Source organism: Ambystoma mexicanum, chromosome 10 (assembly GCF_040938575.1).
Source record: "Ambystoma mexicanum isolate Mex_15411 chromosome 10, UKY_AmexF1_1, whole genome shotgun sequence".
Lineage (NCBI taxonomy): Eukaryota > Metazoa > Chordata > Amphibia > Caudata > Ambystomatidae > Ambystoma > Ambystoma mexicanum.
In genome coordinates this window covers 225,509,624-225,797,981 of record NC_090932.1, presented here as the reverse complement: position 1 = coordinate 225,797,981, position 288,358 = coordinate 225,509,624, and the positions used below count along the sequence as shown (strand labels likewise).

General features: G+C 46.2%; 1 protein-coding gene across 2 annotated transcripts; it reads right to left on the bottom strand.

The window, feature by feature from the left end:
* Window positions 1-110,386: 110,386 nt before the first annotated feature.
* On the bottom strand, window positions 110,387-253,140 carry FGF17 (fibroblast growth factor 17). 2 transcript variants are annotated; one of them, XM_069617732.1, is made up of 5 exons: window positions 251,965-253,140; window positions 251,829-251,871; window positions 126,516-126,693; window positions 115,732-115,838; window positions 110,387-111,469 (listed from the first exon to the last, which is right to left on the bottom strand). In XM_069617732.1, the coding sequence occupies exons 1-5, from the start codon at window positions 251,994-251,996 to the stop codon at window positions 111,179-111,181; spliced, it is 651 nt and encodes a 216-aa protein (XP_069473833.1). In that variant the 5' UTR covers window positions 251,997-253,140; the 3' UTR covers window positions 110,387-111,178. The 2 variants fall into 2 exon arrangements, with proteins under 2 accessions (XP_069473833.1, XP_069473834.1); XM_069617733.1 differs by having other exon boundaries at window positions 126,516-126,660; window positions 251,965-253,138.
* Window positions 253,141-288,358: the final 35,218 nt, after the last annotated feature.

The following is a 288,358-nucleotide window of genomic DNA, read 5'->3' as shown; positions in this document are numbered from 1 at the left end:
AAATTTGAGTCATTCTGAAGATCTTTTCTAATAAGCAGAAGTTTGGAGCAGGCAAGCTGTTCTTGCTGGAGCTTCAATCTTCTTTTTGCACTAAATGTTAGCACAGCTGATAGATGATTACTATGCCTAAAAGGTGTCAATGGTATTAATTGTGAGGGGGATTTCTCCCTATTTGTGGTGCTGGGCGGGTTGCTAGAAGAGCCCGGCACTTAGATGAGAGCAGTTTCCATTTCACTAGTCTGGATTGTGCCTTTATTCACATCTGACACTGACTGCAACCTCGTCACTGGCATGGTGCGGGGGGGGGGGGGAGTTACAATAACCACTAAGCGCCTAGACCTGGGACAGTTAGATGCATAAAAAAAACCAGAACCAGCGTTAGCCGCTTACCCGCGAGTATTGCCCAATGCCGGGTTGTGCACCTCAACCTTATGCTAAAAGAGGCTTGAGGGAAGCTCCACAGTCTTCACTCCAACCCAAGTAGCAGGCGGCCGGGCAGCCGGCCGGCCGGCCGCCGGCACAGGAATATGCATAGGAAGGTGCTCGGGATAACTCGGTGGAGATCTCCTCAGACGCAGGAAGTCTTGATTGATACATGAAAATACCTTTCGGTTTCCCAAAGCTGAATAAAATGACATCTAAGTCTTACTTTATGATCTTTTATTGAGATTGTTACCTCGCTTTGCTGCTATTTGGATGCCCTCTTGGGCCAGGAAAAAGGAAACAAACTCAAGTGAGCTTTGCTGTTTTGTTGATGCGTGCAGGTTGCAAAAACCTAGGCTCTACGTGTAGGTTATGTGATTTGTGGTATATGATTTTGAGGGATCATTATCCGGAAGGGAGCCACACGTGCCGTTAGCGCGAGGGTGCATTGGTTGGGCCTCTGTTATCCAGTTTAGCCTCTGTTATCCAGGTTGGTTGAAGCGATGCAGAGTGCTGATGTTTTTAGTGTGTGAGCCATGGGAGTGGTCCATTGCTGTGTGGGGGGGGCTTTTTTCAATGTTAGTTGTATATGGTGGAAAGCATAGTTTGAGCATGCTAGTGAACAATCGAGACCCCAGTGAGCATTTGGACTATCATATCCTGTGTAGCCATGCAGACCTCATCAGGGTCGGACTGGGGCGTACAATTGTCTCGTTCACCAATGAAAAAGTGACCCACGGTTGCAAATGGCAATTCATTCCTTTTGCGACACTGTTTGAATAGTACCAGAGGTTTCTTTTTTAGATAAAATGTGATGCAAATTGTACATTTTAAAGGACATTTGTTCAGCAAAACTGGTAAAAACTACTACCCTCATGGTGAAGCAACTCATCAAACTGGCCCACATTGGCCACAAAAGTGTCCCACTTTGACCCAAAAAACTGGCCCACACAAGCATTTTGCGTTTTTGGTTCAGCCATGGGCCTATTGCGCTATAGGCCAGTCTGAGCCTGGACCTCCTAGTAGTGGTGGTTTTAGGAGCCAGTAGTGGTGGTTTTAGGAGTCAAGTCGCAGTGGGAAAACCCGAGTAGTAAAACCAACAGTTAGGGGTCACCTAGGGGCAGCATACCAGTGGATACACCTATGAGCCAAATCACAGTGGGGTGCACCTAGAAACATCACATTGAGGGACACCTAGGTGCAAAATAAACAGTGGGGCAAAATAACTAGGGGAACACCTAACAACAGTGAGGAAATGTGGTGCAAGTGAATCAAGGTCACGTGGCCTAAGTCCCACCCACCGGTCAATTACTGCTAATCTTTTGGTGCCTTCTTGTTTTGCCAGGCTTTTTTCACCTACTTAAGCAGGTCTTCCAGCCTCTTTTCTTTTGCGGTTGGTCAGCTGGTGCAGGTAGATCTAGGTCACGTAACCTAAGCCTCACCCACCTGCTTACCCCAGCCCATACCTTTCCTTTCTTAACTATAGATCAGAACTACAGAGAGGAAGGTGACTCTTGCCCGGGCATGCAAAGCAAAGGGCAGACGAAGGAAAGGGAATTCTACCCACATTCCCTCACGGCTTGCCTTGCTAGGTCTTGCCCCAGGCCCTGCTCTAAGTCTATGCAGGCTAGACTGAGTGGATTTGCTGAAAATGTTGGGGAGACATGACAGCCAAAGGAAAAGGGCCCCTGCTGAAAGAGGGAGACAAAATGGCATGCCAGGGAAATTGTGGGGCGGGAGTGGTCAAACACCCTGTCCCCCTTATAATTATGTCCATGCCTAGACTTATCTTACAGCTCTTTGTAGCCCCCTGAATACACCTTCTATATAATATGATTGCTTTGATATATTTTGGATTTGAAATAGGAATGTATGCTACCCTTTGCTACACCCCAATTGTTTGATTCCTCTTCCCTGCTCCCCACTTCGCTCCTGGCATTTTGAAATAGCATTTGTGTACGCTTGGGCACTGAAAGACACACATAAATAACAGAAGTAATTGACCACAATTCTTTCTCCTCCTGCAGCCAACACAGGCAAATACATTCTGTGGGCTGAACCTTAAGTTTGTCCAGTGATGGAAATGGAAAAGAATTGGTGGGGGATCCCACAAAGGCCAGGGTGAGGGCAGAGTTGGGGGTGTGGAGACGGTGCCTGAGGAGGCGGGGTCTAGCGGGGATGGAGCTGGCAGTTGACCTCCGATAAAAGGACATGTCCAAAATAATAATTTAAAATAGCGGCAGTTCTTTCAGGCTGCTTCTTCTCCAAACTATTATCAATTACACTTTAAACCACTTCCATGGCACTGGTGATGAGTTCCTTCACTGTGCGGATAATAGTTTTGACCAGTGTTGATGAGTAAATATTCTTTAAAATGCACAATTCACATCCCATTGTATAAAAGAAACTCCCCCTTGGGTACTATTCAAACAACGTCATAAAAGGAATGAATTGCCATTTTCAGCTATGGACCAATTTTTCATTGGTGCCTGAGACAATTTTATGGCCCAGTCCGACCCTACTCAGTACATGTACACACAGGGTGATCAGCATATGTACACGGGAGAAAACCGTACCAGCCAATCTGTGCACCTAATCTACCAACAGCAATGTTAGTCTGCACTGTGATCTGAGCTCATGCAGAGGAGTGGTTTTGAGCAGACTGTGAAACAATCATTAAGAAGGGCCATTACTCTAGCTAATTGTGAAAGAGAAGATAATCTGTGGGGAAATCCTGGTTTAAACCGAGGGATTGTCCTGCAACCTCATTCTTAAAACCTGCTGATTTCTGTTTGCCATAAGCAACGTTTTCTTTTACTTGAACCACACCCGGCACAGCTCTGCGCTCCCCTCTGAAAGCAGTTGGGTGGCTACATCATGTGGGATAGTTTCAATGTTAATGTTATTTGTACCGTGCACCGTCACCAATGGAATTGGTCCCCAGGTGCTCTGGCGGATCTGCAAACAAGAAGGCGGTGTGGGTTAGTAGGGTGAAGAGGGAGTGGGAAAGTGAGAGAAGTGGTGTGCTGTTGGCAGCTTCAGTTCAGTTTTCACTGTGCGCTTTGCTTTGGTGCGAATATCGGACCGATGCAAGACCTTGTGTGCTGTTGGTACGGTTTATGTGTTGTTTGTTTGCTGTTGCAGTGTGGTGTAGTGGGTGCGGTTTGCTGAAAGAGAAGATGGTTGTGTGGATTTTCGTGTGAGATTAGGGATGCAGAGATTTGAGCATAGGGTTAGTGGGATATATATCTCTTAGTCCTTATGAATCTTCTTCAATTCAATGTAAATAGGGGTATTTATTTATTAATGCAATGTTTGTTGGATACCTGTATATTTATTTATTTATGCAATGTTTGTCAGATAAAGGTATCCAACAAACATTGCATAAATAAGTAATCCGGGTCCATGTATCTGACAAACATTGCATACATAATAAGTAAATAAACCGGGTCGTGGCTGACGACTGTAACTTCCTCTGATGACCCCTTGCACCAGAGGAAGTTACAGTTTGCTTTTCCTGCAGCTGTGACCTGTATCAAAGTGAGTCAGAGGCCCTCATTACGAGTTCGGAGGTAGCCATGCCGCTATTGGCGGCATGGCTGCCGCTGAAATCGCATCCGGGTCTGGGTCCTCAGAATGAGGAATAACCGGGCCATTCCGAGTTCGGACGGCCCGGTAATTCCTCCCTCCAAGGACCCGGACCTGGTCCTTCCCCATTCCCATTTCAGCCCCCATAGGGCTGAATGGGAGTGGGAGAGGGAGCAAACAACGGGCCATTACAAGTTGGCCCGTTGTTTGCTCCCTCTTCCCCTCGCGGGACCCGGTAAGCATGCCTGGTTTGACAAGGCGTTGCTTCCTGGGTCCCGCGAGGGGACCTCGTAATGAGGCGGTACGGGGTAAAAGGTGTCGGCACCTTTTACGGCGCTGTTTACCCCGTACCGCCAGGGTCGTAATGAGGCCCAGAGAGTGTTAAGTCTTATGTCAAAGATGACACATGCACACCTGCAGAGAGGCAAAGCTGCCTACAATGCACACCAACTACCCACACGCCACTGCAGCTCTCCTCCCATCAGAATGCAGGCACGAAACCATTGAGTGACTAATGGCCCATCATTTGCCGTTTTGTTTGCTACAGTCTGACTGAAGGGGCTGGTCATGGCAGCAATGTGCTGCTCCGCCCCCCAACTCCATGCCATCACAGGCGCTTTCTTTCTTTTTTTTTCCCCCCCAGTGCGCAGAGCATGGGTTTAGGGTGGCTGAACCTGGCCGGATACCGAGATCCGGCTGCACATCTGGTGCTGGATCTCGGACCCGGCGGGAGCCGGCCCAATCGGCAGAGCTGGGTCTGTCCACATTTCTTGAGGGCCTTTTCTCGACTAGGAATGCGGCATTCCCAGTCACTTGAGTGGTGGTAAATGGATAGATGTGTCCTTTTTAGCTCTGCCTCATTGCTTGTGAACATAGCAGATGGATGGATGAATCTCGCGGAGAAGTACAAAGACAGGGCTCACTGTGATCGTCCCATCTGACGGTGGAAGCCTGGAAATCATCCCGCTTCTTGCCTTTGGTAAAAAAGTGTTTTTTTTTATTTTTTATTTATTGTGCACATAGTTTGTTCAAACTTTTTTGCACATTTGACAACGTACAACAAGGAAAAGAAAAGAATGAAAAAAAAGAAAAGCAAGCAGAAAAAGAAAACAGACAAGAAAATAGAACACAAGCAGCATCAAATAGTATAAAAAATACGTACAATCAATTCATCGATAAAACAGTGAGATAATTAGTGCTTATCATACTCAAATAAAATACAGGATCGGACAACACAAGACTGAAGAAAAAATGGGAGATCAGATAGCAGGGATACGAGGGCAGCCCCACTTTTCTCATTGTCGCTACTCATCTAGACCTTCAAACGGTAGTAGGTCCTATTTCCTCGCTGTTTGTTCTCAGCTTAGGTCTCAGTCTCTCCTTCAGATGTTCTAAGAAGAAAACTAGGGCAAATATGAGTTTGTTATCGTTGCCCTCATGCATTCTTAGCCACCAATCTTCAGTGGTCCTTGTAGGGTGTTTACCAATTGCAGCCCCCAAATATCGTGTTCGTTCATCTCTCAGATTGGGGCAAAATAGCAGCAAATGTTTTAGAGACTCTGCTGTATCTTTACAAAATCTACATATTTCGTCGTTATCTTGTAGTTCTTTCTTTCTTTATTCATTATCTTTTGTTTTAAATGCATTTAATCTAAACTTTGTAAAGATATCTCTATATCTCTCACATGGGAACCTAATCATATATTTCGGTAAAGAATTCCGTTTTCTTGCTTCAGCAGGGGAGTTCTTTATACGTTCCTGCAGTTTTCTTAGCTCTTGCGTCTTGATCCAATCATTCTCAAAAAGTTTCTTTTTAACTGCATGCGGGTTTTGCATTAAGGTTTCTTGATCTGTATTCAAGCTTGTTAGTATAGCCTCACAGTGTCGCTTCAATTTTTCGAGGAGATCATCTTTGTCGGTTTTAGAACGGTTCTTTAAGAGCCTAAATTGAGGACGGGAGTCTGTATCTTCCATCTTTCTGTGTAGATTCAAGGTATTCCATATCACTATTGCGTTCATGGAGGCTAAGCTCATCTCAAACCTCATACACGCTGTGGGGAAACCTCTGGGTAATTGGAGGATTCTTCTCCATTTGATCTGTACGCATTTCAGCCACAGCTTAAAAGAGCATCCAAATAAGGTTTTGGCACCATACGTAAGGGGCGGAACAACTTTATTTTTATAAAATTGTACAACCGGTCTTAGGGAATACTTTCCGTATTGGTAGAAAACTGTGTTTGTGGCCTTCACTGATGACCAACCTACAAAACTTTAGTCAGGAACAAAGACCACCTAATCTGCTCGTTTGTATTGGAAAAAATGAGTGGGGGTCTGTGCACCATATAGGACCTCTTTCGGTTCACTCTGGTTATCCCTACATAGTCAGCACTTCAAAATGGCGACTATGGTACACATACAGTAAATGGCGACTATGGTACACATACAGTAAATAGGTATGCCCCCAGAAGGTGGCTGGCAACGTGCCATCAACCTTAAGGGTGCATAATTCCACATGCCTAACTACAAGGTACAAAGACCACACCTGAGGTTTTCTGCAGGAGGTGTGTAATGCCAATGGAATGTCCTTCAACTTGGATGGAGTTCTCCCCTCTGTGCCTTGACTAAGGTGATGCCTCAGCATCGGCTGCCCGCAGGTGCCAGGTGGCACCCATGAACCAGTACTTCGAAGATCAGTCGAGCCATATCTCCTCAGGGACTCCTGGTCACACAGCTCCTTTGCATGGGTGATATAATTAGCTAGCTTCTAGAAGTCGTCCCTTCATCCATTGCAGTGCTTTAATTGGATTGAGGCCATGCAGAGCTCTGGCAGGAAGTTCCTACATCTGGCAGAAATCTGTCCATATGGCAAGCTGCCAACCCCGAATCGCTCTCTGCCCGATGGACTCGTTTGAACAGTGAGTGACCTGGGCAAGTCTCCACTTTGGAAAGCCCCAGACTCGCCTCTGACTTACTTACCTGTGCAAGATGTGTTTTATAGCAATGGACAGTAGCCCAAAGTCCACTTTGAATGGTTGATTGGAAGCAGGAATCTGATCCTGATTCTGCCCAGAGACACACCTCAGGCGCAGTCCCCAGGATATTTCCAGGTGGTCCCTGGAGTCATCTCTTGTGCCAGGCCTCCCAAAGTCTCGACCACCCCTGAGATCAGCACAGTCACTAAAACTTGGGAGTAGTGATCTGTGATCTCCTGTGAATAAGCCTGTCTATGATCATTCCAGAGCAGGAAGGGGGTGCTCCTGTGGGACGGGCTGATTCGCATATTAGCTACAGAGACCTCTTGCTTCCAGGTGTGCTTTTTGCCTCCTGTGCTGGTCATTCTCACGGCAAACAAGGCTCCAGTACCTTTTTTATAAGTTGGATGATTTCTCACAATCCAGAATGCTATGGTGGGGAATATACCTCCTAATTTTTCAGGCACATCCTCTAGATTTCGTCATTGGAATGGTCACGTGGGCAGCTACAATTGTGTTTTCTCTGAACTGCTCCATTGCTGCTTGTTCCAGATCAGATGCTCAGTTTATTCAAGAAGCTCCGAAAACAATCATACACAAAGCTAAAGTTGTCACTTTTGTATAGCTCACTCTGTTGGCCAAGTAGGTTCCCTCTCCGCGCCCAATAAAAGGGACTGAGAGCTGGCCAACATGGCCAATGGAAAATGGCCGCTTTGCTAAAGATTGCCATGAAATGTATTGAACTTGCACCATGCCAAGGATTGCCATCAGCTACTCAGATACTTGTGCCAGTGCCAATGATTGCCTTCAGAATTGCAAGCATCTGCCTCCTTCCCAGGAATGACCACCACATACTCCACAACCAAGGATTGCCTACACATTTCTGGGAACGTTCTCTGTTGCCAAGGATTGCCATCAACAACTGCCAATTATTGCCGTGCAAGAGTTGACATCACTTGCCCATGCACATATCCCTTTGCCAAAATTGCCATCTGCTACCAAAGTACTGTCTGATTTCTGGCATATTTCTGTTGTTGCACAGCCCTCCCTGCACAGCCCTTCCCCTGTGCCTGGCGTTGCTTCTCTTTAAAGCTGCTGTGCATTCATGTATAAATATGGGTCAGGCATTCCGTCCGGCTGTAGAGTGGGCGCCCTGTGAGTCTGTAGGAGGGACTCTCAGGACTAATGCCCATAAGACCGTTCAGCAAGTTCAATGGTTTCCCAGGGTATTTCTACAACGGACAATGAATCATAAGTTTGAATCCCGGCTCATCCCTTTATGCTTCTGATTTTGAGAAAGAGAAAGCCATTAAAACTTGAAATAATAGCACCTGCTTGCTGAACCTGGTGGACCATATGCCAGTTGCTCGCTCTTTCTGTCTTTCTCTGTCACTGCCCCATTGTCAGCTCTGCATTTTCTGGAGCCACTCCAGCCATTGCTGATAGCAGCACAACCAGAGAAAATGCACAGATATTTTCAGTGGGTGATGTGTTTTTATGATTAAAAGTAGAATGAGAGCTGCAGTGACAGAGGCATCCCCTTGGGCAGAGTTGTGTAACTCCAGTCCTCGAGGGCTGGGATCCTGACAGGTTTTCAGGATATCCCTCATGAATATTCATGAGGAAAAATGTCCATACATTTAGAATCATTGTATGCAAATGCATGTCATGAATATTAATGAGGGATATCCTGAAAACCTGACATGGATCCGGCCATGTAGACTGACCTGGTCTTTGGAGACATGCATTCTCATCCAGCGTGTCCTGCAGAAATGCTGATATCACACAAAGGGAGCATGGTCCGTATCGGGAGAGGTTAGTGGGATATGGGTAGGCCCTGCAGGGGGTGCTTTGGTTCTGACCGACCTTGTGGGGGACAAAAGCAGCAGTCCACAGGGTCAGCGGCCATCAGGCAAATAACCATCACCTCGGCACTCACCGAAGAAACCAAGCATTGGTTCTCATTTGCACACAATCCTTTCCAAGTAGAAAGGACGTTTTGATATATGAAATGATGTGTGTCGTTGGCAAAAGAAGCTTGCAAAAGAAAGGACATTAGTAAGATGTCTCTTTTCAAGATGTGACCATGTTCATTTCTAATGATCAATTCCAGTGCATATTGCATTGATCATAAGAAGGTTACCCTTGTCTTACTAAGCAAAGTACTTGATCAGAACCTACAATACACATATCAATTATGTTCTGATAGGAGTTTGTCATACCAAGATGGTCAGTGTGGAACACTCCTATTTTGAGATACCCATATGAGACAGGGGGAGCAGACAATTAACACCAATGGAGGTTCCTGGCTGCTTTGCATGAATTTCATATAGTGCTTTGGACACAAAAGAAAAATCACAGATCTTTATAAAAGACTAATCATTCTGTGATTAAAGGGTTGTGAGCACATAATGTCCACTGGGCTTGCGGCTCATTTTCACAACAGCCACCCTAACACTAAAGAGTGTGTAACCGTGAGCATTGCATACACGTGCCGACAGCCTCAGGAGTTGCGTCGAGCATAACATGGCTGCGACCTCTGTCACTGCTTTGTGCTAAGAGGACCGTAATCCATCGTGAGCCCCCCAAAGAGAAAGGGGTACACAGCGGCAGGTCAAGGAGAGCCCTGCGCGTGTCCAGGACCCAATGCACAAACACCCCAAGACAATTATGTATACACGGTCATAACAGCGCTTAGAAGTGGCGTGATGTGCAAGATAGAAATGTGGCACTATGACCAGTTACAGGACTTGATGTGGGGATTGGCGAGTGACAAGTACTGTCTGCACTCCTCGCAGCACTACCTCAAACCCCCTGCTAATTAGCCTCCTCAACTCCCCCACAGTAGTGCCTCTTAAAGCAGGGGTGGACTGGGAACCAAAAGAGACCCTGGAAATAATGTGCCAAGTGCCCCCATGTTGTGTCACATTTTCAGCAGGCGCTACCCTTTTCCTACGAGGAAACGTGGCAATATCCAACAAAAGAGGCCCAGGGTGCAGAGGCCCACGAGGAAAACTCCAGAGTTCCCTATAGGCCAGTCCATCCCACATTTAGGGTGTAATTCTGCACAGCCCCTCGCACAAATACACCTATCCAGCATTGTGTGTAATGCGAAGACCTACATCCAGTTTCATGGCAGCAACTCGAGTCCGGAAGACTTCACGACACAGTAACTATAAACAATATCGAAATACTCAGAACAGTTTAAAACATGCCCCAGACGCAGAGGACTGAAGCCGCCTTCAGCCATGGAGACGAATAAAAGAGCAGCACGTTTTTTTTGTTCTTTCTACCAGAACCTGAGTAGCGGTTTCTGGTGCCACCTCGCGGCCTCTTTCGGTGCGACAGCGGCGACAGCTGCGCTTTGGCAGGGGTCGACGGGTCAGGCGAGCTAAGGACTGACATGCCAGAGGTGAATTAAAGGACAGCGGTCACGCCCCACGCACATCGCCGACATATGCCCTCTCGTACAGAGCACCAGTGCTGGCATCAAAGGAAATGGTAGATGTTTGCCCAAAAGAGGTCTGCACCCTCAAACAGTAGGCCCCTACTACGCCCCCCACCAGAAAACAGCAAGAGGTCACTCCCTCAATTGCACCCCAGACTTCACCCTTGATACGCGCTCCAGTGCACCCGTGGAAACCAGCTCTGATACACTCAATAGATGCACCCTTATAATTCGGCCCTGGGTGTACCCACAATCCAGCAACAGCACCCTGTCAGCACCCCAGAATATTAGCCAGGGTACCACGTAACACGTAAGGTGGCCACTATGCACTCACTGCGCCCCTTCAATTCGGGAACAACACATTCACAACACCCCTATTATTAACCCAGGATACCCCCCCCCCCCCCCCGCCCCTAGAACGTAGCCCGGATGCAGGTGCACTACCGCATTCCCTCCCAGAATGCACTCATTCTTACCTGGGTTAGTGTACCCCGTCTCTCTTGGGGTATCTCTAGCCTTTGAGCTCTTGGTCCAGCTGCTCTCGGCTGCGCATGCGCCACACCAGGCTGCTGCCCCCGAGATGAATGGGGACAGCACCCAGAGCCTGGAGTGGGGCAGGGGGTCGGCTCAGATGCTTCTTTCATGCAATGGAACCAGTATCTGTCTTTGTAGCACCAGCTCCGCAACCTGACCAGAATGTTCCAACAGCCCAACACATTGGGATCACTTTTACCCTGTAGGCAAGCTCCCCTTGCGTGAGTTTTTCACAGTGGGCAAGCTCCATGGAGGTAGTTCATTTTCTAGTGTCACGTCGCCACTAGCATCCTTTCTTTCCTCGGGTCGCCAACTCTGCACCGTTGACATCGGAGTTCCCCAGAAACGCAGATCTTCTGAGATCAATCACTCTGGGCTCACTGGCCATCCCCCAGTTTCCCCGACTGATGTACTCACACGGGCTCGGTCTTTGATACGGGCGCCTCAGTCAGTACTCCTAGCTGGGCTCGTTGTACCCCTGCTGTCCGGCTGTGACCAGTGCACCTCATTTGTCGTTGGCTCGTGCCTTATTATAGGCGAACCCCCTAACTTCTCCACAGTTCCACTGAAGTCAGTATTCCGTCGCTCCTCTGACATCCGTGCACCCACATTCCTTCGTGCTCTTGTACCCCAGATCTTGCGTGGTCGCTATTCGTAGCCTCTCGCATTCACCTCAGACTGGGGCACCCTCCTGGGCTGTCCACTCCGCACACGCCTGTTTACTTCGGCTAGAATCGTCCGCAAAGGAGAAAGTGAAGGGAAGGTAATTATTAATCAGATCATTAACGCGAGAGAGGCCAAGATTAGAGAAGTAAGAGTGGGCGTGGAAAGAGAAGGGGACTGGGGAAAGAGCAATGATGAAAGGAAGGGGGGTTGGGGCTGGTGACAATAGGAGGCAGCACAGGGGAGCGTGGAAGGGGGGTGGCATGACGTCACGGGTGAGAGGAAGTGGAGAGAACGAGAAGTGGTTACTACAGTCATTTTTTAGGCACTTACATATCAATAAATTGTATTTCAAAACACCCACTGGTCAAAGTGGAGGGAACAGGGAACAAAAGGCAATTAACTAACAATGATGGAAGACAGAGGCGGTCCTAGTAGGCCTTGTGATCATTCGGAGCGTGCAAGTGCAGAGAGAGCGAGGGGCCAAGGGAAAGGGGGTGGGGGGTAAATGCTAGAGGATCCACAGAGGGGGAAATGACAGAGAGTCATTTGCGAGGCAACAGGTAAGTGCCTGGCAGAGAAAGTGTGATCAACTGCCAATACAATAAGTGCAGACCTGTGGGAACAACACAGGCAAGTGCAGTGGGAGGGCAGAGGCGGAAGGCGATTGGATGTAAGGCCAGCGCCCAGAAGGACACAGGCCAGGAATCTCAGCGACTGTGAGGTTTAGCATCGGAGGCAGAGGGGGAAGGAGGAGGAGAAGCGAAAAGTCTTGAGGAGCTTGTGGAATTTGAGGAGATCTGGCTCAAGACGGAGAGGAAGGGGGAGGCTGTTCCAGAGGACGGAGCCAGCCGAGGAAAGAGATCGGCCACCCGCTCGCTGCTTAGAGAATCGCTTGACATGCACAGAGTTGAAGCTGGAAGATCAGAGAGATCTGGAGGGAGGGCATTTGGTGAGAGCAAGTTGCGTGTCCCAGGCCCCAGGCAGCCTTATGGAGGATGCAGAGGGATTTGAATTTGATCCTAGCAGCAACCGGGAGCCAGTGGAGTGATTTTAGGGCTGGAGAGATATAGTCCCTGGGTTTGAGGCCAAGGGTTAATCTTGCAGCCCTATTCTGGATTAGCTGAAGGGGGTGCAGAGAAGAAGAGGGTAGATTAAGTAAGAGGCTGGTGCAGTAGTCCAGCAGAGAGAGTACCAAAGCTCTAGAGACTTTGAGCTTCCTGGGAAAAGTGAGGAAAGGAAGGATACCTATGAGGAGGTGGAGTTGGAAATGGGCCGTCTTGGCAAGGTCCAGGATGTGAGGAAGGAAAGAGAGAGGAGTCGAAGGTGACTGCAAGGTTTCTGGCTTCAGATGAAGGAGAGGGGGGGGGGAGCCCATAAAGAGTGGCGACAGGGACGTCATTTAGGGGTGACCAGGGGTCGTAATCATAAACCCTGAGGTCTTCCTTGCTACCCCTAAAAAAAACATTTTTTTTAGTTTCTTTTAATGCAACCTCTAGGGCGGCGGCCAGCGCCATATGGCTCTTTGCTTCTGGATGGGTGGCTTTCTTGTTCAGGCCTCTAAAAAATAAAAATAAAAACAGGTTCCACAATTTGAACACTTTCAGCAGTGACCCTAAATTAGAAAGAATAGGAATAACAAATAATTGTGTTTCTGGAATTCTATACAATAATTGCTAAAATCATTAAAGGTTTATTTCAGGCACACTTCAGGGGGTGAGTCACTGATTTAGTCTGTTCGTAAAAGCCTCAGCTCAGGCTTTCATTCTTCTGAAGTCGATAAATGAGTACCAACACAGGTTGGATGATATTGTATGTATATTTGTTGTATATAAAGCGCTTAAGCGTACGTACTATATAATAACACATCATCATCATTTGGCCATGGTCATCTGCTTGCATTCACAGTAATTTGGTAATATGGGCTTATACACACTGATCTTAACGATACATATGGTCATCCATTCTTGTATGAAATGTATATCACATTATAATGATATTGTAACCATATTTTTCGTAGTGTCATTAGGAACAATGCCATGTGATATAACTTCCTGTTTTGTCAAGGCGTGAAAGGCAGTGTTCCATCGCTTCCCGTTATATTTTTTTCGGGTTTGGTCAAATGCTATCACTTCCTGTGATGTCATCAGAGGTCAAGGGTCGTGTGATGTCACTTCCGCTACCCCTGGCATTTTGGTGAACTGAGGTCCCTGGGTGGCGAGAGTGAAGGGAGAAAAGAGGGAGCAGGAGTCCCGATAGGAAAGATATACGTCTTGTTGGCATTGAGACAGAGATCATTACAGGTGCATCAAGACTGGATAGCAGACAGGCAGTCAGGAATGGTAGAGGAAGTAGGAAGAGGTTCAGAGGGAAGTTTGAAGAAGAGGTGAGTGTTGTCTGCGTAACAATGGAAGTGCGGGGAGAAAGTGTAGATAAGCAAGAGGGGTGAGATAGATGTTAAAGAGCAAGGGTGAAAGGTTAGAGCCTTGGGAAACACTGCAAGTGGAGATAGAGGTGGGAGAGGAGAAAGAACCCAGGATAACCTGGGCCGGATGGTCAGTGAGGAAGGAGGTCTGCCAGTCCAGGGCCCGCACCGAGATACCAAGGGTATCATGGAGCCGTTTTATGAGGATGGAGTGGTTGACAGTATCGAAAGCAGAGGAGAGATGATTTAGAATGAGAACAGCTGGTGAGTTAAAGTCCAGAGATGCAAGCAGTTCTTCACAGGTGTTCAGTAGAGCAGTTTCCGTGCCTCTGGATGCTCAGAATCCAGATTGAGGGTTGTGTAGGCAACCAACATGCTCAGTATGCTGGGTTAGTTGGGGGAGTACCAACCTCTCCAGAAGTTTCCCATGGAAGGAAGTGATAGATGTAGAGGAGGTCCCAGACATGGCCTGCACCCCTGCCCCTCATTTCGAGGTACCAGGAACGGACTCACCAAGGTATGTGACGTATGAGGAGCAGATGAACCAACAAAGAGCTGCACTGGGACTATGCCCAGTGTACATCAGAAGATCCATACCTGTTGAAGCGCCCATAACCAGACAGCCTTGGGCAGCACGGTACCCTTTCAGACAGCCGTACCAGCTGCTGAGACGAAATGAAGAGTACCTACAGGCGGTCCATGAAGGGACCCAAAGAGCTGCAATGGAAGGCCAGTGGAAATGACAGAAGGGCCTGGACAGACTCGCGAATGAACAAAAGCAGCTATCAAAGATAGCACGCCAGTGCGAGTAGCTATGAGAATAGATGTAATGGACACAGGAAAGAGACGATGTTAAAACGTGAAGAAATGTTGCATTTATACAAGATTGAAGTAACCAACCAGTTAAACGCGTGTAAATAGGCCTGGAACGCAAGAAGCTAAGAAAACGATACTGCTTGCAATGCTTAGTAGAAGAATAGAGCGGCAAGCGCCAACTATATCTACCTCAATAAGGCACGCTATACAAGTACAACTCCATTTTGTAAAAGCAGAAGTATGCCCTGGCGGCCAGAGGCCTAACAGGCCTGGTTTCATATCCCAGCCAAAGCCACGAGAAGGAGCGGAATCGAAACTCAACAAAGAGCAGCTCATGCCTGAGAAATCGAGGTCAACCAGAGAAAGGGAGGAGAGCGTCAGCTAACAGGAATCGAAACTTCAGAGCATACCAGCCTGCCCCGTGAAGGTCAAGATAAGGGAGGCCCATGCAGGTGGCGATGCCGAAAACAGAATTAAATACACAAAAAGCTGGAAACTGAAGCAGATTCACGGTGAACAGACATGTGACCAAGACAGGTGCAAAGAATTACCAACGTCTGATGTCACCCAGATCCAAGGGCGCCATAACTTCTCCAGATAAGAGGCTACAGTTTCGAGGCCATGCCCAGCCAACTAATTGACACATAGCCCCAAGATACTGATTGATGCAAGGGAGGCAGGGTGAAACTTGGGACACCAGGCACCTGGGTGTCCATTCTGCATGCTGCTAATTAAAAGTGGAAATTTATGTCTAGGGGTGTAACCTGCCCAATCACAATGGACCAAGTTATCTAGGGTCCTATATATTGTAGAACCAATGAGACGTCGTATTTGTAGTGACGTCTATCATGTGTGATGTAGTGGGATGGGTGTAGACGCCCACCCGATAAGAGTTATCCAATCCGCATGCTCCATTATCATACATAGATATAGCACCTATACTTAAGTTACCTTTCCTAACCAATTATACTGCATGACACGTTTTTGTTGAATTAGACGTCAATGATGATGTGCTTTATGCATACAGGTTGCTGTTCAACTGAAGTTCGAGGAAGTCAGAGCGAGACAGGGGATCGCAACGGTGCTGATTCCCAACTGCTTCCCTGTTTGATGTACTTGTCATTAAATGGACTTCCCTTTGCCAAATTACTGAGTCCTCATTATTGAGTCGTGTTGGAGTAAGTGAATCCTGCACCCCCATCCCTCACATGGTGCAGCTTTCTTGTCTTAAAGGTACTAGAGGGTGAGCACTGACCTATGGGCCTGTCCGCGGATATCTCGTCCTCTTTTGCATAGAGATGGAGTGTTAGTTAGCCAGAAAAGAGGGGTCGGCGGAAGGCTTTTTCAGGAGGGAGTGCAAAAGGGAGTGCTTGAAAGAAGAAGGGAAAGACCCGGTAGAAAGAGAGTGATTGCAGAAATCAGCAAGTGCAGCGGCAAGGGAGCCAAGGTTGTCCTTAATAGTTCTGGAAGAACCGGGGGAGACCTGTTTGGTGAGACCTTCATAGAGCAGATAACTCTATTGACCTCAACCAGTGTGATAGACGAGAAGGAGGAGAGAGAGGATGAGGGAGAATGAGAGGCCAGGGGTGGCAGGGGATGGGAGGAAGGGAGGGAGAAGGGAGGAAGAAAGAGTACTCAGGATGCCCTGAGTTTTTGCAGTGAAGTGGGTGCCCAGTGAAGTGTAGAGGGCCTGAGGGAAGAGGCGAGGTGGAGACTGCAGAAGGATTGGCTGGTTCCTTGAAGATTTTAAAGAGTTTAGCTGTGTTGCTGAATGCTGCAGAGACATGAGCTTGGATGTTGGCCCTCTTCTTGGAACAATGGAGAGACGATGTTTGTCAGAGGATGAGATTGAGGTCTGCCACTTCCGTTCAGCAGCTCTGCACCTGCGATTCAGTGCTGCTAGATCAGAATTGTACCAAATGTTTCGCTTGGTGGTATGTTTCAGAGTCAGAGGTGAGTGATCTAAAAGGGAGTAAAATGTATGTTGAAAGGTCTGGTTAAGGAAATTGACCAGCAGTCAAAGAATTGATTAAAATATAAAAACGAAATCAAATCAGGTCGATGTATTTTCCAGTCCCTCAGTTGTTTTGAAGGAAAGCTATTATTCCTATGTATGCATTGAATGTGTTATGAAATCATTCTAAAGATAAGACCGTAGGAGCATTTTCCTTTTATTGTCTTTCATGCTGTTTCATTTGAGTTTACCCAGGATTATGGCAGCACAGCCTGCTATTGAGTCTCCGGGACTTAGTTCCCTATAGGCCAGGTCTGGACTGGCATATAGGGAACTAAGAGCACTGCCCGGCAGGCCGTTGTACACTGGGCCTCTTTTCTGTGGTATTTTCAAATGTTTCAAGTCCATCTCTGCTCATGACCCCTACACTGCACATCTGCTTAAGGCGGCCTATCCTGTGGTGGCTCGGAATTTACATTCCATTGGACACACATCCTTTGAGACAGAAGACATAGCAATTTTTTGACTAATTTCACAATGATCTTATCCAGTAAAATGAATGGAAGTTATAGCGGTCATTCAACTTCAGGCCTTTCGCGAGGAAAATGCCTGTATGCATGATTTTCAGGCAGGGTTTAAGCCTGGGCAAGGAGTTGTTGGTGGTGGTGTCTATTGATGACCTTAGAGCAGTGGTGGGTCGAGTGCTTTCAGTCTGCAGCATTCAACACCATTGACGACCCCACTCTCTGAGTCGGTTCCTTCACCTTACAATGAGGAAATGGGCCTTGGTCGGGTTAACGTCTTTTTAAACAATAATCTAACTATGATTTGTTTGCTTAGACCAGACTGATCTAAGACTTATGCTTCAGAAATTCACTAAATTACTCAATGGAAAATAAAAACCATCTAACCTAACTGGGATTATTGATTCATCAGCTTGGCGCACCCACAAAGTACACTCCGTTATTGACCAATTTCTCTAAGGTGTGGGTATACCTTAGGTACTCAAGCCAGTTGCGACAAGTGTGAATTTTGATGCCTACAGTGGTTTGGAGGTGCAATATTAGTTGTGTGGTGCAGAGCGACAGTCCTATTACCCAGCGACCCAGCTCCGTATTAAAATTACAATGGGCCTCATTACGAGGTTGGAGGTAGCCATAGAGCTATTAGCTCCATGGCTGCCTCCAAAACCCTTCCGACTCCTCCCTGGTGAATGGAGCAAATACCGGTCCATTCTGAGGTCGGAGGGACCGGTAATTCCCCATTCACCAGGGCCATTCCCCATTCCCATTTGAGCCCCCATAGGGCTTAATGGGAATGGGGAAGGCGCTAATAACGGTACCGCAAATTGCGGTACCGTTATTAGCTCTAGAGTCCCTTTGCGGGTCCCGTCCTTAACGCCTGCAAAAACCAAGCGTTAAGGAAGGACCCGCAAAGGGAACTCGTAGTAGGGAGGTGAGGGATAACCAGCACCGGTGCCCTTACCGGTGCCGGTAATCCCTTACCTCCCACCTCGTAATGAGGCCCAATGGGGGTCATTACGACCCAGGCGTTAACCATGGCGCTATTAGCGCCATGGTTGACGCCGGTATTTTGACGATTGCGCCATGGTGGATGGCGGAATTACCGCCCCATTCCAAGGTTGGCGGTGCAGTAATTCCCCATTCACCATTGGCCCTTCCCCATTCCCATTTTTGCCCCCATAGGGCTCAATGGGAATGGGGAAGGCGGTAATCACGGTACCACAAAGTGCGGTACCGTAATTAGCTACAAGGTCCCTTTGTGGGTCCAATCCTTAACGGCTGGCCAAGACCAGCCGTTAAGGTAGGGACCCGCAAAGGGACCTCGTAATTAGGCGGTAAGGGGTTAACGGCGCCGCAACCTTTTACGGCGCCGTTAACCCCTTACCGCCTGGGTCGTAATGAGGCCCAATGTCTTTTTAAACAGGACACACTCAGGCAGTGGCTTTGCCACCTTTTGACTCCACTGCACTGTATTACTTCTGGGGTCCCACATGGGTCACCACTCAGTCCATTACTGTTCAACCTGTTTAGGAGGCCTTTGGCAGATCATATTAATTCCCAAGGAATCCTATCTTACCTATGTGCTGATGACACCCAGGTCATCTAATGACTGGGGGCAAACCTAGAGGCCGAACAAGGCTGAAACACATGCCCGGGGTTGCTGATGGTACTCTTGTTCAGATGATATTTGCCTAGCATTTTGGTGCTGGACTTCCCTTGTGGATGTGACCAGATTGATGTGCACATGGATATTTCTCCTCTGTGAAGACTGCAGTGAGCTAAAACATGATCATAGACCCTCTTGGGTGGGAGAAATTCCATAGAATAGGGTATTTGATGCATGTTCATTCTCAGTAGAGGGGCTCCCACACCCTTGTTTAATTGGATCCAACAGTGACAAGATTCCAGCGCTCTAGGGAGGGTGTGGGCTTATGGGTGAACAAGAACAGACTAAAGTTTAACCTAGCATTCACCGACAGCTTCTCCTTGGACCTTTGGCCCTCCGTGTTGGGCACTTGTCCCTAACCTGCGAGCATGGTGTGCATTATGAGAGTTGTGACTCATCTGTGACTCATCTGTGCAAGTTCAAATTGCTACTGTACATCATTCCTGTTTTTTTTCTATCTCGGCATTGAGGTGATTCCTAGATCATTTTTCATTCCCTCATAAGCTACAACTTCTTAATGATTTTATTTCAGGTTATATTACTGCCATGCAGTCTATCTAGGACTCCCTACCAAAAACAAACCTTGCACAAATGAACATTATTTGAAATGCAGCTGCAAGAATGCTGATAAAACTAAATATCACAAGTACTGCGGCTCTTCCCTGGGTACCCGTTGAGGCAAGGATCAAATTAAAATCTCTCTGTTTAGTCCAAAGGGTGTTGCATTAATCAGGTCCCGGATTTCCCCAGAGTAAACTCAAGTCCTATGTTCCAGAGTGTGTCCTACGCTCACCCTCTTCTGTCCTACTTGCATACCTCGCCTTACGCGGTCACATTCAGTGGTGATCCTTTTCTGTGAAGGTGGATCTCAATGCCACTTGAACTCAGGACATTAAAGGGTCACACACAGTTTACATCTAAGACAAAAACCCTTTCTCTTCCTGTGCTAGTATCTGACACATGATGTGAACCTCTGTCCATTGGAATCTTGGATAGACTAAGATTGCTTTGTTCAATGGAAATGGCATTTGCTTTAGCACCACAATGCCTCTTTGAGTCGAGTATGTGCTTTATGAAAAGGATTATCCTACTATACCACTTCATTATAAGACTAGGTTGGTCAAATCAAACAATGTATTCTCTATATTATCCCTTTAGAGTATTTCAATGCCAAATGTCGTAAACATAATTTATGAATGTGTGATGAATCAACTTCCGGGGCACCCGTGGTGTAGTGATGAATATTGGTTTCTAAACCATCAAACAGCCCCTCACCTCTAGTACACCAGAAGGGATATGAACAGATTGGAACACAAGTCAATTATAACCCCCCTTGTCCAATTTTTGGTAATGTGGACGGAATGGCAGGCTTATCTCTGCAAGGTCGTGGATCGTTGGTTAGTTGCGACACAACAAAAATGCAATTATTACCCAATGATAAAAGGGACTGTCTAGTCAAGGCTGTATAAAAATATCTACTTTATTATTATTGCAACAGACAGTTCTAGAATACTACATAATATAACCCACACTGTAAAGGAACACAGAGGACAGACAGTTTCACGAAGGAAAGGGACGCACTCTGGATACTGACAGGAGGGTAATTGGTAAAGAAATCAGTCTTAATTGTTCAAGGTTATTTGGTTTCAGCACCAAGGGAGCAAGGGGTTGTAAATGTCAGTAGGGGCCTTCGGAGAAGGAATAGGGGGACAGAACCACAATGTACCTGGTGCTTGATATGTTCTTGATGCAGAGTTCAGACAGGAGACAGCTGCGGGTATCATGTGGCAGGCAGTTCGGAGGGCGAGGCAGGACAGACGGCTGCAGGCCAGCCTACACAGCAGCTCAGGGTCAAGAATCGTTGTCTTTGTGCTGGTTGGCAGATCTAGAACGCTGGTTGCGGCGTCTCCGATGGCTTTAGTGACTGCAGCGTGACAACAATCAGTGATGCAGCCGGTCACGGTTCGAGGGCTCGTCTGCCTAAAAAATGTTATTAAGAGATGGATGCTGGTTGATGCTTGTCAAGCAGAAGCAGGAGGATTCCTCCTAGCTTCTTCGCAGGGCTTGTGCGTTCTTTAAGGCAGACGGCCCAAAGCTGAGGCGAGTGTTTGCAGGCAACAGCCTTATTCTTTCTTCAGAGACTCTCTGGCACTTTCCACCTAGAAAGCTTGCTGGCAGAACCTAGCAGGGCATGATGTGTGCTAGCTGGGTACTGGTTCTGGAGCTGCTGGACAGGGGCTCTGAGTCTGGTATCTCCCTCTGTTCCCTAGGAGATGTTTACGGGAGAGATCTTGCTTCCCTCTTGGAAATCCTGGCCTTCCTTCAATGGCAGAAGCTGTAAAGTAGACTCTACCTTCAGCCAGGGTCCAATGCTGAGTTCTTCTTTCCTGCTTCTGATGAAGCCTTCAGATGATCTGCTAAGCGAGGGGTTCAGCCCTCTTATGAAGCTAAATGGGCCCAGTGAATGGTGCAGGTTTAGCCTACCTTAAAGAACCCCCACCAACAATCTTCTGTTATGCGTGAGGTCAGAACCAGAGTGCTCTGCAACACGAAAGGTAAGGGGTGACAACATGACAACATATACTCCTAAGTCCCACCCATCTTCCTGTCTGTTGTAGATCAAAGTGTCTCTCTGGTTAACTGAGCCCTCTGTGACCTTGATCAAAGTGCAGGTCTCCCTTGAAGTTTGTGTTGAGAGCAGACTTCTTGTCTCCCTTAAATCACATACTTCTCCCTCTGAAAGGGGTCCATGCTGCAGGGGTTGCCTACAGTAAATAGGGGACCCAGACATGCCATTCACTGCCTTTCATACAGCAGGTTGGAACTGGCTTCAAGTTGACACATTGCATACCAAAGAGGTGTTAGTTCTGCCTTCCTCTTGTCCATCTTCGCAGGCTTGCCTTAATTGTTTCTCATTAGTATGCACTGCCACCAGCTGAACTAGACAATAGGGAAACAGATTCATGGGGCCTTTGATATTTTAATTAGGCTGTCAATGGCCCGAGGAAGGTGAGCCTTCCCCCTTCTTAAGATACTTTGATGTACTTGTGTCTGTCACATCCCAGCTGAACATGACAGGGAAGGACAGCGCCTGTAGGCGGTGTCCTCCCGGAGTACATGTGACTTTTTCATTTTGTGTGGTGAGCAAGGAAAATGTGTGCGGAATGGCCACATGCATTTTCGGAGGTTGATCTCCCATCATTCATTTTTATTACCAAAAAGTCAAAAAAGACCAGGTGAGCGCACACTCCCTGTGCGGATGGTCGAATTCCTCACAGAAGGTAAACATGCACGACAAGTACATCTTTGGGAGAACACCAGCATTGTCACTCATCATGCTACATTTGAACTTTAGCATCAGGACATCAGCTCAGAGAGACCTGGCAGCGCGATCTCAAGGGCAATTTTTGTTTGGAGCAAGTTTGTTTAATGCCCCCAAATAGTGGCTGGTACTAAAGCTGGCACCTGGTCCCAGGGCAAAAAAGTCTGTGGGAACCGTGACTCTCCAGAAGTGGATTTGTGGGCAGCCAACATTTGTCCAGTGTTACATGTAGACAGACAAGGCCTGTCCCAGGGACAGGTAAACTCCTTTAGCAGAAATCACTGAGCAAATATGGACTGTATCCCTGTAGAGATGACAATGGGCCTCATTACGACCCAGGCGTTAAGGGTTAACGCCGTCGTTAACCCTTAACGCCTATTCTGATTTTAAAATTCCATTAAAATCCATGGCGCTAACCTGCCATGATGCTAATTACGCCACCGTAATTTACGGTGGCGTAATTAGCGCCTTCCCCACTCCCATTATGCCCTATGGGGAAAAAATGGGAATGGGGAAGGGAAAATGGGAAATGGGGATTTACCGCCCCACTCACCTTGGAATGGGGCGGTAAATCCGCCATCCACCATGGTGTAAACATAGTTTACACCATGGTGGTAAAGTTGGCGCAATTAGCGCCTGGGTCGTAATGACCCCCAATCTCTTGGTAGGAAATCCCCAAAGGAATATGAAGATGAATGAAAGAGAAGATTGGTGACATCACAAGAAGCAAGTGTGATGAACGGAAAAGAGTGACTGAAGAAGAGGATGTATAGTTCTATAGAATCTGATGACGAAATAAAGAATTAAGTAAGCTTTCATGTGTGGAATGAAAATTGCACGTGTGAAGAGCACTGCAGAAAATGCAAGCCATTTTTTAAAACTGTACAGATGATGTAACGCTAGTAGACTAAGGGCCTCATTACGACCCAGGCGGTAAGTTACCGCCTGGGCCGTGACTTTACCACCATGGCGTAAACTACGTTTACGCCATGGTGGTTGGCGGACTTACCGCCCCATTCCGACCTAGGCGGGGCGGTAAGTCCCCAATCCCCATTTACCCTTCCCCATTCCCATTTTTGCCCCATAGGGCATAATGGGAGTGGGGAAGGCGTTAATTACGCCACCGTAAATTACGGTGGCGTAATTAACTCCATGGTCCCTTAGCGCCATGGATTTTAACACCTGCTAAAAGCAGGTGTTAAAAGCACCATGGCGCTAGGGGACCTCGTAATTGGCGGTAAGGGGTCGGCGCAGCTAACGCTGGCGTTAACCCCTTACCGCCAGGGTCGTAATGAGGCCCTAAGTCATCGTAAAGGCTGGCTATACGTAGTGAATAGATTGCAGGCGTTGCCGCTGTTATACAGAATCTGGAAATTTGACATCACAATTTTAGTACGCTGAGACCCGTGGAGAAAGGAGGATTGATAGCTATGCATGTGTCGTAGCAAAGAAATAAGCTGAATCTCAAAGGTAGACAAAGAGAGGCGGTGTGGCCTGGTGTCAAAGGATGAAGCAGCCAAAACTGCTTATCAGTCCTTGAAGAACAGTGAATGTGAGACGGCGAGGCATCCCTTGTTAAGTTGCAAAGAGAGAACACCATGAGTGCCAAATTTCTTTATTGCAAACAATTAAATGCTATAATATGGGCCAATTGACGGTCTTCTGTCATGTGAAGTCCAGGATGGAAATAGAAGTGGGCATGCAGACTAGAACTTTGATAAGCATATGCTCATACTCCCTTATATTCCCAGAGAAGAGAAGCTACAAGGCCAAGTTCAAAGACAATCTGAATGGCAGACGGCATGAGTGATGATGGATGTCAGGCTGGGAGTCATGGTCAAGTCCACCCACCAGCACCTGGGGTACCAGCTTACATGCTGCTAGTGATTCGAATGTCCCAGAAGGGTACAAGCATGCCAACCAATTGTAGAAAGCCATATAATGAAGAGCCTTATAGTTTGAGAGCCTATGATATGCTGTGTACTTAAAAACTGTCGAAGATGACTTGTGCTAGGGGTGGGCATAAATTGTCCACTTGACTGAAGAGACCCAATCACAATCCAATCCCTTATAGAAAGTATACTTAGATGTCCCCCTTAAGCCAACCACAATCTCACGCATGTTTTCTTAGGTTGCCACAAAGTATGATGTCATGTATGACACATTTTGCTATATAAGAATCTGTTTTATGAAATTCGTTGAGTGAGCTTGTGCAACGTCCATTGATGTCTGTTGTAACTCCCTGTTTTAGACAATTGAAAATGAAACAGTCTATTGAGACATTCTTTGTCAACTTCCTGAGTCGGTCTTACCATTTGGTGTAAGAGTTATTCTGCACCCCCCTCCATCGGACGATGTGTTACCTCAATTAAAATACCACAAGGGATCACTTGGTAGCATTTCGAATGGTTGGGAAATAAGACCCATTGACCTATAGCCTCTAGAGTTTCAGATGATCGAGCACCCTTTGGCATCTAGCCGGAAGATTGTGGGTTTCCTGTGGAGAGCGGCCAAATAGAAATCTTGCAAGAAAATCGAGATGGTGGGCAGGGTCCCTCTTTGAAGAAATCCCTACCTGGTTTCCACAGGCGCTTTGCGGACGGAAGGAGAAAGTGGTTGATTAGAGGAGGGAGTCAATACCGAAGGCCTCGAGCTGAATGAGCGAATGGTGAGTAGACTAAGTTGAATGGCAAACTGAGGGGATGGGATTGTGGTAATTTAGAAAGTAACGGGAAAGTAACAGGGATTGTAATGGGAGATTTGTTTTCTGTAATGAGAGAGAGAGATTCCTAACCCCAGGGGGTTCTAGAAGACATTATATCACACTCCAATCAGAGTAAAAGTAGGCTACTCACAGGACAGGTGCACATAAGGAGATAATCTACACTCTGTAATCGGGGTATTATGAGGGGCAGAATGATGAGGGTGATGACCGTAATTTAATGTGAAGAGTCGTCTAGTTTGTCTTTTTATGTATTTATGTTGAACACAGGGTGTTGAGAAGCAACATATACAAGTTGTGTGAGAATTGAAGCTAAATTAAGAAGTTATACTGTCTATCTAGGGCAATTGACAGTACTATCCTAGAGGTAGATTGGGATGATTTAAAATAGAGGTTTTGAGCAGCAGGTGTTTGTGTGCGCTCAATTTAGTTGTTTTTATAAAAGTATTTTTTGTAAACACTAGTAAGTATTGACAGTCAATTGAGACTCGTCACAATGGGAGACATTACTCCTCTGATGCATTTATGTAAGACATTGCTAAAACATATGCCCAAGCTCAAACAATACACTGCGGAATGGGTAAAGGGCACGGCAGATAAAATGTTCATGCCATGGCCACAAAGGGGATCGCTGTCAAAAGCGGTATTGCAACACATCACCACATACTTGCACATAGTGTACACAGGAAAATAATTGGACAAAAGACTAGCTATTTATGGCTTTGGAAAATTTACCAGGATGAGAGATAGGATCCGCCACCTGAGGAATGGATGCTTAATCAATGCAGGGAGGAAGGTATTAATCCTTCTGATCTCCTTACCTCACCGGCAGTAAATGGCAATAGAATGGAAGATGTAGGATTGTATCTGTTAAAGGAATTGAAAGCATTGACAGGATATAGTAATCCGATATACGAACCGCCTGCCTATAGCAGTGATGATAGTCCAGAGGAGATCAAAAGAAAAGAGGAGATCTTTAAGGTCTTACAAAACAAGGTGCAGAAAAGTGAGCGATCAAATGCATCAACAAACATAGAAAGAGAGATTAAGAGATGGAAAGGAAAGAAGGATAAAGCTGACGAGGTAACGCTTCTACAGAACGAATGGATGGGAGGACAGATATTACTCAAGCTAGATTGGAAAAACCTTGAGGATGTCAGGCAAAGGCAAGATCAAGACGAACAGGATAGAAAAGACAGGGAACAGGAAAAGAGATTAAAAGAGGATGAGCATAAAAGAAAGAGCAGACAGCGGTGAGAACAGATGTATCAGGAGGAGCAACAAAAGAAGGAAGAAAGGACAGAAGAGCAAAGAAAGTCTGATAATAGGCGGAGAGCAATACAAGAACTGGATAGGCAAGAAAGGAACAGAGAAGAGGAGATAATGCAGAAATTAAATGATAAAAGAATACAAAGATGAAAAGAAGAGGAAGAAAGAAGAGCAGGGGCAAGGAGAGAGGAGATAAGACAAGAAGAGGATAGGGTTAGACTGGGAGCAAGAAACCGAAGCGAGTTGGATAAATAGATAGAACAAAAAAGGAGACAACAGGAGAGCAACATTGACCGCATTCAAAAGGAGTTAATGGTGCCAAGTCCAGTAATACAATGGGGCAGTATAGAAGAGTTTTTCCCATTACAGGGAGCAACGTCAGGGCCATCTACAGTAACCTTAGAAGAGAACTTCGATAAAGGAAGCATCAGAGATAGGATCGATAAAGCCTACCAAGACTTAAGAGAAGGTATCAAATTGGGAACGAAGGTCAAACTCTAGTCTTCCAATCATGAAGCGAAGAAAGTAATCCATTCAGTCTCGAGTATGGATCCTTATCTTTAAGCAGACTGACCTTAGATAAGGGTGAAGGAGATGAGAGTCACACCAGTTGGGGACTAGATATGTCAGACGAAGAGAGAGAATCTTTCTGTGGGGAAGAGGGAGGAGGTACATGCAGCCCTGATGGAGGCCTGTAGGCAGACAAGGAAGATGGTCTGATCTAGAGTGATCTAAGGATAGGACACCAGATCCTATAGCATATCCAGAGCATCCCAAAGGACGAGCACATAGCGAAAAGGGAGAGTCACCGCCATATGTGAGCAGGTTAAGATCATTGCCAGGAAGACGGCGATCAGGAACCATTGTCCCCACTATGGATAGGCAGATGATGGGAGCTGATTGTGGGGTAGGATTTATGCAGTTTCCCTTATTGGAAAAAGGAGGAGCAAGACCACAGTATATTCCATGGCCATTGATGAATAAGGATAATTTAAGGTGCAAACTCCCCAGTTTAACGGTGAGTGCAGGAAAATGGATTTATGAATTAGAAAAAATGACAGGAGGAAATGCCTTGGCAATAGGGGATATTAAGGGTCTCCTAGCAGCCATCCTTGGGGAAAGAGCTGATGACATTTGGAAGAAAGCAGGCTATTCAAATGCCATGACACAGAACACAGAGCATGATGGAGCATCGTTTAATATTTATAGAGCAGACATCTGGAGGGTCCTCAGAGTGCAGTATCCTGACACATCAGACATGGGTGCAATCATGACACGTATGATGAAAGAGGACGATTATCTACTTGCTTACATTCAGGACATTCAGGAGCGCTGGACTCTTGAAACTCACAAGCCGTGGGGAAAATAGTGGCAGTATTTTACCACATTTTATTTCAGGGATTTCCCGAGCAGGTACAAAGGAAACTCAAGAAGCAAGTGGGAATGGAAGCGAAGCCATGGGCTGAAATGCAGTTGACCATAGTGCATCACTGTCAGCTGCTACAGGACGAAAATAAGAAGAAAGGTGATGCTAGAAAACTTGAAGAAGCCAAGTTGATTCAGAACGAATTGTCAAAATATGCCATAGATTGGGCGGTATTAATGAGCAGAGAAGCACTGGGAATACAGCAACCAGTGGGTACATCGCAGATGAATAACCAGCGTCTGATGGATCATGGAGGGAATGGGTTTGTACCACAAGTTAGAGGCATGGGATACAGAGGAAGAGGAGGATTCAAAAATAATCAAAGTGGGTTTCAGAATGCACAGAATGAGAATCAGAATGTGCAAGGAGGGTTGAACCAAGGGGGATTAGTCATACCGGCTTGTCCTATATGTTGGGGATGTGGGAAGACAGGGCACATTGCGCGCGTATGCGGATGCCAAGGGTCTGTACAGAATGGCCATTTCTCAAGAGGGAGGACAGTTTATCCTCCAGCATATAGTTCACAAGCTAGGAAAGGGTTTGCCCAAGATCAAACGGTGTATCAGGCACAAGCGCCGCAAATGCAACAGGCACACCAGCCACAGCAAGCACCATTGAATCCACCGCAAGGACAGTCACAGCATGCACCCATGCAGATACAGCAGAATGCAAACACAGGACAATTATTGACACCTAGAATAAGGGGTGTCACTGTGGTGGGAGGGAGTCATCCTTTCAAAGGTACAGGGGTATGCATGTATCCACAATAGGACAGCTCACAGGGCAACTTGATGTGTTCAGTACTATCAGTGACACTAGACCCCGAGGAGGAACCAAAGGTTGATGTGACAATAGGAGGCAAATCTTTTTCGTTTTAGTAGACACTGGTGCTACTCGTTCATGTATACAAGAGGGAAAATATCTAATGTCGGGAATTGCCATGACTGCTCAAGGGTTCTCTGGAGCTACATGTCGAGTTCCTTTTACTGATGAATTGCCAGTCTCTATAGGAGAGGCTGACATGTCTGTTCCATTGTTGTATTCACGGCAGACACCAGTTAATATTTTGCGAAGAGACTGAGTGACGAAGCTTAACATGATGATTTCTTTTACTGATGAAGGTATAGTGTGTTCGACTCCAGGGATACATTATATGAATGTGGGTGGATTTATATTGGCATTTACAAGGCAAATGAATGGCTCTGCGGGGTGTGCCAATGGAACCAAAGGTTTTTCTTTATGGGGTGAGCATTCTATTAACATGGCTAACTGGCTTAATGCGAAGGACTATGAGAATACCTGATGAATTTTTATTTAGACCACATATACCTATGGACGAAGAGGGGGAACAGACTATCCCCCTAGAACTAGATGCAGCCATAGGACAAGGGGAAATAGCAATGCTCAGAGGAAAAGATGACAAGGGTAGACCATGGAGAACAGTGTTTGCTACTGAGGAAGGATGTAGATTGGCTGACGTCACTGACGATGACATGTTCAGGGATGATCCATCAGATGATGAAGTAATATTCTCTATGAGTATTACATATTGGATTAAAATTGAGAAAAGGGAGATCCCACAGCGAATGGCGATAATGCAGCAGCGTCCAGCATTTTTTGATGATGACTTAGAGAAGGTGCCAAGCACTTTATCGACTACAGGCCCTTATGACATAGACCTATTGATGGGGGTAGTGGAGGTTAAGATACAACTGAAGCCAGGAGCCATTTTACCTTGAGCAAGACAGTATCCCATGTCTCGAGAGGCTGATGAAGGTATTTTTAAGACTATTTCAGCACTGATGGAACAAGGTATCCTGGTGCCGTCAGAATCATTGTGCAACACCAGGGTGTACCCTGTGACAAAATCAAAGGGAGGCTTGTGAAGATTTATATAAGACAGGAGAGCGATTAACCAGATTGTAGAGGCAGACTTTCCTTTAGTTCCTAATCCAGCGACAATAGTATGCAGTATCCCAGAAGAAGTGCGATATTTCACAGTGATTGAGTTGAAAAATGCGTTTTTCTCAATCCCGCTGCACAAGGACTCACAAGACTTGGCATCCCTTACGTTTTGCCAAATTCGTCTGAAACATACTCGTTTGCCTCAAGGGTGCTGTGAGTCCCCATCAATCTTTAACAGAGTCCTACAGATGGACGTATGAAATATTGATTTGAAGAGCGCTGTGATACAGAATGTAGATGACATTTTGATTTGTAGCACGACAGAAAATAAGTGCAGGCAAGACTCGATTGAGTTAATGACTATGCTAGCAGACAACAGGAAAAAAAGAATGAACTGAGGAAATGGAGGGAGGATTTGAAGAGCTGCAGAAAGTAATTTGTACAGCTCCTGTTTTAGGAATTTCCAATTATGCTGAGGAGTTTTTCTTGTTTTCACACACAAATGGGACAGTCATGACAGCAGTGCTTACAAAGAGGACTACATTAGGGTATAAACCACTGGCATATTACAGTTGGATTTTTGACCCAGTTATGAAAGGACAATTCCCTTGCAAACAGTCATTGTCAGCCGCCGCGTTCGCAATTGAGAAATCTACAGGTATTGTAATGGGTTGTTCTATGACGCTTTTTGTAGAGCATGCTTTGTTTGCCATTTTAGAGAAACCCAAGGGTACATTGACATCTCAGAAAGCCTCTGCATACAACATTATAATATCAAAACCACTGATTAAACGAGTTAATTGTAAAACAGTGAATCCTGCAACATTGGTAGCTGAGCCTGTGGGAGAGGGTGAGCAAGTGCATGATTGCACAAATTACACAGAGTTTATGATGACATACTGCATGTAAAGGAAAATGCGCAGTCAGAAGGGGAGATTCACTTTAATGATGGTTCTTTGAAAATTGATCAAACGAGTGGAGAAAGGCATTCTGGTGTAGCAGTAGTGAGGCATAGAGCAAATTTGAGGTTGTAGCAAGTGCAAAACTACTGTCTTACTTTTCAGCACAAGCAGCAGAATTGGTAGCGCTTATTGTCGCACTCGAAAATCATGCAGGACCGGAATAGATAGTGTACAGTGACTCTGCCTATGTGACGTCAACCGTACACGCCGGGTTAGCACGTTGGAAAGGGGGGGGCTTCCTCCGAGTGGACGGCCTTCCAGTGCAGCATGCATCTTTATTGGACAGACTTATAAAGGCACTACAACTCCAGGTAGCCTTGGCAATAGTTAAATGCAAAGCGCATACTAAGCAAACTGACTTTATCTCTTGCGGGAATGAAGCCACAGATGCAGAAGCCAAAAGGGTTGCATATCCACCAGATATTCTAAGTTTTGATACTCTAGATGTTAAAGAGAAAGTAGTCATGATTATGGTAGCAAACGAAGGAAGGATTTAACCATTTAAAGAGAAAACAATAAATGGAGGTTCAAGGCAGTGCACCACAGGAAGAACAGGAATTACGGAAGTGAAGGAGGTGTTCTTTATCCCCTACAGAAGCATTATGGTGACTAGACAACACTGGAAAGCCAGTGATGCCAGTAGCATTGTTAAAGGTAGCGCTTGAACAGCTGCACTACCCTGCGCATGTAATTAGGGAAAGTCTTGCTGCAACAATTGCAGAAGACTGGTTTGTGCCAAATTTTTTAGAACACGTTGCATTTTATGTAGTAAGCTGCATCGTATGTCAAATGTTTACCACTGGGCATACACTACAAATGTTTAAAGGAGTGATTCCTCGACCGACTGCTCCTTTCAGCATTTACATATTGATTATGTTGATATGCTGCAAGTATGTAATGGATACCGGTATCTGATAGTGGTGGTGTGTCCCTTCTCCAGGTAGGTCGAAGCAGGTCCCTGTACACACCCTGATGCCACTTGCGCAGCAAAGTTTTTAGTAAGTGAAGTCTTTCCAAGATGGGGAGTGTGTGAGGTGCTGAGATCCGATATGGGCCACATTTTGTTAATGAAGTATTTGAGCAAATAGGATTATTGTTGAGCATTAAACACACATATATTCTGTTCGTTTGCGGGTGATCAGCAGAAGAAAACGTGAGAGACTCAATGGCCTTCTTAAAGAGAGGATCACCAAGCTTAAGTTAACGCTGAAATGGGATGGCTATATTGCCTGCGCTTAACTTTATATGCTCTAAGGAATCAGCCTGGTTTGGACCACCACCTCACACACACCCCATGACGTAGTGACAGGGAGGCGAATGAGAATGCCTTTTATTCCTCCATGAAGAGTAGAATTGATGCCCAGAAAACAGCCGAATGTTAAGAAATGAGTTATGTGCATATTTCACATGTGTGGCTGCTAATATCTCTGTCATTTCAGATGTACTCAAGTGTCAGGGGGGTCGGTCTCAGAACACAGATGAAAAACATTCAGCAACCGGATCAAGTGAACTATTATCAGCACTGAGACTGTTTGCTGGTGACACTGTGCTGATTAGGAACTTCACTAGGAAGTGGCATGAGTCAAGATTCATTGAACCATATGCGGTGGAAGGTATTACTCCCTCAGCAGTGAAAGTTTAAGGGAGACAAGCTTGGATTCACCTCAATGACGTAAAACTAAATACTGGGGAGACCATCGCACCCCCAATGATCGATACAGAGGGAAGACAGGAAGAATAATTTAAGCATGTGCAGACTCGATCGATGACAAAGAAGGATGATAAGGCAAAGACTTGATGAATGCAAGTTTGCATTTGGACTGTGGCTCTCCCTGCACACTCCTAATAGATATTATAGCAGGCGTGCAAACTCTTTGCTTGAGTCACAAAAATCTTTGAAAAAGGAACTTTAGAAAGTATGCCTGAACTGAATTTTCGAGTTCGGATTCGACAATTGGAAGTGTGTGCAGTACCCCAGTTCCTTTCTCACTGAATATTTGTTTGATTGAGTTTATGGTTCTCTGCGAAAGTAATGTGCATCGTATGGTGCTTGCTGTCTTTGTGTTTATTCTTCGAGCTTTTCCTGCCCTTGTGTGAAGAGATGTGGACATCCACAAGTTTTTACAGGATCCTAAGAATGGCCCTGTAGTAAGGAGGTTGCCTATAGCAATAGTAGAGGAGCTACTGCAAGTACCAAATATACTACAGTTGCCAGAGTAGTGTTTTCTCTTCCTTAAATTAAGTATAGCAAACATGAGGAATACTGAAAATGGGACGGTTTTGGAGAATGAGCGAGCCCGACTAAGTCCAGAATGTCACAAATGGTGGGGATTAATATGTTGGTCTATGATATACGTATGTGCCACCATACTTAGTGACTTTCTGTTTCTTCTGTTTAGAGTATTCCATATTAGGTTAATGTTCCTGTTGAGACAAGGACTACTATGATTCCTCCTACTACAAGTACTGTTCTTGATGTGTTTACTTTCACTAAGGTAGAAACTCCTGTGATAATTTCCCATGAGAAAACTCTTCTTGATATACTTCATGACTACTATATAAGCACTGATTTAGTAATAGTGAGATGTAAGAGAGTTGCAGAGGAAGATAATGAAGGGATAAACACATATCTAGACACTACAGCACATTTGGGTAAGAATATGTGGTATCAGCACATGAAAAAGGTGTGAGAGAAAACATCCAAGGAGAGTTGCTATGTCTGTGTCCTCATACCCTATGCCATGGATGCAACACAAACTTTCATTGCCAGAGAAATTCCATAGTACGACACCAGATGTCTTGTTCATCTTGCAGCATGCATGACAAGAGGCCAGTTTCAAAAAAGTGGGGCCACGTTGCAATGGAAATTCGAAATGGTCATTTCCGTTCCAGGATGATTATATCAAGACCATACAGATGGAAAAGGAACCGGCATGGAAAAGCAGGATGCTTACATATCCTGAGAAAGGACATGAAGAGGTAGTAGTTGCAGAGATGAAGAAACTGAACTGCCCTGATAAAACAGAAATAGCTGGGTGGCCTGGATGTTGGGAACAAACACAAGTCTTAGTTTATTGACAAGTGAAATCCACAAAAGGATGGGTAGGAGGCATGATGTCCTACACAGCTCATCGATTGAAATCAGAATATTTGCCAGAAGTACAAAGAGTGAACAATGCGTGTTTAAAGTCATGAGCTAACCACTCCAGACTGTTGACATGGGTAGAAGATGAATCTGGCCCGATGTTATGTTATGTTATGTTATTTGAATTTATAGAGCGTGCTGTCACCAAAGGTATCTTGGCGCTGAGGAGAAGGTAAGGATGAACAGCCAGTACATCCACATGATTTAAAATAACAGGGTCTTCAAGGATTTTCTAAAGGCAAAATGATCGAATATAGCCTTAATGGAAGGAGGGAGGTTATTCCAAATTTGAGCTGACACAATAGAAAAATCCCGGCCTGCAATGCGTTTGCAGTGGAAGCAGGGAAGTACCAGCAGCTCCACTGTGGAGGAGCGTAGCATACGCGCAGGGTGGTAACGAACAATCTTAGACTAAAGGTATTCTGCTCTTAGTCCGTGGAGTGCTCGATGAACAATGCACAATGACTTAAACTCGATTCTTCGACTGACCGGAAGCCAGTGCAAAGCACGTAGCACTGGGGAAATATGAGCTCCATAAGGAGATCCAGTGGCAACACGAGATGCCAGATTTTGGAGGTGCTGTAGCCGTTGGACTAAGCCCTTAGGTTGTGTGAGATACAGCGAGTTAAGGTAGTCAAAGCGGCTAAGCACCATGGCTGCAACAACTGGAGGGCGAAGAGTAGCCGGAAAAAGCGGTAGAACCTTTTTCAAACTTTTAAGATGAAATTGGCCTGTCTTGCACACAGTGGAGACCTGATCGTGAATTGAAAGAGAAGCAGAGAGAATAACACCAAGGTTTCTAACCATTGTCACATGAACCGGCATAGAGCCAAGAGAAGAGGGCCAGAATGAGGACACCCAAAGTGAGGGATCGGGGGCACCAACCACCAACACCTCTGTCTTGTCCCCATTCTGCTTCAGCCAATTCCTGCTCATCCAGTCACCTACAGCAGTCAGGCACTGATGGAAACGTGATGACACCTCAGTAGGATCCATGTCCAAACGGATTAGGAACTGGGTGCCATCGGCATAGGAATAGCACCTGACGCCGAGGGAGCGGATGAGACAGATAAGAGGCCAGATGTATATATTGAAGAGAATGGGTGACAAGTCAGAGCCCTGTGGTACACCACAAGTGAGATTAAAAGAGCGAGACAAGAAAGGAGGAAGAGAGAGCACCTGAGTGCGATCAGCCAAAAAGGAAGAGAACCACGAGAGGACCTGCCCCTTAATCCCAATCTGGGACAGGCGGGAAAGCAAGATGGGGTGATAAACCGTATCAAAGGCCGCTGAAAGATCCAACAAAATCAGAGCCCCAACCCCACCAGCATTAACCAGCCTGGCCATGTCATCCAAGGCTGACACTAATACACTTTCCGTACCCCGACCAGGCCTAAAGCCAGATTGAGCAGGGTTGAGCAGTGTGGATGACTCTATGAAGGAGGAAAGAAGAGGGGAGATCAGAGATTCAAGCAGTTTCATAGAAAACGGAAGAAGAGAAATGGGACAGAAATTAGAAAGGAGTGAGGGGTCAAGTGACGATGATGATGGTTCTATTGATAAATGCAACATTATGCTTCCAAAGAAAAGGAAATAATTATGTGGGGAGAAATAAAGGCTGTAAAACTACAGTTGATGTTATTAGGATGGGAGAAGGGACAGCCGTCCTGGTGGATCGATATTGGGCTTGTGGGTCCAGAGCCTATATGAAGTTACCCAAAGACTGGGGAGGGGCATGTTCCCTAGTGCTTATCCATGTTCCAGCATTAGTGATTCCTAAGAGTGACCTGAACATTGGAGAATTTCCAAAGGCAGATTCCCATTTAAGAAGGAGAAGATCACTTGAAGTTCTCAAGGAGGGAGAATTACTTTTCAGCAAAATCAACAGAAGCCTTGGATGCTATTCCATATGAGGTCAGGTTGTTCAGCTAGACATCAGCAATATTCGTGACTATCTTTATGCCAGGGATCCAGTCAATGGCCAATGCAAAGTGGTTGCAAATAACTCACTGGGAGCTCCTGTATATGATCAACACTACCATAAATGGATTCAACGCTATCAAGGAAGTATTGAGGGTCATAAGACTGATGACCCTCCAGAACAGTTATGTCCTTGATATGATCACAGCAATGGATGGAGGAGTTTGTGCCAAAATTGGGCCATCATGTTGCACGGTCATACCTTCTCACGATGGCGAGAATGAGACCTTGACAGAGGCCATAACGTTGCTAACGAAACTACATGACAAGATGGAAGAGGAGACAGAAGATACTGCAGATGACAGTTGGTTTGCATCGATCTTCTCATGGGTTTCACAATGGGTGGCGAACATCTATAGGTTTCTTGGAGTGATATTGGTGTTGGTAATGTTTGGATTCTGTGTGATCAGGATAATAATCACACAGTGTAAGAAGACAGCAAGGAAGGCAGTTGGAATAAAAATCATGATCGATGTCGAATCAGGGTTTGGACCCAAGGAGCTGATGAATGAAGAAATTAGAAAATATATAGAGGCCAGCATTTTAGCACCTGAGGGAACAAAGTTCTTGCATCCAAGAAATCACAGGAAGCATGTAGGACGATGGATTTACTGTAATCCGAATGGACAATGCAGCCGCATGACCTGGATTGTCGATGAACATTTAAAATCAGCAGGATCCCTGAAGGGAGTAGTAAAGAAATAGACCCCTAATAGACATTTCTTCAAAAGAAGAAATCAAGATGTGAAGACTGGTGAAGGAGTAGTTGATGATTCAACCAGAGTGGGGAGTGTAGAGGAGAAACTGAATGACTCTGCAGGAAGTCCCGCCCCCATTTTGCCGATATGTTGGAAACGGGAAATTATGACATGCGCAATGCCCGTAAGGGTACCTATTCGACAAAGAGCCTTTGAGACAAGGTACCCTTTGAGAAAACCCTATCTGATGTATCCCTGTAGAGATGACAATCTATTGGAGGAAATCCCGAAGGAATATTAAGATGAATGTAAGAGAAGATTGGTGATGTCACAAGATGCAAGCATGATGAACTGAAAAGAGTGGCTGAGAAGAGGATGTATAGTCCTTATAGAATCTAATGACGAAATAAAGAATCGAGTAAGCTTTCATGTGTGGAATGAAGATTCCACGTTTGAAGAGCACTGCAGAAAATGCAAGCCGTTTTTAACTGCACAGATGCTGTAATGCAAGTAGACTAAGTAATCGTAAAGGCTGGCTATACGTAGTGAATAGACTGCAGGCGGTGCCTCAGTTATATAGAATCTGGATATTCAACGTCACAATTTTAGTAAGCTCAGACCCATGGAGAAAGGAGGATTGATCGCTATGCATGTGTCGCAGCAAAGAAATAAGCTGAAGCTCGAAGGCAGACCAAGAGAGGCGGTCTGGCCGGGTTTGAAAGGATAAAGTAGACAAAACTGGTTATCAGTCCTTGAAGAACAGTGAATGTGAGATGCTGAGGCATCCCTTGTTAAGTTGCAAAGAGAGAACACCATGAGTGGCAAGTTTCTTCATTTCAGACAATTAAATGCTATAATATGGGCCAATTGACAGTCTTCTGTCACGTGAGTCCAGGATGGAAATAGAAGTGGGCATGCAGACCAGAATTTTGATAAGCACATGCTCACACTCCCTTATATTCCCAGTGAAGAGAAGCTACTGCAAGGCCAAGTTCAAAGACAATGTGAATAGCAGATGGCATGAGTGATGATGGATGTCAGGCTAATTGGATGGGGAGGCATGGTCAAGTCCACCCACCAGCACCTGGGGTACCAGCTTACATGCTGCTAGTGAGTCGAATGTTCCAGAAGGGTACAAGTGTGCCAACCAATTGTAGAAGGCCATATAGCGAAGAGCCTCATAGTTTGAGAGCCAATGATATGCTGTGTACTTAATAACTGTCGAAGATGACTTGCACTACGGGTGAGCATAAGTTGTCCACCTGACTGTAGAGACCCAATCACAATCCAATCCCTTATAGAAAGTATACTTAGATGTTCCCCTTAAGCCAACCACAATCTGACGTAGGTTTTCTTAGGTTGCCACGTAGTATGACATCACGCATGACTCATTTTTGCTATAAGAATGTTTTTTATGAAATTCGTTGAGCAAGCTTGCGGTGCGACGCCTGTTGATGTCTGTTCTAACTCCCTGTTTTAGACAATTGAAAATAAAGCAGTCTATTGAGACATTCTTTGGCAACTTCCTAAGTTTGTCTTATCATTTGGGTTCCATGTAACAATGTCCCTGTGAAAAAGTCGTTAGGTTCTGGTGACGTTTTCCTGGCTATCAAAATTCTTTCCCCAAATATTCTACGAGGGGTATAATTATATATTATTACCTCATGTCCTAGAATATTTGGGAAACGTTTTTGATAGCCTAGAGGGTGCATCATTAATGCATTTTTTTTAAAAGTCGCCAACCTGATGACTTTTTTCATGGGGACATTATTACCTGATACCATCATTTGGTGTAAGAGTTATTCTGCATCCCCCTCCATCGCACGATGTGTTACCTCAATTAAAAGGATTTAAACAAAATCTGTGTATCTCTGTTGATTGTCTCAAGCAGATAAATTAAATAACTTACTATCACAACTCCTTTGATCTTAGGGGTCTATGAATAATTGGTCTGACAAAGCTCAACCACTTCTTGTGAAAAAAGAAAAAAGAATTTTTAATTTTGGATCGATTCAACAGTATTTCACTTATACGAGGTGCAACAGAAAAAACATACAATTCAATGGAAAATACAATTCAAATATAAATGAAGCTTGTGCAAAACAATGAAAAAATTCACAAGCAATAGTAATGTAACTATCAAAAAATGTATGGATCATGAATGCTAGTGCTACATACACACAAAACACACAATGTTTTTAGCATTCAATGAAACAAATCAACATTAAATATTTAGTCAACAAAGGTCTATACACTCTAGTGTTGTTGGTGCTGTACGTTCTTGTACTATTAGTGCTATACATGGAATGGCCGAAGAACTCAATACTTCATTAGTTCCTGGGCCAAACAAAATGGTGCCTTGGGTACACCTTTAAACTAGGGGACTGAATAAATCAACCTCCTAGTGTTCCGACTTAGTGGATCATCCTTCAGGGTCTTAGAATGCAGGATATCTCTGCCTTGCCAATGTGGAAGTTCCTAACTGATGGAGACTGGGAAATGTTGGTCCCTTTAATCATCACATTTCGGTGGTCACATGAGCTATTTCAGCCGCCTTCTTCAGGGCATCAAATTAAGGACCCTGTGTGAAGAAAGCATAAAAATAAATAAAAATTGAAGTGAGGCCTCTCAGATAGTGCCTGTCATTACTTGGCACTTAAACTGCTTGTTTTAGTCTCAAGCACTGGCATCTATTTTACCTGCCAGGGCTCTGATCTCTGGTTACAGATCCGGACATCAGTATGTCACAGATCAGTTGGACGCGGTGATCCCGGAGTGATTGGATTAGGGATGAGTCCTGTGTAGTTGCCTTGTGGTTGGATATTGCTCCAAATCAGAATTGTGAAATAAATTAAATAAAATGGCGCCAGGACGCTGAGCACTTGTTCAGGGGCTCATGAAAATGAGATTAAATGGTCAAGTAAAAAGTACCTGTGGTAATTGTTCCTCATATGTATGCTGGAAACCCCCAATTAATGGAGACTTCATTCACAGGGTGATGAACTCGGGCTGTTGGCGGTGAATGCAACCACGTTGGGACCTGCAGCGGGAACATGAATGGTATTGTGGTTCCAATGCAGCTAAGAAAATGCTACTTTAATTGGTATAAAAGGTTGTTGAGCTAATGACAATTGGGCCTCCTCGATTACCTGTGTTTTGTTAGTCCTTCCCACTTGCAGATCTGTTTAGTATCTGGTTCTGGTCTCTGCATATGGTGCCACTTGGTGTATCCGGCAATCCAAGTTGCAGTCTGGCGCGACAAGGATACAAAAAAATGTGTGTGTGAGAGGATGTAGGGGCTGCTGCATATTCTAGTGCTCGTATTGTTAAATTGTTTGGGGTACATATGCCGAGTGCTGCCCTTACGGGTATACTGACCCATAGTTGAAACCAAATAATATCTCATCCAGGCAACCTGAAACAAGGCCGAGGAATCCCGTATGTCCGTCCCGTTACTAATGGATAGTGAGAGCTCTGTATCCATGCCTGAATGATCTTGTTTACTTGGTCGCGATTAAATGGCATCCCAATAATGGTTGCTCTCGGTGGCCGGTGGGATTCAAACTAAAAAGGGTGCTCTAATGTGCATGTAATAATGATCCATGCTGATATTTACCTGAGGTCAAGCAGCTACACCACAAAGTCCGAACAGGAAACGTCTGGTCTCACCTCTACAGTTCAAGTTAGGCTGAGAGGACGTTAGTAGTAACGTTGTCTAGATAACGGCACATGCACCGCGGTCTTGGGGGTGTGTGTCTGAAGACACGAATGCAGAAACCTATCCTTCTTGAGCAATCACCCCAAGCAACTGGTTGCTATGGGACTGAGGTAACGGGCGAGTCAATCCTGCATGGCGCTGTCTACAGAACACACCTCGTGGCAATTGTTAACCCATACATTTGACCGATCCAGGTTAGGTTGAAAGAGCAATGGTTCTAATGTTGCCTTGGTATCAGTTCACACGTCGCGGTCTTGGATGTGTGTATCTAGCTGTATGAAAGTCCCGTCACGTCTGCCTCGTGCGGTCACTTAGCTTGGCTGGATGCTGAGAAACTGAGGCAGCGCAGCGAAACAAATTCCGCCTGACGCTATCTACAGACCGCAGACATCCCATGCCAGGTGTGGAAATGTACACAACCACTGAATTAAAGAGAACTGCATTGTAAATAAGGCATGCTCATCCTGGTCATTGGTACAAATTGTGTGATAGTTGTGCCATTACTAAATGCAGTCCAATGTTGGTAATTGTTGTATTGTGCGTGGCATTGGAAAGCTAAAACCTCTTGTTAGCGATTGTTTACTGAATGAATGGCAGCCGCTCCATAAGTCATGTTGGGCCTCCACAAGTCGAGGTGGCCACCCATTACTTGATTAGGGAGGCGCCTCAGTCCGCACTTAATTGGGGGGGTTACTGTCTATGTTGTAGCAAGTCATATGTCTCAAAAAACAACTGGTTGAAAGATCTTATGTCGATGGATCCATCTGGATTCCTTGTGGAGTAAACTCTGCTGTGTGTCCGAGCCGCCTTTCACTTTTTCTATCACCCACAAAAGAATGTCGTTGGGGGTATGTTTCGCAGACAAATAGTGTTCAACCAGAGGTGCAGTAAGGGTTTTGCATCTTATTTATGACCTGTGTTCAGATATTCTCGTGTTTAAGGTACGGGTAGTCTGTCCGACGTACTTCAGGACTCAGGGGCATTGAATGGCATAAATTACGTTGTAGCTTTTACAATTCGTGATATCTACAAGTGTCCATTGTCGCTCCCCAAAAGAGAAAGTCTTCGTCTTCTGGGTCAAGGGACAGTGTCAGGACTGGGGCTGGTAGGGGCTCTGATGGGGTGGTGGGTGCCTTTATAATGCGCAGGACTCAACCCACACAGTATTCCAGGCATGTCCTTCATCCCTTTTACAGAAATCAGCCTCAGGGACGAAGAACAGCCCAAGTACTACATTTCCCAGCAGGCCGTGCGTGGCACAGGCCTGCTGGGACAAAGTCAGCCACGCCCGCGCTAATGCGCATGCACGAACCGCACCCGAAATCCCACGCTTGCGATTCCGACCAGCAGAGAGGAAGGACGTGCAGAGCCTGAGCTCCTGTCGGCAAGCCTACGCGGGGCACCCCGCCGCCTGTCAGCCTTCCCCAGGCCCCGCGTGACTAATAAGATAAGTACTGTAACCAAGTGCACGTTCCGGCTGTATTTTGCTGAAGGTGTTGTTAAAAGAAGTCGCGTTTGGACTTCCGTACAGGAACCGCGCCCGAAGCGGTTTAGGAATGCATGGCGCTCCGTTCAATAACCCAGCATGAGACACCATTAACACGCGATTGTGATCCTAGATGAAGCGTGCCTCCCGCATGTGTTTTTGACTTTGAATCCGTAGAGCAGAATTGTTAACTCTGAATGATTAGCCCAGACAATGAGTCCGCGTATGTGTGCGCTCCAATACTGACTTTTATCTTGCCTCTTGCAGCGCAAATGAGGTTGTGAATGCCATAGTGGTCCAAACAGCACGAAGAGGCCAGAAGACTTACCCAGCAGTGCCGAAGCTAAGTGCAATCTAAATAGTTTTATTAAGGGCACGTTTAGAAACGGGGGCACAGTGTGTTCCTTATTGCATGGTGTTAATGCAGACGGTGTTTTTCCTCCATGATGTAATGTGGGGATTGTGATTGTGTTTTACATGAAACGTAAACTAACAAGTACAGTAACTGGTTTGGGGCTCCAGTACAAAGGCCTAACTTCTCTGGCATAACAGTGTGCATGATTGAATGTAAACTGAAACCGTAACTGGTCAGGGGCTCCAGTACAAAGGCCCGGCATAAAGTGAGACTGCAAGTGAGTGCAAGAGAGCAAGGGTGGAGAACTCCAGATACAGGAGCCAGAGCTGAGGAGCATGTTACCCTGTTCTTCCCCATTCCCATCCACAACCTCTCCCTTTCCCTCTTCCCGGTGTTCCTAATCATCCTCTACCCATCCAACCATCGGACCCTAACCCTCTTTCCCCCAAAGGTCAAGGTGGCCTGTGTTGATTGCTCCCAGGTGCCAAGACCTGACGGGGAGGGAGGTGTTCTAACCGCGTTTGTGCTGCCTCTCCGCTGAGAAGAAGCAAGCTCTGACAGACAGGCTCCGTAACTCCCTCAAGGGTAATGACCTTGTAATGGGCATAATGTTCTCTCTCCACTTAGTATCTGGTCCGGTTGATACAATGAATGGACCAAGTGGTCTTTGATAATTTTTCCATGTTTGTAGGCAAATCTCGGAGGCATATCTTCCAATAAATTGAGGCGAGCTATTTGCCAGTACTTCAAGATGATTTTTTAAATCTGTGATGTGTGTATGCCATAGGTTACAACGCAGGTTAAACGTTCAATACTGTCGTCTGGGGTAATGCTGGAGGATTGCAACAGAGCCTCTCTGCTGGCATTCCGGGCTCTTTTTCTTTCTTGATTCAGCTTTTTTGGCATAGCCCCTTGATCGTAATCTGTTTGATAAATCTGTTGAGTGTTTGTTGAAATCCTGGATCGACGAGCAATTTCCGAGAATGTGCAGGAATGAGAATCGTGTGTAATGGTGATTGATAGTATGGTGTAGTAATGTGTTTCTGTCTGTGGGCTTGGTGTGTAAATCGCATAAAAGTTTACCATCCCTGTGGTGAATGACCAAATCCAGAAATGGAACTTGCCTGACACTATGCTCTATGGTGAATTGAATAGCCGGATTGCATGTATTGAGCCATTCCCAGAATTGTATCAGTTGATCCAGGTGGCCTGTCCAGATAAAAATAACATCATCAATATACCTGTACCAATGGTTCACCTGGTCCGTCCAAATGTTCTGTAGGGGAAAATATATGTATAAAGTATAGCCAAATTGGGGGCAAGAGATGCCCCCATTGCCAGGCCCCTAGTCTCAATTAAAAGGACCATAAGAGTTCAGTTGGAAAATGTAACATTGTTTTTTCAAGTCTCCCTCCTTGTATGATAGGGGGAGTGGCATGGGTGAAAGTTCAAAGCTTCTGCCCCTATCAGGAAGAAACATCCCACCCACTTATACAGGAGGCCAGCTATACACTTTGTATTACCTGCATTTATTTATTGCGTTTTAGATCATTGTATTTACTTTATCATATTAGTTTAATAGTCAGAGTGTTGTTGTGATTTGTTTTATTCATTTGTATCTTTATTTGTAAGTTAGTATGTGCAGATCTGACGTTGCATCCCGTTTTAGTAAGTGGAGGTATCCCGGTGGCCCTTTGCCACAACATCCACTTGGACTGTCCCTTTGTTTTTTCAGCTCACATCGCTGGGCCTGCGTGTGGCCTTTTCCCTTGAGACCTTGTGAAGAGACTCTGCCAGACTGCATTCTGCTCTCCGACTTGCCCGAGGCCGGCCCCCTGCAGCTTCCTGAAGCCTGTCCTCCAGGCTGCTGGAGGTATATTCCCCTGAGACTCTTGGTGTACCATCTGGCTGCCTTCATCCTGCCATTGCGGGGACCATGACAGGTGTGGTAGTCTCTAGTCTTTATGTGAGCACCACACATTCATGTGGGAGCTTCTCTCAGTTTCCAGCTAAATAGACTTGTAAGTATTCCCCAATTCCTCGGCTGACTCGACTGGGTTGTCAGTTGCCTTGCCTGGTCTACCCCTCATATTTCCCCCTTATGTATTGTGCATTTTCCTATGCTTTCAGTCATGTGCATTGCTCAACCTTGGTTCAGTAACCTCAGCCAATAAAAGGCAGAGCTGCACTCATTTTTCCTTTGACTATCATTGTTACTGGGATTTAGTTTAAATACAGTACCTTTAACCACATCTAGAGGTCTATCTCTTTTGTATGTAACGCTGGTGTGTCCCTTTCAAGTGTAATATGTAGTTAACACTGCTGCTGAATTGTGTTGCTGGTAATCACAGACTCGCTGGACTCATGAAGCCCATTATTATATACTACTCCCACACAGGATTGTGGGTCAACCTCATCCCCGTGGATTGGAGAGGTGAGGGGCTAGTGCAGGATTCCTGTAAATTGTGCATAAAATGTCATTTTGCTGAAAACCCTGATTTAACCCTAAAAAAGGGAGCTTAAGCTGAAATGTACCCCAATTGAGTTTGTTTCTATTCATAGACTATTCATTGGGTTGCGCTATTTGTCAAATGCCTGGGAGGCATCTTGCTTAGGTCCAGGCTGGGCCAGAGCACAGAGAAAGAGAGATCTCCTGCCACATGCAGGACAGCAGCCACAAAAGGTGTGTGGCTTGAAAAAAAGTACATAAACTGTGTGGAGGAAGAAATTCTTGAGTTAATTTCAAGTCGTACATGTGCCAAGTGTTCATATTTATAGAAAATAAAATGTTTAAAATAAATCTTATGCATTACAGCTTCTATAATGGAACATGCCTGGGTGTTCATTTTGAATTGTAAAAATCCCTTGCACTGTAAAATGCCTGTGAAACCCCCTTAAGTCTTTTATATCCCTGCTATGCATATCCATGCTAATATTCCCAAGTTATCCTTAGAGTTGTTCTATGAAAACATGTCACTGAACGTTTTTCCGATTTCTATTTAAGTGTCACATTTGTTATTTCTGTGGTCCAGAAGTCATTTTTTCATTCACTTTGATTTGCCTGGAATGTGCATTCTGACCCGCGTTCCTGCAATTCAGTACTTGCTTCCCCATTCCCTGTCAATCTATGTCAGGTGAGCCTTACAGAAGTGTGTCAAGAACTAAGTTAGGAGAACCCATGCAACGCATTCATAGATTTACCATCACTAGCATTGTGGAGGTATGCCATTGTCATTATCCCTGAACTCTCTGATGGGCTTTGTATGGGAATTCACGGCTGAGGTTTGTTTTCTGCCAGCCTGGTGGGTTCTGACTTCATGGCAACATGCTGTACATCAGTTTCATTTATTTGTATGCCAAGACATTTTCCTGTGCACATTGCATTTTTTGTATACATGTATATTTCCTTGTACATGTAGATACAAATGTTCTATGACATGTTCTACCACCAAAGCTTGACATTACCTGCAGAGGAGGAGTACACCATCATCACTGATCCTTGGGCAACGGACTTATAAAAAAAAATGACTAGTCCCTGTGTGTGTATGACAGGTGGCCTTACCCTGTTTTGTCAGGAACTCAGGTAGGAGATCCCAAATAACACATGTGATCACTTTCCCCACCACTAAGTGTGTGGAGGCGTGCCATTATCATTATCCCTGAACTCTCTGACTATCGGTGTACCAGGTCTGAGACCTTTTTCAGGTACAACTGAGACCTGGCTAGCTCCAGCTCACTTAAAGGTTTAAGGAAAGGATGAAGGAGTGGACAAAAAAAACATACTGAAATCTTAGGAAGGGTCGATGGTTAGGGGAAAGGACAGGGAAAAGAAAGGTAGCGAGATGGGAGTGTAAGATGTATTTTGGTTAATGTGTGGCTTCCCTGATCTAATGCCCCCTAGTATACAGTCCCAACTGACAATTTGAGACAAGAAACAGACGGATTGATCAAAACTCAAGTTTATTTAGGTAAATTAATTAAAGGTGATCGTCAATATTATGTAGGGGATTTTACCGCAATATTGCATAATCACAGGCAGCTTGGCCACAACAACTGAAAATGACCTGCCAATTTGTATCTCACTACTTCTCACATGCACGTTTACATATTCCAATCTCTATATGTTTCATTCTGAATATTGATAGGCATACTAGATTTAATTCTGTCACTTGTTGTCCACTGTATAAACTTTTGTGATTTCAAAATGTCTCCCAGTCACCTAAAATTAAATTTACCAATGAATTAAAGAACTTTGATTTCCCCAATAACACCATCAATACATGTAATCAGAGAATGGTTGCATAAAAAAATCATATATATATATATATATATATATATATATATATATATATATATATATATATATATATATGTTTTTACATTTTTAAATCACTTTACGTCTTTTAGTTCCCCTTAGTGTGGGGTTGTGGGTTTCTAGTTCATGCATGTTATTGAATGTGCTCTACATGTACGTGTTTGCAGGTTTGGGTTAGGGAAGCAATATTATCAGTTCAGAACCCACAAAAATGTTGTTATCTGTGTAATTGTCCCTCCCCTCTCACCTCACTAATAGATTGCTACTGTGCAGTTTCAAAAATAAGGGTTATATAAGACTTTAATTTGCATCATTTTTATGGGAGTAGAAATGATACAAAACCTGCTCTCATTTCCCATTCCTTATTAAATAAAACACACATTATCAAGCATGATCTTCACTGTGGTATGGATGTGTTCATATCACAGCTTAATGTTAACTTTGTGAAAACACTCTGGGTGCATTTTAACAGGATTATAATTTACAAAGAATTGTGTGCAGATTGCATAGCATGCTGTCTGTATCATTGCATACATGGCTCAAAAATGTATTTTGAGTCCCATTGAAATGACATCTACCTTGATTTTAAATGCAGCCACAATGCACTGTATGTTTCCCATGTAATCAGTGTATTTTGGTATGACAGCCACAAAGCACCCCCCCTGTTTTTCTGGGCTTTAAAAGGAAAATAAAAATGGTTGCTCATGTAATATGAGGAATTCTCATACTTACTTTGTATTAGTCTTTAAAGATGCAGAGCCAGCAGAAAAGTCCAAGTGTTCCCAGGGAGATCTCAGTCAGGAGTCCCTCTAGGATTGCTTTCAAGAAGTTAGAACTATCTCAGGTTCCTGCCTCTGCAGGTTTCCTTGTGGGTAGGACTCATCTCCTTGGAACAAGACTCCTCTTGTCTGTATCACTTAAGCTGATCTCCCTCCTTAATCTATCCATCCTATAGGAACAGGTTCTGTTCCGTCCTGCAGCTTTTTCTAGAGTCAGCCTGCTACCCTCTGTATGCTCTCACTTTTTAAAGTGAAAAGTGTTTGCATGTTTATGTCAGGATTATGTCACACTATTTGATTGTCTGCATATTTCCATTAGCCTGCCTGATAATCAGACACTCCTTTAGAATACACCCCAAATCTTCATTGGCTGATTATAATTTCTATTAGTTGTGACCAGAAACTGGTGGGGATCCAATGTGCCTCTGATAATTTTTACTGCAGATTTGTTTTTATTCCATAATTCAAGATAGCAACCTATCCCCTTGATGAAATATGGATTTCTGTAATCTATCCTTGCAGACACATGTCTGGGTATACAGCATGAATATACAACATTTGGATTCATAATTGTATTAATATTAATTGTTATTTTTTTTATAATCATAGGGAATATCAAATGAAAGTGGGGACTCTCAGCTGCAAAACACACCCATTCCAAATTGCTATTTGGACAGCATCTTGTGGTTCAGCACATAACTCATGAAAACAAGCCTGTGTAATGGGTTCATTGAATGATTAATTTGAAATGAGATGGTAGGCCTTGTAGGTTCTTCTGTATAATGGACGGCTTTATTGATAGTTAGAGTTCAAAGGTGCCACACTAGGTGGAAGAATTTTCTCTTGATGTTCAATAATAAAATGAGCAGGTTCAGACCAACAGATGATAATCTCTTGGAGGGCTATAGATTTGATTTGAGTTATAAAACATTTAGAATATTTTTGAACGGCTGCTGTTCAGTGAATCTCTGGTCAACTTGAAGTCAGCACAATATCGGGATGAAATGAACACAAGTGTTACTCAAACCAATACAAAATAACCACTGCTTTTTAACATATGTACATAATAATATATTATGTAATGCCCACAATAATCGGATTGTTGTTTGGAGAAATAAATACTCTGTTAAATTAGAGAAAACAAATACAGTAATGTTTCATCGTGGCTTCCTTTTTCAGGTACAACAGGGAAACTTTACTTCAAGATGAATATTTCTGTAACACATGCCATGTTCAAGTTTTGATAGGCACCATTCTCCATAAATACAGAGAGTGTTTTTATATTGGAACTTTCAGCATTTACTGCTGCCAGTTTAAAGTTATTTATATTTATTGAAACTCAGTCTTTGGGTAAAATGTGCTGAGGGCACAATATTGTTCCTGAGATTGTTTAATTAATGCCACTATCGGTACCATGCTGTCCCTCACGTGTGCTGGTGACTACCTGTATCCCCCGGGTGCACCCTGTTCATAACAATGGAAGAAATAGGACATATGTGAAGCAGGGAAAGGTACTATTCTGCCACTTCTCACTTTGAATTAAAGCAGTATTCATGTGCCTATGGTACTCTCTTACAGTGAACTGTCTGACTCATGCTTGAAAGAAGAATCATAGGGCTTCATTAGGACCCTGGAGCTCCCGTAATGAACGGTGCCGGTACGGGACCAGCACCGTTCATTATGGGATGCCCTATTATGAGGCATGCTAGCGGGTCCCGCTTTTCACGTCTGGTCTGACCAGACATGAAAAGCGGTACCCGCTAGCAGGCTAGGATGCTAACAACAGGCCCTTCATTAACAGGCCCGTTGTTAGCATCCTCCCCATTCTCATTGGGAATGGGGATTGATTTTTACCAGGTCCGAGAAAAGGGCAATTACTGGGTCCACCAAGGTCGCCATAACCTGGTTATTGCCCTTTTCTTGGACCCGGTGAAAAATCATTACCGGCGGCAGCCATGCCCTTATTAAGGGCACTGCTACCGCCAGGGTCGTAATGAGGCCCATAGTCTTTTGGCATCCGTTTGCTTATGAAAACAGTTTTGGGTTCCATTTCTTTTACATTATTGTGATGTGTGCTGCACACTGCTGCCACTTCCATGGTCTCAGGGCACTCTGGTGGATCAGAAAAGGAATGTGGGCTTAGGGGGTTCGTTAGAGGGATCGAGAGGGAGAGTGCTAGAGAGCTTTGATGTGCTGTTGGTAATTTCCATACGCAGTTTGCAGTTGTTTTATCTTTCTGCTGTGGTAAAGGTATGGTTTGATTAGTTTGATGTTTGAGGCTGAGTAAGCAGGATATTGGAACATTTTCAGTAGGGTTGGTTATGGACATCGTTTGTGCCTTTCTCTGCATTGGTTAAATTGGTCTGGCAGGGGTCATATTCTTGTATGGTGGTTTGCGTTAATTGTTTTGTTCCATTGTCAGTCCAGGATGTGGATCATAAGAGTTGTAGTTGTTCTGGCAGTTTGGTCTTGTGTTGGTCATTCCTCTTCAACAGTGTTTCCTGTTTAGCTCAGTGAGTTAAAGAGCCATGTCTTCAGCCGTTTCCTGAATTGCAGGTGATCTTCTGTTGTTCGTATTTCCTTTGGGAATCAATTCCCATGTTTTTCCGACATGGAGCAGAAAGCTGATCCACCAAATTTCTGCTTTGCGTTTTGGTCCAAGGCGAATGTCATTGCTGGACCTAAGTGATCTGTTTGGTCTCTAGATGGAGATTTTTCCCTTGTATGAATCCTTGGTCGTGGATTGCTCTGTTGGTTATGAACAGTTTGTTTTTAGAATTTTTTTTTTTATTGGTAACCAATGTAGGGGTTTCAGTGCTGATGTGACATGTTCTCTCTTAGCGAGTCTGAGGGGTAGTCTTGCTGTCCTGTTCTGTATTCGCTGTAGTTTTTCGGTGAGGTATTCTGGCATTCTGATATAGATGCTGTTGGAATAGTCTATTCTTGAAATGATGAGGGAGATGATGGTGCATGTTCTGTGTGTGAAGATTTATCTTCACAGGAAGAGAAGACAAGAGGAAAGAGGACGGTGGATAGAAGAGACAATAATGAGAGACGGTTGGAGGAGTGGGGAACGAGACATGAGAAGAATTAGTGAAAGAAAGATGGACTGGTGTGATTGAGAGTGAGAGGGCTGGGAGTATGATAAATCGAGAGAGAAGGGTGAAGGGATTGGGAAGAAGAGAGTGGTAAAGGAGAAACAGATTTGTATAAGAGGACATAGGGCAAATATGTGGGAAATAGAGAAGAGGAAAGGATGAAAAGATGAGAAAGGAACAAAAAGATTGGGACCATTTAAGAGATGGGTGGTAGGAGCAGAGAGTGTGAGGGAATGATGAGCAAAGAGTGAGAAGACATGGATGGAAGGTTTGAGAAGGATGGGAAGATACTGAAAAGGTGAAGGAAGTATTGGGTGTTGGGAGGAAAGAGAGATGTTTGGAGGAGACGGAACGTGAGATAGGGTGGGGAGGGTAAAAAGAGGAAGCTAACAGCGTAATAGGGTCAGAGAAGAGTTAGAGAAGAGAGGGGGTTCGCAGGGTGGGCATAGGGAATCTGAAGATGAAAGAGGTAGGGAAGAGTGGGTCCAATCTGAGGGGAGAACAGGGGGCAACACATGAAAAAATGGTAATCCTTTATGGTAATCAGACAAGCTGATCGGGGAGACACGACCCGCAGCAGATGCTGCATATCATGCTGACTTAGAGCAAAAGCTACATTTTTCAAATCCTTTAGCAGCCTCTGCCCTTTGCCTGTTGTCTTGGTAGCTGCATTATTCCATATGTCGACTCTTTCGAGACATAGGGCTTCATTAGGAGCATGGCAGTATCCTGGCGGTAATACCACCATGATACTGCCAGCACAAATAGTGTTACCAATGCTCAGTCTGGTGCTATTATCGCTGGATCACGAGTAGCAGTACAGCAGTACGTTCACATTCCCCATCGGGCCCAAATTGACTCAATGGGGTTGGATGGTGCTATTACCTCTGGCGGTATTTGCACCAGAGGTAATAGTGCTGCAAAACGGCCGAAAATGGACAGAAAGGGGACATTTTTACCTGTAGCAAAATGCTGGAGGTAAAACTCCCACTTACCGGCCAACTCATAATTGGGGCAACCCTTCAATGTGGCGGTAATAACGTTACTGCCGAATTTAAGGGCTAAGGCCTTATGATGAGGCCAGAGTCATTTACATAACACAGGTCTCAATAAAAGCCCCCAACTTCTGTACACTGGATCTCCAGGATGCCATGGCAGCAGTAACTTGGCTTCAACATATTGAGGGATGGTAATAACAAGATCATTTCTCATCCACGCTTGGCACTTGATCTAAAATGCTTTTGTTTCCATGAAGACGTATGTTTTTTGTGTATGCATGTGTTCTTGGGCAATTGCATTAATCTGGGCAACTGGAGCTTATTACAACCTCCCATTTGTGTCCTCTCATTTCAGTCAAGGACAGAGTGGTGGGAAGTGGGGAGAGAAATGTTGTGCTTTGGTGATGTCCAGCAATGTTCTAGCATGGACGCATATCGGAGGACCATTCCCCATTTCCACTTGGTCAGTCCACCCATTTAAGCCTGGGAAATACTAGACCACTGCAAGGTTTACTGGTAAGAGCTTTGGAAGTTAGGCCATCAGGTCTGATAAACTTTTCTTTAGTCTCAACTCCTTCATTCCAGGAGTAGATTAGGAACCAAACCTAGCCCTGCAAACCTTTTTCAAAGTGGCCTCATATTACACGGTGCAGGCAAGCCCAACCCCTCGAAGTAGGTCTTTTTGGGCGCGGGGGGGTACTCCCACAAGAACATTAAAAACAATTGGTCCAAAAGGAGAATTTTAAAGCAGATTTGTCCCATTGTAGGGATTAAAAAGTAGTTAAACATAACAGAACACTGGCATATAACATTTGTTATATGAGGAGTAACATAAAACAATTCCTTTATTTAAAAGGGATATGGGAGAAGGAAAGGTGGAAGGAAGTGGTAGGGTGTGTGGGAGAGAGGGTAAGAGGAGCAGAAAGCCCAGCTACTCATGCAAAACAGGCCCATGGTACAGGGGCCCATCGGGGAAATCTCAGTAAGCCAGTCTGCCACTAATTAAAGGTTCTTTCATCTTTAGGTTTGAAACAGATGAGTTGGTTTTGTGGCACCAATGGGAACCTTCTTTTCCTCTCCTCATGTACTATATTCCAAGCTTTGCCTGAAAAGTTAGCTGGGCTAAACCAGTTGGGGATCCCTCTTCGAATTCTCCCAACTGATTTTCAAAGGTCTATGAACAATGAGCGAAAAGGTATTCCTGATGGGTACATTGCAATTACTGGACTATCTTTTTGACAAGCTTTTTGTTCCACAGGTTCCTAGTTCTAGACTGGACACATTGCTGAATTAATGAAAGAATGGCATGCCATACCCTGCCTTGTCTCCACTGCACAGCTGTCTAGTAGACCCGGACCTACGGACAAGCCCATAAATATCCATTAAGGTTTTGGGAATGGCCAACACCCTGTGCAAAGGTTCTTCAAGATGTTAGACGCCAAGTACACATTCTAACATTTTCGGGCATACAGGAATATGAGTTTGCCTCTAGCATTCTTGAGGTAATTATTTGCTCTGCCGGCACTGCCAGATTCGAGTTTCCACTTGATCATTAAATATAGCCTTGCTGAAATCCGCATTTGCACCGTGAACCCATTTGAAAGTGTGCATTGCCTACAATTTTTGGATGATAACACCCATAATATTGAAAGCACTTTTGTATTTATTGCTGGCATTGAATTGTACTTAAAATGCTTTTCAGGTGGGGAAACTACATTTGTCAGCAGCCTAAGCGCATGCAAGATTAGTGAACAGGCCCACCAGCGCCGGGGCACCTGAGACAAGGTGGTCTTCGCTGGTCATCGTCCGTCATCAGTGTTCGGTGGGGAGATGGTAAGCTGAAAGACTCTCCTTCCACACTGCACCATAATTGTGACAATTAAACAGGGCTACCATATGACTGTTCACAAGACTTCACTGGTAATTATCCCGGATAAATCATGGGTTATTCTAATGAACTCAATGTATTACTAAGTGTGCAAAAAGTGGAACGCCTTGCAATCATTAGCAAATACCTACTCCTGAAAGTGGACAATAACACATCTAGGATTTTGGCTAACTTGAAAACTCTGCACATCTTTTGGTGTAAAACCTACCGATGTTCCACCCCTAGTACCAGAGGTAAAACACAATTTGGTTGCTGCAGATACCAGTCTCAGGGAACATGCTCCTCTGGTAGTTCCGAACCACCTTCCCCTAGAATCTTCCAATGCCCCTTATATCTCCAACGATACCAGTAAGCAGGCAGACATAGGAATAACCCCGCTTAACCAACAACTTCCTCTATACGCTGAATCTGTAATTAACAGTAACATTGTCTGAATGACAGCTTCTCCCAACAAAACTGGGGTTATCCATGTCCCTACTAAGCCTATTACAAACCTTATTATTTGACATAAATATAGTCCTTCTGAACACCAGGTCACTCTGCAAGCACTCCCTGAATATGCATAAGCACATATTAAAAAATAATCTAGATATTCTCTACTTGACAGAAACCTGGATCAAAGATTGAATTAGCAGTCCCAGAAGGTTACTACATTATCTGAAAGTACAGGGAGCAAGGCCACAGGGCTGTAGTCGCCATCTTTGCCAAGGACCAATTTTGATTTTTGAATGCCCAAGCAACTGTGACAACTATGAGATCCTCCATCTCAAAATTACACCTAGTGCATGCAGTTGCCTCAATTGAATCATTTTATAAAGACCACCTAATGAGATGGTAAACTTCAATGAAGATCTAACTCAGATCCTGAAAACAACTCTAGGCCCCAACCGATCAACACTATTAGTGGGCGACCTCAACAGATGGCCCAATAATCCCAAAGACAAGGAAGCAGTAGCTTTGTAAGGGACACTCAAAGTACTGGAGGTTCAGGTCCAGAGCCATGAACCAACTTCTGCATCTGGAAACATGTTAGACTGGGTCAAATCCAAGAGCTTAAACCTTGAAATAAAGAATACCACGCCATGTATATGCTCTGACCATAGTTTCATTATTTTTTCTATATACCTAGGTGATATTCTTAAACTCGCACCTAATCCGACCAAAGAGATAGAAAGCTGCAACTTCAAGAAAGTAGCTGTTGCACATCTTCAGGCCTGCCTTTGTGACATGATTACCAAAACCTCCACCTTAGACACCCCAGAATTTCTCATAGAGACTTATAATCATGTACTGACTGAAATGCTAAATGAAATAGCCCCATTTAAGAATAAACTAGTAAGGGTAAGTTCCAATCGCAAAAATGGTACACTCCTGATCTCACCACTCTTAGGAAAGAGAAAAGGCAAGCTGAATAAAGATGGCTCAAACAACCAACGGTAGCCAATAAGTCTGAATGGAAAATCCTTGAACTCTCAGATAAAAATGAGATTGTCACAGCAAAGAACAATGTGTTCAATAAAGACATTCTGGAGCTAACAATAACTCAAAGAAACTTTTTGAGATTCTTAAATCACTCAAAAAACCTAAAGCTCACTCTACCTATACATCACACTAACCAAGATGTTGAGGATGTAAAACAGGCATTTTGTAATAAATCAGTTACAGCTCATTATAAAATCAAGGAAGACCCACAGAGGGATCTAGGAGACCAAAAAGCACTGTCCCCCCATCATCTTACCTTGCCTGTACACAATGTGGCACAGCGCTGTTTCCTGTTTAAACCAATATCCAGTATGGAAAGCGGCCAGATTCTATCCTCTATGCATCCAACTTCCTGCTGGGAAAATATCCTTCTGGCCAAAGTGGTCCTTGATAATAAGAACATTTTCATCCCATTCTTTACCAGGCTTGTTAACTCCTCTTTCAAACATGATTTTGTCACTGAATCCATCAAAACCATCACTATAACTCAGCTGGTGAAGAAGGTTGGATTAGAATGCAAGGATGCTAAAAACCTTAGGCCAATCATCAACTCACACTTTTTACTGAAAATACTGGACAAGGTGGCCACCCTTCAATCTTTCCTCGAAAACACCTGCAGATTTCACACTAAACAATCTGACTTAGGGCTTATCATAGCAGTGTGCCAGCCTTGCTTGAGCTCCAAACTAATATATGGGAAACAATGGACCACGGGAAAATAGGGCAACTAGTCCTATTATCATCAGTTTGCTGGTGTGATGCCTCCTCCAAGCTGGTCCCTATTCACTGCGTAGTACCACAGGGTGCATGCCTATTACCCACATTGTTCAACGTATACATCAGACCTCTCTGCACCTTACTAGAAGAACAGTGGGTCTTCTTCACAAGTTATGCTGACAATACGCAGTTAACCACCAAACATAACTCAATTTATGGTATGATCAATCAATGGATGAATGAAAACTGGCTTTGCCTAAATGAGGGGAAAACTGAACTACTGATTTTTGGAACAACAACTGCCAAGCAAAAACTTGCTAAGGACTACTCAGGTTCCCCCATCAAGGACTGGACATGCCATTTTAGAAAAAGTTAAGTGCTTGGGGTAACTATCTATGTGTTCTGAAAAACATTAAAGCATTCATTTTGGTGGTAAACTGCTCTTCAACTCTGTGCTATCATTCTCTCCCGCCTCGATTACTGCAATTCACTACTGATAGGGGCGGATAAAATATGTATCCATAAGCTTCAGGTTCTTCAAAATGATACTGTCCACATCTGCAAAGGAATTTCACGTCAACGGCATATATCCTTACACAAGCAATCTCTACACTGGCTTCGAATACAGGCCAGAATCCTTTTCAAGTCAACTACCATTGTGCACAAATGTCTTAAAGGAAAGGCTCTGATCTACCTGAAGGAACTTGTCACGCCTTACGAGCCTAATCGGGCTTTGTGCTCGACAGACACAGCACTTGTAAATAGACCCAAAGGGAGATGTTCCAAAGGGCTAGGAGTGGCTTTTCCAACCCTGACTACCCAGCAGTGGAACTCCCTGCCTCCAGCTTTATGAATGATCATCAATCTGGACACTTTCAGGTCTGCACTAAAAACACTACTCTTCAGCTAAACACCCACATAGCATGACCTATAACCTCCATTTCATGACTTTCCTTGTCTAAGCGTACTAAATGTATGTCTTGCTGTGTTATTGTGCACACTAATGCCCTCTGGTTCCCGGCACATTACAAATAAATCAATAAAAATAAAATGACCGTAGCGCTGGAGCAGCTTCACTACAACCAGATATGACTTGAGAGAGTCTTGCTGGTACAATTGGAGAAGATTGGTTTTCACCAAATTTGTTACAACATGTGGCACAGTTTATAGGGAATTGCATCGTGTGCTAGAAATGTACTGCAGGGCACACTTTGCGGACAGTGAGAGGAGCAATTCCTAGATCCAATGGCCTATTTCAACATCTACATATAGATTATGTGGATATGTTGCAGACATGCAATGGTTATAGGTACATGCTGGTAGTGGTATGTCACTTTTTTAGATGGATCGAGGCAGGTCCATGTACGCACCCCGATGCCACATGCACTGCCAAGTTCCTTGTGAGTGAGGTGTTCCCAAGATGGGGTGTGTGCGAAGTGATGCAGTCTGACAATAGACTGCCTTGTGTAAAATGAACTCTTTGAGCAAGTAACTATTTTATTAGCTATAAAACACAAGTTCTCGTCTGCCTATCACCTGCAGGCAAATGGAATTTGTGAGAGATTAAATGGGCTCCTTAAAAAGAGAAGAGTGACGATTAAGATAACTTTGAAGAAGGGCTGGTTACACTGTTTGCCCCTTGCGCAATATGCACTGTGACATCAGCCAGACTCAGATCACCACCTAACTCCTCATGAGTTGGTTACTGGATGCCGAATGAGAACACCCCTTGCTCCTCCAACTAGGGTAGAGACTGATGCCTAAAGTGTACCGAAAACATTAGGTGACGAGACGCATTATTACCTAGCAACAATGACCGCAAGTGTTTACTTCATGTCTCAACAGATCAAGAACCGAAGGGAGGGGTCAAAGAGGACTGAAGAAGAAAGCCAGCCAACTGATCCAGACTGCATATTGAAACAGCCAATCTTATATCCAGGGGACCAGGCTCTGTTGTGTACATTTGTCTGCACCTGGAATAGGCCCTGCATTGAGGGACCCTATGAGGTGGAAGTAGTTACCCCCACTGCATTTAAACCACAAGAAGGACAAACCTGTCTGCATCTGCATGACATCAAACCATACAAGGGAGCAACTTCGACCCCTCCTGCATCTACAGACAGTGAAGAAATGATCAGCAACCGAGAGCAAAGAAACGAAGTTTATGAAACAATAAAACAGGCCGGTAGTTCTTGGGGAGGAATGGGTCAAGTGTCATTTTTTTGAGGATAGGTTTGATGTAGGAGGTTTTTAGGGCTTTTGGGAAATATCCTGATGTGAGTGAGTGGTTGAGGATTGTGCGTGCAACACTACCTGCACAGGTGGAGGCCAGTATGCTTTTGCGGAGTGTGGGTGGCCAGGGGTCCTCAGGGGAGTCTGACGGGTGGCTATCTGCTATGAGCAAGAGGAACTCTAGGTGTGTGATGGGAGAAAAAGAGTTGAGGATTTATATCGGGGGTTTTCAAAGGTCAGTCTGTGGGCGGGTGGGTGTCAGGGGTATTTGTTTTAATTTAGAGATGATGGTGGAGTGTCTGTCATTGGCGGCCTTGTGAAAGTGCAGTGATAGGGTGTCACATAGGGCTTGGGAGCTTGGTGGGGGCTGGCTCAAGCATGCAGGGGATTTGAATTCGGCTATGATTCTATGTAGTTCCTTGCTGTGGTTTTGATAATTTCTTATTCTGTTCCTATAGAATGTTTTCTTGCTTTTTTGATTTTCAGTCTGTATGTTCTGGTTGTCCTTGCTAGGGTGGTTTTGTTCTGGGCTGAAGGGTTGACTCTCCAGGTCTGTTCCAGATGGTGCTTGAGAGTTTTGAGTGATTTGAGATTGGTGGTGAACCACCTAGGCATTGGTCCTGATCTCCAAGAGGTCTGTTTTGTTGGAGTGAGGGGTGTGAGGGTGTTTGTAAGCCAGATGTTGAAGGATTTGATTGTTGTAGGTCCTTCCTGGAGTCAAGGTGTATGAAGAGAGTTGAGGAATGAGTGTGCTAGACCTGGGATGATTACAACTTTGTTCCAAAGTAGAATGGTAGAGGGGGTGGTTTGCGGTGGTCGTGTACAGCCTTGAACGCTAGCTGCTGTGGTCATAGGTATGGAGAAGTAAATTGCTGAGTGATCAGTCCTTGATAGGGGGCAGCGGGCTGGGTCGATATATTTGTGGTGCTGAAAATCTTTGCGAGGGTATGACCACTTGTGTGGGTGGGTGCAAACATGTAATGTGTCAGGTTGAGTGGTTCTAGGATGTCTGTGAGTGATCAGATCATAGGGTTTGATGGTGAGTCGAACCATATGTTGAATTCCCCTAAAATGGTAAGTGTTGGATGTAGGATGAGGTTGCTGGCCAGTGCTTCACCAAGTGTGTCTGCAAAGTTTCTGTTGTAGCCGGGGGGTCTGTAGATGAGTAGGAAACTGTTTGAGGTGGAGGGTGCGAGTTGGTGTTTTACCAAGAGAGATTTTTAGTCTGTGCTGTTGGTGGAGGTGTCCTTGATTATTAGCTGGAATTGGTGTTTGTGTAATATCACAAGCTCCCCTCCCCTTCGTGATCTGTTTCGGACAGTGAGGTTGTAGCCCGGTGGGAGCGTCTTGTGCGTGATGGGTCCGTAGTCGTTGGAAAACCAGGTCTCAGTAATGAAAAGGATTTCTGGGTTTTCATCTGTGAAGAGGTCAGAGATGTGGAATTTATTTTTGGAAACTGACCTTGCGTTGATAAGGGTGCAGGACATTTGGTGTATTTCCCTTGTAGAGGATAGCGGGGGCTGATGTGAGGGCATGCAGTGAGGAGGGTGGGGCATAGAGATGGGTGGTGGTGGAGTGTGTAGAAAATGGAACAACTACTTGGGAGATGAGGGAAAGGGAGGAGAGGGGAATAGGGTTAGGACTGGGTTGGTTACGGGTGGGGAGGTTTGGGCCTTATAGTGAGGTGGCAGTGTTTGCGAGCTGTGTTGGAGGATGGGCGATGCTGGGAGGGGCATAAGGTTCCTTTGGTGTCAGCCTTTCCTTGACTTTACACTAAACAGGTCGATACATTTGTGTTTCTAGCTCGAAGGTGAGCTGTCTTGCATCAGTTCCCAGTATAATTTTTCCCTCCCAGCTTTCCTCAGGACCACCAGCACGATGTGATGTACAACAGTCAGATACCCCAGTTATGGGGAACCTGTCAGAGAAGACACTACACCCAAAACAGAAAAAAAATGTAAATACCTGCCCATCAATAGTACCAATTTGTGTACTACCTTTATACTCTATCTCACCACCCACCTTTCATTATTTCTACATGTTTTGTGCCACTTATTTTGCACACACACCTTGCGCTTGACTGTGTCTTGGGTATTCCTATTGCTGGAGACAAAAAATGAAAAGAAGGGAGGAGCCCTATTATCTACGTTCCCTTTACTCTGCTTAAATTGTATACTGTTCAAATCAGGGGCGAAGTAAAATTCAAGATCACCTACATTGTTTAATTCTGGAATGGCACGTATTCTCGATGGAGGGATTTTCCTGTGCTAGAAAATTCCTCTGCTAAGGAGCTTATCGAGTGTGTTCAAAAAATCAAAGGTTTTTCCGGGATCATCAATCTATACAAAAGAGGGAGATCTCTCCTTATTCACCTAGTTACGGTATCATGTTAACCACTTTTGAATAAATCAAAGCTAGCTGGTTTTGACACTATAAAGGCCAGCTCCTGTTTGTATCTGTGCACCTTAATTATGTTATAATCCGGTACTGGACATGTATGCTGCAAAGTTCTGAAACACAACACTGCTGTTCTATGGCAATGACTTCAGAAATTGTTACTATACTAGATACACCTGGCTGGGATACGGTCAATATTCTTGCCTTTACCCAAATTAGCGAAGTTCTCTCTGACTTCCTTGTCAATACTGGAAGCTGTGTGGGAAACTTCCGTATTGGTGCGCGCTTGCATACTTTGTCATTTAGAGAGTTTTAGATGCCATCTTGGGAGGGGCAATCTACTGCCTTCTGGATGCTGTACTAAGCTTAATCAATTAACTGTGTTCTAGTGCCGAAAAACATGATCTCTGGCACTGAGACGCATTGCACAGGGGGAGCTTGTGCAAAGGTAACCCATCTTGTCCACACTTGCGTAAACCTTTCAAAGAGAACCTAGCATAATATATGCTTAGTAGGAGCCCAATTGAGGAAACCTATGTTCTGTAAAAGACACAGGGGCATCGGAGGGGCAAATACTGAGATGCACCCATGCCTTCTTCCGTGGTCATTGATCACACTGCCTGGGGAATCAAAAGTTACACTGAAGTGGACTTTGTGGGTGGTGGAAATGTATACAGTGAGCTCACTTCTTAGTGGAGAAACGGGCCCCACTCAATCGAGGTGTTTAAGCCTTTGTTCACAGAGTCCAGTCTGTAAATCCATTTTATTTCTAATTTTCTCAATGACGAATCTCCATGATCTCCACCACGGGGAGGGCATCTTCTTGTCTGAATAACAAACCAAAACAAATCAGTGTGTTATGTGATTTGGCCTTAAAATAGGCCACCATAGGTTTATTGAACACCTGGTTCTTGATACAGGATCGGTGTTCACAGAGCCTCTGTCGGATCTCTCTTTTTGATTTTCCAATATATATTAGCCCACATGGACATTTGATACGTTAGATAGCCCATTTGATGAGGCAATTGGTTAAGGTGTTAAATTTCCAGTTTAGGCTGTATAGGTCAATTTCTTTAATGTCTTTTATGAGTGCACACACTGAACATTTTCCACATCTGCTATGGCCCGTTACTGGCGGTAATGACCATAGGGTTGTCTGGGATGGTATTTTGTTCCTTGGTTCTGCATACATGTGCATCAATCTATCCTTGAGGTTTTTTCTTCGCTAAAGTGCAAAACTCGGTTTTTCCAGTTGGAAATTATCCGTTTTTAGAATATTCCAATTCAAGAGGATTGCCAATTTTAAAAAATGACTAATCAGGGTAAATGCAGTAACACAGGTGATTTTCTCCACCCTCTGCTTCTCTTGTCTAGTCAAGCATAGTTGTCTCTCTGTATTGCATGCCCTCTTGTGGGCTCTCCGAATCACTTGGGGAGGATAACCACGTTGTTGTGGTCTATTGCCAAGATATTTACTGTTGGTATCAAAATCCGGCATGGTACTGCAGTTCCGTCGGATTCTCAGGAACTGTCCATATGGTAGGTTCTCTTTTAGGGCTAATGGATGAAAACTCCCATATGTCAATAAGGTGTTCTTATCAGTGTTTTTTCTCAACAAGGTGGTGCATACCTTGCTGTCCCCACTTTTACAGATTTCAAGGTCTACAAAAAACATCCTGTGCATATCACTGTGCATGGTAAAATGTATACATTCATCCTGTTGTTTAGCCAGATCATGAAAGTCTTCAGGGACTCCAGGGAGTGTCTCCAAACTAGGAACATGTCGTCAATGTATATGTGCCATACATGAATAGGTTTTCAGTTAGTGCCATACGGATGCATTTCAGTATGAATTCTGATGGGACTTCAAGATTTTCTCTTTTGTCCAGGTATTGCTGCATTACCTCGATGCTAGCCAACTGCTGTTTGCTGTTTGCTGGTATCCAAAGCCTCCACATCGAGGGTGACTAGTATGTCATTCCGCTCGACCATGAGGGTTGCTAAGATTTTAATCATGGCTGTCATAGCTTGGACAAAGGAATTCAATTTGCAGACAAAAGGTCTCAAAAATAGATCTGCATATATTGGCAAGGGCTCAAAAATTGAGCTGATTGCGGAAACTATATGTCTCCCAGGAGGATGTGTGTCATTCTTGTGCACTTTTGGGAGGCAGTAGAAAGATGGTATGGTGGGAATTATCTTTGCCAGAAATGGTTTTTCATCCTCATTAATCCATCCCTGCATCCAGGCGTGTGCCATAAGACTATCAATTTGAGCTAGAAGTCTGGCCGTTGGATTAATATCCAATTTCTTGTAAAATCTGGTGTTCCCCAAATGATTCTGTACCTCCTCTTGGTATGATGTACGTGCATTAGTACAATCCCTCCGCCTTTGTCCGCTGGTTTTATGACAAAATCCGAATGCGTTTCCAAGTTTTTCTGAGCTAATCTCTCTTTTTTAGCCAGGTTATCAGTATACTGATTTTTAGTACAGAATAATTTTTTGGTCTCCCATAATATTTTGTTCTCAAAGGTCAGGGAGCCTCATTCCGAGTAGGCCGCAAAGGGATACCAGGCACTGTTAAGGGCATCGGTGCCGGTAAACCCTTTGTGCCCTACTACGAGGTCCCTTTGCGGCCCCGTCCTTAACGTCTGCTTTTACCAGGCGTTATGCACGGGATCCGCAAAGGGACTTCAGAGCTAATAACGGTACCGTAATTTACGGTACAGTTATTAGCACACTCTCCATTCCCATTGAGCACTATGGGGGCTCAAATGGGAATGGGGATTGACATTTTCAATGAGGACTTACCGGTCCTGCAAAGGTCGGACTAGACTGGTAAGTCCCCATTGAACGAGGGCGGACACGGTATCGGTAATGGTGCTAGTCATGGCGCTAATAGCACCATGACTAGCACCAACCTCGGAATGAGGCCCAGTATCTCTGGACAGACCATGGAAGACAAAGGAATAAATGAGGACGGAGGTTTTAAACCTGTCCCTTTAGGGCTAATTCTCCCCCCCTCAGATGCGTCACAGAAAATATACTTCAGTTTCAGAATTGTAAAACATTTCCTCAATTCTACCTCTGTTTGGAATCTGTCTGCGATAGTGCTTGGGACAAAACTGTGACCCTTACTCAATGCACTCATCTCTTCCTTTGATAAAATGCGGTTGCTCAAGTTAAAGATAGGGACTACCATGTTGTGGGCTGTCGTTGTGCAGTCCATTGTCAGGCCCGCATCCCGTGGCACCCTTGTTGTCTCACACAATTTCACTGTAGCCTACATCCATCCTTGCCTGTGCAGAAGGGCGGGGTAGCCTGGGCTCAACTGCTGTCTTTTGCTATATGCAGAGGAAAGCATAACATGGCTAGTGTGGCCATGATGGAAAGATGGATATCAGACTTGTATTAAAACCTGTCAGGCTACCTCAGAGACAGACCAGGGCTGCAGTCAGGAGTTGCTGGAAACACAGCTTTGTGTCGGGAATCAAGAGGAGTCTATTGGGTTGGGATCAAGGATGATATTTCAAGGAATAATTGCAAGGTACAAGGGGAGGGAGTGAAAAGGATAAGCCAGTACATAAGACATATTTCTCTTAGATTAAGGGAAGAAGAAAACATCTGTAAGAGCAAAGTATTATACAATTAAAGATGGAGAAAACCTATTCAAGATGGAGTGAGCAAGTCTCTGGAGGCCAGTAAGTGTAATGAGACCCAGCACAATTGAATCAAATAGCAGGAAATAGAAGATCAAGATGGACACATTTGTGGTCTCCTCACACGTGATTCAGAAGTTGAAAACAAGGGCTATTCATTAAGCCCAAACAAAGATAATAGTGTGTCTACACTCCCTTGAATGTCCCAGAATGGAGAGCAGGCTTCGCAGTCAACTACAAAGGGAAAGCCTTGACTTGGGGCCTGACTGATGAGAGATGATGGACTAATTGGGCAAGTGGGTAGTAGTCTGATGTCGCTTGCTGCACCTGAGTTTTGTTTTGCTTACATGCTGCTAATGAGCTGAAAGTCCAAGGTTGGGAAAGCATGCCAACCAATCAGAGTGTCCATGTGGCAACATGCTATACATTGTTGCAGACACCAACCCTCTGACATTTCTTCTGCTATTTAAAGGTAGTTTGAATAAGGGGCAGAAAATGAAGTTATCAACACTTATGTATAACATAGGTAAATATATGTTCCCCTAACCAATCCCTGCCTTTAATAGGTTTTAGTTTGCCACGTTGGATGATATCATAAATGATGCACATCAAGGTATAAAACCTTTGTATAATCACATTTGGGTGTGAGTGTGTGAATTGCTGCCTGTTATTCGCCAGATTGCCCTAATATTTTATGTTGATAATAAAGTAGTACTTCGCCAAATTCTTTGACTCTGTCAGTTTATTGGGGTCCGAGATCATTATTTATAATTCCATCTAGCACATGAGATGCATCAGGGGGCTAGAGCACACGCTTCTGGCTGATATCTTTTTATCTGAGCCGGTTACCTGGTCCCCCATTCTTACAATTTTATTTAATGCAATCAGTGCCAAAGGATTAGTTACCTTGAGCTAGCGTGGTACTGAAATTGTACCGATATATAAAAAAGGGTTAAAGAATGACCAGAACATGATTGACCAATGTCGCTGATTGATAGTATGCCTGAAATCTATAGAAAGATTATTTTGGAAAGACTTGAGAAGTGGGTTTATGAATGTGATGCAATATCTGAGCTACAAGGAGGCGTTCATAGATACAGTGGCACAAATGAACACGTTTTTATTTTATCAGCCCTTCTGCAAAAGTTTGAGATAACTAGAAAAACAACTGTGTACCTTGTTTTTGTCCTTTGCATTATCCTAAAGGCTCTGTGAGGAGGTCTTTCTTACTTTTTGCATTGAACCTTCTGTACACTAAACCGATTTTGGCGCAATATGGTCAGTGTGGAGCAAGTATGACAAGATGTTTCTCTGTAACAATGACAAATTGGTGGAAGATCTTGAACATTTGATTATGTCTTGTCCAGCGCTAATATCAAAGTGCACTTTAGGAACATTTTTGGAGAGATGTCGTAGAGTTGAGAGCTTTGGCTTCTGGCCTGATTTTCTAGCAGGGTGAAGCACTTCTAGAGCCCTTGAGGTTGTGGGGTTTATCAAAAGCTTGGAGTTAAACGAGGTGCTGACAGATGTTGTTTAACCACTATTTTAGGTTTTTTAGGATGTCTGTAAGAGGCGCTTAGATTGTAGGGAGTAGTATAGATAGCAGTCTATTAGCATAATAATGGAGTACTGTGTGTTCATGATAATGGATTATGTGTTTTCCTTTTGCTTCATATTGCTTTTACCTTCGTTCATATGCTTTGTATATAATTGTAACATTGTTTTAGTTTGATTTAATTAATTCATTTTGCTTTTGTTTGTTAAAAGCTTTATTGACAACAACAATAACAAATACAAAAATAACCTTTGTATTTGCTGATTTTGAAACTACCTTTGACAGTGAATACTTACTGAAGTGGGAGTTCCTTTAGAACTGGTAAAAGCAGTAGCTACTGTGTACTTGAATAATGTAGCCAGAGTTTGATCTAGGCAGAATGGGGAGTGCTTGGATTGTTTTAATGAAGAGGTTGGAGTCAGACAAGGCGGTGTCCTTGCACCATTCCCCCCCTCTATATTAATATGTTGGCAGAGACTATTGAGACTTTAGTCGGTGATGCCCCATCAATTGGGGGTACGAGGTTCCTATTACTCCTTTACGCTGATGATGTGGTGTTCAACTCTAGGATCCCCAAAGGGATTAGAAAACTGTTGGGAAACTTGAGCAGTTTTGTAAAGAATTCTACCTTGTGTTAAATACCGCCCAAACAGACTCTATGGTGTGAACCAAGTCTAAGGGCCTCATTACGACCCTTGCGGTACGGGGTAAATGGCGCTGTAAAAGGTGCCGGCGCCGTTTACCCCGTACCGCCTCATTACGAGGTCCCCTCGCGGGACCCAGGAAGCAACGCCTGGTCAAACCAGGCGTGCTTACCGGGTCCCGCGAGGGGAAGAGGGAGCAAACAACGGGCCAACTCGTAATGGCCCGTTCTTTGCTCCCTCTCCCATTCCCATTCAACCCTATGGGGCCTCAAATGGGAATGGGGAAGGACCGGGTCCGGGTCCTTGGAGGGAGGAATTGCCGGGCCTTCCGAACTCGGAATGGCCCGGTAATTCCTCATTCTGAGGACCCGGACGCGATTTCGGCGGCAGCCATGGCGCCAATAGCGGCATGGCTACCGCCAAGGTCGTAATGAGGCCCTAAATCTCCAAAATGTAATTTTATGGAGTATCCAATATGGCAAGTGCCTTCTTACGACTCTATGGGAAAGAGAATAAACCAGAATGATTTGTGGTGTCAGCATGTCGAGTACTGTAAAGTTTCATATTCACAAAGGCTCTGCGCTCTAACGCCTTTTGCTACCAGGTTTAAAAATAGACCTATATCGCCAGCATTGCATACCTATAAAATGCAGGCACAAATGCTAGCTCTATTTCGGGCTGAACTCTGGGGGTACCGTGTATTTGAGGATTTAAATTATATAGAAAGAAGAATTTTAAAAAGAATGCCCAAAAATACAGTAACCATACGCCTGAACTTAAGCTATTGAAGAACATTACCAGTACAGTGGAATATCTCTTGCTGAAAGACAAAAATACATTTGAACACTATTTGAATTACCCATCCTTACAAACGCTCTTTGTTTTTAAATTTTAGATTAAATCTAATACTGTTGGCCTCGTGTACATCTGAGTGGCAGACAGGCATTAGCGATAATGGCCCGTCTTGTGCAGCTTCAAGAGAGACTGAAGTCCAATTTATTTTATTGTGTCCTGCATATAATCCACCCAGGACAAGATGGTTATTCCCGATCTTAAGAAATGCGGGCATAAGAACAACCTTTGAAGCTCTGAAAATCTTGCCAAAAACTGGTATTCCTTCTCAGGCGGTCTCCGCTACAGATTTGTGATACTCTGATTGGTGTCTTAGATACAAATACGTGAATTCATTATTAATGAAATTAAGTTATGTAGCTATATGAATTGTATTTATCTTAACATTTTTCTTTTTTTGATTGTATTTAAATTGATATGCCCAGAGGATATTTTCCGTTTTTTTACTGCTATATATGTATGAATTGTCGTCTACTTGCTTCTTTTATGGAAACATGTGAACTCTTCAAATGAAAGTGATTGATTGATTGATGACACACAGGTTTCTACTGTTCCTGGGTAAATTGGGGTGTCCCAGGAGCTCTTGGATTGTCTCGACATCATTCAGTCCAGTATAAAATGTACAAAAAGAGGTTAGGGCGCCCCTCTGCAAGAAAGAACATGGCATGATAACCTGTTATGTGGGAATGCACCCACTCAGAGTACGTAGCCACACGTTTTAGATCACTGTACCTTTCACAAAGAAGGAATATCCATTTGCATATCAGTCTTTGTCCGGCCCACTTGAACAGTCCAGCACCGAAATGCTACGGCAATCCTCCTTTGAACAAGAGTACCAACAGCAACCCCAGACACGTGTTTCGGCCTAGTCGGGCCTCATCAGTGAGGTGGAGCTGTGCCTCTCTGAGCACAGTGAGCAAGGCGTTCACGTCTGGATAACCATTGGTTAACTTAGGGTACCAACCCTAAGTTCCTTTTATCGACAAAAAGAAGTCAGGGCGCCCCTCTGCAAGAAAGAGGACAGCGTGATAACCTGTTCTGTGGGAATGTACCCACTCAAAGTCTGCAGCCGCATGTTTTAGCTCACTGTCCCTTTCACAAAGGAGGAATATGCATTTGCATATCAGTCTTTCTCCCGCCCACTTGAGCAGTCCAGCATCGAAATGCTATGGCAATCCTCCTTTGAGCAAGAGTACTAACAGCAACCCCAGACATGTGTTTCGGCCTAGTCGGCCCTCATCAGTGAGGTGGAGCTGTGCCTCTCTGAGCACAGTGAACAAGAGGTCCACGTCTGGATAACCCCTGGTAACGTAAGGTGACCAACCCAAAGTTCCTTTTATATTCAAAAAGATGTCAGGGCATCCCTGTGCAAGAAGGAACATGGTGTGATAACCTGTTCTGTGGGAATATAGCCACTCGAAGTCCGCAGCCATGTGTATTTGCTCACTGTACCTTTCACAAAGGAAAAATATCCAGTTGCATATCAATCTTTGTCCCGCCCACTTGAGCAGTCCAGCACCGAAATGCTGTGGCAATCCTCCTACAAGAGTACCAACAGCATCCCCAGACACGTATCTCAGCCTACTCAGGCCTCATCAGTGAGGTGGAGCTGTGCCACTCTGAGCACAGTGAGCAAGGGGTCTACATCTGGGTAACCTTAGATAACTTAGGTTGACCAACCCCAAGTTCCTTTTACATACAAAAAGAGGTCAGGGCGCCCCTCTGCAAGAAAGAACATGGCATGATAACATGTTTTGTGGGAATGTACCCACTCAGAGTCCGCAGCTACATATTTTTTATCACTGTACCTTTCACAAAGGGGGAAACAAGGCTGAAACACGTGTCTGGAGTTGCTGTTGGTACTGTTGTCCAGAAGGGACTTGCCATAGTATTTCGGTGCTGGACTGATTATGCAAATGGCTATTCCTCCTTTCCACGTGGGGTTAGTTGGTTATTACATGGCTTGCATGTGTTTCAGGGCAGGCGGTACACACGGGCAGTGATAGGTTTTGGATTGCCAATCTGACTGGAGCATTATTTTTACTGTATATGGTTTGCTTATTTTGCTTCTGTTATACGGGACACAAAAGGTGCAGTCACTTACTGGGTTTTGCATAGAAATTCCTAACCTGCGGGGAAGGTGGAGAGTAAATTCTTGTCATTATTGCATATTTTGCCTTAATAAGTATTAGTACATGTGTGAAGTGGGTCTTAGTTTGTCTGTTCTGTGTACATGTACAGAAGTCTACTCCTGAAGAAGGGGTTTATTCCCCGGAAACGCGTTGAGTTCTATAGACTGCGTCTGAAAGAATTGCATCACTGCAAACGGAGCCTATGACATCACTGATAAAGGCACACTTACATTATATGTTCTGTGAACTAATTTACTTTACCTACTGTTTAGATTAAATTCATTTTGATATGTGTGCAAAGATTTTTGACTCTGTTTTCCAGTATCTGGGTGTGCCGGGGACGGGAGTGTCTAACACATCCGACACTACTTTGTTGTATGTTTTGTGACGGCTCCGTGCCAGGGCCAGTTTTCCTCCCCTGCACCCAACTCTTCAGTAAAGGTTTAGAGACTTTGGGGGTCATTCCGAGTTGGGCGGTAGCCATGGTGCTATTAGCACCATGGCTGCCTCCCATACCGGGTCCAGGTCCGGTGTGGCTGAATGGGGACTTACTGGGTCATTCCGACCCTGGAGGACCCGGTAAGTCCCCATTCAACCAACCATTCCCCATTCCCATTTGAGCCCCCATAGGGCTCAATGGGAATGGAGAAGGCGCTAATAACGGGCCCGCGAACAGCAGGCCCGTTATTAGCGCCCTGGTCCCTTAGCGGGACCCGTAAAGGACATGTGGTCAGACCACACGTCCTTTACTGTTCCCGCTAAGGGACCTTGGATTTGGGCGGTAAGGGATTACCGCACCAGTCTCCTTACCGGTGCCCGGCATCCCTTACCGCCCAACTCGGAATTACCCCCTCTGTTTTAATTATAATTGACCTTAGGTGTGCGCCGATTCAACGGTTCTCTTCAACATAGAATAACTGAGCAGCTGGGTGCTAATCTGAAACTTTGCTCCTTAATATAAATTTGGCTGTGGTTCGACAGTAAATCCATCAAATTACCCCCAGAATTGATTACCGTTACCTCCACTGAACCCACGGGGGGGCTTATCACAGGATTGCGAGCAGTGGAAGGACAGTGTACATTCCTATTTTTATGGTCCATATGATTCCATGGGGATTTTGGCAGAATTACCACGAGCGGTAACGACTTTGGGCATGCAAGTGGAGCGTTGAGAGACCACATGATGCTGGGTGCAAATCCTTAAACTTCAAGGTCAAACTCGGAATTCGGCAGTGCGGTAAAAACCAGTGGTAATTACGCTACCCTCCAAAAAAAGTGAAGGATATGGAATTACTGCCACTCTTTCACTGTACCGCCGAACTCGTAATAAGAAGTTTCGAGGGAAATGATTTGCATTTTGCAGATTTTTCTGAACATTATCAAGGGTTTTTTGCATTCATTGAGTCAGAATGTCCCTTGTATAACTGGTGTCACCAAAGCGGACAGAAAACCAGACAGCCTCATGAGCGGGCACTATCTTCTAGGTTTCAATGACACTATTGTGCATGGTGCACTGGCAATACAGTTAGCAGAAAAGGCGCAGTGTTGGAAACCTGCGGCCTGCAATTTAGATCAAGAAATCCGCAGCAGTGACTGAACCTACCGTGCTATCTCACTGGGAATCGAATCAGACGCCTACACATTGCTCGCAGACAGCGGTGCAGGTGCATTAACCCACTGCAATGACCAACTAGCTCATATTAAGCTTTTTGTCTACGGGCACTCCCAGAGGTTTCTTGCCTGGGGGCGTTGGCCAGTGGCGGAGGGTAGTTGGGTGGTGCTGTGGAGGATAAGGGGGCGTGAAGTACTCCGACAGACCTGGCTGCACTTTCCATTTCTTTTTTAAAAACTGGAGTGCAGCCAGACGCCCACAGCACCCCCCGTGGTCTCACCTCAAAAAGCAAGAAAAGAAGCAAGCCAGGCGCAGTGGCGCCCTCATTAAAAAGGACTCAACCTGCAGACACCCAACAATGGGAACAAGGGAGGGAGGGGCGCACAGCGGGGGGCGTTATTCCAGGGAGCCTGGGCTGAGGCGGACACTGCAACACACAAAGGCCTTGTGCACCTTTGATGCTTGTCCAAAAAAAGAGAGAGGGCGTCTCCAGACCCTTTCACTGCAAAGACTCCCAGGAACCTTTACTTCTGGACGGGAGAGCAGAGTGTGAGGGAAGGAGAGAGGGAGGGAAGGAGGAGAGGGAGGGACGGAGGGAGAAGGAACGGAGGGGGAAGGAAGGAAGGAAGGAAGGAAGGAAGGAAGGAAGGAAGGAAGGAAGGAAGGAAGGAAGGAAGGAAGGAAGGAAGGAAGGAAGGAAGGAAGGAAGGAAGGAAGGAAGGAAGGAAGGAAGGAAGGAAGGAAGGAAGGAAGGAAGGAAGGAAGGAAGGAAGGAAGGAAGGAAGGAAGGAAGGAAGGAAGGAAGGAAGGAAGGAAGGAAGGAAGGAAGGAAGGAAGGAAGGAAGGAAGGAAGGAAGGAAGGAAGGAAGGAAGGAAGGAAGGAAGGAAGGAAGGAAGGAAGGAAGGAAGGAAGGAAGGAAGGAAGGAAGGAAGGAAGGAAGGAAGGAAGGGCAAAGAAAAGGGACCAGGAATAATAACGAGGGAGGATGACAAGAGGGAGGAGTGTGGGGGGGGTGAGGTAGGAGGGAAGGAAAGAAGGATGCAGAGAAGGGGAGAGGAATGGAAAGGAAGCAGAAGAATGAGTTAATAGGAAGGGAGTAGAAAGGTGGAATGAACAATATTCTACGAGTGTGGGCGGGAGAGATGGAACGGGACAGAGAGCAGAGAGGTGTAGGGGACAGAGAGAGCGAGGTAAAGACAGGGAAGATAAGGGATGGGTGAAGAGGAAGAAAGGGGGTGACGGATGGAGCTGAAGAGAATGAATGGGGAGAACAGGAAAGGGAGGTGGAGGAAGGGAGATGGGGAATTAATGGAAAAGGATCTAGGGCTGAACGAGTAAGGAGTGAAGGGGGACACGTTATAGAGGGACTAAAGAGGATCCGCTCAGCGCAGACACACGGCCTCACCTGTGCCCTCCCCTCACAGACTCAAATTCACATTAGCAAGATCCCACAGATTCCACGAGGCTTTCAGACACTGCTCGAAGGCACTGACACATGCTTATTGGACCTGAGACACACTTGCAGCCACCCCCAGCTCCCTGTAGACAGCCACACACACTTGCAGCCACCCCAGCTCCCTGTAGGCAGCAACACACACTTGCAGCCACCCCGAGCTCCCTGTAGACAGCCACACACACTTGCAGCCACCCCCAGCTCCCTCTAGAAAGCCACACACACTTGCATCCACCCCCAGCTCGCCGTAGACAGCCACACACACTTGCAGCCAACCCCCAGCTCCCTGTAGACAGCCACACACACTTGCAGCCACCCCCCAGCTCCCTGTAGACAGCCACGCACACTTGCAGCCACCCCCCAGCTCCCTGTAGACAGCCACACACACTTGCAGCCACTCCAGGCTCCCTGTAGACAGCCACACACACTTGCAGCCACCCCCTAGTTCCCTGTAGACAGCCACACACACTTGCAGCCACCCCCTACTCCCTGTAGACAGCCACACACACTTGCAGCCACCCCCAGCTCCCTGCAGACAGCCACACACAGTTGCAGCCACCCCCCAGCTCCCTGTAGACAGCCACACACACTTGCAGCCACCCACTAGCTCCCTGTAGACAGCCACACACACTTGCAGCCACCCCCTACTCCCTGTAGACAGCCACACACACTTGCACCCACCCCCCAAGCTCCCTGTAGACAGCCACACACACTCACAGGTCCACCGTTTAAAGGATTAACATTCTTACAGAGATTAGTGGCAGAGAACACCCGATGTTCAGACCAATTTGTAGCCTAGCATGGTCCTCTGTCCTGACCACCCCCACCCTCCAGACCCCTCAACCCCCCGCACCTCCACCTCTATCCAACCTTAGCCTAGCATACTTCGCAGGCAGTGGGTTCATTGGAAAGGAGCAGAGGGCTGGGGTACCCGAATGATCTGTCCCTCAGATAGTGCTTGAGGGGCACTTGGGCTTCTTCCTTGCTGGGTACAGCAAAGGCTACCCCTTTTATCGGGGCCATCCCCCAGAATCCTCTCCGGGAGTATTACCCCACCTCCTTTACCCATACCTGCCTAGTTTCAGTGTTTCCACGCTCTTCTCCGGGTCTCCAGGGAAGAGCATGGAGTCTCCGGGGAAGAGCATGGAGCCTAGTCTCAGTGTTTCCACGCTCTTCTCCGGGTCTCCGGGGAAGAGCATGGAGTCTCCGGGGAAGAGCATGGAGCCTAGTCTCAGTGTTTCCATGCTCTTCTCCAGGTCTCCGGGGGAAGAGCATGGAGCTTAGTCTCAGTGTTCTCCGGGGAAGAGCATGGAACCTAGTCTCAGTGTTTACACGTTCTTCTCCGGGTCTCCGGGGAAGAGCATGGAGTCTCCGAGGAAGAGAATGGAGCCTAGTCTCAGTGCTTCCACGCTCTTCTCCAGGTCTCCAGGGAAGAGCGTGGAGTCTCCGGGGAAGAGCATGAAGACTAGTCTCAGTGTTTCCACGCTCTTCTCTGGGTGTCCGGGGAAGAGCATGGAGTCTCCGGGTAAGAGAATGGAGCCTAGTCTCAGTGTTTGCACTCTCTTCTCCGGGGAAGAGAATGGAGCCTAGTCTCAGTGTTTCCACGCTCTTCTCCAGGGCTGCGGGGCAGAGCATGGAGTCTCCGGGCTTCTAGATGTTTGGTGAAAGGCCCCTTGAATCTGTAAAACCGGAGTGATCTTGCAGCTTCCTTTCACATGACAACAATGTTAAAGGTTAACTGAGAGCTGCAGGGAAGAAGCTGTGTGTTTTCTCAATTAATGTGAAGGTGCAGGGGCTGAGGCATAGAACGTTTCCTGAAAAGTGGGCGCGCCGGGTTGTCCAAAGTGGGTGTGGCGGTGGGTGGGGATTCGTGTGACGCAAATCTCCGGGTTTTCTTTTTTGAAATGTTGGCAGGAATGCCTTTACCTGAGTATCACGCTCTGCCTGGTTGTACTCCAAGGAGGGTGATGTCAGATGTTTTTGAAGGGCGATGCTACTGAAGTCGCTTTTAGTTTTGGCTATAAGATGGCACTAAAGTGCCACAAATAAGCCGAAACTATTGCATTAGAGTACAGACAGGAAGAAATGGCATATGAGGAGGGACACAAAGCTTGTAGGTGTTGCTTGGTTATTTAACTACCCATTGACTGACCCTGGCCATGCTAAACCACCATGGCCATTCCCACCCACTTCCTGCACCTCCCTGCAAAAAAATAAAACATCCTCTGGGGTCTCTTTAACAAGCTTTACAAGCCATACCATCGAACTTTGTGCTCAAAAAGCCTGCCAGTGTTTTTTCAAAGCAGTCTTCTAAGAGTTAATCACGTAATTGGAGCTGTAAACGGGCTACTGGTGCAATAAAAATGTCTTAACCAGGTCTACCTTCAGTGAAGGGCATGCATAGTGTTCGATTTATATATACTATGCATGACTTTCAATAAAGTCCTGTTAAAAACTAGCATTGGCAAAGCCTACACTTTTAGCTTGGTATAAATACTAGGCATTTGCCAACCATAGCTATTATATGCCCTAGTACTAGCGCCATTTTGCAGCTACTATCATTCATGGCCAGTTAATACCACTATGGCAGTGCCTGGCAAATGCATTTCCCATCCCTACACAGAAGGCAAAACTGTTGGCATTACCAATGCTTGTTTTGGATGGTGATGAAGGTTTGCTAAAATGGTCAGGCTAATGGTTAGGCCATTTAAGTCTTTGGGAGGACTATGGCTTGTTGGAATTGTGAAAATTACACCACAGCGGGCGATTTCATCCAAATCATCATGAGTTGAGAGGTATTAAGAAGGGCATTTGGGGGAGAGGATGTGGGGCGTCAGTGCTGCCTTTTGACTGCACAGAAACAGGTAGAGGGAGGGGTGCTGAAGCGTTATTTGAGTGTTGTGGTTTCTATGCCAACACGCAAAATCATGGACCATAATTATTTCATTGATGGATGTCAGGTAATGAAAGTGGTCTTGTATAGCGCACATATGCCATTTTGGTGGCCTTTTGTGAATAAAATAAGATGGGTTAATGGAATATGTGGTCAGGCAGATGAAAAAAATGGAGTGGAACCCAGAAATACACAAGACCGGTATGGTTACATGTGGTTGGTTGCAGTGACACATTAGTGTATTTTATCTAGAGTGGAGAACCCAACATCTACTAGGTAACAATCCTGGGAAATTGTTCTGACATATTAATGTGTTATTAGTAGGCAGAAAGGTGCTGCATGCGTGGTAGTCTCTGTGTGTAATGTAAGGCATTAGGAGGTGGATAGTTACGTCTGTTATTTGGGAGGAGTGAAGACTCCTCGTCATTGCACTTGTATTAAACTCTGACAAATCAACATCCGGGGCACCAGTGAATCAGGGATGAATATCGGTTTCTAAACCATCAATCAGCCACACACGGCTATTACACCAGAAGGGATACGAGCAGATTGGAAACACAAGTAAATTATGAACTACCTTGTCCAATTTTGGTATTGTGGACAGAACGGTAGGCTTATCTCCGAAAGGTTGTGGATCGTTGATTAGTTGCAACACAGTGACAATACAATTATTACCCAATGATAAAAGGGAGTGTCCAGTCAAGGTTGTATACAAAATATCTGCTTTGTATTTGTATTTGTGTTTTTATAGGTTTATATAGCGCTTTAATCCAAAGCACTTTACAATATAACAACTAGATACAAGAATAATTAATGGAGCATAATAACAATCATGAGACAAACCAACAAGACAATATATAGAACAATTTACCTAGGTAGGGTAGGTGAGGGAGGGGTAAAGGGAAGGAGGAGGAGTAGGGAAAGGGAAGGGAGGGAAGGGAGAAGGGTGGGAGGGAGAATAGGGAAGTAGAAGAGTGGGTAGGTAGGAGGGAGATCTGGGGGTGGAGTGGAGAAGAAGAGATTTCAGGGAGGTGTGGAAGGAAGAGTAAGTGGGAATGGAGCGGATAGAGATAGGTAAAGATTTCCAGTGAAGGGGGGTCAAGAGCTGAAAGGAACAGAATCGTGAGGAGGCACAAGGAGATGGGGGAACAGTGAGTAAGAAGAGATCAGCAGAGCAGAGAGGACGGGAGGGAGTATAGAAGGAGAGGAGGGAAGTGAGATAGGGTGGGGGGGCGAGGTGGTGGAGAGATTTGAATACAAGACAGAGGAATAGGAATTTGAGTTGGGAGTCGAAGGGAAGCCATCCAAGGAAAGAGAGTGAAGAGGAGATGGAGTCACGGGGGCAAGAAGACAAAGTCTACGGATGGAGGAGTGGTAGATGGATTTGAGGGGGGCAAGATGAGAGGTAGGGAGACCAAATAGAAGGGAAGAGCAGTAGAACAGACAAGATAAAATGAAGTAGGAGATTAAGAGTTTACAGGCGTGGAAGGTGAGGGAGGAGCGGATCTTGCGAATTTTGAAAAGATGGTAGAGACAGGAACGAGAGGTGAGAGAAATATGGTGGGAAAAGGAGAGGGAAGAGTCAAAGTGGAGACCTAGATTGGCAGCGTGAGCAGAGATGGGAAGATTTGAAGGGGAGAAGTGGATTCAAAGAAGAACAGGGATGCACTCTGGATACTGACATGAGGGTAGTTGGTATAGTAAATAATCATAACAGTTCAAGATTACTTGGCTTCAGCACAAACAGAGCAATGGGCCTTAATATGTCTCTAGGGGCCTTCTGGGAAGGACCATGGGGGACAGAACCACAATGTACCTTGTGCTGTATATGTTCTTGGTGCTCCTCAGGGTCGAATTGGCTTCAGTGCACTTTGCAAGCTTCTGTGATCAGAGTTCAAGATGGGAGTCAGCTGCGGATATCAGGTGGCAAGACAGTTCAGCAAGTGAAGCTGGGTGAATGGCTGCAGGCTGGCCTACACTGTGGTGCAGGGTTGGGAATAGTTGTCTCAGTGCTGTTCTGTGGTTCTGAACCACTGGTCGAGAAGTCTTGGATGTCTTTAAGTGGCTGCGGCATAACAAAGGTCAGTGTTGCAGTCGGTTGCAGCTCGAGGAACTCGACTGGCTTGAAAATGTCGTTTAAGGCAGATGTTGGTAGATGCTCATTGAGGCACTTCACCAATCTTCTTCACTGGGCTCATGTCATCCTTTATTGTGGACGGCCGAAAGTTTAGGATGGTGTTGCATGCAGCTGCCTTGTCCTTGTTTTCAGATTCAAGGACCTTCTGGCACTTCCTACCTAGGAACCTTTGGTGTTGATGGGTGCAGGTCAGAAGTACTCAGTTCCAATGTGCCAATCTGCTTTCTATGAGTTTGGCCGAGACACTTGGGAGTATATTATCTGATGGTAAGAGCCCAACTTCTGATAAACTACAGTGGTTGGGGTCTGGTGTTCTGCCGATGTGGGAAAGTGCGATATGGCTAAAGAAGAGAGCTTAATTATCACTTCATAGGACTAAAGAAGAGAGCTTAATTATCACTTGATTAGTGTTGATGTGCTAACGGCTAGGCCTGTAGTGGCCGTCCATGGGGATGTGTGTGTAGTGTATAGTGGAAGAGGGAAGTAGGCCTTACATGACAAAGCAACATACAGATCTTCACTCCTACCACTGGCCTCTTGCAGACAGTTCCATTTGACTTTCTTGACACTGCCAAACCTCCTGCCTGTGTCTGTCTCTCTCTTTCTCTCTATCCCACTATCCCTCCCTCCCTCATATTGGGTACAATATGTGCATTGTACCCAATATTAAACAAAACAATAATCTGCAAATTGGAAGATGAGGGAAAGAGAGAGAAAGGGCTGCTTGAAATTTGAGGAGTGCAGGCCCCCCTTTCACCCTTACTTAGTCTGTTGGTTGGCAGTCTGTGAGACCCCTCAGACTTCACTCTAACGGTGGCCTGCTGGGACCTTTTCCCGTCAGAGACAGCAGAAGGTATTTGTCAGGCATTGGCGAGGCAGTCAGGGCAGAGGTCAGAAACCCTGCTCATATCTCCCAGAAGTGTACCCCGCTGTCACCCACAAACCACAAACTCTTCTTACACATAGCACACAGTCACAGGTCCAAATGGAATTCTCCCAACCGCACCGCCCACCACTCACCTGGTGTTGAGGCAGCACCAGACGTCAGTTTCAGAGTGAAGCCGCAAACATGCGAGGGGGAGGGGGTGTTCACAATGAAATGAGGAGCAGGAAAGATAGAAGTGGGAGAGTGGATTCCTTAAAGTTTAGGGGGATAGCCCTGCTGACTAAATCCTGACTATGCTTGACCCACTTTCTGTGATTCAGGGGGTTAGCTCACCTGTCTAAAGCCTGACCTTGTATGATTCAGTATGTGTCATCTAGGGCAATAGTTCTGTTCTATTGTCTAAAGCCTGATTTGTAAAAAAAAAAAAAAAGAATATAGAAAAGCACATTTAGTGGGGCAGTTTTGACAATGGGCATATGCTGCATCCAGTTTAGTGGGATAGTTCTGCTCTCCAACTCCTGACTATGGATAGTGCATGATGTGTGATGTAGGGGATAGTGCTGCTGTCTAAAGCTTGACCATCTATGGTGCAAGATGTGTGATGTAGGGGATAGTGCTGCTGTCTAAAGCTTGACCATCTATGGTGCAAGATGTGTGATTTAGCGGGATAGTTCTGCTGTCTAAAGCCTGACGATGTATGGTGCATGATGTGTGATTTAGCGGGATAGTTCTGCTGTCTAAAGCCTGACGGTGTATGGTGCAAGATGTGTGATTTAGCGGGATAGTTCTGCTGTCTAAAGCCTGACGATGTATGGTGCAAGATGTGTGATTTAGCGGGATAGTTCTGCTGTCTAAAGCCTGACGGTGTATGGTGCAAGATGTGTGATTTAGCGGGATAGTTCTGCTGTCTAAAGCCTGACGATGTATGGTGCAAGATGTGTGATTTAGCGGGATAGTTCTGCTGTCTTAAGCCTGGCCATGTATGGTGCAAGATGTGTGATTTAGCGGGTTAGTTCTGCTGTCTAAAGCCTGACGGTGTATGGTGCAAAATGTGTGATTTAGCGGGATAGTTCTGCTGTCTAAAGCCTGACGATGTATGGTGCAAGATGTGTGATTTAGCGGGATAGTTCTGCTGTCTAAAGCCTGACGGTGTATGGTGCAAGATGTGTGATTTAGCGGGATAGTTCTGCTGTCTAAAGCCTGACGATGTATGGTGCAAGATGTGTGATTTAGCGGGATAGTTCTGCTGTCTTAAGCCTGGCCATGTATGGTGCAAGATGTGTGATTTAGCGGGATAGTTCTGCTGTCTTAAGCCTGGCCATGTATGGTGCAAGATGTGTGATTTAGCGGGTTAGTTCTGCTGTCTAAAGCCTGACGGTGTATGGTGCAAAATGTGTGATTTAGCGGGATAGTTCTGCTGTCTAAAGCCTGACGATGTATGGTGCAAGATGTGTGATTTAGCGGGATAGTTCTGCTGTCTAAAGCCTGACGGTGTATGGTGCAAGATGTGTGATTTAGCGGGATAGTTCTGCTGTCTAAAGCCTGACGATGTATGGTGCAAGATGTGTGATTTAGCGGGATAGTTCTGCTGTCTTAAGCCTGGCCATGTACGATGCAGTATGTGTGATTTGGTGGGATAGCTCTGCTGTCTAAAACCTGATCATATACTTTGCAGTGTTCGCAATTTAGGGGGTTATTTCTGACCATCTGCAGTATGGTATGTGCGATTGGTGGTGATAGTTACAATGCCAACCGTGTAGGTGCAGGATTTGCAGTTCAGGTGGGGAGCTCTGCTATCTGAAGCCCGACAGTGTAGATGCTGTAGGTGTGATTTCGGGGGGTAGGTCTACTGTTTTGATGTATGATGGTGCAGCAGGTGATGCGATGTAATCAGTCTGGCATGCCGGTTGGACTGGGGCTATGTCAGTCGCTTGTCAGGCACAGTTCTGTCGGCTTTTCCATCAGAGGTGCACTGGCAGAATTTTAAACTTATTTTACGGGGCAATGCAGAACTGTTTAGTTTGGGCATCAGAATCATGAAAGTCAGGCAGCACTAACCTATTTTGTTAACAGGTATCATGATCTTCTTTGGGCACTGACATCATGAACATGTATGTTTGCAGTGGCAATGTTGACATTTATGATTGGGTACAAGTGGCATGAAAATTATGTATTTCAGTGGCATTGCCGGCATGTATTGCAGGAGACTGATAACATAAAAGTGGGTCAGCATTGGCATATTGTGTTAAAAGCATGATGGTCTGCTTTGGGAGCAGGGAGCTTGACAATGTGTAAGAATATGTTGCTGAGCACCGCCATAACACTCCAAGGTTGCTTGCTATGCATGGGCCAACTTGGGGAAAGGATTTACGCCCCTCCAATTTAAGAATTCACCAGCCCACTGATTTGAATGCAAGCGTATCGTTTTGTCTTGCTATTATGAAGTTTGTTTATCATGGTCAAATCTATAATTATCAAATAGTTGTTTGTTTTTGGAAGCATTCTTTGTTAAATGTTGGTGTACTCGGATAAAATACACAAAAAATGCTGTTCACTTAACTAGAAAGGTAGGCAGGTATCAGAAAGCAAGCTATATTCTGGAGTTACTGCTATGGCTATCATTACTACTAAAGGCCAGCAGGTGGCAATGTGGGACCAGTAACTTGGGAAGTAGCTGGAAAGGAAACTGGAAAATGAATGGTTACATGGAAAGTCTTCAGTGCACACCCGTCCTACCCACTAGTCTGCAGCAGCAGCGCCATGGTTCCCATCAGTGCCAGCAATGCCCGGCCCACTCAGACCTATCTGGGAAACATGCCCTGGTGCCCCCTTACCTAGTCTAAACACTATCCAGCACTAGCCCCCCGATAATTGACCAGCAATCCAGTTTAAAGGGACATCCAAGTGTCACTAAGACTACCTCTGTTGGGCCGCATTCTTGTAACCCTGAATCAAGCCTTCTTACATTCCGCCTATAGCGCTGATGCCTTTGGGCTGCAGTGCGCTCTACAAATCCAAATAAATAAATAAATAAACAAACAAATAAATAAATAAAATCTTGCAGCTGCTTAATTGAGAAGACTTAACTTACAGGGGATCCGGCCGCTGGAGTTATGCTAAATTGGCATCTAACTGGGCCACTTCCAAAGGAATTCAGGCTTGCTTTGAGAGGCGCCCAAGCGTCCTACTTTCTAACCCTCAAGCTTTCCCTTTCGGCTAGTAGTCAATTAGGTTACAACCTCATAATTGCGATGGCCAGTATTGTACCCCAAACTTTCCGCTTGGCTTATTGTGACTGCAAGTTTCCCCTTTTTCTGCTACGGCTAGTTTCTGTTCCCCTCGGTTTTCTTGCAACAGCAGTTTTTTTTCTTCCCCATTGTTGTATCCCCTGTTGCTGTCCCTTTTTGAATTCTATTCCTCACATTCAGAACTTAATTTGTAAATAAGTAAGTGCCAGGGCCCAAATACTTTCTAGCACGCCTCTTGCACATCGGGGTGGGCAGCCCCTAGCCCAATGTTGGCACTACCCACGGCTGCGCGTCACAGTGTCAGCATATCTGGGACTAAAGCTGCAACTCCCCCAAGCTCATTGGGGGTGATGGATACACTACCCAAGTCATATGTGTCGACATTATAGATAACAATCAACAGAACATTAAATAACATAACATACTAGTTGTGTCTTGAAATAAGAGACATTTTAAAGTGCTTTTGAAACACAACATCGTTGTTAACATTTGGCTCCGATTCTATAAGTGGCAAGGGGAAGATGTTTTAACGGTATCCAGGCATTGCTTCGAATATATAGTTTTGAATGGCAAAGTTCTGAAAAAAAATGCATTAAATAAATGAATTTTTTTTGTAGATAAAGTTTTTTTTTACTATAATGGGTTTTAAGGGGTATAAAAACAGGGATTGGGGGGACCCCCCATTAAAAAAAATGCATTTTTTCAATGCTTTTTTTTCTCGAAACTTTGGCATTCGAAACAAACATGTTTCCCCTAAAGTAAATTGATGGAAGAATTCAGGAGAAATCCTTACTGAACTCATGAACCTGCCTGTCCAACACTGCAGCAAATGAACTCATGAACCTGCCTGTCCAACACTGCAGCAAGATCTTCTGGTGCAGGTTGGCACTCATGACATCAGCTTCTCTTTGGGAATGGCCTTTTCCCTGGCCTGGCCCCTGTGTTAGTGCTGCTGACTTGCGACTGTCGTGTTTTTGACAACCCACACCGCTGTGGCAGTGTTGCTGGTTATTACAGTATTGGAGCTGCACCAATTTCATGCAGGCTGACTGGAGCACTGCGTGGTAATGGCCAGCACAAGCACCCAGGATTGCTGGCAACCTTAACTAATGGCTATCCATGGAGATGGATAGATAGCAACTCCCTGATGACAGCTAAAAAAAGAAAGGTACCAAAACACCACAGCATAATCAAACTGAGTATGAGAGGAAAAGTGCTAGGGATAAGAAATAAGGGACAATGCTGAACCCTGGCAAACACCCCAACAAGTTAAGACCAGCTCACGCTTACCCAGAGGTCTTGTACCTCGGGGTGCCATATGCGCCCATCGCCTTTGGAGCGGCTGGGCCCGTCCATCCCCAACAGCGCATTCCACCTTGTATACACCAGGTAACTCCACTGTGGCGCCTCTGCAAGATAGAGATTAGTTTAATACATCACAATAGTTTGAAGACAGCATATCACAGGGCCATCTTAACTGGTGAGGGTGAGTGGCTCCATCCTCCATCAACGCTGCCTGGACAAAGAGGGCTTCTCCCTTTTCCCCTGCCCTTTTATTCGGCCTTGAACCTCACATTTCTGGCTTCCCCCTCTACCTGGTTGAGGATTCCCCACACCCCTTCTGTCCTGCTTCCCTTGTCCTTCCTGCCCCAGCAACCTTAATGTAATGTCTGTGGATCATGAGTGAGTAGATAGGTCTCCCAACTAGCCGGTGGCTTTGATGGCCTTTATGTGGTTGGCACGACCACCCAGCCATCTCTGGGCCTCATTCTGGTCATGGCATATGCACAGAAACAAGAGGCAATATGGCTTTATCTGTGTTTCCTGCACGTCTGCCCTTTCCACTCTGCGTAGCTTCCCCAAGTTTGTGGATATAGGTGTGGAAACAGGCTGTAACATACTTTGGGAGGTGGGTTGCAGAAACCCCTTTGTGTCTGAAAAAAACAGGCAACATCTGTCGCACTGGCATAGCGGGTGCCCCTGCAGCCCCTGCGGTGCAGGGAGGCCCACCAGTACATGGCCTGGGAGGGGGCCCCTCCAAATAAATTGTACAAAAAATGAAATTGTTTCTTTTTGAAGTCACTCTGCCTTCATAAAGACATTATTTCTGTCACAGCGTAACAGAAATCATTTGGGACTTCAAAAAGAACCTATTTCTGTTTAAAGTTCGAGTGCTTCCCCCACCCCATGACATGGAAGCTTCCAGGCTGGGGCCCTTTTACTGAAAAAATAAATCGTTTATTTTTGAAGTCACTGTGACTTCATAAAGAAATTATTCCCGTTACAGTTTGGTCCTTTAACAGAAATAATTTCTTTATGAAGTCGGAGTGACTACAAAAAGAAATCATTTCTTTTTGAAGTTATAGGGCTCCCCTCCATCCCATGACCTGGAGGCCTCAAGATCCTCTGCAGATGACGGGAACAAGCGTTCCTTGCTGCTGCAGGGAGCCGAAGGCCTTGTTCCCTGGACCAACTGATTACAGGTAAGAAAATGTATTTTCTTTAAATGTGTGTGCGTGCATGTAAGTGTGTGTGTATATATGTATATAATGTAATGTGCATGAATGAGTGAGTGCACGAGGAATGGGTGGCTGCCTGGGTATCCCTGTGTTAGTGTATGGTGAAAGGGTGACCACTTAAATGTATGGGTGGCTCGGTGCGTGTGTGCCTGTATGGTGAAAGGGTGCACACTTAAATGTGTGGGTGGCTGCCTGGGTGTGCCTGTATGGTTAAAGTGTGGACGCATAAATGTATGAGTGATTGGGTGTGCGTAGGGGGAATCGTGTGTGCTTTTTTTTTGCAGGGGCTCAATAAAACCTAAATCTCGAGGGTGGGCTAACCCTTCAAATGTCTGTGTCCTGTTCTGTCCAGCAACGGAGCCGTAAATCAGCCAGGTAAAGTCAACATGGCCCAAAATTTTAGGGGGAGGGCTGAAGCCCAGTCAGCTCAATGGTGTTGCACCAGTGCTTGTGTTTAATGCCTTGATTACTTATTGGTAATCTTCATTACCCCTAGCCCTATTCTTCCTCGTCCCAGTACTTGTATCTGAGGCACTCACACACAAGTACTGGGACTAGGCAGAAGGACATGGAGGTAATGCCTGTCTTAGTTACCTGTAATCTCCATTACTCCTAGTCCCACTCTTCCCCAGTCCCAATACGTATCTATGAGGCAAGGTGCGTTATACGTAAGCACTGGGACAAGGAAGTGGAATGTGGAGGTCATTTTGGACCAAGGAGATCATTTTGGGGTTTGGGGTAGGCGGTGGGAAGGAGAGGGGTTTTGCGGGGTGGTGGGGCAGGGATTATGTGATAAATCCTAATGGTCATCCATGCTGAGGCTAAGCAGGCACAATATGTGGTATTAGGGGCTAGAGAGGCATTTTGGTGCAGCCAGTCTAATCATTTCTTAGTTTGGCTTGACGTTTTTGTAACATGCGATTGACTAAACAGTCTTTGCAGTCTGGGGAGATGGATCAGAGTCACAGGAAAACACTGACTAAGTGGCTGTGTTATTGGTGGAGCTCTTTCCCAGAACCATTCCACAAAGATAAGATTGGACAGAGGTGTAAAAGAAATGAGGATAACGGCTTTCCCATTTTGCTTACACATCCACATATTCCGAAGCCGCGCGGCATGGATAATGCCTGGTGTGGTGTGGGCCAGTGGCGGCTGCTTAGATAGGGTGGGGGGGGGGGCGCCAGGCCCCCTCCCCGTCACAGAGAGAAGAAGAGACAACCCATTTTCTTTTTGTGCCGAAAATTAAATCAATGTTTTGCAGAGCAGCAGATTAATTATTTATTTATTATTCTGCCGCTCTGCAGTATGCTGGGCTCAACTGCCAGGCCTGCTCCTGCCCTGTCCAACCTCTAGAGCAACAGGGCGCGTCCGGATCTACGTTAGTTTTCTACCATGTAGAGTGCGTGGAGATTGTAGCTCCACGCACTCTACGTAGCCCATCCTCTAATTTCAGAGGATGTTGGGTGCTGGAGGGGTGGCCCCTCACTGTTGGTATTCTGCGCAAACAGCGGAGAAGAGGAGACCTCCTGTAGTCCTGTGCTAGTACTGCAGGCCATGCAGCATAGCAACAGGTTGTTTGGATTGTCATTGGATATTCACCAGCCAATGACAATCCGTGTGGGTGGAGTCAGGTCATGGGCACACGGTGTGCCTCACCTTCTTCTCGTTCTTTCTTTCCATAGTTGCTTGCTGGTGTGGTGGTGGATTTAGGATTTGTGGTTGTCATCGTCACAGTGCCCCAGACCCAGCTGCCCAGAAGAACCAGGCCCATCCACAGATGTGTGTTGCTGCAGCCCCAGGTAAGTGAGCGAGTCAGCGACTAAGTTAACTTGTGTTGTTTATCTTAGTTAAGTGAAATCTTAGTCTTCCATGCCGCATTGGCAAAGAAGACTAAGAGGTTCCTTAACTAAAACCTAATGGTGGCTGCCCGCGGGGCACTCGGCCTACATCTCTCACTGTGTGAGACCCAGCATCTCACACAGTGTCAGATATCCTGAAGCACGGTTCCGTGTTGACCCGTCGTGAAGAATATATTTCTTCCTACCAATGTGATTCTCAGGAGTACGAAAGGACAGGCTGAGAAACTAATTGATCGGAAGATGGTGTAGAGTCGTTGGGATCGGTAGAGTTGAGTGGACCACAAACTTCACGATAGATGGAGAATCCAGGTTCCTTTCAACGACTGCAGAATATTACACTGATTAACAATCAAATACACCCCTTTCTGGATAAACGTTTAACAAATAATTAACCGACTAACCTGCAGAAAACGGGTTTTAACCAGAAGTGTTTCATGCAAGAATGTCCTCAATACTGGGGAAATCTGGAGACCATAAGAAGAGAAAATACAATCAGTACCAGATAGTGAGTTGTAGAGAATGGTAAGGAAAGTTAAGTTTCTTACCCTGGTTTCCCTGGAAGTGGTCGTCTCTGGCAAATCTCCTTCTCCTTTTCTGTACGAACTGTGTGATGGTATCTGCCCCCCTGTCCGACGAACCAAATAATCCAATGGTGCAAGGAAGTCACTAGTCCAGCAACAACCTATTCCCGCCGGCACGAGGACGCCTAAAAGGTGCTCAGGAAGTCTCTAGTCCAGCACCTAGCCTATTCCCGCCGGCACGAGGACGCCTACAGCACCCTGGAGGAAAGGACAGGGAAGGAATCGGAGGGGAAGAGGAAGGAAGGAAAGAAAGAAGGTAAGAGGTCTCCCAACCTTCAAGGTCTGAAATCAACTTAACCAAACCACTAGGCAAGAATAACCAAAAAACAATCCGAGGTCAAAATACTAGAACAGGTAAGGGCAATCCGTGAGCATATCCAATAAACGTAATCCGAGATCAAAAAACCAAAAATTCCAAGCGAGAAGCGCCACTGTCAATATGGGATCAGAAGCAGCGAGAAGTGGGCGCCGGATCATTAAGTACCTGAACTACCGGCAACAAGATGGTCACGTGACCCAGTACGTTTTCTATCACGTGGAAGACGCCGCGCCCACTGACGTAACCTCCATGGTAACTTCCACGTGAGGCGTCGGGAACTACGTTCCCGACGAAAATGTCTACCGCGAGTAGAGCGTGGATAATGCAAGCCCGCCTCCTGTCTGATATTCGAACGCGACAGGCGCTTTTGGCTACGAGAAGACAAGAGAACCGAAGGGGTATCACAAGACCTGAAGCGTTTTCTGACAGTATCCTCCCCCAAAGGACCCCCATGCCCCCGTGAGGCCAGAAACTGGGACACCAACAACGGGGCATGCACATTCTGCTCTGGTTCCCATGTCCGATCTTCCGGACCGTAACCTTTCCAGTCCACTAAGAAATACCTGGTACCACGAGAAACCTTAGAATCAAGAATGGAATTGACTTCATACTCCTCTACCCCTTGAACCAATATCGGAGATGGAGAAGCCACTACCCTGGTACTGTCCACACAAGGCTTAACCATGGACACATGAAAGACCGGATGTATCTTCCAAGAGCACGGCAAATCTAACTTGACTACCAATGGACTCAAGACATCCTTTACAACATAAGGACCGACAAAACGTGGCAACAAGCATCGTCGTCCTGGAATGCGTAAATTCTTTGTGGACAACCATACCCGCGAACCTGGAACGTAATTGGGTGCAGGACGGCGATTCCGATCAGCGTACTTCTTTGCCTGCTCTTGAGCTTGTTTCAGATGTTCCAGCACCCTATCACGGACCAGAGACAGATCCTTGATACAAGATTGAACTGCCGGGCAATCCGCAGGTAGTTTCCAATCAAGAGGTAGGGTGCGTGGGTGTTGCCCATATAAGGCATAAAATGGCGATGTTCCCGTAGATGAATGGCTGGAATTATTATAAGCGAATTCCGCTAATGGAAGAACGGCTAACCAGGATTCCTGATGTTGAAGGATGAGACACCTGAGATACTGCTCCATAGTAGCGTTCACCCGCTCTGTTTGACCATCCGTCTGGGGATGGAATGCTGTGGAACACCGTTCATCCACCCCTAATGAGAACATAAGATGCCTCCAGAAACGTGACGTGAACTGGGACCCTCTGTCAGAAACCACAATCTCAGGTAACCCAAAAAACCTGAAGACATGTCGCAAGAACAGCTCCGCCAGCTTAGCAGCTGATGGCAAACCTTGGCAAGGAACAAATAGAGACATTTTAGAAAAGCTGTCAACCACCACCCATATAGTATCAAAACCGTCGATCAAAGGCAACTCCACCACAAAATCCATGGTAATCATCGCCCATGGTCTGGCCGGCACTGGTAATGGCTGTAGTAACCCCATAGGTTTCGCCGAATGGGATTTACATTGGGCACAAATGGCGCAGGTCGAGATATATTGCGAGACGTCTCTTCGCATAGAGGGCCACCAACACCAGCGTTTGAGGAGTTCGAGGGTTTTCTGTGAACCAGGGTGCGCTGCGATAGCAGCGTCATGACATAAGGAAATAGCTGCACACCGGGTATCCTGATCAGGCATAAAGACACGACCCTGGACATAAGGAAGACCATGCAAAATATCCATGTTATATTCTGCCAATTCTGCGGGCTCTTTATCAACCCAGGTCTGGAGCGTTGACTTCAAAGTGGGTTGTAGAACACAACTACAAACCACTTGTGTTGGTAATAACAATGACCCCGCCTGTGGACGTGAAACATCATTCCCCAAGCTTCTGGATAGAGCGTCAGCCTTGGAATTAAGAACACCTGGGCGATAAGTCAACGTAAAGTTGTACATAGAAAAGAATTCATGCCAGCGGGCATGTCTCGCAGTGGTGCACGTCAAGGACTGCAAGGCCAACAGGTTTCTGTGGTCAGTAAAGACCTGGACCGGTATTTCCGTACCAAGAAGATGATGTCGCCAGACCATAAATGCGTCCCTAACAGCCAACAATTCCTGTTCAGTTACGGTATAATTACGCTCATAGGGCGTTAACTTGCGTGAATGATAGGCGACTGGATGTAATTCCCCGGTATCAGCGCATGTCTGGGACAGGATAGCTCCTACCGCAACATCCGAAGCATCAGCTTCGACGACGAAAGGACGTTTGACATTTGGATGCAGCAAAACAGGAGCTGTAGTGAATGCGGCCTTTAAAGACTCAAACGCTATTTGGGCGTTATCGTTCCATAAATAAGGTTTCTTGTTACTGGTCAATTCGGTGAGGGGTGCAGCAATAGAAGAGAACTGTCTAATGAACCGCCTGTAAAAGTTAGAAAACCCCAGAAACGATTGCAACTCTTTCCTTGAAGTTGGTACAGGCCAGTTTAAGACCGCTTTTACCTTACTACTACTCATCTGCACTCCTTTGTTGGTAATGTCATATCCAAGGAACTCGACCTGATTTGCATGGAATACGCATTTTTCTAACTTGACAAAAAGGTGATGCTCCCGCAAGCGTTGTAAGACTTCTGAAACATGACGTACATGATCTTCCATAGATGGAGAATAGATGAGTATATCATCTAGATAGACGATAACGAACCTGTCGATCATGTCACGCAGAACGTCGTTGATGAAATTCTGGAATGTGGCCGGGGCATTGCAAAGCCCGAATGGCATCACCAAATACTCGAATAGGCCATATCGGGTCTTGAAGGCGGTTTTCCATTCATCCCCTCGACGAATCCGGACCAAGTTGTAAGCACCCCTTAGATCCAATTTGGTGAAGAATTCTGAAGACCCTAACTGATCCAGTAAGACAGAAATCAGCGGAATCGGGTACTGATTTCGGATAGTACCTGCATTGAGCTCCCGATAATCAATACAAGGTCTTAAGTCACCCTCCTTCTTGGGTACAAAGAATAGCGGTGAAGCAAATGGAGAGTGAGAAGGCCGAATAAAACCTAACTCAAGGGCTTTATCCAAATATTCCTTAAGGACGACTTCTTCCTTTTGGGTAAGGGAATAAATACGTCCCGATGGTGTCTTAACATCTGGTTTGAGAACAATTGGGCAATCGTAGGGCCGATGAGGCGGCAGAATCTCCGCTTTCCCTTTGTCAAAAACATCCTTATAACTTGTGTATTCGACAGGCAATACGGTGTTAACAACTGCTCCAATGGTAACCACAGAGTCCAACAAAGCCCGACTAGGAGCTTCAGGTGCTTCATACATAGACTCTACTGAATTGCATGATCGAAGACATTGCTGAGAACTGAAAGCGATAGCCCCGGTCTCCCAGTTAATGACCGGATTATGAAGCTTGAGCCATGGTAAACCCAGGATTAGTTTATATTGCGGTGCCATAATGACGTCAAATGTGATGGTTTCCGAATGCTCAACACCAATGGTTAACAGTAACGGAATGGTATGTTCAGTAACAAGCCCAGAAAGAAGGGTTGATCCGTCAACGGCATTGACTACCTCAGGAACACTCTTTGACAATAAGGGAATACCCCATTTCCGAACATATTGGGCATCAATGTAGTTACCAGTTGCCCCAGAGTCAAGAACAGCTGCAGAACTCCAAGGCATGACCTGGTCATAACTCAACATAACGTCAATATAGAAGGGTGTGGACAACAAGGAACCCTGCATGGAAGAGCTCGGCGTAGGGGTTCCTTCTACGACCGGGCCTTGGCGTTTCCCGACTTGCGGGGTCTCTTTGGGCATGCACTGAGTAGATGATTAGCGGAACCGCAATAAAAGCACAAATTGTTCCGTCTGCGATGTTCTCTTTCTTCCGATGTTAACGGGCCCCTTACTGCCCCGATTTGCATAGGTTCGTCACCGCCAGAAACAGGAATTGGGGAAACGGTAGTATTGACCGGAATTACTCTCTTCTCCCCTTTTCTTTCGGCGCGTCGGGCATCAATCTGAAGTACTAGGTCCAAGAAATCAGGAAAGGACGTAGGAACCACCGGAACCGTGGCTATAGTATCTTTCAATGAGTCCGACAATCCTTTATAAAATAGGGCTGCCTTTTTATCTTCCGGCCAACCAGTTTCAGCAACCAACTGATTAAACTTAGCCAAATATGACAACAAAGGAGTATCCCCCTGACGGAGATTTAACAATTCCAGATCCGTGGCTTGAGTCTTGTAGCGAGTATCAAACACCCTAGTCATAGCACTGATCAATGCATCGCAGTCGAACAATAGCGGACTGCCTTGTTCTAACAAAGGATTAGCCCAAACAGCGGCCATACCACCGAGGTTTGATAAGACAAAGGCAGCTTTTGTAGTCGCATCAGGAAACGAGGTAGGCCGACACAAGAAATGCAACCTGCATTGGTTAATGAAAGTCCGAAAGGATTTAGGATCCCCAGTAAACCTTTCTGGGGGAGCAAGCGGGAACTGAGCGGCCATGTACACATGCGTAGAATCAGATCTGACCGAAGGCCCTGCCTGACCTGAAGTGGAAGCGGAGGCCAAAGATGGTGATCCTGTAACCACTTCCCTGATACCAGCTTGCATTTCGTCAATGCGCCGGTGGGTGTCAGCCTGGGCCGCCGTCATATCGGCACGTAGGTCGGCCACCAACTGAACCAAAACGGCCAACGGGTCATTCGTGGCATCCATGATAAGGCTTCTGATTCTGTCAGATATCCTGAAGCACGGTTCCGTGTTGACCCGTCGTGAAGAATATATTTCTTCCTACCAATGTGATTCTCAGGAGTACGAAAGGACAGGCTGAGAAACTAATTGATCGGAAGATGGTGTAGAGTCGTTGGGATCGGTAGAGTTGAGCGGACCACAAACTTCACGATAGATGGAGAATCCAGGTTCCTTTCAACGACTGCAGAATATTACACTGATTAACAATCAAATACACCCCTTTCTGGATAAACGTTTAACAAATAATTAACCGACTAACCTGCAGAAAACGGGTTTTAACCAGAAGTGTTTCATGCAAGAATGTCCTCAATACTGGGGAAATCTGGAGACCATAAGAAGAGAAAATACAATCAGTACCAGATAGTGAGTTGTAGAGAATGGTAAGGAAAGTTAAGTTTCTTACCCTGGTTTCCCTGGAAGTGGTCGTCTCTGGCAAATCTCCTTCTCCTTTTCTGTACGAACTGTGTGATGGTATCTGCCCCCCTGTCCGACGAACCAAATAATCCAATGGTGCAAGGAAGTCACTAGTCCAGCAACAACCTATTCCCGCCGGCACGAGGATGCCTAAAAGGTGCTCAGGAAGTCTCTAGTCCAGCACCTAGCCTATTCCCGCCGGCACGAGGACGCCTACAGCACCCTGGAGGAAAGGACAGGGAAGGAATCGGAGGGGAAGAGGAAGGAAGGAAAGAAAGAAGGTAAGAGGTCTCCCAACCTTCAAGGTCTGAAATCAACTTAACCAAACCACTAGGCAAGAATAACCAAAAAACAATCCGAGGTCAAAATACTAGAACAGGTAAGGGCAATCCGTGAGCATATCCAATAAACGTAATCCGAGATCAAAAAACCAAAAATTCCAAGCGAGAAGCGCCACTGTCAATATGGGATCAGAAGCAGCGAGAAGTGGGCGCCGGATCATTAAGTACCTGAACTACCGGCAACAAGATGGTCACGTGACCCAGTACGTTTTCTATCACGTGGAAGACGCCGCGCCCACTGACGTAACCTCCATGGTAACTTCCACGTGAGGCGTCGGGAACTACGTTCCCGACGAAAATGTCTACCGCGAGTAGAGCGTGGATAATGCAAGCCCGCCTCCTGTCTGATATTCGAACGCGACAGGCGCTTTTGGCTACGAGAAGACAAGAGAACCGAAGGGGTATCACAAGACCTGAAGCGTTTTCTGACACACAGTGAGAGATGTAGGCTGAGTGTCCCACAGCCAATACCAGTGCCAGTGTTATTGTGGGTGGCTCGCAGCCGGCACCGACCATTTTGTGCCCGTGGCCCACCGCCCCGCCTTCACCATCACCAGATTGCCGGTGAAGGCCGGACCGGGATTGGTAATGCTGTGCACACGCCGGCCATGCACTTGGATTGTGTATGGGGTGCGCCTGCAGGCCATGCTCTGGTAATGCTTATGCTGGCCACATGCAGGAATGCAGAGGTTAATGCTGCCCCATTTGGTAATGCCTTTTGGTCAGTTCTGACCTCTAGCCTTGTGCCCAATGTGCAGACTAACCTGGAGCAACAAATGGACACATTAACCTGCCTGTATTTTTGTTTTCATTAATTTCAAAATATTTTCGCAGATATGTTCCCATAGTTGGACAAAACCTAAAATGAACTATTCACGACTGTCCTAAATTACCGCCTCTGTGTAATCGAAATTTTAGTTGACAGAATGACCCAAGTTGTCCACCCAGCAGTGCCCAGAATTCACTTCAACTTGTTATGTTGTTTTTAAATGCTGACCACTCAGTTAATAAGTATTTCAAGTTGGGCCTTCCCTTAAGGTTGCCACTTTTCCTAAACCTGACATGTCAGCAGTACGACTACCAGGTCCATCGAGGGAGCGACGTGCTCGCCGGCAGACCGAGCGAGCCAGCCCAATCAAGTACAAGAAACTGGGGTAATGAGGCAGAAAAGGCACCCCAAGTCTGCAGGCCTCTGCTGCGCCACGCAACGGCACCTGGGAAGCGGCCCGCTGGCCATCATTTCCTTTCCCAGCAGCAGGTGCGTGTCGCAGCAAGGTGCAGAATGCACTTGAGAGGGGTTTCGCAGATTAGGAATTATTCCGAAAAACAAAATTAAAAAGATGAAAAGATTTCAAATCGAAAGAAAAGAAGCCGGTGGGCCGTGGGCAGGACTGGGAGTCGGAGAAGCACTGACTGTACACAATCAGCCCAGGAGGACCGCTCTGTCTCCAGACTCTGAGTCCCAGTCCTGTCCTGACTCCGACTGGCCTACTCCTATGGGTCATGCAGATGAGCCTTGCCTCAAACATCCCAGACACAGGGCCGCCAACTCAGACTTTCATCCTTCCCAGGGCAGTGAATTACAATGACGCCTAATGTAACAAACAGTGCTGAGAAGTGTGAGGATTCAACATGAGGCACTGTATAAAATGCAAATCAAAGAATAGTTTTGAGGAGTTTAGTAAAGGGTGAAAGGCCACTGCAAATGTTTCAAGAGTAACACGTCACCCAATCCCAGGCACCTAGGAAAACAGCACGCTTTGTGAGTGATGGGAAGATTGTTGGAATGGTATGCCGGTGATCCCCAAATTCCATTCCAGTTAAAAATAACCAAATTATCGCTGTGCCAAACACATATAATTAATTATAATGTAATTGTTTTTTTATAACACGCTTAATAACGAAGAGGTTTCTAAGTTGTGATTCATTAGAGACAAGCATTTGCTGCGCTTTTGAGGGAAGTGGCAAAAATGTTTTCAAAAGTTCATACATTGGCGGTGTCTGTCATTTTTGCAAATTCCTAGGGTGAGGAGGGAACGGTTTCTATGGTAACACCAAGCACATCATTTTTAAGAGACGTTAATTTGGGAAGTGTAGATAAGAGTGAAGAGCAATTATCCCCCAGAGCTCTTAGTTAATTCTGGGTGTATTTTTCCAGACCTCTTAAAACAAATACTGTGTGATGAGTACCTCCTAAAACGCCCATTCTCTGCCCCAAAAATGCACAGTGAACATGCAGTATGGGATTGAGCTGGAATGTGCACACTGTCCTACTCATAATGACCATATTCGCTTTTTGTTTTGGGCACCCTGCACAGTAGATTGCCTCTAAGCCCAAAGGAGAGCATAATGGCACTACCATTATTATAATGGTGAAAGACTGAGTCAAACCACCAGATTACAGTGTAATGCCAGTATCACCATGACCAAATGATATTTTTCCATCATGACCATCTATATAATGAATTTCTTTATGCATACACCATAGTACCAGCTATTTGCAATATAAGCTGCTGTAAAATACACCATCACACTTGCACACGTAAGAATAATGTACCACCATTAGTATGTAAAACCTAATGCTTTTTATGTCATATTTCAGTCGATTTGGACAGTAAATTGAAAATTTTGGAGGCCATTTTTCCCCAAATGTTCGCGCTCGCTCCCAATTACCCTGGGGAAATTTACGCCCCACCAACTTTCAAACTCAGCAGCCGCCACTGGTGTGGGCTCTCTGCATCCATGCAGAATGGTTCAGCACAGATGCTCAAACAGTTCCACGGAACATGGACATTCCGATTCCCACAAAATATGATGACTTCTACAGATTGTGCCTGGTTTTGAAGTGCCTACAAACCAGTGGTCGAAGTGGACAGCAGCGGTTGGGAGTGGTGCTCCTCTACTTTTTTTAATTAAGTTTTACTTTTGCTATACTTTTATTTTAAAAAGAAACCGTTCCAGAATACTTTCGTTTTAAAATAAACATGTAAGAAGAAGTTGAAACTACACTGAACAGCAGGCACATTTGTTTAGCGGTTTGTGTTGCATCTAAAATGGGCTGTGGTGATGTGGTTTGTGGGGAACGGGGCCAGGCCAGCAGGGAATATAGCTCCACTACTTCTTTTGGTACACTTCAGCCAGTGCTGCAAACACAGTCCCATTCCAAAGAAATCAATTGGACCATGGCAGCCACCGTTTTAATACTGCTGGCCATGATTGATGCTCCCAGCAGCGTGCATCCGTGGCCGAGATCATACAGAGTTTACCCGATGCATGTGGTGGAGAGCCCGGGAAGCAATTCTGACATTGTGCTTCCTGGGACATCACTGCGCGCGGGCAGGGATTTGCTGATGTCTCTTCTTCTCCATGTCCAGCAATGGATCAGATTCGAGGGAAAGTGCCCGACTCAGTGCTTAAACAGTTGGTCTGGCCCTTTCACTCAAATTCTGTGCGGATCAGTGGCTTGGTTGGTATACGTGTAATTTGTTTGAGGGAAGAAGTTGAGAAATATAGTGCAGGAATATTAGTGTAAGGCCTGGTGAGCAATTTTAAGTCTCCATCAGCAGGGATCGAAATGAAGATTGGATAAGCAGGAGCTAAAAGCAGCTCATGGGTATCCAACATTAACTAGCAGGAGCTATCACTAAGGAACAAGGAGCTAGTACATAGCATTCCAGAAATCTAACTTCCACAATAGATGCAAACATATAATTGTGTCCATTAGTTATGAACCCTTGTGCTTTAAATGTTGTATGGCTGTGTCCTAATGTTTATTCATAGATTGTACCAAACTCACAGAGTTACATTCAAATAGATGTATTTGTTTGGCATATGTTGGCATGATATGATATGATATGTCATTTATGATGCACCTGTTCACAAGTGTTTCTAAGCGCGACAAGACAATGGAGGGAATACAGAGGGATGACAAGACAAACAATCGTACTAAGCCTTGTGTCATTAAGATCGTGCAAGTGCGACGACGTAAAGTGCAGGGGGAAGGGAAGAAGGGGAAGTGCCAGGGAGAGGGAAGGGCATAAGTGCAATCAGGGCAGCGCAGTTCTGGGTAAGTGCAAAGAGGTGGGGGATTGTGGGTAACAGTTACAGCCCCTAAGTGCGCGGTAGGCTGGAAGCAGTGCAGGGCAGACTGATCATGGAGCAACCTGGCACCCAGTAGACTCTGAGGGTAGCCAAGCAACCAGTCGGCGCAGGAGACAGGTAGGTTGGCAGAGGAGAGAGAGGGGAGCCAAAAGGAGATACTGGTAGCTGTTAGTGTCAAGTTTACCAGGCTCTTCTAGGTTACACGCATGAGCGAAATAGCTCCCAGCGCCCCTCAATTTCGAACCCTGAATCAGGTAAGGTAGATGTTCTGAGGCACCCTGGAGTGGGCCGCTATGGTATGTCTGGCAGTTACCAGTTTGCAGCGACTGGTTCTTTATGAATGCGGGGTAACAGAGGGAACAGTGGAAAGCATAGCGAGAATGCAGCAAGGGGGTATTGAGTAGACGTGGTTGAGAGTAGTTCCAGAGGGGGGTTCTGAGTTTGCATTATAGAGAGGACAGAGTCCTGGTGGCATCCCTAGGAACAAGTCAGCTTGCTGCAAGATCAAGGTGTGGAAGCTAGGAGCCAGCCACGGGAATGACACTGGCCATCAGAAAGCAAAACACGGCAGAGCACTCATTCCATTGGGCACCAGTGGTAAAGGTCAGAGTGCGAACATTTCCCAGAGTTCAAAGGTGTTTTCTGGGTGCATAAACTTTATTTAAGTACTCTGTCACATTACTGCATGCACTGAGGGGGGGGGGGGAATCAGCACCTCAAATCTGCTGTCTTTTCACAATGATCACTTGAATAATGCCCACTAAATACCTCTGAAGGCTGAGAAAAAGGGAAGTTAGGAATGGCACAGAATGACACTATGCATAGACATAGTAACAAGACTCCTGTTAACTGTTTACTATGACTGCTTAATGTAATTGTGTTCCAACAATAACTTACTTGTATGCGTTCTTATCACTCTCTTACCCCCATTGCCACTCACTCAACTCTACATGTATGTCCAGGGAACGGAGAAGCTCCTACATCTGTCTCACCATCACTGCACCTCATAAATGAGATACCTCCACCAATAGGACTCAAGAAAAGTAGTGATTTTCCCATTGCATCCAATGGTGAGAGGTTTTCCACATCTGCAGGAAAAAAGAGTGGGGATCACAGCATATGGCGCAGCAGCTGTGCTGTTGGTGCCCGAAAATCAACAGCACAAAAGCATGTAACCACTCAACTAGGTAAGTCTTATTCAGTTAGGAGCAATAAGAAAGAAAGACTTACCTTACAGGAACACGGTCAGAGCACGGCTCCAGGCTGCAGCCCTCCCATCACTATGACTGCTGCCGCGTACTGCTGTTGGACAGCAGAGTGGGTCAGTGCACCTGTGACAGAGGCCTGAATGCGGGCATAACAGACTTCGTCCTTTGATTTAACAAGGGGGATACAGTGAGTATCACCCCAAGTCTCCCATGCATAATATGATGTGGCTCCGCATCTGCCAATGGTGTTGCCTCAGAGCACCGAGCAGGCGGATATCTGAGATTCCAGCGAATCGGGGTCGGCATAACATTACCCAATCACGTCGCACATTGGATAACAGACATAGTTGCCTTAGCTGAGAAGACTACGCAAGTGCCCACGTCTGATGGGCAATCTGTGCCACTTTGCACAGTTTATGGTGATCGAATGAGTTACAAATTGCAAGCACCATTTTGTCCATCGTCAAGTGACACTGCATGGAAAATGTCCGCTTGTGGCGTCAGTTGACATTGCATCTAACCATCACCACTGCAGCTGATTGCAGCTGAGGGCTCTGCACAGGTAGGAAAATAATGTCAGTGCATGCATTATTTTGACGTCGATACACAACTCACGCCACAAGCATTGCCATATGAAGTTACATAGCACAGCAAACATACTTTAACAATGAATGGCATACCATAGCATGGAAACACTTGACAATTAACACATATTCCAATAGTAGCACCTGCGGGACAGGCATCAGCCAATCAGGCGACTGTTGACTTTACTGCACCGTGGAAGGCCGCAGTTCATAACGGTAACTGGCGCCTCTCATGCATGCTGCCATTTCCTTTTATGCTCACTCACCCCCACTTCCCCACACTGACCACCCCATACCACCTTCCATCTCCTAAGCCACTGCCCGCATGCCCTTGCCCACACTTACATGAAGAATGCCACCATGTGGTCCCTCGCTGGCCTCATCTCTCTTCTCTCACTGCCATGGACATAGAAAAGGGACTATTTTGATGCCCTTGGTGGACATTTTCACTGTGCGCGAGAAGCTGATGTCCTTTACAAAATGTCACTGGCATCCTAGTTTGCCTGCCCGAGGTACTAATAACTACAAACCTTTCATCAGAGGGCTTTAGCATCAGGTAATAACTTGGTCCAAGAGCCAACGCCATCCAGTAAAGTCCCCTCGTTGGGCTTTATTCCTTAAGCATGTCAAGTCTGAATAATAAGAGAAACATCTTGTGACATACTACGACTGACACCCTATTAGTGATGTGCATTGACTGGCATACTATGGCCAACTGACTGTAACTGGCTTGTTACCAGTGACAAACATCGACCAACACACCATGCCCCATGTCATACACCTGGCAGTGGCATTGTACAACTGATAATCGAAGGCTGACATACTTAAAGCGATTGAAAACAACTGAAAACCAGGACTGACATATGATTTACTTATCAAGACTGATGCATTAGGATTGACATGCTTGCATGAATGCACTGTGAGGGACCTCAGTCATTTGGCGCATCAGTACCATGTGCGTTTTTGCAATTTTTCCACATTTTCTGAGTCCGGTGAGAGTGTGCCTTGCAATGACGATGAATCAGAATCCCGCTACACGCATGAAGTTGGCGGGGAGATCTACGCAGCAGTTCATTTGGTCTGGTGTCAGGGAACCAAGAAGGAATGACATGCAATTGCAAAAGGTACCCAGCCAGCTGCATAACTCCCAGTTCCCTCCTCAGACTTTGCCAGAGGCTCCTGGGATTGCCTATGCCCCGGACCTGCATATCCACACACTGCTTTATTTCGCTGTTTGGTTCGTTGATGTCGCTATGGCGTGCGGCTCATCCGAGGGCTGTGCAACTGGCCAGGTGTTTGTGCATTGCTATTAAGCCTGCCAATTAAATGTCTCCATCCCAGGACCCCATAATAAGGTTGTTCCTCTTCCCACAAAGTTCCCTGTCCGAACTCTTGGAGCGCACGTGAGTCATATTTGAGACCTGCCAGGCAACAATCCGCCCCATCCCATGTTACATGTACATAACTGCGTTTGTAAAGGGCTTTAGACAGTGGTGAGACTCTCTTCATGTTCAAGACGTTGAGAGTGAAAGACATCTTTGAAAGAAAGCAGGGAGTCAGTTAGTTTTAAAGTACAAGATGTCCCTGTATGTTGAGCTGGAAGCCTTGCTTGAATTCAATGCGGTATTTAAATGTGTCCAGTTCCTTACTCCTAATTGTGGATGGTGGTCCATATTTTCTCGCAATCAAAAGGTCAAACATGGGTTTCAACAGAAGCAATACCTCAAGTCCTTCCCCCCACCCCCTAAATACTGTCTGATCTTGAATCAATCAAGCCTGTTACCCCTTACCCCGCTATACATGGTGCTTATTGCAGACATATTCCATATTCCATATATAATGAATACATATCTTGTTTCCCGTTATGTTATTTTTAACTATATAAGATTGCACTACAGTCATCAATGTTCTCTCTGATCTCTGCAGAGCAGCCTTGCGATTGCTCCAATTACAAGAAAAGCGGATAGTTACCCTTCACCTTCTGCGGTCATTGCGAATTTGGCGTTGGGCTAGGGGTCTGCTTCGAGGAGTCTTTACAGTCCCTTACCGGGCTCACGACCTTCTGTGGTGGAAGGCTTACCACTCCAAGAGGGCCCTGAGGGAGGCCAGCCACATCTCCGCCAGGGCTGTTACAGCCTGAGGAGAATGCAGAACCTCGAACACAGTTCCCCCATACAAGACTTGGGCTGAACTGGGGCTCCCATGGACAAGCGCTGCCTCGCGCATGCAGTGTTTACTCAAGTTGGAAGTGGCTGTGTAAGGAAGGAGTGGGACAGGACCTTCTGCCTAATCAAATGTTGAAAACCTTGGAAAAGAACCTTGCTCCAGATGTTTGGATGGAGGGAGACTGCCAACAAGGCAGAGGGTGCGAGTTCATAGGCAGGTGCCAGCTCACCGCCTCCACCCAGTGGCTCCGGTTGTCACAGTCCTGTTTTGCTTAAGGCTTTCATGCATGCCCTGTGTGCCTAAAGTGGCCACCATTCACCAGGTTACGCATAAAGAAATCCAAATTGTGAATTGGATCAGGGACACATTTATTCTGTCCACCTCCAGGTTATCAACCTCTGATTCTTATCTAGAACTTCAGATTCCTCTTAGAGCTTCAGATTCCCCCTAGAACTCCAGATTCCACCTAGAACAATGTGATGTCCAGCCGCAGGCTATCAGCCCCTGATTCTTAGCTAGACCTTCAGATTCCTCCTAGAACTTCACATTCCTCCTAGAACTCCAGATTCCTCCTAGAACAATGTGATGTCCAGCTCAAGGCTATCACCCCATGATGATTCTTAGATAGAACTTCAGAATCCAGCTAGAAAAATGTGATGTCCACCTCCAGGCTATCAACCCCTGATTCTTATCTAGAAACTTGGATTCCTTCCCAAACTTCAGATTCCTCCTAGAACAATGTGATGTCCAGCTGCAGGCTATCAGCTGCTGATTCTTAGCTAGAACTTCAGATTCCTCCTAGACCTTCAGATTCCTTCTAGAACTCCAGATTCCTCCTAGATCAATGTGATGTCCAGCTGAAGGCTATCAATACCTGATTCTTAGCTAGAATTTCAGATTCCAGCTAGAAAAATGTCATGTCCAGCTCCAGGCTACCAACCTCTGATTCTTAGCTAGAAACTTGGATTCCTTCCCGAACTTCAGATTCCTCCTAGAACAATGTGATGTCCAGCTGCAGGCTATCTGCTCGTGATCCTTAGCTAGAACTTCAGATTCCTCCTAGAACTTCAGATTCCTCCTAGAACTCCAGATTCCTCCTAGATCATTGTGATGTCCAGCTGAAGGCTATAAATACCTGATTTTTTGCTAGAATTTCAGATTCCAGCTAGAAAAATGTCATGTCCAGCTCCAGGCTACCGACCTCTGATTCTTGTTTGTTTGTTTATTTTATTTATATAGCGCAAACCAGGCCCTGAGGCAACCGGGCGCATATCTTGGCAGAAGGTTACAGGTAAAACATATCATCACATTGGTATCAACAGATTGCGAACAACATATACAATATATACAATATATAAGATATACAGATTATACAATTGACGTTACCAAATACAGTTGACGTACAAAACAGGGCAAAAGCGGCACAAAGGTGCCAGGGCAGAGCAAAGCTAAGTCGCAGCTAGCCCGTCAGGGTCAGAGGGCAGTTGTTAATGAGAAGTAACTAGCCAGAGCTTGGCTTTGTGTTTGAATAAGTTAAGTGATGGTAAGGATCTGATGGTGAGTGGTACCGTGTTCCAAAGCTTGGCTGCCAGGACAGGGAAGCTAGCACCCCCAGCTGTATGAAGCTTGAATCTGGGGATTTCGAGACCGTGGGACTGGGCGGATCTGAGTACTCGCGTTGGAATATGTTGAGTGAATCGAGAGGCTAGATATGAGGGGGCCTGGTGGTTAACACATTTGTATGTAAGGGTGAGTGCTTTCAGTGAAATCCTTTGGGTGACTGAGAGCCAGTTGAGGTTCTTTCTGGTTTCTCAGATGTGGGCAGATCGGGGGATATTGAGAGCGTCTCTAATGGCGTTGTTCTGGGTAGTCTGTAATTTGTTAAGGTTACTCTGGTTAGTGCCTTGGTACAGTGCATTACAATAGTCCAGTTTGGACAAGACCAAGGTCCTGGCCAAGGTGATGCAATTCTGGGCGGTAAGGAATGGGCGACAGGCTGAGATCAATTTGCAGGTGTAGGCAGATGCAGCAGCCACTGCATTGGTTTGTCGGGTGAGATTCAAGGAGGCATCCAGGTAAATACCCAGAGTTTTGGTGTCTTTAGATACTTTAATTAGATTGCCGTCAATGTTAAAGGAGCCGAAGAGGGGACTTAGTTTGTTAAGTCTCTGTTGCGTGCCTAGGATGAGAAGCTCAGTCTTGTCATCATTGAGGCACAACTCGTGCTGGGTCATCCAAGCTTGAATGACAAGGTAAATGTCATTGAGGGCTTTGGAGTCAACAATGTAGTCACCAGTAATAGGTATGAGTATCTGGGTGTCATCGGCATAGTTCGTGTAGGTGACGCCCAGATAGTCAAGCACATCAAATAGTGGTTTGGTGAAGACATTATAGAGAGTAGGGGAGACACAGGACCCTTGCGGGACTCCACACGGGACTGGTGTAGGGTCGGCCGATGCGGTAGGTGAGAAAACTCTCATGTGCCTGTTGTCGAGGAATGACCTGATCCAGTTGGATGCATTGTCAGAGAAGTGAGCAGCAGACTTTAGGTGCCGACATAGTATTTGGTGGTTGACCAAGTCGAAAGCGGAGGATAAGTCCAGTAGTAGAAGAAGGGCCAGTTTACCGTTGTCTTTAAGGTCCTCAATTTGAGTTTTGAGGTCAAGAAGAGCTGTTTCGGTCCCATGTTTGGGTCTGAAGCCAGATTGTCTTGAGCCGAGGAGGTTATTAGTTTCTAGGTAGTTCTGAATCTGCAGGTATGCTGCTCTGTCAAGTATTTTAAGTAAGAAAGGTACAGTGGTAATAGGTCTGTAGTTAGTTGGTATTTCAGGGTCCAGATTCGTTTTTTTTAGGAGAGGGATAACCCAAGCGTCTTTTAAATTGTTGGGTACCGTTCCTGTTAGGAATGAAGAGTTGATGAAGGTGGTTATAAAAGGAGCAAGGTCCTGTGCCGCTTCCTTAATGATAGGTGCTGGGCAGGAGTCACCTTGACAGTTCGAGGGTTTTAGGTTGCGAATGATGTTTTCGACCTCGAGGATGGTGAGAGGGGTGAAGCTGAAAGGGGTATGAGTAAAAGAGGCCGTTGGCGTAGTGGAGGGTTTAATGGGGGGGTTGGTGAGTAGAGTAGTTTGTTTGGCGTTAATTTTTGATTGCAGGGTGGTGATTTTGTTGAGGAGAGCGTTTTGGATGTTATTGCACCATTGGCTGTCTTTAGTGCAGGTATCAGGGATGGGGGAGGGGGCTTCCAATTCTTTAAGGATTTTAAACAGCTCCTTAGTGTTGGATTCTGCTTGTGTGATACGTTGGTTGTAAGTCTCCTTTTTTGCCTGTAGGATTGCTTCCTTGTAGTTATGGGTGGAGATGATGAGGCGTTCTTTGTTAGGGTCGCAAGGGTGGCTCATCCAGAGTGATTCAGCCTTGCGTTTTTCTTTGCGTAAGGCTCGTAACTGCGGGGTGAACCAGGAATTCAAATGGGCTTGTTGTTTAGCTTTCTGTAATTTAAGCGGAGCTATATTATCAATGGCTTTGAGAAGTGTTTGATTGAAGATGTCTACTAAGACTGTAGGGTCGTTGTGTTGTGACACATATTTGTTCAATAAAGGAAGGATGAGTGGGAGAAGCTAGAAACTTGGATTCCTTCCCGAACTTCAGATTCCCCCTAGAACAACGTGATGTCAGCTGCAGGCTATCTGCCCGTGATCCTTAGCTAGAACTTCAGAATCCTCCTAGAACTTCAGATTCCTCCTAGAACTCCAGATTCCTCCTAGATCAATGTGATGTCCAGCTGAAGGCTATAAATACCTGATTCTTAGCTAGAATTTCAGATTCCAGCTAGAAAAATGTCATGTCCAGCTCCAGGCTACCAACTCCTGATTATTAGCTTGAACTTCAGATTCCTCCTAGAACAATGTGATGGTGATGATAACAGTCATCGGAGACGCTGCTAAACTGACATCTGCGTTTTTGGCTGAACCAGGTGCCACAATTCCTTTTTAAAGTGGCGATAGCTGCGAGAACCTGCAACTTTGGGAAGCCTGCCGGTAGAAATTCTTTCAGAAGGTGGTGAAACCCAGGGATGTAGCCCTCTCTGTGTTGTTTTAATGTGGACTACTCCATCCCAGGCGCTGTCCACAAACACTGCCATCCCAATGCAGCTATTGAACCCATGTCAATCTATTTTCCTTTCTGTGCTTATATATCACATAATCATTAAAGACCTTGAAATTCTCCAAGCTGCGCCGGGACTGACAACACAAAGTTGAATTAACAAGAAATCTTTGTATGTTTTTTCTTGCGTGTATTAATAATATATGCATGTACTGTTCTGCATATATGTGGATACAATATGTGAAGTGTCCTAAGGTTCACACGTCCTTCGGCCTCAAGCCTTTTTCAAAGCCAGACAGTAATTAGATCATCCTATGCGTATGGGTTGCAATAAATCATGAGTAATGGTAGACAGCAAATAAGGGGCTGGTAAAAGGTAGGATTCGCAGGAAAACAGAAAAGATAAAGGGAAACAGGCATTTCATTAGTCATGCTGGACACTTTCTTGTATATTTGCTATTCAGAAATACCAGTCTATCCTTTGCATCACTAATCTTATGTCTTACTCACCCAGTACACTTTACTTGGATATCACGCGCGTATCATGGCTTTTTGGACATTCCCGGGTTAGATTCCTATTTCTACAATGGAAACAGTTTGCACTATAATTTCAATATCGTTTCCTACCATTTGCTCATCACATTTGCCCAAAATTGGATAAATACATCAGCTCTGAGTGAAATCAAAACCCTTCGTAGTCATTTATCAGCTGAATCACCCTTATCTCTTCCCTTTCGGTGCTTTCACCCAAAATCCTGCTTAGCGTTCTTTGGTACCGCCCCCACCTGTATCCTGCGGGTTACATAAGTCTAGTCCTTCAGAGTGTCCACATTATGGGCAAGTTGATAATACATCACAAATTAGCCAAAGTTAGGTAACAGTTCGATTCTGCATTTGCTTCCCCTATGTTGAATCACATCCAAGGGTCTTAAGCCCCAGCCCCACCTGTTGTAAGAGTCTTCGTAATATATGTTATTACTCCTTGCACATTCACATCGTCTAGGTAGCTTCATTGGTCAAACAGTAAGTACAGACATAGAATAAATCCATATTACCAGAGTTATCATCACTTGCCTTAGACTATTGGGAGTTCAATCCCCTTTCTGCATCCTCTGTCTAGGACGCGGTCGCCATTTTGGACTTCTTTATATACATATGCGTGGAGACTGCCACGTCTGCCGCAATGCAAATTATCCAAAATTGGTTACCATTTTCATTATAGTTTTCCTTCCCCTGTATTGAATCACATTCAAGGGTCTTAAGCTCGCCCCCACCTGTTGAAAGAGTCTTCGTATTGTACGTTATTACTCTTTGTGCATTTGCATAGTCTAGGTAGCTTCATCGGTCAAACAGTAAGTACAGACTTAGAATAAATCCATATCACCAGAGTTATCATCACTTGCCTTAGACTATCGGAGTTCAATCCCCTTTCCGCGTCCTGTGTCTCGGACGTGGTCGCCATTTTGGACTTCTTTATGTACATGCGCGTGTAGGTCGCCACGCCTGCCGCATTATGCGCTGCATCATGCAGAACAGTACATGCATATATTATTAAATGCGCAAGAAAAACATAAAAAGATTTCTTGTTAATTCTACTTTGTGTTGTCAGTCCCGGCGCAGCTTGGAGAATATCAAGGTCTTTAATATTTGTATGAAGGAGGGGGTAATACTTTCCGTTATTCACCGGGTGCGACGGGCATCAATCAATAGTTTCAAGGGCCCAAGGTATTGAGTGACATTCTTAATACCCCAAAGCTCTATACCATTATAGTCACCCAGTGGGCATCAAAGCGCTGAATGTGGGAACAGCAGATGGGCGATCTTGGATATAAAGAGGCAAGAGACCTAGAAGGCAGGGCTAGGAGGAAGTCCAATTTCCCCCGGGACTCCAGATCCAAACCAGCCAACATGGGTTGACAAAGCTGTGCATAAAATAGGCCCGCCGTATAAGACAGAGACGATCCCGCAATTAGCAGAAATGCACGCTTTTCAGCTAATGTCCATACCCATAATGCATTGCTCAGTGGCATTGAACTGGAGGTGAACTTCCAGGGATGGCTACTGGATGGCGGTGTGCCACGTGTGGCTTGTTAGGTGAAATGGCCTCCAGACTGCTGCTCTTGGAAGTGTGGGCCTTTCTGCACTATGAAGGCGCTATGCATTGGAGTGGCCCCAGAATAAGGCTCCCGAGTCTCCTTGATTATCACACTGCACCCAAGCCCAATCTCCAGCTATGGTCAGAGGTCTCGCTCCTTACAAGAAAGGTGTTCATACTCCATTTGACTTCCCCGGCCTTTAATATATCAGCAGTTACAGCAGGCTAGCTGAGGGCGCGACTCAGAACTAATTCAGAGCATGGCTATTCCTTTCATGATGCTATTAGCAGTGCCAGACGAAAAGCATCAACAACCCGAGCGCCATTTCTATTGATGGAATTGGATGAAAAGGAAACACATGATAAGATGGAGGGAGCAAAGAAGTTGGTTGTGGCAGAGTGGGATTGAGAGAAGGTACAGTGAAGGAAAATCCAGCTGTTGCTGGCACGCCTCCACATAGCAGTGGCTCCTGGAGCCTGTATTGCTCAAGAACAGGGCATTCCCCATAAGGGATATGGATAAGCCTGCTGACAGTAGGCATACCACATGCAGCATAAGAGTGGGCCGCGGGGTACAGCAGGCCTTCATAAGAGAAGATAAAGGAATTGGTTTGATGTGTTAAAATGGCAGTTTACACAGAAAATTGCAGCGAAAAGGCCGTGGTTTTGCCGCCGCAATCCATGAAAAGGATGCGGGGGACACCCCTGCAACCCTTAGACCCATTATACCATTTAAGGGGAGCGGGGGACACCGCCGCAACCCCTGCTCCCCTTAAATGGTACAATGGGGTACACCTTTACCGGGTCAAACCACAGCATTTTTGCAGCAATTGTTTGTAAAGGCGACATTTTTGCCGCGATTTTATTACTGCATACCAAGGAATCGCAGTGTGGTTCATGCATGAGTTCATGGCTTGTGCTGGGCGGCGGTTGTGTGTTCTAACCCAGCTGGGCCGGTGGGTTCGGCATGTATTTGGAGATTAAGTGGTGCCTCGGAGAATGGCCATCCACGTGGGAGCAGGAACTTATTTTTGCCATTTTAGAGTTGTATATGGTACTCGCGGCAGTGACGTCTTTAGGTAACAATTTAGGTAATAGGAGGGTGACATTCATTGGGCACACTGCGTGCGTATTGCGATTGACACAAGACTCATGGTCTCTGAAGTTGCTACTGGACTGGGTGCTGCAGTAGTGGAAATGGAACAGTTGAGAGCACAGCACTTTTCAGAAATTGATAACTGAGTTGCTGGCCCCCACTCTTGCTCAGACTTTGTGGGCTGGCTCTGGGGGCGGGATGGTATCAGGTCTGAGGCCGAAGGAGCTATGGAAGCTGGGCACTCCAACTGCTAGAAGATTCTTTGGAAAAATCAATAAGAAGGACATATAGACAAACCTGGAGGGGCTTTCAAAGGAATGGGGTAATTCACAGATGCAAGCAGAAAATAAAGGAAGCCTATGACAACATATCTGTTGGTACTGATTGAAAAAAAGCTTAGTACCAGCTACCATCAGTGCCAAACTAAAAGGCATATGCTTAGTTCTGGGTAGCAGGTGGTGATTAAGTGCATCCTGCAAGACAAACCTATTACTTTGCAGTACAGCTAGGTTACATGACTTGTGAGGAGAGACACACAGTTTGTTGGTGATATTTTGGTGTAACCCACCCATTGACTGCCCGTGGCCATGCTAACACCTATGACCATTCTCACCCACTAACTGCTCCTCCTCACAGAAAACACATTCTACTGAGATCTATTTGAGCTCGCTCTATCAAGAAGTAACATCAAACCTTAGCCTTACAGTGTTGTGTCTAATCAGTCTGCTGACATTTAATGGTTTATTTGAGGTGCAAATTTGCTAATGATGTCATACAAATGCCTTAAACAAGCGTACTCTCAGACACTTGATTTATATCTGTTCCTTGCATCAGTTTCAGCTTGTGTATAGGTATTATGCAGGTACTTGCCAAGCACTGCTATTATATATCTGGTAAATCACACCATTCTCCAGCTGTTGCCTTCTTATAGCCAGGTGCTACCAGTATGGCAGTGCCTGGCAAATGCCTACACATAAGGCAAACATGCCGGCTTTGACAGAGCTTATTTTTCTTTTTTAAAGAGGATGTTAGAACCACCTGGCCCTGTTTCTTGCAGCTTTAAGCGATCGTCTGAAGAGCACTCTATACAATTATGTTTTTGGGGCATTTCAGAGTACACAGGCTGAAGGAAAGGACTAGACTCACGCATAAGCAGAATAAAATTAAGACAGAAGTCGTGTGATTGACTAAAACTATCAAAAGCTGATAAAAGAGAGGCAAGGCCAAACACAAAGCTTTGGGGCATTAGGTAGTGATGACATTTGCCCATTTGGGAGGTCAAAGGCATATCTGTGACTCACTGCGGATAAAGGAAGAGAGTTGAAGTGTATGTACATTGTGTTGTTGCTGCTGGAGTGGTTGGCCAGTGTGGTCTGTTGGCTGAGTGTGGTAAAGCTTTGTGGAACCCCTGCTACACCCAGGTGTCTCTGTGTTGATGTGGAGTTGTTCTTCAGGGAAATTGGGTGCAGTGGTCGAAGTGAGCTGGAACGGTCGGGAGTTTTGTTCCACTACTTTTAATTTTGACTTTTAACAGCTCACTACATTTTGCAGCCATTTTCACCATTCCGGGAATTGTTCTTTATGAAGTTAAAGCACACTTCTCCACTTTACCAGCGGATATCAGTTACAGCCAAACTGAAATCTGTCCCAACCCAATTGACTGTCCCCCAGAATAACTAAGGACACACCTTGAAAAATGTGTTGCACGTTGGACATTCCTTCCTTCTCTTTCACTCTCCGGGATCACAGTTCCACTGCTTTTCTGGTGCACTTCTATCACAGATTGGGTGACGTGATAGCAAAGTGATGAACCTGGGAAGATGGAGGTCTAGGAGTTTCCATGGATACGTTACACCATAGAGGTCTTTGCATGATGTTCATTTCGTCACTTGTCTTAGACTCGAATTGCAGCAAAGGACAAAAACAGGAGATCTGGCTAAGTGGCCACTCCATTGCGAAGATGTCAGGCACTCTTTTGAAGAAAGGTTGATATGTTAAACAATTGAGAGCAAGTTTTAAACATGTTGAGATACTGTGGACAGAAGCAGTGTGGTGTAACAGGTGCAATTGGTGGTGGGTGGGCTTGATGGGTGGCAGATTGAACTTTAGGGGGGAAAACAATAACCTGGTGTGGGACCTCTTTGGGTTGCAAAGAAGGCGGAGGGGGCACATTGCTGTGGTCACTCTGGCTACCAATGGTCTGGGGGGAAGCACGGTAAGCTGCAGTTATCAACAAGTGATGAATGAAGGTCAACAGGGGGGTGCAATGATGGTTCTCCTAGTTAGTAATGAGCAGGAGGACACCTTTATGGCCAGGAGGGGGTCCACTTACAAGGAGAGGAATTTTTAATATCTAAAATCATAGACTTGATGGAGGCATACTTGAAATAGGAAAGTTTGAAATTTGAGGTTAGCACGAGGTGACTGGAACAATACCACCCGGGGATGGTTTTTCTGGGGAACGGAAATATTGCCAGATGTGGGCTTCAGTCCTTAATAGTTAGAAGTGTAACTGTTAAAAGGGAATATCTTCGATGACAGGAAGGTCCGGGTCACAGGTGGCCCAGAAATGAAATCAATACAATAGAGGGTGAGATGGGGGACTACGTTCCAGTAAATTAGAGGTTAGGGACCATTAGATCTGGTAGAAGGAAATGGGACCTCAGGAGACTGTGAGGCCAGCGGAAGGGAGGCATGAGGGTAAAGAAGGGAGACGTGTTACTGCTCTTAGAGGGCGAAGCATGCAGGGATTTAACATACAAGTATCATGTTGGGAGCATGTATCGCCTGTAAGGTGATGAGACCAAGGTTGGTGAATTTCTAATCTCGAGACTATCTCTAGTGAATTCAACCTTTCACCCACAGTGATAGTATGCCTTCTTTGTTGGCCCATCGCCTTCCAATAGCATATTATCCCTGGCTCTGTGAGTGCAGCCATTATCGAATCTTCACACCTGGGATCCATATAAGCACAGGCAGCCTGGTGATCAGTGGCTAGTCCAGGGATCTGCAATCTGATGCTCGCAAGATACTTGGACTACAACTCCCATCAGCCCTAGCCAGGATAGTCAGACTATTACAGTCATGTCTGCCCTCCCTCCCCCAACAGCACTCCTGTCCTTTAGAGCCATCTGGTCCCATCTGGTTACATGTGTCCAACCAACACACACACCCATCTCTGACTTAGAAGGCAATCTTCACACATATACATTACCACTGGTAAGAACACAAGCTTTTATTTTAGGTGTTACTTTAAACAATTTCAATTCCTGATCCTCTTCCTGGTATGGGCCATTCCGTGGAGATCATGAAGTATTCTTTGAGGAGATGGAGGCACAGGAAGATGCTTGAAGACTGTCCAGGATAGCTGGTTAGGGGACTTTGGCGCAGGGCTGCGCACCACAGAATGTACACGTATTCCACCCTTGCAACTGGGTGGGACAGCCTGGAGGAAATTGATGCAAGAGGCCTGCTTCACAAAGTGCTTCAAAAAGGCCATTTTGGTGAGTTTTTAACACATTCCCACAGTATTTGGGTGTCCAGTGTGCCAGTACTATTTCCATGATTCAGACATAAGGCTGGGAAAAAAATAAAAGTGGAAGGGGATAGAACGAGTTCTTTGTGGCAAACTGGGTGCTCTTGCAATCTCATTTCTTCGAATAAGAGGCACTGTAGGGCAGGGTGCCGCAGGAAGGGGGCAGTCTGCTGAGGAGCTCGTGGCTAATGCAGTCCCATTTCCAACCAGCAGGAGGCACTTCAGAGAGTGTTTTGGGCAAGAGGCACTGTGAATGTGAAATGTAGGCACCTCTTAGAAAAACAAATCTGTATACCAGACACTACACACAGCACTCAGATGTGGGATGTTTGCATACAAAAAAAACCCTACTGGAGTCTTTACAATTAATATTCTTTTCTTCTTTATCTAACAAGATTATAATAGAAAAATAAATCCTCTCTTTTACACAATCTGGAGGCCAGCAGGCAGAGTCTGTCTGTAGCACCCGCCTTACGTCAGGGGCCGCCGGCTGCGGTTGCGCTTCGTCCGCCTTGTGGGTGGGAAGCCCACTACCTCGAACTGTTGGTGCTCAGCCTGGTTAGGGAAGGGCCTCTGGCCCCGGAAGAGGCGCTTGATGAAATGTGCTTCTGGCTGGTTCTGCCTGCTGCGCGAAGCTTTCCGTGGGCGGCCTCTGCGGGTAAAAGCCAAGTACCAGCCACTGTAGCGCGCACTCTGAAAGGCTGTGTAGTTGTTCTCCAGCACGATTTCTGTGAAGATGCAATCCCGGCCCTTGCCGCTGGGCTGTAATGAGAGAAATGGGACAGCAATCATGGTAATGTCAATTGCTTGTTTAGCGATAACAATACCCTGAAGTCTGCACTTATAGCATCAAGGAAACAAAAGAAGGACAGTTGAGGTAAGACAGTAAAGGAAGAAACAAGAAAGGCGAGAGGGAAGAAGCATGCATGATGTTATGTCATATCATTCGATAAATTGTGAAGTGCTAAGCCTGCCCCTAAGGAAACTCAAAATACTGCAGCAGGCTGGAGGAATAAAGGGGGGTTATGAGGCGGGGAGGAGTGAACATGAGAGAATAAAAAAAAAGCAACATTTTGCTCTATCAGGGTAGTTGTTCCCAGACACTGCAATCGGAATGGCCGCTAAGCATGAAAATGGAAGAAAGACCAGCTGTGACACTAAAAGGGGGGCGGTGTTAAGGATAGTTAAGTGAAGAATCAGAGTCGTTGCTAGGGAGGGCTAAGAGTGCTATAGCCCTGGATCTTTTGGTTCTAGCCCCGGATAGAAGCTCTGGGGTTAGAACCAAAAGGCTAGCTAGCCCCACGTCCCGACAATCCCGACATTAGCATAGCCCCAGATCTTTTACAGACCTAGCAACACCCGTGGTGAAGAGAAAGGGTGAAACATGTATGTACAACAGTAACATTGCTGTTTAAAGGCAAGGGGGCTGCCTTCTAACCACAGAGAATTGCCCTTAATGTCTGCAGGTTTAGGGTTAATTTGATTCCCAGTGCTCCTGCCCACCTGCCCTGGCACCTGCCCACACCCCATCCCTCCGGCCACATCTTCTGTGCACTCTTGCCCGCTCTCTTGCTCCCTCCCTATCCCTTCATGCCTAGCACTGCCAGTCAATGCTTGCATTGAATTTTAAAGGTGATACGCAGAGAAAAATCTATATATTAAGATTGAAAAAAATTAATAAACCACTTTTAAAAAAACGGACAAATCCAACATATCTCTATGATATTTGCTGTAAACACATAATATAGTGACAGAATACAGAAAATGAACAAGATAGACAAAGCACTGTTGACAACAAAACCACATACTGCCTCAAGTCAAGAAGTAAATACAGCTGTTAAACCTTGACAATCCCCATCTGTCTAGCTCTATGAGAGATGCACTGGACAATGGGCGCAGAAAGATTTCATATCCGAAAGGGTGGGAGGCTCTGCGCGTTTTGACATTATTGATTGTTTGAGAAATGGTGTTCCCAGGCGGCTGCAGCACGTTGCCAGGGCACAGGCTGGTAGCACAATACACATATACCCCATCGTCTAGGCCAGGGGTGTTGCTAGGTCTGGAAAAGATCCGGGGCTAGGCTAATTTTGGGACTGCCGGGACTCGGGGATAGCTAGCCATTTGGTTGTGGCCCCTGAGCTTCTATCCGGGGCTATAGCCCCCTTGGCCCCCCTAGCAACGCCTCTGGTCTAGGCATGCCAACTTTCAAGAGCATCTAAGTGGTTGGTGAGGACAAGAACAGAGGGTGAGTTGTATTTCGCAATTGTTTTGCATCGGGCGCCTTGCATGTAAGTCATGGTAAATGCCCTCTGATCGGGGCCCCGTCGGCCTGACCGCTCTACCACAGGGGACCTGAAGGCGAGCATTCTTCGGCATTGACCTCAGTTTACGCTGCCTACACCGCACCAGCTGACCAGGGCAAGCCTTCGCCAACAGTGCCTTGTTAGAGAGAGTTTTCCCAAAACAGAAGTATGCATCTGGGTTATCTATGGCTTCCTAATATTAAAATAATCCAACCATACAAACATTGTCAGAAAGGATACTTTCCCCCGGAAATGGGAGCAATAGTAGACGTACATTGTACACGTCAATTGGGTTATATCATCCTTGGACATAAACGGATAGTGAGGCTCAGGTATGAAGGATTACTGGAAGGGTCTCCACTTGGCTAGACTGTCTAGTGGTGTCTGGAAAAAAGTCAGTGAATGTTCTGGGCAGCGCATAGCACCAAAACGTCTTTCCTGCCTGTTGTCATTCAAGAGGGAGTGACTATCTACCCTTGGCAAGGCAGGGCGGGGCCTGCAATATATCCCATTGTCTGGCCTATGGCAACCATGTTGATCTTCCGAACCAGCCTAGTGGGGAGGCCGCAGGATCCAATCTTGCCTGTTGTCATTGGAGGAGGTGTGACTATCCACCTATGGAAAAGTAGGAAGGGGCTTGCCTTATATCCCATACACTTCTTTCGATGCCATCTTGATCTTAAGCAGAGGTGCAGTGGGAAGATCCCAGGATCAAATCCTGCCTGTTATCATTCAAGCAGATGTGACTGTGGACCCGTGTCAAGGCAAGATCAGTCTTGCATTATAACCCCTCGCAGGCTTTTGGCAGCCACCTTGAACTTCAGCACCATTCCAGTGGCCGCAAGATCGAATCCTGCCTGCTTTCGTTCAAGCAAGTGCGACTATACAAACTCGGCAAAGCGGGAGCAGGCCTGCATTACATTCAGTGCATGGCTTATGGCAGCCATCTTGCACTTCTGCACCAGTCCTTTGTGGAACCCCTTGTTGTCATTCAAGCAAGCGTGACTGGCCTTCCTTGGCAAAGCACCAGTGGGCTTTCATGATATCCCCTCTATGGCTTATGGCAGCCATGTTGATCTTCAGTTCGGTCCAGTTAAGACCCTACAGGATATGATCCTGCCTGATGTCATTCAAGGAGGTGCCACAATCCACCCTTAGCAAAGTGGGAGTAGGACCGCATTATACCCCCCACATGGCTTATGATATCCATCTTGATCTTCAGCACCAGTCCAATGTAGAGTAATAACAGAAAAGAGCAGGAGCACAAGATGAGAGCGCTTCACTACAAACAGCCTCCGTTGCCATCTTAGCTAAGAGGGGTGTTGACCTTTACATTTGGATGGCCTGAAACGCACTCACCCTGGGGATCATTCTCATATTCCTCAAAAACGGATTCCTATAATGCATCCTCGCTGAATATTATTGCTGGAAGGACAGCCCACCTGCGTGTCCGCGCGCCGAACACATAACCATCGAATGTGAGGTCTGCTTTCTATGTCTGTGTTTGCGGAGTGCAGAGGAATGGGAAGAAGAGCGGTTCATCACAGAGGAAGAGATAAGGTGACGATGGGAGAAGGGTGGGCACGTTTGCTGGTGTGGGAAAGGTTGCCCAGAAGAGTGTGGATGGTATGGGGGGCACGGTGGGAAGTAGTCCCCCCATGTGGGTGTATGGCTGTGGGGGGCAGGCAGGAGGCATGGGACGGGGCCAAAAGAATCTGGGGAGGGACAACGAGCCAAACGCTTTAAGATTCAGCGAAAAAGAAAGATTGGTGGGTGGGATTAGGTGAAGCGGGGATCGGCGACTCACCATTCGAGGCGTTGAGCTTCAGTGCAAATACATAGAACTCACCAAGGAGTTTGCTGGATGCAAAAGAGGGTTCACCCTAAGCTGAGAAAGGAACTAAACTGGCTAGTTGGAGAGGCTTAAAAACAGACCAATCACATAGCCTATCCTCAGCATAAATGCCAGCTGTTCCCCCTGATCCTGTAGCGTCACATGAGGAGGAGTTTCGCATGTAAAGGTTGCTGTGCTGGCGGGGCGTGAGAACAAACGCCGGCCGAGTTAGCTCCCTGGCAACATCTCAGCACCAGCAGAACGGGTTGATGTCAACTGAAAGCGGAGAGGACTGAGGTCCACGGAGATCTGTGAGAGGGTCCCGGTCATTGCAACCCTGGCCCAGCCCCATAGAGGAGAACTGAGACTCCGGATCCATTGAAAGACCTCACCGGAGAGCCTCATTTCCGAGTGCTCTGCTTGTCTGCACAGGAAGCGCATGTGTGGCGTGTCATTGATGGTGCTATGTTATCACCCACAAAATGAGTACGCTCATGAAAAATGGAAAGATGAAACATCACGGGAGCTCCCAATGTCAACAGAAAACCCAGCCATGCGCTGCTACACATCTGCGTGTGCTAAACAGAAACTATGCCAGGTTTTGTGATGGGATAGTTGGTGCAACACAATACCACAGGTGCAAGACGATACACCCCTGAACTTCAAAGAAGAGGGTTTCCTTCGTTGTTCATGCTGTGTTCCCCAGTGAGTGTGATGTATGAGGTCAATTTGTCAAACTTCGGCCGGTATATACGACCGCTGAAATCAATTCTGGCCTTCAATTACCCACCAGCTCCTCTTCTATGCATCCAAGACAGATGGCATGGAGCACAAAGAGTCAAATCACTATCAAACCCATGCTCACCAACACACATGCAAGTACTCACCTTGGCAATCAGCTTGCCCTTCTTGCTCATGCAGATGTACTTTTCGCTCTCCGCGCCCTTGATTCGCACACGGCTCCCAAAGGTGTCTGTCTCCACAATCAGCTTTGCTGGACATCACATTGCGGGGGGGGGGGGAGAAGGAGGAGAAAAGAAACATGAGTGCTGTTGATCAGTGTGTCAGGTTGTGTGTGTGTGTGTTTGCAACTTGACTTGAACCTTGACATCTGTCCCTTCCAAAAGCATTCTGTCCCATTTGGCATTTACCGGTGGCGGTGCATGCGCTGTGCAGATTCTATGAGCCTCTACCACTGGAGGAATACAAAGGGGGAGGTCTGAATGCTCTACATATTAACCTAGGAGTGTAGAGGGCAGAACGTCTATTGGCTGCATCACTAACAATGATGAGACTGCAGTACCGTGCCACTGGTGGGTGGAAGAGCCTGCGCCTCTGTTCCGTGCCACTGGTGGGAGGAAGAGTCCACGCTGCAGTACCGTGCCACTGGTGGGAGGAAGAGTCTGCGCCTCAGTACCGTGCCACTGGTGGTAGGACTAGTCCGCGCCTCTAACAATGGTTATACATGAGTAGTAGTTGTCTTTATGACACAAGGAGAGCACTGTTTGAGTGCTGGAGCATATTGGCCTCTGCCATTGCTGGAGCTGATGGGTCTATGCCATTGGTGGAGCTGATGGGTCTATGCCATTGGTGGAGTAGAGCGTATGGGCACCAGATACTGATGCAGTGGACTGCATAGCTCTTTTCCTTTGGTGGGATCATTAATGGGACAGAGTGTGTAGGCCTCTGTATTTGATGAAGAGAAGTGGAGTCTTGTTATCTGCTATTAGTGGAGTAGAGTGTGCAGGCTTCTGGTATTTTGTTGAACATGGAGTTTGTATGCCTATGCCACTAGTGACGCGTGTGGGCCTCAGCCACCGGTTGAGGTTGACTGCGTAACCCTCTAGATGGGTGGAGTGTACAGGTAGGAGTTTTTCACAACGTATTCATTCACTTAATGTGAAAAAGACTAAACAAATAACCTTTAATGATACAAGCGAGTGAGGGAAGTAGTGACAAAATGAAAGTGAAAGAGACACCATTTAACTGCTCCATTCCATGCACACACCCATGGCCTCCATTTAATTGCCACTTAATGATCATCTATAAGGAGGGCCTGTGAGGTCCTCTCCATCCCACGCTTCAAACTCCCCCACATTCAAGGATATGCTACCCCTCTTCTCAAGCAGCCTCTCTTCTAATAAATGTGCAGCTGTGGCTTGACAGGCCCTCATCCTCTCTTGAAATATATCCCATTTTATCACATTGGTTTGCAACCATTATGCATTGCAATCCACCATCAAGTCGCAATATCTCTGTGAGGCCTATAACATCCCCGCCATGCACAGACTTGCACTTGGGAATGATGGGACATTTCTCCTATGAGATGATGTCCAAGCTAAGTGTGGCACATGCCCAGAACCTCACTCCTTCAGAGATGCTAGGAAGCCAAGAATCACAACAGAAATGCTAAGAAATGAATGAACACCCAAATCAGAGTATTTCTTTAAAATATGGTTGTGCTTATGAAATAGAATCCCCTGATGATTTCGGATAAGATGGAAGAAAGCGCTATTAAAAATAGTCTGAAGAATGTCTGGGATGGCAGTGGGGTCCCCTCAAAGTATAAAGAAGGTTAAATAAAAGTGTGATCTTCCAAGGGACCCCAGGCTCTTGGGCTTAGGATGTCAAACCAGATTGGGACAGGAAATGAGTGGTCCAGTTAGTGGAATGAGGGTTGAAGGCTCAGCTTCTTCTGATGTTAGAAGAGATTAGGACCTCACAACACCCCAGTGGTGTAGGCGGGTGCCGGCTTTGGGAGCCCAGGATGGGCTGGTAAGGGGCCAGCTGAGCAGATTGGTGAGAGATGGTGTCTCTGGAAGCCTGAAGCAGGATACCAGGCTGCCAGTTCCTTCGCGGCAAGGACTCCTGGCTAGGTCTCAGTTGGCATGGATCCTGTGGCGACGGGTTCTCAATGGCACTAGTTAGCAGGAAAGTATCGGGTGAGAGGCCCAGCGGGTTGTGTCAGCTTTGCAGAATCAGTGGTGGGCGTCCCTGCAGGTGTCAGGTATCAGTGTGCCCCCAACAGGCACTTGGCCAATGGGCATTTGGGGCCTGGCACAGTGGCTTGTGAGGTTGGCACATGTGAGGCCGGGTTCCCCACAGTCTATTGTGAGAGTGCACTTCCATTATGTGGACTTCATGGCTTTCAGGGGTGGGCATGTTCTGGCGCTTCGTCTTCAGAATTTGCTGCCGGGTGGAAAAGATGGGTGCAAAACATGGTTGGTGTCACCTTGGTGGGGCTGCTGCCCCTTTACAGCTGAGGAGTCCCTGTGCCCCTCAATTCCTGCACCTCTATTTTCTGTCCATCAGAATTGGTGAATGTGAAACCTCCTGATAAAAACCTCTCTCCAAAGGTTCAGATTGTCTGTCTACAGGACCAAAGTCTGTGATAAATGCACCGTAGAACCACTCGGGAGTGATCGGCGCAGTATAAATATTATAAGATAACATAATGCAGGAAACTCATAGGCCTCCAATCGTGGGTTGGAAGTGGCAGGTCTGATCACCACATCCAAAGTCAAATGCCTCCTTTGTTTTGGTAGACGTTCGAACAACGACTGGAGTACGACAGACGGAGAATAGCACTGCTTGTGTTGGACTCAAGTAATTCTATTTTACTAGGCAAATTGCTTGGTTTCAGTGAAGTTTAAAAAGACATATACAACTTGGCCGGTGTGGAATTAACATGCCGGTATTACCGTATACTAAGAGCTGGAGGAAATTCCTCCACCCTACCGGCAAAAATCGCTGGTAATACTGGCAAATCCCCCCATGGAGTCCAATGGGACTTCATGGAACGGGAGTTTACCACCGTCACCAGCACTCAAAATCTGGCAGTAATACAGCCGCACTGAGTGCCAGTAATGGTATTACCATTTGCCATATCCTGGTGGATTTACCGCCAGGATACCGGCAAATTCGTAATGAGGGCCTAAGTGTGTTCATTTCTCACTGTTGCCTCAGTCTTAGTCGCTGACATCATTGCATTTTTCTAGCATGTTGAATGGCAAAGGGTGAACCGAGGGGAGCCAGTAGGCAAGATCGTCTGCACTCCTGTGGTGTCTTCAAAGCAATAGACCTGTTGGTCATATCAAACTGGTTTCTGCAAACCTCATTGCATATTGTGAATCTTATAATTCGGCAGGTTAAGATGGCTCCCCGTCCGCCATGTTGTCTTTACCGTTCCACACTGCACTTACTGAAAGTTGTGCGGACAGAGTAGCCAGGCCATGCACTGGATACTGTCCAAGCATTGCTAGATAATGGTAAGAGAGAGCAGAAATACTTCAATGCTTCAGATTTCGGAAGGAAATTACTTCCATTGTAAACTGGAAGGGAACAGGTCTAAGTAGCAACTGTATTTGTAAGAGTACCTATCACGCCACAATCGGTGCATTGGAAGCGTAGGGAGGTTCCCTGGGAGAATGCGGGGGAAAAATCCACCAGCAGGTTTAAGAATAGTCCTGACGCTCTCCGCTGGGAAGACATAGTTTAACAACACTGGATCCTATAGGAGGCTTTAACTTGCTGGCTCCTGCTTTGGGAGGTTTGGCAGTTCTTTGGCTTTTGGTGGAAAGGGGTTTAACTGTAGCAGTGCAGGTGGCTTGTCTGTGCCAGAGGTGTGCATGGGCGACTGAAGGAGCTCCAAGTGGCCTAGTCCTTCAGAGGAACCAGGCTAGGAGGAAGTGTCTGCTTTGCACAGTGCATCATAAAGCATGTGCAAAAGCTGACCTTTAGGGGAAAGTACTGCATCAGCGAGTCTCAGAGGTGCCTCCTGACTGGAGGTGGAGCGTCACTTCATTGGTGTGGAATGCTGGGGATTGCCTGACGACCCACACACCCGGAATCCTGCTACATCTCTTCCATTGTGGTGTTTTTTTAAATCTTTTTATTTATTTATTTATTTATTTTCATTTTTAAAGCGCTCACACAGCCTGCGGGCATCGAGGCGCTGGTACAGGAATTGTTTGTTTTTTAGTTGCATAATTGTTTTTGTCTAGTTGCATATTTATAGTGCGCTTAAACACCAAGAGGTTTCTGTGTTGCTTCATGTAATCTTGCTTCCAAGGCGCGCACCTTGCTGCTGAGCTATCCTCCCAGGACAATCTTTAACCATGTCCTGAATGCCCTGCATCCACCCTAGGGTTAGACCACCTAACGCTGAAGGCTCAAGATGGATCCAGGAAAGGAAAGGGTGAGGTGGGCAAACAGATCATGTTTTCTAAATGGGGCGTTCAAGACTTGGGGTAGCCTCAGTGAATGAAAAGGGGGACTGCACAGAGGCTGTGATTTCATTAGGGAATTCTCTTACCAGCAAGTCCCTAAAATGCATTCATGGCCTCTGGGCCTACCTCCATTGATTTCTCTGAAGGCAAGGGCATGCTGACTACTTTGGGCATTAATTGGGCTCCAGGAAGGGGTATGCCCAGGGTCTTGGCGCCAAAACAAAACACGTCCCACATTGGTAAGCTGTTTGTGAGTTTTCATGACAAACTGGATCATTCCTGGGGGAGTGTTTTTGGAAAGAGTTTTGCCAGATTGTAATTTTTTTAAGCACACTGGACCAGTAACATTGGTCAAACTCAAAACTACCAGTCCCACAGTAAAATATGCCTTTGACCTGAGGCTCATTGGCCTGTACAACAGGCCCACACTAATGTGCTGAACCAGGCCTATGTGCGGTGCTTTATTGTCATATAGGCAAGTACACGCTTTGTACACTGCCTGGCAAGGAGCTCAACTCACTCTGGTATCAGTATGAAAAAGCTGAAAGAAGGAGAAGGCATCTATCTTGTGGACACCAGAGAGTGTGCAAATATCAAGATGGCGCGTGCGCCAAAACTAAGCAAGCATTCTGATGTAAGGAGACACATCTATTGATTCACAATATATGTTTATGTTTTTGCAGATTAATTACATTCAAGAGCTAATTAAGCTAATGTATGTGTTAATGTCTTTTATTTATTGTGGGCTAATGATTATAAAGGGCCTATTTTACTAGTAACCCATTTTTGGTTCGATGAATAATTTTGGCTGAACACGTTCCATGACTGTGGAAAGCAGTCTCACTTCACTGCAGGGATGGTGTTTGGAAGAGAAGGTGTGGGGGCTGGGGGAAGTGTGGCGGGGGGGGGGCAGGCGGGAGGGAATATGAGATGTGCCTGAATACTCGAAGGACACTTTTAAACCTTAAAATGATACAACCACTGATCCGATACTCTCCTTTCAGGGAAGAGGCGCCATCAAACCATTCACCCACTCTAGGCTGCCAATGTCACCATCCACTGAGACCTTCAGCTCAACACACATCCTTTAGAGGGAGCACTGCTGGACCCTCACTCTTTAACCAATGTCCACTTCCAAAGCATCCAACGAGCCAATGAACCACCTTTCAGTTCGGCTAGCGCCCATCACCCAACCCCTGCATCCAGAGCAACTTTCCAGTACACATATCTAAGGGGAGGCTCACCCCACCACCACCCTTCAACCAACCCCTTCATACAAGGCAACTTCCCCATATGAGTACCTTCAGGGAGGCTCACCCCACCCCCACCCTTCAACTAACCCCTTCGTACCAGGCAACTTCCCCATATGAGTACCTTCAGGGAGGCTCACCCCACCCCCACCCTTCAACCAACCCCTCGTACAAGGCAGCATCTCTATATGCGTACCTCAAGGGAGGCACACCCCACCCCACCCTTCAACCAACCCCTTCGTACAAGGCAACTTCCCTATTTGCGTACCTCCAGTAGGCACACCCCACCCCCACCCTTCAACTAACCCCTTCGCACAAGGCAACTTCCCCATATGAGTACCTTCAGGGAGGCTCACCCCACCCCCACCCTTCAACCAACCCCTTTGTACAAGGTAACTTCCCTATATGCGTACCTTCGGGGAGGCTCACCCCATCCCCACCCTTCAACCAACCCCTTCTTACAAGGCAACTTCCCTATTTGCGTACCTTCGGGGAGGCTCAACCCACCCCCACCCTTCAACCAACCCCTTTTTACAAGGCAACTTCCCTATATGCGTACCTCAAGGGAGGCACACCCCACCCCACCCTTCAACCAACCCCTTCGTACAAGGCAACTTCCCTATTTGCGTACCTCCAGTAGGCACACCCCACCCCCACCCTTCAACTAACCCCTTCGCACAAGGCAACTTCCCCATATGAGTACCTTCAGGGAGGCTCACCCCACCCCCACCCTTCAACCAACCCCTTTGTACAAGGTAACTTCCCTATATGCGTACCTTCGGGGAGGCTCACCCCATCCCCACCCTTCAACCAACCCCTTCTTACAAGGCAACTTCCCTATTTGCGTACCTTCGGGGAGGCTCAACCCACCCCCACCCTTCAACCAACCCCTTTTTACAAGGCAACTTCCCTATATGTGTACCTCCAGGAAGGCTCACCCCACCCCTATCCTTCTACCACCCCCTTCTTACAAGGCAACTTCTCTATATGGTTACCTGCAGAGAGGCTCACCCCACCCCCACCCTTCAACCGACCCCTTCATACCAGGCAACTTCCCTATATGCGTACCTCCAGGGAGGCTCACCCCACCCCCACTCTTCTACCAACCCCTTCGTACCAGGCAACTTCCCTATATACGTACCTGCAGGGAGGTTACCAGATTCACACTATTCAACCAGCCACCATCCAATCCAACATCCTACCCAATATTCACCCTTCAGGAGATTTAAAACAACCTCAGATTTCAATCAACATCACCATCCAATACAGTCGTCTACCCGATAAATCAGCGGTATGTGGGGTTATCACATAGCCAGGGCCGGCCTTAAGGGCAGCAGCGCCCTGGGCGAAATGGTGCCCCCCCCCTCGGCCACCGCGCGCCCTTGGTTAACAGGGGGCGGGGCGAAAGGGGGCGGGGCCAGGATGGCCAACATTTTTTTGTTTTTTTTTTTCCTCCTCGCTCTGGCGAGGAGGTTAAATAGGGCGCGTTAGCACCCCATTGTCATTGAATGAGCCCGCCGCCGCGGGTTCATTCAATGACATTGAGGTGCCTGCCACCATGCCAGCTCGAGGGAGCCCTTGAAAGACTCCCAACTGGCGAGGTGGGGGGCTAATGGCGCCTTTTCTTATGAAAAGTGCCCGTGGCAGAGGGGCGCATTTAAATGCACCCACTGCCGCGGGTACATTTCACAGTAAAGGCCGCCGGCTGCACCTTCTCCCACAACGCCAGCTCGGGGGAGTCTTTGCTCCCCCGAGCTGGCGTGTTGGGGGCTAATGGCGCCCTGGGGGGCGTGGTGTCCCGGGCGGCCGCCCGGCTTGCCACCCCCCAAGGCCGGCTCTGCACATAGCCGCCTTCCAACCAAGCTTGTGATCCAGTGTCACCACTTACCCAGTACAAAGCCCTCAAGTGAAGAGCACTGCCCTTCTCAGACTTCAATCAATGCCTCCATGCACTGCAACTACTTACTCAAAATGCTTGTCTGCAAGAACCCCGACACACTCCTCCATCCAATGCAGTTACCTACCAAATAAGGTTTTCTAAAAGACCAGCCACATTCTCTACCCTTAAATGCAACCACCATGCAATGAAACCTCCCACCACAGGCGCCCACTTCAGTGACGCCAAACACATACCCAGCCTTCAAGCAACGTCTCCATCCTTTGAAACCACCTAACAATACACAAGCCTTCAGGGCTACACTGCCATTGGCCAGGAGGCCAAGCACATCCTGCCAATCCACTGCAGCCATTTGGAGAACATCTCTGGACATTGTTCTACCGTCTGACCATAGCTAGAAGGGGCGTTGCTAGGCCGTTCTTGCGCCTGTGCCTTCTTTGTAGTTTGTAGCCCACATTAGCCTTTGTCAGCCCCCTCTCCTGTGTCATCAGCTGGATCAAAGTGCATGCTGTCTTGAATTGTTCGAATGCTGCCCCCTGTGTCTAGGGTTCTAAATGGTGTGACTTCGGGAATATAGCTACCCAAAGGGCTTTCCGCAAAAATACTCATGGGAAGAGTTCAAAATCAAATGCATTTCTTAAGTATTGACTACGCAAGCAAACTGCTTCTAAAATTCCCTATTTAAGCGTTTACTAAACCCTACCCGGGCATGAATAGAGCATGAAAAATGGAAATTAGCTAAATAAACAGACAGTGAAAATTATGCGGGTCGTTAATTAAATACTTAGAGAATAAGTGATCTGTTTGTATGAGAGAAATATAACTAATTGGGACCTGATATTTAAACATTCCAACTGCTTGATAAGTACTTGGGAAACGTTAAACAAGCATTTCATTTTGTCTAGGGGAAGACTATTGAAGCTATCACCTTGACTGGAACTTTAGGTAGCCCAGAGGCCACTTCCTGTCGAGTAATCCCTTCTCAGAAAAATGTTACTTGCAGCGTATTTTGGTGGAAAGCATTGTCTCCTTTTTCATTACCCATTGTCAATGTCACTGTCGAGGGAGTGCACGCCCCGATTGGCCAGAATCCCCCACGTGTTTCATTCCATTTGTTATTCTGAGATTCTGGTTGGCTACTGTCCTGCTCCGAGCGGTGATAATGGTGCTATCGGGAAGAAACATTCAAGGTAAGTGGGCGATATGCTTTATGGACGGAGGGGACGACCTGGGTCAAATTAAAGCAAACGGGTCTCCAGTCATCGAGCAGACCTCCCCCACAGATAGGCTGCTGTATTCCCCTTCAGAGCCCGTGCCATTCTGAGCCCCATCGCTATTACCCATCACTTTCTCACTGAAGCAGGCCCCGCCCCTGGATAAGGAAGGGCGTTGCCCCCTCTCCACCCACATATGTGGCGTGCTTGCGGGAAACTTTGATCCCCGCAGCCCCCCCATTCCCCCGACCACACCTGCATCAGAACTTTTACCACTCTGTCAGACCCTCTAACTCTGTACCACACATTCTACCACTCCAGTAGCATAGTCGCCCTCTGGCAGCACGTGTAACCCCCATTTTACCAATTTAAGCCTAACGTTAGAATTTCCCCCTCTCTCTTCTGATAGGTTCCCCCGTTCTTACCTGTTTTTGAATGCACATGGCGCATCTTTCGGAGGCCAGAGACCTCTTTGCGTGCCTTTTCTATCAAGTATTTTAATTTCCCATTGTTCGCTTCCCATCACGGGGGTGAAAGGGCATGGACACTCATCCCTGCAACTGTCAACTCCAGTAAACCAGCGTGCTGCACTAACGAGATATCAGCCAGTGTTATACTCCAATTTGCCACTAGATGTCACTACTGCACCAGTTTCAGTCTACCTCCTCCGGATTTAACGAATAGTAAAGGACGACTATCCGTTGGGTGTTGTATATGGTCTAGTCGCGCTGAGTTTTGCGGATGTCTCTGGTCTTTGGGGTGCCTTATAATAGGTTGACGTGCAGCCGCGGGTATTCTACTGCTTTTCTGCTGTGTTCTCATCCAATAGGATTTGCGCCCTTAGTTCATTGTCTAGACATGGGAAGTCTCTGATTTTTGGTGGAAGGTCTGATAGGTTAAGACTTCAGAATGCTTCATATTTGGTGAATAGGGAAGTGAGTTTTATCTTGGATGCCATCCCTATCACATTGTCTACATCTGCCTTTGCTTTCCGTTTTCCAGGACTCTTTATGCCTGCCTCTATCGGTCTCTAGTATATGTTCACGTATCGTGTACTAGGTCATTACTAGTCTGGGCCTCATTATGACTTTGGAGGTAGCCATGCCCTTAATAAGGGCATGGCTGCCTCTAGAATCGTTTACGGGTCCGGGTTCCCTGATTGGGGAAACACTGGGCCATTCCGAGTATGGAGGGTCCAGTATTTCCTCCTTCAGGGAACCCGGGCCCGGTCCTTCCCCATTCCCATTCGAGCCCTCATAGGGCTCGAATGGGAATGGGGAGGGAGCTAACAATGGGCCCATTATGAACGGGCCCGTTGTTAGCTCCCTGGTCCCCTCGCGGGACCCGCTATGGACGTCTGGAAAAACCAGATGTCCGGAGCGGGTCCCGCGAGGGGACCTCGTAATAGTGAGGAGTGGGTTTTAACGGCGCCGGCACCATTACCGATGCTGTTAAACCCATTCCACACAAGTCGTAATGAGGCCCTCTGGGTTTAGTAATTGTCAGTAGATTGTTTTCTAGGCTGAGTTCTTATTTTAGTGGTTTACATTTCTTCTTGCTCTGTTTAGGGTTCCTGTTGTGTCATGTATGTGTCATGTCCAGATTGAAACACCTGACGTACCTCAACACCTCTGCCACTAGCATACAGCGACCACCACCCAAAAGGAACTCGGTATAGCTGGCCTCACATAGACTCTCTCAGCAATAGCAAGCTATCTCTAACCCTCACCAGCACCCACCCATGTTTCTGACCTCTGTTGGGCTGCTTAGTCGTGCCTTGCCAGCCACCCAAGTCCTAGAATGGCAACATGCACACACGCATCTCCTAAACTATACCACCTAGAACCTTACAACCACATCGACTACGGTACCAAGGGCGTTCAACCAAGGAAAATGCACATTGAGGCCACATAAGTGGGGAAAGAGTGCTATATAAATATACAATACAATACAATGTGTTAGTCTTCATGTGCTGTAAAAGCTACACCCAGCAGCCTTACCCGTTGAAGATGGCTGCCAGCAGTGGATGCATTGGACTGCCCCCTCCCCCAACACACAGACTCTCTCTCACACGCTCCTTACCGAACATGTCGCTCTCCTCTGCCGTGGCGCTGATCCGCTTGCCCTGGACCTGGATGTGCTTGCCGCTGGTCCGGCTGTAGAGCTGGTACACACGGGTCTGCCGCCGGCTGAGCTCGTCCGTCGTGGCTCCCTGCTCCCTCACGTACTGGTTAAAATTAGGAGACTGTTGATTCTCCCCCTTTGTTTACAAAGGGAAAAATAAAATCAATTTGTTTTGGCAGCGCTAGGGGGCCGTGTCAGGGGCAGCGAGCAGGGGTCTATGGGCTGGGAGGGGGCTTTAAGGATGCCATAGAGGAGCCATGTGAGGGTCAGCAAGCAGGGATCTAGGGCCTGGGAGAGGGAGGTCAAGGGTGCCTATAGGGGCCATGTAGGTTGCAGCGAGCAGGGGTCTGTGGCCTGGGGGTTGGAATCTAAGGGCGCCCATAGGGGGCCATGTGAGGGACAGCGAGGAGGTGTCTGGGGCCTGGGAGAGGGAGGCCAAGGGTGCCATGTGAGGGGCAGCATGCAGGGTTCTGCGGCCTGGGAGTGGGCTGTCAATGGCGGCCATAGTGGGCCATGGTTGGGCAGCAAGCAGGGGTCTGCGGCCTGGGAGTGGTAGGGCAAGGGGCCCATGGAGGCTGTCTGGGGTAGGGAAGTGATGACTGGGGTTGGGAGAGTCAGTTGGGCACAAGGGGGGGCTAGGTACATGAACAGCAATGGTCTAGGGCTAGGACAGTGATCTGGCCCGGGGGTGCAGAGTGAGGGGCAACGGGGTAGAAGAGTGTCCGTTAAACAGGCCACACGCAGGGAACTATGGACAATATCCTAAGCCAGCAAAACAATACAGGTGATTGCCACTGAGGCTAGAGCAGAATGCTGCGACTGAGGATAGGAGTCACCGCTATCAAAGATATGGCACTTGAATTTGGGGGGCCACCAGTATTGAAACCTAGGACAGGGCCACATGGGCCAGGGTAAGGGGCGAGCCAATAGAGAGCTCTGCTATTGAGGTTAACCTTGTGTGTGCCTCTTAGTGATGTCAGGGGGGAAAACCCACAGAGACTAAGGGGGCTGGTTACTGTTACTTCAGGAAAGAGACAGAGGTCACCACTAAGAAGGGGCAAAGTCTTTACTTATGAGGGCAGGTTGCAGAAATCTTTGCAAGTGAAGGGATAAGCAAAAGTCACTAATACATAGAGAAGGGATCAGCGATCATAGATTGCTCTTACAGAAGTAAATGGGGGCATTGACTGGGGTCGCTCCTTCTGAGGGGAAGGAGAACATGTCAACCAAGTTGCAACATGATCTATTCCATTCTGTAGGTGATTATCCAGTCCTGGTTTTTGTGTTGCATTCTGGGACTTGTCTGAGTTTTATAATGGGAAAAGCAGAACTACAAGTCCCAGAATGCAGAGAGAAAAAACAGGAGTGTATCAGCACCTACAGATTGGAATTTAGTATTTTTGTATTTTATTTTTAGTTATTGAGTGCTACACGCCAAAGCACTGAACAAAGTTAAATCAAATCGGTACAATGACTGAAAATGGATATGATTGAAGAAAACCAAATGAAGAGAACAGAAGGTGATCCCGTAAATGCGAGCAAAACAAAGGATAAGAGGAAAGGGACTGTAAATTGAGTGGGAGTGCGTTCCAATGCAACGGGCCAGGAGCGAGAACGAGCGGAAGTGCGGTCCAATGCAACGGGCCAGGAGCGAGAACGAGTGGAAGTGCGGTCCAATGCGACGGGCCAGGAGCAAGAACGAGCGGAAGTGCAGTCCAATGCAATGGGCCAGGAGCGAGAACGAGCGGAAGTGCGGTCCAATGCAACGGGCCAGGAGCGAGAACGAGCGGAAGTGTGGTCCATTGCAACGGGCTGTGAGGGAGAACGAACGGAAATGGGACTGAGCACAAGGAGGATGAGGTGTCACAAGGAGAAATAGGGATTGGCAACGGAGCGGACGTGTAGGGGAATAAAAAGTAATAAAAAGAGAGGAGAGATGGCAAGCGGAAAGATTGTGCAGAGATTTACATACGAGACAAAGAAAGTTGAATTGAAGTCGAGAATGAAAAGGTAACCAATGAAGAGGGGTGAGATCAGGGTTAATAGACTTGTGAGGAGAGAGAGAGAGAGAGAGAGAGAGAGAGAGAGAGAGAGAGAGAGAGAGAGAGAGAAAGAGAGAGAGAGAGAAAAAAGAGACACATTGAGGAATTGTAAATGGATTTCAGAGGAGAAAGATGGAAAAGCGAGAGGCCAAAGAGAAGAGACGAACACTCGAAAAGACATGGAAAGGTAAGCAAAGAAGCCAACAGTTTACAGGTGTGAAAAGAAAGAAAAGGTCACCTTTATGAATATTAAGCAAGTGAGCATGGCAAGAGCGTGAGAGGAAAGAGATGTGGGCGGTAAAACAAAAAGAGGAGTCAAGATAGATTCCCAGATTCTGAACTGTGAATGAGTTAGGAAGGGATGAAGGGGAAAGGATATAGAAAGAAGAGGGAGAGTGGAAAGGAGGAGACAGGAAAGAAAAGAACCTGCGTTTTAGATCAATTGAGAACAAGTAGTGGTCCGCCATCCAAGGGATGGATACAAGACAGGATGAAAGAGTGGCGTGGATCTAGGAGGAAAAGCAATAGAAGGAAAGTAATAGCGGGGTGTCGTCAGTGTAGAGATGATGCGAGACCCCAAAGGAGAAGGGAATAATAGAAGCAAGGGCACAGGTATAGAGGGCAAACAGGAGGGGACCCAACACCAACCCTTGCGGGACACCATGATTTAGTGGGGCCGGGGGAGAGGTGATACTTGCCCAGGAAAGTGAATAGGATAGGCCTCAAAGATAAGATTTAAACCTGTCAAGAAGAGAGCCAGATAAACCAAGAGAAGAAATGGAGGTGAGTAGGAGAGAGTGATCAACTGTATCGAAAGCAGCCGACAGGCCAAGGAGAATTAGGAGTGAGGAGTGCTTGGCATGGCGTGCCGAAATGAAAGGGTTGCAAACATAAAGTAGACCAGTCTCTGTGGAATGGTGTGGACGAAAACCAGATTCGAAGATGGAAGAAAAGAGTTGGAAGTGAAGAAAGAAGAAATTTGGGTCATGGATCATTTTGGCAATTGTGTGTTATTGGCAACGAGGGGAAGGGACTGAGGTGCCTTCTACTGACAGGTGTCAGTAGTACAACGGGCAAGGCGTAGTGGTAACTCATGCATAGGACTCGGGTTAGATGAGACTGCAATGGAGGACAAGAAGGAGAGGTCCTTCCTACTGAGGGCAAGAAGGAGAGGTCCCTCCTACTGAGGGCAAGAAGGAGAGGTTCCTCCTACTGAGGACAAGAAGGAGAGGTCCCTCCTACTGAGGGCAAGAAGGAGAGGTCCCTCCTACTGAGGGCAAGAAGGAGAGGTTCCTCCTACTGAGGACAAGAAGGAGAGGTCGCTCCTAATGAGGGCAACAAGCAAAGGTCCCTCCTACTGAGGGCAAGAAGGAGAGGTCCCTCCTACTGAGGGCAAGAAGGAGAGGTCCCTCCTACTGAGGGCAAGAAGGAGAGGTCCCTCCTACTGAGGGCAAGAAGGAGAGGTCCCCCCTACTGAGGGCAAGAAGGAGAGGTTCCTCCTACTGAGGACAAGAAGGAGAGGTCGCTCCTACTGAGGGCAAGAAGCAAAGGTCCCTCCTACTAAGGGCAAGAAGGAGAGGTCCCTCCTACTGAGGGCAAGAAGGAGAGGTCCCTCCTACTGAGGGCAAGAAGGAGAGGTCCCTCCTACTGAGGGCAAGACGGTAACAGCTACAACGGCTCTTATGGGCAGCAAGACCTACTTCTAAAGGCTAAAGGTCAGTAAAAGCACCTACAAGAGGCAAAGATCAATGCCACAGAGGGGAAGTGGCAAGATATTAATACTACTTTTGGGGGCAAGAGGACACTGCTGAGGCCAGGGAGGCAAGGTTCCCTGATACGTGGAGTGGTATTGAAGAGTACTGAAGTTAGATGCCACTTCTACTGGTAGGTAGAGGCAGCAGGCCATACTATTGAGGACAAGGTCGGATGTCACTTCTACGTGGTGCATGGGGCAGAGGTCACCACTACTGGGGGAGATGTAACTGCTATTGAGGTCAAGGGGCTAAGGTCACTGCTCCTGAAAATAAGGCAAATTGCAGCTATCACAAAATATTCATGCAGAGAAAGAGGTCATTGCTCTTGAGGGCAGGGGAGAAGTGGCCTGATGTCCCTACTACTAGAGTGATGGGGTTTGGGGGGGAGGGGCTGCAAGGGCGAATTCTTTACTCAACTGTATGCTGTATTAACACACTCAAGAACAAACTGGTTGGATAAGAACATGAATGCCAAACTGGGGAACATGTGTGTGAACAATATGTAAGAATAATAATAATGATAATAATAACAATAACAACAGTAATGACAACAATAATGAATTTAAAACACTGATCAGTCAGGTCGTGTAGCATCGGATTATGAGAGGCCCCCATAATTCATATACATAATACTCATCGTCCACATGCCCCCCAAATTCTAAATAGAATATCAACACCCACAAAATAGAGGTCTGCTGAGCATGTGCAGTGTCGTGCAGTTTAGGGCTCCAGTCTGTACACATCTAAAGATTTAACAGAAGAGCGGCCTAAAACTGAAGAGTGACCAAACCAAAGGCTGAACTCCAATGAAATAAAGACAGGATCAAGACCAAAGAAAGGCCGGCAAAGCCCACACAAAGACCGAACGACGACCAAAGAAAGGCTAGCAAAGACCGAATGAAGACCAAAAAAAGGCCGGCAACGCCCAAACAGAGACCGAATGACGACCAAAGAAAGGCTAGCAAAGACCGAATGAAGACCAAAGAATGGCCGGCAAAGCCCACACAAAGACCGAATGACGACCAAAGAAAGGCTAGCAAAGACCGAATGAAGACCAAAAAAGGCTGGCAAAGCCCAAACAAAGACCGAATGACGACCAAAGAAAGGCTAGCAAAGACCGAATTAAGACCATAGAAAGGCCAGCAAAGCCCAAACAAAGACTGAATGAAGAGCAAAGAAAGGCTAGAAAAGTCCAAACAAGGACCGAATGATGACCAAAGAAAGGCTGGCAAAGACTGAATGAAGACCAAAAAAAGGCCGGCAACGCCCAAACAAAGACCGAATGACAACCAAAGAAAGGCTAGCAAAGACCGAATGAAGACCAAAGAAAGGCTGGCAAACCCCAAACAAAGACTGAATGAAGACCAAAGAAAGGCCGGAAAAGTCCAAACAAAGACCAAATGGCGACCAAAGAAAGGCTGGCAAAGACTGAATGAAGACCAAAGAAAGGCCGGCAAAGCCAAAACAAAGACTGAATGGAGACCAAAGAAAGGCCGGAAAAAAGTCCAAACAAAGACCGAATGACGACCAAAGAAAGGCTGGCAAAGCCCAAACAAAGACTGAATGAGGACCAAAGAAAGGCTGGCAAAGACCAAATGAAGACCAAAGAAAGGCTGGCAAAGCCCAAACAAAGACTGAATGAGGACCAAAGAAAGGCCGTCAAAGCCCAAACAAAGACTGAATGAACACCAAAGAAAGGCCGGCAAAAGCCAAACCAAGACAGTATGCCAGACCAAGGAAAGGCCGGTAAAGCCCAAACAAAGACTGAATGAAGACCAAAGAAAGGCTGACAACCCCAAAACAAAGACAGGATGATGCTTGAGGCAAATAACAAACAAGCGTAGGCCAAGAGATGACCAAGCAAGACCTAAAAATTAAGCAATAGCCATGCAAATCTCCAAATAAAATACAACCAGAGTCAAACTACAACCAAAAAGCACCACGCTCTGGGCGTGAACCTAGAGCGAGCAAAGGTTTAACTAAGACTCTTGGAGCGCCTTTTTTTCAAGTTCTCTATGACATCTTCATTTGAGATAAAGTTTCTTTCCTTTTTTCCAAAAGCAATCTCCATTAGCCCAGAAGAATAAGGCCTGAGTGGGTGTTCACTGTTCTGTTTCCATTCGCGAGGGACCTTTGCCACTTCCTGATTTCAAGAAAATGTAACTGCAGCAGAAAGCTGGACCCTTCGAAGGATGGCTAGAACAGCAGGCGAAAAAGCTCCCCTTCATTTCTACAAAATTCAAAGGGTCCCTGGAACATGATTGCCCGAGCACAGCTGCATTCATTCATTCCATTGCCTGCTGCCACCCGACATGCTCTGCTCCATCTCACTCTTTGCTCTCACACTGCATTTGCTCCCTTGGTCACTCTATCTAAAAGGCTGTTTCTGCTTGTGTCCTACCAAACTCTAATGGCTTGGAGCCAATCCCATCACGTTATCACACTATTTGAAAAGGAGCTTCTATGGGCTATTGCTGGGCGCATGCTCCCTCTTTCTCTCTCCTCCTCGGTTCAGGAGTATACAGATACGGATATCAGTGATATTTTCGAAAAAAAAAGCGAAATTGAGAAATGACTTCTTTTTTTGACCGATTAAAACGAAAATAACTCTGCTTATTTAAAGTTTTTTTTTGTTCTATAATGCAGGGGGGAGTCCCCCCTCAATCCCTACACTAACTTATAACCTTACCCCACCCCACCTATTATTTACCATACGTATACCAAAATGCCTACTATTTTTAGGTCAAATAAATTAGGTAATCTCTCATTCGTTTTTTGTGTATTAGGTTATTTGTGCGATGCCATTTAAACTCTCTTCTCAAGGTTTCTGTTGCAGGCTTTGTGCCTTCTTGGTAGCCATCTCCTCGTATGTCTCTAATCCATCGGTGTACTTCTAAAATGTGACCTTCAGAAATGGACACAATACTCTAGGACGGGGGGAGTCAACATGCAGCTGTTTGGGTGTTTAGGCCTACAAATCCCAGCAGCCCTAGACTGCATAGTCAATGTTGAGGGATCATTGTAACACATCTGGCGGGATGCAGGTTGCCTGGCAATGCTCTCTGAAGCATCACCAATGGTCTATCTTCAGTAGACATGTGATTGCCACCCTTAACTTGGCTATATTGCTCCATGTGCACCCCAAACATATCTGGTCTGTCAGTGGGCGGGCAAAGCAGAGGTATAAATGCACTCCTCTCATAGCCAGTCAGTGTGAGGCTCTAGATCAAAGTGGGGGGCTGTGCCCGCTAGGGAGGACCGAAGGATGTCGACGGGGGAGAGGGGGACAGACACTTTACAAATGAGAATGAGATGACTGTTTTGAATATAAAATACAAGCACATTTTATACGTCTTATATTTTCAGTTGAAAGCAATCACCTTAATATTTTTTAAAGAGCCTGGGTCCCCTGGATGTCCTTTAGGCCCTCTGGGGGGGGGGGGGGGGGCAACTCCTATGTGTGAGGCGCAGAAACAATATTTATACTCAAGGGTGAGGGGGCTCGGTACACAAAGAGAAAACCATGAAACAGGCCTTTTTTTTGCAACGCCCCAGCCAACTTGAACGCCGGTCACAATCAGGACCGCTCCAATGCACCTGCAGTACAAGAAGGAACCCAAGACGCTGCTCTTTGAGAGAATGCCTGAGGGTCACTTAGGACCTGCTACTTCTCGGTGTGTACCACCCAGGAAGTATGGGCTGTACAGGGTATGCAGTGATTATAACCAGAAACAAAACAAATGCAAGAACATCAAAAAAATACCGAAAAATAAATATGTGGTGGGTGGGAGTAAGGGGTTAAAGCATGTGAGGGGTGGGTTGGGGTGGTGTTAAAAGCATGGGGAAACAGGGGCTTTGGGGCGGCGGACCCCCCAATTTAAACAAAAAGAAATTAGATTTACTTTTTTATTCGTTATTAGTTGATTCGTTTTTTTTATTTGTTAAAATCAAATGTAACCATAAAAGCTACTATAACCTGTAACCTCCCCTTCCACCGACCCCTGTTACCCTCACATCTCTTCCACAGCACTCTGTTGTTTCCTAGCTCGGCTTGCGCTATATAAACCCTCATTCAAATTCAAGGAATGAGGTGTCGACCCTCGTTAGCGGAGTTAAAGGCGGCATGTTAGGAACAGATGGATGCAGTTATGACCAGCATAGGTTCTAGGTATCAGTGCACTAGAACACCAGAACCTGCGGTGCACTTGTGAGAAAGCTATGTCCTAAGCAATGGTGGTGTGCACAGGGCTGCAGGAGTCAACTTGGCCACTAATATGCCAAGCGTCTAGGTGTGAGACTGAGGTTAAGGGCAGCTGGCTAGGCATCACCTGGGGATCATGGAAATGTACACAACCAATCAATCAATTAGAATGGGGATTCAAATTAAATGTTGCCTTTCATATCCAATGCTATTCACATTTGACTACCTCGCCCTCAAACATTTCCTAATGAGCCGGTCCCATTTTTCGATTAAAAACCCGACTGGAAAGGCTTTAGTTTGGACCACGCCGCTTCTTCGCGAAGCCCATCCACGACAGACGAATGATCTGGGAAACAGAGTGTTCTGCCCCATCCTGGGCGTCTGAGTTCCTGCCCATCAAACAAGAAGCATGGGATTTGGCTTCTTAAGTGGCCCTTTTCCGAGGACTAGCAGAAGACATGCAGTTGTAAGGGGAAGCGCAAGTGACATCACTGTCACATTCGATTCAGTGAAGAATTAAGAGGTGTGGTTGTTATGGTCATTCTTGTTCCTGATAAATGAACACAGCCTATTGAATTATTGGGAGTAGGGATATGGCCAACTGTGCTCCACCAGAGGCAGAAAGGGCCGCATTCTAACCTTGCCGGTCTGGAAACGACGGTGCCGGTAAGCGTACCGGCACTGTTGTTTCCAGATTGGCAAAGTACAAGGGCGGGTGGACCAACACCCGCCCACAGAGTTTCACGGCAGCACGGCACCGTTATTATTGGTGCCAGTGTTTGCTGGTGTTTCCGTGGTCCCCATTCCCATAAAGTCCTACTGGACTCTATGGTCATGGAGAACAACATTTTACTGGTGCCTGACTTACCGACCGCCGGGTGTTGTAATCCCCTGTTATTACTGGCAAGCCGGCGGCTACCTGCCAGTTTTACCGGGCACGGTTACCACTGGACCCGTAATGAGGCAGTGGGTGTTCTTCTCTGCCCCCTTGGCAGTATGGCACTGCACACACTGGCCATTTGCTCCAATGCAGGATGTAGTGCTTGGACTGGGTGGTGATGTGGGATAATTTGGCCAGACTGACTGTCCAAAGCATAAACTGCATCAACCAAGCAGACTGACTGGCGTGCCACAATGCACAAGCCAACAGTGGGACATCTGGTGTTCTGGTTTAAGGCGTAAAGGAGGAGAACCACAGAGAAATGACCTTACATTTATGGGATCCACAGAAAAAAACAGGGAGGATCTTCATGCCCCTAACTGCTATTTATTTATTTTTACATTTGTATAGCGAACAGGGCAGCCCCTAGGCATCGCGGCGCTGTTACTTGAAAGTTTACAGCTTAGTTACAGTAGTAGTACATTCCATTTATGCATTTAGGTGATTAATAAAATATATTATGCACTCGGGAATTTATGCATGAACGTAATAGAGTGAGAGGTGTGTGGCGTGATCAGGAGAAAAGTCGAGTTTTGGCAGCTTTTCTGAAAGCTGGGTGTGAGCTTTCACCTCGGAGTGTAGGTGCTATCTATAGAAATGCAATTTTCAGGTAAGACGTTTCACCCAAAAAGACAAGTCCAACCAGTAATATTGCAGACACTAAAACACAGCAAGAAAGGAGGGTGTGTGCAGAGGTCACCCAAGTGGGTGTATTCTGTAAACTCTGAGTCTTGTCGGCATGGCCCATTCATAAACACCATAGATACATGTTCTGTCAAAGAAACGTCGATGGAGCGACTTCAAAAACCAACCCATGCTCACGACCCCTGATGCTGCTTTACATTTGTATCTGCTGCCTGCATTCTCTTATTATCCTGCAAGGGGCGATCCTTCCCAGTACCCAGCCCGACCACGTGCGACCGGTGGAACAAAGAGCTCTGTAAATAACCCTGTTTACCGGGTCTGTGGCTCAGTGGACTAATGCATCCACTACAGGGACCTGTGTTTGACCTCATGGTCACAGGTTCGACTCCCCACAGGTCTCCTCAGCCTTTCATCCTTCTGAGGTCGATAAAATGAGTACCATTAAGTTGGGTAACAATAAACATCTGTTATTAGCACCAAAATTCCCCTTTGGGGGTGAAAGTGCGCTTTACAAATACGCCTGTTATGTTATGTTACTGGCCTTCAAAACCCGTCTCAAGACGCAGCTACTATTTCATCTAACACCCCTTGTTCAAAGCAGAGCTCTTGAGACCCTCACTCCCAAAGCACGGTGTTGGGTTGTGTATGGCCTAATGTAAAGCCATAAAGCCATACACCAATCTAGCAAAAGCCTTTCTTTGCCGCAGAGAGGTGGGAGGTGGAGGACGATTGGACTGCAACGTGGACTCTGTGATGCCTACAAACAGACTTAAACTCACCCCAGACAAAACAGAGCTTATGATCTGCGGCTCGACACAAATGAAATGGTAACCTGTCCACAAAAGGTGCCAGAAACCTCGGCGGATTCATGATGGACCGCCAACATCGTCTACCTCCTTACACTACACACACAACCCCCACCACCGCAAGGGGACATATGTTGGCATCAAGGTCGGATTGGCCCCTCGGCCTTTCGGCCCGTGGCCGGGCCGAAATCATCCCTGAGGTGTGGGGGCTGGATTCTGGCCACGCCTGGGCCGGTTTAAAAAAAAAAAGCTTTGCATCCTTCTTAGGTCGATAATGAGTACCAACACAGGTTGGGTGATACTGTATGCATATTTGCATATTTGTTCTATAAAAAAGAGCTTAAGTCTAAGTGCTATGCAATAACATATTATCATTTGGCCTTGGACGTCCGCTTGGATTCACAGTAATTTAATAATCTGGATCTATACACACAGATATTAATTTTACATATGGTGATCCATTCTTGTATGAAATGTATATCACATTAGTGAAATCATAACCGTATTTTTCGTACTGTACTTAGGAACAATGCTATTTGATGCCACTTCCTGTTTTGTCAAGGGGTGAAAGGTCGTGTTTCATCTCTTTCCCAGGATGTCACTTTGGGGTGGGGTCAAATGACATCACTTCTGGTGATGTCATCAGAGGTCAAGGGTCGTGAGGCGAGGAGTGGGCCACTTTTTTAAGGCAAGGGGTGGGCCACTTTTTTTTGGGTGACCGGGCCCATTTCTTGTCCCAGTCCGACCCTGGTTGGCACTACTGTTCATTGTTGGGAGCCTGTCACCACATGGCAGGTTATGCCATCATATATGAACATTTTTCTGAAATAGAGAAATGTAGTCAAAACTCCAACATCCTGATCTGTTTTTTCTACTGCACCCTCCGTTGCGTTCCTTGGTTTCTGGTAGTGTGTGCCCGACAGTTGTAACCTTTTTGTCTGGGCTGTCTCGGAAAACAGTTTTGTAAATATGCCCAGCCACTGCGCGCAGACTGCACCACAGCGGCCACTCTTTTACTTTCTCTTTCTTCCCTTACTTTTAACTTTTTACTTTTTTCTCTACTCGTTCCTTCTTTTTAACATTCCTCTCATTTGTTTCGCCCTACTTTTGTTTCCATTTCTCCTTTTCTACTTTTCTATTTTTTAAATTAATTTCGGAAACGTTTTCCAAGTATTATTGTAGGTTTCTAATTATGGCAGCATTGTCTTTGCACACTTGATTTGTCATCTGCCAATGATTATGGTTCCGTTTTGAACGGAGATTGCGAAAGGACATTGCCACCTAGCGGTTTTATGAGGTAATGTTGTTCTGTTGATAAAACAGTTTATTCGTTTCGTTTGGGGTTTGGAGGGTAGCTGTATACGGCATATGTCACCTTGATCAAAAATAGCCAGCTCACATGTTTTATCCCAGGGCAAAGGGAGGGTACACGCTTTAACACCCTAATTGTTCAGCCCACACTTGTAGGAAAAGCGGAAGAATAGTCCAGTTGACGGGCACTGGCTGCCACCTCTCGGGGACGTTGGTGCAGGCGCTGGATCGCTACCTATTAGTTCATTTGGGCACCCACGTCTGTGACACGCTCCCACCTTTAAACTCGGAAGGACCCCCAGCACAGTTGGAGTTGCCTTGCCTAGCATAGGCACACTACATATCCATCTGCAGGACTATTTTCCACCTGTCTATAATTTTCCAACTCTGTGCAATGTGCATAGCTCTCAACCTGCCAGTTTCAATATTGAAATGTTGCTTTGGTATGTTGTGTTATATTATTTTACGCAGCATTTTTAAAGAGCAACATCTGCCATTGACGCTGCCTATTGGTGCTGCACGTTATTTTACGCAGCACTTTTAAAGTGCAACATCTGCCATTGACGCTGCCTATTGGTGCTGCGCGTTATTTTATGCAGCACTTTTAAAAGTGCAACATCTGCCATTGACGCTGCCTATTGGTGCTGTGCGTTATTTTACGCAGCACTTTTAAAGTGCTACATCTGCCATTGATGCTGCCTATTGGTGCTGCGCGTTATTTTACGCAGCACTTTTAAAGTGCTACATCTGCCATTGACGCTGCTTATTGGTGCTGCACGTTATTTTATGCAGCACTTTTAAAAGTGCAACATCTGCCATTGACGCTGCCTATTGGTGCTGTGCGTTATTTTACGCAGCACTTTTAAAGGGCCACATCTGCCATTGACGCTGCCTATTGGTGCTGCGCGTTATTTTACGCAGCCCTTTTAAAGTGCTAAATCCGCCATTGACGCTGCCTATTGGTGCTGCGCGTTATTTTACGCAGCACTTTTAAAGTGCTACATCTGCCATTGACGCTGCTTATTGGTGCTGCACGTTGTTGGCTCAACTAGACTTTGTTGCAATTTCGTATTAGGTTCTGCTGCTATGCTTTCCTATCCTTTTCTATGCTGACACAATACTATTCTATGTTATGTGTGACATGCCAGGCTATGTTGTTTTGCTGAGTGCAAACCTGCAACAGCTGGCCTCTCAGTACTCCCCCTACATGACAATGGGCTTCATTAGGACCCTAACGGCCGCGGAATGAACGGTGCCGGTAAGGGACCAGAACTGTTCAGTCCGGGCTGCCCTGTTCTGAGGTCTGGAGCGGGTCCCCTATGGGGGCTCAAATGGGAATGGGGATGTACTGGTCTGGGTCCCGCAAAAGGGAATTACAGGCCCTCCAAGGTCAGAATGGCCCGGTAGGTCCCCTTTTGCAGGACCCGGACCCGGTACCCGGTATGGGGTTAGCCATGTCGCTAAAAGCGGCATGGCTACCTCCATATTCGTAATGAGGCCCAATGTCTTTAAAATATATGTCATAGGTACTGAGAGAAAATAACGTGCTTTGGTTGTTTCATGCTCGGCCTGTGTATCAATGTATGTTTCCAAAGGGCGCCCTGACAGAGCACCCTGGCTTCAGTTCCCACTTACATGTCTTGGCTCTGCCAATGTACCAAACCCCCCCTATTGCACTTAGAAGAATTAAAGGGTAGCCAATGTACTAACCACCCACGGGTCCTGCTCCCATCCGGCATACCTCCCAAGTACCACACATGGCCTAAGGGCCAGCCAAACTACACACGAAACACACAAAACACACATCCAACATAATAAACATTTGCATACAACAAACAATCCCAGACACTGGGCCTCACCCTTCCGGATACAACAAGCCAATGCACCCAATCAAAACTCCCTTAGAAAGCCGAAACCCACAGATGCTGGTTTCTCCAGGTCCTGCAAGCATCAACAGAAGAGCGCAACCGCAGAAGAGCGCAACCGCAGAACAGCGCAACCGCTATCCTATCCCTCTTCCCTCACTAACCCTGCCCGCCATCTTTCTTACAGAGCCATGTGAGCACCGGGAGACCATACTAATGGTAACGGTGTGCGGTATAAATCAACTTAACATAACATAACACATGCCTGGGGGGTTACATGGAGTAGAAAGGCAGAATTGAAATGGCCGCTTGGTTTCCCTCCCTTCAATGCCGGCTCGTCCCATGCCAGCATACTTGCTTACCCAGCCCAGCAGAGAAAAGGGCTTCAATTGGAGTCAGTCTGTTTTGGGGACTTGGGCAGTTTGCATGTGTGAATGAGTGAGTCAGGGAGGAGTGGGTTATATATCTTTCCTCCATTTAGACCCAACTATCACCATGCACTGTCACAAGTCCAGAGGTACTTTACCCCCTGAAATGTCTTAGGTCTCGCATTCCACCCCATACAGCGGAAATTGATTCCCCACACAACAGTATGTCCTGCCCACAATCAAACCACCAAAACTACTCAAGAACCTGCCTTTGAAAAGTGATATCTGCTTGGTGTCCAAAAGTTCACCTCAGTCTAGCACCGTGTGCCCCCTTGGCTCCTCTCGTAAACTGATGCTTCACACCAGTGTGCCACGCTAGTGCCCTTTTTTAACACGACCAGATAACTGTGGACCTGTTAGAGGAGGGCAAAAGGCTGTATTATGCAGAGAACTCCCAGAAGAGTTCATTTCAGCCTGAGGGGTCCAGGGCCCCACTCATTATAGCCCTCCCAGAAAACCATAGCAGACATCAACATTTTTATATCTAATTGTAATTGGTTATTTATAACGCACTTAATACCCAGAGGTTTCTAATAGCAGAGCCGGGGATCAAACCTGTGTTGCTCTGCGTCATCTTGCTTCTAAGGCGAGCGCGTTGCCCCTGAGCTATCCTCCCAAGTCCGGCAGATACACTTAGCTTACTAGGTCTGTGTCATAGGTGTGGTGTTAGCCGGTGAAATGTTTTACACCGAGCCTGGAGCTTATCCAGGATATTACCATTTTGGGAATAGGTATGCCAAGGGGTCATGGATATTGCTAATGTAGACATACATTCAACCTCTCAAATCTGACTTTTGGGTATTTTTCCTGTGACCTCAATTATTACATTCCACTGTGAGCACTCCATCTGTAATTGCTAAATAATTGATTGCTATTAATTGGGAGCATGGGTGCATGGCTCAATGATGAAAAGTGGCTAAGGAAACCCATTAATTGGAATACCAATGAAGAGACGTGTTCTAGGTTACTTCTGCCTAGCTCTAGACCTAAAGACATTTGGCCAGATGAGAATCAACGTGAACAACCTATCTCATGAAAAGGGACAGTGTGGGGATGGCTGACCAGCCAAGTGACCTGCCTGCTAATTAAGAAATTAAAGTAGGTATATACTGTGTGCAATATGTATGCAATTACCTATTAAAGAAAGTTAAGTTACAGCATATGCTGGTGTGAGATAGCGGATCATAATTATCTCATACAGTGATGTGTCATACTTTTATGAATTTTAAGGTACATTGAGCTCTGTAAGCAGCATTTGCTGGGCTAACGATGTGAAAACCCAACTGTTGTTTGTTTAATGGACCTCGAAATTATAGTGTTCAAAAGAATCCTTCAGGCAGTCCCATCCAGGGAATTTCAGAGCAGCCACAACTCAAAGCCCGCCCTCATTTAGCAGTGTATGTTGTTCCTCTCCGTTTTATACCAATATAACATGGCAGCTAATGGCAGTTTGGGGCCCATGGAGTGAGAACATGACAAATATTACTTAACAGTAATTGTCTTTCTGGAGTTGGTATCTGCTTAGATTCACAAATGTTGCATAGGCTGCCAGTAGTATATATTTTTCACAATCAAAAAAACTGGTGTCGACCGGGGCGTACCGGTAACACTATCCTTGCCTTACGTATACAGGTACTCATGATCCGTCACGCATCAGTGTCCTCAGATTGTTTATTTTCTGACATGTGAAGAGTAATGTTTCCCTTGTCTATGTGTGAAAACACCCTTCTGCTCCCACGTTGGGAGGATGTGTGGGTGCATGTGAATCTAAGCTGATACAAACTCCAGAAAGACAATTACTGGTGAGTAATATTTGTCTTCTGGAGCTTGTGAATCTGCTTAGGTTCACATGCTTTGCACAGATTGGCAAGTAGCATTCTTAGACGCAGGCGGGGGTGCTGAAGGACTATTAAAGAATACATGTCTTAAAATGACATGCCCCACTTGTGGATCTGTTTTGTGCTGTGTGTCTACACAGTAGTGTCTTGTGAATGTGTGCACTGAGCTCCAAGTTGCTGCTTTACAAATGACTTCCAGTGAATAGCAAGGGTTACTCCTGTACTTCTTGTGGAGTGTGCTCTTCGTGTGAAGAGTAGCATTTTGTTAGCTATAGAGTAGCACATCTGTATGCATTTCACAATCCACCTTGAGATAGTTGGTTTAGTGACTGCTTGTCCTTCTCTGCCTATAGCAACGTAAACAAAGAATTGTTGTATTTTTCGAATATCTCTTGTTCTGTCTAGGTAGTACATTACTGTTCTTCCTGCAGTGTGTGGAGAGAGCGTTCTCCTCTACTGAATTTCATGGAGAATATAGGATGTGTTCTTAGAATTACTTTATTTTTATGCATGCTCACAAATGGTTCATAGACCGACAGTGCTTGGAGTTCTCTAACTCTTCGGATAGAGGTTATGGCAATGAGGAAGGCCACCTTGTATTGATGTCTCTTAGAGAGGCTTTGTGCATGGGTTCACAGGTTGTCCCATGAGTCTGGTGAATACTATGTTTAGATCCCATCCTGGAGGGATGTGTGATACTGGTAGGTGTATGCGTTTGACACCCTCCATTAAGGCTTTAACTGCAGGTACTCTCCACCATGACAGTTCTTGTTGTGATGTGGTGTTTGCTGCTAAGGCTGCTAAATCCACCCTTAAGTGAATGATATACGAGACCCGAGTGTAGCATGTGCATGAGATACAGCACCACATCTGAAGCGGAACAGTCTATGGGGTTAGTCTTATTTTTTTTTGCACCAGAACACAAATTGTTTCCCCTTGTTAAAGTATCAATGACTTGTGTCAGGTGTTCTTGTCTCTTTAATGCATCTTTGGGGGAGTTTGAAATGGCCAAATTCTATGACCTCAGGAGCCAGGCTGCTAAGCTGGTCGCATGTGGTTTGGGGTGTGTTACCTGGTGGTTCTTGTGTGTTAGCAGGTTTTGTATTGGATGTAGCTTGATCAGTGAGCATAGGGACATATGTATCAGGTGTGAGTACCATGGCTGTCTCGCCCCCATTTGTGCAATGAGTACCGTTGTTAGTCTCGTTTGGTGCATTTTGTGAATTATGTGGCAAATGAGAGGTGTCAGGGGGAAAAGCATATGCAAAAATCCCTGACCGGTTCATCCATAGTGTGTTGCCTACGGAATCGGGTTGGGGAAAACTAGATGCAGAGTTTAGGCATTTTATGTTTTCTCTTGTTGCAACTAGGTCTATCTTTGGTTGAGCCCATACAGCGAACATCCGTTTGAGTGAATTGGTGTTGAGTTCCCACTCGTGTCCTGGTATTAACGCTCTGCTGAGTAAACCTGCTAGACAATTTTGAACCCCCCACTTGAATGGATATGTCCTTCTGAATGCACCAGCCCCAAATGTGTTGTGTTAGGTTGGATAGCTGCTTTGAATGAGTTCTGCCCTGCTTCTTGATATAGAACATTGCAGTTGTGTTGTCTGTATGAGAATGTCATTTCCCTGAAGGGCATGTTGGAAGAAAAGCAGCGCCATTTTTTTTTGCTAGTAGCTCTAGCCAATTTATGTGGCACATACATTGTTTTGTTGTCCATTTCCCCTGTGCGGTCAGATGAAGACAATGTCCCATCCTGTCTGTGACACGTCTTGTGTTATTGTTACTTGTGGCCATGGAGACACAAAAGGTCTTCCTGTGTTCATGTTGTCTGGTGACCACCACAGGAGACTTTCATTCACCTTTTGCGATACTACCACTAGAACTTCCCATTGGCCCATCCTTTCTGACCATTGATCCACTAGCCACTATTGTACTATTTTCATTCTTAGTCTTGCATGTGGTAGAATAGACATGCAAGATGCCAACATGCCTAGGAGTCTCATAACCTTCCTGACTGGCAACATCTGGCCGGCTTTGAAGAGAGAGATTAAATAGATATTCTGGAAGGATGCTTCTCCTCTTAGGTAGATGATCACAGGGTTTGTGTATAAGCTTGATACAGTACTTACTGATTCTGTCTAGATGCGACGCAGGCCCAAGTTCACAATTTCATCTAAGTGTGGCGCAGGCTAAAGTTCACAGTGCCATCTAAGTGTGGCGCATGCTATCATTCACATTTCTATCTAGATGTGACGCAGGCTAAAGTTCACATTGACAAGTACTTACTGTACTTAAGACCCACTTGTCTGAAGTTATCCCCTCCCATATGTGGGCATATGATTTTATGCGACCCCCTAGCGGGGTTGTATGGGAAGGGAATGGCACAGGGTGGTAATTTATTGGCAGGGGCTGTGCCTCTAGAGGAGTTCCCTCTGCCGTGCGCTCTTCCTCTACATGGGCGACGTATGGGAGAGAATCCATGTGGCTGCTTTGGAAGGTGGGGCTACTCTGATGAAAATATAGTTAACTTGGTGTTGTGTAGGGTTGGCTCGGAAAGGACCGCCTCCCTCCATAATTTCCTCTCTGAGGGAATGACCTCCCTGAAATCTGATGCAAACTTTTCAAGGTATCATGTTCCTGCCCAGCTTTTTTCTAAGGATTTGTCTAGCGTTGGTCCGAAGACACAATCGACATCCACTGGTTTATCCAGGATTTTGGCCTGTGTCTCTGGTTTGAAACCTACCCTCTAAGTCAAGCGTGTCTTTTTAGTATTGTTGCCCCTGTAATAATTCTGCCTGCAGTTTCTGCGGCATCCAGTGAGCTGTGAATTACAGCATTGAATGCGTTTTTCCCTCTGTTATGCTCTTTATCATCGCTGATCTAGTACGCTCTCCTACCTGATCAGTAAGTTGTGCAATTTCATCCCATCGGTCCCTATCATCCCGTGCCCAGTGAGCTTTGAACTACAGCATTGAATGCGTTTTTCCCTCTGTTATGCTCTTTATCATCGCTGATCTAGTACGCTCTCCTACCTGATCAGTAAGTTGTGCAATTTCATCCCATCGGTCCCTATCATACCGTGCCCAGAGAGCTGCAGAATTGGCCATTTTTACCCCATGGGAGGCTGATTTTGCAATCCTCCTACCAAAAGCGTAAATCTTTTTGCTTTCCTTATCTGGCAGGAATTCACTCGTGGACGATGGCGCCCCCGCCCTCTCTTTTCCATAGTCAATGTAGCCTTTCATCCTTCCAAGGTCGGTAAATGAGTATCCATTTTGGTTTAGTAATAATAATTGGAAAACTGTGATGAAATTCAGCGCACTGGCGTTCTTGCGCCTGGGCTTTACTTTCTTGACACCACACAATACAGGCGGATCAAATATAATTGCTGATAGGTTGCCTAAGTTTCTTTGATTAAAATAAGGAACCTGGGCTTGATTAGACCGCCATCCTGGTTCTTCATCTAGAATGAAAATGTAAAAGACACAAAGGCCAGATTTACATAAATTGGTGCAAATAAAAAAGCACACAGGATGAGCATTATTTCACTTTCTCCATTTTAAGAAATGCACAGGTCACCTTATTCTCAAAGGTGGCCTGTTGTTTTCTAGTGGGCTGGGTGGCAGGACAAAAGATGCCACAGCAAGCTCCTTTGCATGCAATAATGTGTGGATCGTGTTCCTGTCACCACATAACAGTGTCCAAGCACGAACTTCAGTGACAGCCCTTCAAATGGCTTGTCAATGTGAAATGTAAAGAACATGCATTTCTATCCCTGTTTGGGGAATAGATAATGTGAAATGTAAAGAACATGCATTTCTATCCCTGTTTGGGGAATAGAAATGCAAGTGTTGCAGTAGTGTTTATTACCACTGCAGTCACGCGTATAACTAAACGCGTGGCAGGTTCAGAAAGGACCCTGTCATGTGTTGCACACACCCCTGTGCCCAGGGGAACATTTCTGTTTGCTGTACATTTCAATGTGTAGCCCGTTTGAGAATTCATGATGTGCATTAAAAAGTGCAGAAATGCACATTTATGTGCGCATATGCAAGTGGCAGCATGCTGACACCTCATTGTCATAGTCCATCGGATGGCATGGTCATTCTGGAGGAATGGGTAGGAATTCTACCACAGTAATTCCTCCAGTCCTTGTCGCTAACGTGGAGGAAACACCTCCAGCCCTGTGCCGGAGAGAGCTCCTCTGTATTAGCGCCAAACGTGCTGCATGGCGGTGCGCTAAAAGTGGAAATACTTCTGTTACCTCGACTTTTACTGCACCTCCATACACCTAATGGGCTCAAATGAATTGGAAATCAGAGAGGCGGGGTGAGGGTATGAAAGCGGCGCGAGAGCAGGACAGCAAGACCCGTAGGAAGCAGGTCGCTGCTTTGGTAGCCAGTACGTTTACCTGCAGCGCCCAGAGATGAAGGAAGCTCTTCTGGGAGGAAAAGCCGAGGGGTTGCTGGGCGTGCAAGGACTGCCAGCTGCCCGGGTGGTACCGGGACAGACCAGTTTTTCTTCTCTCTGATCCTGGTAATTGAAAAGGCAGCCTGGGCGGGGCTTCCGCCTGCTCTACCCTCGGGCCACCTTATTCGTTGTTGACGACCTGTATCCTCGAGGCAGAGGAAATCAGATTGCGCCGCCGCCGCCTGACGTTTCCTGGCACGAGAACATTTAAATAGGGCTTTTTGGGATGCGAAAGTGACAGTTCCTCTTAAAGAGGGACTTCTTTGGCAACTGGGCTGAAAGCATGTAAAAGGAACACAATATAAAACGCCCCCCGGAGCTCCCACCCTCAATCGCAGGTAAGCTAAAGGAAATCGAGGATTTTTAAAATAAAACACATGAAAAGAGAATTGCTGCATGTGGGGGTCGGGGGGTGGGGGTCTAGAACGCTGCAGAGGAGGCCAGAGCAAGGCGCCCAGGGAGGGATCTTAGCAGTGGTCTCTGCACAGCCCATTTCCCCGTTTACCACAGTATGCCCTGAAAGCAACAAAAGTAAACTTTGTCTGTAGCTCACACTGTGAGCAAAATCACCTCTAGGCGTGTGCCAATGCTGCCTGTGGAGGGTGATGAATTGGGGGAGCTGGAAACCGAAGCCCTCGGCGGCAGTGCAGTCTTCTCACACTGTCTGTTCCTGTGCCCCAAGATCCCCAAAGTGCATGTCAATGTGTGCTAATGCCACCACACTGTCTGTAGATATGTCCAGGCTCTGCGCTCTGTCCATCTACCACAGATCCTCACTCTTAGTATTGTCTGTAAACATGGCCAAAGTGCCAACTCTCCTCACACTCTGTCTACGTGTACCAAGTACCTCACACTCAACCTCATTAGGGGTTTGGTTGTATCTTGGCGGTAATACCACCAAGATACCACCCAACGGTATTACAGTTACCACCACTTTATCCAGTGGTATCACAACTGGCAGTATTACCACCAGCGGCACTACCGCTGATATGGCCGTTTTGGGGTAGTAAAACAGAGGGATTATCTGCAGCATTCTGCTGGAGGTGTTTCCTCTGCCTTACCTCCAAACCAAACCTACAGTTTGGCCATATGGTAATGCGGCAGTAATTAAATGGTAACTCTGTTAGCATTACACTGATTTTTACCACACAGCCAAACTCGTAATGAGGCCTCTATATGTTGCTATCGTTCCATGTACTCCGTGATTCTCACACTACTTTTGATAAGTCCTAAGCACTGCAGTCTGTCCATGTGTCTGGCATCGCTCACACTCTATATGTCCCCCTATCCACACACTATATGTAAATGTTACCCAATGCCCCCGCAAGCTCCTCACACTGTTCATGATGTACCTCACACCAAACCCCTCCCACTCTATCCATGTCCCTCACACTCCTCACAATTTACATGTCACAAGCTCCTCCCACTGTCTCTAAATACACCAAACTCCTCCCACTCTATCCATGTCCCTCACACTCCTCACAAACTGTCTACACGTCACAAGTTCCTCCCACTGTCTCTAAGTACATAAACTCCTCCCACTCTATCCATGTCTCTCACACTCCTCACAATCTGTCTGCATGTCACAAGCTCCTCTCACTGTCTCTAAATACACCACACTCTTCCCGCTCTATCCATGTCCCTCACGCTCCTCACAATCTGTCTACATGTCACAAGCTCCTCCCACTGTCTCTAAATACACCAAGCCACTCCCACTCTATCCATGTCCCTCACGCTCGTCACAATCTGTCTGCATGTCACAAGCTCTTCCCACTGTCTCTAAATACACCAAACTCCTCCCACTGTATCCATGTCCCTCACACTCCTCACAATATGTCTACATGTCGCAAGCTCCGCCCACTGTCTCTAAATACACCAAGCCGCTCCTCCTCTATCCATGTCCCTCACACTCCTCACAATCTGTCTACATGTCACAAACGCCTCCCACTGTCTCTAAATACACCAAACTCCTCCCACTCTATCCATGTCCCTCATACTCCTCACAATCTGTCTACATGTCACAAGCTTCTCCCACTGTCTCTATATACACCAAGCCGCTCCCACTCTATCCATGTCCCTCACGCTCGTCACAATCTGTCTGCATGTCACAAGCTCTTCCCACTGTCTCTAAATACATCAAACACCTCCCACTCTATCCATGTCCCTCATACTCCTCACAATCTGTCTACATGTCACAAGCTTCTCTCACTGTCTCTAAATACACCAAACTCCTCCCACTCTATCCATGTCTACACTATAGCCAGACAAGACGGCGATAACACCTGAGGAGCTGGCATTGCCATTATCTCTAAAACATTGCTATGCCAACGTCTAGCCCCTGCCTATCAGTTACAATCTTGTGAAGGTCTCTCTGTCAAATTCCAGATAAACAAATCACAAACACTCACCATTCACCTAATATACAGACTGCCTGGTCCACTTGGTACCTTTGAGGAGGACTTGCACAATATACTTACCAATAACCTTAAACTGTCCTCGCAAATACTTTTATTAGGGGACTTCAACCTAGGCTTTATGGACCAGAAGGACAAAAACGCCACAGTTATAGCCAATACAATTAAGGTATTAGGTCTATCCCAAAAAGTTAACAAACCCACTCACCAAAAAGGGAGAATATTGCACTGGATAGCGGATTATAATTGTACAGTTACTATTTCATCCATCCTGCCGCTCTCTTGGACAGACCACTCATGGGTGCCCTTCCACCTACCTACTAAAAGATTCACCCCATTGGCTCTCCTAGTAGCGCCACCCTGTTTAACCAGAAATAAAAAAGTATCATAGCAGAGAAAATCATCCCTGCTATCCTTCCCACCCTCAACTCACTGTCAGAAAATCTTGATCCCAGTATCCTAGTTCAAGAATTTAACAATATTATGCTCACTACTCTGGACAGAATTGCACCTCTCAAACTCAGACCCAGCAAACCTATGGCCCACTTAAACAAATGGTTTACGCCACAACTTAAAGACCTTCGCACTTTAAAATGAAAAAGTGAAACTAATTGGAGACTTTGCCCTTCCAGTGAGAACAAAACTAAACTAACCTCACTCTCCTCACATTATAAGAAGGAAATCTGCCGGGCAAAACGCAATTCCTACGATGAGCGCATTGCGAAATCCAATTCTAGCATGAAAGAACTCTTTTCCATACTTAAAGAACTTGAGTCCCCAATAGCTACACCTGGCACTTGTACTAAAGATAAATCTTGGTGTACAGACATCCAACAGGCACTAGGCAATAAAATTGTCACGCTCCAAAATAAAATTCAGCAAAAAAAAGAAGTGTTGAACCTACAGCACTCGCCGAATAGTCCCGCGACCAGTGCTTCACCACTGGCCCACAATAATATTCTTTAACTTTTCCAAAATGTCTACCCTGGAAGTTGAAAAAATCATCCTGTCACTGAAGCATTCTAATTGCAAAGGAGACATCTGCCCAGTGCAACTAATAAAATATGCCGCCAGAGAATTATCCCCATTCATCACCAACTGATTAATGCCTCCTTTGCCACAAGTACTATCCCTGCGAACCTTAAACAGTCTTGGGTGCTCCCCCCTCAAGAAACAGACCCTAAACCTGCTCATCCCTACCAATTACCAGCCCATTACCACAGTCCCATTTTTACTCAAAATACTGGATAAAGCTGCCTACAACCAAATTCAAAAACATCTTGAACAACATAAACTCCTTGGCAACAGACAATCTGGCTTCCACCCGTTACAGGGAACAGAAACAGCCTTAATTGATTTAAAGACCCAAATAGACGAGCTGAGTGACAAAGGGAAGACAGTACTTCTGCTCCTACTTGATCTCTCAGCCGCATTTGATCTGGTCAACCACAAAGTCCTCTGCCGACACCTTGACGCCGCTGCCCACTTCTCACCGGAAGCTATCAATTGGATTAAATCCTTCTTGAGAGAGAGAACGATGAGAGCCTTCTCTCCCTTGGCAGCCGCCGACCCAACCCCCATTTTGTGCGGGGTCCCTCAAGGCTCTTGCGTCTCACCAACCCTCTACAATATCTTCACCAAACCCTTGTTCGATGATCTGGACCATTTGGTTATTACCTACACTAATTACGCAGATGATACCCAGATTCTACTCCGGCTTTCTGGGGATCACAGGAAGGACACAGGGTTGGTGAACAAAGTATATCTTATCATCCAAGCATGGATGGCCGCTCATGGCCCATGCTTGAACGATGATAAGACCGAGCTGATAATTCTGGGCTCACAGGCAAAAACTAAAAAACTAGGTCAGGAATTCTCCTCATTCAATATTGACGGGAATTCCATTAAAGTCTCCAAGGAGGTAAAAACCCTTGGCTTCTACTTGGATTCTACATTTTCATTTGATAAACAGATCAAATCTCTAACTTCCTCCACAGTGTACACATGCAAACTACTCAGAGCTGGCAAGCCATTCCTCTCCGACAACAGCTGTTTGATCCTAGCTAGAGCCTTAATACTATCCAGGATTGACTACTGTAATGCTCTTTACAGTGGTGCCAATAAAACGACTATCCACAAGCTCCAAACTTTACAAAATAATGCCCTAAGAGCAGCCCTAGGCATAAACAAAAGAACCCACATTTCCCCTCTTAGACGCCTTCACAATTGGTTACCCACAGCCAATAAAATACAGTTCAAGACACTATCATTGACTCATGAAGCTCTCAATAATGCGGCCCCCACTTACCTGACAGCCAAACTTCAGAGAAGAATCGCTCGCAGACCAACCAGAACTGGTAATGCTAATTGTCTGACCTTACCTAAATACAAGCGTACCACTATTGGTGGCAATAGCTTCCCTGTAAAGGCTGCTAAATGGTGGAACTCTTTGCCTCAAGACCTGAGAGCTGAACAACCCTACTTACATTTCAGAAAAAATATCATAAAACACTTTGACATTTCTATGCCCGCTACATTGGCTTACCTGCGAGCCTTAGTGATATACGGAGGATATGACTATGCACTGCGTATTTATGCACACTGCTCATGACTTATTCTTGTAACTATAAAGGCCAGCCTACTTTTGTATATATTTGCACATTCTGTATACTCTATATTTATGTAATTTCTGTAATAGCTGTAATTTGCTGTACCTGGTGTATATTTGTAACTATGTAAGCTTTGCATTTTCATACTGCTGCGCCCTCTTACCTATGGGTTTGGTGCGCAAAACAAATGAATAAACAAACAAACAAAGATGTCCCTCACACTCCTCAAAATCTGTCTACATGTCACAAGCTCCGCTCACTGTCTCTAAATACACGAAACCCCTCCCACACTTTCCATCTACCTCACACTCCTTACACTCTGTCTACATGTTGCAAGATCCTCGATCTGTCTGTATGTGTGGTGTCAGTACTTCACACTGTCTATACATTTAACCATGTCACCTAGACTATTTTTTAAATCCCCTAAGCACCTCACATTCTGTCCGTATACCTCTTGCTTGTCACACTCCTTGCTCAACACACTATCTGTAAATGCGCCTGAATGCCACAGCACGGTGCTCTAGCAAAAACAAAGAGGTGATGGCTGGAAGGTTTAGACTTAATCTTAACCACTGGCAATGCTCTGGGCAACCCTCCAGACCACCGTTCTTCGCCTGCCAAGCCATTACAGAAGGGAAAGACCATATGCAAATCAGGCTTGGCCCCACCCCAAAAGGGGCAGTCCAGCCCGAACTGCTAGGCCACATCCCCTCTGCACGAGACCACAAGCATCCCCAAACATGTTTCGCCCTTGTTGGGGCTCATCAGTGAGGAGTAGCTTGGGTCTCTAGGCCCAGCAGGCACGGGACCCACGTCTGGGCATACCCGTCCCACTCGGGGTGACATAGCAAAAACAAAGAGGTGATGGCTGGAAGGTTTAGACTTAATCTTAACCACTGGCAATGCTCTGGGCAACCCTCCAGACCACCGTTCTTCGCCTGCCAAGCCATTACAGAAGGGAAAGACCATATGCAAATCAGGCTTGGCCCCACCCCAAAAGGGGCAGTCCAGCCCGAACTGCTAGGCCACATCCCCTCTGCACGAGACCACAAGCATCCCCAAACATGTTTCGCCCTTGTTGGGGCTCATCAGTGAGGAGTAGCTTGGGTCTCTAGGCCCAGCAGGCACGGGACCCACGTCTGGGCATACCCGTCCCACTCGGGGTGACATAGCAAAAACAAAGAGGTGATGGCTGGAAGGTTTAGACTTAATCTTAACCACTGGCAATGCTCTGGGCAACCCTCCAGACCACCGTTCTTCGCCTGCCAAGCCATTACAGAAGGGAAAGACCATATGCAAATCAGGCTTGGCCCCACCCCAAAAGGGGCAGTCCAGCCCGAACTGCTAGGCCACATCCCCTCTGCACGAGACCACAAGCATCCCCAAACATGTTTCGCCCTTGTTGGGGCTCATCAGTGAGGAGTAGCTTGGGTCTCTAGGCCCAGCAGGCACGGGACCCACGTCTGGGCATACCCGTCCCACTCGGGGTGACATAGCAAAAACAAAGAGGTGATGGCTGGAAGGTTTAGACTTAATCTTAACCACTGGCAATGCTCTGGGCAACCCTCCAGACCACCGTTCTTCGCCTGCCAGCACGGTGCTCTTCACACTCTGTTTATGCCTTAAAAGCACCTTGCACTGTCTCCAAAAGCTTCACGCCCTGTCTGCTCATGTGTGTCAAGATCCCCACACTGTTTTTGATATTCTCTAAGACCTCCACACCTTGCAGATGTACCCTGCACTCCTTGCGCTGTGTCTATATGTGCCAAGCTCCTCAAACTGTCTAAAATGTGCCCTAACACCACCACCCTGTCTTTTAATGTGCCCTACACCACCACCCTGTCTTTTAATGTGCCCTACACCACCATCCGGTCTTTTAATGTGCCCTACACCACCACCCTGTCTTTTAATGTGCCCTACACCACCACCCTGTCTTTTAATGTGCCCTACACCACCACCCGGTCTTTTAATGTGCCCTACACCACCACCCTGTCTTTTAATGTGCCCAATCTTCTCACACTCTGTCCATGAACCTCACACTCCGGAACCTTGGTCTTTGTGGTCTAAACTCGCCACACAGTCTTAAATATGCCCACAGCTGCTTGCACTGTGCCCGGGTAGCTCATGCTAAGCTCTTGGCACTCTGTGCGCCGCAAGCTCCACACACCGTCTATACATGTGCCAAGAGCTCCAAACCCTGTCTATTCATGTGTCAAGAGCTCCACGCCCTGTCTATTCATGTGTCAAGAGCTCCATGTCCTGTCTATTCATGTGTCAAGAGCTCCACGCCCTGTCTATTCATGTGCCAAGAGCTCCACGCCTTGTCTATTCATGTGTCAAGAGCTCCACGTCCTGTCTATTCATGTGTCAAGAGCTCCACGCCCTGTCTATTCATGTGTCAAGAGCTCCACGTCCTGTCTATTCATGTGTCAAGAGCTCCACGTCCTGTCTATTCATGTGTCAAGAGCTCCACGCCCTGTCTATTCATGAGTCAAAAGCTCCACGCCCTGTCTATTCATGTGTGAAGAGCTCCACGCCCTGTCTATTCATGTGTCAAGAGCTCCACGCCCTGTCTATTCATGTGTCAAGAGCTCCACGCCCTGTCTATTCATGTGCCAAGAGCTCCACGCCCTGTCTATTAATGTGCCAAGAGCTCCACGCCCTGTCTATTCATGTGTCAAGAGCTCCACGTCCTGTCTATTCATGTGTCAAGAGCTCCATGTCCTGTCTATTCATGTGTCAAGAGCTCCACGCCCTGTCTATTCATGAGTCAAGAGCTCCACGCCCTGTCTATTCATGTGTGTCAAGAGCTCCACGCCCTATCTATTCATGTGTGGCAAGTTGCTGACACTGTTTAGGATATTCTCTAAGCTCCTCCTACTTTGTCCAGGTACCTCCTTCTCCTCACACTCTGTGTCACAAGCTGTCTGCAAATGTCCCGTAGTACACTGTCTGTTAACATGTTCCAAACCCCTCACACTATGTCCATATACCTCACGCGTAGTATGTGTTCCAAGTTCCTCATACTGTCTGTAAATATGTTCCAACACTCGCATTCTATCCATGTGCCTCATGCTGAGCTCCTCACACTCCATCTGTGTCCCCAGCTCCTCAAACTGTATGTAAATGTTCCCTCAGTTCCTCACCCCTGACCTCATGCTCTGAGATCCCCGCCCTGGTGTTGATGCTCTCAAAGCTCTTCAAAGGTTGTACTTGAACCTAACGCTCCTCACACCCTGTGCCTCAAGCTCCTCAAACTGTTAATATGTCCCAGTGCCGCTAGACGTCCTTTTAAAATGCTCCCTTATGTTCAAAACTCTTCACACTCTGTCCATATTTCTCACACTACTTGCTGAGTGCCTATGTGCATGAGGTCTGTATCCGCATAACTTAGGCTCAGCTCCTCGCACACTGCCCCTGTTTTCCAAGCTCCTCATACAGGCAGTAAATGTCCCTTGAAGTTCTCCCACGGTTTGTCCTTGTACTTGTTTTTGATATTCCCTAAGTCCCCAGCCTTCTGGAAGTACCTGCTAAACTAACCCTAAACATCACCAAGACCCAGGAACTATGCTCTCCACATGCAAGGTTATATGTATGCTTAATGAAAACCTAAGCGCTCAGATGCTTGACATATAAGCTATTCGAAATAGAAAGAGGAATTCTGGGTAAGTCCCCATCTCAGTAGAGAGCACTACAAGTGAAAAGCATCCATCACTCCATAATTACTCTATTTTTCCCTTCAATTGCTGATGTATTATGGCCTGGTCTTAAGTGGATTTGTGAATTCCCATTCACCCGGAGCCAGAAAATTACATTTCTCTAATCTAATTCTTAATGACTTTGCCAGAAAGACAGACACTTGAGAGAGGTAAATAGAATCCATCGATGTGATTAATGTGTTTCACTTGGAACCGCGCCCATCTTCAATGGGAATTTACCCAGAGTTCCACTTTACTTTTTTGCATAACATATTCATCACTCTAAGCTTCCTAGTGGTTGAGAGTCCCTTGTACTCAGCTACCTGCTATTGTTAATGCCAGGATATTTTGCTTTATGAGTTAATGAGAATGACAGATGTGTTAGCAGTTGATTCCAGTAGGTTCACGACTGTACTTTACATATCCAAGTGCTGTAGTATTTATCAAATTAATTGTCCATGTCTTTTTCTGGCTCCACCTGGATGTTATTTCCCTAAATGAATTCTTAAGGATTATGCCCGTCATTAGAAGCTTGGCGGTGTGGGAAAAGTGCTGGAAAAAGTTGTGGTAGTTCCATTACCAATGCTTTTCCTGCAACGGCAAACTACAGGTTTGCCGGTGGGGGTTACCTGATTTACCTCCAGCCAAAAGCTGGAGGTAAATCGGGCCTTCACCGGAAAAGAATTGCTGGTATTACCAGCAATTTCCCCCTATGGGACTCCATGGAATGGGGAAAAACCGCCGTTGCCCGCCCCTGGAATATCGGGATATCAGGCGCCTGTAACGGTAGGTCCATTTGCCGGTGTCCCGCCAGTAACCTATATTGACCTCTATTGTTTGGTCTATTGCTCTTTGTGTTTGGAAACAATTATGTTGCAATGCTTTAGTATCCAGTATTGAAGACTTATAAAATGCCGAGAGATTTAGCTACTCGCAGTACCAGGGTGACTAACCTTTTTCAGAAGGACTACTTCATCTCCAGAACAGGAGTCACTCAGCACACAGAGAGAGTCCCACGATTCTTTCCCTGCACCCCAAGCAAATGTGACGGTCACCACAGAAATACCTGAAACCCCATGGAGGGCGAGTGGGGCTGGTGAGGTATATTTGGGTGGGATTGGAAAAGGAAGGAAGACGCCACCTGATTTATATGGCCTATCCTGATGGAAGGCAACCTGGGATGCTATCACCGAAAAACAAACGCCTTGCAACTATGCACTAATCAAAGAAATAAGCATAAACAAAGGCCCCGTGTGTGGCCACAAAGGGCCCGTGTCATAACGTGGCGCAGTGAACGTGCTAAAGATCACGATTCACTGCGCCAAATCAGGACGCCCAGGCTCCACCAGTATTCTCAAGTGGGCCCGGGCGTTCTCGTAGCGCACGACAGTGCACCTTCAGGATTGCGCCTGTTTTTGGCTTAACAGGCGCAATCCTGAAATCTCGGCAGCATTTTTGCAAAATAACAACATATTCGCTATTTTACAAAAGCTCCTGCCGAGACCACAAGTGTGTGAGAACACTTTCATATACACCAAAGCACGCAGCTTCAACGTTGCAGAATACAATGGTGAAGCTGCTTGCTTTGGTGTAAATGAAAGTGTTCATATACACCCTGCAATGCAGGCTTCTTGTGGCACTCCTCCAGAATAACGGCACCAAAATGGTACTGTATATGTGCGCGACTTTAGCGCACATATAAAACTGGAGGAGAGCTACAAGAATACCAGCCTAAAGAGGCAGGCAACGAATGTGGCGGTTGCTGTGTTGGTTTCCAACCCATCCTAGCAACCACCACATGTATTCCTACCGACTTCGGGAGAATGCGCCACCTTCAGAATAGGTCTTAAGTACCGAAAAGGTCGTTAACGTTTTGAATGACCTTTTCGGTACTTAACACCAGTTAAGAATCGGGCCCAAAGTGCTTTAATTTTAGCACGCCAGATGCTATAGCCATCCCTTGATCTGCCCTGCCCTAGAACATATCATAATCTGCAATATTGTAGATGTGTCACGTTTTTCCACGTAGGCTGAGAGTAGTTATAGGTGCAATCTGGGCATGTACTGTGACGCACGCCATCATGGCTGTCAGCCGCTTCTTTGGACTCACTTTGCAAACCCTTAATGGCCTAAGGGGTCCGCGGAAGGTGGTGGCCTATGTCTAGGGTTCAGAGAGTAGGTAATAATACAATATCAGGTGCTCATGTAACACCTCACGCCAGATTCCTCCCGCTTCTGGGCCCTGTGATAATAGGCCAAGTTAATGGTATTTTTATTGATCCACCTCAGAAGGATATTGGTTTTAAGCAGGGCTGCCGGGGATTCGAACTTGCAAAGAGCACGCTGGCCCCCATCTACGAGGCAAGCGCTTACCTCGAGAGCAGCCCTCCCAGTGGGTTGGCACAATCATAAGGCAGATTGCAATACTATTCTAGAAGAATACCTGTGTTGATCTACTGGTGCACCCAGAGTCCTTTTAAAATCTGCTAGTTTGTTCTTCTGTGGAGGCCAAAAATGGCTCTAACAGAGAGAATAAATTCTCTATTTACCGGACAAGATTTCTCAGCAAGCGTCGATTATATTGTGACCTCACAGGACAAGGGGCGAATGGTCAAATACAAATCAAGTTCACTTTCGTTCATTATCTGCTTAGAGAATGGGACTGTAGGTGGGATCAGGAATCCCTTTATTTGGGGGTTTAAAGTAATGCTTTTTTGGATCTCGCCTCCCCTAGGGGACCAGTTTGGCCAACATTTTCCAATTAACGCCCACACCTGGCGTCTCACATGAAAATATATACAAGAAAGAAAACCAGGAGTATTTAACCTCAAATATGTAGAATGTTTGGCCTCTGCAAGGCAGGAAACAATCACAGACAGAAATGGCCCACCTACAGGCCAGACTGGCTTTAATGTTAGCTTAGGCCAGGGTTGTCCAACTCCTGCCCTCGAGGGCCGGAAATATGTCAGATTTTCAGGAGACCCCTCATTAATATTCATGAGATAAATTTGCATAGAATGATTCTAAATCCATGCACAATGTCATGAATACTAATGACGGATATCCTAAAAACTCATCAGGATTTCGGGCTTCAAGGCCTGGAGTTGGACAGCCCTGGTTTAGACAGTGAAGGCTTTGCATTCCTTTTCAGTACTAAAACTCCTGTGAGTCCGAGCAAAGCTGAGACCTTCAGTCCACGGATGCATCTGTACATACCAGCGCCACCGGGTACTTGCAAAGCTTGGCCTTGTCATTCACCCACTACCAACTCTGAACCGAAGAGTTATCCGAGATGTCGCTGTAGCCGCACAGATGTCGGGGATCTCCGGCAGCACTTCTCTTGACTCCCTACATCTCCCGTGTTGATAGAACCCAGTGGTGTCCTGTCATTGACCGTGTGCCCCAAGGTACCCCAAGCTGTCTATCAAGAGCCTTCGAAAAAAAACTGCCTGACTCTGTGCCCCAAGAGACCTCCCTCTGCATGTTCAGGTGCCCCACAGTATCACGCTGTGCCCATATGTGCACGGCCTTCAGCTGTGCCACTAGCTTCTCATGCCGCCTGTCCATGTGCCTCCCACTGGTCATGCTCTGTGTGTCTCTCCCAAGGCACCTTGTGGGCTCTGCCCCTGGACCTCCGGCCCCTCGCACTGGAAGGCCATTGCCTCACCTCATTCTGTCTCTATCGTGGGTGGTCCCAAACATTTCACACTATTCACGTGCCCCTGGTTGGTCCATCAAGTCCCCCCCCCATATTGCTGTTTGCCCCAAGCTCCTCACGCTGTCTGTCTCCCTATGCAAACCCCTCATACATTTTAATTCACTCCAAGCTCCTCAAACTGTCATCTTAAGCTCCTCACATGTGCATGTTCAGACTAGGGCATAACACTGTCTCTGATACCAATGAAAAAGTGTCCCACAGCTGCCAACAGCAATTCATTCCTTTTGTTACAGACTGTTTGAGTAGTACCCAAGGGGGAGGTTTTTCATTATATGTGACGCAAATTGTGCATTTGAAAGAATATTTATCCAGTAACACTGGTCAGACAAAACTACTAGCTGCATGGTGAAGAAACTTATCAAATCGGCCCACTTGGGCCACAAAAGTGGCCTACTTTGACCAAAAAACACGGTCCCACACTAGCATTTTGCGTTTTTGGTTTGGGTTTTGCCCTATAGGCCAGTCCGAGTCTCTAGATGTGCCTGAAATGCACCCCACATACTGCTTTGGTGCAAGCTCCTCCCTTTCTCTGCCGCAGTATTCCAACCCCTCCCACATTTGAATTCATCTCAAGCACACCCCACATACTGCTTTGTTGCAAGCTCCTCCCACGTTCTGCCACGGTGTTCCAAACCCCTCCCACATTTGAATGTATCTCAAGCACACCCCACATACTGCTTTGTTGCAAGCCCCTCCCACTGTCTGCCAAGGTGTTCCAAACCCCTCCCACATTTGAATGTATCTCAAGCACACCCCACATACTGCTTTGTTGCAAGCTCCTCCCAGTGTCTGCCGCAGTATTCCAACCCCCTCCCACATTTGAATTCATCTCAAGTACACCCTAGATCATGGGTGCACAACATACGGCCCGCGGGCCAGTTGCGGCCCGCCATGCCCTTTTGACCGGCCCGCGAGGCACAAAGACTTTCCTAATGGAGGGCGGCCCGTGGCCGCCCTCCATTAGGAAAGTCTTTGTTGTCTTCCGGGCCGGTGAAAACACTGGCCCTCATTGGCTCAGCACACACACGCATCACGTCGCTCCTACGAGCCACGTAATGCGTGTGTGCTGCACCAATGGAGGGCCAGCACTACGGCTGGCGAGGCCCATAAGGCTTGATGCCGGAAGGCATTTCAGCCTTGGACCACGCCAGCCGTAGTGCGTTTCCAGCGACTTCCAGCTTACCTGCCTGCCTGCCTTCCAGCACGTCTCCGGTAAGTGGTCTGTTTGTGTTTGTGTGTCGGGTTTGTTTTGCTTTATGTTTGTGTGTACGAATGTTTGTGTTTGAATGTATTTTGTGTATATGTTGAGATGCGGGGGTGGGGGGGGTGTGTCGGATGTGTAGGATGTGTAGGATGTGTATGAATGTTTGTGTTTGAATGTATTTTGAGTGTATGTTGAGATGCGGGGGTGGGGGGGTTTGTCGGATGTGTATGAATGTTTGTGTTTGAATGTATTTGAGTGTATATTGAGATGCGGGGGTGAGGGGGTGTGTCGGATGTGTATGAATGTTTGTGTTTGAATGTATTTTGTGTGTATGTTGAGATGCGGGGGTGGGGGGGTTTGTCGGATGTGTATGAATGTTTGTGTTTGAATGTATTTGAGTGTATATTGAGATGCGGGGGTGAGGGGGTGTGTCGGATGTGTATGAATGTTTGTGTTTGAATGTATTTTGTGTGTATGTTGAGATGCGGGGGTGAGGGGGTGTGTCGGATGTGTATGAATGTTTGTGTTTGAATGTATTTTGTGTGTATGTTGAGATGCGGGGGTGAGGGGGTGTGTCGGATGTGTATGAATGTTTGTGTTTGAATGTATTTTGTGTGTATGTTGAGATGCGGGGGTCGGGGGGTGTCGGATGTGTATGAATGTTTTGATTTGAATGTTTTTTGTGTGCTGAGTTGGGGGTTGGGGGTTTGGGTCTGTATGGGTGCATGCTTGAGTGTGTGTGTGTTCTGAGTTGGGGGTGGGGGGTTCGGGTCTGTATGGGTGCATGTTTGTGTGTGTGCTGATTTGGGGGGTGGGGGGTTCAGGTCTGTATGGGTGCAGGGGCCATGGGGCATAGTGTTTGGTTGGGGGTGAGGGACAGGGGGCATAGTGTTTGCTTGGGGGGTGAGAGACAGGGGGCATAGTGTTTGGTTGGGGGGTGAGGGACAGGGGGCATAGTGTTTGGTTGGAGGTGGGAGCCATGGGGCATAGTGTTTGGTTGGGGTGGGAGCCATGGGGCATAGTGTTTGGTTGGGGGTGAGGGACAGGGGGCATAGTGTTTGCTTGGGGGGTGAGGGACAGGGGGCATAGTGTTTGGTTGGGGGTGAGGGACAGGGGGCATAGTGTTTGGTTGGAGGTGGGAGCCATGGGGCATAGTGTTTGGTTGGGGTGGGAGCCATGGGGCATAGTGTTTGGTTGGGGGTGAGGGGGCCATGGGGCATAGTGTTTGGTTGGCGGTGAGAGACAGGGGGCATAGTGTTTGCTTGGGGGGTGAGGGACAGGGGGCATAGTGTTTGCTTGGGGGGTGAGGGGCAGGGGGCATAGTGTTTGGTTGGGGGTGGTGCCATGGGGCATAGTGTTTGGTTGGGGGTGAGGGACAGGGGGCATAGTGTTTGCTTGGGGGGTGAGGGACAGGGGGCATAGTGTTTGCTTGGGGGGTGAGGGACAGGGGGCATAGTGTTTGGTTGGGGGTGGGGGCCATGGGGCATAGTGTTTGGTTGGGGTGGGAGCCCTGGGGCATAGTGTTTGGTTGGGGGTGAGGGGCCATGGGGCATGGTGTTTGGTTGGGGTTTAGGGGGGGGGTGAGGGGGCCATGGGGCATAGTGTTTGGTTGGGGGTGAGGGACAGGGGGCATAGTGTTTGCTTGGGGGGTGAGAGACAGGGGGCATAGTGTTTGGTTGGGGGGTGAGGGACAGGGGGCATAGTGTTTGGTTGGAGGTGGGAGCCATGGGGCATAGTGTTTGGTTGGGGTGGGAGCCATGGGGCATAGTGTTTGGTTGGGGTGAGGGGGCCATGGGGCATAGTGTTTGGTTGGCGGTGAGAGACAGGGGGCATAGTGTTTGCTTGGGGGGTGAGGGACAGGGGGCATAGTGTTTGGTTGGGGGTGGGGGCCATGGGGCATAGTGTTTGGTTGGGGGTGAGGGACAGGGGGCATAGTGTTTGCTTGGGGGTGAGGGACAGGGGGCATAGTGTTTGCTTGGGGGGTGAGGGACAGGGGCATAGTGTTTGGTTGGGGGTGGGGGCCATGGGGCATAGTGTTTGGTTGGGGTGGGAGCCCTGGGGCATAGTGTTTGGTTGGGGGTGAGGGGGCCATGGGGCATGGTGTTTGGTTGGGGGTTAGGAGGGTGAGGGGGCCATGGGGCATAGTGTTTGGTTGGGGGTGAGGGTGCCATGGGGCATAGTGTTTGGTTGGCGGTGAGGGACAGGGGGCATAGTGTTTGGTTGGGGGTGAGGGGGCCATGGGGCATAGTGTTTGGTTGGGGGTGAGGGACAGGGGGCATAGTGTTTGCTTGGGGGGTGAGGGACAGGGGGCATAGTGTTTGCTTGGGGGTGAGAGACAGGGGGCATAGTGTTTGGTTGGGGGGTGAGGGACAGGGGGCATAGTGTTTGGTTGGAGGTGGGAGCCATGGGGCATAGTGTTTGGTTGGGGTGGGAGCCATGGGGCATAGTGTTTGGTTGGGGGTGAGGGACAGGGGGCATAGTGTTTGCTTGGGGGGTGAGGGACAGGGGGCATAGTGTTTGCTTGGGGGTGAGAGACAGGGGGCATAGTGTTTGCTTGGGGGGTGAGGGACAGGGGGCATAGTGTTTGGTTGGGGGGGCATGGGGCATAGTGTTTGGTTGGGGGGGCATGGGGCATAGTGTTTGGTTGGGGGTGAGGGGGCCATGGGGCATAGTGTTTGGTTGGGGTGAGGGGACCATGGGGCATAGTGTTCGGTTGGGGATGGGAGCCATGGGGCATAGTGTTGCACTCCAAGAGTGAACTCAATAATAAAGCTAAAACAGGCACAGTTAGGAGATGTACATCCTTTGCTTTTTTGAGGAAACCTGACTCAACGAAGGCCATACTCCTCTTGGGTAACCCAAACAGCAAACTATAGCAGTCCAAAATAACGCAATGTCCAATCAAGGGTCAATAAAATATATATAATTTAATTAAACAGACGATATACAATAACTAAATCGAAATAAATGATAGCAATGGAAAATGTGTAGTACAAAATGTAAGTTTGAAATGCAATAAAAATCGTTACCCCTCAAAAACATAACTTTTTCCATGTGTTTAATACAAATTGGGGGTTGAAAAAGCCTCCTGACATGTCCCGCCTACCGCCCCGCCCACTTTTACTTTTCGGCCCACTATAGCCCTCATGTAAGGTACTTTCGGCCCTCTGTCAAAATCAGTTGTGCACCCCTGCCCTAGATACTGCTTTGTTGCAAGCTCCTCCCACGTTCTGCCACGGTGTTTCAAACCCCTCCCACATTTGAATGTATCTCAAGCACACCCCAGATACTGTTTTGTTGCAAGCCCCTCCCACTGTCTGCCGCGGTATTCCAAACCCCTCACCTTTTAGTTAATCTCAAGCTCCTCACTCTGCCTGTCCGTGTTCTCAAGTGCATCCATCCGTCACTGGCATGGGTCTTGTTGGCTTGCTGACTGCATGGTGGCAGTTCATGAACGGCTTTCCATTTAACTAGGACCACACTAGAATGCGATTGATTGATGGATGATTCATGCCAACACACACAGCCCCGATGATGGACTCAGTCCAAAATGCTTTGGTGACACACATCTGTTTTCCTCGCCGTTTATGCACGCAGTACCCAGAGAGAGCCTCTGGGTAATACATTGCTTGTTCTCAAGTGCATCACACGTTCTGATTTGCTACACGCTCCTCCCACTGCTTCTCTCTGTATTTCAAGCCCCGTATACATTACAAGCTCCTCGAGCGGTTTGCCTTTGTACCCCCAAGCCTGTCACACATTTATTTGACTTTACCTCTAGCTCCTCTGGTGCCTCAAGCACATCCCGAATACTGCTTTAGTGCAAGTTCCCCCCACTTCCTGCCCGTGGGTGTGAAGCCCGCATGTGTTATAATTCACCCCAAGATCCTCCACACTCTACGCCCATGTGCCCCAAACCCCTCAAACCTTCCTATTCTACTCTGTAACAGGGCCACATGCGGTGTACAGCCAGATCATCTTGAAGTCATCTGCCATTGTCCCATAATTACATTGTCCCCTGGCCCGGTGTGGGAAGCGGGCACGGGCTTCTCACCCTTCTCAGGACACACAGGGGCAAGGGCCCAAAGATCAAAGTCAATGTAGAAAAAGAGGCGAAGGGACGTGAAATGTTCTGGGGATTTTGAAAAAGCAAAACTGTCTGGGTGGGTGGAATTGTGGGCACTCTTGAATGAGGGTGGGTTTTGATCTGTGGCTCCTCCGTGAGGAAGGCCCTGGGCGGGCTGCCTGGAAGTTCTTGAGGACTGCTAGGAGGTTTTTGGGGATGGTACCAGTGGTGTGGGGAAATGGATTACTTTTAGGGTTAGGCATGGATCTTCTGGGAGTTAATCTGGGAGTTCATCTGCATGATCCAGTCGTATCTACATTTCTCAATCTGGGCCGCAGTTACGTCGTCCGGTTACTAGAGGGCAGGAGGGGAATCCTAGGTTCAGAAGGGTTGTAGGGTTCTCCTATCAACTTCCGTTTCTAGGTCTACTTTGGACCGTGTGTTCCTTTTCAGGAAATGAGTGCTGATAACATTCGTTATTAATTCATTTGGGTGTTTGTGGAATGCTGCTTGTCACCTTCCATCTGCTTACCAGCCCTTGACAGCCTTGTGCAAAGCGACATAATAGTACTGTGAAACGTCATACCAAAATATGACAAAATACAGCATAACATAAAACAATGTATCAGGACGTGCTGGTATAACAAAATCTACATTATGTCCAAAAATGAAGGGGGGGTGGGGGGATATCCGTAAATATATAATTCAAATGTAAAAGAACAAAACTCCCTTAAAAAGGAAACATTGATGATTTCAGTAACAAAAGTGGAATTTGGAACGAAGAATTAAGTAAAATACAAGAGACAGAAAGAGGTACAAGTCCAGGAAAGATGTGTGTGGAGGAGATCGGTGACACCACCATTAATGCAGAAGGATACTGAGGTGTACATTAAAAAGCAGAATTTAATGTCAAAATGTTATGCCAAGGGTGGCCACCAGGGGGTGCATGGTGGACTGCTAACTGTTTGGTCAGTTCCCGAGCCCGGACACGTAAAGGGGTACTGAGCACGCCCTTTTACCCCTCCTCGAGCAGTAAGGAGGATTGCCCCCCGGAGATAAGAGCCTGCAGCACCTCTGCCCCAAGTTTGGAGTCGATTTGTGGTGGAACAGCTGAGTTAGCCATATGAAGAGCCTGGGCTGAGGAGGAGGCTGACAGGCCACGAAGCAGAGTGGGGGATGTGAACAGAAAAAGACAGAGGTAAGCCCTTTACGGGGTGGGACAGGACGGAAACATGCAGCAGCGGGGTTCTGCCCCTCGGCGGTGGCTGCATGGTGCAGTCGAGGCCTCCCCCCGCTCTCCCGTGGAAGCAGAGTGAGGGGGAGGAACAGCAAGGCAGCGCGGAAGCCTGCCGCACTCGAGGCAATCCCGAGGAGTGAGCTTAGTATCCTGCCCGAGGGTGCGGAGACGATGGGAGCGTGGATAGCAGCCTGGAGGCCCCAGCGGGACGCGACTGAAAGGTGGGAAGGAGGACACAGCGCCAGGCAGGAGGAACCACCCAAGAGGCTTGGAGTGAGATAGGACTTGTGTCCTTCGTGTGGTGCCGCACCCTGAGGTGGGGGAGTAAGGCAGGCAGGGGAAGAGGTGGTGAACGCGCAGAGGAGAGGGACACCAGAGTCCCACCTCGGGTAGCGGGGCCATTGGTGCTCCCTTTGGTGCCTGCCAAGTGTGGAGACATAAACTCTTGGTGGATCTGGTGAGGCCCACATGGAGGGCGGCCTGGAGGAGTGGGTCTGTGGTGGCGGCCGGACCCTGTGCCCCCTGGAAGGAGGAGTGACGCTGGGGTCAAGTGAGATTAGTGTTCAGAACAGGTGGTGAGGTGTGGGCCCCCTGGGCTGGAAGAGGGTTGTGTGCCCACCTTGCCACAACACATCTGGGACTGCACCAGGGGTGTGCTGGTGGACAGTGAGGGGCTACGCTCATGCAGCTGGAAGAGGGGGGCTGGAGGAGCATTAACGAAGAGCCCTGAGGGAGAGACACAGAGGCCCCTGGACACAGCTAGTATGAACAGCCAAAACAAAGAAGAGGGGGCTCTGCCCTGACTCCCTGGGCCCCGGCTTGTCTGCCCAACTGTAGTGGGAATTGTGCGGGCTGTGGATAAGGTCACATAACACTGGGACCAAGCAATCGACTCAAGCAGAAAAAGCCATGGTGTTCACTGATGGGACAGTAGGGAGCAACGGGAGCCTGGAGATAAAGGAGCTGGAGGACTGCCTTAGAGAGATTCCAGTTCAAGGCCCCCTTCCCAGTGCTCCCTTGGCCATGTCCACCCAAGCCGTAGGAATGGAGGAGGACCTGGTGTCCACCAAGAAGGACATTGCGTTGATAATGGAGGAAATAAGGGGAATGTGCTCCTCACTGAGCATCAGGTTGGACAAGATGGACCAGAGAATGGACTCTATCCATGAGAGGGTTCAATGCCTGGAGAGCAATCAAACCTCCCTTGATACACTGGAGAAGCAAATGGATATGAGGATATCAGAACTGGAAAGGAAGGAATCCAAAGTTAAGTTAAAGGTGGATGAATTTGAGAATAGGGAATGAAGGAACAACCTCTGCTTCTTTGGGTTCCCGGAAATGGAGGGAGAAACCAAGGGTGATATCAAGAGGTTGATCATGGAAGTGTTGAGGTTCCTGTTTGGCTGGGATGCAATTTACGAGCCCACGATTGATCAAACACACCGAGCAGGAGGGAGGCGGGGAGGCCGAAAACAATACTGTCGATTTTCCACTACTTCCCGGAAAAAGTGAAGATACTTGAGAGGGCAAGGAAAGTGGGTCCAATGGCCTAGGGCCCCGCCAAGATAACAATTTACTAAGACCTGTCGGCCTTCACGTTGGCCAGGAGGAAGCAATGTGGTCCCCTGACGAAATGGCTCACTGACAAGGGAGTGAGGTATCGCTGGGGCTTCCCCTTCTCAATATCTTTTCAGCACAAGGGCTATTCGTACAAGCTAATAACTGAAGATGACATTCAAAGGGTGATTGCTGAGATTATGGGGGAACCCCTGACCCCACCACGGGGGCCTGGCAAAGCACTGGAAGGAGCATGCAGCAGTGGCCAGCTGAAAGACAGACAAAAGATCACCAGGATACGGAAGTTCAGAAAACTGAAGACCCCCCCCCCGGAATGAGGAGGAGTCCATGAATATCGCTAGGAAGAGCATTGCTGGGGTCAAAGCCATTGAGGAAAGGAATGATGGACATCTGAGGGGGGTCATTTGTGTCTGGCAGGCGCCCGCGGTTGGACAGGACAAGGGAGGGGCGGAGAGGAGATGAGGGGGGAGTGATGAGCCTTAAGGTGCACAGCGGTGAGGGGAGGCTCAGTGAAAAGTGCTTTGCATAAGCCAGTTTCGGGTTTACGAGGACAACTGGTGATTCGGACCTGTATAAGGTGATGAATCTGGGCGGAGCTGGATGCCGCGGAGGCGGGAAGGAAGAGTTGGGATTTGTCGTTTTAACGTGGTGGGGGTGGGGGAAGTTTGAGCTGGTTGTGCTATATTCAGTCAAGGGTGTGCTAAGTCAAAGTTTACTCAACGGTCCATGGGTCCTGAGGACAAAGGCCCATGGACGCAACTGTCTCAGGGTAGTGGAGTGTGATGCAGTGTTTAGGCAGCAAAGCAATGTCTGGATGTGGTGAAATGTGTGTTGGCTCCCTCAACGCACCAGGCCTCAACTCACCAAACAAGAGGTCACTCGTGCTCCGTGAATTTAAGATGGCACGACTTGATTGGTTATGTCAAAGAGGTGGCAATTCTGGTCTCTGCCTGACTGGGATTCCAGTTGGAATCGGTACTCGCTGATCCGAAGGAGAGATACATATTTATTAAGGATCTCCTGCAAGATGCCTGACTCACCCTGGAATCTGTGTATGCTCCAAATCTGGGCCAATGCGAATTTTGGCAGGAGGTCAGGGGCCCACTAATTGCATTTGTACAGGGCCAATTTGTGGTGGGAGGGATTTTCATATGGTGTTAGACCCTGTGAGGGACCGCAAGAGAATGGGGAAGGGACCTGCCATAAGAAGAGGTGTGCTTCAGGCAAGTTAATGAGGTTTTGGGCTTGGTTGACTTCCTCTCTCCCACCTGGAAGGGTATATACCTACTTCTCAGTGGTACATAACTCGTACTCTCGCATAGAGCTGATTTTGTTAGATACAACCCTAAACGTGCAGGTTTTGGACTCTCAGGTCACCCCAATGCCATGGTCGGACCACGATATGGTAAGGATCTCGGTGGGCATGGGAGTGACATGAGGCCCTGAGGGGAGTTGGAGGTGCAATGATTATTTGCTAAAGGACAGGGAGGTGCAACAGGAAGTGCTCTCGGGAATCAAGGAATGCTTCCTCTTTAATGACACCAGGGAGGTGGGGATTCAATCCCTGCGGGAGGGCTTTAAGGCAACAATTTGGGGGATTGATTAGGATAGGCTCCCTGAAGAAAAAAGGGAGGGGGGAAGGAAAGTGAATTATGCTGAAAGATTGCAGTAATCCAGCTGGGGGGGTTGCCCAGCGGAGACACATGTCTCCTGTGGCGGTGAAAGAACTCCAGCGCTATAAAACCCAATTAAAGGCTATCCTGGTTCAGGATACGGAAAATAAGCTTCTGTTCTTGAAACAGAAATACCATGAAAAGGGGGATAGGGCGGACAAGATTCTTACATGGAGACTGAGAGAAGAAAGGAAGGGGAGAATGACAGGAAGCATAAATATTGAAAAAGGCGTGTCCATTTTCGACCAAAAAAGCATTGGAGAGGAGTTTGCCAAGTATTACAGCACCCTCTATGTGTCGGAATGGAAGGGTGAGGAGGCACATGAACGGAACTGTCTCTGGGTAGTGGTGAGTGATACAGTGACACATTTTTAGGGGGACTCCCCCTTCCGGGAAATTGTGTAGAATCTTGAGCACCCTATAATAGTAGAAGAAGTCCTTCAATCCATAAAGGGAAGGAAGTCAGGGACAGCTCCGAGGAGGATGGCTTCTCAATGAAGTTCTACAAACAATTTAGATCAGTGTTAGCCCCATGCTTAGTGAAAGTGTTCAACGCCTGCCTACAGGGGGAGACCTTGCCCCCCACAATGTTGCTGGCAATGATAGTAGCAATCCCGAAGGAGGCGAAGGATCCCACCAAGTGTTATTCATATAGACCCATCTCCCTCCTGAAAAGTGATGTAAAATTCCTTGCAAAAGATCTGGGAATGAGATTGGAGGCGGGATTGCCTAAATTGGTGCACAGTGACAAGGTGGGCTTCATAAGAGGAAGGCAAGGATTGGATAATATTCACAAGACCATAAACCTGATTCACTGTGCACAGACGGGGGGCCTGGATACCTGATTGGTATCCCTAGATTCAGAGAAGGCATCGGACAGGGTCGAATGGTCCTTCATGATGAAGGTCCTGACGAAGATGGAGTTTGGAACAAACTTCCGGAGATGGGTGGCAAACTCTACAATAGGCCCAGGGCTATAGTTTGAGTTAATGGAGGGCTGTCAGAGACTTTCACGCTAACAAGGGACACGAGACAGGGGTGAACCCTCTCACCATTGCTATATGCCCTAGCAATTGAACCGCTAGTGACCGTGATTCGAGCAAACGTGCAGATCCGGGGCATAGCCGGGGGGGACTTTGAGTGCAAGCTCTCGCTTTTTGCAGATGACATACTGGGGTACCTCACTGACATCCAGCGCTCACTTCCGGCACTCATGACACAGATCTTGGAATATGGCCTCCTCTCGGGCTTATTCTCAACGTTGAAAAATCATGCATTATGCCCATAATTAAGCACAGCCTTCTACCTCGTCTCTAGGACGAGATATCAGCGTATGAGAATACATGAAAAGAGCATACAGTACATGTGTATTCAGGTGATTAGAGACCTAGGTGCCAGCAAATTATGGCCCGTTCCTTGTGCAATTGACAGCCGATCTAAAAAGGTGGGACCCCCTGGTCCTAACCTGTTACGGGCGGATGACCTTGGTTAAAATGAATGTGCTCCCCCGCCTCATATATCTATCTGCGGTCCTCTCGATGCAGCTCCCGGAGAGGTTCTTTCTAGAAATAACAGGAGAACTCCATAGATTTATATGGCGTAATAAAACACCTAGGGTGAAAATGGCGATGCTCACACTTCCGAGGGATAAGGGGGGATTTGGGTTCCCCAATGTGAGACTATATTATAGGGTGGCCCAGTTAAGGGTGATGCTTGAACACATGAGGGAAGACCTGAGGAAGATTTGACGGCTCACCCACTAAAGATGAGGGACTATTTTTGGTCCTCCCTCAGGTCATCCCTGAATGCCTAATGTCACACCCCACCCTGGGGTTTTTTGGACGGTCTGGCGTGGCACAGAAAGTAATCGCAGGCTCTCGGCTTGGCCCTCACCAATGTCTTCAGTGAGGGTTCCCCCATTCGATGTCACGCTCCAGGGGCTGGTTTTCTCGCAGAAGTGGCCCAATATACAACTGTTCAATGGTAGGACCTGTTTGGACCTGGAAGCAATCCGGGGGGTATTGGGAAGGGATTTGCTTTCAGTTTTGAAATACCTCTGCATCGAGGGCATATTGACCGACTGGAAATGGGGAGGGACCATGGAAAGGGAGCTAACTACGTTTGTGAAGGTCACCAACACGTCCACCACGAGAAGGGATATTTTGTCCAGACTGTACAAAGCCATGGTTGGACTTGGTGGAGGAGGATATAACGGAGGAGGACTGGGTGCAAATTTACAAAATAACACTCCAGGACAACCTGTTTACCTGCACAATAGAGCACACAATTTCAAAATACTGATGGGCTAGCACAGGGATTCCCTGAGGTTATCCAAGATGTTTGCAGGGGCCTCTCCCATGTGGCCCAGGGGATACGACCAGCTGGAATCTCTGGCCCACATGTGGTGGCATTGCCCTAAGGTTCAGTTGTACTAGACAGAAGTGTTAAGTTGGATGGAAGAGATTGCGGGAGTTCAGCTAGGTCTGGACCCGCTGCAGAGGCTATTGGGTGTCCCTGAGAAGGACAGGGGAGAATTTAGACGCCCCACGATGTGGGAATCCATGCTGAGAGTGGGGCGGTTGGCCATAGCCCAAAGTTGGAAAAGCTAAACACTTCCGTCCAAGGAGGTTTGGCAGAGGAAATTACATGGCATGATGGTCATGGAGAGGTTAACAGCAGTAGTGAACGATGGGTTGAGTGTGTTTAATGCGGAGTGGGGTGCACTTCTACGTAAATGGGGGCTTGAAGAGGGAGTGCAGGTGAGTCCAATAAGCACGTAGCCTGGGAAGGGGGTGTAGAGGGGACCTTGGAGGGTGCCGATGGAGGACAGTAAAGAAACGAGGGGGCCAGACCCTTTGAGACAAAGAAGAATGGGTACCTGAACCCCTGGACACGTTTTTGAGAGGGGGTTAAATGGGGGTGGGGTGACAGGGGCTTGTTAAGGAGAGGATACACGTGTTTAGGACTCCATTTGAGGTGACGTATGGGGGGGAAGGTGGGAAGAGGGACTAAGACTGTTCATTGAAATTTGGTTTTAAGATACTGGTATTTTGTACTGTCTTGTTTCCAGAAAAAAGACCAATAAAAACTACGTTTAAAATAAAACATGTTAATCCAAGATGCATTTAGAAAGCCAACACATGGGCTAAAGAACCCTAAATTGCATACATAATATGTCACAGAACACACACACATGCATGCACGCACAAAAAGTGGGGAGAAGGGATATATTACTAATTAAACACATAAATAAAAATGAAAAATGAGTAAAACTCCCTTAAATATAACACATTTCTTTCGAATTTGGAAGGTTGACGAAGCAATCAAAAACTGTGCAATTAAATGAACAAATGAGAAGAAACAAATCAAGAAGAAGAAAATGGGAGGCGAACTTGGGTCTTAAGACGAGAGCAGAAAGTGTAGAGAGAAGGGAAAACGTGGACAACAGGAGGGAGTGGATCCCACAATTTAGATGCCAGGCGAGAAAAAGAACATAAACGTGATGGGGCGCACAAGAGTTTTGGGCAAGAAAGCATATGGAGATGTTCACAATAGAGGGTTTGAGCAGGAATGCAGGGAGAGACAAGCGAGGAAAGATAGGGAGGAGCTAGACCAGGGTAGCTTTGAAAAACGATAGAGAGGAAATGAAAGTGAAGACGAAGGTCAAAAGGAAGAAGAGAGATGGAGAGAAGGGAGTTTTTAAGTGATGAACGAGGGGACAGCTGGAAAAGAAGACAGACAGCAGAATTGAAAATAGAGCTAAGAGGAGTAAGATGAGATGCCGGGAGGCCGGCTAGCAGGGCAGAACAGTAGTCAGGAGAAGATAGATGGGAAAATTAGAAGTTTTGTGACTTGAAAAGAAAGAAGGAGTCGGATCTTTTGCAAGTTGAAGGGGTGAAAATGGCAGGCCTTAGCAGTAGAAGATCTGTGATTGGAGGACGTAAGACCAGAATCGAATACCACACTCAGGATTCAATGCAGCAGGGGAAAGGGGATAAGGGTGGCAAGGAAGGAGGTGGAGGAAACATGGGGTGGGAGGCGGAAATAGGGGGGAAGTACTGAATTTCCGTTTTGGAGAAGTTTAGGGAGAGGAAACGAGAGGACATCCATGATTGGATGATAGAAAGTCAGGAAGAAACCCGGGAGTGAAGAGAGTCTGAGAAGGAAGAGAGGGAGAGAAAGATATGTGAATCGTCAGCATAGAAGTGACCGGAAAATGTAAGAGAATTGATGAGGGAGGCCAGAGGGATAGTGTACATAGAGAAAAGAAGAGGGCCGAGGACAGATCCTTGAGGAACGCCATTGAGTAATGGAAGGGGAGAGGAATTGCTACCAGATCAGGAGACAGTGGCGGTCTGTGGAGAGATAGGAATAGAACCAGTCAAGGGCAAAATCAGAAAAAACAAGAGAGGAGAGGGCAGAGAGAAGAGAAGCATGGTCAATGTGTGGTAAGCTGCTGAAATATCGAGGAGAATCAGAATAGAGGAAAGTTTGTTCTGACGGTTAGATAAGGGAGAGTTGAACACCCAGAGAAGAGTAGACTTGGCAGGCTGAGTGAGGGGAAGTAGAGAAGGTGAGAGGAAACATGGGTGTAGAAAACCCGTTCCAGGAGTTTCAAAAACAAGGGCAAAGGGGAAAAAGGACAAAGGTTTGATAGAATAGCCGAGTCTAAGGGAGGTTTCTTAAGAATTGGGATAGTGATAGTGTGTTTAAATGAGGATGGAAAGGTAGATGTAAGCTGAGAGGTGTTAATAAGTGCAGGGAGAAAGGCTTAGACTAGTGGATAGATATGAGGGATGAGAGAAGCAGGAACAGGGTCAAGAGGAGACGCAGTCAGGTGAGCTCGAGAAAGCAGAGCAGACGTGTCAGAGTCAGTCAAGAGAGAGAAGGAAGAGAAGGAGGGGATCGGGGTAGACTGATAATCCGAGGTTGGATATAAAGTAGTCAGAGAAATCAGATGCAGCGAAGGGCGATGAGATAAAGGGGTCAGGTGAAGGGGTCAGAAATCTCTAACAAGATGAGTTTGTTAGAGATTTCTTCCAAGTGCACAGATAGCGTGCGAAAGCCACGGTTGGAAGGGCTTTTGACATGGAACAAAAACTGATGGGGGTCAAGATGATCCAGAGTAGAAGAGATACTACTATGTAGTGTAGAGGGTGCAAGGTCTGAAGAGAAAGATGGAAGAAAAAGGGTAATAGAGGGAAGGGAAGAGAAAATAGTGCAGGAGAAAGAAAGTGGTGAGAATTAGCGAAGATTACGATGGGTGAATGATGTTTGAGAAGGAGGGGGTGGATGAGAGGGAAGACAGGAAGAGAATTAAAGAAGAAGGTGGTCAGATAGATAGAGAGGGTATGGGATGACCTCAGAATTAGAAGAAAGGGATAAAGAAAATAAGGTCAAGTGAGAAACCCAAAGTGTGGGATGGAGGACAGGGGAGAGGATATAAATAATACGATGCTACTAACGGGAGAAGAGGAGAGGCAGCCTGAATAGAGGACAGATGAAGATTAAAGTTGCCTAGAAGGTAAAACATGGGGAAATCAGTGAGAAGAAAAGAAAGCAGCGAGTCAAGGTCATCAAAAAAGTTAGAGAGAAGACCAGGGAGATGATAGTGAGAAAAGCCAGAATGCGGAGAAGTGGTGCTCAAAAGAGGAAAAACCAGCAAGTTGGGAGGTGCAGTAGAGGGAGACCCGGGGGAATGGTAAAGAATACCACTATCCCCACCCCAGGCATGGGGACTGGGGTGGGGAGAATGCAAAAGAGGAAGAAAAGAGAGAAGCAGAGGAAGTGGAGTTGGAAGAAGAGGGCCAGGTTTAAGTGAGACACGAACTGAAGGTTCAGATGAAGAAAGAGATCCAGGATGGAGTAAGACTTATTACAGATAGAGCGAACATTGAGTAGGCTAATGATTTAACACTTCTGGGAACTGCAATCCAGTTGCTTCCGCTTCCTAAAGTTTTAAGCCCTAATTGCCGCTTCCTAGAAGTCGAATGCACTCACCGCCGCCTCACATAGACCGAATCTCATGCATCTCTTGCCATGTCTTATGGCCGCTGCTCCAGAGAAGCAGCATTCCATCGCCACCAACGCAGAGCCACCAAATTTCCTTGCCGTCACCTTCAAGCGGTCAAATCCCAGGTGCCACACCTCAGAGATGCCAGATAACATTATCCTCACTACACAAAGACCAAATCCCATGGCCGGCACTCATGTGGGGCCACCTTACGGTCTCCCAATGTTTCCACAAACTAAAGGTCATTTACTCAGTGGAAATTACTTCGAAATTACATTGAAAATATATATTTCTGAGTTAAGGGGTAAAGACAGGTGGGGTGAGGTTTTGGGGTAAGGGTGGTACTGAAGGAGAGGATAGCTCAGCGGCAACGTGCTCGCCTTGGAAGCAAGACGACAAAAAGCAACACAGATTCGATTCCCGGGTCCGCACTTAGAAACCTCTGGGTATTTAAGTGCGTTATAAATGTGCAACTAAGACAAAAAAAAAACATTACGCAACTAAAAAATAAACCATTCCTGTAGCAGCGCCTCGATGCCCGCTGGCTGTGTGAGCGCTTTAAAAATGCTAAATAAAGGGGTAAGGGTGGTTTGGGGGGTCCCCGCATTAAAAAATTCGAAGTTATTTCCACGAAGAAAATGACAACGAGGTAATTTATTTTGTGGAAATGCCATGGAAATTCCCCTACATGGCCACTACTTTCAAGAGGACAGATATGTGGCTACCAGGAGGTCCGTTCCTATGGGCAAGCAGGGCCAAACACCATGGCTACCACCAGTAGAAAGAGGCTAATCTCTTCAGAACCTCACACCAGAGACTACATCACAGTTGCGCTACCCACAAAAGGCCACATCTGAGCGTCTGTCATAAAGCACACCTTCCTCTTTTGGGGAGACTGCATAGCCTGGCACTTGCCCTGAGACACGCGCTTCCAGGTGGATAGCTCTGAAGTGCAGTGCTCACCTCTGACGTGGGGCCAGCCGGCACTACTTTGCCAGATCAAATCCTGCGGCAGCGCCAACTCAGCCCTCATCCTTCCAAGGTAGATTACCTTGGGTGATAGTAATCCCTGTTAAACAATGGAGGAAGCTGACATGAAGCATTATATTAGTATATACCTTCATATTGCTATTATTGTGGGGAGAAAACCAGGGTTTCGCATAAGGACCCGCTGATGTGTTACCGCCACCCAGCATGCATCTGGCAATCGAGCAGGAGACACCCACGTGGACAAAGGCGAGGAATCCCTAGGCTGCAGGTGCAGAGCGCGTAAAAGAGGTCGGGAAGAGTGCAGGAAAGCAGGGAATGTGCGGGAGGCCCGCCAGAGAATCAAGTGTGTGTGATTCGTGGAGCGCCCGCTGCTGGCGAGCTGGCTTTATGGCACCCATGGGGAATGGCGCCTCTGGGGACTGAACCGTTGGGTTTAGTCCCCCATCCAGCCGGCTCCCCTACCCTTGTTGGATCAACCTAACTGCCCTCTCCCCACTCCTCTTATCCCCTCCTCCTCACTAGCCCTTCCTTGAGTCAGAGTTTATAGTGCCTGGTTCCAGGGTCGGATTGGCCCCTCGGCCTTTCGGCCCCTGGCCAGGCCAAAATCGTCCCTAGGGAGTTGGGCACCAGTTTCTGGCAATGCTTTGGCCGGTTTGGTAGAAAAAAAAAATTGAAAAAAAAAGGGAAATCTTTTTTTTCACTTTTTTTTTCTCAAAAAGCCTTTCATCCTTCTCAGGTCGATAAATGAGTACCAACACAGGTTGGGTGATATTGTATGCATATTTGTTCTATAAAAAAGAACTTAAGCGTAAGTGCTATACAATAACTTATTATCATTTGGCCTTGGACGTCTGCTTGCATTCACAGTAATTTAGTGTACTAAGGGACAATGCTATTTGATGCCACTTCCTGGTTGTTCAAGGGGTGAAAGGTCGTGTTTCATCACTTCCCGGGATGTCACTTCGGGGTGGGGTCAAATGACATCACTTCAGGTGATGTCATTAGAGGTCAAGGGTCGTGAGGCGAGGGGTGGGCCACTTTTTTTGGGTGACCCGGCCTGTTTCTTGTCCCAGTCCTACCCTGCGGCCGGTTCACCACTGTGGTCTCCCCACCAAGACAATACAGCCACCAACGCTTCGCCCAGGCCCAGTAACACAATGCATTTTTTGGGGCCAAACAATTGGTAAAGCTGTGCACGTGAGTTGTTCTCATGTATTCATGTTATGATGCGTGTCTGCGTAATCTGCTGTTACAGGGGGGGCGCATATGGTTGGTCCTGTGCGTCTCTTATTTTTATAGTGGCCCACTGCCAGCGATGCCTCCGCTTTAGAATTCCCGACTTGTGCACTTCACTGATCTTAAGAAGGGCGGGGGGCACTGGGGGGTCACAGAAAAGCCTTTGAAGAAGCGCCCCCTCTTTTCATCGCACTGCCATGGAGGAGGAAGTGGGCAGGATTGCTTCCATGTTCCCCGTGTGGGCATGTAACCAGACAGACCCCCCCCCCTCACCCCACCAACACACACACACACACACACAACATGCGGCAATGGTATGGCCCTCCTCTCAAAGAGCGACATATTCAGGGCGTGGGGGATGGGGGCTCTCGGGTCTCCATTATGCGGCCTTCCCCGCAAGCCCGCCGCCCCCTCCCGTGCTGTGGACGGGGACAGCGCTTGAAGTGCAGGGCCATCCTTCAGAGGGGAAGCGGACCGTGCACCTCCCTCAACACTTGACGGACTAGAGATAAAAGGCGGCCCCTACCTTCCTGCACACACCGCCCCCTCCCCAAATTCCCAAAAGCCACTTCTGTGCCAAGGAGACGCTCCAGTGGTGGATCTATTTACCTAATGTATGTCAACCGGGGTCACCCTTCCCCCCCTCTCCACCGCACGTCCTCTAGTCTCCACGGGCACGCGGGGCTACCGCCATAGTCAGAGAGCAATGGTGGAGCTGGAGACCCCACTGGATCAATGGGTGATCAATGGGCGGGCCATAGCCTTTCTGGATGCGCCTCGCGCTCTTTATGTGCTGTTGGATAAAACTGTTGAGCAGACTTCACACTCTCCCCGCCTGCTCCCGAGGCTAGTGTGGCCAACCTCAACAAAATAGTTCAGTGGGTTCAGCACACGCTGCAGAGACCCATGTTTAAACTTCAAGTCGCGATTCCGGGAAGTGACACCTCAACGTTTACCCCTTCCATTTGTGATGAAAGGACCATCATGGAGTTAAGTGACAGGAGCGTCAAATGCCATCTGCACCTGGAAACTGAAACTGAAAGATTCCTGGCTCCCCCAGGGGCGTGCTGTCATTGTCACCCATATATTAGGAGGGGAGCGGGTATGGGGCGCTGACCAATGCCTGGTGCCACCAGAGGAGGTCTGGCATGCAATTGTCGCTTACCAAAAGGGCACAAATCGAAGGGATGTCATATTGCAAGTAGGCCTGATCAGTGGACGGGTCTTAAAGAAAGAGTTCTGGCCATGCAAAGGTTCTACTAGAAGGAGAGATTACCAGGGAAATGTCTTACTGAAGTCCTTGAGCAGCCCATTGGCCTATTCAAAGAGCGCGGATCAACGGGTGTGGTCTAATACTAGGAGTCCTGATCAGAAGGTGGTCATTAAAGAAGGAGCTCTGAGCAAAAAGAGCTCCTTCAAGAAAAAGATCAGCACCAGACGAAGCTTCTGAAAGCAGGAGCATCGCATCACGCAAAGGTTTGACAGAAGGAGCTCAGCACCAGGCAAATGTTCTTCCACAAGGAACTCAGCAGCACCAGGCAAAGGTTCTTACAGAAGGAACTGAGCAGCACCAGGCAAATGTTCTTACAGAAGGAACTCAGCAGCACCAGGCAAATGTTCTTACAGAAGGATCTCAGCAGCACCAGGCAAAGGTTCTTACAGCAGGAGCTCAGCATCAGACAAAGGTTCTTACAGAAGGATCTCAGCAGCACCAGGCAAAAGTTCTTTCAGAAGGAGCTCAGCACCAGCCAAAGGTTCTTACAGAAGGAGCTCAGCACGAGTCAAAGTTTCTTACAGAAGGAAATCAGCAGCACCAGGCAAAGGTTCTTACGGAAGGAGCTCAGCATCAGGCAAATGTTCTTACAGAAGGAGCTCAGCATCAGGCAAAGGTTCTTACAGAAAGAGCTCAGTAGCACCAGGCACAGGTTCTTATAGAAGGAACTCAGCAGCATCAGGCAAACGGTCATACAGAAGGAGCTCAGCATCAGGCAAAGGTTCTTACAGAAGGAGCTCCGTAGCACCAGGCAAAGGTTCTTACAGAAGGAGCTCTGCATCAGACAAAGGTTCTTACAAAAGGAGCTCAGCACCAGGCAAAGGTTCTTACAGAAGGAGCTCAGCATCAGGCAAAGGTTCTTACAGAAAGAGCTCAGTAGCACCAGGCAAAGGTTCTTACCGAAGGAGCTCAGCATCAGGCAAAGGTTCTTACAGAAAGAGCTCTGCATCAGACAAAGGTTCTTACAAAAGGAGCTCAGCACCAGGCAAAGGTTCTTACAGAAGGAGCTCAGCATCAGGCAAAGGTTCTTACAGAAAGAGCTCAGTAGCACCAGGCAAAGGTTCTTACAGAAGGAGCTCTGCATCAGACAAAGGTTCTTACAAAAGGAGCTCAGCACCAGGCAAAGGTTCTTACAGAAGGAGCTCAGCATCAGGCAAAGGTTCTTACAGAAAGAGCTCAGTAGCACCAGGCAAAGGTTCTTACCGAAGGAGCTCAGCATCAGGCAAAGGTTCTTACTGAAGGAGCTCTGCATCAGGTAAAGGTTCTTAAAGAAAGGGCTTAGTAACACAAGGCAAAGGTTCGTACAGAAGTAGTTCAGAACCAGGCAAAGGTTCTTACAAAGGTTCTTAAAGAAGGAGATCAGCACGAGGCAAATGTCCTTAAAGAAGGAGCTCAGCTCCAGGCAAAAGTTGTTACGGTTCTTACAGAAGGAGCCCATCACCAGGCACATGTTCTTACAGAAGGAGCTCATCACTAGGCACAAGTTCTTACAGAAGGAACTCAGCATCAGGTAAAGGTTCTTACAGAAAGAGCTCAGTAGCACCAGGCAACGGTTCTTACAGAAGGAGCTCTGCATCAAGCAAAGGTTCTTACAAAGGTTTTTAAAGAAGGAGCTCAGCACGAGGCAAAGGTCCTTAAAGAAGGAGCTCAGCTCCAGGCAAAGGTTCTTACGGTTCTTACACAAGGAACCCATCACCAGGCACAGGTTCTTACAGAAGGAGCTCTGCATCAGGCAAAGGTTCTTACAGAAAGAGTTCAGAACCAGGCAAAGGTTCTGACAAAGGTTCTTAGAGAAGGAGCTCAGCATGAGGCAAAGGTCCTTAAAGAAGGAGCCCATCACCAGGAACAGGTTCGTACAGAAGGAGCTCAGCAGCAACTAAAGGTTCTTACAGAAGGAACTCAGCACCACCAGGCAAAGGTTCTTAACAGAAGGAGCTCAGCATCAGGCAAAGGTTCTTACAGAAGGAGCTCAGCAACAGACAAATGTTCTTACAGAAGGAACTCTGCATCAGACAAACGTTCTTACAGAAGGAGCTCAGAACCAGCCAAATGTTCTTACAGATGGACCTAATCACCAGGAAAAGTTTCTTACAGTAGGAGCTCTGCATCAGATAAAGGTTCTTACAAAAGGAGCTCAACACCAGCCAAAGGTTCTTACAGAAGGAGCTCCTAACCAGGGAACGTTTCTTACAGTCGGAGCTCAACACCAGCCAAAGGTTCATACAGAAGGAGCTCATAACCAGGCAAAGTTTCTTACAGAAGGAGCTCATAACCAGGCAAAGTTTCTTACAGTACGAGCTCAGCAACAGACAACGGTTCTTTCAGAAGGAGCTCAACACCAGCCAAAGGTTCTTACAGAAGGAGCTCATAACCAGGCAAAGTTTCTTACAGTAGGAGCTCAGCAACAGACAAAGGTTCTTTCAGAAGGAGCTCAGCATTAGGCAAATGTTCTTACAGAAGGAGCTCAGCAACAGACAAAGGTTCTTACAGAAGGAGCTCAGCACCAGCCAAAGGTTCTTACCGAAGGAGATCATAACCAGGAAAAGTTTCTTACAGTAGGAGCTCAGCAACAGACAAAGGTTCTTTCAGAAGGAGCTCAGCATTAGGCAAATGTTCTTACAGAAGGAGCTCAGCAACAGACAAAGGTTCTTACAGAGGGAGCTCAGTACCAGGCAAAGGTTCTTGTAGGAGGAGTTCAGAACCAGTCAACGGTTCTTACAGAGGTTCTTAAAGCAGGAGCTCAGAACGAGGCACATGTTCTTACAAAAGGAGCTCAGCAGCAGATAAAGGTTCTTAAAGATAGAGCTCTGGCCAATTGAAGGTTATTTTAGAGGAGGCTGTCACCAAAGGAAAGTCCTTAAAGAAGGAGCTCTGAACAATTGAGGTTTACTGTTATACTTCAGTCAATATGTATTGAATACTGCTAATGTGGATAGGAATTTCATCTGGTATAGGATGCTCCATTGTAGCAAAGGCAATTTAAACATTAGGGTTGCAATGTTCTTGAGAAATGTTTGTGATCTCTTTTAAAGGGTATCGATTGTATTTAATGGGAGAGAATGTTAATCCTATTTGGTGACTTCCGTTTTCTGCTGTTTCTTTTTCTCTTTTTTTTATTTTTTTTTATTTTATTTTTGCTTGCTTTTTGTACTTGATTCTGTATTCCTTCTTATGTGATTGGTACTTATTTTATGTCAAAGCTGTGTAAATACGTCTGAGAAAGTGTGTTCTTTTAAATATTTTGTAAGGTTTATATAAACCATAACAAATAAATAAATAAAACATAAATAAATAATTTTAAAAAATTGAGGTTTATTTTAGAAGAAGCTGTCACCAAAGGAACATTCTTGAAGAAGGAGCTTTGGCCAGTGAAGTTTTGTATAAAAAAAGCTCTTGCCACTTATGGTTTTTAAGGAAAGATCTCTGATCATGGAAGTTTTTTATAGAAGGGCCTGAGACCAGTGGAAGGCTCTGATGGAAGTGACTCTGACTAGGGGAACATTCTTATAGAAAGAGTTACCACTGGAATGTTCTCATAGAAGTGTCTCTGACTAGGGGGGCAGGTTCTTATAAAAACGAGTTATGGCAAAGAGATGGTTATTAATAGGAAGACTTATGAGAAGAAAAAGGTTCTTCACAGATTAAATGTCTTATTGAGTTATTATGAGGGGAAGTCTCCTAGATGGAGTTCCCGCAGTATAAACTCACAAATATGCTGGCAATGGCGTTCCTGGACAATTTCAATATTATTCACAATGTTTGGCAAAGAATCAGATCCACAAAACACAAAGGATGCACAAACTCATCACCATGCTATACCTCCACTGGGAATAGAACACCCACATCACACCAGCCCTCCACTGACTTTCGGTGAAAATAAGATGAAGTTTAAGATGTTGTGTACCTTGCACAAGATTATCTGTGGCAGCAAAGCTGTCAACATGAAGAACCAAAGCCCCCAATACAAACAGACGAGAAGCTTGAGAGGCAGTCAGGGCTTCCCATTCTGCCAAGCCAAGTGCAATCAGAAAACACATAGAGGTAGATCTCTCAGCTACTGGGTCCACAACGTTGGAATTCTCTCAATACGTCACTAACAGCTCTTGCAGCATGAAGTACGTTTGCAGGACTCCCTCTCCCACATCGCCTCCCTCATATTACCTCACAGCAGAGAGGCATTGGGCCACAGCAGTTCTTCCTCAAATTTGCCCCCGGGGTAGGTACGGAGAAGAGCTTTCCTCTTCCCTGGAAGTTTCTGATAGAACCTTCCGCAGTCGGAACTGCTATCAGAGCATTCCCGGTTCAGATTACCTGTCGGAGAGCACTTTAGAATAGACTGTGTCCGCAACAGAGTTACAGGTGAATCCTTCTTGTCTTGAAGTCCAAAGATGAATCAACTAAGGGGAGGGTTCCTCACCCGTATGAAGGCAAAATGTTACGGTCATTGGTCCAAAGCAAGCCTGTTTTTAGCGTCCAATCCAGGCAGCTGTAACAAGTGTCATCAGCCATCTGATGTCATCCCAGAGTGCTTTGTCTGCAGGATGTAGATAAGGGCAGCCCTGGCTGCAGAATTAAAGATGGTGGATCCTCACCTTATTGTACACCTCCCCTCTGTTTATTCTAACACCACTCCCTTCCCATGCCTGCCACTTTAAAGGGATTCCAGTGTTCAGCATCCTGGTGAGAGTGTTTTTTTTATGTTAGGACTCTCTTTGGATCACCAGTACCCTGTGGACCTCCCAGTGAGGATTCCTGTGTCATGGAAATAAGTTGTGGCCTTCCGCACAGCGATCAAAAGAGCTGCTTCCTTGCTCTGACCCCACATGGCTGTGATGGAACCACCAAGGTCAGACAGCTAATGCACCGCAGCCCTGTCATGACTGGAGCAGTGTTTACCAAGCTCGCAGCAATATGCCATCCAATTGCTGGGGCTGTATGGTTGTGTGACCCCAGTAGTCACCATGTCATAACCACACATGGCTTATGTTTGCAGTTTAACAAGGCAGGCTAAGATGCGCAAAAATGTAATCTGAGGTACCGATGATTAAGCCACCCCTGCCTTTTGGAACTTTGTGCTGTAGCTGACAGGAATGCACATGTGAACTTTGAACCTGCTCCGATGCCACTGCCAGGCAGCTGCTAGAGTTGTCAGGAAACTGACACAGCAAAGGCAAATGAATGCTCTATGGTTTTGTCACAGAGCTTTATGAGGGTGTGGTCTGATTAGCAGGCCTCCCTTTCAGAACAGAATTACATGCATCATTTATTTAGTAACAATCAAAAAGACAAGGCCTCATCATAAGTTGGGTGGTAGCCCAGCGGTATTACTGCCGGGATACCACCCACGCTAATAGCGTTACCGCAACCCGGTCCGGCGCTATTAGCGCCGGATCAAGGGTTGGGCGGTAATGGGCATTCCCCATTGGGTCCAGGACCCAATGGGGCATTTTCAGCACAATTAGCATGCACTAATAGTGCAGCTCTAATTGCGCCCAGAAATTGGCATTTTTCTGGCACATTTACCCCCAGCTTAGAGCTGGAGGTAAATGCTGCCAGACTCGAGATTGGGCAGACCCTTAAATGCAGTAGTAATAGCGTTACCACCGCATTTAAGGGCTACCACTCAACTCGTGATGAGGCCCTAAGTCTTTCACACCCTCACAGATGGCATTCCCTCACAATGTATGCACCATGCAAATATTACCAGAGTGTATCACTGCAGTGAACTCTGATATTCAAATGCCCCAATGATATAGAACTAAGCGACCCCCAAGACAAATAGGTAGGTGCCACATCAGAGTCCCACTACATTCAGCAGTCAACAACCAATGTGCTGTGCAAGTGACAAGAATCAAAAGGAGAGGGGCAGTTGCTCCTCACTTCTGCCTCCAGACTTTGCATGGCTCTGCCAGTGGTGATGCAGAACTCCAGAATTGAGAATGAGACAGAGAATCCCCATGCATTAACCTCTGCTTCCTGCCCTACACCAAGGAAACAAATAACCAGTCTAGTGAGGCCCGCTATGCATTATGCCTACACATACCAGTGGAACTGTTTTGCTCATACTCCTACACACATGTAGGGCCAAAACGTGGTTTTGTTTGTGGGGCACACTTTACAAATAAAAGAAACACAACCATCTAAAAAAAGAAAGGGTTTTTATAGGGTCTGAACGGAGTTCTGCCCAGGGGAAGGCTCAAACCGGTGCTCAGACCAGAGAAGCTTTTCCCAATGCACAGATCAATGGAACGTTCTTATTGAAGGAACAGTGTTCAGGGAGGACTCTAACAGGAGCCCTCTCCAGGGGAGGTTTCTAAAAGAGCTCTGACAAGTGCAAGGTTAGGAAAGGACCACTGACAAAGGGAAGCATCTGATCAGAGCTTTGGCCAGAGATAGGTTCATATAGAAGGCCTTCTCTTTAAGAAAAGGTTCCTATTGAAGAGGCACTGATCAGGGAAGGTTCTGGCAGGGGAACGGCCTGATAAGAATACCAACCAGCAGAAGGCTGATGATGGAAGGGTCTAAAAACAGCTCTGACCAAGCGTAGGTCATGACAAGACTTCTGACCAGGGAAAGGTTCTGATAGAAAGTTTGACCAGAAAAATGTTATGACAGAACTCTGACCAGGGGAAGAGTCTGTGAGGAACCCTCTCTAGGGGAAGATGTTGAGGTTGCTCTGAATACGGAAGACCCCAATAAGAGCTCTGAATTGGAGAAGGCTGTGCTGTGACAGGAATTCTGGCCAAGGGAAGGTACTGACAGGACCCCTGACTAGGTGGTCGATCTCATAAGAATTTTGATCAGGGAAAGGTTCTGAGAGGAGCTCTGCCCAGGGGCCTTAAGTTGGGGAAAGGGTACTTATCCCAAGCGATAATGACTCCTTCCGAGGTCTATAAAGCTATTACCACACAGTGGTAGTAGCAAATCATGTTTTGGAGTTTTGGTGGTGAAATAAAACATAATAATTTAATAAAAAAGAAAGTAAATTGACAAACTCAATTAATTAAATGTGGTTTTATTTTGTTATATTAAAATTAGAAGGTTTTCCTCTCAAGTTAAGCATTTAAATTCCAAACTGGATAGGGTTTAGCATGCATTGACGGTCGGGTAAAAGCGAACAGTTCCTCTATAGGAAAGTGAAAGAATTTCCCCATGTTTTAGCTTTCTCTTTGGTATGTTAAAGAGGATGCTGCAGTGAAAAAACAGATCCTCCAATTACATTATTGTTTCCCTGTCAGCTTTTGAATTCAGAATGTTGAGAATGCGATCAATAACTGTAGATATTAACTGCACTCTCCGCACCCCTCCTCCCCCCAAGGCCTAAAGAAAATGTCAGGCCGCGTTGCGTGGCGGTGCGGAGAGGGGTATTCTGGGGGGTCGACCAGGCATCCTTACCATGGGCCCAGCTGACGTGCCCAGAGCAGCCCCAGAAGTTCAGACTGGGGGGAACAGCCCCTATTTCAGCCGGGGCAGACTGCAAGCAGTTTGCCACCACTAATAGTCACACCTATGTATTAGCACATGGAGACTGTGATTGGGCACCTCCCAGCCAATCAGAATGTTCAGAGTGCAGTCAATATCTACTGGTATTGACTGCATTTTGTATCAACTATACATTGATGCACCATAAATTTGAAATATAATGACAAGCTCTTGATAAAATTAACTGGCTGCGTTCTAGACATCTGTCTTAACAAATCAAATAGGGAAAACCAATGCAACAGGATACTTCCGCTCTGGGAGGTGCTTTTATAAAAACTGAAACATCATTTTTAACACAACAAAGAGAAAGCTAAAACAGGGAAGAATGCTTTCACTTTCTTATAGAAAAATAATTTACTTTCATATTTGGGCCATGGGCTACATTACATCAGCTTCTTAAAGGAGCTCTGACGAATTGAAGGTTCTTATTGAAGGAGCACTGACCAAGCGAGCTTCTGGTAGGAGTCTGACCAGGAAAGGGTCTGGTAGGAGCTCTCTCCGGGGAAAGGTTCAAAAGGAGCTCTGACCAGAGAAGGCTCTGGTGGGAGACCAGGGGAAGGGTCTGATAATAGCTTTGAGAAGGGGGATGTTCTGACTGAAGCACTTCCCCGGGGAAGCTTCTCATAGAAGGCACTCCAATCAATGGAAGGTTCATTTTGAAGGGACAATGACCAGCAAAGGTTTGCACATTAGCCCGGCCCAGGAGAAGAAGAGCTGTGACCAAGGAAATAATTGGACAGGATCTATGACTATGTGAAAGCTCCAACATGATCTTTGACTTGAGTGGGGGGGGGAAGGGACATGTTCTAAAGGAGTTCTTATAAGGGTGGCTCTGATGAGAGCTCTGACCAGAGGAAGCTTCTCATAGGAGCTCTAGCCAGGGAAAAGTATTGACTGGAGAGTTTATCAGGAGAAGTTCCTGATAGGAGCTCTGCCCAGGTTCTTATTGAAAGCACGCTCATCAATTGAATGGTTCTTATCAAAGGGACACTGACCATAAAAGTCTTTGAAAGGAGCACTGACAGAAGGAATCTGCCCAGTGGGAGGCCAGTGGGAGGGTCTTATGGAAGGAGTTTAGAGCATTGGAAGGTGTTCATAGAAGAGTCAATAACCAGTGGAAGACTCAAAAAAGGGAGCTCAGACAAGTGGATGGTTATTATAGAGAGAGGGTCTTGACACACAGAACATTGCTGTATGAGCACTCTGTTCAACCGAAGATTCTTATAGAATTAACTCTGATCAACTGGTGATTCAAGTGTAAGGCCTCCCTTCCTTCTTATCAAATGAGCTCTGATTAAAAGATTATTATAAAAGGCACTCTGGAGATAATAAAGGTCGTATAGAAGGAACTCTGACCAATGGAAAGTTTATATGCATTACCTTTAACCAATTAAACTCCTACATAAGTTACTCTGCTCTGCCCAGCAACAGATTCACATAGAAGCAGCTCTAATTAGAGAAACGGCATATAGAAAGAAGGAGCTCTGATCAGCAGAGAGGTATTAGAGAAGAAGGTCTCATCCAGGCATCGCTATGTTGTTTGAATAAACCCTGAATTAATATCTTAATTAGGATTAGGTTAAACGATTCATTTGAGAGCATTCCCTGGCCACACAGGCTGCATCTTCAGGTTGAATGAAGCAACTGAAAGAAATTGAAAAGAATTGTCGGCTGAAAATTGTCTGCCGAGTGTCTGCTTACCACCGGTGATTATTCGCGAAAATTCCTTTCTGAGTCAGGCAATGGTGCCCTGTTACACATTGTTTGACTGAGGCCATGATTTCCTCCCCATAGACCCATGTAAACTAATTATGGGACACTGCATCCAGTCGCTACCTAATAGGCTTGATCCACTTCAATATCTGTGGCGCGCCGGTGTGGAAATTTAACACAGAGCATTGCATGAAACAGGATCAGCGACGGTGTCCATGCACAATCCTATCATAAAGCAAAGGCTTCTTGGTGCCATTTTCAGGGACTTGCACTATATGTAGCCACCGCGCCCACAGTTGAGGATGACCTTAGTTCCATCAAGCACACCTGTCTATAGAACCGGACAATTTGTGGCCTGTATTACGGTGAGCAGGGGAAGGGAATGTTGAACTGAAGGGGTTACACTAACCTCTCCTTTACATTTTGAGAGCCCTATCACACTCCTTCTTCTTACACCAGAGGCAAAGTGAACGTCATGGGAGACTTGATGCGGACAATTGCATGATCTGAACTTACAACCTGACCAGAGCACTGGTGAGAAGTGATAGAAGTGAGGTCCAATGTTTCCACTCTCTTCCTTGGGGCCATGTTAAAGTAAAATGTTTCAAATAGCGCAAAATACTGTAGATGGTCTGATGGTGCGACAAATCCTTAGATGTCGTCACTTCTCCCTGCGGGGGAGCTCCTTCCCATGAGGCCAGGGATGTGAAGCTGCTACCCAATAGTCTCCTCGGGGTGGTACTCAGTGGGAGGATCTCATGGGGAGAGACAAGGACTACCATCTAAGAGAAAACCTGTATGCCGACTCTTCATCACCTCCACCTACCTCCTACCCATCCAATGCTTTGTAGCATTAAAAACCCAAGATTAACTTGGACAAAGAAGAGAAGGGATGACCTTTGAAAGACTTCCCTGGGCGATACTGGGACGAGGAAGAGTAGTGAGGACTTTAGAAACACTTCCCTGGAAGGTAATGGGATGAGGAGAACATGCAGAGCAATGAAGAGTCTTCAAGAGAACGTACATACACGTTGTTTTGCTAGATTCAAAATAAAAACAGACAAAGGACTTACCTATAAGAGAAGCCCTCCCTGGAGGAACCGTGAGTGAGAAAGCGATTCGGCAGAACATCAGGAAGAAGCCAATGAGTGCAGCAAGAGCAAGGAAACCGAGAGATCCCTTTTCAGTCCAGCGAGGAAGAACAGGACGGAAGCCTGGCCAGGAGAAGGTCCGGGCACGAGAAGAACCTGGATGGTGCACGCAAGCCTAAATGTGCACGTGGAAGGAAGAGGCGCCCCGTGGGGATGCTGCAGCACGTCGGAAACACAGATAAGCTGGGGGAACTCTGAAGCCGAATTTCGGACAGTCCAAGACCAACCGGAGGAAGCCAGCATGAACCCAAAAGGTATCTGGGTGGCTGGGAAGGTTGGCGAGGGTGTAAAGAAGTTGAGGAAAACTCCAAGACTACCGGGCATGGGGCAAGGAGGGAAACTCTGGGAAGGAAAGATGAATACGGTTCTGGGGCCCACAACCAAAAAAGAAGAAGAGGCATCAAAGTCACAGGGAAGGGAGACATTTGCCCTGGTGTTGTGAACTGTGAAAGGAAAAGCCAAGAGTGTGTCAGAGCACAGCCGGGGAAAGTCAGGGGAAGGGAGTCGTTCCCCTGGCATTGCGGAGGCATTGAGAACAAGATATCTGAAGAGGGTAGGTATTCTCCACGTGCCCAATAGTGAAGAAACACGTATGGGCAATAAGGAATGTTGATGTTTCAACTGGAACTTTAACTTTTGAGTTTGAACTGATAATCTTACTGCTTTACAATCTAGGACACCGTTTTGTGCCTTGGAGAGGGATTGAGGCCTGGGAGGGGAGTCATTCCTTTGGGTAAAGATCCCACCCAGGAATGGGAGCTGTGATCTCTTGTCCATAAGAAGGGAGCTAGTCTTCTGGACCAAGAAGATCCATTACTTCATTAGTTTAGTTATAAGTGTAAGGGACAGAAGTAGGTTTTTGACACAGGAAAGTGGACTCTTGACTCCAATGAGCACCCTGACTGAATCCTCAGTATTTTAGTTGAGCTAGAGAAACCCCTCTTAGAGTTAGGTAGAGGCAGGTTTTCTCTTTATTTCTGGTATAATGCACGTTTATGCCAATAACCATGCCACCTGTGTGTCAGTCTCCTCCTTCCGCACCCTCACTATGGCCAATAGTCAAGTGATCCCAGCGTATGCATATGGGGAACTGAAGCACAGCCTCACTTGCAACTATTTTCTCCCTTTTTTTAGCACAGACGTTAATTAGAATGCAAGGCAGCAAAAACATAGAACCACGCCTTACCAAATACAGTATGCAATCAATGTCATAAAGTAGACACTTTTTTAGAATGGTATAATCATTTCAGTGTTTTTCTTTTTAATTGCTCAAAACAGAAGGTACATGTGTTTGTTTATTAGCCACTACTCTATTCCCATAGACCCAAAAGACAATGGGCCTCATTACACGGTAGGTGGTAATTTACCGGTACCGCCTTGGAGGAAAGGGGAATTACCGCCCTATTCCACGGTAATTCCGCGGCAATTCCTCCTTCCTCCATTGCCCTTCCCCATTCCCATTTTTGCCCCATAGGGCATAATGGGAATGGGGAAGGCGCTAATTAGGGTACCGCAAATTGTGGTACCGTAATTAGCACCCCGGTCCCTTTGCGGGCTCGTTTTTTAACGCCTGCTAAAAGCCGGCGTCAATGTACCAACCCGCAAAGGGACCTCGTAGTAAGGCAGTAAGGGTTTACCGGTACCGGTAAAATACCGGTACCGGTAAACCCTTACCGCCTACCATGTAATGAGGACCAATGTCCATACTGGGTGCCTAATTGGCTGCTGGTGGGGGGAACATGCTAGATTCATAGATCCATGACAAGATTTGTACACAGGATCACCCAAGCGCACTTTCGAGCCCCTCATCCACCCAACCCTACTTGTTACATAACCTACAATTCTACGATAATACAGGGAAATCCCAATGCATATATTCTCCCAACACCTACTATTCTGTGCCCTAGTTCTCGAGAAGACAGTCCAAGTATAATGGACTAAAATGCACCCACACTAATAAAAAGTATATCCCCCCTCCCTGAGTCCCTCCTTGTGCCTGCAACCTCCTTCCCCACTTTCCCTCCCTCAGGGTTCACTCTTGCTCTGCTTCTCAGTAGACAAGGGTCTGGCTTCCGCGAGTAGGAGCACAAAACGCCACAGACAAGTATTGGTGCTTTGAAACTACCAAGGTGGTGATTCAGAGCATTACAAAAGCATGGTAACATGTTATGTTATGTTATGTTATGTTATGTTAGGTTATGTTACATGATGACCATCCCTGCACTGCAGGAAGCCCCAGAAATGTAGAGACTTGCATATTGACCCAAGACCTGTGTAGGTCTTTGGTTGTCACAATATCTTAGGCCCTAATTTTGTGTTATGGCAATGAAATTACCAGGTGTGTTAATGTTCGGGAAAGAGCTCAAGACCTTCCTCTTCATGGAATAGCTCCTCCTTAACATCTCAGTCCGCACACCCTGCACGCCCCACCCCACCTGAGACTCAGTGGTCTGCTCCCTGGTTGCTTGTAGACCTCTAGCTACCAATTGCCCACCCTCTCCCTCCCTGTTAGCTCCCCATTTCTATTTTCCATGCTTCCCTCAATATGTTCTTCCCCCTATGATTGTAAAGCACGCTGTTGCTTTCCAAAGCTAGGTCCTCGCTCAGTAAATAGCCTAAAAATAATAATGATGATAAGGGCCTTTAGTTAGCTGTGTCCAATAACCCCATTTGCGCCAGCGAGGATGGGGCAAGAGCGATTTCTAAGATATTCCAAACAACAGCAGTTAGAAACAAGGGGGTTGTATTGGCAGAGCATTCATTTTTAGTTTTGGCTATTAGATGGCACAGAAAGGCACGCCTATAACCAAAAGCTATTGTCATGGGAAGTGAAGATAGGGGAGAGATGAGGTGTGACGAGGGAAACACAGTGTGGGTGTTGTTTTGTTATTTACCCATCCACTTAATTTATAAGCATTATGAGAGTCCTTGTATCTGTTCCTTGCACTGAACTCCTGTTAATAAACAAGTGTTGGCAAATCTAACTGTTTAAGCTCTTGTGGAGGCATTTCATTGGCCTTTTCCAGACACTGCCACAATATTGGCAGGTACTAGCACCATTTTCCAGCTGCTGCCATCTTATGGCCAGGTGGTACCATTATAATAGTGTCTGGAAAATACTGAGCCCAGGCCTACAGAAAAGCCCACATGTTTAGCTTTGCCAAAGCGTGTTGCGCTTATTTTCCAATTTTAGTCAGCATGAGCACTTTGCAGGCACTTCACTTGTAGTGACACTGATGTTTTGCACACATCTTCTTGGCAGACATCATAGTGGTTCCGATTGTGTATTGTAGGTCAGAAATGTGGTTTATAGTGATAATTTCGAAAACAAAACTTTTGAAAGTCAAAATATCGAGAAAAAAAATATCTAAAAAAAAAGTCGCATTTTTTTTTAAATTACGTTTTTTATTCGAAATGGGGGAGTTCCCCCCCACCCCCTTTTTAATTTTTTTTTTGTTTTACCCATTTTCTTTTATTCCCGGACCCCAAAATAAATATATAATTAAAAAAAAAGCGATATTTTTTTTTCGATATTATTGTTTCGACATTATTGTCTTTCAAATTTTTTTTTCTCGAAATTATGACTGACCACCCCTAAATGTGATGAGGACAGAAGTTTCTCAATGCCTTTTCCCTTTGTGGATCTGAGACAGCAAGCCTGAACCTGCCCCCAAGAACGTCAATGTATCCCTTTCTCTCATCTGAGGCCTTTAACACTGAGGGTCAAGTCCCTGATACAGACCTAGGGCTCAAGCAACGTTTCCTTTCAAAGGTACCACCTGTCTAGCCTCGGTATCCTCCCTCCCCTCCCACCCCCCTGTTTCATTAGTGTGTCTGAGCTACAGATGTTTGTGTGAGGCCGCTATCGTTTTGGCCTCTGCTTCGTTATTTGTTTTCATGGGGGTGATGATTTATCCTCCAGGGGAAGGTGCTATAAGAGGACCTGCTGGATTCAGACGCCACTTTGGAGGGGGCGCATTAATTGGGGCATGGTCCTGCACATGTTCACACTGCCCCGGCTCACGCTGAATGGTGACACATAGGAATTAGATGCCCTATGTTGTGCGTGTAACTTAGGTAATAGCACCCATAATGTCTTGAGCTGTAATAACTGCTCTGGTGCATTATGTAGGAACACAGCACTCACTGGGTAGGATCTCCAATTCAGAGTCGTAGCCAGGATTGTCTAACAAGTGGGGCCTGAAGCTAATGTAGTTGGGCCCACCACAGTGACGTTAATATCTGTAAATGCCCTGAGTGGCCATTTACAGATTTAAGGAGGGCCTTGCCCGTTCAGGCCCTACACCGTCTGTGCCTCTGCTGCAATTCGTTGAGAAATTATATGATATTTATAATGCGCTTAATACCCAGAGGTTTCTAAGCGCGGACAGGGGATCGAACCTGTGTTGCTTCGTGTCGTCTTGTTTCCAAGGCGAGCACGTTGCCCCCTGAGCTATCCGCCTAAGATTGTCCTCCTGTGTTGTCAATCTTACCCCTGACCTCTACCATAATGCCTGAACAAGGCACAAGAGCCACAAACACAGGAGGTGGCACAGACGCTGTTCCTCGCGCCTGAGGCCATCAGCCCTAGTAGCACAAGTTCCTGCGCTCGCTCCTCCTGTAACTCCTGCTCCTGTGGCCACTGCTGCTTCTTCTCCTATGTTACCTGCTCCAGTTGTACCTTCATTTGTGCCTCAAGTGACCCCTGAAGTAGGGGCAATGAGTACGCAAGTGCTCGGGGCACGCGCACCCCTGCCCAAGGAAGAGCAGTGCTTAATACCAGTAGACTTTCCATGGCACTTGACTAAAGTGCAGCCACCTGCCCCCGCCGGACAATTCTGATGTTGGCTCCTTGGCCCTGTAGCACCAGCTCTTGCACACTCGGCTCCCGCTGCCCCTAATTCCCCTGCTTCTACCTTGGGTAGCCCCTGCTCCCATGCTTCCACGCACGCTGTTCCTAGGCCCCTTGCTCTTACGTTGCCCGATCATTCCATGGCTCAATTCCAAAAATGTAAAGAACCATCTGTTGAGAGTCTTTTTCGGTGTCAACGCTGGAAGAACCCTTGTTCAGAGGAGTGGCGGAGGACCTAGGTGTTCCTAGGGTTTGATGATGAAGAGCCCCTCACTTCAAAAGGCTTTCAGGTACGCCAGCTCCAAACTGCTGTCGGTTGCCACGTATACAGAACATTGCAGTCTTCCTCATATAAGACTGTCAGGATGCCGGCAAAACGGGGATCCCCAGACATCTTCCCAATTTAAGTGCACGTCCTCCTGGATAAGAAGGCCATCATGCCTGTCCCGCCCTGGCAGGAGAGTCTATTCCTAGGGATCATGGTTTCCAGTGGTCTTTGTCCAGTCCTGCACCTAAACAAAGTCAATAAATGAGTCAAGATAACTTCTTCCTAAATGAAATCAATAATATCAAAGGGGTCTTCCCTCTCCAGGTGGGACTATGTAGCTCATGGACCTATTTGTGTGTCCCGGTTGCTCCTGCAGATCAGTAGTTTCTGCAATTTCCATTTCACAGGTTCAGACTCAGAACTGAGTCACAGTGTATTCTGCAAGGTCCTCCTGGTCCCAGGCTGGTTGGCGTCAATCATGTAGAATGTATCCACCTGCCCCCACACCTGAATGATTGGTTAACTCATGCACTGTCTTGCCATCTGATGAAAGTACATGCACTGATAGTGTGCACATTTCTGACTTCCCATAAATGGTTCATCAATATGAAAGAATCGAGATCGCATCCAAGGCAGATACTGGTATATATCGGGGCGCGCTTCGGCACGCTTTCCGGCAAAATATTTCTCCCTCTTTGAAGGAAGCAGAAGCTTCAATCTTCCTCCGGACTCTCCTTTGATCACCACAAGGTCCAACTCATTAGTTACAGGTCCAAGGGGAAAGGACAGCATGTGATTTCTCTGTCACTGGGGGAAGTTACACCTGAAACCTCTAATGAGATATGCATTGAGCCAATCTGTCCCCTGACCCTCTAAACAGTGATACCCTCATCATACTACCACAGGGTCTAGTACCACAGCTACAATGATGAGTGATGGATGTTCACCTATTGCAGTCAGACTTCTCTCCCCATTACCACCTCGGGTGGTGGCAGCTGATTCCAAGCCAGAGGGGGGAGGAAAACACTGGAGTCCTATTATATTCAACCCCATATTGCTGTCCCCAGAAAGCAGTGCAATCTCCGAACTGGAGGGTAGTGAAGACAATTTCTTTGGCTCCCCTCCCAGTCGAGCCACTCCTGCAGGTGTCACTTGTCCTAGTGAGGATGGAGAACCTAGTCACAAAGATGGTATCCAGTCAAATTTTCGAAAACAAATTTTCGAAATGCCATTCTGTCGAAATAAAATGCTGAAAAAAATTTCAGAATATTGTTTTTTATTTTATATTTTTTATTTTTGTTTTGTTATTTAAAAAAAGTGTCAATAAAAAAACGGGGGATTGGGGGAAGCCCCCCATTAAAAAAATAAAGTAAAAAAAAACATTCGAAAAAAATGTTTTTTTCCGGCATTTTGGTGTCGAAAAAATGGCATTTTGAAAATGTGACGTTCGAAAAAGTCACTATAAACCCACAAAGATACAAGTGAACCAACAGGAAGGTCCAAAAGTCAACTTACTGGCAGGTGCAGTTCAAGAATTGGGGGTACCCAGTCAATTCATCAAAAATATTAAAGAGTGCTACATTTCACCCTGGACAATTACACTGAAAAACACTGCAAACATTAAATACATATATAAAGGGTAGTGGGGTAAGGGGTTAACATGAGTCGGGATGTGGTTGGAGTGGAGTTACAAAGGTGGAAAAACATGGGTCTTTGTGGGTGGGAACTACCCCCAAAAAAAATTAAAAATCTGTGTTTTGCCCACGATGAAAATGTACCACTCGGTAATTGTGGTCAGTAAGATCACATGTAACCGAATTACGGCCTGTGGGAGAATGTCCTTGTCTGTATCTGGTGGCATCCTAAAAGAGGACTCCCCAGCGCAGTCTCTCAGCAGGTATTTCCCATTCGCCCGTGCATTCTATCTCTCAAAGGAGGAATTCAGTCAAATGTGTCTAATAAGGGGTCACCCCTGGATAGATCTGTGGTGCGCATTTAAGAACAATCAGCTTCCAATCTACTGCTCCAGGTGGGGACCCACAGGCTTGGGCAATAGACGCCATGAACATTGAACATTGAGCGGCCAGAGGGTCTTTAGTTCTCCTTCCCCCTGATCCCGACCCTGACAAAAGTATTGCCAGAAATCAGGACTGGAAAAGTGCTGCTGATCCTGATTTCCCAGAGATGGCAAAAAATGACTTGGTTCCCTTTCCAAATGTCCATGACTATTGCCCCAGCATCGACAACCCCAATCCTCCAGCAACCTCTGCTCCCAGCGATTATTCAGAGGGTTCCTTTGCTGACACCCTTTTATTCAAAGTCATTTTCTACACCAAAATCACTTAGAACTTTTTATTTTCAAAACTTTTTTTGCCCATTTCCCCATAATGTTACCCCGGCCCAAATCCCTCCACATCCCTTTTAACACCCCCACGCCCTATATATTTCGATGACTTTTTTCAAAGTAATTTTTCCATAGAAAATTCCTCCTTCGAAAAAAATGGTGTCGGTAAAACAGCAGAATCCTATTCCGAGCGTCTTAGTCCATAGAAACTGAAAGGAAGAGTTGAAGAAACAAGGGGCTTTCAGACCGGGTGGCATCAGAGGACCAGAAATGCTGGCATCCTGCTATGAAAAGCCCCGGAGCTTGGGTTATGGTGTTCTCGACAGGGATTCACTTAGGATCCTTGATATTATTTCTGAAGACAATGGAAGTCTCGAAGCTAAGGGTCCAATGAGCTGCAATAAGGGCATTCAGAGACCCACTCAATGGGCGTTTCTACTATTGCAACACATTCTTCTCGTCCTTTTTCAGGGCTCTGTGCTTTCAGGTTCTCCAGGAACTTCTCTCGCCTCTCACGCCCAATGCCCCCCACACCACTAGTCCTTCTGATATCACAGGACACTTTTTGACTTAGAAAGTATTCTTGCAGGTAGGTCAGAAGGTTAGGAGATCTGGGTACTGCGGTCTGTGAAGACCCTGACCATAGATTCCTCCATGATGGTCTTGTTCTGGGGGCTTCCCTGCTTTTCAGACTCTAGTGGCCAGAAGTCTTATTTCGCAGGAGATTATGTATTACATATTTGCTCCCTTCTTTCGCATCTGGATCTGGGAAGTCCAAATGTATCTTAACCGCGCAGAAGCATTCTGTAAAAGCAGAGTCATTGTTTGTAACTATGTGGAAAAAGGATAGAAGTAGATGGATCAGTGAGCTAATTTACTTTCCCTATCATCAAACGCATCCACTTGCTTGTGTCTGTCCAGCTGCGCATGAACACAAGGGGCGAGGCTTCCTGGCAGAGTCAATATGTGTCTCTCTCACAGAGATGTGTAGGGCAGCAACCTGGGCTTCCTCTTCTGTGTTTATTTTGTATAATAAACCTAAGGTTGACCTTTCTTTGAATCATTTCTGGGCTTGGGTCCTCAAAGCTGTGGATTCCCACATTTAAAGCTATGAACGTGTTTTTGCCATGGTTTATTTATTTTTTTATTTTTATTTATTTGCATTTGTAAAGCGCACAATTGCCCACGGGCATCGCAGCGCTATTGAGAAGGCTTACTTAGTTACATAAGTGCTTGCGAGAAACATCTTGGCAGGCCTCATGTTTCAGAGGGCGGCTTAACTTGAATACATAAGGGCGAGCAGAGACATACAGTTTGCCTGACCCAGCCTGAGCCAGTTTGAAGGGCGGCAGTAGCATACAATGCATAAGTCAGTAACATTACATGGTGCCAACCCGATCTTATAGGGCGGCAGCAGCACACAAATGCAAGAGTCAGATCAGTGGGCAACTACAAGGGGCCTCTCCCATGTTGTGGGGCAACGACAGCATGCAGATACAATATAAAAATTAGGTAATGTGACCAGGGTGAGAGGGTAGGGGGCACACCATCTCACAGGCGACCAGGGGAGACGGTGGGGGGCACGCAATCACACAGGCAACCAGGGGGAGGGCTGGGGGCACGCAATCACACAGGTGACCGGGGGGAGAGGGTGGAGGGCACGCAATCACACAGGCGACCAGGGGGAGAGGGTGGGGGCAAGCAATAATACAGACAACCTCTGCAATCATACAGGCGACCGGGGGGAGAGGGCGGGGGGCACGCAATCACACAGGCGACCAGGGGGAGAGGGTGGGGGACAAGCTATCACACAGGCAACCAGGGGGAGAGAGCGGGAGGCACGTAATCACGCAGGCAACCAGGGGGAGAGGGTGGGGGGCACGCAATCACACAGGTGACCTGGGGGAGCGGGTGGGGAGCACGCAATCACACAGGCAACCAGGGGGAGAAGGAGGGGGGGGCCAATAAAACACGCTCACCGCATGACCCTGGACACAAACAGGGAGACAGACAGGGGCCTTAGGATCGGGCCTTGGTAGGAGGGCCGGCCAAGCCTGATGGCTTCCTGATAGGGCAGTATCACTGGAGGCCCAGCCAATCAGGGCTACAGCAGATGCCCAGGCCCCGGCCACTCGAAGGCATGCAGTGCGAGTGGCCATCCTGGAATGGCATTGCATCAGGAAGTAAATTCGGTGTACACTGCCTCCAGGCAGTGCAACGTGGCAAAAACAATATTAGCAGCAGCGTAGGAGCACTGTTGTGCAGCAAAATGCTTGCTGCATAAAGTCAATTTCGTAGTTTGGAAATAAACAAACAATTCGCGCTCGATAGCGCTGTGATGTAAATAAGCCCCCAGGGCTTACCTTCCTTCCTGGATGTTCTGGGAAAGTTGTGGTGGTCTCCCGATGGATGAGGGAGTGGGGCAAGACTTCCAGCACCTTGCTTCATGGCAGACAAGTGTTTGTTAGCAGCTACACAGTCTTGGTTTTCTTAATCAATGTTTGGGTGCTTATATGTACGAGTGCAGCCGGGAAGATAGCTCAGCAGGTTAAGCACCCATTGCTGCAATCAGTGTGTGACTTCAGGTTGCAGGTTCAAATCCCAGCTAAGTCGACTCGACCTTATGAATACCAATTTCTATTGGGTAATAATAATTGTGTATACAAATCTTCTATGTAAAGTGCATTGGATAAAAGAACTATATAAATGGGTAGTTATTCTGTTATCTTCAACGTGAACAGAACTGGGACAAGGAAGAGGGACGATGAGGCAATGTCTAGATAACTTCTTTCCGGTGATCTCTGTTACTCGAGGAGAAGTAGGACTCAGTGTAATGGGGACTGCCTTTAAGTAATCTAGCCCTTATTTCTGCTGCACGGGTGTGTTATGCCGATTCGGAAAGCACCAGGGGCAGGAGTGCATGTGTGTGCCTTTAGGAGATGTGCAAGGTAGCAACATAACAGTATGTGCCTCTTCTTCCTGTTTCTGTGAATACCTCCTTGCGCCTCCCTTCAGGATGTTTAACTGGCCGACCTCAGGGCAATATGACAATTATACATCCTCACCTTAGCAGTGCAAATTGTTCCGCTTAAGGACAGGACATAGCACCTTGAAATGAAAAGGTTAGTGTCTGCCTGGGGTATTCAAACGCCTGTGTGCTTCTTCCCTCCACCAGCCAGACATAAAGCTGCGTGCTCTCCCTGGCTGACTCTGGAAATCCTTTGGAGGAAATAGGTATTTGAAAATATTTTTACTGAATGAGCTATTCTAAGGGTTAGAGTTGGTGAAACTGAATGTGGCATCCCACAGGTTTTAATGTAATCACGTTTGGGTTTTGAAGGGGTTTTGAAAGTATTTAACTGCCTATGTACTGCGAAATTCCCCACTTATACTGCTGCTGGTGAAATACCTATGTCTGCTTTGAATGAAATTGATTTGTTTTTCAACAGATTTGAATACAATCCTGCCTGATTACAGTCAAAAATTTTAAAAACAGTAAGAGCCCTAATGTTGTCACCCTATTTATTTGTGCACCTTCTGTCTACTGTTAGAAACCTGAAGGCACTTTCACCTCTACTCCCCAAGGCAGGGGTGGACTGGGCTATAGGGAACTCTGGAAATTTCCAGGTAGGCCTCTGCACCCTGTGCTTCTTTTGTGTGTTAACCTATTTTATTTCCAAATGTTCTCATAGGAAAAGGGTTAGGTTTGCTGAAAATGTGTAATATGGGGACACTTTGAAAATGATTTCCATGGCCTCTTTTGGCTCCCAGTCCAGCCCTGCCCCAAGGATCTTCTGTTCAGTTGGACAGGAAAGGGCCATCGGTTTTGAATCCCGACACTGGGGGTGGACTAGCGAGTGAGGATCACCTGTGTGGAGGGTCCTTGGGGATTGGGGGAAGTGTGCCAGAGGGCGAGACATGGTATCCCCCATTTCCTGACAGTTATTTACCTTACCCTCCCTCAGCCTTTGTAGGATATTGTTACACAGACCCTACTTTTCCCCTTGAAGTCAGACCAAGTACTGAGAAGAAGAAACTAACCCCAAGAGTAATGAAGATTACCCATAGGAAACACCACTATAGTACTGGGATGAAGAAGAGGGAGCCTGAAGGCTATCGAACTGAAGGTCAGGCATGTTCTGTTATTTCGATTCATTGGGGTCAGGTAAATGAGCCTAGGACCTCATACCTGCAGCCTATTTGAAACTCACAGTTGTATAAAAGGTGGAGTCCACAGAGAGTGAAAGGAGAGAGTTGGAGGGAGTGGGAGAGAGCAGCAGGAGAGCCATTGCAGTCCACGGGAAGCCGGAGGAGAACGGGATGCCAAGACGCTGAAGGACAGGATAGGAAGAGAGGCTGTCATTGCGTGGCGAGGGAGCCGTGTCTCCAAGAAGCTGGAGAAGGCGGGAGAAGGGTAGCAGGGAAGATATTGGTCCCTTTTAATGTGACCAAGAATTGCCTGTTCCCCTGAATGGCAGTAACCAACCAGGCATGTCTGAGGTACAGGCAGCGAGACCCCAACCTCAAATCCCAGAAAACATCTGATTGAAGAAACTGAAGAAAAGTACATTGCAGCCCGTGAGTTTCAAGAGAATGCAAGGAAACCCGGTGCGCATATGAAAGTGATAGGATTGCATTGTAACTGAGTGGTCGCGGTCGGCACGTTCTCGAAAGCCTCCAAGTGAATTAAGGGAATGAATGAAAGCAAATGCAGTACTTCAAGTGAAACTTGCAGAAACATAGTGTCAGAGTGACACACGCTGAAAACGATGAACTAGTAACCCGAAGGGAGTCAGTGAAGTGCGAGCAAAATGCTGATCGGGCAAAATAAAACTGTAATTGTAAATCAAGCAAGCACATTATAGAAAGGAGAAGCAAAGGAGCATAAAGAAAGACAACAACCCCTGAATCTGTGGAAACTATGTAAATCGCCACAGTGATAAAAAGCTGGAAAAGGGCAACTGGTTGCGTGACCTGTAATGGGTGGGCCATGCAGCCTATTAACTGCACCTAGACCAGGACACCCCAACAAGAGAAAGTGTGAAAGCAACTTTGAAATACGCTAAAACTGAACATTGGTGTTTCAATAATCAGTATTCAAAGCTTGGGGGAAGCGAAACCCTGAGTTCCTTTAGAACCATTTTTGCTTTGGGCAGTCCTGCTTGAAGCTTGGGGAAGGGAACCCCTACGCTCCTATGGAACTTTGTTGATTTGGTGAGGCAGTGCTTAAGCTTGGGGAAGGGATCCCTAAGCACCTTTTTTAACTTTGTGGTTAAAACTGCATCCTGAACTTGTGAAGGGGCAAGAGACTGCTCTGTGACTTTATGTTGAACACTTTTTAAGTTAGAATATCCCTACACTACATTTATGTATCAGATGTGAGGGCAAGCATAGGTTTTGACACAGACATACTTTTGAGTTGGACTTACAGACTTAGATGTTTCTTTAGGTAGGGCTATTCCCACCATAGCTGTAGGGCAAGTTAGGCATCACATCCATTCTGACATTTTAATAAAGTTTTTCAAAGCTGTTGCATCTGTTGTCTGTGTCATCTTGTGATACCATGCCTGTCTCACACTATCTTGATGGGGGATGCTATCATCAGCCATACACAAGTAAACACACCTGTTGCACACCAATTCTATTTATCGTTGCACTTTATTTAGTTTAGTTTATTATTTGTAATGCGCACCTAACCCTGGGATAACTAGGCGCTTGAACTTGTGACATAGTTACAGATGCAAACATAAAGAGTACATAAAACAGCAATGCTTGTCGACCATATGTTACAGATTAGTCGGCTTGCATATTGATACAGGTAAGTGCATAGAAAAGTCGCAGATGGTTACAGTTGCCTCCGGGACCTGATCATTTCATAGCAAGGTTGATATGGGCCTCAACCGAAGGCCATGGCCAGTGGCCCATGGTCTTTTTTGATTAATTTGTGCAGCATCAACAGTGGACAAGGCCACAAGCAGTGGCCCCTGGCTGTGGCTGAAGGCCATGACCAGCGGGGTACGATTAGTTACTAGGCAGGGTGATATGGGCCCAGGCAAGGACCACAGTCTTTTTGTCTATTTGTTGCAATGAGATCAGGGGCAACAGCTACAAGCCAGGGCCGGTGAGATCTGGTTAGTTATTAAGCAGGGGAACGTGTGCTAGGGCCCAGGAATAGGCCAGGTTAAGCCGGTCCTTAGTTTCCCAATGTGCTGAATTTCAAGGGTTTTGTTGCGTTCAGTTTAGTCACCCAAACTGCACTTTAACTAAAGTGTTTTACTTGAATGCATACATGAGCAAACACGCGAAAGCAGGGTGTAACTTTTATGTTGCTTTGTAAACGTGTGGGTGCGTGTGTCTTTTGGTGTACAGAACATTTGCAGATTGTACATGTATGGAGTGTACATGCGACGTGATTTTAAAGGTTTATACTTGTGTGATCTGTATAAGATGCATCATACATGTACTCAATAAACCTGTACATATAGATGTGTACGTTAGATATGTCTGTTATACAGATTAAAAGTGAAATGAAAGTTAGTCCTCACTTTGATTTGCCTATGTAAGATGTATAAGGATTTCACAGTTCGTACATATGCAGTCTGTACATCTACATGTATACTGCATATATAAACTCTACGCTCATTGCGCATATCCGTGGTATATGGATACATCTTAAAACATCAATTTCTCAAAGTTACCCAGCTTGATTTTTTTTTATCAGTGCAAATATTCACGAGACGATCGTTGTGCATAGCAAACTCATGAAAATCGAAGCAGGCAATTTTGAGATATTTGGGCCCCATTTAAAAAAAGGCTTTACCCTATGAGAAAATTCCACGTTAAAAGCTTTTAAAATCAGGATTAAAAGAACAATTTTAGACAAATCTGAAACTGTCCATGACAAATCCTGAAATTTTCTGTGTAGGCGCAGCTATCTCAAAATTGTACTTTGTGAATTCTATATGTGGTCACCCCCAGTAACCTATCCCCGTTCCCTGTATTTAACTGTGGTTATATTATGATGTCATTTATGGCGCATTTCAAGTATTCAATCCATTGTTTGTATCCAGAGAACTGGGAGAAACAAGATTTCAATGCTTGTATTCTGTCCCTGATTTATTTGGACGATAATAAAACTGAACTTAGTCTACTTCCTCATTGAGTTTCATCTGGACTGATTTCCGTACCTCTGGCATATCAGGGTCTTTTGGGCCCGTTTAACATATGGTAGTAGAAGATAGGGTTGGCTATGTGTCCTGGGAATGCCAGGATAGTCCCCGCCGTGTCCTCCGAGGACTGCAGAGGCGACTTGTGGAGAGCGAGAGCACGTGCAACAGAGGATGGTAGACAGGAGCCCCCTGGGAGAAAGTCCTGTCTGGTCCACGCAGGCTTCCTCATAGGGTATGGAGAGGTGCAGGCTGATGGAATTGTGATGTGATAAAGAGACTAAGAAAACATAAACGAGATAACTTGCGGCAAAGTCCAAGAAAGACTCATTATGGGGTAGAACTAAAAAGAAATGGATAACCTTACAAGGAGTTATAAGACAGCTGTATTGTATTTTATTATGTAGTGATTGCTGGCTCCAGCCTCATGTTGAGAGATGGCTAGGCCTTGAAGAAGTGGATTTTTGTGTATTTATGGAGGACCTAAATTGGTGGTGTTGACCGAAGGGTGTGGTCCAGTGTGGCATCGAGGTGGGTCTGCTCAGAGCATGAGTGGCATTTGTGGGGCCACCTAGAAGACTAAAAGGGCAGCGAGACGGGGCTGCTCAAGGGTCAAGTGGCATTTTGTGGTTCCGCTCAGAATTATTGAGTGATGCAGGAGGTGTGGGCTCAGAGAGAGATGCAGAAAGTATTCAATTGGTGGAAGAGTATTGTGGGGGGTTTAAAAGTAGAAAAGGGTTGAACAAGCCTTAAAGTAAAGTTTGGTGAGAATTGGTAAATTGTGTGTGTAAAAGCATTAAAATTGGGGATACCCCAATAATCCATCTATGTAAGGCATTCGTCTGGTACAAGGACAGAATCCTCAATTACCACAAAGAGTTGGTTAAATATATGATAGGTAAAATGTTCATACCCTGGCTGCAAGAAGGTAGTCATTCTATGACAGTACTGCAACATGGGTGCACATATTTACATGCCACATACAAGAGGAAACAGTTACAGAACAGGTTGGCTATACTGGAGTTATGGAAAATGTATGCAGAAGATATAGTAGAACAAAATACAAAGTAGTGGATGCTTAATCCACATGATGAAGGGTGTACAACACCCACGGCTCCTCCTCCCCAGTCCCAGAGTGAAGAAGAGTCTTCGACCACACAGGGATTATGCCAATTGGACATATTAAAAGCAGCAGCTGGATACACTAACCCCACATATGCAGCTAAAGCAGCGAAGATATTGTAAGCAGAGATAACATAAATAAATAGCAACCAATGTCCACACATGTAGAATATGACAAGCGTCCCGAGTTACAAGCGAAGCTAACGGAAGCTGAGAAAGAGATTCTGAGAGCAAAAGACAGACAAAATGACAGGGAGGCGACAGTGATTGTACCAAATGAATGGATAGGAGGACAGGTAATGCTCAAATTAGATGGGAAGAGCATCACTGATTCTAAATAGAAGGCAAAGGAAGTTAGGGACAGGCAGGAGAACGAAGTAGAGAAACGAGTGGAGGAGGTGAGAGAAAGGGAGCGAAGAAGGGGCGAGAGAAAGAAGGAATGAAGAAGAAATGGAGAAAGAAAAGAAAAGAGAGGCAGAAATAGACTGAGAAAAGATACGGGAAGTAGGAAGAGAGAGGGACAGGAGACTACAGGAACAGACAAACAGAGAAAGAAGAAAGGAGGAAGACAGAGAGAGGGGGAGATGGCAAGACACAGAAAGAAGTAGGGAAGGGCACAGAAAAGAAGTGAATGATATTATTAAAGAGGATACGCTTCCTGACAGAGAAGAGGAAGGAAGTATGTGTACGTGGATTGTTGACCTGTGTAGTAGGAAAGAGGATACTATTACAAGGGAAGGCAGGGTAAGGTCCCCGCCATATGAAGAAAGGAACATATTGGCATAGGTAATTAGTGGGTCATATGAGAGACAGACCCTGGGAAGGTTAGATTTTGGAGATAGAGAAGAGGAAGAAAGTGTTATACGATGGTTAAAGTTAAAGATAGTGACAAAGATGAGGGGAGCAAAGGGGAAGCAGTGCAAGCACCATCCAGGTGTACTCAGATAGGAAGAGAGATACAGTGGGCAGAGATAGAGGAGCCCGGTGATGAGGTTGGAACCCGTTAAATGTACAAAGCACCCAAAGGGTTGATCAAACAGCCTAGAAAGGGAAACAACATACGCCAACCATTTTAAGAAACCTACCAGGACAAAAGAGAGTTAACATTACTGACATTGTGGCAAAGATAAAGGGTGTGGCCACATTAGGACTTGAAGTTGGACTAACACAATTCCCCTTATTAGAGAAAGGCGGAGGACTAGAGCAATACATCCCCCCCCACCCCCCACAACAGACCCATAACACCCTTCGCCCCACCCCCCACAACAGACCCATGACACCCTTCCCCCCACCCCCCACAACAGTTCCTCATGTGTCTGCCATGTTTGCGTTTGCCCATGCACGCAGAGGAATCACCATTAACCCCCTATTGGCCATTGTCTGTAGCAGCATTTGGAGGATGGCCAGACGTGCGCCTGGTGGTGCGTGTTGAGCGGCGGAGGGGGCTTGTCTGTGTTGAGCCGGTAGATGACGATGGGGCAGACTGTCCTGGTTGTGAGAAGTGGTAGTCCATTGTGTCGGCTATGCGAGTAAGGACCTCCCTGAGCCTGGATATCTCGTCACACAGCCTGTCAGTACAGGCGTCCATCCTCTCAGTGGAGTGCCTTGCCGTCTCCACAATATCCTCCCTGAGATGGGCAGCCTCCTCAACATGCTGGCCAACCAGCACAGTCAGTTCCTGTTGACGCTGCAGGATGGTGGGCAGATGGAGGGCAGTGCTGGGTGATGGTGTACAGGATGCTGTGCCCTCAGATGCATCCATTGCAGCAGGTGAAGCCACCATGGGGGACATTATGGCTGGAGTGTTGTCCTCAACAGTAACATCAGACCCAGGTGTCTGGAATGGTGCTGGCTCTGGGGTTCGAGGGGGGCTTGGGGTGTGCATCTCCATTGGGCCAACTATAGTGTCCTCAGGATCAGATAGGGGGGCAGTGGCGGCTGTCTCTCCAGCGGAGCTTGCCGCAGCTGATGGTGGGCCCTCGGTGGCTGGTATTGGTGGCTGTGGGTTCACCTCCGGTGGTGGGGCTGCAGTTTGTGGTGCAGCTACTTCTGCCCTGGCAGTGGCACTCCTACGATGTTTCACACTCATCAGGTGTGACCTTCCCCCTTGATGTTGTGGGGGTGTCCTCCGAGTCCTGTGCCCTTGGCCTCTTGCTCGTAGCTGGTGCCTGGGATGCATTTGCGGCATCCTCACCATCTGTATGTGAGCCTGTCAGGGACAAGAAGGGGGATGGCATTGGTTGCGTTTCAATATACTTAATGCAGAATACATCAATGGTGCAGTTGTGGCCATTGGGACTTAGTAGTTGTGGATGCAGGTGATGTGCCAGTTCAGTGCCTCATCCATGCATGGTTGTGTTTGGAACTTGTCTCTGGTGATGTGTGCATGTGTTTGGGTCTGACACTGACATGGTGAGGGATGGATGCATGTGTTGATGTGTGTCCATGCATGAGAGGATTCTGTGCTCACATATGGGGGGAACAGTACATTCACATAGCATCCTGTCATGTGTACACTCACCTCCATCCGAAGTGGTACCCATGCCTAGCTCCATGGTGCCTACTCCCTCAATGGATTCCACAGCGATTAGGTTTCCACAGGTCTCCTCCCATTCTTTTAGTCTGATGGGTGAACCAGCTCCACCTGCACTGGCTATTCAGTGGTTTTCGGCAAGGATGCCCCTCACCCGCAGTCTGAGGTCGTCCCACCTTTTCCTGCACTCACGCACAGTGCAGGTGCTGGTGCCCACTGCACTGACTTTCACCGCAACTTCTTCCCAGATGGCTTTTTTTTTCAGTAGTGTTGGCCGCCGCATGTCATTGGCAAAAACAACCTCACCATTGTCAGCCAGGGTCTCGGTCAGCATGTTCAACTCCTCTGCTGTAAATTTTTCTTTGCGCTGTCTGTCAGTGCTTTTTTTGACTGCCTTGGGCATGTTGAAGGTGTCCCGGATGATTTTCAACTGCTAACGACTCCAAACAGGTCCAGGGGGCAGAGGATGGCAATGGATTGTGTTTTTGAAGATGGCCGCCGTGCTCTTTCCCGTTCCTGTGCAATGACGCTATTTCCGGTTCCGCAATTTAACGGTCACCGCTAATTGCGGTGACCGCTATTTGCATGCAGCAGGAGGGCGGAGGTGCAATCTGCACTTTCGTCGAGGGCGGTAAGTGACTTTTTTGGGTCTTTCCCGCCATGGCGGTATGGGGTTTACCGGCATGCCGCTATGCTCGTGTCCGCGTACTCGTAATGGTACGCTATTAGCGCCCTCTTGCGAGGGCGGGCACGTTCATAGCGCCATGCCGGTATTTTGAGGTTTTTACCGCACAACGTGTAATGAGGCCCTATGTCTATAATTGCACAAACTACACTGAATATGAGGTACCCATGTTAAAGAAAATGCACTAAGAGGGAGGATATTTTGCTTAAATGACAGGTCATCGCCAATTCGCTAGAGCATGGGTGAAAGGGCCAGTGGAACAACAGTGGTGAAAGCAGGGGAGAATGCCAGTTTTGAGACACTGACAAGAGCAAGATTGCCAGCCCATTTCTCAGCACAAGCAGCAGTGTTGGTTGCATTAATATTAGCGCTTGAAGCGCATGGAGATGAGGCAGTAACAGTGTATTCGGACTCTGCCTAAGTGATGTCAAGAGTACATGCAAGATTGTCACAGTGGAAAAGGGGGGCTTCATGCAGGCAGAGGGCACACCAGTACTTCCTGTGCCATTATTAGACAGGCTTATAGACGCACTTAAACTTCCATCGGCTATCGACGGGGTGAAATGCACAGCGCACAGCAGAGGTATGGATTTGATATCTCATGGTAATGAGGCTGCTGACATAGATGCAAAAAGAGCAGCATATTTTCCGGAAGTAACAGACATTGCAACTGCACCAAACAAATATATATGTGCACACAACATGGTGATGAAGGAGTGCTTCAATGCACTGCCCAGAGCACAAATAGTAGTGGAATTACAGGGAAGGTTACCACCAGAAGAACAGGAATTAGGAAAAAGGAGAGGGTACCCATTGTCCCCCACAGATGCAATGTGGTGGCAGGATACCACTGTGAACCCTGCTATGCCCTGAGGGCTGCTCACAGTGCATTAGAAAAATTGCACTACCCAGCACACACATCAAGGGAACGTCTTAATTTGACTGAGCATGTTCCTAATTTAGTAATGAACTGCTTAATCTGTCAGAAATGTACCACAAGCCACACTCTGAGAACTGAGAGAGAAGCAAAACCCTGTCCTACGGGACCATTTTAGTATTTGCATATCGACTATGTGGATATGCTCCAAATTTGTAATGGCTACAGGTACATGCTGGTAGTCGTATGTCCCTTTTCTCGATGGATTGAAGCCAGTCCATGCACACTTCCAGGTGCCACATGTGCAGCAAAGTTCCTCATACATGAGGTATTTCCGAGGTAGGGAGTTTGCGATGTATTGCGTTCTGACAACAGATTGCATTTTGTAAACAAAGTCTTTGAGCATATAACTCTCCTATTGGGGATAAGACACACATTCTTGTCGTCTATCACCCACAAGGAAAACGCATTTGTGCGTGCCTCAACAGCCTCTTAAAAGAAAGAATTGCCAAACTAAATGAGACTCGAAAAAGAGCAGGTTACAATGTCTTCCTCTAGCCCTATTTGCCCTACGTAATCAGCCAGGCCTCAGACCATCACCTAACTCCACATGAGCTGGTGACGGGATGCAGAATGACTACACCCATTCCTCTTCCCACACTGGCTCACACTGATGCAGAGAATGCTGCCATTGTGTTAGGGAAAGAGATGCACAATTATCTGACAGCTATGACCTAATCTCTAAAATGTATGTCTCAACAGGTACAGATGTGGCAGGGAGTAAAAGAAACACTGATGAAAACATTGAAGAATCTGACACTGACAATTTCTTAAAGCAACCCCTGCTTTACCCTGGTGATACAATATTATGCAGGAACTTTGTCAGGAGATGGCATAAACCACGCTACGAGGGACCATTTGTTGAAGAAGTTATCACCCAATCTGCAATGAAAGTTGAAGGATGTTGCGCCTAGATCCACCTCCATGACGTAAAGCTGTACAGCGCAGAGACGCCTCTACCCACAGATACTGAACCCGAAAGTGGAGAAGAAGTTTGGTAATCTCAGACGCGAGCAGTGCAAGAGTCAATCAACAGCAAGAGCAACATCAAGAGTAGCAGAAACGGAAATAAACGTTCCAGCACAAGAACTTTTCTCATTTGACATTATTCGTCAAAAGAAGCACTCGCACTTCAGTTGTTTGGCTCCTCTCATTCCTAGAGGAACATTATTTTCTTCTTGGAACTCGAACAAAGGTACTATATTGTTTATAATTGAAAAACATTTATATTTATCTCCTATGACAAACAGAAGTTGCCCTGGTCCGAAAAAGGGCAGAAACATTTTCTTTGGTAGAACCATGTATGCATTAAACATGATTAGATATTCTCTCTTAGCACGTAATTAAGTTTTGAAACAACACAAACCGGCTTTGTCATTCGAGTGCAACAGCCCAAAGAGCCAAAAGACTCCATGAACAATAACTCAAGAGTCTACCTAGAGGCAACAGAAAACACGTCACACACGTTAATATTAGCTAAAATCCCAACAAATAGGAGTTAATTCCACTTCATACAAGTGATTCATAAATGGAAAACACTGTCTATTCACTGGGAGCCAACAGATAAAGACACCTGTGGCACTCTCTTAAAGCAAACATAGACACTAGCTGCCACACAAGGCCAAATACAAAGAGGTTGCCTGGGCTCAGGAGCTAGGAATGAGGGATGGTAACTTCTTTAACGATTAGAAGACAGGCCATGGACCTCTCCCCCTACTCGCAGTCTGGCGCATATCTAGATTACCTGTCAAATGTCCATGGTTGTTTAGCAAGAAGCCAACCAATCAAATTCCTTTGGGCCATGCCGCCCACCACGTAGTATGCCAGCCAAATGTTTATCTTAGTAATTATGTACTTTTACTCTTATCAATATTGGGGTCGTCTTAGGAGGAGCAATCAGATATAGCAAACCCATATACAATCTATATATAGTCACCATCAGTAACATATCCCCATTCACCAAAGGTTTTTGTAACTGTGATAATGTTATAATGTCATTTATGATGCGTTTCAAGCATTTAATCCATTGTTTTGTATCCAGAGAGCTGAGAGAAACAAGATTGTAATGCTTGTATGCTGTCCCTGCTTTTTTAGATGATAATAAAGCTGAACTTTGCACTTTGTCAGCTTCCTAAATGAGTTTTGTCTGGAATTATTTCAGTACCTCTGGCATACCAGGGACGTGTGGGCCTGTTTAACAAATTGTATTAATATTAGTTTATTTCTGTGTACCCTCTTTCTTTATAACTCTGTTCCTCGCCCATACGGTGAGGGACAGAGTAACTTAACTCTCTGTGTGCTGTCTGTTCCTAAAGCTAGAGGACAAAATGCAGCAGGTGATGTTATATTGTCTTAGTCACTTTTTATACAGCAGAGCATTTGTCATGATATGTGTGGCTTCTTAATGCTGTTGGGAGGGAGGGAAGGAAGGAAGGAAGGAAGGAAGGAAGGAAGGAAGGAAGGAAGGAAGGAAGGAAGGAAGGAAGGAAGGAAGGAAGGAAGGAAGGAAGGAAGGAAGGAAGGAAGGAAGGAAGGAAGGAAGGAAGTTTAGAAAAGCTAGAAATAATGTAACACAAGTGGAAAAAGGTTTGAAATGTTATTGCAAAATAGCCTTGTAGTGTACTCCTTGTGAATTAGTCAATTCCAGAATGTATCACTGCCCTTGGAAGTTGGAAATAAATATCCTATGGTCCTATATTGTATACATTACAGTGGTAGCTATTGCTTCTCATTGTCGTAGAAGGTGTCCGGCATTGATCAGCTGTCTATTATCAATTGATCAAAGATACACTGTAAAACATGGGCGTGATTTTTAGGGGTGGACACCGGTGTTTGTCCCCACCTCAATTTGTGGCACCCCATTTTGTCCCACTCATTTGGCGGGGGTCCCTTTCATTTAGATGTCATGTCCCCCCACCCCTACATTTTCAGCAAAGTTACTCCACTGCGAGCAAAAGGCCATTCCTAGGTCTGAGTTCTCATCAAATGTCAACAAAAAGAGGCAACATGGAGGCAGCCTCGCAGGGACTCCGGCCTAGGGTTCCAAAATGTATGAATGACGAGGTGGATGTGTGTCCCTCTGGACCTGCGCACACAGCATGTGTAATATATGAAGATTGTTTGCAATATCGAAAAATGTGTCAGATGTAATTCTTGTTCTAATTGTGGTCATGTATTTAAGTCATGACTCAGACAACACATGTTTCGACTAGTTGTGGTCTTCTTCAGGGCTGCCGATTAAGAAGACAAAAGTCTGCATGTTATATGAACTGTATCAGTGCACTGCTTTTAAAACAATATATCTGTCAAGTCTGCAGTGGGGTTCATGGATATTGGTAATTTCTTTGTATAACGGACGGATTAGCAGCTGTGACCACATTGTGTCCTTGAACTGTGTTCCTCCTGGAAATGATCACAATTAGAACAAGAAGTACTTCTTATGAATTTTTCGATATTGCAAACAAATCTCTACATACTACACTGTGCTGTATGCGCAGGCTGGGAGGGACACACATTCCCCTGGACTATTATTAATTCTCTGCAACGGGGCGTGGCAAAGTTGGCAGCCCCCATAAGCCAATCTCTGAGCTCTTTGGGCTATTAACATTTTTTTTACAATCACTGACAAGTACTGCAATGTTTTAAAATAAAATATTTCACGGCATCGCACTTTAAAAAAAGACATCTCCATTTGACCTGATCTGTATTTTGAAACTAATAATCCCACCTAGGCTCTTGCTGAGCTGAAAGGCAGAACAACAAGTTACAGGACATTGGAAAGGTTTCCTTTCTGGCTTTCTCTGTGGGTGGGTAGGGTGCTGCAGAGAGAGAGAGAGAGAGCTTGCTCTGCTTAAAGAGGCACATTTTACAAACTATGCTGTACACGTGCAGAAGCACCTACTAATCACATTATGCATCTATTTTGTTCTTTTGAAAAGCAATCGCTGACTATGGCTGAAACAAACAGCTTATTTCTTGGATCATTGTATCATTTTGGTATTAATGTTTCAATGAGTGTTCACTGTTCTTAGACACAGCTTCACCTCACTGATGATGCCCAACAAGGCTGAAACACGTGTATGGAGTTGCTGTTGGTACTCTTGTTCAGAGGAGAATTGCCTAGTATTTCGGCGCTGGACTGCCCCTGGGCAGGACAAAGACTGATATGCAGGGACATTTCTTCTCTGTGAAAGGGACAGTGAGCTAAAGACTTGGTTGAGTCTCTCCCAGGGGTTATTCACCCAAGAACAGGTCATTGGGCTGCGTTTGTGCTGGTAGAGAGATTCCCAGACCCCCCCCCCCTTGGAGTGTACAATATTGTTCTCGTAAATCCAACTAGGCCTGGCTCAGGATCAGTATCTGCAACAGCATCTCACAGGGCCCATATAAGAGCGGCAGATTTCACAACACACCTGCACTACATTAAAAAGTTAGGACCCCCCTCCCCCATTGAATTTATTTTGTTGAGGAAAACACAGGGGTCACTCACTATACCACGAGTCTAGTTTACACGTGAATTATTATAAATGTAAAGAGTGTCGAACTGTTGTACAAAAAATCAAAATATCACGTTCGTGTTGACAATGGGAGAGAAATCTAAATGGCCAACCTCCGGGCGTCTTCCATTTAGAGGAGGAGAAACGCATCCCTAGCCCTCAAAGACCTCACAGCAGTTACCTCGGAAGTGAAATATGTTTGCACATTTGCCATGTGAGTTGAATGCATGATCTTGTGGGTGCTGAGTGGTGTCATGCGTGTGTGTGCACTCTTGAGTGAATAGGCCGAGCATGATGTGCTGAGCTGAGTGTTCCCAGAGTGGCATTCGGAGTGAGGCTGAGAGTGTTGAGGGTACGCTGATGGGTCGGCCTGCCACATCTTCTTCATCTGAGCTGGGCTACTAATAGCCAAGAAGAATGAAAGAAAAGTCCTTTGTGACCTGGCTCCAGAACTCATCCTTGAGACATGGGTCTTTCTTCATTATAAAGTACATGCAAAGAAATACAAAGCAAAAAGACCCCTTCGTTTGTCCCATCCCACCCACTTGGACCTCAACATGCTCCACCACAAGTCCCTTAACACAAGTGTCGATCTCTGCTCTTGCCCTTCCTCCCGCCCCCATATACACTGGGGTCACAGTAGTACTACTTCCCTTGTTACACTTCTGGGGTATGAGGGAAGGGTGGGGTGGGTCAATGGGAGTGATTATGGCCGGTGGGGGAGCTGGTGCTGGGGAATGGAAGTCAGCGGTTGGGGAATTGTACATTGGTAGTCCCCCGGGCGATGTTGGATTTGTGGGCCAGATAGTCTCAGGAGGATAGCTCAGGGGCAACGTGCTTGCCTTGGAAGCAAGACGACATCGGGCACAGGTTTGATCCCCGGGTCTGCGCTTAGAAACCTTTGGGTATTAAGCGCGGTATAAATAACCTATCATATCATATCATAGTGAAGCAGCAAAAAGTAAGCGAGAGCGATGGTGGAGTAGTGGAGTAAAAGGTGGAGAAGGGGTTAAAAGGTGAGATTGGAGGTGATAAACAGGTAAATCTTGAGACAGGACAGTGTGTTGGGGATTAGGTGGGGTGGGGGTGCAACTGAAGGCTTGATAAAAGGTGAGCATAACATAACATAACATTATGATGCAAGGCAAAGGGTAGGGCAGTAGGGACCGGTGTGTAGAAAACGAGTGTGAGGCATGATATTCAGAAGGGGGGGAGATGAAGTGGGAGATCATGGTGTGGCGAGGGAGGCAATTGATTAAAAGTGGGATGTAATAGTGTAATACACAGGATTTCGGATGCCACGTCGAGGGAGGCAAACCAATGAGGGCTCTAGCATGGGCCAAGCCAAATGCCTTCCTCTAGCTCAGCTCTACGTCCTCTGGAAATCAAGCGCCAAGCAAGCGCCAGATGGCCTCTGCCGTTCCCATCCCTCTTCTCTTGGGCAAGAGGGACTGTCTGACAGAGTGTTTCCACTACTCTTTCAGCAGTGGTAGAAGTGTAATGAAAAAAGCAGTGGAACTGTGGTCTTGCCAGGGGTGAGGGTAGGCAGAAGCAAAGTACAGCATATGGCAAGGTGTTGCAGCCAGGGCATTGCAATAGTCTAGGTGACTAGTTAGGGCTTCAATTACAACTTTACACTTTCACAGGGACATGTATGGACATATCCTCTATAGAGAATGGTGAATATGCTCGTAAAAAGGAGAGGAATGGTAAACACAAAAAGTGGAACACCGCTCCCAACAGTTCCCGCTCACTTCGATCACTGCCTTTCAGATGCTTTAAAGTTGGGGGTAAGTCAAGAAATGAGGAATTTAGCTGGTGTTTTCACTGTCTTCCTGCAGGGAACTCAATATTCTGTCCCGGTCTACAGTGTGTGACAAACTGCAGAGCCACAGGTATGCTCACATGGCGAGGCTTCCCTGTTCCCCTTAACCCCCCTCTTCCGATTATCCATGCTCATTCCCATTACCCCAGCGGTATAGGGGATACGTGAGAATGCAACAGCCAACATTTTAGCCTCTGGCACAACAGTAAGAACCGGAATAGCACAACCAGTGGTAGTAGATATGTATGCTTAGATGCACATGTTATGGGCCTGTCACTTTTCAATATGGCTGCCAAATTGACCTCTTTGTTGCTCACATTTTTGGTTGACTAGCTTGACTGAAATATTTTTTGTGATAGAAGAATTATGTTTGTTCACCATAGTTTTGGTGTAACTGTGCTTCTACACCAGTAATCCCCCACAAGGTGATGGCAAGATGGAGCAGACAAATCCTCCCATTCATTTCTCTGAGACTAGTCAGAATGGACACTGTCAGCTTCAAAATGTCGCTTTGGGGTAATCAAGCACTCGGCCAAACAATTACCAGCCCATACGACCCCATGGTAGTGAATGGTTGGAATTACCAGTTAACACGAGGAACGCAAATATGGCTCCAAATAATTATTAGGGTGCCTCTGGGTTCATGTTGATGTACCAGTACTGGATGGTTTTGCACCAGTGCCACGCCATGGAGTGGCTGTGGCAGTGGATTCTGCACGTGTTCTTATTTTACAGTCTAGGTTGGTGTCTTCAGTCCTGGAGTGTGTGCCCCTGTGCCGTCAATCTGCGAAGTGCCATTTTGTGTCCTCCATCCTTTACAAGTGTGTCATATTTGATGTGTTTAAGCCCGATGTGGTGACCCCTGGTGCCCACCGCCTAGTGTAGGCCGGGCCGAAATTGTCCCTGCGGAGTGGGCACCGGTTTCTGTCCGTGCCTGGGCCGGTTTGGCAAACAACAATTAAGAAAAAAAAACATTTTATTTAAAAAAAAAAAATCCTTTTCAAAAAGTACCAACACAGGTTGGGTGATATTGTATCCATATTTGTTCTATAAAAAACATATCATTTGGCCTTGGACTGCTTGCATTCACAGTCATTTAGTGTACTTAGGATAAATGCTATTTGATGACACTTCCTGTTTTGTCAAGGGGTGAAATGTTGTGTTTCATCGCTTCCCAGGATGTCACTTTGGGGTGGGGTCAATGTCATCACTTCCGGTGATGTCATAAGAGGGCAAGGCTCGTGAGGCGAGGGGTGGGCCACTTTTTTGAGGCAAGGGGTGGGCCACTTTTTTTGGGGTGACCGGGCCTATTTCTTGTCCCAGTCCGACCCTGATCTTAAGTGCTCAAGTGCTTGTCTGTTGTCCACTTGAACAGCCCTGCGTGTACTCTAATCCAGCCACTAAAACAAAGCACTCCATGGCTGTAGCCCTTTACCTGCGCAGAGACAATAATGTCGTCGAGGTGTTTTTCCGCCTGGGTGGAAACTCCAGTAACTTTGTCAAAGCCTTTTCTGTTTCTGGGGGCCAAGCTTTCTGCCAGATCATTTGGCTAAACCGTCCCTGACAGTGACCCTGAAGGGGTGATCACAATGTACAATTTGAAGAAACCTGGTTTTGCACTGCAAGGGGGCCTGCTATGAGTGACGGAAGAGCTAGGAAGACAAGAAGCCTAGTAGTTGTGTTGAAGATCAGTGCCACAACCACAAAACCACACTGATTCACACCAAAACATATCATTGGCTACTAAATGATGCACGCCTGGAACCACATGCTTGATGAGCTATGACTCCAATATTTAATTGTGTTTTTTTGGTGTTATTTTACATGTGGCATGTCACCCAAAGCCCTATGAAGCAAGCAGATGAGATGTGATGGGCACACTGACACGTATGCCACAACAGCAAAGACGAAAAAAACTGCACTTGGCAGAAGAGGATCTGATGTATTAAGAGAACATATTGTTTGACAGGGAATGCGTGATAAAACCTCAGCTAGTAGTTGGAGACAAAAACACTCAAAACATGATAGAAAACATAGAACAAACACGAGGAGTGGGGGCGGCAGGGAGCCACTGTACAAGCATGTTTAAAGTTGAAGACTATGGGGCTCGTTCCACTTGCCTTGGGACATCCCAGCAAAGGAGCCGAACTGATCGCATATCCAAGCGGTTGGGCTCTTTCGTCCAGACTCTGGGTTGTCTCTGCACATGGAAGGGACGGTTTATTGAGTCACTGACTGTGCACAGCGAGAGACCCAGAACCGGGGACACCCGGGGTTTCCATGCCTTTCGCCGCATGCGTGTCGCGACTCTGGCGTGATCTCTGCTGTGTGCTATGTTGTGTGTGTGTTAAAGGGCTTTTGATGTGCGCCCACCGTTGTGGTTTATGTCTCAGAGGCTTGCCCAGACCGTGGATTATTGTGCCCCCAGCCCAGGGATGAACCAGAGAGTGGTCGGTGGTGGAAAGGAAATGGGCGGGATAAAGGCCAAGATAAGAGAAGAAGGAAAAAGACGCAAACAAGTTAGACAAACAAATAAAATGGTACAAAGGGTTGAAGGGGAGGCTGTATGCATGCGGTAATAGGGATGCATGCCTGATCATTGTCAGTGAATCAAGCAAATGTTGATCGGAAAGAAAGTGGGGAGACCCCCGGCCGTAATGCGGCGCCATTTTCTGTGAGCGCAGTTTGAAGTACATTGATTTCATACCAGGAGCATAATCTGAAGGGGCCAAGAAGCGCTGCAGAAGTGGCTGTGTACAAGTGAAGCTGGGGAACAGAAAAGTAGAAGAGGGAGGGGAGGAAGGGGGGTCTAGATCATCCAAGGGGCATAGGTGCTTGCCAGCTTGATGAGGGATCAACATAACAACTGATCAATGTTGGGTGATCTGAGAAGAATGCACTGCCTTGGGTGGGAGCTGGCCATCACATTATAGAGACACATGCCCACCTATAGTGGGGAAATAGACCTTGATCTCCCCATCCAGGCTGTGTTCAATATAAAAACAAACACGGGTGCACAACAAAGAGGGGGGTAAGCAAGGAGGGATGGGCCACATGTCTGTCCTCCTGTGTGCAGTGGCACTCTGGCTAACCTTTGTGTGCAATGCTCTAATGATGCATACGTGGCTTTGGCTCAGGGGCGGGCAGGCTTTTGGAAAACATGCACAGGGGACGAAGAGAGCAGACGTACATCTGCTTAGCGCATGAGATCACACATGGCGAGCTTCTGTAGAGAGACAGGGAAGGTGGTGAAAGGAGCTAAGAGCATAGGTCTTCTCTGAGCAGAGCTCCTGGCTGGGCTTCTAGGAAGTTCTTGGAGACAGCTAGAACCTTCATGGAGATGGCTGGAGTGAAGCAGGGGGCAGGAGGCTTGGCTGGAAATGTAGGCACAATCTACAGGGATGAAGACAGTACCTAGGGATAAGAATTGTGACACCTGAAGCCGCTTCACTATGCCGGAGGTGCTGATACTCTCACCTATAAAGGGCAGACACAGTAGACATTACAGAAATACTTTTTCCATGCTTTTCCAGGATGTGAGTATATCTGGGAGTCACTGAGTAAACAGGTGGCAGGAAATTGACAAGTAGATGAGATTAGCAGTATGACTTTTTTGTCCAATTTATATTGCTCCTTCAATACCACGTTGTAAAAAATCGCATATCAAGTTTGGACAAGTAGAGAATAGACGGTAATTGTGCACTCAGTCTGTACAGCTCAAGAACAAGCCACTTATTTTATTTATTAATTGGTCATTTGTTAGGCGCTTATACAATTAGCAAAAACTGTTCCAAAGCGCCCACAGGGCAACAGGGTGGGGACAGGGGAAGGTAGACAATGAATTACGACAAGATAATAAATGATTGAATGAATATTACAAACACATAATGAGAATAAAAGAGAGGGGAGACAAACCTACTATACCTTGTGAGTGTTCAGAACGTGCAAGTGCAGAAGAGGGGAGGGGGGCTAAGGAATAGGTGCTGTGGTGCTCATGGAGAAGTGCTCAGGGTGAAGTGCTTAAGAAGAGAAGAACGTAAGTGCAACCTCCCGTGGAAGCCTCAGTAAGCGCAGTAAAAATAGACAGTGGCTGGTATGAGAGATGTGGGGGGGGGGTGAGGGGCCGGACGCTACTCTATGATTAGTACGGGAGAGAAAAGGAGAAGGAAGAGGTAAAGAGAAAGGTCTTGAGGCATTTTTGGAAGTTAAGGAGGTCATGCTCAAGACGCAGAGGGAGAGGGGGGCTATTCCACAAAAGGGAGCCCACCGAGGAAAGTGATCGACCACCAGCTCTCTGTTTAGAAAACTGCTTCACGTGCAGAGAGTTGGTGCCAGAGGAACGCAGGAGTCTAGAAGGGGAGTATTTGGTCAGGAAGCATTGAAGATTGACTGGTCCCTGGCCCCAGATACCTTGTGGATGATACGGAGGGATTTGAATTTAATTTCTGCTGAGTCCCGGGAGCCAGTGGAGACTTTGTAGGGCAGGAGAGATGCAGTCCCTGGGCTTGAGGCCAAGGATAAGTCTTGCTGCCCTATCCGGAGTTAGCTGGAGGGGTCACAGGGTGGACGAAGGAAGATTAAGGAAGAGGCTATTGCAATAGTTTAGCCAGGAGAGGACCAGAGGACATTTTACATTGAGTCGCTGGGGGAAGGTGAGGAAGGGTAGAGTTCCTTTGAGAAGGAAGAGCTGAAGATGGGACTTTTTGACAATGTTCTGAATATAAGGTATGAAAGAAAGGGATGAGTCGAAGATGACTCAGAGATTCCTGGCTTCAGAGGAGGGGTTGGGGGGGAGGGGTGCCCATGGAGGAAGCCCAGAGTGAAGGGAAGAAGTAAGGTGCAGGGGACCCAGTAGGTAGAATCACTGGTTTGCTGGCATTGAGGCAGAGGTCATCAGCAGTGCACCAGGCCGAGATGGGAGAGAGGCAGTCATGGATGAAAGAAGGTGCAAGGGCATCACTAGGAAGTTTGAAGAAGAGTTGTGTGTGGTCAGTGTAGCACCGCAAGTTGGGGCAGAAAGAGGAAATTAGTTGTGCAAGTAGAGAAAGGTATATGTTAAAGAGCCAGGGCAAAAGAATGGAGCCTTGGGGGACGCCACAGCTGGAGGAGGAAGCAGGGAAGAAGAAAGAGCCCAGAATGATTTTGGAGGAACTGTCACTTAGGAAGGAGGTAAGCCAGTCCAGTGCCCACTCCGAGATACCAAGGGTATCATGGAGCCCTTTTATGAGGATGGACTTGTTCACTGTGTTCAATGCAGAAGCGAGATCAAGGAGGATGAGCGCAGCAGGGTAGTTGGAATCCAGGGATGCAAGAAGTTCTTCACAGGTGTTCAGAAGAGCAGTTTCCTTGCCTCTGGATGCTCGGAATACAGACTGAGGTTGTGTACACTTCCAACAAGTTTGGTATGAGAGGTGAGTTGGGGGAGGGCCAACTTCTCAAGCAGTTTTCCCAGGAAGGGGGTGTTGGAAATGGGGCATTAGTTGGCTGGACAGGAGGGGTCTACAGAGGGTTTTTTAAGGAGGGGGTACACCAGGGAGTGCTTGAGGGTGGATGGAAAAGAACCAGTAGCAAAGGAATGGTTGCAGAGATCAGCAAGACATGACATGATTGGTTATTTATAACACGCTTAATACCCAGAGGTTTCTAAGCACGGACCCGGGGATCGAAACTGTGTTGCTCCATGTCGTTTTTCTTCTAAGGCAAGCATGTTGCCCCTGAGCTATCCTCCCGGGACGAGAGCAGGTGCGAGAGAGGAGATGTTGTCCTTGATGGTTCTGGAAGAGCATGGGGCAATCTGTTTGGAAGAGACCTTCATGGAGTTGACAACTCTGGTGACTTCTTCAGGGGAGACAGGAGGGAAGGAAGAGAAGGAGGAAGGTGAGTGATAGGAGGGGGCCAAGAGGGGAAGGTTGGGTTGGAAGAGTGCGTGGCAAGGTTGTTCAGTATGTCCTGGGTTTTTGAAGTGAAGTGAGAGGCGAGTGCATTGCGAACGTCCTGGGAAGGAGTAGGCTCCGAAGATATTGCAGAAGGGTTGGCAAGTTCACAGCAGTTCAGCCGTGCTGGTAGATGCGTTGGACACTCGTGCCTGAATGTGGGCTCTTTTTTTGGCATGGATGGGGAGTCTGTAGTGTCTCTGGATCAGATGGCAGGCCAGTTTGTCAGAGGGTGAGTCTGAAGTGTGTCACTTCCGTTCAGCAGCCCTGCATTTACGTTTCTGTTTTGCAAATTCGGAGTCATACCAGGTGTTACGCTTGGGGGCAGGTTCCAGGCGGATCCTCATGACTGGGGCAAGGATGTCAAGGTTGTTGGTAATGGACAGAATGAGGTTGCTCGGGGCAGAATCAGTGGTAGAGTCTGGGATGGGTGGGTAAGTGGGAATGAAGATGGAAGAGAAGGGAGCAGCAGACACTCATTTCATCGGACGGATATCTGTGAACAATGTCTATGTAGCTTTTGAGAATTTGCACATTAACTGGCTTGATTCGTCAGGTAGCTGCATGGTTCATGATTTACTGGTGAAGACGTTTTGGCCTTTTTGTGCTTTTGTGCAGAGCTGGGAAAATATGCATAAGGTCCTCATCCACCTCTGCAAAGAAAATGCATGCCCCCCCCCCCACTGACTTGAATGCAGACGGAAAGGATGGAATCCGTGTGGAATTCCACCTGTTTTTCAACCACCAAAAAACAGGCAGAATCCATTATTGTTTATGTCAATGCCATTTACAATGCACATACATTGCCAGAGTCATTTATGTGTTTTTTTTCAAGTGGTGTGTGCACTCTGCGCAGAAACCTAAGTCTGCCAGTTTTGTGAACAGAATTCCCATTTGTGAAAACAAACATAAGAGTGCATGTAAGCGGTCCTTTCCAGGCAATTTCTTGGCGCAATTGAAATGATTCCCTACAACTGTACTTGCAGAAGAGCCGCCTTCCCGGCAATGTCCGCAGATTGACGCTCATTACAAGTTGGGCAGTTCAGTTTAAATGCAGTTGTATTACCGTATACCACCGCACTACCACACCGGCCACCTATAACTTTGGCCGAATGTTGGAGGATTCACCTCCAACTATCAGCTGGAGGTAAATCCACTGGATTTCTGACAAATTTTGGCAGAATTACCGTGGCGGAATTACCACCATGGTAATTCCCCCAAAAATCCCCTTGAGTCATATGGACTCCAATTAATGGAGGCTAACACCACCTACTGCCAATTGTGATCCAGCGGTAATACCGCCAGACCAAGTGGCATTAACGGTAATACAGGCCCATTGGGCCTCATTACAAGGTTGGTGGTAGCCATGCCGTTTATACCGGACCACAAACTCGGCTCCGGCACAAACAGGAATTATGGAACCATTCCGACCTTGGCGGGCCAGGTAATTCCCCTTGTGCGGGACCTGGAGCCGGTATGTCCCATTCCCATTTGAGCCCCCACAGGACTAAATGGGAATGGGGAGTATGGTAGCAGCGGTACCGTTCATAACGGTACCATTGCTACCATCCTGTTCTGCTCGCAGGTGCCGCTCTGCATGCCTGGTCTGACCAGGCGTGCAGAGCAGCACCCACAAGCAGAACTCGTAATGTGGCGGCATGGTAACAATGGTTGTTGCCTTACCGCCACATACGTAATGAGGCCCATTGTCTTGTCTACCCCCCTTCTTTATCACACTGCTATTGGCTCAGGATCCTGTGTACCTGTGTCTGCCCAAAGCAGCATTCGTTCACAGCGGTAGTCAAAGCATCATTGACAGTAGCATGAGCAATTTACCAAGGACCACTGTGGTTTCCTAACCATAGCATGGCTAACAAGTATTCTGCCAGGAGATGTTCTGTCAAGGAGGGCCAGCACAAGAGTGCCAGCACCCTGTTTTCTACACAGATCTATGAGGCTTTCCTGGTTTGTTTTTGCCGAAAAATACATTTGCCATTTCTTTTGCCGATTTTCCACTTTTTTACCACAGAATGCGCGGGGAGACCCCCACAGCCCACATTCCATCCCCCAGCCACCTTCTATATATCATACCCCAGTGTACCATCTGCATTCTTGTGGTAAATAAAGTTCTGCAATGGTGTATTTCAGGAAAAGTGAGGATTACCTTTTACACCGTAGCAGCGATACAGTGTGAACCCTCAAACAATCCCCTCAGAGGAGGCTGGCAGTGTTAACTGGAAGATGAATTGTGAAATGTGGCACTGCAATAATTGTGACATGTGACAGTGTGAACATTGGCCAGAGTCGCATCTAGATGGGATTGTGGATGGTTGCAGGTGCCACACCTGGATTGAACTCTGGATGTCGGCATGTGCCACGCCTAGATAGAAATTTGAATGTTAGCATGTGCCACACTTAGATAGAAATGTCAATGTTAGCTATGCCAATTAACCAATCCACTAACAATTTCACCCCTCTACATACACCTCTCAAACTCTAACCAAACACAACCACAAGCCTATAAACACAACAATCCGCACAAACTTCACTACACTGCAACAACAAAACAAACCACACATAGACTCGCACAACAGTACATGATGGCTACCGACCAGAAAACACCCCAAGTCCAGCCGACGGAGCTAACAGGGCTGAGACTGCCAACAGCACATCACTGCTCTCTTGCACTTTTCCAGCTCATTCCCACTAACTCACCCCCCCTTCTCTTTTTTTTCAGAGCCGCCAGAGATCCATGGGACCACTCCGGAGGTGATGATGCGTGGTACAAATATCCTTTAACATTGACATTAACACAATAATGTTTAGGGCTCAGAGCATGTCTGGTGCTGTGCACTTACTAAGCGGTGTCTACTGGATACAGGTTTTTGGCCGCAGAAGAGTTCATCGAAGAAGAATTTTTTAAAACAGATTTTGCTCCTAATATATGTGGGGGGTGAGTATAGGCAAATAACTAATGTAGGGGTGTTGAGGTGGGTGTGGGGGGTCTCCCCCCACATATATTTGCAGCAAATGCGTCCAGTAAAAAAAAAATGTGATGAAAACTTTTTGATCAGATCACATAGAACCGGGTCTACTGACTCCCCGGCTGCTATCTATTTATTTATTTATTTTGGCATTTGTTAAGCACACTTAGCCCGGGGGCATCTAGGAGCTAGATTTGCCTCATTAAACACGGTAAGCCAAGATATCATTGGCAGCACTTCAGACTTGTAATAAACTGGAAGCACCATTGGAGGTCACTATGAATCACTGAATATTGAATTAGATACTTTTCAAAGCTTAGCTTAAAACTAGGTATGAGCCATAGAAATGGACACATGTATTCTCTAGTCCCTAATGTGGAATAAGCATTTGAACGATATGTTAACAGCCCGCGAATGCTAGGAAGCATTATGACCTGTCCCTGTTTGTCATGGGCAGGAGGCGTGATCGTTGATCCACTAAAAGCTGTCGATAGGGTCTACGTTTATGCCGGGTAGGAAAAGTGAGTGATTGGCAGGTATGCCGACAGCAAGCCACTCCTCTGGCTCAGGACTTTGTGGATCTGTCGTAAGGGAGCAGGTGCAAGTCTGAGATGCTGACGGGTTTCATCGTGCACTCCTATGCTAATCTTTGTGAATCAGGAACATAGAGCGTACTTGTCGAAGCCATAAACATACATATTCAAACTACTTCTCGAAAAAAGGATGAAAATGTACACTCGCCTCTGCCTTTGAGAGCAACAACATTTATTTGCAATGACATGTCATAAACGTATGTTCAAAGACCTTGGCTGTGAGGCCAGCGGTGCGGGCTGCACTCCTATCTCCACTAGAAAGTGGTTTCTTTAGATAAATGATTAATTATGTCTCACTGACATAAAATAAGCTCATATCAAACGTTTATCTCTCATATAATTGAGTTTTATTCAAGTTATTATGCAATTGATAATTCTTCTCAATGCAGGGGCTTAGTGGGAAGGCCAATGCATTTCGGAATGAAATCCTTCATCAGGGCCTATACATCATCATATGTTTTACAAAAAAGAATTCACAACAACACCAAAATATCGCCAAATGCAAAAAAGTAGCGAGATGACCACAGTTAAAATGTCCAGTATGCGCACAGATGATGCCAACCACATTCATTAAATCACAGTTTCCATAAGCATTTATCCAACAATTACATAAGTCAATATGTGTGGAAATAACAAGACGTGCCACCATTTAAACCCACAAGTGCACGAAGCATAATGATATTTAAAAATATACATACGGGTGTGAAGTTTGTTGAAAACTGAGAGTTAGCCGTATCAATAAGAGACAAAAAGGCAAAGAAATGTAATTTAATCCTCATTCCGAGGTGAAAGAAAATGTAATAATGCTAGAACTATGGACTAAACACTGACCTTGTATCCCAGTTACAAAGTAGAGCTTGCAAAATGGCTGGACGTTCTCCAAGGGAGATCGCATGCGTTCGAGTGCCAAAGATTGGATTCCCAAGTAAATCTGTAAGAGTGTATACAGGATACGTAAGACTCTCATAAACGTATCTCAGTCGGGACACCGCCCAACTCGTGATGAGGCCCTCTATCTGAGAAGATGTGGTAAAATGACACACTGAAACTTTGCCTCTTGGGACCATAGGGCAGATTCCATAGGACAAATTTGCCGAAGTACCGGGCACATTTCCACTGACATTTGGATGGGATGACTATCGCAATTTAATCTATATGCGGGTAGGTCGGTGTAAATGTCATTTCTTTTTGGGCCAGTCGGTGTACATGTTCCTAAACACGTCCTGCTCAACAAGGCTTTCTCTGCACTAACACTTTGGGCCTCATTCCGAGTAGGGCGGTAAGGGTTAACGGTCACCGGTAATGAGACCGGTGCTGTTAAACCCTTACCGCCCTACTACGAGTTCCCTTTGCGGGTCCTTCCTTAACGCCTGCTTTTAGCAGGTGTTAAGCTACAAAACCATTATATTAAAAAAGACAGTCACAAGGGGGCCTGCTTTTAGCAGGCGTTAAGGACGGGACCCGCAAAGGGACTTTAGTGCTAATAAGGGTACCGTAATTTACGGTAACGTTATTAGCGCCTTCCCCGTTCCCATTGAGCCTTATGGGGGCTCAAATGGGAATGGGGAAGGGCCCCGGTGAATGGGGAATTACTGGTCCCTCCAACCTTGGAATGGACCGGTAATTACTCCATTCACCCGGGCGGAATCGGAACAATTTTGGAGACAGCCATGCCGCAAATAGCGGCGTGGTTACCTCCAAAGTCGGAATGAGGCCCAATAATGCTTGGGACATTGCAGCATGTTTCGCTGCCAGAGAGAAAAAGATTAACTGTACACAGGAATAGAGCGCATGTGAGAAAAAAGGGAGTCAGTCCTCACTGTGAACATGCGTAAGAATAGCCTCCTGCCTCATCACTGCTCCTCTCTTTCAATTGCAGGCACATAGTGGTGCAAGGTGGTAGCAGAACCGTCATTACGAGTATGGTGGTAGCCATGGAGCAATTAGCTCCATGGCTGCCTCCCATACCGTGACCGTGTCCGGTGTGGTACAATGGGGACTTACCGGTTTAGTCCGACCCTGGTGGGACCGGTAAATCCCCATTGCACCAACCATTCCCCATTCCCATTTGAGCCCCCAGAGGGCTCAATTGGAATGGGGAAGGCGCTATTTACGGGCCTGCTAATGGCAGGCCCGTAATTAGCAGCCTGGTCCCCTAACGGGTCCCGTTAAGGGACCCCGGAATCAGGTGGTCGGGGATTACCGGCACCAGTCTCCTTACCGGTGCCCGGTATCCCCTACCACCTGACTCAGAATGACGTCTGTTGTCTTGTATTGCATTGGTCAATGATATCGTCACACGACTGAATATCAAACCCATCATGCCTGACACACAAATGCCTGTACGGATCGGCCCCTGTATACCCGAAGGAAAGACTTTCCCTCAACAGTTCTGCAGATCAACTAGATCCTTGGACACGCATCCGCTTATGTGCCCAAATTTCAAGAGAGCAGGGGCCAGATCACAGAAACTTTGCATTGTTGCAAGTGCAAAGTTTGCACGGAATTAGAACTAGGGCAACATTTGCCCTATTTTTAAAAACACTGGGACAGATTAGAAAACCATTGCACCTCAACAAGTGCAGTTTGCCATATTAAAAACGCCAGGGCTAAAAGTGCCCTAGTGCTGAAAAGATACATTTTTGATGCATTTTTGAATCAGGGCAAAGTTTGCCTTAGTGCTAATACCATCCCGTATTAGTACTAGGGCAAACTTTGCCCGGGTGCGAACATGCAGTGAAAATGCATAGTTTTTGCACGACGGCAATTTTTACCCTGGTTCTTTTAATATGCCAAACTGTGCTTATCGAGGTACAATGTTTTTTTAATGTATGCCAGTGTTTTTAAAAATAGGGCAAACTGTGCCCTAGTGCTAATACTGTGCAAACTTTGCACTTGCACCAGTGCAAAACTTCCGTAATCTGGCCCCTGATGGGAAAGGTCGTATCTTCACTGTCCAGGCTTCCCATGCCTGGACTGAGTTGCCGGTCTACTTGCGCACAGAGAAGTGTCTACTGACCTTTCATAAAAAGTTAAAAACACTCTTATTTAACTACTGATGTTGCCTGTGTTTCATGGGTCGTTGAATTGTTTGTTTGTCACAGTGTTGTGTCCTCTATGTGCGCCCTGGTGCCTTTGGGTTGTGGAACATAACAAATAAATAAATATTTAAAAAAACAGGCACAGCATTGACCAGCACATTGCCCCTAAACTATCCTGCATACTTTCCTGGGCCTTGTCTCTCTAGGAGGCAGTCCTTATATAGTGGAGTAACGCGTCCACACCAGTACAAATCCCCCCCAACTCCCCCGCCTGACTCCCTCCCTGCATCTGGCTTCTCCAGGCAGGGGCACTACTATGGCGGTGATTCTGTGCAGTACAAAAGCATCACCTACACTCGCCACATGTATACCTGATCTTTTGTACGCCTCAATGCATAATATCTGTTACACCTAAATGTCAATGCCAAATGTTGTAACCTATGCATAATGTAACTAAGCTGTCTGCAAGTAACAGCGCCAAAATGCCCCTGGGCTGCCTGCGCGCTATACAAATGTAAAAAATAAAATAAAATAAATAGTGACATGACACAAACGGTGAAAGTGTAGCCATGCCAACAGACGGGAGGATGTACACCATGGCCTGCTATCTTGATCAGACGTGTTCCGCGCAGATGGGTTGCATCAGGGCACAGAGAATGGTATGTCGTCATTTGTGGAATTTGTGAGATCACTCGCTGGTCACCACGAGGCCCTCTTTGCCCTCTGGAGGATGCCCAAGAGAGTCACTCCCTTTCTCAGAGTACAGATGGAGACTGTACCGCGCATCTGACTCGAGGGTCGGAACTCCAGTCCAAGGGTGCCTACTGGCATCCAACTAGGGAATGGCAGGAACTGCCCCCATGCCATATCATTGTTTGGACGACCACAGGCGAGGCACACACTCACGCGCAGCACAGCTGACCAGCATCAGGGCATTGGCTGGAGCCTGAAGAACACCCAGCCTCGCCACAGTGCATTGGCTGAGTGATAGGTGCCGGTCGTGGGTGCCCTGAAAGTGAAGTTTGAACCCCTATCGGCATCTCCTGCTTGCTGTCTTCAATGGAATGAATTTCTGAAAGACCTCCCTCATCAGTAATCCTCTCTTTCCCGTCCATCCCATCCTTCGATAAGAAATGGATTGCGGCGGAAACCTGTGTGGGTGGCTGTGAGGATGTACAAACAGGTGGTAGATGGGAGGGGTGATGGCGACATTTAGGATCAGCGCAGTTCCTGCAGGTGGAGTTCAAACAGGGACACTATATTTTTCAGAGGATGGCTAGTTGCCATGAGTCCCTGTCCAGTTAATTTGATTGGGGTTTGGGGTCCAGTCCGAGCAGGCTGCAGTCAACAGTCGAGGGGGGGCCGGGGGCGGGGGTGGGTGGACCTCAAGGTACAGAGACTGGGAGTCGATGGTGTGGGGAAAGCCAGCCCCATCCCCCAAACCAGGCATGGTGTCTTCTTCACCGACCCCCTTAGGGGAAACAGACACCGCCACGTCCCTGAATGGATGCAACTACCACTGCCTATGGTGGGGGTAACTGGGACCAAAAGACAGCTCCTCAGAGTGTATACATTAGTGAGCGTGCTAGGGGAAACCAGGACAGATGGGAGCAGCCCAGCCCCACCATTTTTAAATACTAATGTGAGTTGTACAGTGGTGATAATGGTCTGTAATTATTTTTAATGTTACCTTTTCATTGTGTAATAAACCTTTGGAATAAAGGGTGTTTTCAAACTTAAAGGAGTTTGTTGTGTCTCCAGCAAGCCTATGTACTGGGAAGATGTATGTTTCCATTGCTATGACTTTTCTCAAGCTGGCTGCTTTGGGAAACAGAGGAGCATTCGCCAATACTTAACGCCTGCCTGCTGAGCAGCAGGGGTCTACCACTAGAAAGATGGCCGCTGTCAATATTAGAATTTGGAAATGAATTACACATCCTGGGTCCCAAGGCTGAACATATTTTGATCTCCTGGGGTCTGAGAGGTGAATAGTCTGCAGTCCTGAAGTGTCCCAAAGGAGTGCATTACAGCAGTCCAAGGGACTAGTCACTGTGCTGCGTAACATAACTGCACACATGTCCAGTGGCATGAAGGTGCAGTTCCCATGTAGCCACTCCATGCTAAAATAAAATCCTGTGGAAATGGCCTGGACCTTTATTAACTGTAACATGCAAGCAGTATCATGAGATAACAACTTGACAAGTTTCCCAAATATCGGGGAGATGGGCTGTTGTGACAGATCATTTCTTAGTGTTAGACCGGACGAACCTCCTCCAGCTCCCAATAGTTAAGCTGGAGCCAGGTAGAGCTCATCCAGGCTGAGATGTCATCCAGGCTGAGATGTCATCCAGGCTGAGATGTCATCCAGGCTGAGATGTCATCCAGGCTGAGATGTCATCCAGGCTTTGGGAATGCGGAGTAAAGAAGATTTCAGTTTACCTGTGACTGCTTTAGGGTGGTACAAATAGGGAACATTTAGGGTGGTAAAAATGGTGAAAATCGTTGTAAACCGTACTGGAATTGTTAACTGTAAAACATAAAACTAGTGGTACTCCGCTCCCGATAGCTCCCACTGACTTGGACCACTTCTTTGAAAGGACCTACCAATGGTTTAAAGCTCACTGCACTTGTTTGGAGCAGACTGTAACCTTACACTCTGATACATTCACTGTAGGTTCCAGGATAAAAACCTACAGATCCAGGCTCCGCCTGTTGAGAACATGCAAAAAACGTGCATTCTAGGAAGCAACGTGTCAGGAAACCATGGCGTAAACATATACAGTGAGAGTGTATCTGCTGAGGCCATGTCATAAATGTATACCATGACACTGTACATGTCCAAATCATGCGGGAAACATACTTATTGGGGGTCTGCTAAATCATGTTATGTTATTTTCTAATCTTGTAGCGTGCACTTTAACTAACAGGTCGCTTCTTGGCGCTAGAATCTGTCATAAATAAAACAAAGGGCCTCATTACGAGTTGGGTGGTATTCCAGTGGTAAATCTGCCAGAATGCCACCCAACGGAATTACTGTTATCACCACTTGGTCCTGCCGATTTACCACTGGATTACAAATGGTGGTGGCAGTGTTAGTCCCCATTAATGTGGAGTCCATAGGACTCCATGGGGATTTCGGCAGAATTACCACAGCGGTAATTCCGCCGATTTTGGCAATTACTAGACGGAAAGTGGGTGGATTTACCTCCATCGTGATGATGGAGGTAAATCCCCCACTCCCGGACTGAACTAGAATTAAGGCGGAGGGGAAAAGTGTTGGTAATTCCGTTACTGCCACTTTGTATCCCACACCACCATACTCGTAATGAGCCCCTGGAGTGGCTGAAAAACGTTGTCACTGACGATCTGCCGAGCATTAGTCGTAAACTAATGTTTCTTTTTCTTCCTGCACTCATCAGACCTACCCTGTCTGCTGCCTTAAACCTAGCACTTGCAAATTGCTGGCTGCATTACCACTGTTTGTTGCCTTTATTATTTATTTATTGTTATTTATCTGTTTCTCCTCTGCTTTGCACTTTCCACTTCTGCCCCTTGCATGCACTTTTCCCCTCCCCCTCTCCCATGCACTTGCACGTTCTCAATGTCACTGGGCCTAGTAAGATCGTTGTTTTGTTCTCCTCCCTTGCCTTGTGCGCTCTGAAACACTTGTGTACGAGCGCGATAGAAATAAAATATCAATCAATCAATCAAAACCTACACATTAAGAATGCACCTGTCGCACATGTTCTGTAAACTTCAGTGCTCGCAGTGCACATGTCAAGAACATGCCATGAACTGACACAGTAAGACTGTAAACTTCCCATGTGAGATTGTGACGAGCCCGAGCTGTAAACTTCCACACTGAGGATCTAACTGCCAAGAACGGAATGCCATCTTCGAAAATCACATTGCACCTGTGTCTGCCTTTAACAGGCTGTGAACTTACTTTCTGGGGCAGTGTCGAGAACAGGACATGAACGGAACGCGTATATATACTAAGGTACTTTGAAGTTATGCATCAACACTTTCCCTGTCAAGCCCATGCTGTGAATGTGTACAGCAAGACTGCACCTGTCGAGAACTGCCGATCAAGGTGCACACTGAGAAAGCATGCCACAAACTGCTACACACCTTGGCTGCACCCCCAAGGAGATGCAGTGATCTGCACACACCGAGTCAGTACTTTCAGGTGGCGCGGGGTAAAATAAATACACCCAGGTTGCACCTTAAGAAGACATGGCGTGAACTTTACACACCTAATCCTTACCTTAAGGAGAAATGCCACAGACTCAATACACTGAGGCTGTTCATTAAGAAGACATGCTGTAAACTTTGTACATCAAGGCCGAGCCTTTTGAGGAGATGGTGTAAACTTCTCACAGCGAAGCTGTACATTTTTGAGGAGATGGCATACATTACGCACACACACACACCATAGCTGTATCTTTAGAGTCTATCCCTCAATTTCACAGCGAGTGAGGCCAAGGTGTCATGAGCCACACAGCAGGGTTGAGCCTCCGGGTGAAACGTCATCAACTTAACACAGCAGAGAGTGCCTCTAGATGATATGCCACACGCCAAGGCTGCATCTCCTGATGTGATGTGGGAAACCACAACGACTGAAGCAGTAACTTTACAAGACATACTGTAAACTAAACACGCCAAGGCTGCATCTCCTGATGTGATGTGGGAAACCACAACGACTGAAGCGGTAACTTTACAGGACATACTGTAAACTAAACACGCCAAGGCTGCATCTCCTGATGTGATGTGGGAAACCACAACGACTGAAGCGGTAACTTTACAGGACATACTGTAAACTAAACACGCCAAGGCTGCATCTCCTGATGTGATGTGGGAAACCACAACGACTGAAGCGGTAACTTTACTGGACATACTGTAAACTAAACACACCAAGGCTGGATCTTCAGGGGCCATGCCGCACACTTATCACACTGAGGTAGCACCTTATGCTCAGACGCGGTAAACTAAACATACAGAGCTGTGCCCTTAGAAGTAAGCTTAATAAACTGAATGCATGCCTTTTATAGGAGATGCCATAAACTATATATCTTGCGATTGTACCTTTTGAGGCCCTGCCGTAAACTTAATACATCGAGTTGCACCTTTTGAGAACATGCTATAACTCAATGGTCTTCAAACTGTGGATCTGGCTCCCCTAGGGGGGCCAAAGGGATGTCCAAGGAGGGCATGAAACAATATCTTTACTCAAGGGACTCAGTATAAAACGCTTGAACACCACTTCTATAAACGAAACAGGTTTTGAGAACATGCTGTTAAATGAATTAACAGGGGTTGTATCTTTTGGGATGATGCTATACACTTCATACACCAACTGTGTATCTTTTCGGGAGATTGTGACTCTATACACCTCGAGACCTTCTGAGGAGGTGCTGTAAACTACATACCACACTGATACGCCTTTAGTTAACATGCCAAACGACTCACCAAGGCTGTACCTTTTGAGGAGCTGTCGTAAACTACACATCAAGGCTATACCCTCTGAGGAGGTGAAAAACTACACATAAAGGCTATCGCCTCTGATGAGGTGCTGTAAACTACACATCAAGGCTATACCCTCTGAGGAGGTGACATAAATTACACATCAAGGCTATACCCTCTGAGGAGGTGAAAAACTACACATCAAGCCTATACCCTCTGAGGAGGTGACATAAACTACACATAAAAGCTATCGCCTCTGATGAGGTGCTGTAAACTACACACCAAAGCTGTACCTTTTGAAGAGATGTCGTAAACTACACATCAAAGCTATACCCTCTGAGGAGATGCTGTAAACTACACATACAGGCTATATACTCTCCGAGGAGGTTCCGTAAACTACATACCACAATGATGTGACTTCAGCTAACATGCCAACCTACTCACCAAGGCTGTACCTTTTGAAGAGATGTCGTAAACTACACATCAAGGCTATACCATCTGAGGAGGTGCTGTAAACTACACATAAAGGCTATACCCTCTGAGGCAGGGCCTTAAACTACACTTCAAGGCAAACTACACATCAAGGCTATACCCTCTGAGGAGGTGCCTTAAACTACAAACCACAATGATGTGCCTTCAGCTAACATGCCAAACTACTTACCAAGGCAGTACCCTTTGAGGAGATGTCGTAAACTACACATCAAGTCTATCCCCTCTGAGGAGGTGTCTTTAACTACATACCACAATGATGTAACATGCCAAACTACTTACCAATGCTGTACTTTGTGAGGAGATGTCGTAAACTACACATCAAGACTATACTCTCCGAGGAGATGTTGTAAACTACACATCAAGGCTATACCCTCTGGGGAGGTGCCATAAACTACATACCACACTGATGTGCCTTTAGCTAACATGCCAAACTACACATCAAGGCTATACCCTCTGAGGAGGTGCTGTAAACTACATACCACACTGATATGCCTTTAGCTAACATGCCAAACTACTCACCAAGGCTATACCATGAGGTGATGCTGTAAACTACACCTCAAGGCTATACCCTGTGAAGAGGTGCTGTAAACTATATACCACACTGATGTGCCTTTAGCTAAAATGCCAAACTACTCACCAAGGGTGTACATTGAGGAGATCTTGTGAAATACACATCAAGGCTATACCCTCTGAGGAGGTGACATAAACTACACATCAAAGCTATACCCTCTGAGGAGATGCTGTAAACTACACATACAGGCTATATACTCTCCGAGGAGGTTCCGTAAACTACATACCACAATGATGTGACTTCAGCTAACATGCCAACCTACTCACCAAGGCTGTACCTTTTGAAGAGATGTCGTAAACTACACATCAAGGCTATACCATCTGAGGAGGTGCTGTAAACTACACATAAAGGCTATACCCTCTGAGGCGGGGCCTTAAACTACACTTCAAGGCAAACTACACATCAAGGCTATACCCTCTGAGGAGGTGCCTTAAACTACAAACCACAATGATGTACCTTCAGCTAACATGCCAAACTACTTACCAAGGGTGTACATTGAGGAGATCTCGTGAACTACACATCAAGGCTATACCCTCTGAGGAGGTGACATAAACTACACATCAAGGCGATACCCTCTGAGGAGGTGACATAAACTACACATCAAGGTTATCCCCTCTGAGGAGGTGCTGTAAACTACACATCAAGGCTATACCCTCTGAAGAGGTGACATAAACTACACATCAAGGCTATACCATCTGAGGAGCTGGTGTAAACTATACATCAAGGCTATAGCCTCTAAGGAGGTAACATAAACTACACATCAAGGCTATACCCTCTGAGGAGAGGCCGTAAACTACACATACAGGCTATATACTCTCTAAAGAGGTGCCGTAAACTGCATACCACAATGATGTGACTTCAGCTAACATGCCAATCTACTTACCAAGGCTGTACCTTTTGAGGTGATGTTGTAAACTACACATCAATGCTATACCCTCTGAGGAGGTGCTGATATGATATGATATGGCATTTGTAACGCGCCTATACACAAGTGTATCAAGGCGCGGAAACTACACAACTACTGTAAACTACACATCAAGTCTATACCTTTGAGGAGGTGACATAAACTACATACCACACTGATATGCCTTTAGCTAACATTCCAAATTACTCACCAAGGCTGTACCTTGAGGAGATGTCATAAACTACACATCAAGGCTATACCCTCTGAAGAGGTGCTGTAAACTACATAGCACACTGATGTGCCTTTAGCTAACATGCAAAACTACTCACCAAGGCTGTACATTGAGGAGATGTTGTAAACTACATATTAAGGCTGTACCCTATGAGGAGGTGCTGTAAACTACACATCAAGGCTATACGCTCTAAGGAGGTGACATAAACTACACATCAAGGCCCCTGACGAGGTTCTGTAAACCACATACCACACTGATTTGGCTTTAGATAACATGCCAAACTACTCACCAAAGCGGTTCCTTTTGAAGAGCCGTCGTAAACTACAGATCAAGGCTATACCCTCTGAGGAAGTGACATAAACTACACACCAAGGCGATACCTTAGGGTTTTAGCGCTTGGATGCCTTAGGGTTTTAGCACTATATAAATGTTTTAACATAACATAACATACCCTCTGAGGAGGTGACAAACTACATGTCAAGGCTATACCATCTGAGGAGGTGCTGTAAACTACACACCAAGGCTGTACCTTTTGAAGAGATGTTGTAAACAACACATCAAAGCTATACCCTCTGAGGAGATGCCGTAAACTACACATACAGTTTATATGCTCTCCGAGGAGGTTCCGTAAACTACATACCACAATGATGTGACGTCAGCTAACATGCCAACCTACTCACCAAGGCTGTACCTTTTGAAGAGATGTCGTAAACTACACATCAAGTCTATACCATCTGAGGAGGTGCCGTAAACTACACATAAAGGATATACCCTCTGAGGCGGTGCCTTCAACTACACATCAAGGCTATCCCCTCTGAGAGGTGCCTTAAACTACATACCACACTGATATGCCTTTCGCTAACATGCCAAACTACACATCAAGGCTATACCCTCCGAGGAGGTGCTGTAAACTACATACCACACTGATATGCCTTTAGCTAACATGCAAACTACTCACCAAGGCAATACCTTGAGGTGATGCCGTAAACTACACATCAAGGCTATACCCTGTGACGAGGTGCTGTAAACTATATACCACACTGATGTGCCTTTAGCTAAGATGCCAAACTACTCACCAAGGGTGTACATTGAGGAGATCTCGTAAACTACACATCAAGGCTATACCCTATGAGGAGGTGCTGTAAACTACACATCAAGGCTATACCCTCTGAGGAGGTGACATAAACTACACATCAAGGCTATACCCTCAGAGGTGCTGTAAACTACATACCACACTGATGTGCCTTTAGCTAACATGCCAAACTTCTCACCAAGGCTGTACCTTTTGAAGAGCTTTTGTAAACTACACATCAAGGCTATACCCTCTGAGGAGGTGACATAAACTACACATCAAAGCGATACCCTCTGAGGAGGTGACATAAACTACACATGAAGGCTATCCCCTCTGAGGAGGTGACATAAACTACACATCAAGGATATACCGTCTGAGGAGGTGCTGTAAACTACACATCAAAGCTATAGCCTCTGAGGAGGTAACATAAACTACACATCAAGGCTATACCCTCTAAGGAGATGCCGTAAACTACACATACAAGCTATATACTCTCTAAGGAGGTTCCGTAAACTACATACCACAATGATGTGACTTCAGCAAACATGCCAACCTACTCACCAAGGATGTACCTTTTTAAGAGATGTCGTAAACTACACATCAAGTCTATACCCTCTGAGGAGGTACTGTAAACTACACATAAAGGCTATACTCTCTGGGGCGGGGCCTTAAACTGCACTTCAAGGCAAACTACACATCAAGGCTATACCCTCTGGGGAGGTGCTTTAAACTACAAACCACAATGATGTGCCTTCAGCTAACATGCCAAACTACTTACCAAGGCTGTACCTTTTGAAGAGATGTCGTAAACTACACATCAAGGCTATACCCTCTGAGGAGGTGCCGTCAACGACACATAAAGGCTATCCCCTCAAAGGAGGTGCCTTAAACTACATATCACAATGATGTAACATGCCAAACTACTTACCAATGCTGTACCTTGTGAGAAGTCGTAAACTACACATCAAGACTATACTCTCTGAGATGTTGTAAACTACACAGCAAGGTGATAACCTCTGAGGCGGTGCTGTAAAATACACATCAAGGCTATACCCTCTGAGGAGGTGCCATAAACTACATAACACACTGATATGCCTTTAGCTAGCATGCCAAACTACTCATCAAGGCTGTATCCTTTGAGGAGATGTCGTAAACTACACGTCAAGGCTATACCCTCTGAGGAGGTGCTGTAAACTACACATCAAGGCTATACCTTTGGAAGCGATGTCCTAAAGTACACATCAAGGCTATACCTTTGGAAGATATGTCCTAAACTACACATCACGGCTATACCTTTGGAAGAGATGCCGTAAACTACACATCAAGGCTTTACCTTTGGAAGTGATGTCCTAAACTACACCAAGGCTATACCTTTAGCAACATGCTGTAAACTACACATCAAGGCTTTACCCTCTGAGGATTTGCTTTAAACTACACATCAAGGCTATACCTTTGGAAGCAATGTCCTAAACTACACATCAAGGCTATACCTTTAGAAGAGATGCCATAAACTACACATCAAGGCTTTACCTTTGGAAGTGATGTCCTAAACTACACCAAGGCTATGCGATTAGCAACATGCTGTAAACTACACATCAAGGTTATACCCTCTGAGGAGGTGCTGTAAACTACACATCAAGGCTATACCTTTGGAAGCAATGTCCTCAACTACACATTAAGGCTATACCTTTGGAAGAGATGCCATAAACTACACATCAAGGCTTTACCTTTGGAAGTGATGTCCCAAACGACACCAAGGCTATACCTTTAGAAGAGATGCCGTAAACTACACATCAAGGCTTTACCTTTGGAAGTGATATCCTAAACTACACCAAGGCTATATCTTTAGCAACATGCTGTAAACTACACATCAAGCCTATACCCTCTAAGGAGGTGCCTTAAACTACACATCAAGGCTATACCCTCTGAGGAGGTGACATAAACTGCACATCAAGGCTATACCCTCTGAGGATGTGCCTTAAACTACATACCCCAATGATGTGCCTTCAGCTAACGTGCTAAACTACTTACCAAGGCTGTACCTTGTGAGGGGATGTCCTATACTACACATCAAGGCTTTACCTTTTAAATTGATGTCCTAAACTACAACTAGGCTATACCTTTAGCAACATGCTGTAAACTACACATCAAGGCTATACCTTTGGAAGCTATGTCCTAAACTACTCATCAAGGCTATACCTTTGGAATTGATGCCGTAAACTACACATCAAGGATTTACCTTTGGAAGTAATGTCCTAAACTACACCAAGGCTATACCTTTAGCAACATGCTGTAAACTACACATCAAGGCTATACCCTCTGAGGAGGTGCCATAAACTACAAATCAAGGCTATACCCTCTGAGGAGGTGACATAAACTGCACATCAAGGCTATACCCTCTGAGGATGTGCCTTAAACTACATACCACAATGATGTGCCTTCAGCTAACATGCTAAACTACTTACCAAGACTGTACCTTGTGAGGGGATGTCGTATACTACACATTACCTTTTAAATTGATGTCCTAAACTACAACTAGGCTATATCTTTAGCAACATGCTGTAAACTACACATCAAGGCTATACCTTTGGAAGCTATGTCCTAAACTACTCATCAAGGCTATACCTTTGGAATTGATGCCGTAAACTACACATCAAGGATTTACCTTTGGAAGTAATGTCCTAAACTACACCAAGGCTATACCTTTAGCAACATGCTGTAAACTACACATCAAGGCTATACCCTCTGAGGAGGTGCCATAAACTACAAATCAAGGCTATACCCTCTGAGGAGGTGACATAAACTACACATCAAGGCTATACCCTCTGAGGAGGTGCCTTAAACTTCATACCACAATGATGTGCCTTCAGCTAACGTGCCAAACTACTTACCAAGGCTGTACCTTGTGAGGAGATGTCATAAACTACACATCAAGGCTATACCCTACGAGGAGGAACTTAAACTACACATCAAGGCTATACCCTCTGAGGAGAGGCCTTAAACTACATACCACAATGAAGTGCCTTCATCTAACATGCCAAAATACTCTCCAAGACTGTATCCTTTGAGGAGATGTTGTAAACTACACATCAAGGCTATACCTTCGGAAGCAATGTCCTAAACTACACCAGGGATATACCTTTAGCAGCATGCTGTAAACTACACATCAAGGCTATACCTTTTGAAGCGCTGTCCTAAACTACACATCAAGGTATACCTTTAGAAGAGATGCCGTAAACTACACATCTTTTCCTTTGGAAGTGATGTCCTAAACTACACCAAGGCTATACCTTTAGCAACATGCTATAAACTGCACATCAAGGCTATGGGCCTCATTACGACCCAGGCCGTAAGTTACCGCCTGGGTCTTACCCTTACCACCATGGTGTAAACTATGTTTACACCATGGTGGATGGCGGATTTACCGCCCCATTCCAAGGTGAGTGGGGCGGTAAATCCCCATTTCCCATTTTACCCTTCCCCATTCCCATTTTTGCCCCATAGGGCATAATTGGAGTGGGGAAGGCGCTAATTACGCCACCGTAAATTACGGTGGCGTAATTAGCACCATGGTACCTTAGCGCCATGGATTTTAACGCCTGCAAAAAGCAGGCGTTAAAATCACCATGGCGCTAACGGACCTTGTAATCAGGCGTTAAGGGTCGGCGCCGTTTACGGCGCCGTTAACCCCTTAACGCCTGACTCGTAATGAGGCCCTATACCTTTTATGGGGATGTTGCAAAATGCAACCATTTGGGGAGATGTTGGAAACCAAAAATACACCTCAGCTATATCTTCCAAAGGCGCGCCTTAACGTTCCTGCTGCATAATTGTTTGTGTAGATTATATTTGTGTATGGTTTTGTTTTAACCATAAACACAATTTAAAAAAAGATGCAAACTGCACACCAGGGCTATACCTATGGAGGACATGCTGTCAATTACATACTTGGAAACGGTACATTTGGATAACATTGCTCTAGACTAAATACACAAAGCTGTGCCTTTCGATGACATGCGATAAACTACACTCCAAGGCTGAGCCTTTTAAGGAGCTGCTGCGAAATACAAGCTTTTGAGAAGATGCCGTAAACCAAACACACATCTAGGCAAAAGCTGTATTTCCTAATGAGGACGAAGCCCAGGTACGCATCTTAAGCAACACACCTTTTCCGGTCATACTGCACACGTAACATACAGAGGCTGTACCTTGGTCGCGCCCGAAACACAACACAATGAGTCTGTATAGGTTATGTGCGAGTTTATTTATTATGGTGTGTCTAACTCCCCTCGGATGTTGCTTCAGATGGCACTTTTCAGTCACCTTAAAGCACATATGCAGGTACTGCAGGAATGGTGTGGGTGTTACGGATGGTGTGGGTGTTACGGATGGTGTGGATGCCACAGATGGTGTGGATGTTAAGGATGGTGTGGATGACACTTCGACCACTGCCCATGTTGCTGCCATATATTTGTACCCCCTATATTTGCTATCTACCTGTATCCCCATATATATCTGTTTCCCATATATACCTGTACCACCCTGTCGCTATATATCTGTATGCCGCTATGTACGTCCCCACCGTCCTGCTCATGTACCTGGTCTCAGGTCTTTTACTGATAACCACCATATCACACCACTATACTTACTCTCTACTATACACCATCATTCAACTAGAACACAGCTATACCCCTGATAATTGGGCTAGCTGTTCACATATGAACACAACCCCATGATCACCTCATCACCCTAATAAAACGCAGCTAGCTGAGCACATTCCGGCTTGGTGTTCGCATAGGCGTTCCTCAGGCTTAACACAGCCAGAACCCAGTCTGGGTGTCCACCCACCAGACTGAGCACATCCAACTGATTTCCTCAGCACCACACCTATCGCTAGGAAGCAGCTTTCATCCAACGACTACACCAGCTGCACACATATCCGGTGCACCCACGCACCATACAACACTTTGGGCCTCATTACACGGAATGCGGTACGGGTTTACCGGTACCGGTAAGGGCACCGGTACCGGTAAACCCTTACCGCCTTACTACGAGGTCCCTTTGCGGGACCCGACTTCAATGGCTGGTTTTACCAGCCGTTAAGGAACGGGCCCGCAAAGGGACCTTGGTGCTAATTACGGTACCGCAATTTGCGGTACCGTAATTAGCTCCTTCCCCATTCCCATTGAGCCCTATGGGGGCAAAAATGGGAATGGGGAAGTGCCTTGGTGAATGGGGGAATTACCGCCCCCGCTCACCTTGGAGTAGGGCGGTAATTCCGCCATCCACCAAGGCGGACACGGTAAAATACCGGCGGCAACCAGGGCGATAATAACGCCATGGTTACCGCATACCGTGTAATGAGGCCCTCTGTCTCTCTACTGACTTGAACTAAGGCTCCCGAGGGCGTTCAACCTACATGCCAAGTAACATACCATATCATAACATATGCAATGAGAGACCTTATGACTGCACCCCAAACACCTGAAGGGCAAAGGACCCTTTGCCCCCCTCTGACCTCCTTACAGGATCTTGAATGTCCTTCCTTCTCTGGGAAGGGCTCTTGGAGGGTTTTCCATGGGATCAACTGGCCTGGCCAAGAAATCTCTCCCTGCATAAAACACTTCACTGGCGGCCTCAGCTTAACCAGGAAGCAGATCAGACGCCATGTGTGTCTGGTTCTTGCTTCTCAGGCACTGGCTGAAACTGATCCACAGTCTTTTTAGAGACATGCCTTTCTTTTCCTAATTGCTCAAAATGTAAACAGACCAGGCTTTCCTTTCTTTGAATTGCCCATAATGGGCACTGTCTGGGGCAGTAGAGGGTGCATAGATGGATGCTGCCGCACTCCCTCCCACCTCCTCGTCAGAGGCTGGAGGGCAAATCCCAGAATTCAAAGGCATTCTCCATAGCACCTTTTCAAAGATAGTGACAATATTTTAATGTTAGGCCCAAAAAGTTAAGAAGTGATCCTTTCTTTGTATGATTCAAAGTTAAAAGATTTTAATATACAAATAGAATGGCGCTAATTTTGTAATGTATTATAAGCAAGTAAAAGCCATTTAACCCCTCCTCACTCCCACCACATCCACTGATCTGTGACAAAGGCACAGGCATCCTTGGAGTGCCAATTGATTTCAGATTGGCCTGCCCCATTTACCTTTAAATTGCTTTGCTTAGATTTAGCAATGTGAGAATTGCTCTCCTGTTAAACACATACTTGTTACTTTTTGTCTGTTATGGGTTGGAGAGAAGGTCTGTGTTTTTGTACCAAACTGTAAGAAAGAGGGTGCTTTATTAGCAGCTGAATCTTAGGGCCTGGCCAGAAGTCTGTTGCAAAACTGATATTTCACAGTTTGCCACAGAGAGAAGATGTGACTATAGTCACTCGACACATTTGTAAAACATGGAGGGACTTTTCCTAAGCTTTTGGGTTGGGAGCGTTATTTTAAATTGGCAATCTTTCCTCTGCAAATCACAACACAGGTACAACCCAGGTACAGAATGCAAGAACAGATAAAAGACACACGCTTGAGTAAAACGTCATTCACCACCTGAACAAGAGGAGTCTTGGCTGATTTTCAGTTTCCCAACCGGGAACTGCCTTTCAACGGAAGGAGCTATCTGTCTCCAACCCTGGAAACGCCACTTCTTGTTCCCATTTCCTACTGCAAATACTTGCTTGCCCCTGGAGGAGAACTGCTGCCTGCTGACTTCGCCGCTCACTCCAGAGCAGGAATGGCATCAGAGCCTTTACATTTTTCAGTTTAAACATGCCATGGAGCTTTGGGGGTGGGAGCAGGTGCCCTGGGTTGGACGTTTTATGAAATAGAAACAAACCCCTTTAAATTGGGACATTAAATTTGCACAGTGTGCCCATTGCAGACCGTTACCTCCTTCTGGTAGTGTTCGGAGCACATAGTTGCCTTTTTATTCAGAATTCCCCACCATTAGCACTTTGCCGCCAATGAGAAATGAATAGCTTTTTAGGGGACTTTTAGTGTTTCAGCCCCTGCTGGTGGCCTTTCATGTGATAATATGCAGCTATTAACCACTTTGTTGCATTCTTTCAACTTTATAATAATTTAAACACCCCACTTGCGCCTCTAACTGTTTTTACCAGTTGTAAGCGTAAGAGGGGTCCCAAGCATCATTCTAAAAAGCCCTGCCAGCCATGATGCATCTTCAGATGCCCCTGCCCCAGAGCCACCTGTCGGACTGACCCAAATTCTGCAGAGCCCAGCTTTGCTGCTTTGCTAATAAACACATGTAAATATGCTTTGTAAATGTGTGCTTGTACAATTTTGCTGGACATTTACTACATTGACATGATGTAGGTGGTAAAAAAGCTCAGTCGGTTGATGCACCAGCTCCATCCCATCCATTCAGAGACAACTCAGACTTTCCTCCTGCTGAAAGTGATCAAATGAGTGTAATTGAGTGGGTCTTAGAAACATTTGTTCATTACAAGAGTACTAAGAAGATGCATGATTGTGTCAGGGAGTGATAAAGACAATGTAATTGACTATACATACTTTTTTTAAATTGTGACTAAATGTTGGCAAAGCAAAACTTCTTTAAAAAGTGGGAGAGAGGCTTTTCTTTTCGATTTATTAGGTACATTGAAAGGAAATGTGTTCTGTGATGTGCTCACCATTAAGGACCTCCTTTAATTATAAAGCATGAGGCAAGTACAACATTTGCCCAAGTGCGCTTTGACAATAAACATGCCGGAACTGAACAGGGAGATCATAGCACTGCACATTCACAAAGGCCAACACCAGCTAACACAAGCCCCTAGCCATGTACACTCACAAACCTCCTAGCATTGTGTATTGTGATGAATCAATGGTATTCATCCCTTCTCCCCAAGAGGGAGCCACCCCCTCTTAAGGATAGGGAGGGGAGCCCGCTCTGCAAGACTCTGTCTCGGTGTCTGAGTAAGTGGGACCTCACTGGGAGGGACCCCCCCCCTCAGGGGACAAGGACTCCCGTTCCTGTGAGGAACTCACTGGATCAGCCGCGCTATAAGCATATATGAGACTGCCTACTGGGAAGAGGAAAGCAACATCCTTATATGTCATTGCAGAAGCAAAACCATCAAAGAATGTTAAGGAAGATGTCCCTTTAAGAGGCTTGCACTTAACTGAGACGAGTAGAGGAGAGGAGCAGAGACAGTATTGAGCACAGGGAAATCCCCCTGATGTGATCGCACTTAAAAAGGAAGGAATCGAGACTAGCCGCGCAGCCCGCAACTTTCGAACAGGTGAGGATTTCCAAAGGGAGACGCCGGGAGAGCGGCGACCAAGGCACTGCAGGAACCGCTGTCCAAGAGAGTAGAGGTGTCCAGGGCCTGGTGGTGGCATGACAACAAGCAAATAGTGGTGGGTAAAGCACCCGCACAACTATGCTGAGGCCATCACTGCTGGGAGAGAGCGGAGCTCCCTGTCGTCCATGTCCGATGAAGATAGCAGCCTGAGGGGAAGCCGAGATCGGGACGTCAACAAAAACCACGCAGGAGGAAACCAATTACCAAGAAGAATATCCGACTGAGGGCCTAGCCCAGATTCCCCCCCTCCCCACCCCCACAAGGTACCCATACTCAGCTAAAGGTACTGGGGAACTCATCCTAGTCCTGAAGAAGACACACAAGGACTAAGGTTCTTTAACAGGCAATGTGGAGAGCCTGTAGAGCAAATAACAAGTAAACCCAAAAGAGTAATAGAGAGAGACTGGAGACAAATACCCTGGAAGAAAGGGATATGTCATCATAAACCAAGAGAGGACGACTGTAGAAAACACTACTCAAAGCTGTGTTTTAAGAAATATGTTATCATAGTACCAGGAGAGTATGAGAATAGAAGAGAAAGCACTAAAGAAAGATTGCAGGAGAGAGACATTATACAAGGGGATCATGTCCCACGTAGTCTATTCAAAGGTGAATTGATAGACTATAAACCAAGAGAAAAGAGTGTCCAAAGGTTTGTAAAGACTCATGGGCCACAACATATCCTTAAAGAAAGCACACAACCCAGGAGTGTTGTCCGAGAATTAAAAGAGCTCATGGGAGAGAAATCCGGGCTTTATTGAGGAAGATTATAAAAAAGAGGAAACGGGTGGAACACAGACATTTCATCCAGACCCCAATGAAGAAATCACCAGCCCAAGAGATTAAGGATCTTAAGTTGTTCAACTTAGTGGTAGGGTCAGTTAAAATTAGGTTTGGACCCAGAACATTTTTATGTTAGGACGTCTTGATGACTGATCAGCTATTTTAGATAGGTAGGGTGAACCCTTTGGTAATAGGGAAAATTAGGGCTTATTCTATTATTTTATTACAAACCACTAAAATGCCCTTAAAGTGTCTGACTCCTTCTTCCGACCCACCACAGCACGCGGCAACCCACTGCACTGAACACCCACATCACCCTGCATTGCACATATACCCTACTTTATGGTACATCTGCACCACCCAGCACTGTGTATTCACACCTCCCCACTGCACACCCCTGTGCCACGGACAGTTCATACACACCACCCCACTGCACACCTACACTGCTCTACACTGACACCATCCACTGCACTGCACACATGCACACAGGCACAACACTGTGCTACACTTGCATCATCCACACAACGCATGAATGTACACAGCCCAAACCCTGCTCTTCACACACTTACTCCCGCCCTGCACTCAAACATCCCCAAACTGCATGCAGTCTCACAGACCCAACACTGCTCTGCACACACTGCCTCCACCACTGCATAACTGCACACATGCTTACACACTGCCCACAGTATTGTATTGTACACACAAATCAACCTCACCACCACACACATTGTCCCCCGCACGTCATTGTGCACAAAGGCAAACTAACCCCAGCACTGTGCACTCACTGCCCCAGCACCGCACCTGCATACTGCCCCCAACTCTGTAGACACAAACTGCCCCCGCATTGATTGCACCCACAGCACTGCTTCAAAAGGGCCTCAGCACTAACCTTCCTGCACACACCACACCCCAGAACTGCAAACAAACACACACAGCCTGAGTACTGCACAGACACTATGCACAGTGCTGAGCACTCACTGCTGAGGCACTGTGCACACACCACCCTCAGAAATGCACTGTGCGTGCACACACACAAACGTTCAAGCAGTGCACTCTACACATATCTCCCTGCAGCTCACACTGCCCCCAGCACCATACATATACACCCCACTACACCACACAAACACACACACCTACAGGATATGTCTTTGCGTGCTAACTGACACTGAGGTCTGGATTTACTGTGCTGGAGGTCATAATGGCATCTTGCTTTACCGTGATCAATTCAATAATGGAAATTGCCTCACTCTTTTATCTTGGTGCATTTAAATCCGCCACGGCTTTTGCTAACTTGGCATATTGATATCTAGCCTTTCTGTGCAAAGTGGGCATAATGGAACTTGCCATTGATGTCCATGTTGGGTGTAATGGAATATTTCACTGCTATGCTATCTAGACAAAAGAGAACCTGGCACTGCTTCCTAGCTGGAAGCATGGAGATTGGCACTGTTAGGCTAACTGTGCATAGCCTTGAAAATGGTGTGGGTACCTGGGTATTGAATGAAAATGGTGCAAGTACCTGGTACATTGAAGGCAGTAGCTGGTAATGGTATGTGTCCTTGAATTTCGACAAGATCACCTTGAAATGGTGAGTTCCAGGGCTTTTGATGTCATTACTTGGTATAGGGTAGCAAGATATGGTACATGGTGTGAGTACCAGAGCACGTCATGACAATACATGAAAATTTGTAGTACTCTCTGGGCTATTGATGGAAATGTGGTAATTAGCATTAGTGCCTAGAGTTATGATGACAATGGGCCTCATTATAAGGTTGCCAGTCCGGTAACAACGGTACCGGTAAACTTGCCGGTACTGTTGTTACCGGATCAACAAACTATGAGTTCTGCTCGCAGGTGCCTTTTCACCCGCCAGGTCTGACCTGCAGGGTGGATTGGCACCCGCGAGCAGACCAACTCGGATGCACCGGCACCATTCACAAATGGTGCCGGTGCATCCGGCCTCCCCATTACCAATGAGTCCAATGGGACTCGAATAGGAATGGGGACTAATGTTTTCCGGCGCCCGGTAATGAGCAATTACCGGGTCCGCCAGGGCTGTAATGCCCCGGTACCTCCCCATTCCTGGGCGCTGGAAAAAAAATGACTCTGGCGGCAACTGCGCCAGTATTTACCAGCACAGCTACCGCCATTGTCATAATGAGGCCCAATGCCTATAAATTGTTTACAGATGAGCCAGAACGGTTGCTTCATCAATACTTATTCTAAGGAGTGTCTAAAGTGTTACAGCAGGCATGGCAATAGGGTAACTGGATCTGACAACCTTTATTGTCCTCATTATAAAGTAATTGGGTTCTTAGATCGCACGTCATGTCGGAGTCCAGCCTCTAAACACAGGGCCGGGTTTCAAACCCATGCTGCTCGGAGTTGTGTTCCTTCCAGGCATGTTGCCCCTGCGCTATCTTCCTGGCCCTTGTACCCGTTACTCCTTTCCCTCTCTCAAATATGCTCCTCCACCCATATCATCTTCTTTTACCACCATCTCACTCTAATTTATTAACAACTCTCCTCCTGTCTACTCCCTTCTTTCACTCTCCCCCAGTCTCACCTTCTTTCTCTTACATTCTTCCAAAGTCGCTTTTGTAGCAATCGCTCCAAGGGCACATTTTAAAAATGCATCTGGATTATTTCATTGTTGAATCCAAAATTGATGTTTTTGAGACAACCTTAAACTTCTCCCTTTGGTGCCCAATGTTACAGGAGTCCAGCTGTGCAGAAACATATCTCTGAAATGCAGTTCCTCATTTGGAGGAACCTCATTCAAATATTGATGTTTACCATTTTTTGCATAAAAGACAAAAAATTATTGTGACCCTCCATAAAACATTCTTCGAGTCCAACACATCAGTTGAACAATATAACAATATCAAATCCCACTCACTACAATTACACTGAGATCTTCAGCTGAGATCTTCAGCGAGATTAAGAGAACTTGGATTCCTTAAAATCCATGTTCTTAGATTTCTAATGTTTAAACGTGTGCTTTAGTGGTGCACACATACTTTATTTCTAAATATTTTCATAAGAATTACAATCAGCCTTACATGTTGTGTCATAGATGCGAAATCGACAACTTATTTAAACTGTATCTGTGTTTTCAAGGTTCTATGGGCCTCATCACGAGTTGTGCAGTAGCCTTTAAATGTGGCGGTAATGGTATCACCGCTGCATTTAAGGGCTGGCTCGATCACGAGTTGGGCGATAAATGGGCTGTTTTACCTCCAGCTTTTTGCTGGAGGTGAAAATTCAATTTAGCGCTGTTTTCAGCGCAATTACCGCCTGCTGTATTAGCGCACAGTATTTGTGCCAAAAATGCCCAGGGATTTGGGATTTACAGCTAACACCAAACCTGTGATCCGGCGGTAATAAAGACGGACCGGCTGGTGCTAATGCTATTACAATTAGGCGGTATTACAGCTGGGATACTGCCCAACTCGTGATGAGGCCCAATGTGTTTTTGTCAAATTTGATGGCATCATTTTTTGGTGGTAGATTTTGCTGCAAATATATGCATTGGGAGACCCCCCACCTCCACCATAACGCCACATTATGTATTCACCTAAACCCACACTCCACATATATTTGCAGCAAAATTCGTTAATATAAATTTGATGACATCAAATTCATCAAAATCTGCAGCAAAACCTTCCTATCCCTTTTTTTAAACTGCCATTATTTGGTGTTCTTTCCTAAAATAAATCTAACAACACGTGCTTATCTGCCTTTTAACGCTTCAGCACTTAGCCCTATGGCAGTTTGAATTACGTCTGTAGCAACGCCCCAAGTTGTCCCCTGGGCCCCACATACAGTTTGAGTGTCTCCTACGACCGTGCACCTCACACGAGCTCCTCCCATGACCAGCGCACACCTGCCTCCACAAAGCACCGGTATCCCATAGCATGTTCCTTCAGCCCAGCCCCTTTCTTCAGCAGAGCTCCTCCATCAACAGAGCACCTCTGTTCCAGAGCATGTCCCTTCAACTCAGCCCCTGCCTTCACCAGCCCACCTCCCCTCACAGAGCATGTCTCTTCCAGAGCATGTCCCTTCAACCCAGCCACTTTCTTCACCAGAGCGCCTCCCTCAACAGAGCACCTCTATTCCAGAGCATGTCCCTTAAACCCAGCCCCTTTCTTCGCCAGAGTCCCTCCCTCCTCAGAGCACGTCTCTTAGAGAGCATGTCCCTTCAGCCCAGCCCCTGCCTTCACCAGCGCACCTCCCCCCACAGAGCATGTCTCTTCCAGAGCATGCCCCTTCAGCCCAGGACTTTCTTCGTCAGAGCCCCTCCCTCCACATAGCACGTCTCTCTTCCAGAGCATGTCCCTTCAGCCCAGCACCTTCCTTCACCAGCGAACCTCCCACACAGAGCACTTCTACTCCATAGTATGTCCCTTCAGCCAACTCATTCCTTCACTAGAGCCCCTCCATCCACAGAGCACGTCTCTTCCATAGCATGTCCCTTCAGACAAGCATCACCAGAGCCCCTCCTTCCACAGAGCACCTCTATTGCAGAGCATGTCCCTTCAGCCAAGCTCCTTCCTTCAATAGAGCCCCTCCCTCCACAGAGCACGTCTCTTCTAGAGTATGTCACTTCAGCCAAGCTATTTCCTTCACCAGAGCCCTTCCCTCCACAGAGCACCTCTCTTCCACAGTATGTCACTTCATCCAAGCACCTTCCTTCACCAGAGCCCCCCCCCCCACACAGCACGTCTCCTCCCCACTATGTCACTTCAACCTGGCACATTCCTTCATCAGTATACCTCCCTTCACAGAGCACGTTTCTTCCAGAGTATGTCACTTTGGCCAAGCACCTTCCTTCACCAGAGCCCCTCCCTGTACAGAGCACGTCTCTTCCAGGGTATGTCACTTTAGCCAAGCTATTTCCTTCACCAGAGCTCTTCCCTCCACAGAGCACCTCTCTTCCACAGTATGTCACTTCAGCCAAGCACCTTCCTTCACCAGACCCCCCCACCTCCCCACAGAGCACGTCTCTTCCACAGTATGTCACTTCAGCCTGGCACATTCCGCCACCAAAGCATCGCTCATATACAGAGCAATTGGCTCCTTTGGATAGGAAAAGAGACATATCTAGCTGCGACATCTCTCCAAAAAACCTGACGTCAAACGGTGGCATCCTTCCAGAAACGGGACAATATTGAGAAGCATCTCTCATGAGCCTGGCTTCAGTCCATGACATGACATCACTCCAAGAAGCCACCCTCACACCCTGGCAGGACTTCAGCTACCAGCCATATTCCTGCAGTGTCACTACGGGACCCTGACGTCACCGTAACACCACTAGGAACGGAACATAGAACGATACTTTGACTTCACTACAAGAAGCTGACGACACACCATATCCTGCCCCGCCTCAACCCCCCCAACCCACAAGGGCATGACAGGACCATGGCATCGCCGCAAAAAGGTCACAGTCTTATCGGGCACCGCCTTAATATAGTGTTCATCAGGGCCTATGGAGAATATCGCATTTAATGCAACTGTCCGGACTTTCCTCTGGGTGTGCTTAACCTCTCGGAGGTGATTAGTGAAAGTCGTCTTGATTACACACCTGCCCCCCTCCCATGCCCCCCCCCCCCCCCAGACAAAAGAAGCTTACCAGCCTTCCAAGAATTCCGGCGCAAAACGGAATTACACTAGCGGCGTGCGCCGCCTCGACGAACGAGCTGCAGTGCTGGCCACATGAAGTAGCGCCGGCATCGTGCGGGCACGCCTCGAGGCGCACCCGCCCGCATCTCAAGGAGGGAGTCGCGCAGTCCCGGAAAGAGCACCGCTCGCACTCAGTGAATCGAGACGGTACAAGTAGCCCGAACACTGACAACAAACTGCTCTGCTTTGCAGAAAGGCAGATTAAAGACACGCTAAAACCAGCTAGCGCCAAGCAAGAAGCAAACTAAGCAAACAAGTGACCATTGGTCAATGGGCTAGTTAGTGCATCGAAGCCCAGAGTATTGAATGGCTGCGCCATGATAGGATTGGTCCCAATTGCCCGGCCTCTTATAATCATATACCTATAGAATCTGTGATGTGCGCCCCGAGGACACCTAACAGGCTTCTATGCGCTCTAGATAACATGCAGATAAGAAAGGTGATCCCGGCCTTACACAAAGTGTTGCGTGTCGGATTTGCGAGGGGCCAGGGCACAATTTTACCACATTCGCGCATTTTACCACATTCGCGCATTGGCTACTGGGCTCGCTGAACATTGCAAAAGACAATCAAAGGAAATAAATGTGTATTCGGGGAGCGTACCTGGGATTCCGTCTGCCCCCAGAGCAGGAGCACCTGCAGCCAACTGAAAGGAGAAGAGGGGGAGAGGTGGCATTAGCAGGGGAACTGTGCAGGCATCCGAGGGGCGCGGGTGGGTACAGGGGGGAAGCAGGCTTACATTTTGATGCCGAAGAGCCCTCGAGCAGCCATGGTGAAGAAACTCCGCGGGTAGATCCGGGAACAGTCAGGTCACGCAGCCCTCCCCGCGGTCCAGGTGATGGAGGGAACCCCCCCCCCTGCGTCTGGGCGGTGGGGCGCCTTTCTGGTCGTGCAGTGATTTCAGATGGGCATCAGGGCATCCGGTGACCGGAGTAAGGGCATCCACGGAACCAAGAGAAGGGGTGAATGTAGAAGCTTGGAGGGCACAGCGCTGCGAGCTGAGTTGACGCTATAAATATTTTTGAAGATCAGTCTGAGTGCCCTTCGGAGTTCGGGGGTGGGGGAGGGGGCGCGCTTCTAGTGGAGGCCGGGTCACCAGGAGCTAGGCATGCCACTCTGAAAACCTGCCCACTCATTGACGACTTAAAAGTCCTATGCCAATCACCAACCCCAATCAAAAGCGTGCCTTGCAGGCTGTGTCTTTGGGCGTGCCCGCCAACTTCTGGATCCTGGGCACGAGATAAAGATAAGGCGCACCTCGACTTCTGGACCCCTATATTCAGAGGATGCTGCACCACTGTTTCCCCCTCATGGTGCACAGGGTGCAGGATGAAGCATGCCCGTCAGCCGGCCAGGCTGGTGTCCGGCTCTGGTTGCCCACCTTTAAGAGTGCCAATGCGATGCCATCCACGGCACCCTGCCGAGCCGCATCCCGCACCTCCAACGCTGCCACCAGCTACCTTCAGCGCCTCTTCCACTAGTGCCAAAGCCACGAGCAGCCTCCCCCCGCGCCACTTGCAGAAGAACGACAGCGACCTGGTCCTCTCCAAACGACTCCCACCTGCAGCAGCAGAGGCGGAGCCGGCAGCAGAGCGCCCAGCACCTCTGTCCTCGGGCTGGCAGCGCTGTACCGCTGGCTGGCAGGGCCGCTGGCCCGTCTCCCCGAGCAAGTCCTTCAGCAGCTGCTCGAGCCGGGAGGAGGAGACAGGCGGGGGCAGTGGAGGGAGACACGGGTGTGAGAGTCAAGGGGTGGGGGGAGGTTCTGTGTGTGGGCCACTGACCCTGGGGCTGCAGACCCATCATGGGGGGCGGGACCCTCCCCAGCGCATTACCAGCCCTGGCTACTGGGGAAGGAGGGGGTTAATGACCCCCCACTTGCATCTGCCTGGAGATTAATCAGTGCACACCTAGCACATCGGGTGGGGGCGGGGGATGGCGGTGGGGGGACTGGCTTTTTTATTTTATTTCCCAGCCTTGATGGAGGTCTGAGAGGGTCGTTGGGGGGGGGGGGTGGTGGCAGAGGGGCGGGTGCGCTGCCGGCTGCATGGACCCTCCACACTTAATTAAAAGGGGAAATCGGACAAACTGCGGCTTTATGGGCTGCGGGGCTTCCTCTGGCACAGCTTAGGAGAATAAAGGAAGGGGCGGGGGAGCGGAAGGAGAGGAGACTGCAAGGGTGACTGCCCCCACCACCGTCAGGGACGGGCCGTGACAGAAGTCAAAGCGCTCCGGACACCTTAGCGCGAGCTCCGCGCCTCCCAGATAGCCGCTGGAAAGTCCCACCGAGCACTCCAAAAGGACAAGAGATACCCAGCTCAGCCCCAGCCACACACCGCCCCCCCCAACCCCCTGCCCCGCGCTCTCCCATCTCCAAGGCCACCCATCACTGGGGTCGCCCATCCTCCTGCCCCCACGCGCAGCTTCCCGTCCATAAGCCCCCCCGCCCCCCACACACTAATAATGCAGCCACTAAGTCATGGAATATGAAGTAAAGCCACGCCCCTCAACCTGCCGGGTCACCCAGGCGGGTGCAGTCTGCTGGGAAAGAACCCCCATGGAACTCTGTGGATAGTCGCGAGGATATACTGAGCCCCGGTCCTGTGAACTGGGATATCTGCCAAATGCGCACGAGTTGGGTGATATTGCAGAACTGTCTTGTATAGCGCTCTTCTGCCATTTGGAGAGCCTTTAGTGTGGTAACCCATTTTAGTTCCACATTTTCTCATAGAGAAAGACAAGATCAGTCGTTTTTCAAAGAAACGAGCTGGGGGTAGATCTCTGTCTTCGGCTGGGGCCTCCCTCTGGAGCAGCCTCCCTGCCACTCTAAAACTTGAGGAGAACCATCTCCGGTTCCGGAAGCACCTCAAGACCTTCCTCTTTTCTTCTGCCTTTGCGCCCCCTCTCCCCTTCTGATCTGTTCTCTCTTGGCACCGTGCACCTGCCACCCTCTGTCCTCCAGGCCCAGGTGCCTGCTCACCCTGCCAACCGCCCGCACTGCCTCCGGGCCACCCCTTTCACTGGGGTCTGTATCTGTACCCATACAGCTCCCCCATTTTTCTTCCTGCACTTATCAGACCTACCCTGTCTGCTGCCTTAAACCTAGCACTTGCAAATGGCTGGCTGCACTACCACTGTTTGTTGCCTTTATTATTTATTTATTGTTATTTATCTGTTTCTCCTCTGCTTCGCACTTTCCACTTCGCCCTCCCTTCCATGCACTTTTCCCCTCTCCCCTCTCCCATGCACTTGCACGTTCTCAATGTCACTGGGCCTAGTAAGATCGCTGTTTTGTTCTCCCCTGTTCCCCTTCCTTGCCTTGTCGCGCTCTGAAACACTTGTGTACGAGAGCAATAGAAATAAAATATCAATATCAATAGGAAAAGGGCTGGGCTTTCTGAAAATGTGTAATTTTAGGCCACTTTGACAATTATTTCCAGGGTCTCTTTTGGGTCCCAGTCCACCCCTGCCAGCGGGTACAGCTCGCAACAGCATCTGCAGCATACCTCCTTCTCTAGGACCACCCTTGTAACTCCGCCAAGCTGTGAGGGTGGCCTCCCACAACCCACAATGCTCCCACTTATTTCAGCCCAAACTACTCACCATAGCTCCTTAGGCATATCCCGCCCTTTTTAGCGCTGCAAACATATCCGAGAGGAAACATCACGCCCCTTTTTCATACAGGTGGACCTCGTCACAAGCAAAATGTACTAGGTCCTTTTCACACAACATCCTGTGTCTGACGAAACCTAGTCCTTCTAGATGCATGAATCTCACCATATTCTCATTCAGTCTATTTCTAGACTTTTCCATGGCCACATTGAACCTTGCACCTCGCCATACGTTCTGTGGCACTACCTCTGACCAAAAAAGACCAGACTTCGGGAGCGTCTGCCCCAAGATCTTGATTCGCCTGTCCCGCCTGGCCACAGCTGGCCTCTCGGTGCCATCCTGGCCTGGTTCATCTCCTTTCACACTGGCAGGGGCCAATCACTTTCTTTACCTCCCTTTTTTTCTTCCTCCTTCACGTTGTCCTGTGGTGTTCCTCGGGGATCCACCTTGTCCCCGATGTTATTTAACATCTATGTCGAGCCCTTAGTTGGGGCTCATCCACTCTTACAGCTTTAGTTGCTACTCATATATGGATGACATGCAGATCTTGGTCTGTTTAGATCTTGACCAGGCAAACGTGTTGTCCAGCCCGTGTGAGTTCCTGGGTGCCGTGAAGGGCTGGATGAGCAACAACTGGCTTAAACTCAATGGGGATAAGACCAAGCTCCTGGTGGTGGGTGCTCCTTCTGATTCTGTCTCTCGGTCCACCTCTTTCTGGCCAGCTACTCTTGGTGATTTTCCTATTCCAGTGGCGGTTGTGAAAAATGTGGGAGTCTACTTGTCATCTTCTCTCTCTATGGCTTCTCGGGTCAGTGCAGTTTGTAAAACTGTCCATTTCTTGCTGAAGGTGCTTGGTAGGGTTCTGCCATTTCTGCCTGCCCAGCTTCATCCGGCTGTGGTTGCCTCTCTTGTCACCAGTCGCCTAGACTACTGCAACGCTCTGTAACTAGCCCAGCCCACCAGTCTGATCCATCATTTTCAGCTGTTGCAGAATCTGGTGGCTTGGGTGGTCCTAAATGCTCCTAACATAACATAACATTACCTGCTGCATTTCCTTTAATAACCATCCTCTACCCAGGTCTTCAAGGTCTATACCCCCAAGGTGTACTATGGAAAATGCAAATAAATTAAAAAAAATAAATAAAAAAAGAATAAAAAAAAATATGAGTACCCTTGGTGCTGCCATCCTTTCTAGCTGCCTGTGCACACAAGGGAGCAATGCATGCCATTGCATGCCCGGTTTGCCCAGCTGGACCACCTCGAGCTCCTCAGTCCCATGTTGCGGCCAATGTTGCGATCTCTGAACTGTGCTCTCGTGACAAAGGGTTGGCCAATGACCCATACTGTGTGACCTGTTGGTGAAAACAACAGGTGTCACACTTCCACTTAAAAAGATCTTTTCCAAATTACCACACACACATGAAAACACAACACACAAAAGTACATTCATACACCCTGCCTTCCTGGGCTGCACGACCGCTCCTTCTGTCAGCCTGAAACCCACCTACTGAGGCGCATGAGCGTTGCCACCTGGCCCACCTGGTAGGGTATGGTATGATAATGTTTATTTGTATAGCGCCTATACACAGGCCAGTGTTTCAAAGCGCTCAAGGAGGCAAGGAACACGGGAAAAACAACAGTCGCTCAGAACCCTTGAATTTCTGAGACGATAACGGTCTGCACAGGCAGATTAAGTGAATATTATACATTTAACAGTTTAGATACAGCAAATAGGCTTGCCGGCGATTCTGCAGTTTTTTCAAGTGCACATTAATGGATGAAGACAGGGCGAACAGACAGGACGATCTTCAGGCAAGGCTGCATAAAGATTGTGCAAGTGCGGGAGGGCAAGGGAAGGGAAGGGGAACAAGTGCGTCCATTCAGTAGAGACTGGTGAAGTGCGTAGGGAGAAGCTCTCAAGATTTTAATTACAAGTGCAGTGGGGTGTAGGGCCTTGGGCAAGTGCAGAAGGACTGGTAGGGGTGCCTGGGACTTGTGACACTCCGGAGTATACCAGACAGCCAGTCAATAAGCTGTATAGAAGGAGGGGGAGAGGGAAGAGCAGAGAGCTAGGTTAGCAGGGTAGGGTTAGAGAGAAGGAAGAGGAGAAGAGGAAGGTCTTGAGGAGTTTCCAGAACTTGAGAATGTCAGGCTCAAGCCGAGGGTGGCAGGGAGGCTGTTCCAGAGGGAGGCACCTGCTGAGGAAAGGGATCCCCCTCCAAATCTCTGCTTGGAGAACCTGCTCACTCACAGAAGGTTGGAGGAAGAAGAGCGTAGGGCTCGAGAGGTCAGACGTATAGTTTGTACCAGTCGGACTCCCATCTTCCCACTTTCTTTATTGCTGCTACGAGCATTCCCTGCTAGAACGCCATCATGGCTGCCCCTATTCTGAAGCCATGCGAGAACCAACCTAACCCATGGAATCCCGCTTTTCCTAATGCTGATGCCAACATCATCTGAAATTGAAACAGCGTCAGCATGGACCCATCCTCGCATACTAGCAGGTATTTGTCCCCACCCTCTGGGTGGCCTGGCTGCCAGATAGCGTGAAAGCAGCCCGGTAGGGCAACTCTCTGCATCAGAGGCATGGTATAAATCGATCCAACTCCCTTTACTCTCCTGATCGGTCTTCTAAGTCTTATTCTCAGGCCCATTTTGGTAAAAGTCATATCCCCATCATAAGGGCCCAGCCTGGCTTATCACCTATTCCTGTTGCAATGAGTTTGCTGACTCGGAACGCCCCAAAAAATGTCAATAGAAATGCAGCCCTGAAAAGTGCTACTTCGAACCCGTTAAAGCAAATCCCTTCCAGCACCCCCAGCAGCATCACCGTACACCAAAATCAATGGACGTGTGCCCGTCCTTCCCTGGTCCTTCCCTTGTCCCCCATCCTTTCAGGGCGGCGCGCACCCTGAAACCTTTGGTGGGTTCTCCCTCCCCGTTCAATTTGCTATAAAAGGCTATCGCCGCCAGGTGCCCGCTGCTAAGCTCCTTGTAGTACCTTCTTTGTGTGCCCAGATGAGAAATGTCACAACCTGGTCCTGCAACAACCTGGTGGTGAACCCCAGTTCATGTGACACCTAAACTCCACCAGACAGGTTACTCTCTACCTCTCGTTCCCACAAAGCGCATTAGCCATCATAGCTCTGATTCTTTCAAGCATTGTCTCTTAGAACAACATTTGCCCAAGTATGGCAGACTGCCTTATAAAAAACGACAACAGGTCCAAAACACAACAGCTAGTCTACTACCGAGACTTGACAGGAGGGAAAGCATAACACCTGCTCTTTGATCACTCCACTAACTACTAATTAAATAATAATCAAATGTAAGGCTCTTTGCATTACTCAGAGAGCTCTTCGGGGACAAGGTGCAGAATTTCTTCAAGGAAAGATTTGACATTACCATCCACCCAGAGACCTAAAATCGAGAAATGAAATACTCTTAGAAGATTATGCCAAAGAGACACAGAGGCCCCACCTTCTAAACAATGGTGGCCAAACTTCGTAACCTGCTAGCAAGAGAAATCCACACCCTACAGGACCAACTGAAATTCAGATAAATGTAAAAAACAGTTTTTAATGCATAACAGACAGAAGTTTAACCTAAACTCAACCAGCAGCAGAAACCATGCAGCTCAATAGACCAACCCCCAAAACCAGAGAAACAGCCAAGGAACGCCACGCTGGCTCCTGGCTGTCTTCCAATAGCCCAACGCAAGCCACTCAGTGAAAGACAAACTAGAACACAAAAACATTTAAAGGCACCACAAAAACTCTAAGACAAACCCACAAGAGCAACCTACCTTCCCTGAGTGACTCTCAGTTTCTCGCCACCTCACTCACCACACGCAAACTCAAACTGGCCACTCGCACGCAGCATTTAAAAAGAGCCTTTCCCCAGACTCCGCCCAACACAAGTCTACACCTTTAAACCAACCAACATGCCCAGCCCTGGCCAATGTACACCAACACTATACGCATGAAGTCTCCCCTGGGAACACAAAGACTTTCATGCTTCTATCACATCTCCCCTAGAAAGCTATCACACAACCCGACCTCAGGGGACTTGCGATGTGCAACTTCAACACAAAGCACAGCAATGTTGGCCTTTTCCTTCTTGATATGATAGATGGGTTATTTACAACACGCTAAATAACCAGAGGTTTCTAAGCGCGGACATAGATTGGTCGAATAAAAGTATCAGAGAAACAATGGTAAAAGTGAAAACTACAGAAGGTCTGGGAAGGTGTATTATTGGAAATTGGCTGGTAATTAGTCTGATTTCCTTCTCCGAGTATCTACAATAAATGGACAAAGCAAAGTTCCCCTATTTGTGGTAAATGTAATCCTGTGACGGGTCTTAACAGGTCTCCGATTTACAAACAGCGCATGGAAGACGGGAAAAAGATGATGAAGAAAGATCTTCGGACAGTTAGTAAATGCCCTGTTTTGGGATGGGAACAGCTTAATATTGAGAGACGTATGATCAAAAGAGGCAAATAGAAACTGGGTAAAGAATTATATATAGAACAAAACTATGGCAAGATGGACCAATATGTGAGCTGTTACAAGAAGGAAAGACTCTCCAAGGTTTTGGGCAACTGTATGATATGATATGGCATTTACACAAGTATCACTGAGCAGAGTAATCCCACAGTGACACGCACAAGAAATTAACTTTGCTCTCTGGTGATGAGGAAGGGGGAGCAGGTGGAGATAACCCTTACTAGATAGTATGGACATTCATCCAAGTTGAACATATGTGAAACTATTTACAAGCTGAAGAACCCCAGGGTGGCAAGACCAGATGGCCCAGCGAGTATCATTAGGACATCCTTTTCCATATCTTGGAAGGACTAATGGGAGGATAATAGCTACTGGAGAATTACCTGAAACGTGGATCCAGTCTTCATTGATTCCTATATTTCCGAGGGAGTATGGACTTATCGCCTTACTGGATGCTTCTAGTAAGATTTTTGCCTCTCTTATATGGAAAGAGCTAACATCTCAGACAGACAGAGTATACATCACGTGGAGCCATCAAGCTGGATTTAGAAAGAACATGATAGGGTAAAGTCCCTCTGCATTTGGCATTTCCAGACCCTACTCCCGCTTTTGATCTGGCAAACAGGGTGCGTCTTTGGACTAAACTTAATGCGTGCGTTAGTAACAAACGTCTATTGAAATTATTAATAATGTTACATTCTAAAATCCAATCAGTGTTAAGGTCCGATTAAATGTGGAGGCACAATTCTAAGGGTTAATAAAGACGAAATGCGGTCTCAGGCAGGGGTGTATGCTTGCACTTACTTGTTTGATTTGGTTAATACCTTGCTCAACGCGTGTAATGTTCTACCTCTGGTGAGGTGCCAGCAGATTAGATGCTTAGACTCTGCAGGTGATGTAGTAACCTTTGCCACAACCCGCGTAAGCTTGCAGCATAGTCTTAATGGCTTCTGGGGCTGCACAGTGGTAAATGGCTTGGAAGTAAGTGTTGCTAAATCCGAAATAATGACTGTTGCAACACAGAAGAAGAACTGTTCTTTCTTCTGGAAGATCGGTGTCCATAGGCTGCAAGACATTACTGAGCTCTTGCATCTTGGAGCGTGGATGATATCCAAAAAATCTACTGAGTGGTCAACGTCAAAGCCCCAAACTCCTAGATTCACACACCTTCCACTCCGCATCCTACTTGAGACTTGGTGATCTGCTCCCCACCGTTTCCTCGCCAGGTTGCTTGTGTATCCCTTGCTGCCAGATTTCCTGCCCCCTTCCTCCCCTGTTGTTTCCTCCCAGTTCCCTAGTTTATATACTTCCCTCACCAGGTTCTTGCCCTTATGATTATAAAGTTATGTTGCTTCCAAAATCTAGATCTGAACTCAATAAATGTAATAGTAATAATAATAATAATAATAATAAAAGCCCTGAACATGATGGCGTTGTTGAGGGATTTTGACGGGTGATACAATGGTTATTCTCAATCCACATGAATGGAAGCATCTACATTGAAAGCAATCCGGCTAAATTGTATGGGATTGAGATGAGGCTAGACTTTCCATTGAAATGGCTAAATGTGTTGCTGAGGCATACTGGAGATTGGTGTTGGGACGTCCAGCCTCTGTTCCTATTCAGTGGATTAGAATTGAACCTGGACTGGTGTCCTTGTATATTATAGGCAGAATTAGAAGGGAAGCCTTTCTTGGGAAAGAACTGGAGGCGGAACCAAGCACTTTTTTGACCTGATATAGAAGATCTGAAGGAAACCATCATGAATTAGAACGTTACTGATAACGGTGTGTGATGTTCCTCGGCGTGGATGAGGTTACAGTGGATGATGCCAATCACTTCAAAATGTAAATACAAATAATTAAAAAGAAAGCTTAAAAATGGACTCACTGATTAGCTACGCCCATGTCTCTGTAACAAAATAATTGTGGAATATATTCAAGTTTGCTCTGCAGTTTTCCAACCTAATATCTTTCGTATAAGGTTTCCAGATAAAGAAGTTAGCAGAATAGTCTTGAAAATTAGACCCATCTGTTTAGATACACTCGAGGTGTTACGACCAAAACCCCTACAGCACTGAGATGAGAAGCATTGTCTCTGGAGGATAGCTCAGGGGCAAAGTGCTCGCCTTGGAAACAAAACCACACAGAACAGTACAGGTTCGATCCTTGGGTCAGCGCTTAGAAATCTCTGGGTATTAAGCATGTTATAAATAACTTATCATAGCATATAATTCTCTAGATATGTGTACAATCCAGAGTTTTCAGGTATGACGTGCTTTGGGTACAATTGCTGAGTGAGACCAAGACATTCGTGATTCTTATGTTAAGATTAGGTTAATGGAGTTAATTAGCAGCAAATACTCTGTGTAGTGGGAGCTTAGGAATCATTCTTTCTCAATTTATGTTAGTGGTGACAGCAGTTAAATTTGCTAAAAAATATTTTGTTAATTCAATGCAGTTTTTTAGCACATTTTTAATAATTGTGATGAACTATAAATGGAGTGATAGGCATGTTCTTTAATCGTGTATATCTTGACAGTGGAATAACTTTGCTGAAAATGTTTGGAGGGGGGCATGACATCTTAAGGAAAAGTACAGAGTGGCGGAAGGCCAGAGTGTGGCAGTGATGGACATGTAAATACTAGAACACACACAAGTGCCGATGCTCTGTTATAACTTTAATAAAACAGATGTAAAAGACACACCCACGTCTTATGAAAGTTACAGCAATGCCGTGCCTTTAGAGTTCAATTCTAAAGACACAACAAACACGCCCTGTTTTGCTGAATGGGAAATTCAGCTATACCCGACAAACAAAGTCCTGTATAGCAGAATTTCTGCTTACATTCAGCTAAACAAGACATGTTTGCAGATGGCAGGAGGAGGGAGGTATTCTCAGTTGCCTAGTCTCTGCAAGTGACTCAAAGCTCAGGCCACAAGCATAGGTTATGTAAGAAAAGCAATTTAAAATGCATTTTCTAACAAAATGAACCCAAATGTGGAGTAAATGCTGCTGCACACTTTTTATGTGTAATCTGGACAATGGAACCCCCACTTTCTGGTGAAAACAATCACTGTCCCAGGAGACCAGTGCAACACTAGAAAAGAGCTACGCTTTAAACTCCTCCTTACAGAGAAGAAAAGAAACTAGGAGAAGCATGGTGTGTGCAGCCATTCAGTGTACACTTGATTATGGTCTGAACAGGACTATTTTCATCAACAGAACATCGCGTAGCCTAGTAATTCCAATTGTGAGAACATGTTGACAGACCACGAGGGAGCTGTTTTCCTGAGGTCTTTGAAGGAGCGGCGCATGATGGTGTCCTTCCAATCCAACACTTTAAGGCACAGAACCGCACCCCATTACAGCCAAGGGGTCCTGAGTCATGATGCCCAGCTTGCACCAAAAGTGGGGACCCCGGTATGTACCTCCCTTCCCCAGGATTATAACACTCTTCAAAATGCACTTTCCAGGGGGGTACTCCAAACACTTGGAACCTGTTTCTTTTTTTTTTTAATACAACATTTTATTGGTTTTTGGAAACACAAAACATACAGCCCCATACAGCAGGGTAAACAAAACTTCTCATACCCGCCCACCAACAACTCTGCGCTGTGGTCCCTTACCAACGAGCTTCAAAACATGCCACAACATTTTGTCCCTTTCGTATTACACCCACCAGTTCATTTGCAAGTCTCTGGATAGCGTAACGGTACAGTATTATAAGTTACTTTAAGTGCGCCTCTTCCCAGCTTTGCCATACTTTTTCTGGGCACCCCCTGGCAGTATAAACTCTTTTTTCCATCGCGATGCAGATATCCACATCCGTGATCCATTGTTCAAGGCTCGGTGGCCTCTCGGAGCCCCAAAGTTGCGCTATGTTCCTTTTAAGAATCACTGTGGTGGTAGATAAGAACGCTCTCTCATACCTCGTTAGATCAGAGTCTCCTTCTATCCCCAGCAGTAATTGCTTTGGATTTACAAGTATCCTCTTGGCCATTACCCTTGACAGTTCATCACAGCACTGTTGCCAGTATTGTTGAATGATGGCACAGTCCCACAGGATATGATAATAGGAGCCTTCCTCCCTCTTACATCGCAAACAGTATGGATTTGTAGCCTTTCCCCACTTGAAAAGTGCCACCCTTGGGTAATAAATCCTATGTAGTATCTTCAGTTGAATTAATCTAAGCCTGGAAGAGATAGTTGATTCTCTGGGGTACATCAACGCAGTCACCCATTCCTCTGGGAGTATATCACCTACCTCCCTCTCCCACTTGGCTTTCAGGCTCGACAGCTCTTTCGTAGCAAAGGAGTTAATAGCACTGTACATAGTCGATGTGACTTTCTGTTTAAGCAGTTCTGGGAATACATTACGTTCTAGTGGAGAGGAATCAGGTATGTCACTCAATTCAGGGAGATGAGCCTGCAACGCATGTTTGAGCTGGATATAGTGGTATTGTTCGTTGGGTGGGAGTGCGAAGGTGGCAGCTAGATCCGCAAATGCTATTATTACATTTTCTTTCATCACATCGCCAATTTTCCTAATACCTAGTTGGGCCCATGCTTGCCATTTAGGGAGTTTGTTCACCTCCGGGAGATGTCTGGGAACCTGTTTCTTTAATTGCTTTTAGTCCAGTTTTATCGCCATAAAGGAACACTTTCATGATTCCCATTTTTACAAAATACGGATACAGATCAAAAGATCTATGGTGGAAAATGCTGCAATCAGGAGAAAAAACGGCAATAATTTTGGCTGTGGTTAAATTTTCCATTGCCATACAGAAGCAGCTGTCAGTGCTTGAAGATCTGTGAACTTTATTTTAACAGAAAAGGCAAATCTTGGAAAATTGTTCTAAAATTGATAAATGTGATAAAAGGTTGTCAATTGTATAACCATACATATCATAAATAAATAAAAATAAAAAGTGTTTTTAATTAAACCTGCACACACTTCATTTTATCAAAAAATGTATTTCCATTTTTATTTATATCAACAGCTATCAAATTATTTGAAAAGAAAACTCATAAACACATGCACTCATTTCATTAAAAAAAATCGAAATCACATATGCATTTCAATACTGCTAAGGGTTAGTATAGAAAGTGACTCAAATGAAGAGATCAACTAATCAGTTGCTGAAAAGCACTTTTCAATAATGTACAGGTTCAGATTTGCTCTGCCTTTACACGACCCTCAGTTTGTACTCATCTCTCTATTTCATTCAAATCCAAACCCTAAACAAAACTGGGGGGGAGACACACAAGAGCTACCTGTCTACTTTTGTCAAGTTCCTGTGCATACCTTAAACCACGGTCAAACAATCACCTCATGAGCAATTAGCAAACAAATATATGTCGGCACAACTGTGTTTCGGGCCTCTTTTTCTGGTGTGTGTACTCACACAGTACCACCCCCATTATTTCCTAGAACATCGGCCTTCATCAGGACGAAAAAATATCTTTAACACCCCTCTGAACTTCTTTGCACATTTATCCTATTTAGTCATGGGAGGACAGTTCAGGGACAATGCGTTTGCCTTGGAAGCAAGACGCTGCAGAGCAACACAGGTTTGTTCCCCGGGTCCGTGCTTAGAAACTTCTGGGTATTAGGCGTGCTGTAAATAACCAATTATAAAAAAATCCTTGTCTTGAACCACCACTTTAGCATAGCATATTTTTCCTTTGCTGCTGCTTGGAACCACTAACTGGCACCCTGCTCTCAGCAAACCTCTATTCTAAGCAACTTCATTTTGTTTTCTCAATGCTTAAATGACCTAACAAGATTTTGATTTGTTTTGTATGTCCGTGTGCAGCTTACAGAAAAAAACTAGGCTAGAAGCAGTGCATGTGCCCTGTACCCTATTAACAGGAGGTATGCCAAATGGTTAGAACCAAAGCACCCAGGTTACAAGGCAATGTTGCCCCTTAGACTTTAGATGTTGCGCCACAGAACAAATGGAGCCCTTTTGGGAGACAGTTCTAAAATGCCACTGAAATGGTCCTTTGAAATCAGGAACGGTTACACCCTCTAGGTTGAAGAAAGACACCCCCTTTTTAAAATCCTTGTCAGGGATATTTGTTTTTGAGTGTGATTGTTTAATTTCTACCTAAACATAGTAAGTAACCTTCGATTGACACACAGGAGACATGTGGACCTACGTGAGGCGCATTTGTGATCCAAACAAGGCCTTTTTTGTCAAACAGGTACCATTTTGCTTGTAAATTCACACACACTTTCCTCTCCAAATGAGGCACTTGTTTTAATTGTGGCTGTTTGGTGGCACTGCAAATGCTGCCAATAAGACGAAACTACTGGCAAGGAAATGAAGATAGGAGAGAGCTTAGATGCGACGATGGACACACACTCTGTAGTTTGGCTTTTTACCCACCCATGACTGCCCATTGCCATCCTAGTCCCAATGGCCATTTACACCTCCACACCTACTGGGATCTGTTTCAGGTGTCCCTGTAATTTTAAGGAGATGGATGCCAATGGTATTCATAGCAGTCTTCTGAAAGAAAATGTCTCAATTCCAAAAATTCTCCTGGTGTACTAAAAATGTCTTAGCCAAGTGTCCCTTCATCCACGTCATGCATAAGCAATATGAGTCCTTGCATCTGTTCCTTACACTGAATTACTGGTTTAAAAAAAAGGCCTCGGCAAAGACAACATGTTCTGGCTCTTGCATAGGTGTTAGATATGCATTTACCGGGCATTGCCATGATATGTCCAGCTACTAATGCGATTTCCCAGCTTTTGCCAACTCATGGCCAGGTAGTGGTACCATTATGACAGTACCTGGAAAATGTTTATCCCATGCATATATGAAAGCAAATACTGTTGGCTTTTCCATTGCTTGCTTTCAAATGAGACACAGTGTTCGATTTGGAATGTTCATGATTCAAATGTTGCCCCTGCAGGGTTTCGCATTTGAGAAGCACTTTGAGCCTAAAATGAGTGACGTTGTAAGTAGCAAATGCACCACATTTTTGTGTCACATGCAAACGTGTTATGTATCAAATTGGGACAGTTTATGCTTCAAATGGGGAAGATTATACCCTCAAATATGTTTTAGGCATGAAATTAGGCACATTTTCGGTGCTACCTATTTTCCTCTGCAATTAGGCACCCTGTAGGTCTCAAATGAGTACCCGTTAAAGGTCAGAAGAGGCACATTTAGGGTCCCAAAAAAGGTAATTTCTTAATCTCAAAGGCTCAGAGTCAGGACTTAATGTTAATGTTAAAGGATATTTATACCGCGCACTATCACCACCAGTGTAGTCCCCTGGCGCTATGGCGGCTCTGAAAAAGGGAGGGGGTGTGAGCTAGTGGGAAAAGTGCAAGAGAGCAGTGATGTGCTGTTGGCAGCCTCAACCCGGTTAACTCCGTTGACTGGGCCTGGGGTGTTTTCTGGTTGGTAGTCGTTGTGTTCTGTTGTGTGAGTCTATGTGTGGTTTGTTTTGTTGTTGCAGTGTAGTGAAGTTTGTGCAGATTGTTGTGTTATAGGCCTGTGGTTGTGTTTGGTTAGAGTTTGGGAGGTGTATGCAGAGGGCTGAAATTGTTAGTGGATTGGTTAATTGGCACTGCTGTCTGGAAGTGAGACGCCAAACTTCCATATTCTCTCCAGGTGGGGCATGCAAGCATCTCCATCCAGATCTGAGACCGGCCGACACTCACAGTCCCTTGCACCCATGATGCCCACTCACATTCATATCCTTGTTCAAGTTCGGCCCCGGCCACCTCTGTCAAACCTGTCTGTATGCGGGGCAAGCAGGAGTTTGTGAGTCCATCCAAACGTGGCCCAGATAGCATTCCCAATCCAGTTAGTACGCGGCATCGGTCAGCCAACGCTACTCCATCCAAATGTGGCAGTGGTCAGCATTCATCGTCTTATTTAGCTGCTCATGCAGACTACCGCTCACAGCCCCTTCGAAGCATGGCACATGCCAACGTTTGCAATTACGTCCGGGCGCAGCACCTGCCATCATTCACAACTCCATCCAGGCTCGGCCCTTGCCAATATCCACAAGCTAGTTCAAGTGTGGCAACTGCTAACATTCACACAACTCTATTAAAATATGATACGCGGTAGCGATTATGGAGCGGGTGAGGCTGTTGGCTGGAGTCGGCTAGGGATACAGATTTCTGTCCTCATGGGGTGTCGCTTGTGTCCTATTCAATCTAGCATAATCTCTCTTCTTACAGCAGGAGTTTCCTTAGTCGGTTCTGGATGTTGTCAGTGTCACCCTAAATTATGTCATCCTGTTCTTTGTGTTTCCTGTTTGATTGTTTAGTTTTTTCAATTTGAATCTGTGATTTTGAAGAACCAGGTTTTTAGTAGTTTTCTGAATTGTAGGTGGTCTTTGGTGTTTCTTATTTCTTTCGGGATGTTGTTCCAGGTTATTGTGGCTAGGCCGGAGAAGAAGGAGCCCCCTAGATTTTTCTTAAGGTATGCTTTTTGTTCCAGACGGATTTCGTTGCTTGACATGAGGAGTCTCATTGGCTTGTAGATTGTTATTTTCTTTTGTAGGAATTCAGCTCCCTACCCGCTGATTGCCCTTTGTGTTATGCACATTGTTTTGAAGGTAAAGCGATGTTTGACTGGGAGCCAATGCAGTGTTTTTAATGCTTGGGTGATGTGGTCTCTTCTGGATAGTTTGAGGAGGAGTCTGGCTGCTGTATTTTGGATGCGTTGTAGTTTCTTCAAGATGTATTCTGGCATCCTGAGATAATGGTTGTATGCATAGTCGATTTGTGAGATAATGAGGGCGACGATTGTTTTTTCTGGGTGAAGGAGAGGATAGGTAAGATTGTTCTTGTTGTATGAAGGAGGAAGACTCATTTCTTGATTATTGCATTTATTTGTGGTTCTAAGGTTAGGGTGTTGCCTGTCAGGACTCCCAGATTTCTTACTACCTAAGATGGTGTTGGTGCGGTTCCCATTTCCGTTGGCCAGGGAATGTAGGTGTTGTTCTCTTGGTTTTTGGATATAATCATGATTTCTGTCTTTCCTGGGTTGATTTTCAAGCTGTTGCCGTTCATCAAGTTAAAGACTTCTTTGAGACACTCAATTAGGGTTGAGTGGTCAGCTTGATTGTCTTTGATTTTATAGATGATTTGAGTGTCGTCTGCGTAGTGGTAGCATGTCTATTTGTATTTTTTGAAGATTCTGATTACTGGAGTCTAGTAGATGTTGAAGTACAGTAGTCTATGAGCAAAGTTTCATTCCTGGTCTTCAATATGGGATTGAATCCCAGCCACTAAGCGTCACCAGGGAATTCTCTGTATTAAAAGGGACATTTTGAAAAAAGGCACTAGGATTGCTAGCCTCATTACAAGGTCAGCGGTTACCCTATAACACCGGATCTGCTGACTGGCCTCCCGGTGCCACCAGGACATTACAAGTCCCGGCGGAGCGGGAAGTCAGGTGGCAGATCTTGTAAGTCCCCATTCCCATGGGGGACTCCATGGGAATGGGGACTCGGAAGCACGGGCACCGTCGCCGGCAACGCCATTGCATCCATGGCAACTCTGCCCGCCAGGGCAGCAGCCACCGGCAGGGTCAGACTTGCTGGCCACAGCGGCACCAGCTGGCAGACTCATGGTGCGGCGGTCTGGAAACAAGAGCACCGGTAAGCTTACAGGCACCCTTGCTTCTGGAGCGCCACACTAGTAATGAGGTTTATATGGTATTTGTGTGATTAGGCTTGACCTGAGCATCACTTCTATTGAAGCCACTGCGAAATGAAGTATTTCACTATTTTATTTTAAATCATGTTGCAAACAGACCAACCACTCAGAACATTTCTAGGGGACATTTTATACACTGTGGATTGTACTTTAATAAGATCATTGATAATTGGCTAAAAAAAATAAAAGGATTATCTAAGAAAATGGGCCTTAAGTAACCAGAACTATTTGATACATTGAAGATAGAAATTACTGATAAAGTAAAGTGATGGAACTGTGCTGAAAATTTAGCAGCATATGCAAGGTGTGAAGACACATTAGAAGATATTGGCCTCATTCCAAGTTTGGCGATATGAAATTAAGGGTGCCGGTAGTAACGTACCAGCACCCTTTTCGGACTGCCATACTACAACAATGTTGGTAGGGGCCCCAGATCCCCTGGCAGGCCTTACCTTCCAGGAGTTCAGGCTCCTACCGGCATGGTCGTCACAGAATCACAGTTAGCAATGTGTTCCCATTTGGACTCCATGGAAATGGGTATTAACCCTTAACGCCACACTTGTAATATCACGGCAGCGGTAAGGGAGTTACAGGGTTGGCGGCAACCTGCCTTTATCACAGGATGGTTACTATCAACCTCATAATGAGGGTCATTGGGTCTCATTACAAGTTTGGCTGTGCAGGAAAAGAATTGTGGTAATTCATTACCGCCACTTTTCCCGAACTACCCAACTCAAAGTTTGCCAGTGAAGTCAGGCACCCCAGCGGCAAAAAACATCCGTTATTACCAGTGCCGCTGGCGGCAATACTGGCAATCCTTGGACTCCATGGAATGGGGATTAATATACCGTTGCCGACACCTGTAATCTGACGGGATACCACCAAGACTATAAAGAGGGCCATTATCTTAACATTTATATATAAACAACTGCAGGAATGCCTGGTGAAGTTTCCATTACCGAAATTAAGGAGAAACTATTATTTGCTATGAAGGAACTGCCTTCCCTGCTAAGCAGCATCTGGTTCTAGGCTGAAGATTTCAAAAGAATTGTGACTTTATGGTATTTGAAGAGAAGTGTATAAGAAACTTACCTCATCTGGGGCCTTGAAAGATTTGTACATTAGATTTAATGCCACATTTGTGCCACTACTCACAACTATTCAATCTAATTCATTTTGGCTACAGTGCTTAAGCAGTCATCAAATATCATTAGTTTTGGCGCTAAACGCGCTACCTATAAAGCCGAAACTATTGTCATTAAAATAAGAGCGTTAGCATGAGAGCTTGAAATAGGGGCTTTGAATGCAGGTTTGTAATGCTTTTCAATGCACATTGACACGTGAGGATGGATTTATGTAGTTTGGCTATGTGTCACACCCATTTAATGCCCAATCCTACATGAAATCTACAGGTTTTTCCTCCCACCCCCACCCATTAAGAGTAAAGCATTTTTTCGTCTGAAGTGAGGGACTTTTGCGGTTAAACGAGGCGGAAGAGAGGTTAAACGAGGCGGAAGAGACACCTTCGGCTTCGAGAGAGGGACGTCAACGTGGGCCTGTTTCGGCCTCATGTTTCAAACCAGGTACATTTTGGATTGAACCAACTCAGTCGTTAATGTCCAGCGAGGCACCCTTTAGCCCTGAAATGTCGGCACCGTTGGGATCCAAAAGGCGGGCTAGGTTGGGCTTCAAGCCGGGCTCGTCTGGGCTCTGAGGCGGATGAAAATCCCTGGGCAGAGACTGGCTTTTCCCAAGGGACAAATCAGAAGAAAAAGAAACACAAATGTTGGCACTCCGAGGAGCCCCAACCCCCCTTCGGGAGGAATAGTTGGGCGGGGGGCTGGGCTGCCTTTTGAAGTGAAGGCCCACGGGGAGGAGGCATTTGTAGCCATTGAAAAGCGTGTTTTGTGCCGCGGGGATTAGGCCTCACCTGCCCGCCTATCACCTTTCCATTCAGGCCTCGTTAGGAGCAGGAAACCACAGACCACAGCCTGGCACTTCCAATAAACAAGTCTGTTTGTTCTGTCTCCCCCGGCCCCCTCGCGGGGAGGCAGGGGGCCGGCCCCTTCACGGAGGGCTTCTCCCTCTGAGACAATCATTGCCTTCGCACAAAGTGAGGATGTCTCGGGGAGACGGGCGGGAGTTTATGTGGGGCAAGCCTGGCCTGGGCCTCCATCAACCTCTTTCCTTCCCTCCATCTCCCCAGTCTCGACTTCTTTTCCCCTGTCCTTATTCCTTACCCTGTCCTTACCACTCGTTCCCCTTTCCTCTGTCTTGCTAGCTTTACCCCCCACTCGCTCGGTTTAGCACGCTCGCGGTTTCTCCCCTTATTTTTCCTTCTAGCCTTCCCTTTCTTTCCACTCCTATACCTGTGCTGTTCTCACCCCTTCCAATGTTCTGTCTCTTGTTCCTCTTCTGCTGATCTATATCCAGGCGGGCTCTGTCTCTCTTTTCTTCTCCTCCTGCCTCTCTCCACCACTCCCTCAATCTATTTCATTCCCTTGCTCTTTCCCAGTCTCTCGATGCTTCTGCATAAACCCTGTCCCTCTCCTTCCTTCTAGGGCTGCCTCTTTCTACTTTCATATGTCCACCTCAGCCCCTGCAATAGTGCCCCTCTCATTGGTTTCCCCATCCCAATATTTGTAGAGCGCAGCCCCTCTGCACTCCATTCTTTCATGTCTCTCTCTTGCAGTCTCTTCCCCCTCTTTCGCTCCTTTCCTGGTGGCTCCCATTCATCCCCACACCCCACGCCACTTTCCCCTTTCTCCAGGGACATCATTTCACCAAAATGCCTGGGGTAGTGGAAGTGACATCACATGACCCTGGACCTCTGATGACATCACAGGAAGTGTTGTCAATTGACGCCCACCCCGAAGTGACATCATGGAAAGCGATGAAACACAAACTTTCACCCCTTGACAAAATAGAAAGTGGCATCACATAACATTTTTTCCTAAGTACAGTACGAAAAATATGGTTACAATATCACTATAATGTGACATACACTTCATCCAAGAATGGATCGCCATATGTATCGTTAATATCAGTGTGTATAAGCCCATATTACCAAATTACCGTGAATGCAAGCAACGTCCAAGGCCACATTATAATTATGTGTTGTTAGATAACACTTACGCTGCTTAAGCGCTTTATATAGAACAAATATACATACAATATCACCCAACCTGTGCTGGTACTCATTTATCAACCTCAGAAGGGTTAAAGGCTGAGTTGGGGTGTTTAAGAACAGACTAAATCAGCGACTTACCCCCTGAAGTGTGTCTGAAATAAACCTTTAATGAGTCAAGCAATTATCCTATAGAATTCCAGAAAGACACGTTATTTGTTATTCCTATTCTTTCGGGGTCACTGCTCAAAGTGTTACACTTGTGGAACCCTCTCTCTTTTTTTTTAAGAAGCCTGAACAAGGAAGCCAGCCACTCCAGAAAGAAATAGCCACATAGTGCTGGCCAGAGCCCAGGAGTTTACACCTAAAAAAATAAAATAAAAATACTTTTTATTGGGGTAGCAAGGGAGACCACAGGGGTATCAAGGGAGACGTCAGGGGTCGCAGTTGCGGCTCCTGGCAACCCCCAAATGACGTCCCTGCCTTTCTCTCTGTTATTCCTCTACTCGTTCTGTACTCGTCCAGATGGTTCCATGTGTTAAAAGCACAGCAAAAATTGCTGTTTACACAAAAAATCGTGGCAAAAAGGCTGTGGTTTTGCCGCCGTAATCCATGTAAAGGATCCGGGGGACACCTCCACAACCCCGAGACCCATTATACCATTTAAGGGGAGCTGGTGTCACCGCCGCAACCCCCGCTCCCCTTTAATGGTATTATGGGGTACACCTTTACCGGGTCAAACCACAACATTTCTGCCACGATTTTTTGTAAAGGCGACATTTTTGCCACAATTTTATTACTGCATACCGTCCCAATGTGTCCTCCTCCCTCTAATGTTCTCTCCCGCCCTTTGTTTTCCCTCCGTCACTCCCTCTGCGGCTTCTTCCATCTCCCGTCCCTCTTCTCCCTATGCTTCTCGTTCGAGTTGGCCCTTTCTCTGGACCAGTCTCTGTGATTAATTGCCTCTTTCCACCCACCCTTATATAATGTTTCTGCTTGTGGTTTCTATTTCCTTCTACTAGACCCCCTCCTTGCTTTACTACCAGCTCCGACCCCACTCTCTTCCCTGCTTGTGGTTTCTATTTCCTTCTACTAGACCCCCTCCTTGCTTTACTACCAGCTCCGACGCCACTCTCTTCCCTGCTTGTGGTTTCTATTTCCTTCTACTAGACCCCCTCCTTGCTTTACTACCAGCTCTGACCCCACTCTCTTCCCTGCTTGTGGTTTCTATTTCCTTCTACTAGACCCCCTCCTTGCTTTACTACCAGCTCTGACCCCACTCTCTTCCCTGCTTGTGGTTTCTATTTCCTTCTACTAGACCCCCTCCTTGCTTTACTACCAGCTCTGACGCCACTCTCTTCCCTGCTTGTGGTTTCTATTTCCTTCTACTAGACCCCCTCCTTGCTTTACTACCAGCTCTGACCCCACTCTCTTCCCTGCTTGTGGTTTCTATTTCCTTCTACCAGACCCCCTCCTTGCTTTACTACCAGCTCTGACCCCACTCTCTTCCCTGCTTGTGGTTTCTATTTCCTTCTACCAGACCCCCTCCTTGCTTTACTACCAGCTCTGACCCCACTCTCTTCCCTGCTTGTGGTTTCTATTTCCTTCTACCAGACCCCCTCCTTGCTTTACTACCAGCTCTGACCCCACTCTCTTCCCTGCTTGTGGTTTCTATTTCCTTCTACCAGACCCCCTCCTTGCTTTACTACCAGCTCTGACGTCACTCTCTTCCCTGCTTGTGGTTTCTATTTCCTTCTACTAGACCCCCTCCTTGCTTTACTACCAGCTCTGACCCCACTCTCTTCCCTGCTTGTGGTTTCTATTTCCTTCTACTAGACCCCCTCCTTGCTTTACTACCAGCTCTGACGCCACTCTCTTCCCTGCTTGTGGTTTCTATTTCCTTCTACTAGACCCCCTCCTTGCTTTACTACCAGCTCTGACCCCACTCTCTTCCCTGCTTGTGGTTTCTATTTCCTTTTACTAGACCCCCTCCTTGCTTTACTACCAGCTCTGACGCCACTCTCTTCCCTGCTTGTGGTTTCTATTTCCTTCTACTAGACCCCCTCCTTGCTTTACTACCAGCTCTGACCCCACTCTCTTCCCTGCTTGTGGTTTCTATTTCCTTCTACTAGACCCCCTCCTTGCTTTACTACCAGCTCTGACGCCACTCTCTTCCCTGCTTGTGGTTTCTATTTCCTTCTACTAGACCCCCTCCTTGCTTTACTACCAGCTCTGACGCCACTCTCTTCCCTGCTTGTTCTTTTCACACCCAGGAAACTTCCTATATGCGGTGAGATGGCTGAGCGCTGCCAAAGTGATTGCCTCAGAAGAAGTAACATCCCAGGCCTCTGCTGAATGCTCAGGACAGCACATTTTGTGCTGCACCTTCTGTGGGCCTCGGCCTGTCTAGTCTTTTCTCTTCTCTTCTTCTCTCTTCCCTTCTCCCACTCTCTTCACTTTCATCATCACTCTCTTCAGTCCCCTTTCCCCTCTCCCTCTCTCAATGCCTTATTCTACCTGCGTGCGCATTGCAAGTGCCATCAAGTGTGCTGTTGGGCTGGGACCTCTGCTCCAACGCCGTTCCGAATTGTGGACTAAACCGTGCCCCCAATGCGCTGTATGCGCAAGAAGAAGGGCTACCCTAAAGACCAGGTCAAAACGCCCATGGACTTCAAGGACCAAAGTAATTAATTTTATAACTGTTGCAACAAACTCTTCCTGAGCTTAGGGCTGGGTTTAAGGGTAAATTGTTGTGGGTTGGGCTTGTGGGCTGGGCCTGGGCAGCGGTGGGCTGGGTTTGGGCTGGCTTGATTCTCATAGGAAAACGGAACGGAACGACTCTCACGTACGTTTCTGTTGTTTTTCCCCAGCTGCTTTGCGACGTGATCCCGCCCCCAACATCCGGAAATGACCAACAAAACCTGCTGTGCACGTGCATTGCCGCGCACGCATTGCAAGTGCCATCAAGTGTGCTGTTGGGCTGTTAGGGCGGGAAGGTCGGGGCGGAGAGGCAGAGCCGGCTCACACTCTGGAAATAAGTTTAGGTAAGCAAATAGTGGTATTTCCTCTTTGTTAAAGAAACCATAATAGTTTGATCTCCAGTGGGAGTTTCCATATGAATGGCAAGTGGTCTGCGCAGTGGCTAACGGGCAGGGCTCCAGAGTCAAGTAATCCTACCAGCAATTTCGACATTGATGCAATGGTTTGTGCTGGTAGGAGTACTCATACTGTCATGAAATCCGAGGAAATGTTGGCCTTAGATAATTGCACTGACATAGGCAACTCTGTAGAAGAGGCGCGTGATGCGCCAGTTCCTCCTTTAGTACCACTCATCCCCAAAATGAATGAAGAGGGTGATGGGGGACTGGGTAAGGAGACTGCCCATTTGGTTCAGATTTATTGTTCTTATTCAAATATAGGCAAACTACATGAATTACCCAGTGAACAATGCCGGCTTCAAGAGGCGAGTCCTAATTTATGTCCACAGCCGGGTGCATCTTCAAAGTACAACAAGAATGCCTGTGGCCGCAAACCTGCACAGCACTTCTCAATAAATACAACAAATATGTCCACTGGAGTTAATGACTCTAGGGAAGACCTATCAATGATTGGACCAGACAAGCTGGTAGAATTGGATAAACGTATCAGGGAATCAATAGGAATTTTGACTCCACTTGTACCTCGTACCCATTGTACTGAACCATTTAAGTATTCTAATTTGAACGTCCCACGGAGCTAGGAAAGAGGGGACGCAATTTCTGGTCAGATACATACATCTACCTTTGATAAACTTAACAGCGATGGCCATTTGTTAACTGTGGAGAGTGGCTTCTCTTTGGGGTGCACTAAATTGAATCTACTGAATCAAATGACAGATAGAGAGGATCAAAGGGATACTATGTATAATGGTGTTGAAGTAAATGCTGATATGTCCTCACCGGTTGCATCTGAAGCTCCTTTTAACTTCCCCGTCATAATACTTATATTGGACTTGCTGACTTGCTGGACAAGGGCCACAATTATACTCATGAGATTAGGGTGATTAAATCCTCTTTAACAGAAATTCTCGCTAAATTAAATATGTTTGAGGGATTCGTCATTGGAAGAGAGACTTGCCATTTAGAAAGTAAAAGAAATAACCATACCACCAGTACTGCAAAAGCCTAATCTTAAAGATAAAAGCACACAGTGTTCTGTGTCTAGTACTTTTAGCATTGTTACGATTGCCAACAATATAATTGAAATGAAAAGCATGCTACAAGACATTAGACTCACGGTCCAACAGAACATGGCTGATCCAAGGTCGCTGACTCCGCGCAATGCGAATGGGTCACTGGATAGCCCAACTGTTCTCACAACAATAATAGAACAAATGGAGGCAGAGGAAGATAATGAAAGTTCCAATTCCGAAAAGGCAGTATTTATGTCACGACGCACAAAGAAACTTCAGAATCGTGCTATTAAAAAAGCAGAAAAAAACGGAAAGCTGCTAAGGAATTAGTAAAACAAAAACAAAAAAACAGAAAAAACTATAAAAATTTATGATGATAGTACTAAAGAAGGCCAATTACAAAAAGAAAACAACAACTCCAGCCCTAGTACCGAGGATGATATATAATTGATGTAGAACAACTCAGTGAAGAAAGTCAGGCGGTATTGCGTCATAAAATTGCTCAAACATACAGAGAACATACCTTCAGAAATAGCAAGCTCTAGAAGTGAAGTAGGGATCAATGATAACTACCAAAAAAATGGCTCCAACTGCTAAAATGGAAGCATCTGTGGAAGTGGAGAAAAAGCAAATGCACTTGAACAACTATTTTAGTAAGGAAGAAAGGAAGTGTACCTCCACTGCACCCAAGACCACTTCTTTGGAATTACCCTCTCAATCAAGTATTATAACCAGAAACAATGTGCATGAAGGTCCATCTATATGGAACTATAAAGGCTGCTCATATGCACAAATGTGCATGGGGCAAGTAATCAATCCCACAAATTGCCCACAGAAACAACAAAAAGACTTTATTATTGTAAGTGGATCTGGAAAATCTATGATACTTAGTGCAGGATCTTCGGTTGGACAGGTTGATCAGAGACCTGGTGGGCAGCTCCGCCAATCAAGTCTCTCCAAGGTATTAGCATTAGATAAAGAATCCACTTTAAGTCAATCAAAAAGAGTGGGGAAATATTTGGATAAAGGTAGGGAGTGCCCGCAGGGAGCTAAAAAGGGCCTCATCATAATGACTGGCGTTGGTAAATCTAGAGAACTGGACGAGGCAGAAATGACTAAGCAAAGTGCTACTGATGGAGCATGGCAGCAAATACAGATTATTGGACCTCATGCAATGACTAGTGACTTGTTAACGGGAGGATTATCTATTCTAAAGAAAGCTGCCTATGAGGGGGATGGCCTAGACCAGATTAAACAAGTGGTGTCTTCTAATGGCAACCACAGTATTGGATACAGACAGGAGCTGCAGTTTCCTCAGGTATGTACATCGGTTATGACGGGCCAGTAATCTGACCAGATTGGAATTCTGATTTGTTTTTATGAAAAAGGCTAGATTACTCGTGAAGTATTGATTAAAGAACTTGAATTAAAAAGGAATGTTACCAATAATGAGAATATGCAACTTAGTACCAAAGGAGTCAAATGCAGACATGTGATTAATATGGGAAATATTGTGCAAGTATCCGAACTTACAACTCACTTAGAAGAAACAGGTGTTGACCCCCCCTCCTGAGAATGCACCCAGAGGTTCTGGCAATAGTCACTCTAAAAGCCATTTGAATGATCAGGGAGACAGTACCGCCAGATCAATTAATATGATTGGGTTGGAGGGCAAAGCGGAAATCTTAGCTGGTGCTCGAATCAACAGAAGATACTTGTTGGATCTATTGGCTGGATTCCTCCTTTAAGAATGTTGACCACGTCCGGTTTTGAAAGCATCTCTCTACTTCGGGAAAATAACTATAGAATGACTTGTCATGTCCCTTCTGTGAGCATCTTAAAATTTTTCGGAGCACATAGTTCCGAATTGTTGGAACTTGACTTTAAATTATATACATTCAGCGATGAATCAGTCGCATTAGACTTCTTCCAATACCCTCCTCCAAGTAAAGGTATAGATGCGGGGGTCTATTATGGGAACTCAAGCTAATAACTCTGATGAGACAATGTGTATAACTCAATTGATTTCCATTGCATCAAAAGACAAGGAGCTCACTTGGATCGAGCCCATGTTGAAAGCAATATTTAATAACAAGAGTGTTACATCTCCAAATTAGCAGCAATTGAGTTATAAGCTTTCCATATATTCATGGAATAACATTTCCAAATGGTTAGCCACATTCTTGCCTCTGCCAAAGCCTAATTTCCTGCTATTACGGGAAACCATGAAGGTGATGAACTTGTAATACAAGGATATTGTACATTCTGTGCATATGCCCTTTAGGCGAAAGAGGGGCGTCCATCAGGAGGAATTGCAATTGCAGTTAATAATAGTATAGAATGTGCCTCAAAGCTTGTTCATACTTCTAATTACGTAATGGCTGTTAGTATTACCTTCGAAGCAAGTAAACACAAACCTCTTCTTTTAGTTAATTTATATTGTAACTCTCAAAAAATAGACATAGACGAAATGTTCGAAGAAGTTGATTTATGTCTCGAAACTGCACTGGCATGTGAGTTCTACGCTGATATTATTCTAGGAGCAGATTTCAATTCATACTGCTTTGAGTGTACTATAGGATGTGAGAATGATGTATCAAAGATAGCCAGGATGAGAGGGAAGAAATTGGTGCAATTCATGGAGGATTGGGGACTGTGTTTTGTCAACTGCGCTGAGATTAATTCCAAATTCACATGGTCCAGAGGATCACTGACTTCTACTATCAATTATTTTAACTGGGTTAGATAGCTAACCCAGTGATTGCATGCACGATTACACATAGTGACCACGCACCTATCAAACTGTATATTGACATTCAGTGTTCACAACATGTAGTAAACAAGTTGTTGCAACTAACAGAAATTGATCGGCCAAATATAACTCTAAGGTGGAACCCGGTCCTCACCCATAAAATAGTAAATGTGGTTGAGTGTAAATTTGTGAAATTGTATGACCTGATTTTTGTATTGAGATTAAGCTTTGCTCTTAAATAACTAATTATATCTACTGTAGTAAAGACCTCACTACTGGAACTAATGGCAACTCATAAAAATAAGCAACCACTGCCGAATAAACAGTTTGATTATAAAGCTATGCTAGCAAAGCGGTTAAGGAATAGAGCATTGTGACTATTGAAACATGATAATTTAACACCACCTCTATATCTGGCAAAAAAAGAACTTTTACCCAAGACTATAAGAATAAAATTAGAGGTATTAAAATTACAGCATATAATCAGGGAGATCATGATCTTATAAGAGAAATATGTAGACATGACTCACAGTGCATATGGGCAATTCTTAGACAACCAAATAAGAAGGCTAACAATTTGATTCCAAATATAATACTCGCTGAGGATTGGGAATCACATATAACAAATAAATACTGTATGCCCGCGCTCTTTGAGAACTGTACATTTGAGTTTACTCTAGGCATGGAATAAAAAAGAATGTACTGGTCAGTACAAGATATTGAATGGGCAATTGGACAGCTTAATCATTCCAAAGCGGTGGGGCCAGATGGCATTCTGCCATGTGTTTAGAAGGCTAATCCGACACTTTGGGCAGAAATTTTAAAAATAAAATTGGACAATATCATGCTTACTTTTAAATTACAGAAATCCTGGGTAACATCTATTATAGTACCCGTTTTTAAAAGGGGCGATCCAGAAAATCCTGAAAACTACCGTCCAATCTCTCTTATTGATGGAGCGGCCAAAGTCTTTGCAATTTTACTCCTATACGACATGGAGAAATATATATCATCCCATGACATTTATTCTAAATACCAAATATGTTTTAGAAAAGGTATGAGTACAGTATTGAACGCTACTACTGTAGCACATACATTAGCTGGCTCAAAAACAAAAGGTGCATGTCGGGCTTATATTGCTTGCATCGATATGACCAATGCGTTTGACTCTGTTATACAAAATATGCTGTGGAGGAAAATGCTTGCTGTTGGCATTCCTGGATGTCTGATATATTGGATTGTTCAACTACATAATGGTACTGCATACATGATCAGACTAACAATGGAAGGAGCACTAACTAAACCGGTGCCCACGTACCTTGGGGTGAAGCAAGCCTGTAACTTAGCTGCATTGTTGTTTAATTTGTATTTATGTGGTCTCGATGATTTGGGGTCAGATTTAAGGGTAGATGCAGTAAGATGTGGACAGCTAAGGCTATATTGGTAAGCCTTTGCTGTTGATATTATCCTGTTTGACTCCACACCATCGGGTTTACAAGAAAAACTTGAACTCTTTGAAAAGTTTGCGCACAAGCACAACTTGCGACCAAACCCAATTAAAACTACATTGATGGTCTTTAGTGCCGGTAAGAAAACAAAGCGGTATAGTTGGAACTTGAATGAAACTCGCATTGCTCCATTAGATGAGATGACATATCTTGGGTATCTTGTTTCTAATGCATCTTCAAGCTCTGGAACAAAAGGCTTAAGTTAAAAACAAGGCCTCTCCTGAGTCAAATGAATCAAATTAAATTTATCATTGCTAAATACTGTACATTTTCTTTACAACCACTGCTTACATTTTTAAATCTAAAGGTTGAGCCAAGTGATCCTGTATGCTCTTGACATATGCCTGTACGATGTTGGTAAACATCTTGATGTACTACAGGGTTGCTTGTTGAAATCTGCACTGCGTCATCCACTAGCCATCCCAATTTGCATAATTAGACACGAATTTAGGTTAACATCGCTATCATGCAGAAAAGAATGGCACGCATTAACCATCATGCAAAAGAGCTCAATCCCCCGAATAACTCCCTTGATCAAGATTACCATGCAATAATAAATGGTGATATTGCAGGTTCAATTATGCAGTATAATAAGAGAATGATGAATATTCCGGGTGAATTTCAGTTTACCACAGATGATTTATGCTATAGACCTGTTTATCTGAAGAAAAAACTATTTGAACTTGACTGGAACCGCACATTAGATGGAATGAAGTGTTATTCTACGTACACAGAGTATACAATGTACACGCAGAAGAGAGATTTGCATGGCACTTACATAGCAATGTTCCTCTGTAACCTGGCACGCATGCAGTACATGCGTTTCAGATTAAATCAATACCGCAACAGGGAACACGTCAAGTATTGGGGTGACCAAACTGGTAAAAAGCAGGATTGCTCATGCCGCTTTCCGGGGTGCGCGGTATCGAATGAAACGCTTAAGCACTTGGTACTCCAATGCAAACCTTTCAAGGATGCTAGAACAAACATCCTAATTAAATTTGTAAATATCGATTTTGTTGATGCACTTGAATTTTTCTGGAATAGGTTGATGTTGGGAACACATCCCCCTCTGATTTTTGCATTGGTTAGTTTCTTGAAAGTAATTGAATACGAGTTGGAATTATATGATCTGATTTAAGAATAATGAGGAAGATTGATCCTTAATAATGTTTAATTGAATGCTGCCTAACAGCAATATTTTTCTTCTTATTCTGCTTAATAGTAATATCTAGATGAAACTTTCTTACAGAATGCTTTAATTGTAATTATTTTGGGGTAAAGTGATGTTTTATATTGATGTTGTGAGATATTTTTGGAAAGGTTTTTTAAACTATAAAAAATAAAAAAAACCTGGAGGATGATGTCATCAGTCGCCCGTACCAATTTCCAAGAGACAACACCCGCGCCACCCCATCAACGTCAAATATCACCAATCTGAGCAAGATTTATACTCATCTGCCCTTACCACTTAGTGACTGGCTACTATCGGTCTGTTTGCAGCCAATCCTATGGAGGTGTGGGCAGAGTTACTGAAAGGGCCGGAAATCCCAGAGACTCCTCACTCTTCACTGGCGACCTGGAGAAGAGCGTAAAAACCCAGAGTCTCTGGGATAAACCTGGAGACTAGGCTCTCACTCTCTCCCGTCCCTCTCATCACCCTCCCTGTTCTCCCCCTCTCAACGTATTCTCTCTCTTTCTGCTTCACTATTCTCTTTCTCTCGATGTATCACACTCTTTCCTGCCTTACCGAATTTCTTCCCGGACCTATGTATGCAAGTATTAATGGAGTTGATATAGTGTGAACCTGGCTAGAAAGCAATGCAGCTCTCTACAAAAAACAAGCCAAAATGCAGTTTAAGAAGTACAGAAATAGAGGAGCGGACAGAGACAAGCTCTTACCTTTCACCCACTTTTGAAAGTATATTCTAGTAGCATAAACTCTTAGGGCCTGATTCATGGAAAAGTGTGCATTGCCCCCGCAATTACTGCGTGCCAAGAATGACACTGTGTGAGGCTACGTGCAGAATAAAAAATGCGAGCCCTGCGTATTCATGTAACCTACTCCGCAAAGTAACCGTATTCGCAAGAAGCGCCCTGAACGCCCACGACACGCCCCCCCCGCAAAGCATAAACAGCCAGAACAGCTACATTTGCATGTTGACTTGGGTAAGATTACATGCACCCTTCAAACAGTGTGTGGGGTCCCTCGCAAGCAGGATTGCATCTCGGGGACCCTGCGCATGGTCGCCCGTAACTGTCGCCGGCACCTCGACAACAAGCGTAAGATACTATGTAGCTCGGGTAAAACTTGGAAAATCTGCGTGCGAACCGCCGTAAACTGTTCCTGCACCACACTGCATATGCGCACCCGCAAGTCAGATCAGAACCCCGTCTGCATGCACGCACTCCTAAATCCAACATGGGATCCAGCCTCTGCACAGTGATTCCTATGCGCAAGTGTCTGTACGCCTGCCTATGGGTGGCGTAGAGATCGAGGGATTTGCGGTGCCATTTCTCTGCTGCGTGGGTGGTTCCATGAATACATGTCATTTGGCGCAATTGTGGCCGTACGAGGCTCTGCCTACAGACCGTCCCTCATAATGCCCACTTTTTCACATGTTCTTCCCCATTTTCTGTGTTCCGCCCCCTTACCAACCCTCTGCGTAAGCCACGCCAACGCTCTGCATGGTCTCTTGCACAAGGCGCTCAACGGTTCACAGAGATGTGTCGAGCCTGCGTGAACTCCATGCAAGTCCTGGAAAAGTATGCACACAGTTTGGCATGCAAGTCCCTTATTTCCCACGCAAATAATTCCATGAATCGGGACCTTAGGGTAGTTCCACCATTTTGTCATGCCCAGGTTTCTGTACCCAGCCCGAGCAGTTTACATATAACCTGCTAGCAGAAAATGATCTTTAAAGTCAATTTTAGCCGTCAATGCCCAGACCTTCTCTAACTTCATAGAGCACCAAATGTCTCCAGCCTTTCCCATTCAAAGGTCCCCTTGAGAGAGGTCTCTCTGAGAGGCCTGTAGTGCCAGGACAGCCTTGCAATTACAGTACCACACGTCTCAATACTTTCATAGTGCACTGTGCAGATCCATCCACTTCTAGGCGATGCCCACTAATCTCAGTCTGACCCTGGGAAGAACATAAGGTTACTAAGCAGTGGCAAGGCATCCACTCATATGCAGGAAGAAATGTTCTGTGGAAACACTTGGTTAGAGACAATTATTTAGTTATCTAGCGCCGCATGATGCTTTGCAGTTACTTCAAAGCTGTTTTCAGTGTCTAGGTGGAAATCTGCTCCTGTGTTGATTGGCCACTGCGATTGTCTGATTGGTATATTAGTTATTTATTTTTGTTTGGTGTTTGAAGGAAAGCGACCAGAAGAGTGTTCTCCAGTTCGTGGAACTAGGTCCCTTAGACGAGGGCGCAGTGATCCTGGAACTCTATGGAGTGAAAACTATGATTCAGTGCTGCTGCCCGCAAACATTAGGATAGTGATGACATTAGCAGTGTGGGAGGCAGGATCCTTTTTGAGATAAGACTCGGCTCTTTTGGGAGTTATCTATCCAATCCAGGCTTTGACACCCTTCTCTGCCCTTTGGACATTCATCACACAAGTTGAAAAACATTTTAAAAAAACTTAATTAGAAAAATATTGGCTTTGGTGGTCCGGTCTATCAAGGCGACATATATGAACTAAGGACAAATAGTGAATTATAGAACTTTCGGAAAAATACTGTACTGGAAGTCGCGTCTTACTAAGTTGTGGTTCACAAAGCCAAAGAAACCACTGATAAGAATAATTGTTGAAAAGGATTCAGATAGAAGACAGCGCCAAAAATGTAATTTTGCAACAACAAAATAATTCTTTTATTTTGACATATTAGTCCTTGTAGATTGACAAGTTCGCCCTTGTAGATGACACGTGTTTCGGCCGTACTTAAAGCCTTTCTCAAATCAGAATGTGGGGCATGAAACGCATAAGACTGTGTCAATAACCAGTTTTTGAAACTCATAAGATTGCATGAATAATCAGTATTAAGGCCCTGATTTGAGGGCATTAATGGGTCACATGACGATTTCATTTAGGCCCAAGGAAGACTATTTTGGCTTGTTGGTGGGCAAACTTTGCAAAGAACTCCCCAACTGCAAGTCTGGCTTTTACATCCCTCCAGCTATTTTCAACTGCAATAAAGTGTGTCCTGCTAAGAGTGTTGAAAACCAAGTGTCTGCCTGACTTGCTGTCTCTTAAAGCTCAGCTCAGGGCAGGACAACTAGCACTAGCCGGTGCATCCCAGGTATTTATGAGCTGCAACCAACTTCAAACAACCAATTTCAAAGAGTCTAATAAAAACTCTGGTCACAGGCTGGCCCAGAGTGGCAAATGGCCTGGAGGAAGGGAAGTTCTTATTTGTACATGTGTAGATCCCCTTTGTTTAAATGGACTGTCACAATGGTTGCATTTCACAGCAACCACAAGTCGCACTGATTACATGTATGTTTCATTTTCTTTTTAGATATTGTTTTACTGCGATCCTAATCACCAGTTGTTTACTATTAAAGATACTGAAATATATTTCGTCTTCATTCATTGGAATATACAGACATAACAATTTACTAAAATAGATTTTTCTCATCAAAATTAAAGCTGGGCAGATTACTACCAGATGCTGCAGTGTTTCTTGACAATTCATGTCAAGACAAAAGCGACAATGGTTTAACTATTTTGGAAGAATCCTTACCAATGTTTCTGCTGTTGGTAGAAGATTGAGTCTAAATCGCAAATACTGTTGTCTAATATAAGGAGATGGAAACTTTATCAGATAGTCCGACATTACCCAAAGTTTTTTTGACCCAAACAGTTGTTCATTGAAGTCTTTATAAGTGAAGCATTTGACTCTATTGCAAATCCAATCACATTGGTATAATTTCAACTTTGCTCGATCTGGATTTGTTAACAGAATTTCTATGGATATGGACCCATCGGCTAGCGCATTCAGTACATAGCGACTCCATTTATGTGGAAAGATGTGTACTGAATTGACAAGATAGCACGCAACTGCGCTTAAGATGATGTTGTTCGCAAGGCCTAATAAGCATTTTCAAAATAGACTACACATCTTCCATGTTAGCTGCGCAGAAAGCGAGACTAAGCCTAGTTTGAATCGGATCATAGGAAGTGGAGTGAATTTTGGTAATTTTAGCACAGATTTCCAGAACCGAGCTCCACACAAATCTCAGATGTTGCACTTCATTGGAAGTTTGGTTTCAACTCCATACAATGGAATGGGTACCACTTTAGCTTGATAAAACATCATTCTATGATTGTACGAGAATTTGCCATATTTAAACACCAGTATATTCGCTTGTGATTCCTGAGTTTGCAATTTGAGTTTCAATGCTGTAATGTAGATGGTTTCAGACAAGGTATTATGGATTGTTAGACCTAGATACTTATATTCTGGGACATTCAATAATGCCAAATTTTACAAATGCCACCTATATTTTCTTTGAAGTGTTTCTGTTACAGATAACAATCTGTGTATTTTCTAAGTTAATAATGAGATTGTTTTCCAATGAGTATTAGGACAATTTGTTCAATAAATTTGAAGGCCACTAGGGGTTTGAGATAACTGCTATAATATATATATATATATATATATATATATATATATATATATATATATATTCAGTGAAAAAACTTTGTTAAAAGGACGTTATGGTTAAGTTGCGCTACTAAAAACCTATGAAATTCAGTGAAAAAAACTTTGTTAAAGTGACGTTATGGTTAAGTTGCGCTACTAAAAACCTATGAAATTCAGTGAAAAAACTTTGTTAAAGGGACGTTAGGGTTCCAAGTAAAACCGAAAAACCCTTGAAATTCGCCAGTTATGGTAAGATAAGCAACCATAACTCGCGCCACCACCGTGCACTGCTAAAACTAACACCCAGGACATCAAAGATGACATCACAAATGTCATTGATGACATCACTGATGACATCACATGTCTGGCTCACTATTTTTTCTTTTGCTGACATATCTAGGCCACATGGTTTTCTTCAGTAACAGTCAGAAACTAAGAATTTTATTTTATTTGTAGACATATCCTTCTAGTAGGTTCTTACAGTAATTCCCTTACAGTACAGTCACATCATATGAAACATATACATATGAGAAAACACAAGCTTGAAAGACAGCAATCCTTTTTGTGCATAAAGATAATCACTAGACTTATGAGCACTTTCTGATAGTTCTGTTGTTTTTTTTATGGCTGTACTTTCCCTGTATATGGTCATATTTGTATACATTGTACTCACACTACTTTCCTTAGGGTCCAATCACATCAAGTGATACATATACATAGGGTAAATAGCAGCTTTGAAACAGAGCAATCATTTATTTGCATGAAACTAATCAGTTAAGTTATGAATTGTTTCTGCTACTACTTGTGCTTTTTTGCTAACTTCACTTTCCCTGTATATACCCATATTGGTATATGTTCTTGTGTCTTTGTGTTTTGTCTATAGTAATGCAATTATGTAATACATGGGTTGTATTAGCTACTTATTACATATTTCACAGTACACAAAAATCTATTAAGAAAACAATTATCATTTCATTATTCAACATATTAACATTACGAATATCATACCTTCATCTTGTACGCTGCACACAATGTTATGTTTCTGTATGAGTAGCTTAGTATACTAGATAGAACCCCATAATAGGATGCTATTTATATCAATGCATCGTTCAATGCACTTATTAGGGTATATTTCTTGCAATGATTCTTGACACTTTTTTCGCAACATAATAAGAATCCCTTCTACACATATTTCATGAGAAGTACATACACATGTGATGTCATCAGTGATGTCATCAATGACATTTGTGATGTCATCTTTGATGTCCTGGGTGTTAGTCTTAGCAGTGCACGGTGGTGGCGCGAGTTATGGTTGCTTAGCTTACCATAATTGGCGAATTTCAAGGGTTTTTCGGTTTTACTTGGAACCATAACGTCCCTTTAACAACGATTTTTCACTGAATTTCATAGGTTTTTAGTAGCGCAACTTAACCATAACGTCCCTTTACCAAAGTTTGTTTCACTGAATTACATAGGTTTTTAGTAGCGCAACTTAACCATAACGTCCCTTTAACAAAGTTTTTTCACTGAATTTCATAGTTTTTTAGTAGCACAACTTAACAATAATGACTTTGACTTTATATACATGTCATATGGAACTGACTAGATTTCTTCTTATGAACTTGATGTCCGCAAACTTATTTAATGTTCGCGGACATGTTCGGAGAACAGTACCACTACCTATAAACTGTGGGGGGGTGTGGGGGGGTATGTTTGATTGTTATATCATAATATAGGAACATTTAACAAATTCAAAAAGCAGCACACAAACACATTATATATAGTAATACATAAGAAATGTAACCCATATATGTAACACACTAACCATTCATTTAAATACAATATGTTCTGAAATGGAATATACCATAAGAAGATAAATTGGCTTCCAACATAATTACCTCACAGACACAACAGAACTGAGAACAAGACCAGACCCACTGAATACATAGGACTTATCTTACCAGAAATAGTAAGTGTACTTCATTTTACTCATATATTTATAAACTTTCTGTATTAGATTAAAAAATATATTATCTTTTTTTTTTTTTCTCACAGAAATGTCTAGTACTCTGGAATGGCTAGAGGACAATTTCCCACATGAAGAA

What these genes read in the sequence shown, in the direction of transcription:
- FGF17 (XM_069617732.1), bottom strand. Translation starts at nt 251,996, where the DNA reads ATGGCTGCTCGAGGGCTCTTCGGCATCAAAAT. An exon ending in GGGCTCTTCGGCATCAAAAT is followed by an intron (nt 251,872 to 251,964) that starts GTAAGCCTGCTT and finishes TTCTCCTTTCAG; the next exon opens with TTGGCTGCAGGTGCTCCTGC. An exon ending in AGGGCAAGCTGATTGCCAAG is followed by an intron (nt 111,470 to 115,731) that starts GTGAGTACTTGC and finishes CTCTCATTACAG; the next exon opens with CCCAGCGGCAAGGGCCGGGA.